This window comes from Fringilla coelebs, assembly GCF_963513975.1.
Source record: "Fringilla coelebs genome assembly, chromosome: 5".
In the NCBI taxonomy this organism is placed as follows: Eukaryota; Metazoa; Chordata; class Aves; order Passeriformes; family Fringillidae; genus Fringilla; species Fringilla coelebs.
Window position 1 is genome coordinate 62628291 of NC_140033.1, and position 263865 is coordinate 62892155.

The following is a 263865-nucleotide window of genomic DNA, read 5'->3' on the forward strand; positions in this document are numbered from 1 at the left end:
ATAAAGCAAATGAGACACTGATGTACTTTTCCATTTACAAAGCTTGGACTTTCCCCTATGGGCATAACACTAGGTGATGCCTTACTTAATGATGGTGAAGCTCATATATGTGACATAAACCAAAGAAATGCTTTTTAACAACAATTAAAAAAAAAAAAAGAGAAGAACAAAATATTCCAATTCTTTTGCGAAAGAATGAACTGATTCCAAAAAGCAGAATAACGAAAACCAAAAGGCAAAAGAAGGAAGAATGTAACGTAGATATTGGAGTTACCTGCAAATGTCTCCCTTTGCCAGCCAGAAAGTATTTATTCTGTATAGTTTGCTGTATCCTTGTCCCTTCATGTGCACTGAATGATGCCCTGCCAGCAGCACTACATCTGTATTAAACTGCCTGATTATAATGCTCACAGAGCACTGCCCACCTATCAGAGCCTGCTTGTCCTTCCTCAAGCCAGTGCATGTGCAATATTCATAAAATTACACATGGATCACCCACTTTGTCCACATTTACTCTCTCTCACTCTCTCTCTCTATAAATATATACACACATATATATATATATATTTATAGAAAAAATAGGCTTTGAGTCTGTAAGTGCACAGAAGGGCAGCTCTGCCATGAGGATGCCTGCTACCTGCATGTCCTCTTCAAACTGGCAGACAAAAATGCAGTGGGCAGTGCTCTTTTTGTTCTCACCCCTGTGTGACCCACACCTGCAGGAATCCTGGGATGGTAACAACACACTGGTGGGTGCTTACCAAGGGACCACCATGATTATCTCTGACTTTAGAAGCCTGAAACATATAGGATGTGTGGGAGCTGCAGAAGGACCTGTGTCTCACAATCTGACCAAAAAAGCAAATTAAAGGAATGAAGAAGTGGGTGTTGAGGGTAAGGGGAATTGGTTGTGGAGAGGGGCTCTGAGGGGAGGTAGAGGGTTACATGGGGTTTTATTCCATTCATTCCTGTGCCCAGGGCTAAGCAGGAAAACAGTACTTCACATTTCCACCCTATCTCTGTTTTTTCACCTTTGGAACCTGGTTATTCTTAGCTCACTAGGTTTAGTTTGCTGACCTGACATGAACATATCCATCTTTCATGTTGATCCTGGCTTAGACTCAGCAGAAACACAAGAGAGGAAAATAACCCTTCTGACAGCTGGAGACAATGACACCGAACCAGTTCAGGAGAAATGGAAGGTGGGCACAGGTGTGTGGAATACTCAGGGTAGGCCACAGTGTAAGAGCAAAAAAGTGTGAGTTTGTGGACCTGTGAGCATGGACATGCAGACAGCAGTGGAGAAGTAGAGATAGATGCTCTTATGTTCATCATTGCTGTATTCAGCTCTCTGCAGGCATCACTGCAGGGAGGCAGCCCTGGCAGGAGCTTACCTTCATCGGGAGAGACCTTTGGGATGGATCCGCTGGCCAGGAGAGGGGACGAGAAACATCCCGCAGGAAAGGGGAGCCCGTCTAGCTCAGGAGAAGCTCCTGCGAGAGGGGCAGGCGAGGATGGAGGCAGGAAGGCCTCCCACTCCTGCTGCTCACCCTTCCTTCCCGTGCCAGCCCTGCTCCATCTGCTGGCAAGAACCACGCGGAGCCACCGCCGCTCTCCCGCCGGGATCCGGCCCCTCCTGTCCTCCTCCTCAGCCCAGATTCCCTCCGTGCCTCCATTGCATCTGCCACAAGCGCCGAGGGAGAGAAGAGCAGAGCTTCCCCCAGACACAGGGCGGAGAGCATCCCTTGTTTTGGATCCCATGAGTGTCCCTCTGTTTTAGTCTCTAATATGTCATTAAAGTCACAGATTAAGTACTGTGCATGCCGTGTATTTACTGTTTGCTCTGCTGGCTGGGAAATTGATTCCCCTGCTCGCCTGTGGTCAGTCAAGCCCAATGGAAACACCTTGCAAGTCCCCTGAGGCTGCACACTGGGGTATGGATGGGAATGGAGGGGAGATGGCAGCACCAGCTGCTGCCTCAGCCCAGTGCCCAGGAAACCAGGCTGCAGCTGTGAAAGGTGTTCAGGGGAAATGGGAGTCCTTTGGCTCTCTGCTTTGCTGCTCAGCGCTTTGCTAGAGTATTATTTTGGCCTCCACCTCCATTTTTCCCTTGCCTACTAGGTGATTAGGAGAACAGGCTGAGGAAAGCTCTGATTTTTTCAAAATGTGATTTTTTCAACATGGAAAGCTTTTGCCATGTATGAGCCTGCATGGCACCGTGAATTTGACTCACCCTTCATGGAGATGCAGGGTGTTCACAGCTCCCCTGTGAAAGGGTTTTACAGCTCTGGCAGCATGGGCATTAAATGCTTTTCCCTCTTGTCTTGCTTTTTGCTTTTGGAAAATCATCTGCACCTGGAATTTGCATCTCTTTTCTGGATAGGAGAAGAAATGTGTTCATCCTGCCGTGGTCCTTACATCTGGCAGGTCTTTCAGCTCTGGGTTACTGACAGGCAGGGGAATGGGGTGGGCTGAGCTTCCCCACAGCAAGCGGCTCCTCGGGGAGAGAAGGAGGGCAGCCAGCATCAGTGCTTACAGAAAGTCCAGTCTCCAGTGGATTTCCCTATTCCAGTGAAACAATGGGAGGGTCTTGTGCTGTATTATCCATGCTTCCTCTTTATTCTGATATTATCTGTGAATTCTTGCAAATAACAGATGACTGAGACCATTGTTGTTTTGGGAAGTAGGGAGATGAAAGCATTAGATGGACCTTACCAGTTTCAATAGGCTTATTCACGGTGTTTGTAATTATGCAAGTCAGAAACAAGCAAAATACCTGTTGGAATAAGTAAAAACCCTGTGCATTCACAAAAGCAGTTCTCTCACACCCCATTTTTGATAAGAGAGACTGTCTCAGTCAAACAAGTGCTAGAGAGTTCAAAACAGAAAAGGAAAGCAAACATAACTCCACTCTTAATGCCACAAGATTTTGGGAAGCAATCCATTCCAGCTCTTCCATGTATCTGCTTTAATACAGGCATTCTGATATAAATTGCATGATGGTGATTAATAAATCTTCTATCAATTGAACTTGAAGTCAAAAGAACATGCTTTTTTTCTTTTTTTTTTCTTTTTCTTTTCTAAACCTGCATTAAAATAGATTATTCAGAACTCTTGGAATGAAAAATGCTAGGTCAAAACTCACATTTTTCTAGCAAGTCTATGAAAATTTACTATAAAAAGTCACATACTGTAGAATCTCAATTATCCTGGAAGGCTTATCCTGGTTATGGCTCAAGTGTGCTATTCATGTGCTGCCAATTTGCTCTGGAAGTACGAGATGAGCTGCAGCGCCTTGCAAAGCAGCTGAACAGTTCCCTGGGACAGATGGAATCCAGAAGCCATCCAATGGATTGATTTGGTGCACAGGTCCTGCAGCTTCCCTTCAGTTCCATGCAGAGCTTCTCAGAGCTGGAAGTCAGGGAGCAGTGTGGCTCCTCTGCAGCTCTGGCAGGGTTCAGTCTCTGCCTCTGCATCGTGTGCTCCTCATCTGGGAAGTCTTCTTCACGGAGAAACCTTGCCCTGTGACTGCCCAGGGATGGCCCTGGCTTGGTCCTGGAGAGAAGCTAAGAAGGCTTTAGGGGTACCACCTCTCCAGACACTAAAACCTCCTGCATCTCTCATTTATTATTATTTCCTGGTACTTAGGACCTTTCCTTCTCCTCTTCTTCACCTCAAATAAAGGGGACCTGTTGGTATATCCATGGGTTTAATACCTACTGGCCTTGGTAGAAATTCTCTGGCTCCTTGTACATTAACATTGTTGATTTTTTTATACATATGCAATTAATAAAAATTGGGAAAAACTTAAAAGCTTTTGCTATATCCTGGACAGATCATGAATTTTTTGTTCTCTGTGAAGTATTGTTAAACCTTGCTACCCACAAGGACTAATTACTAAGAGCAGATTTTACTCTGAAAGGAGAACTTTCTCTCATTTGCACAGCCTTGTGTCAGGAAAACAAACATTCAGAGTTAGGCAAACAGGGCCATGCTCCCAAAGGGGTTTTGTGTGAGTCTCATGGCATTTAGTGATCCTATTGATCTCCCAAATTCAGGGCAGCAGTGACTGTGTGAGAAACTTCACGTCTAGTTTTCAAAAGAAATTCCTAGCTTTTGGGAACATATGCCTAAAGGAATGCTTGAACACAAGGGTAAAAACAGAACACACAATTTAGGCTCACCTTGCATGAGTCCATCAACGTGGGCAAAGGTGGCTTGTGAACTGAAAGCCTGAATAGGTGAAACTAATTCGGAATAAAGGAGTGTTAGTGTGAAATTCATGTCCAGCACAGGGAAGGGGAGTTACGCAAGAGAAGCTACTCTGCAGCAACTCCCAGTGTGGGCAAGCCCTTAATTACTTTTAAAATATCAGCATTACTAAGCCATGCTTATAATTTCTAGAGGCCTTGAGTTTCTGGAACAACTGGAGTATGAGATTCAATTGCATTCACTTCAGTGGAGGATACAGTTAAGTATCGACACGTTTGCAGGCTTGAGGCCAGTCATTAACTAATTAGTGTACGGGAACATTTAAGTTTTTCCCATCTGATTTTGCAAAGCTGTTTGACAATACTTGCTTATGAGCTTTTATTTTTCTCTTTTTCTCTTCTCCTTTCACAGCAAACCAAAGAATCCCCACCAGAAGCAGAAAGACAATTGGAAGTACACTAACTTCCCATTTTCCCCTTGCAGGAGATATAAATTTTGCTGAGTTTAGCACCTTTTTTAAAATTTGTCATGCAGACATACATGCATAGACTTTTAAAAAAAGAAACATATTAAGTGTCTCAGAGTGTTAGCTTCCTTTGCGGCCACGCAAATCCTCCTTTCCCAGCAAGAGCATGTCAGCCGCAGAGGGTGGTGGTGGTGGTGGAACTACAGCCCCCAGAGGGCGTGGCGGGGGGCAGCCCAGGGGAACCGGGCAGGGAGGCGCGGGGGCTCCTGGGAGTTGTAGTCCCGCGGCCTTACCTGGCAGCTGTCCCGGCACCTGTCTGTTGTGTGGAGGCGGCGATGGCTCCGCGCCCCTCTGCTGCCCTCAGGCTGCTGCCGGGCAGCTGCGGCTGGCATCCCAACCAGGAACCGCTGCAGGAGGCACGGGAGACCTCTGAAGGTAAGGATCTCCTGGGATTTTCTGTGTAAATCCTGTGGTCCGCCCCAGTCTTCCTGTGCCCCGTGCTTTTGGCCGGGAAGCTTTGCCGTGCCGTGCCTGTGGCGCATCCTTGGGCAAAGGCATGGAGTTGGGCTTGGCTGGCGGCGCTGCCTGCAGAGTCAGCGTGTGGGGCCGGGGAGAGGTGCCATTCCCCCCTCAGCCATGGTTAGATGTGTTGGCTCCTTTAGGGAAAGGTTAGTGGGATAAAGAATCATTCAGTGTTAGAAAAAGCGAGGGTAGGAATCCCACTCCCCTAGAGAGGCTGCAAATCTTTCTCTAGTGAACAAGGGTCTTAGAGCATCCAGCTTTTGGCTAAATTTAAGCTTGCTTTTTAAGTGTTTTTTTCCCTTAAAGTTGACTTTCTAGGTCTTAATAGAGAGAAATTGACGAGTACACGTTTTGCATATGTGGCTGCAATAGACTCTGCCCATGTACATTTCCTTTTCCCAGTGTATCTCTGCTGTTTGCTCGACTGGAGGCAACTCTAAGTTTCAGGCTGTTAAGACCAGTGCAGTGAAAATCTTTGGAAATGCTTCCATTTTACCCCGCTGCTTAATAAAACAGAGCAGTGGTCGGAGAGCAGAGGAAGTGGAAATGGTTTTGTGCGCTTCCTGGGTAAGGTAAAACACTTCTGAACATTTTGGCAGTGACCATCTGGCAAGCAGACACCTGGGAAACCATTGCAGCCTTGCTGTTGGTCCTTACACCTGAGTGTAAATTTGCCAGAGTGTTGTGGTAAATGCCTGGCAAAAGGACACGCTGCAGACTTCCCAGGGCTAAGTGTACATGAGACAGTAATGCCCTGTGTGTAGAGACTTGGTTCAATAACACAATTACACCCTTGTGGTCCTTTCCTGAAAATAATTTACTTGTTATTCTGAAGACCGTAGATTTGTTGCATGCATCCCTTATGGCCAGACTGGTTCCCAGCTGCTGCTGCTGGGGTGAAGCAGCAGGCAGTGGGCAGGCTGAAAATTGTGGGAGCAGAGCGGGAGATTTTAGCTAAGGCTACTGGTGCAAGACCATATTTAAACAAAAAAAGGTGGAAGTGAAGGCAGGAGACCCTCCTAGTGAAGGTGTCACCCAAGAGAAGACGTGAAAGGCAGTTCTCAGTTCTGCTGGGAATTGTGTTGCCCTTTCAATGGCAATAAAGTAGCTTTGCCGTTGGTCTCTGCAGAGGTTGCCAAATGCTGAACTGAGCAGGTCTGGACAAGGAGGCAATTCCCTTCCTGTTGAGAGGCTCGGCAGCTCTGGGTGAGTGAGAGGTGCAGGTTTGGGTGTGTGGGGTTTGCACAGCGTGGCATCAGGGCGGCTGTCATGCAGAAAGCTGAAGGGCTGGTGTCCTTCATGAATCAAACATGCAGAAAGGCTAAATGCAGTGCCCTCAGATCTGAAATGAGGATGATGTAGCTAGTTTTAGACGTGTTGGTTAGAAGTTCTAAACCTTCTAACAATTAAAAATTCTAGCAGCTGTGATGGAGAGTCTCATGGGCTGCTTTCCAGGTGAAGTTTTTCGTGCCCCTCATAGACCAATCAGTGGCACTGCTGATATATTTGTAATAGAAAATAACTTATTGGCACATCTGAATTGGAACAGAAGTTAGTTTATAGGGGCACCTCAATCTGAAAGCATTCCATACACATTCAAAAAACTTTCCTAGGTGTGAACAGGACTGATACAAAAACCAGGGATGCATCCTTGCTGAGCTTTGAGTGTTTCTATGGCAGCTTAAGCCAGGGTGTCAGAACTCCTGCAAGAATGTCTCCAGATAAGTGTGATGGCTGGGGATGCTGCTGAAACCCTGGGGCAGGGCAGGTGACCGAGGAGGAGGATGGTGGTGGTGGCACCAAGCCCTGTGCAGGCAGCAGCCTCTGCCCCCTCCCTCCTGGTGCTGAAGGAGGAAGGACCTCCCTACTCTGCCTTTTCCCACCTGACAGCCAGGCTGCAATATTCAAAACAGGCATGGATTTCCCTGTTTACCCAACATCAGCACTCCTCCCAAACGGCAGTTGTGTTGGTTTAGTTTTCCTTTCCTCGTACACATCAGAAATCACACAGCATGATATGGCCAATGGGATTATATTGACCCACCTCTGCAGTTGCTATTAATATCTGAAGAAATCCCCAAATGCCTCAGTGGTAGTACAGTTGCCTGCCCGTCTTTTTCTTGGCAAACAGAGCAGGGGTTTTTGCAGTAACAAATTTCAGTAATTACAAGCAAATTTTGCTTCTTGGTAGTGTTAAGAAGATAGAGACCAGAATATATACAGAAAAGAATATATATAGAATATCTGTTTTTGAATGGATAGCAAGCTGATTTGCAATGTCATTTAAACAGCATCCTAACAGCCAGGTCTTTTTTAAAAACACAGGAGACTGAGGGTGTTTGAGGGGGCTCATGTCCTTTTCTTGCTGACCATAGAAACATAGCACACCCTTTCTAAAACAAGTGCATTCGAAATTCAGCGCTGGTGCACAGGGCACTAAATTTCAATTGCTGGGTTTATGCCATCATTGCAGTTGCAGTAACTCTGTAAAACACAAGATGAAAGGTTGCTCTTTCCACTCTGAGCTCTTTCCATCCTCCACCTTCGCAGCTAAGGTTACCCTGAGCAGTGTGTACGCCTGTCTGTTGTAAGTGCAGAAATACGTATTATTCATAACTTGCCAATGTGTATGCTGGAAAAGAAAAGCTGAATTTATAGCTGTATTTCCTCTCTGCCGGGGTTTTTAGAGTTGTGTGTTTCAGCATTTCCATTACAAACCCCTGTTTTCTGAGGTTTATGACAGTCTTGAAGAGCGGAGTGGTCTTGAACCATAATAGAAAAGCATGTATTGTTGCATTTACAGTACAGCTGTAACTGCACATTACAGTACAGCTGTAACTGCACATTAAGGAGTGTAATCTTCTCAGTGTACCCTCAGTGCTCCAATAAGGTTCATTGGAGTTACATACTGAGAGAAAAACAATATTTTATGTTTGGAGTTGATGCTCTCTATCCACAGAGCTGAGTGCATCACACGAAGACAGAGAGAATCTACCTGCGCCAGACTTCCAAAAGTTCTTTGCTACACCCTTAAAATACTCCTGCATCTGCGGGGGCCCCCTCTGAATTACAGCTCATCATAACCTCCCTTTGTCCCTGGAAATTTCTAGTTAGCTTGAGCTGCCACACACAGAGCTGGGGCTCTTGAGGAGAAAGTTCCCCATATCCTGAGAAGGAAACATTTCCTTTCTGTACTAGCTCAGCTACGATATGAGGCTGGGCTTATCTGCCACTTGGTGGAAGGCATCAGAAGGTAGGAAGGGAGGCTGAACACTGTAAACTTTGGGCTCAGATCCCAACTACAGTACATTTTGAGAGATGAAGTTAAAAGGAGCGTCAGCAGGATTGAAGTCTTGTTGAGACTAAGTTTTTCTTGCTGTTTCAACTCATAACATCAGGTTATTTAGTCTTCCACTTAACCTTTTTCCCTCGGCTAATAGGTCAGCTTATTGGGTTCATGCCCTTTTGTAAGTATTGCTAGCCTCAAGCATTCCAAAATCACAGATGTACTCTCAGATCCATGAGACTGCAGGAAAAACATGCAATTTTTTAAATTGAGCAATTAAAATAGTTTAATTAGTATTTTAGCCCTGATCCTTTGAGTTTCACAGCTTCTGAGCACTTTTTTCCTTGCTTGGAGCTTGACAGTCCTTGCCCCCAGTAAAACCTGTATTTATCACAATTGCGCAAATGAACGACCAGCACTGTAGCAAAAAGCTCAAATAAACCAAGAGTTCAGAAAGAGCTTGAGGTTTGGAAGTGCTGGTTTTGTGACTGCATAATTTTTTTTCACTTTTTCTTTTTTTTCTCTCCCCTCACCGGTCGGTTATGCATGTCTGTGTTACAGCATATCTGCTGAGAATGAAACTGAAGGGATTTCTGATTTGGTGAATTAGTGTGCAAGTGGTCAGAAGGAAAGTCTGCAGTAAGAAAGCCCAATGAATGGGAAAGCCCAAAAGGCTGAACCAGACTAGAGCTGCCCATATGCTGCATGTGCTTCCTGGCTACGTACGAGGGGGCTGCAATTTTCACATTAGTTATCTGTGCTCCCTTTCAGATGGGTAAGAAGGCCTTTGGGAATATTTGGCACGATCTACCAAGAATTATTCATCATGTGATGCATACACTTAGGCATTTCACTCTTATTTTCACTCTGTATAGGGGCACGAATGAACATAAGGCATTTCAAGGTACTTTATATTGGCCCTGTGTTTGCCCCCTGGTATGAAGGTTTGCTGTGTCTCCCTGCCCCAGCTTTGTGTGTTCCAGTGCCCCACACATTTTGTGCTCTCACTGCCCTCTGAGAATATTCATCATGGTTGTTCACAGTGCAGTTGCTGTCATTTGGAAATGCTTGTCATGGGGAACAATTTCAAAGGCAAGAGAGGCAACAGGGCAGAAGCTTTCCCTGCCACATCTGCAGGAGTCACAGCAGCTTTACCAAACCCTGCACCTGGTCATCTCCAGGAGAATGTCCTGTGAAGGGATGTTTCTGCATCATAAGGAGTGGCTCTGTAGATGCCATTAAAGAATTGCTGGAGAATTGGTCCTCAGTGATTCTTTTTGCTGCCCGTTTGAGTTTCTTTGCAGTCAGGTTGCATTTCTACATGTGGATGCAAACTAAGAGCTTCTGGGCTTTTCGAGGTATGAGAACCATTGCTGTGGCAATAGTATTAGTCTGACTTGCTTCATTGCCACCTTTCTTTTTCCTTTTTACCAGTTTACTGCCTCTTCTGTGCAGAGACTACTGGCAGTTGTGAGATGTAGTACTTGTTCTGGTTTTGGCATGTTTGTATCACCTAATACATTGAACATTCTTTTGCTCTCTCTTTTTGCTGTCTTATTAATCTCAGAGAGGCAAGTGCATCCAAACCCTCTGGTTTTAGACAGAGATAAGGCATAAGGGGACAGCTGATACTGCCCACAGTTCCCAGATGGGAAGAATTCTAACATTCTTGTCAGGCTGAAGGCCACAGCCCATGGGCACTTTCTCCATTCACTGTCTGTGCAGTTTCTTCTGGGAGCATGAGATATTTAAAAAAACCAGTTGTAGTCCTCAGGTGAAGAATAGCTCTTTACCTTGTCTGAGGTTCAAGGTTTTTGAGACTTTTGGTGCATTTCCCATTTGTCATTTTGGATTTTGACAGGGTACTGATAAATGCATTGTATTAGACTATAAGTTTGTTTAATTAAGTTATAGAACAAGGTACTTCTGTTAGGTTTTTCAAAGTTCTTTTGACCTGTAATTCAGCACCAAAACATAATTTGGAGAATTCAAGCCTGGAATTTGTCATCTAGAGTAGCTTTTCAATTAGACAGAGAAGGTTAGGCATTTTTCATGGTGTTTAAAAACCAAGCTTCTGAAAAAAAATTATAACAGCTCTTACCATAATTTTTTTGCAAACATTTATATGTTTATATGTCTCTTTGTAACTACAAGACTAGTCTAGGCAGGGTTTTTTGGCTTTTGCTGTGATTGTGGAGCTATTGATCTGTGAACATAAATCCATATTTATCTCCAGTCAAGTTTATAGGACAATGAAATTATAGGATTGCTTGAATCAATCAATGTTTCTAAAGCAAGCTATAGAAATATAAACAAGTTACCAATTATTTAATAAAGTCAATTTGCTTAGAAATGCCTGGTGACGGGCAGCAGATGTTATACTAATTTCTGCTTTCTCTGGAATTTCACAGGGGCTGCAAGATCTTAATGCCACTATTAGCAAAGGTAACTTTATTTTAGAAACTCATTCCGAACTCTCACAGCAAGAGGAAGAAACTGTCATTCCTTTTGACCACAAAATCTGTGCTATTTCTAAGAGGAGTTCTTTGAAATAACTAGGATATCTCACAGCTTGTTGCTTTAGAGGGGACTTAGTACAGTGGCACTGCATTTAGTTAGCATAATGAGTTTTTTAGACTCTAAGATACTGACTGTGTTTGAAGTACCATAACTTTTAGGCAGCTAAGATTAAATTTATTAGTGAAGTACAAGTTTGCATAATATTTTAGCTTTCCTAGAATTTTAAACTGTATGCCTGTTTCCTGAGAAGCATTTAGGTTAATATAACCAGGTTCTGACTTGGCAAAACAATTTAAGTGTAGAAGTGTGTCTTTCTGCTGCTCAGTCGGAAGTGTCATGAAAGTGGCCTCCTCAGTGTGGTTTTACAGTTACTGTGCTTGCCTTTTGAGATCCCCTTTATTGGAGTGACTTTATTCAAGGTGACTCAAGAATCTCCCATGAGCTCATGGCATCGTTTTGGTGCCCCTGTCTGTTCTGAATGTAGAGCAGGATGTTTATTAGTAGGCTCTGATGCCTTGGTGGTCTGTCTGTTGGGTAGTTTGTCATAGTTTATCATGCAGGAGTACAGAATCATCTGATTAAACTGCTTAATCAATCCTTGAACAGGGATAGCAATAATTAAGTCACAGATGGCCATTGTAAATCCCTCTATTCCAATATATTATTATTCCCAGTACTTTGGATATTAAGGTTGTTTTGAATTTAAAAAAAAAAACCAAGAAAACCTCTGTGAAATATGCCTCTGGAATTTTTTTTGATTGGTCTGCCTTCAAGACGTTGAGAATTCATTTTGGCTCTGGAAGGGTTTTTGTTTTAAGATAAATTATCACCATATATACTTTACGCATTTTGTTACATGGGCTTTGTTAAAGCTTATACATAAACTAGTCCCTGATTAATCTCTTTTTTAAGCTGTTCTGTGGTATTTTGTCTGCAGTATTTTGTGGCTAAGCTGTCTGTAGCAGAATTTTGTTGATCTGAAGACTGTGCTATAAATTTCTATAGACACAAACTGCTATAAAATTAAAATGTAACATCTTCCTGGACTTCCTTCATCTATCATAAAGCTGGTGTGGCTCAGCCTTAATTAGATTATTATAGACCTAAAATATATGAGGTAGAATAGCAGAAGAGGAATTGAATTTGGTCATTAGCAGGAGTATGTGGTTAGTCTAGCTGGTGTAGTCAGTAGCTCTTGAAAGATGAAACTACACTTTCCATTCGATATACTTTGAGGACAGGTCAAAATCCTTAATGTGATTTAGGTTTACTGGGAAGGTCTATAATCCTGCTTTTTAATGAACTGTGTACTTCACGTTGGAACAATACTTGTGTATGTCAAGCATGGCTGAGGCCACCGCCACAGCTGTATTCCTTTTGAAGCTGAAATGCATTGTTTTGGAAGAACATTTGCAGAAAATATTACTGGACTCAGACAGGGCTGTAAGGCACGAGGGCTTCCTGTAAAACCTGGATTGTCTGGGTGCCAGGTTTTTGTTCTTTTCAGCTGAGGAACAATTCAGCCTCAGACTTTGGATGCTATTGTGTACTTCCCTGTTTAATAGCTGCGGCTGCGGGCGTGTGTGCAGGCTGCAGCCCTGGCTGCTCAGCCCCGAGCTCCTTCTGCTGTGTGCAGGGCAGCTCCCAGGCACTGGTGGGGAATGGAGGCTGAGATGGGTCCCTTCAGGGCAGGTTTCAGTCAGCACCTGTTTGTGATGAACCAGGGGCTGACCTGTGGAATTTAATCTCCACGGAGGAGAAGAGCGTGGATGGCGCCGTGTCAAGGAGCTGCAAACCTTGGAGGATGCAGTCTGGAGGGAAGCCTGGTGGATGCAAAGGCAGGCACGGCTGCTGACTCACAGCAGGCTGACAGGAAAAGGCTCTCTTCTGCTTGTCCCTGGCTTCCTCCAGCCTGCAGTTAGGGAGGACTTGGTATCTGTCGCCCTAGTTCTTTGATACTGTTACCAAACTGGCCAGCGTGACTCCGCAAAAGGGACTTGGAGGTTGGTGCAAAATATCCGTGCTATCAAGTCTTAATTGGGATGATATTTCTCACATAAAAAAAAATTGTAAAGAGAATTCTCAGGGTTGATAAATAGCTTGTTTGCATTGCTCTTGCATCCCTGACTCCTTTGCCCCCCACAAGGATCATGTCGATTTATGTGACTCTTCAGAGAGCTGAGGTCCCTAACTCCAAGATGATAACTCTAAGTGCCTCTGTCTGTGATGAGAAGTGCTCCAGGCAGGTTTTAGAGTCAATTCTTGGCACCCTTCTTAATGGTTGGAGGTGCCAAGTTAAAATCCTTCAGCAAGAAACAGGTGATGAGGCTTAAAAAGTAAAACAAAACAAACCCCACTATCAACAGCAGAAAAGTATGAAAAGAAAAGCAAAAAAAAAAGCTTAATTATGTGTTCTTTTCCAAAATGGATTCTGATGTGAGACCCTGTTTTCTTTCTTAAGCATATGTTTAAGAACTATTCATACCTCCTGTCTCTCAGTGTGACTGGGAAAAGACTCCAGTGCTTCTTAAAAAACAAGTGAGGTCTCTACTTGACCTGTGGGTGCTGACAGGAGTCGTGCAGTTGATTTTAATAAGAGAACATCTGTCCTCTATATGCAGAAAAATGTCTTTTATTAAAAAGCCAAATAAAGTAAAATTGGAATATTATTTCTTGCCTTCTTCCGTTGTGGTAGAAGAAGAAAAGACAAATCTTTTGGAAAAGAAAGAAGAAAAGAAAAGAAAAGATGAAAAGTCTTTTAAAAAAGACTTTGATGCATATCAATGTTTGACTTTTTTTCTCTTTTTCTGAAAGTCCTGCAGGATTGGTTGTTATTGGGATTAGCTTGTGCCCACTGATTAATTCCTTGTGTCACTGGTGTTAAATCTTGTTGGAGTTGTTCTTGCAGAACTTTCCAGCAGCAGCAGCAAACCAGCAGAGCTGTTATTGACCTAGAATAGCAGTGGAGTTGTTAATACCTGCAGCAAGGTTTTCTGTGAGCTTCCTCCCTATTCTGCAGAGCTGATGAGCTGGGTAACACCTTCTACTTGATCTGTAAGGATCTCAGGCTGGAAGGGAATTAATGCAGTTGTGAAGCATGAAGAACCAAAATAGCAGTGATTCACTTAGAGTAGAGCCAAATCTTCTTAAAATTAAACTCCATTGTGTTAAAGACTTTACTTTTTTGATACCTATATTATTAACTTCTCTGATAAAAGCAGGAAGTGTAATACAGTGATATTGGAGAAGCCTTGCACATTAAATCTAAGCTATTGTCTTGGGGTAGTCAGAGAAGAAACCACTCTTCATCAGGTGTGTTAGGAGAAACAGATTTTACAGAATTTCTGGTTCTCAAGGTTACCATATAATTCAGAAACCAAATTTTTGGATAGCATTGATTTCCTTATCTTTCAAATCGGTTTTTTAGGATGGGTGGAAGCTCTGAAGCACATACAGGAGAATTTATAGTTTCTTAAGTAACAAACAATACTGGACAGTTCAGGGAATTTCGTCATGGGCAGAGGTGTTTATGTGCAAGCTGCTGCTTCTGATGTTGTTGTCCTGAAGATTTTTTTGCTCATAGAATTTTAGTTTACTTTAGTGTATAACAGGTTGGTGTACTTCTCCTGTAAAAGTGCTCCAAGGCGTGTTCTCTGGTTTACCTTTCTAAGTGGACTGGATCAGATGCTTAAAACAGGCTTGAGGTTTGCAGGCAGGAAAATACAGAAGAAAACTGAAGAATTCATATACAGTGAACAAACCATTTCCAGAACTGCAGTCAAAACTTGATGGCTGTGTGCAGGTTGTTCATGGGGCTGTGGCAGCCTGACTGTGCCACAGTGCAGAGATAGTAGATTTGACCATATTGTTGTTAAGCCTGATACTTGAAATACAACTATTTGCAGGGGTAGCCAAAGCATCTCTGGAGAGACTGGTTAGTGATACCCCCAAGGGGGACAGTGCACTGATCCAGGAAAATTTGCTGTAGCCCTCATGAGCTTGAGATGATACAGCCACACAGCGCTGCCTGTGTGGACTCACCAGTGTGGCAGATGCTGACTTATGGATCTGGTACTACTCCAAAAAATTGGGGTTTTCTGCTCATTTGGTCTTTCTTCAAATGCATTCTAGAAGTCACATTAGACCAGCTTTCCTCTAATTCTTCCTTTTAGTTGTGATAATTTAAAGTTTACTTTGTTCCATTCTTACAAGGTATAACCAGCTTGGAAATTAAGTGCTAATGAAGTTTCATATTGCAAAAATGCTCTATTTTAATTACTTTAGAGAACTCCACTGTTTGTATGTCAGGACACCTCTGAAGTGCCTTTATATTTTTCTTCCATGATCTGTAACAGGCTGTCTTCCCCATTTATTTTCCCCACACATTTCCCAGATTCCCGTACTTGAGGTCTAAAATCCCATTCAGCAACGCTGATGTCTCAAGCGGTGGGTATGTAAATATTTACTGGCATGAGAGTCAACAACAGTGGGAGGGGGGAAATTGCTGCATTCTGCCATTCAGAGAACCTTCAAGTTCTGCCTCAGAGTGTGCAGTTGATGAGAAGAGGAAAGGTTTGCTGTTTGTGATGACATGTTTTTGCTCTCTCAGTTCCTGTTTCGTTGCAGATGTCATTCCTTTAGCTGTGGAAGGCTTTATCAGCCCTTGTGGAGGCTTTCCCCTGCACACAGCACTCAAAGCTGCAGCTGTAGTGGAGGAAAATGGAGCCTGTAGATCGTCTGGCACTTGCCTCCCTAGAAATGAGCAGCACCACAGCCACCCTGGCTCTGCTGGCAGTCTTCCTGGTCCTGCTGTATTGGTAAGTGAGAGCAGTGAGATGGGTTGCACATCAGACATAAACCCTGCTGAAACCCAGCATCTGTAGAATCTTATCCATGAGAGGAAACTGGAAGGTAATTTCCTAGGAGGGAAATGGAGGGGGAGTTGGTTTGGAAGCAGAGAGTGCAATAAATGCTCACAAAACTCACTACGCTTTTAGATAATTCTCTCCTTGCAATATTGTCTTGTAAGTGCTTTATCAGCTGCTAGCAAAAAAGATCTTTTAAGTTAAGAACTTATTTTTTGGTTTCCTATTAATTTCTTTGGGCAGCAGGAACATTGGTCCAGGTCAAAAAAACCCCAAATACTTGTTGGACCTCTTCTCTCTACTGTGCTGGACACTTGTTCTTTGGCTTAAGTGTACAGACACTTAAACTGCTGCTTGAATTTCCTCTCTTGTTCTTTCCACACTGACTAGTTGACACAAATCAGAATAACAGCAGCTGTAATGGTTAGCACAGTAGGCAGTGCAGTGAGCTGTGCTGAAATGAAAAAAAAAAATCCTCCCCCCATCCTGACAATTTCTTTCAGAAATTACGTTAGCTGAACTGGGAGTGTTTTTCTGACTTTTCACTTGGATTTATCTTCAAATCCTGCCTTCCAGTAAAATAATGGGGTTTTTCTCAATTGTATGAGTTTTCAAGTAAAGGTTTCAGTGACTGTTGCAGAAAAAAAAATCCACCAAAAATCTAAAGCTAATCAGGAAGAGAATAGTGATGGCACCATGAGTTTAGCACAATTGTTGTAGCAATGTAAATGACAGATCGCTTTGCATACATTTTGTTATTCTTTCACCCTGTTGGGCTTTGTTCAATTTCCTTCTGTGTTCAGGGGGGGTCTAGAGAGACTAAAAAGAGTCAAACCTATATCTGAAATGTGTTGCTGTATCAAATAGGTGGGTGAGCCTGCTTTCTGAACAAAATCTGCCCAAATAATTGCAAACATCCAAGTCCTACCTCCTCTGAATTTTATTGGGAAAAAGAAAAGTAGCTCTAGATCATTGAGACCATGCTGTTTAGCTGTGGACCTGTGACATCTCTGGGAGCTTAAAGGGGAAAGAGGGAGGACAGAGGCGCATCCACAGTTCAGAAAAGCAGGAGATCAGGTGATGAGGTCTGGCCACCTGTGAATCATTCGAAGTAGCCTGATACTTCCCCATAGCTCATGTCCGGATGTGCCGAGATCTCCAAAGACCCGGAACTGCTCCTTGTAAATCTTTGGTACTGTCTGGTGTGTGTTTGCTCAGGGCCTCATTTTCTGGTTCAGTTTAGGAAAGGCTGTTCCTCCCCTTGAAGTTAAGACATGGTGGTTTAGTGCGCGTTTGGTCTTGCCGTTAACAAAGCTAACTCTAATTGCAGAGTTAAACCAGACTCATGGCTGTGTTACTGCTGAATTGAGGGCCTACCATAAAAGTTTCAGAAAGTTCAACTTAGCAGTGAGGTGGGAAATTGTCTATCAGTAGAGCCACCCCATTCAGTGTGTCTGCTTTCCTGGCTGAAGGTGAGTTCTGTGAAAGCATCGAGAAAAAGGCAGCAGAAGTTTTATGTGGGGAAAGTGTTTTATACTTGTAAAAGATTACAACTAACCAATCTTGTTGATCTACAGATTCAAGTTTATTTTTAAGTAGCTTATTAAATACAGGTGCCTATAGATCACTCTTCCAATGGGAAGCTGACAATTATTAAGCTTGCATTGAAATAAGCTATGGGCTGTTGGTGGGTTTGCCTGGTGGCTGAGCTGTTCACATCTATTTATCTCAGTAAAGTGCAGTGCCTGAGCCTGTAAGGTTAAAGTCTTGAAGCACATCTGCAAGTGTGGTAGTTGTTCAAACTTGTCAACTTTCTCATTTGAGTCTATTTTGTTGAATTTTTTTTTACTACCTGAGTGTTTAAACAAATCAGTAAAACTCAATGCGTGCTCACATTTTCCTTTATTCATGACTGAAACCTTGGGTTCAAGGAATTATTTAAACATTAAGTGTGTAAAATGGTTGCTAATAGAAATGCAGGTCTCTAATTCTAGAAAATGTTTTTATTACAATCATGTTGCATACCTGATTATCTGATACTCTTCTAAGAGTTAGAAAAGATGAGTGTTGTGTATGGCAGGAGTAATAATAAAGTAATAACTCTTAAGGTACCTCTGAGGTTTTCTTCATAAGCCTTATCTTAATTTTTTAATAACTACTGAATTACTCTTTTTTTAGCTTTTTCCTCCAGGATTGTGTCTATTCAGAAGGGCAGTCCTGGGGAAAGGGAGGAATGGATATTTGTTGTTGTAAATTTTGTGGTGGCAGTAGTGTATGATTGATTGGGGTCACGTTGTACCAACTGTTGTGTGAGTACAAAGAGCAGGCAGTTTGTCCACCCTGTTGGCTGTGAAAGGCTTAGCAAGGCTCAACAGAAGGCAGTTGCAGGTAGAGGAGAGAGTAAAAAAATCTAATGCACACTAGAATAGGAATGTGGTCATGGCAACCTTCATCTTATTGAGCTCTTTCCTTAGCGCAGTTTTCGTGGATGGGGGTACTCAGCGGTTTAAATGACAGCCTTGAGCTGCTGTGCATCAGCTCAGCCTCAGTCCCTGTGAGTGTGGGCATTGTAAGGCCAGCTGGGATTTGTCACAGCTCAGCTGGCAGGTGGTATCTTGCTAAACTGTGATAAGACCAATCTCTTCACATTTTTGTGTATGGTGAGGTCATATGAAAGAGGGAGAGAAGAAAGGGTTGATTGGGAAGGGGAGCAGAGGTTGCAGCTGCATAAAAATTAACTTATTGGGAAGATACAAGTCTTTCTTTGCAAGTCTTAGAAACAAGTTCTCTATAGAAAGATTTGTATCTTCACTATACAAGTCTTAGAAACTTGGATGATTTGATAATTTTTAGGCTGTTTTTTATGGTACAATGAACATAATAACTCTTTATAGCAAATCATGTAATAACACATCTCTGATTTCTCATGCGTTGTCCTCAGCGCAATATGAAGGTGATGCTTGTAGTGTAATGTGTCAATTTTAAATCAGTGGAAGCAACTATAACCTCTCAATGCTTGTCTTCCACATGACCTTAAGTCAGCTCTAAGGAGAGGCTTTGCAAGGTAGTTGATTAGATGTTGGGAGTAGAAAGACCTATGGAGCTTTTTGGTACATAGTCTGTTTGGATTTGAATGGGAAGTTGTTTTTTGGTAATCTGTTAAATTAAGAGGCTGCTCAAGCCTCTTTGCTATCCCCCATTCCTGAAGGATTTAGTCATCTGCTACCCTCCCCATTCTTGCTACTTGTTCTCTGTAGGTAAAAGTCTCTTACAGGTTTCTTATCATGGGTTCTTGGATTTCTGTTGCTACATCATTATTATTGTGATAGGCAGGTTGCTACTTGATTGACCACAAAAAGGCATAATATGGCTAACTACCAAAGTTCAGTAACACCAGTGGCGCAACACTTAGCACTCTTAAAAAATGTCTTGTCTGTGTCCTCCCCTGTGATTTCTTCCACCCAAACGGATTATCAGAGCAGTTTCTTTTAAGAGCACTTTCTTTCTCAATTGCAAGCATTGCTGTCTCTATTTGCCTAATCTCTGTGAATCTCAGGGGTTTTTTTAGGCATGAAATAAAACCAAACTCTTAAGGGAAGAATGAGTTTAACATTTACAAATCCCAGTGATATTCTCAATTGAAAAATACAGTAGTATATCTATGCAACATATTGTTCATTTTCATTTCAAACATATGCTGAGTTGGATATCCCATGCTTGGCTGTAGCTGCAAACATTGCTTTGTGTCTTTCTTTTTGCTGTCTGGGTAGATGTTTGATAAAATGAAAGCAGGAGTTTATCTTGCTTTAAAGTTTAATGTACCATAAGCTGAGCATTATGAAGAAGCTGTCACAGCATTCAGATACCTGTGTTCAAACTGGATTATCAACCCCTTGTCTAAACAAACCTGGGGTTTTTCAGAAACATGGAGGTTGGATGGGAGTGTTTGTTTATGTTTGTAAGATCCATGTCTAATTGCATGCTTTCAAACATAGCAAAACATAAACTAGCAGCGTTCCTGTCTGTTTCTGAAAAGCTAAGTAATTCAGAAAGATGTCATTTTTACATTGAAGTAATATTAATGATTACTTGTGCTAGAGACAAGTACAGAGACTGAGACTGGGGTATCCCTAGATCAAGGTAGTACCCACCCAGTGCAGAACAAGTCAGTCCTGACCCAAAGAATTTGTAGTCTGATAAAAAAGAATGAAAACTAAACTTAATATTTTTCCTCCTGTGACCTTAGGTCATTTGCATACAGTTGGATGGGGGACATACTTAGGCAATGGGGCACATGTGTTAGAGTTCTTCACTGGGGGCCATACCTGCACTAAACCACACCACAAGCTGATCTCAGAACAAGGTAGTATTTCCATACAGGTGACTGCAGTACCGTTGCTTGTTTGGCATTACTTTGCCAAAATCTGTGGTTTTGGAAAGGGCTCTAAAGGGAAAGCTTAGAGGTAATCTTTCTCCAGCAAAAAATTCATTCTGGTTTTGGAGAACCTTACTGTTTGGGGTTTAGTTAGCTGAAACTTCTTTTTTTTTCTAAAGTAAGTGCCACCTTATTCTAGATCTTGGACTTACTTTTGCCTCTCAAAAGATCACTATTTACAAATGATATTTGGCAGCTAGAGCTCTAGGTTTATGGTCTGAGTGCAGGCATAAGGGAAGTAGATTATTTTCCCTAACACATCCAGATAGTACTTCTGGACAGATTCAGGCACAGGCACTACAAAGCTTGCATCTTTTCTGGAGAGGTAGATCCTAACTCTTCCACCTGCCACTGCTGCCACCACAGGCACAGGGCTGCTAGGACCACCGTGGCTGGAAACAGGCTTGGCTGTGGAAGGACATACAGCTCTGCTCTTATATCTTCAAGCTGGGTTCAGAGAGGCATCCTAGTGCTCAGGTGTCAGAGCCTGGCAGCAGGCACAGCTCTGCAGGCACAGAGTGCTCAGGGGCTGGTGCTCCTGTACCCCTGCTGGGCTTGTCTCTGTCTCCCACATCCTCCTGGCCAGCAAAGCCTGACCTCTGAGCTGGCATCTCAGCTTTTGGTCCCTAATGAGGCTTCCCCTATCACAACCTTGTAGCTTCTCAGTTTGTGGTGAACCCAGCATCAGGTTTGCAAGGTCAGAAGGCTGGGAAGTTTTGGGGTTTTCAATATTCTGTTAACCCCAGCTGGTGTTGTTTTGTTTTGTTTTGTTTTGTTTTGTTTTCCCACTAAAATGGTCATTATCAGTGGAAATCATTCTGCTTCCCTCCCCTTAATTCAAATATCCCAGAAAAGCTAGAAGGATCTAACTCAACAGGAAACACCAGCAAACTGCTGTTGATGACAGGACACCTAAAAGATTCTGAATTCTCTTCATCATGCAGTTTCACATCAAGAAAATCTGTAATTCCCCCTAATGTGTTAAACATAATTTGATCCCACAGCTGTGCAATATGTGGCCTTGTCTTTGAGCTAAATCAAGCATCTCTAGGTAAGCTTGAGAAGGAACAGAATAAATTACTGAATTATAATTTGGAAAAGTGCCATACCACATATGACTAAATACTTTATTTCTCTGAAAACAAAGTGGATTTGTGTAGATTTGATAATCCAGAATGAAGTTCACTCAGTGCCCTGATTATGCTGCTTTTAGGTAAACAAAGTTGTCTTACTTTTGGGGGAAGAGGCAGAACAGTTTTCTCTTGTTGCTATTGCAGCTTCAAATCCCTAGGTTTTCTGGGGTATCCTCAGAGGGTGTTATAACCCCTTGGTTCTCCAAACAAGTGTTATAACCCCTTGGTTATCCAGACAAGTGTTATAACCCCGTGGTTATCCAGACAAGTGTTATAACCCCGTGGTTATCCAGACAAGTGTTGGGCCTTTCATACTGTGCAGCTTTGGTTTTGCACTGCAAAACTCAGAAACTGTCTCTGCTCGTTTTGCTTTGTTTTCAATTTAGAGATTACATGTCTAGCAGTGTTTATTTGAAGGCCCTCAAGTGGTTGTTGAGTTTTTTGCTTTTGTGAAGGTGCACATTATCCTAAAAACTCTGTGTAAAAAACTCAATCTCCAGCCTTTTAACTCCTTGTGTTTTTTGTTTTTCCCTGAACTTTTTCAAGCCTTTCCCCATTAAATCCCAAATTAAAGCATAGTTTGATTTTAGTGAGTGGAGATTGGAGCCTTAATAGTGTGAAGGCAGACCTACATGGCTTCCTTTCACAAAACTGGTATATTTATCTGTGTTCTGCCATGGTCTCCAGATCCATGTCCAGTGGAGAGAGCTGCAAAGCTGGATAATGCACACAAATAGCTCAAGAGCAAACAGGAGCTGGGCTCAGCCCCTCAGCAATCCAATTTCTGCTTCCACCTCCTGTGGGGCTTGGAATGGCCTGGGTCTGGTGTCAGCTGGGCTGCACAGGCAGGAGAGAGCAGCAAGGGAGGGAAGGACTCTGACTTCTCCATCAGGCAACTTCTGTCTGGGAGCCTGCTCTGGAGCTTCACTCAGCTCTTCTGGACCTGCAGTTTGGTTCTAACTTTTGTTCTGGTCTTTGCCTTTGGGTGGGCAGCTTTGTTTAACTTGGGCATATTCAGGCACCTCTCAAACTGATTTTGGGTACTCCAAATTATCTTCTAGGAGCTCCTGCCTCCATCCTCTGACAGTATTAGGAACATGAGGAACTTGATACCCTGCTGGTGGTGCCTTAAATGGAGTTGAAATTAGATGATGGGAGAAGGCAATGTGAACAACTTCCTCAGAGAGAAGGCTCTGCAGGCAGTGCAGCACTCCATCCATTGCACTGGGGCTGGCTCTTGCTGTGTCTGTGCATTTGATTGCCAGGCTCAGAGGGGCCCCTCAGGTCTGCTGCAAAGTTCTCAAACACTGCCACGAGCTCTGCTCTTCCCTGAACCCCAGGGGTGCATACTGCAGTTCCTGTGAATGCCCTGCACTGGTGGGACTGACTGGTTGTTCCTCCTGGGCTCCAAGGTGTGTGGATTTTTGTCACTCCACTTTCAGATAGCACACAAAGTGTACTGCCAGCCTGCCTGTGCTGCCTCTTAAGTGAAAAGTTAAAACAGTTTGTAGTTTTGACTGGTTAGAACTCCTCAGAGTGCTGAAATATAGATCTATGTTCTCTTCTTTTCTTGTCTCCTTTAGCACTGCTCCCATCATTTAAAAAAAAATTGCCCATATTCTTCTTCACTCCTTTTTGTCTTTGCATTAGATTTCATCCATAACCATGTTTGTTTTGTCCTCACTGCTGGCTCACAGGTAATTTATGCCTTTGATTGCCATGCCTTGCTCTTCTGTAGGGGAGTTTTATATAGTATTTAATGGAGCTGTCAAAAAATGTTTTAAAATATTGACATATTATTGAGAGATTGTTTTTTATCAGTTCCTCTTGACACACCCAAAATCTTTAGATGGATTTTTCTCTCTCATCTCCCTAGCTCTCTTTTTTGTTTCTTTTCCCTGTTGAAAACAGAGTTTACCATAAGCTCAGTATGTGCTAACTGCTGTGAAGCAACTGAAAGAGCTCAAAAAATTTTCTGGTTTGAGTTTGGATGTGCATTTATTTCACTTTCCCAGGAATAGCCTAGGGGCTTGAGGAAATGATGTTCCATGTCTGCCTCTTTCTTCCCTTGCTTTATATGTCATTGCTTACATTGGTGACAATTTCTATTAAGCTTTACTTGTTTACATGTTTGGCATGTGTTATCTATGATTGGAGTGATGTGCAGGTCAATAAGAATACAAGAATTTTAATGAAAGGATCATCTAGCATGAGGAAGATTCTTCATATCCATTCCTTTGGTAGTTTCTTTCCTGGCTAGGTGCTGCTTTCATGGTTTTGCAGAACCTGTGAAATTGCTGGGGGAGCAAGGAAGCAGCAAACAAAGAAAAGAGCAAACCTTGTAATACTGGTTTTTTAATGTAGGAATAGAAGCTGGATTCCCAGCAATGGCTGGGAAAAGACTGGAAAGAATGACTGGGAACAGCAAGATATGACTCCAAATTAATTTGCAGATGGTTGTTACAGATTGAGGTCAAGTATGTTTGGGCAAATTGAGGCTGGAAGAAAGGAGCCGAACTGAGATGTGTGTTGGGAGTAGGAAATGGGGCAGTGTCTGTCTGCTTGCTTACATGGACAAAGTAAAGTCTGCTTCCTTGGAAAGAATAGTTCTTTTCAGCCACTAAAAACCTTGTGATGCTCTTTATGAGTTGAGGGGCATGGGAAGGATGAAAAGGCAGTGGACTTTAGAGGAGATGAGTAATTGGTAATTGTATGATCACAAGCTACTGCTGAATGAATGCTCTTGGATGAGAACTGCTGGCAGAGTTCTGAACCTGTAACCCTCAGTATTGTTTTACTCTACTCGGTGGCAATAAATCTGATGTAATCTGTGCATGCATGTTTGTGGTTTCTCATCCAAAAAGCTCCAAAGAGCTTTTATGTAAACACCCTCTCAGTAGAGCTATAACAATTGAAGAGGTCGTCGAGGCATGTGGTTTGAAATGTGGGAAAGACATGAAATAAAGCCATCCTGGGAGAGGAAGGAGCAGCTAAAGGATCTTCAGTGGGTTGCATGCTAGCATGACAGACAGAGAGTGATGGTGGTCAAAAACTGCCCTCTTCCATCTTTAAAATATCAATATGATCTGTTTGTTCTCCAAATACTTTAACAAATCTCTGTTTTAGGATTTTCTGAAATACTCCTCATGGCTTGTGATGAAGCAATCTCTCCCCACAGAGTTCTCAGTACAAGCTTCATAGTAGCAAAACTGAGAAGCTGCATATTTATGTTAGGATAGATTTCAGTGAGTGTAACACTATTTGTACTGGACTGAATAATGTCTCTGAATGCTGTGAGGGGCTGTTCTCAGTATGGGACTCTGAGCTGACCAGTAGCTGCTCAGTAGCCATTCAGGTCAGAGCTCTGGCCAGCAGCTTCAGGAAGAGCAAACACCTCTTGGTGGTTCCAGGAAGGCTTTGGATCCCCTCTTGCAGCTCGTGAGACAGGCTTGTTCTGGAATAACATTCAGCAGCCTCCACTACTATGTTATCTGGCTTGCTCACTTGCATCCCCTCTTCAGAGGCAGGAACTGGTGGTACAAAGATAAAGAATCCTCAGTTTTATGAGAACTATTCCTAGATATAGCAACAAACCTTGAGCCTTTGCTATTTCAGAAGAATAGTAATTTAAAATTTGTTTGTCTGCTAGAAAGTTTTAGACCTCAGGTAATTTCTCACAGATTGTGTAGTTGTGTCTCTTGGTAGTTGTCTCTCTTGGTAGCTGTGTTTTAAAATTTTAAAAAGTTTAAAATTTTAGCAGTAGTTAAGTATTCAATGGTTTCACAATATATTTTCTTTCCTGAGTTGTAATTTTTGTTTAATATGAATAGAAATGCTCTCAATTTGAGTGGAAATGCAGACATCTGGTGTTCTCCTAGGACACAGAGATGTTGTCTGGTATTAACTGGAAGAGACCATCAGATCCTGGGTGTCAGGCTCAGAGGAGTGAGGAACCTCCCCTAGCAGGGCTGCAAAGTGAGCTTGGAATTTTAACAGTGGGCACAAGATGGTGGAAGGACTGTTTGAACCTGTGCCTTCTCAGGCCATGAATCTCATGAGGACTGTAAGGTGTATTTACACTGTAAGGATGTTCATCCTGCCAGGACTCAGTCTGGGATTTGAGAACTGGGATTTGGGTAGTTTATCCCTGAACTGCCTCCCCAGCTTTAGGAGACTCTTACTGTTAACAAGCATGGTAAGAAGGCCTTTATTTCCATGGTAGCTTGGTGACTTAGTTCCTCTTTCAGGCTTTAACTGTGTCACTGGTGGACATTTTCTATTTGATTTTTGACATTGCTAGGGGTTCTGGGCAGTAAAACCTTTTTTTCCCTCCTTCTCCCCCTTTTTATTTACGTTCCTGAGTGAGAGCATAGCCAAGCAGTGAGCTCAGTGCCATGGAAGCATTTTATATTTTGAGCAGAGATAAAAATCTCATTCCTTCTATAAACAAAACAAATCAACAGATGATGCCCAGGAGAACCATTTCTCTATAGCCATTTTCCTCCAGCTGCTTTCTATTCCATGCAGCTTGCAATGCACCATATGAAATACGTGTGTGCCTTTCTGTGTGTGCAAAGCACAAGTTTCCTCCAGACAGTGGCAGCTTCATCATAAAAAAATAAACAAAACCCACCAACCCCCCCCACCACTTTTTTTTTTCTTTTACAATGCTGTAATAATGAGATTATTAATAAAATTGAGAAGCCTGGTTGTTAAATAGTGTGTAATTTAGCAATGCTAGAGGATATGCTGGAGGAACTCTGCAGTCACAGCCATTGCATCTTCCCTCTGAATGGATTTGGACTGTTGTCTGTGGGAGGATGAGGGACAGAAATAATCTAAGGGAGGCTGAGTGCCTCATAAACATTCTCAGAGATGAGAATACAAAAAAAAAAAAAAACCTCATTCAGAGTTTTCTGCTCTGTGTGTGCTTGCCTGTGTCCCTGTGTCAGTGAGGAGATCCTCTCCAGTGCTGCAGCAGCTTTGTGTCTGGGCACAAAGCTTGTTGCAGGCATGAGATTGGTGGGAGACAATAGGAACTGGCCCCTTCAGCCTATTGTAAGCCCTTGGCTGATGGCACCTCTTGCTTTCCTGCTTTAGTTTGGCCTTGGTGAACAGCTCAAAGGCTGAGGTGGGTGACCAAAAGTTGCAGAGGGGCTGGGGTTGAGACCCCGAAGTGCCATGGAAGGAGATCACACAAGGGAAAGAGCAGAGCGTTGTCTGGATGAAGAGATGATAGGTAAAGTGGATGGCAAGATCTCCAGAAGCTTGGGAATAGTCCCAGGTCAGGCCTTGGCAGAGGTGCAGCTGCAGGTCTATCTTATCTCAGCAGAACCTTTCTGCTCCACTCCCTCTCCTGAGACGTGCTTCTGTACAGGAGGAGGGTGGCCAAGCCAGATGTTCCTAGGCTGGAGCCTGGGGGACTAGTTTCTATCCTTGCAGGGGCAGAGAAAGGTGATAAAAGTTTGAACATTGCTAGGGTAATGGGCTGGTTTTTTGCCATAAAGAGTAGCCTCTGAGATATGAAAGAACTTGGAACAAGCTGGGGGGACAGGAGGGCAGTAAAATTTGGCAACATTACTTTTGGTCGTCTTGATAAAGCACAGTTTAGAACTGAAGGAAAATATTGTGGTTTCACGTGCAAAAAGCTCCTGAGAGCTTTCATGTAAACACCTTGCAAGTATCCATGTATGTATGCATTTACACTTGTATGTAAACACATAGAAAGTTATTCAGAACAAACATCTTCTAAATAAGCAGCCAAACGTAACTGATCTGATTGTTGGAGCGATCATGTTCAGTGCCCAAAGCAACCCCCTTATCCCATCTCTAGCCAAATGACTCCTGGCAGCTAAGGAAATAACCTTGGGTAAAACCAATAGAATTTTTATAACAGAGACGTTAGCTATTGACCCTGAGTGTATTTTATGGCGCTGCCTCAGTTTTGACTTGTATATCTTCATTCTGGTGTTGATGTGTTGTTCTGTGTTTTTGAAAAACTGCAGTCTCTCCCCAGCCCTCCAGGATCTGTCGCTGCAGCACCAGCTGTGGGTTCACACTCATCAGCACCAGATCCTTCTCTGAGGCAGAGCTCATCGGGACAGGGCTGGGCACATGAGACAATTTTGATTTATTCAGCTGGGGTGCAAGACAAGTAATTGATACCATTGATACCATTTCTGCTATGCTACTGGGAGAACAAAGGCTGTACCTGGTTTGAAGTTCACTCTTCCATATTAACAAAATTCAGTTAAAAGAAATTTTTTCTACCAAATCAATTCTTTGTGTGGTGTGGCTGAGATGGTTTTGACCAGAGGCTTCTTGCCCCAAAACTGAGTTTGCTGAATCATTAAAACAGGGTCTCAAACTTGTGTGAGAACTGAGTTCTGTTTACTTTGCTCAATTGCCCTGGTAAAGTTAGGGAGCAGCAAAAAAAGTTCAGTAGAAATTTCCCTGGCTGACAAGTGCACATGAATAATTTTTAAAAAAAAAACAACTTGTATTTTTGAAAGCGTTTCCCAAGATGATTTGCTTATGTCTGAGCATTTAAGCTTGCAGTATCTGTGGAGCTTGAACTCAGAGCTTTAAGGAAATGAAAGCTGTGTTGTAACATAGCTTTTTTTTTTTTTTTCCCACAGAAGCGAAATATTTTAGGTGCTTAGTTCTTTTGAAAATCTGGATTTAAAGGAGGTGGTTAACAACAGGAACTCTTGTGACAATTTTAGGTAGCAGTGTCTGATTGTTTTCTGGGTGATACTATTTAGGGTCGAGTTATAGAGCTGACTGTAAGATGTAAAACCATTTTGGTAAAGTTTACATGGACAGCCTGTCTCATTAATTATCCAAGGAATTCTGAACTCTTAAATAACAACTCTAAGCTGATTTACTAGTGCAAGCCCTTTAAATTAATAGTCTGAATTTGGCTTGCATTTCATAGACCAGTGATAAGACAGTTTTGTGGGGTTTTTCTTTCTTACCTGAGAACATAATTCTCCCACCTTTCAACTTTCACATGGACATTTTTCTAGCTGAAAAATGTTGTTAAACATAATGTTGATACAGTAAAAGAGCAACCCACACAGAAACCCAAGCTGCGCCATAAATCCTTCTCTGAAGTTGCTCACACTGGTTATGTAAATAAAAGAAAATTGATGCTGTTTGCAGAATGTGATGATATAGGGGAAATTTCTCTTACGTGATAGAAATTGTGTGTGTCCATGTGTGCCCCTGTACCTGTCCCCCCACCCAGCTCTTTGTTGTTTTGGTTAGCTCTGTAGCTGATACAGACACCAGAGAACCACCTCCCCGAGGCGGAAAATGTCCTTTCTCAAGGTTTCACAGAGGATCATTACAGTGACTGTTTTGTCTTTTCTTTGCCTGGGAAAGACCTTTTGACTGAAAAACATGTTGCTCAGTTCAGGAGGAATTACTGTATGTAACCAAACACTAATGACTTCCTTCAAATGTGGTGGGTTTTGGTTCCCACTCTAAATAATGAATTGTATCTCCACAAACTAAGGGATGTTTCAACCCCTGTGACTGTTGATCCCCAAGGAGGCAGCTGATCCATCTATGGGGGTTTTAATTTTAAATTGCATTGCATTTGTAAATAGCTGGTGGCCAAAATCATTATCATTGTGTTAATTTAAAGATCAGTCAGCATTTTCAAGGGCTGGGCAGTTTCAAGAGCTTTCTCTGAGCAAGTTGGAGGCTTTGTCTTGTAGGCTGTGAGCAAATTGTTACAAAACACAAGAGAGCTGGTAGGAGTTTGTGGAATCATAATTAATTGACAATGGTTTTTCAAAAATGACATTTTTCAATTTAAAATAAGCTGTTAAAACAATTTAGAAGAGTGTTGTGATAGTCCCTTGACACATGTGGGGAGCTTTGGGTTAAACATATAAATAATGCTGAAAAGACTATATTTAGTTCCAGACCGATCCAAGGACAACTGAAAAATTGAAGGTCAAATAACAAAACGAAGAAAAGAAAATTATAGCCCTCCTTGTTCTGTTCTGCAGCATGCTGCTTGGCAGCCGTGAAGGTTCAATACTGGGGAATTTGTCACATACAACTATTTATGATTTGTACTTTAGGCAAAGCAAGTAAGCATGAAGTGTATGTACTTATTGACAGCAGCACAGCACTGAGTCCTGTCACACTGAATCTGGAGAGCAGCTCTGGAGTATTGCAGAATTTTGGGGGGCTGGATATCAAAAGATCTCTGATAACCCAATTAAACATGCAATCAATCACAGCTTTCCCCATGCTCTCTCTTGACCCCTAGGCTCTAGCAGTTTCTGCTTGGAACTGAGCTGAAGAGCAGCCAGGTGCTAAATGGTGGGCCAAGACCACTGCTTGTTTTACTATTTTTATTTGTACAAGCTTTTAAAACTGTGACACGGGAAAAACTACAGTTCACTACTAGCTTGGGAGAACTTTCAGTCTCTGCTTGAGCAGGAGTTTTTTTAAACAGCCCAAGCGTAGAGCTCAATGCTTCCAGCTGCAGAGACAAGGCCATGGCTTCAACCCATCTAAGTTGACCCTCTGATGGTGGTGATGGCTCTTTTCCTTCCTTGTGGAGACCCCTCCTGCATCGCTGATCTGGTTGGGATCGAGGCAGGTGCCAGCTGTATTCCCTGCACGTAAGGACATTATCTCACTCGCGTGGCTGCAGGGAGCGCAGGCACTGCTGGAGCCGCAGGACCACAGCTCAGCAGGTCATGCCCATTTATTCAGCTGAGGATCTGCACGAGGGTGGCAAAGCTCTGAATGCTCAGCCTGCTGATACACTGATGGAGATTGTCAGTGATGTGATTCTGCAATCATGTTTACGCGATGTTTCACTTGACCTGATCTTGCCAAGCCTGATCATGCCTGCCTGTCCTCTTGCTCAGCTCCCAGCGTGCCCAGAGCACTTTCCTACTGGCCAAGCAGCCACAGTCCTGGGGCCAGATCCCTCCCCTGGAGTATCTGCTGGCCACTTTGCTTGAGACATGTTCTGACTGTTCTGTTTTTATTAGGAAATTTTGGTAGTACATGGCGTAATTAATTATTTTCACAGCCTTTATTTCATTTAAACTAGTATCCCACTAGCCTTCCTCTCCTTGAACTGCTTATGAAAACTAATTCTGTTGAAACTACATGCCCTTATCTCACTGAGCAGTGCAGTTTTCAAATTGACTAATATACTTTAAATTAAATGTCTGCATTGCATGGACAATGTCTATTCAGACAAAGCTTTGGCTACCAGTTGTGTGAAAATCAAATGCATTTTTAGCGGTGTTAAAATATTAGTGGGAATACCTGTGGTCCAACTTGGCTAGCAGCTTGTCCCAAGATGAGTGCACTCAACTCTGAATCTGCAGCACTCAGAGAAACAGACTTCTTTTGCTTAGATGGAGACAACGTCTTGCATAATTTGTGTTTTTGCAATTTCACTTTAAATCTAGGCTTTGCCTGTCAGAGATAATGGGAAACAATTATTTCTTTCAATTACTAGCTGGCTGTTGTTTACATTTCCTGAGCTCTCTGTCTCTCTCTCTCTTTCTCTCTCTTTCCCCCTCCCCTTTCCCTCTCTCTCCTCTCCTCCCCCCATTCCCTCCCTCCCTCTCTCTCCCCCTTAAAAATATTTTTGTGCATGCTGTATCTAAAAAAAAAATCAAAGTGGAGGCCTGGTAATTAGGGTCATTCCTTTAGCAACGAGTTAATCTGTTTGCAGAAGCAAAAAACAAATTGGGATTTTCCTCAGCTGAAGCCCCAGATGATACATCATTTTTTGGTCTCGTTGTTTCTTCAGCTCCTGAATTTATTTTATGCTTAATCTTGACTGTGTTTCCGAATAAGGCGAAAACTTATGGTTTAGAAGATTGGTCAAAGTCTTATCCTGGTGAAGGACCACATAAACTGAAATTGAAATTTGGCCTTAGAAAGTTGTGTAAAACACTGATTCTTGTAAATGTATCTCTTAATAGACACGTTTCTAACAAATGTGCACCCATTCTTTTTTTTCTTTCAATATTACAAGGAGCAGTGACATGAACAGTGTATCTTTTCAGTAGTTCATTTGTCGTGCTCTTCATTTATAGCTTCATTTCCTTTACCTCCAACTTTTACGCATTATTTCCAGACTAATTCTGAGTTCATAAACATGGATATGCAAGCAGATGTTGGTTTTTTTTTTTTTAACCAGCAAGATATTATTGATTTGTGTGAGTAATCCCTGGCTAGGACAGGGAGTTCAGCAGTGGCACAGGTGAATATGGGTACAGCTCTAGCTTTGCTTTAGTATATGAAGTTTGGCGCTTGGATATGCATGTACAAGAAGAGGGAGATAAATTACTGAAACCATCAATTCCCTTACTGTTGACTACCAAAAAAGAAATTAAAAGGGAACTCCCAGCCCTCACTATTCATGGAATGTCGCCACAGCATATTTTGGAGTTGTTTTTGAAGGGTCATTAACCTCACTATCTAAAAGCAAGCAAGCAACCAGCATTCTTCTAGCTGTCAAATACAAGTTAAATGGATCCTTTAAAATTAGTTTTTGTCTCTGAAGAGCATTTTTTTGTTTATGCTTAGTCTGTAAGGGTGCTCAAATGCCCCAGTTAAAGTCAGAGCCAGCCACATCAGGAAAAATAATCTTTACACAACGGGGTATCTAGCTACACATGCCTTTGTGATGAGGGGAATATACCTTTCCCAACATGATCGAGGAAGAAATACCTTAGCAGGATAGAAGGCTTGATTTTGATCTTTATTACCTTGCTGTAAAGCAAGAGCAGCACCGCTGAACTCCATGGAGTTGCTCTAAATTGAAGTGTGAACTCTGAAATACAGAGCAGAATAAATTCACTTCATACACTTCAACTTGGAGAAGACAAGGCAGCGTGGCAGTCCCAGCAGGATTACCTGCATTCAATCAGTTTCAGGGCTTGTATATCCCAGCATTGTAGGCAGGCTTGGGAAGCTCAGTTAGCAGTAGAAATGTCACTGCTCTTCCACAGAATGCTCTGGTAACAGCCAAACCTCCTAAATAATCATCATCCCTACTGTTCAGTGTGCGAATGCCGGGAACAGAAGTGTTGGGGGAATCTTTCGCAGTTCTGGCAGGAAACGTGTCTCTTGGAGAACAGGAGACTTCCACTGGCGCAAGTCCTTGCTTTTCAAGACCTGTCTCTTTGCTGAGACAGCCATCTGGCCATCTCTGAGGAATGGCAGTTTGTGGTGCAGTGCTGCTGGGGGTGGGTGTTATCTTTCCAGGTGGCAAGGAAAGCCTCTCATGCTTGCACGCCATTGCCATCGGCAGAATGAACAACTGCAGGGTTTTGAATGCTTAGATTCATTATTCAAACTCCAAAATATTGTGCAATCTTTCTGCAGAACTTTATTTTTTAATTTTTTTTTTGGCAAGGGGTGGGGGTAACCCTAATCCTGGTGACTCCCACTTTTGCTATTCAAGCCATAAGCGTGTCTTTACTTACTCACAGGTTTCAGGACTTTGAGATTGCTTTTGGTTCTACCAAGCAACGACAAGCCTAGAAATAAACTCTGGTTGGGGCTCTTTATCCGTGCCCAAACTTCGCTTCCTTATGCAATCATGCAATTTTAATATTGATGCTTTCAGAAAAATCCAAATAATGAGGGATTCATGATAAAGCTGTGAGATTTTGTTGCCAGATTTATTCTTGTGGAGCAGAACTAATAAAACTTTAAGGAAGAAGCCTTAGCCAAGTTTTCAAAAATAGGTTATTTTTTACTGTGTAAAACAAAATTATAAACAAAAGAAGAAACCCAAAACTTGGAGATTGAAACTGAAGTTAATTTAATTCGTGTGGCCAGTATAGGCTTTTTTGTGAGCTGGAACCAGGCAAACCTGTCAGGTGCATAGAAAACAAAGTATTATCAGTATGTTGGCTATGAACTGATCTTGGCTTCCTCCTCCTTGCTTGCATGATATTACAATGAAAGTTGGCAAAAGGAAATACAATTGCACGTGATTAGATGTTGACAGCCAAGGAACCTGGCTTTCTGTTTACAGAGGGGAAAATGAGGAAAAAAAAATGGAGACTAAAGTTTCCTATATGTCTTTACACCATCCTGGAAAACATGAGGTAAAAAAAATGTAAGAGAGCCTGTAATACCAATCTGATTAAAGAAAAAAATCTCCAAAATGTTCTAATGAAAAAAATATCCTGATTCAAATTGCAAAGGAAAATCCTTACTCCCTCTGTGTGCCTGCTGTATTCCAGAGCAATTGAAAAATGTATGCTAACAGGAAAGGGGGGACAAGTATTCCCCTTTCCTGGACTTTTGATATAATTATTTAGCCAACTCTGAGAGAATCTCTGCATACTCTAAAACTTCAGTCATTTCTGAAATATTGATCTGGGAAGGTCAGTAAATTCCAGGGCTGGTGAGATCAGGGTAATGAGATCAGGTGACAGGCCCAATGGTACCCACTGATTTAGTTGTTTAGACACTGTAACCAAACCATGACCTTCTTGATCCACAGGCTCTTTGATCTAACTGTGTGAAAACACAGCTGCTTTTACTGGGTATTGCATGTTAGTGTGCGTGTAGGCATTAGGGGAACTTCTCGTGACACTCCTGTTCATTATTCTGGTGTCAGTTTATAAAAATGAGTCTTTCCCACTGGCTGGGCACTGGAGTGGGAAGTGGTCACAGCACTGAGTCTCACAGAGTTCAAGAAGCCTTTGGACAATGCTCTCAGGCACATGGTGTGACTCTTAGGGATGGTCCTGTGCAGGGCCAGGAGCTGGACTCCATGATCCTTGTAGGTCCCTTCCCACTCAGCATTTTCTGTGCCTAACTGGGGATCAAGGTCTCTTCTAATAGATAGGTGACTTCAGGTTGCTGTGACTCGTGGTGTGCACTGGCAGATGACCTTCTGGCTCCCAGGCTCTGCATGCAGAGAGTGAGGGATGCCCCATTCCCAAGCTCAGTGCCAATTCCTCAGTGCCTGCTTTCCTCTGCACCTCTCTGTGCAATGCAGCCCACGTTACCGGTGTCAAGAAAACAGAACAAAGTCTCCAGTGTGGGACCCGGGTCTGCCCCAGGCTCCACTTCTGTGTAAAACTGCCTGTGGTCTGGCTCTGCTCAGGGATGAACCCGTGCTTTGCTGTTTTTTGGTCAAAATTTATATTTCTCTCAATTTTGGGTAGCTGTTTGGTTTTCAACATCTCCATAACACAGTGGTTCTCTCTGGAGATACTCTGCCATCAGCTCTCCACTGCCTGTGCCAGAGTCCACATGGTATTTCCTTCCCCAACAGAAAAATATGTATGGAGCAGAAATTAGGCCTGCTAAAGCTGTACCATGGTCCCATGGAAATATGTGCCCAGATCCATATGAGATCATACACTGGAGCCCAGCTGCTTCCTGCCCCAAGTTTAAATACCGTGAGCGCAGTAGTAAAGCTCCATGATGTATGGATGTGACCTGGAATCACTTAGAGCAGAGGAGAGGGATGGAGAATTTATGTCTAGCCCAGGGCAGAGCACGTGGGCTCCTGGCTATTGTGTACTGTTGCCTTTTTACTTGCACACAAGCTTATCAAAATGTTTTTGCAGGCTTGCTCCAACTTTCCAGTGCAGCTTTTAACTCTTCATTTGGGGATCTTTGTGAACTCAGCAGTAGCAGGCAGTGCTCAGAGAGGGTGAGTAGTGAGAGCTCAGTTGGAGCCAGGCAAAAAATCCAGGCTGCTGCAGAGCTTGGCAGGAGCCTGGAGCCCACAACACTGTCTCTGCAGGCATGCTGGCTTGTCTCCTTTCCCCACAGGCATAAGAGTAGAAGCATTTAAAAATAAAGAGGAAGACAGTGTGGAGTGCCAGTGTTGTGTCCCTCTGAACATGATCTGAGAGTATATTCTAGGGAGGTTTAAAGCTGATTGGACATGTGCATCCAGAGATGCACCCAGGGATGCATTGGAAGGTGCATCCAGAGAGGCATCACGACTCCCTATAAAGTCAAGCAAAAATAATCCTGTGATGCTTTCTCTCCCCATAAACAAACACTTCCATGGAGGCTGTCTGTGGGATGAGCAAACCTGGCCCCACAGTACTGAGGGCTAAAGTAAAGATGAAAAGGTGAAAAGATGGTTGCTGGCCCAATAATCTTGAATACATTGAAGTGAAGGTTAGTTCATACTCTCTTTCATGTGTACAGTAAGCAACAAGTTACAGGTCCTTAAAGTTTGTTTTGTGTTTAGTAGAGAAATGATTTTGTTCTTTGAGGAGGACAGACAATACCTCATGCTTTCATCCAAATTTAAGTAAAGAATTGAAGCACCTCCTTTTTATGATTTTTATGTTTGTTTTTAGAAAACACTCTCACCCACTTTGTATGTAGCATTTGCACAGTGCAGGCATAAAAAGTGATCAGGAGAACAGTCTCTGCAGGCACTGGCAGGTTTTTACAGTGTGCACAAAGCTCTGGAAGAAGCACTTTTGGGAACCTTTTCCTCTGACCACAAAATGGTCCTTAGCTGCAGAAAAATAAATTACTTTAAGATCGGAGCTTTTTATTTTTTTTCATAAGTATGTAGATGTTTTATGGTAAAATTAGGTAATTTAAATGCTCTGGGGTTTTTTCCTTGTGTTTGTTTGCTTCTTGCTGTGGTTACCTATCAAGCACCAAACCAAATTGCTAAACGTTTGCTAAACATAGTACAACACCAAAGCAGAACTGCCAAACATAGTCCAAATTCATAGCAAGGTAACAAGTAAAATTTTTTATTTTATTGTGAATATCTGAGGAATCAGCTGAGCATTTGTAAAGTACCTCTCTGAGTTCTTATCAGGCTGAGTTCTAATGTGGTTTTATATCAGAATTTCTACTATGAAGAAGTGTGGAAGGAATTATTTCTTCTGCTTAGCACTATCTGTATGAAATACTCACCTAGAACAGCAGACCTAGTTGAACATTTCAAAGAAAAATAGCTTTCAAAGCATGCACTTTCTCTCTTCCAGGTTAAAAGAATTATGTAGAGGCTTAAGCAGTTAGCTGTATTCTGCCCTTTCATATAATGCAATAGGGAATGATAATTTACTTTTGTGCTTAATATTATGCAGCTGTGGGCTGGCTGTAAAGTCTGGAAACATGCTTACACCCGCACGAGAGGCGTGCTCCACTTCCACTGTCTGTGAGAGAGATGGAAGAAGTATTGCTAGAAAACTCCACAGAGTGCTATAAAACTGTGTCAGGAGTGTGTTGCTGCAGGGATCAAATAACTAAACCTGCAAAAAGCTGCTGTCTGTTTTTCTGGTAGGATGCATGTAGATAATAGTGTACTTTTCCAAGGAAATTTTTAAAAGGCCGAATTTGACTGGGACTGTAAAGTCACCTTGAAAGTAAATGAGCACTTTGTGTTTGCTTGCTTTATTGCTTGTATGCAAATTGAATGCACACACCTAGAGCAGGAAAGGTATGGCCAGAGCATTTTCTCGTGTGACTCCTGAGGTGTTAAATCAGCCAGCACCATTTAATGGCTGCAGGGCAGGAAATTGGAGCTGAGTCCTGGAGCAGGGCAGGGTGAGGCTGGGCTGCCAGGGGACTTCTCACTGCGCTCAGAGGGAGCTTTCATGGAGCTCTCTGTCTGTAACACATGGTATCATGACACAGTATGAGTCAAGGAAATGGATTTCAAAGATGGTGTAGTCAAGGGAAAATTGGGAGAATCGAGGAAGGAAGGAAGTCAGTCAATACTGAGGTGCCTGACTGAGAAAATGGTGTTTCGGTAGAGGGTGTTGGGTAACTGTGGGGAATGCTGGTAGTATTTTCTGCTCTACTAAAGATGGAAACACTTTGTTAAATTTAAACTCCTCTAACTTTCAGCTATCTGGTTCTTATAGCAACCCTGTGAAGTGCATATGTGATATTGAAATGGATTCGATGGGTTGTGATGGAGTCTGTGGGATTAGAGTTCACTTTCCCTCAATGATCCTCTGTCTCTGGGCTGCATTTTTTGCAGCCCATACAGCTGTACTTGGCTATGGGCATGCTTCTGCTGAAACCCTCCCTGGAGTTCAAAATGCCACAGTCTTGCTGGCATAACACTGCCAGCTGTGGGCACGTGTCAGACCAGCAGGCTGTTGGTACACCTCTCTTTTCTTGGGATCCTGGTGTTAGGCAGAAAGTAAACACACAGTGGGAGCCAGGCAGGAGAGAGGGGGATGCTCAGGAGGCAGAGGGTGATGCCATGAGAGGTCACATTTCTGTAGGCTTTTCTGTACACTTTGTTCCTCCCCAGTTTACAAGCTGTGCTGGAGAAAAGGGCTGATGTACAGAGATGTCAGACTGTGCCAGAGCAGAGCTGTGTTCTTCTTACATATCTCAATATAATGCTGTATCTGGGAAGAAAGCCTGAATTATTCACTCGCTTGCATAACTGCATGTAAGAGTGTTTATAATCAAGGACTTGTGCTCTGTCCATATTTATGAATGACCAGGGCTGAATCTGGGCATAATTCCAGCTCTGATACTGTGTGTGAGTTGCACAACTGTTGTGAGTACATGCCATTGCTGCTCCATGTGAGGCCATGGGATGGATGGGACATCTGGCAGAGTTTGTGCTCCCTGCTTTGAGCAGCTCGTGTGCAGAGGGGACTGCTACTGTACAAGTATGAAACCCGGCACACTTAGAAGTCCTTCTGCTGTTTTAGCCACTGTCTTTGGCCAAAGCAGGGATCCTTCTCCTCCAGACAATTTAACTAGTTATGAGCCACCTCTTGAATTTACCAGGAGCCTGTCTCCAGCAAAAATGATAATTCCCCCTCTCCAGTTATTAACACCCTTGAGTACTAATTGTTCACTCTTTTTGACTTTTATTAATGGCATATGGATATAGGGTCTTTACTGTAGTTGATGAATTGTTGGGCAAAGTGTTGCAATTAGTTCCACAGCTGCTTTGGTCATTGATGTGAAACACTTGTACTTCTCTAGAGGCCATTTTAAATGGGAATCTGATCCACACCCTTATTACCAACCCCTTTTGCTCTCACCTTCAGGTGAAGGAGTGGAAGCCTTGATGTTACCTTGGGGAGAACATTAGCTAAACTGCTGTGTTTGTTTCGCTCACACTTCAAGATTCTGCTCTGTAATGTGCCCTTCCCACACCCCAGCTGGACTGCTGGACTCCCATCACGGGAGGAGTGGAGTTCACCCCCTAGTTACCACTTTGCAATGACCTAGTCACAGGCAGTCTGTTTGTTCTGTGTGTTCTGTTTTCCTCCTCTTCAAGATCCCCTGTGTCAGGTGGCTGGGTCAGAACTCCTGCTGACAGGACTAGTCCCAGAGTGGGTCTCCAGTCCCTGCTGGAAGTAACGAGGATCCTGTCAGGCCCCTGTGTCTGATTGTGTGAGGCACGAAGCAGCGAGACCTTCCTGCTCTGCAGATCCCATGGTCTGGAGCAGAGGACTGCTGCTGCTGTTGTATTCACTGTCAGCCAATAGCTGCTGGCCAGTGCTCTGGGTAAGGCTCTGCCTGCTGTCCTGACATCCATCCAATTTGGGTAAATGCTGGATTAAGCAAGAGAGGCAGTGAGAAAATGTCATGCTGATTTCCCAGGAACAGCGTGTGATGTATAACTTCCTTGCCTCGTCCTAAATGAATTAACACTGCTGTAGAAAATGGAAAAAACCCAAGCCTCCCTATTCTTTCTCCTTGCACATAATAGGAGAGGGAATTTGCCTTCCTGACCACATGCTGGCAGGTCAGTAGATCCCTTTTGAAATTACACAGAATTAAGGATGTAAAATAACGTTCCTGTGGTTGCATCACATACTCTAATTTCACTTCCCTGCCCAAAGTAATCTTTTCTCTTAGGAAATGCAGTTTCAAGTTTGTGAGCAGTTATTATATTTTTTTCTAGCAACTATGTGTAATTTTGGACAACATGAAGAGTTTGTTTTGAGGAGGAAGCATGGTTCCCAATTGTAACATGTCATGGGTCACTTGGTCATAAAAATATTCTGTTGTTTCTCTTCTGGAGATACAACAGAGTTCCCTCTGTTGCTTCTAGACATGTGCACATATAAAACACACAGCGGAAGAGCTCTGAAGGAGCTGACCTTCCAAACTAGTATAATTCAAGTATATTTTTGTCCAAAACCAGGATACAGTATGTCATTCGTGAGCTCTGCTTGAGGAGGTAAATTCCTCAACATTCTCCAGTGGCTGGACCAGGGCAGCATGGCATTGTCTGGATCTGTCAGCAAGAACACAGTCCAGCCCTAAATGGTTAACTTCCTTGGGATAGTCTGTCACCAATTACCAGGAATGGTCCTTCTCTTTGAAGACTAACTCTTTTTGGGAGGAAGATGGTGGCTGCTGTTTTTAGAAAGAAAAAAAAAAAAATTGCAATTACCTTTACTGAAGGAAGAGAGAAGCTCTAATAGGATTTTTTTATCAGACTATTTTTTTAGACTATTTGGGTATTTCAATGATTATTACTACACAGCTCTTTTTCCTTAGGGGATGCTATACTGTTCCAAAAGCATTTCTTAGTTTACTTAGGCATTAAAGGGGTCCTTATGAATTTCAATTACCCTAAAGTACTTCAAAGTGTCCCTAGAGGCTCAAGCTGATTTGAACTTAACCTTTTCTGCCCAGTCTTGTCATATGTGTGAGCCCAAAGATTTTAAGCAAGAGGTCAGTGATTCTCAGTCTTTTTTGATACTTTGACCCATGTTATAACAGGAAAAAATAAACAAACCATATTCATTCTGATCTACCCAAGAAGAAAGGGAGGAGATGGTTCCAGTGGGCCTTTTTGAAACCCTTAACCTGCTAGCTCTCCTGACCCAACTAGAACAAGCAGGAAAAAACCAACAAACCCCAACTTTTAATACTCATTGCTTTGCTTCTCACAGTTTTTCTTTAAAATGTCTTTGGTCCTCAGGGCACCTTGAGATCTTAATGGTTTCTTTATATAAAATTTGAATAATGAAGCATGTGAGACACTTGCGATTGGAAAAATATGAACTTTAATAAAGCTGGTCACGCTGCTTGTGAGCTGTGTATATCACACAGAAATGTGCAGCAAGATCCTCCACTGGGACTGTTCAAAATAACTGCAGTGACTCCAGCAGTGCTCTGCTGATTTACGTGAGGTGAGAATCTGGCTCACATCCTGTATTATCTTGCAATGTGACTGTGCAGCTGTAACACAATCTTATTCAGCTCTTTGGGTTCGGGGCAAAAGAAGTGCCCATGGTTATTTTTGGAAAGACTCGTCATCAGAGGGGCTCATGTGATTCTCTCTCTCATATATTTATTTTTTATTGCTGTTGACCTATTGTTTAACCCCAGCTGGCACCTAAGCCCCAAGCAGCCACTTGCTCTTTCCCCCACTGGTGGCACAGGGTAAGAATCAGAAGAGTAAAAGTGAGAAAACTCGTGGGCTGAAATAAAGACAGCTTAATAGGTAAGCAAAAGCCACTCATGCAAGCAAAGCAAAACAGGGAATTAATTCACCATTTCCCATGGGCCTGTGAGTGTTCAGCCATCCCCAGGGCAGCAGGGCCCCAGCACACATAGCAGTGGCTTGGGAAGACAAACACCATCAGTCCCAACATCCTCCCCTTCCTCCTCCTTCCCCCAGCTCTATACACTGAGCGTGGCGTCCTGTGGCACGGAATGTTCCTTGGGTCACTTGGGCTCAGCTGTCCTGGCTGTGTCCCCTCCCAACTTCTTGTGCACCTCCAACTTCCTTGATGCTGGGCTGGTGTGAGGGGCAGAAAAGGCCTTGACTCTGCAAGCACTGCTCAGCAATAACCAAAACATCCCTGAGTTATCAACACTGTTTCCTTCCCAAATTTGCAACAGAGCTTTGTGCCAGCTACTGTGAAGAAAATAAATTCTATCCCAGTCAAAGCCAGCACACCTACACGAATTATTTTGGTGTTTGGAGACTTTGAAAAGATTGCTTCAGTATTTTTCTTCCCTTAGCAGAGCTGGATAATTTGTCTTTTCCTCTTTCTATTGCTTCATGGTGTTGGTAGCTATACAGGTAAGGCATTATTTTGCACATGATACAAAACCGCTCTTGCTTTTCTTGAAAGGTTTGCTTGACCACAACTCTTTTCACTTTTTAGATGTCTTTACACAGTCTGCATTCTTCTTCACTATTTAAAATAGAAACTGGACTGATTGAGGGTTTTGTGGGTCACATTCTTCTTATTTTCCCTGTAATTTTGGCCCTCAGACCTTAAAATCATTTTGGCTACAGATAATTCTGACAGTTCTTTTTCCCATTTTGACCCTTTGCTTCAGTCCCTGTGCTACAAAGGGATCATGAGGGCTATTGGCATCCCTGGTATCAGGGTCAGCTACTGATCCAAAAAGCCCCTTGAACATATTCATCTTGTTTATATGCCAGTGTCTCCTCTGATAGCATTAGGCAGGAGGAAATTTGGAGAGTCAGTTATTTTTATAAGCACAAAGCGCTGCCCATTTCCCTGTAAGGCACGAGCAGCTCTTAAAGAACGTTTGGAAGCATGAAGCAACAAGGTACAACTGGGCATTATCACCAGCATTCTTCTTTAAACTATTTTTATTTCCACACGCTTTATCTCCAGCATTTCTCCAGTCTGAGAAGATCAAGCAGACGCCACATGTACAGTGTAGCCCAGACAGCCAGATGACACAGTACTGTTTTGATTTGAAAGTCAGACTTCTGCTAAGCATCAAGGGGCAAACCTTTATCTCTGCACGTAGTGCTGAGGGGTGTGGGGAAGAATTCATTCCCTCCCTCCGTCAGTGGAGCTGATCTAGATTTTCCATTGCAGGCTCTCACTGCAAATCTACTTGCTGCAGGGGTCTTTTCTCCAAAGCAGTTCTCAGACCCTGCCAGGGAAATGGCAGCTCTACCAAGCCCGTACAGGTTCCTTTCCCTCCTTTGTTTCTCCTCTGAAATTCCGTGGCTGTGAAGCAAGAGAAGAAGCCTCTCCTTGGTGCTCACATAAAGGCAAATGAAGAGGCTTTGTGTTCTTTTACTATCCCACATCCTAATGAAGTGCAATCGCGACCTTGGTCCTGCGGGAATGAAGATTGCCAGTGCCCCAAGTTACTGGCTTGCTCCCAAGAAATATGTAAACCATAAAGGTGGTTCTTGAAATGAGGAGCTTTGAAATAAGACATTGTCAGTAGATTGTAATGTAGTTAGTCATCTGGACTGACATAGGTTCTGGGTTGCAGCTTGCTGTTAAGGGCAAAGTCTTGTCCCTTACGAAAATTCTTAAAATAAAATTTCTTTTAAAAGCGTGAGGTCATCTCATTCTGTGGAAAATTTGGTTCATTTGTCTTCCCTGCTGCAAGGTGTGCATAAATCAGACTGTGTTATGATAGAGGTGCTCACTGAAACAAACTCCTAATAAAAGAATAAACATACAAGCAATCCATCTGTACCTTCCACATTCCTCAGTGACACCTTCCTAGAATCACAGCCTGGAAGGGAACTGGTGGGGTGGATGAAGCATTCCACTTGCTAGTAAGCACTGGGAAATGAGGAGATATCTTTAAGTTAATTCTGTTTCCCAAAAAGTAAATCACATTCCCAGTGTACTTTTATTTTGCCAAGCTAATCCAGCCCCCACAGGTCTTTGCTTTCAAAAGCTGGGGCACTGAAGCAATATGGAAAGCTCCTTCCATTAGCTCAGGTGTGTGTCATCTGCTCTTGTTGGTTGCAGTATAGTCCTGAATTTTAGCTGTTGAAGCTGGCAACCCTGCATGTTTATAAATACCTTTGTTAACCTCCTTCCCTGCTTCCTCTTTCTCCACTTCCAAGAAAACCCTGCTGTCAAAAAACCCCACCTTGTAGCAAGTCCAAATACAAGCACATTCTATCTAGGTTAAATTTTGCATAGGCTTTGCCTAGGTTTGTTTCTGGATTGCAGTCTGTCTCATCCAACCAGATTATATTTTAATAACACTTGATAAATGGACACTTATGACAAATGTCAAGAGCTTACAAGGTATTCCTTGTAAGCCATGGAGGAAGCATAGGAGAGGCTTGACCAGTTTCATCCACATTTCCAAGTTATTGATCCTAAAAATTAAATTGAATACTGAAAAGTGTTTGGATTTGGGAGTGTGGTGATTGAGAAAGAAGAGAGAAGTGCTTGTCCTTTAGGGAAGAGAAGTTACTCTAAAGGTGCTTTAGCAGTTGTACTTCTTATACAGTGCCTTTTGCTTTAAGACTTTTAAAGCTCAATAGACAAACCAGGAATTCTTGCAAGAGTGGGGGTTTTCCATATCTAAGGGTGGGAGAGCTTGTACACAGAGAAATTATTTGCCACTGGTGCACAAGTCCACATCAGAGCTAAGAGTGGACCCAAAATTCAGGCTTTCTGGGCAGTGTGCTAGCGCTTTAGCATTATATTTGGCTTGTGTGAAGAAGGAGTAGCATGAAACTATCTCTTCTCTCCAGTGTAGCTGCAGTGTTTCCTGCACATTGACAATAAAGTGAGTCCTCTATAATAAATTCCAGGAACCTTATTTCAGTCGTTCTGCAGATAGGGATTACAGAGTGAGGGGAAGGTTGTGGTAGCAGTGAATGCCTTATCACTGTCTGAAAGCTGCCTTGGCTTGTCTGGACCTTTCCTGCCCTGGATCATAAGGACTCAGGCAAGCTCCTAGTGAGTTTGATCCGTGTTTGGTCTCCATGTAAATGATGTGAACTGCAGGGAAGGATACACAGCACTCATCCAAACTTCATGTCCGTCCTGGGCTGGTTTTGAAAAGGCATTTCCAGCATTAAATGGCTGCTGTTAGAGCAAACAGATTTTTGTGATGTTTCACTGATGCCTGCTCCTCTGCTCCTGCTCTGTGTAGCTTGTTTCCCCACGAGGGCCCCGTGTTGGCTGATTAACACAGGCATTTGCCCTGGCAGACTGGGGCAGGTACCCAGAAGAGGTGGTCTGGAACCATGATGGGAAAAGGAGGAGGTTTTGTACTTCTTCACCCATGTGAGCTGCCCAGAGGAGCCACCACAGACCCTCCAAGGTGTCACTTGTGCCACGTCCGTGTCCTCGCTGGCTCTCACAGCTCTGGCACAGCAGCACCAAGGTGTGACTTCCAGCTGGGCATGAATCCTGCCTCACCAGTCCCCTCCTTAGCAGGATCTGCTGGTGCACTTCCAGCCTCACAGTACTGAGAAACCTTTCAGAAACAGCCTCTGTATGGGATCGGGGGGGTGTGGAGGGAGAGAGGGGGGAGGGTTGTGTAAACCATCTAAATAAAGGATCTCTAAATAAAGATTTGCTCCTGCTGTCTGTGGTCAATATTGATTTAACATATTTTTGCTACAACTCAATTTAGTCTTTACTCTCATCCAGCTGTGGGAGCTCTGGTTTGCAATTGCCTGTGCGATTAATCCTTTTGTGCATTTCTTGCATTGTGTGCATAGTGTCAACTCTCACCTAGCTCATCACATGCTGAAAAAATCCAGAAACCTGCCTTGTTTTCATTTGCTCTGTTGCACATACACATCAGTGTTTTGGGTTTTTTCCCCAACAAAATTATTCACGAAAACAATGCTGTAGTGTTAAACTTATATCCCTCCTTCCTTCCCCTTCTCCCACACCCTTCCATCCTTCCTAAACCCGTTAAAGGTATATATAATCATTTGGCTTTCCTGGCTTACTGCCCTATTTTTTTACGTGAACAGCAAGGCACAACAGCACCTGTGAGCTTTATAAAGGTCTCATTCATCTGATGGGCTTGTGCAGCGCTCGGTATGGGGAGGAGGAATACATGCAAACAGAGCAGGAGGAAATACTGAAGGTGTGCTTATGGGAGAAACTATGAGGAGCACAGGAGGCAGGGTGAGGGGTTTTTTGAGCTGAGGCCTTCTTTGTGTATTTGCTACTGACTGATGAAGGAGAGTGCTCTCCCAAGGCACCACCCTCACTTCTGCCACATTCATACACATTTGTGTCTGTAGATCATTGCCTCCTCTTGTCCTGCCAGCTCTGGCTTCTGTCCTGTGCCTGCTGGGCAGGGACTGTCCCCTTGCTGCCTCTTGTGCTTGGGGGAGATGGCAGTGGGACACGATGCTTGACTTCACGTGCACAGTCCTGCTGGTGCATCAGCAGTCCAACAGGACAGTCATATTTGTTGTGGTTTACTTTTCTTTCTTTTTTTTTTTTTTTTGGCAAATAAATAAGGACAGGAAAAGCAGTTTGTGGAAACCTATTCCTGTAGGTGTGCGTATCCTGCACAGGTTTATCTTGAAGTTTGATGTTCTTTATGCTGAATTATTAAAATAGTTTCACGGGGGTTTTTTTTTGGTAATTTTGAGAAAAGTTCTTGCAATTTTTTTTGTCTGTCCCTTCATAAAAAGCCAAGGTGGTGTAAATTATTCTAGAACTGATATGAAGGTGCCTGTTCTATCTTGTCTATAATGAATTTACTCAGCGAAAGTTTTATGCGAAGGACAAGACCTGCTGAAATTAAATGCTCAACGCTCCTCCTGTATTCTGCTCTGCTCTCACTGTTTACATGCAGGTGGCCCTTATTTTAAGATCAGTGAGATTCTCTTGCTTGCAGACTACATGATTAATTAACTGAGGGGCAGTAATTCTGTAATCAGTAACCAGTGCAGTGTTAGCAGCCCAGATGCATCAGGCTGGTTGTGCATCCACAAAAGCACCATCATGGGCATTTCTCCTTCTACAAAGGCTGTGCTGGTCCTCTTGGGCACCGAGTCCATTTCTGGAAGGAGCAGTGAGAGCCTGTGTTAATGAAATGCCTGAGGCAGACACTGGCTTTACCAATGGGAAGCTGAGCCTGAATCTGAAACTTAGCAGAGATGTGTCCCCCCTCTAGTGTGAGTTCAAACTTTGGTGGAGTAGTGCTTTAATTTGATGTGAAGTGATTAAAGAAGCTCTGTATTTTTCTTCCCCTCTGCCAGAAGAGAAGCATCCTGTGGCCAGGGTAGGATGTGTCCCACTTTTTCATATCAGTGCTCCTATCATGTACTTGGAGAAATAAAGTGTGTATGATTCTGTACTACAAGGTGGTGATGTGCAGGGAGGCTGAAGATGTGTGGTCCTTGATGGATACAGCTCTGCTGTCAGAGCTTTGAGTGCTCTGGTTCCCTTAGCAGACCTCCCCTTGCTCCTGGGCACGGTGGGTTTGCTATGCTGCAGTGGCACACAGGTAGTCCTGTAACAGTATGGATGCTGTCCTGCATTCATACTTTCACCACAGCTGTATGTGGGACAGCAGGAAAACTGTAGTTGCCTCCCCTCTGACCCCAGGGTCAGGCCAGCTGTAGTTCTGGGTTAAATCCTCAACAGAAAACAGCACGGAGAGTTAGATAACATGAGGTTGTAGAGTTTTTTGAGAAGCTGTTATGTATTTTTTTCCCTTTAAAAACCTATCAGGTAATTTTTTTTTTCACAGAAGTCAGTGTAGCTCTGTTGCTATAAAATCATATTGAGAAAGATCATACTTGAACTCTGGCTTCTGGTATTAGTGGGGTTTTCCAGGTCTTTCTTAACACGCTGTTCCTGTTGGTATGTCAGTAACAGATGAGCATTTAAAATCTCATGTAGTTTAAGAAGCCTTGAAGATATTTTCTACTGGATAAGGTCTGTTTTTGAGAACATATTGTGTTTATCACAGGTTATCAGCTCCCATCCCTTATAACTTTCTCAAAAAGATCAAATTCTTAGAATAAAACAGCATCGAAAAAAACCCATTTGAGTGTTTCCTATTATAGTGCCCCTTAACCTATCTGTCAAAGCCTTTTTTTCCCTTGTAATATATATTTGCATAGTGCCTAAGTGCTGAAGTGCATTTTCCTGGTGTTATGGCTCGCATGAAATGTAACTCAGAAAAAGTGCAGCACACCTTCTACAAAGGCTTAATACATGACTTAAGCGCTACTTAGAGTTTAATGTAAGCCCTGTTTTGATGGGCTGAAGTAGGATACCTGCTGACTCTTTGCACAGGGATTAATTTCACCTCTGAGGTTGGAGTTGCAATTGATGTTAATAAGGGGATGGCTTACAGGGAAAGCAGGCAGCATGAGGACAAGTGTGGAGGCCCTGCCTTCAGCTGGGAATGATAATAAGTGTGGTGGCTAAATTTGACATGGCTTTTTTATAGCTTGTGAAATATAGGAATGGGTATGGTTGTGAATATATAAATGAAGGCATGTTTTCTGCTTTCCACTGCTTAGAATGCAGTAATAAACAGCAGGAAGAGTCAAAGGTATGGATTGGAAAGAGAGTGTCAGGGAAGTCTGGGTATCTCCTGAGTTGCAGAGCCCAATCCCCTGTGACTGCAGGCACCTCAGTCTTCCCATAAACTCATAAAACTTTAGGGCTCAATCTTATTAGGTGAATTTCTCTCCTCTATGCAAATAGGCTCTGTTAACACGTCCTTGTCTTCATGCCTCAAACCTCATTAATTTGAGGCAATTTATTTAGGAGACCAGCAAGAAATGTGGTAAGGAAAGAAGTAAAAGGGACAAAATATTCAGCATAGTGGGTGGATTTTGTGAAAACTTTTGCAGAGTTGTAGATTTCTTTCTCATATCTATGGAAACAGGAAAAAAAAAAGATGGGAAGACTGATGCCTTTGGTAGAAAAGAGACAAGACACAAAAAGAGAGTAAATGAAAGATGTAAGAAAAGTGTTGTGTGATTTTTCAGTCCATAAAAACAAAGATGAGAAGACTTTAATTTTTAATTCTGTTTGCAGAATATAAATACCATGGTGCAGGGGAGGGGGTTTTTAATTCACTGATTATAGCTGGAAATTCAGGCACAGTCTCATGAAAGCTGAGCACTGAGCAGAAGCCAGCACTGTGGAGCAGTTGTGTGATATGTGACAGCCAGCAGATGCAGAAAGCAAACATCTGCTGTATTGCCCAGCACCCATGAGCAGCTTCGTGCCTGAAGAACAGGGTAGGGTCTGCATATATATGGTAAGAGTTGGAAATTTCACTGGCAGTGGGGAAGGGAACTTATCTGAGACTTCTGTGTCACCTCTATAGATTGGTACCAAAGCGGGGAGCACACACCCCAAAGGATGTTCAAAATAACCCATTAACATGCACCAAAAAACCCCTTTTGTATCTCAAATGATAAAAAAAAGGATTAATGCTTCTTTATCTCACCCTTTTTTAATTTTCATTTTTGCATATGCTTTATAATGTACATAATTTGTTAATGATGTACTACATGTATATCATTTATAAATACGTACATACCATATGTCGGGGGATGTGACCAGAAATGTTCTACTCAGAAACAGGAGAAGTAACTAATTGGTAAGATACAGTATGACAAGTTGGACAATGCATTTTTTCATGCAGATCTGCAGTGTGCTGTGGACATTACTTCTCTGAAAATCTTGCATAGGGATGTTCATCCATCAGAGAAGGCCAGAGCTACAAGGGCTTCTTCAAATTGTTTTGGGATATGGCTGAGCACAGAGGTGAAACTGGAGGGCTGGTATTGTCCATTTCTACATCTGGTTAAAGCATTTATAAAGTAGGAGGTATTGGGAACATGATCAGTGCTGTCACAGTAAATTTAGGAAGTGGGTTAAATCACTTATTTGTTAATTAATAAGTTGCCCAAATTATTCACATGCTTCATCCTTAGTCACTCTACCACCTCTATACCAAGGGCAAAACCCTTATATTGCCTTTATGATGCTAAAGTTTATTGCTGCTTTCCAGAAATCAGATTTTGTCAGCCCTTCTAATGCTCTGTGATAATTTTTATTCTAGAAGTACAGCAAATTAACACAACCACATAAAATGAGATCACGTGCAGAGTGGGTCTGACCCAAACCCCACCGAGCTCAGGGGCAGAACTGCACAGCCTTCAGCACATTTGCTGTAAGGCCCAGGATACAGAGCTTGTTGAAATAGGGTGGTTGAGTCCCTATCCCTTTTCAATAGGTTTGAGCTGTGCTAACAATTTTTCCCCAAGTGGGAAAAAGCAGATAGCAGAGTGTTTGCATACGTGCTCTGCTGCCCTCCCTCCTGTCCCCCTCCTCCCTGCGCGCACATGTGTTTAGCGCAGAGGCAGACGCGTGGTTGTGTCAACTCACTGACATGAAGCAGCATATCTCTGATAAAACTGGGACTCTGTTTGATGTAGCTGCAGTCAAATGTGCTTGATTTGAATAAGAGATTTTTCTTTTTTTTTGAAATCTATTTTTATGCGGATTTTTAAAGGCTGTAAGGTAATGAGTCAATAAGACAGCTATTAACACTTCAATCTTTCTGATACCCAGAATAAGAGAAAGAGATGGATGAGATCTGGCAGTTGTAGATTTAGTCCGCTTTTCATGCTTCAGTTCAGTTAGCCCTGGTTTTATATGCTGTGTTTTGTGTTTGAGTAGTTCCAGATTTTTGCAAATGTGAGGTTCAACTACATGAAAGATTGCTTAGGTGTGCTGAGATGTGCTTCCTTCCTCCACTTCCACCTTTATATTTCTCTCATTATGCTTGTTTTTTGAGATAATTGCACAGTAACTTACAGTAACCTATAAAATCATGTGATAGGACTGCTGCTCATGACTGTCCTCATGTTTCTCTTTATTGATCACAGCAGGCTTGAATAATGAGCTTCAATTTTTCTCTTCAGTGCAGGCCACAGAAACACCGTGTCCAATTATTTGATAGAAAAAAAAACATAGAAAACACTTGATTATATATTTTAGAAAGAAATTTTCTTTTTTTCTTCATGTATGGTCCTGGCATAAATGACAGACACTAAATCTTTTGTTTATTTTGCTTGCCCCTTTCAGCGTATGATCATAGTTATACTCACTGGGAGTTGCCTGTGTACAAACACAGGGTGCTATTGAATGTATGAAGTGTGCCTAACATTCACATATTGATGAATACTACATGTTCAGACTCACTAATTACACATGACAGTGCAGATAATTAGGGGTTTGTGCAGGCACGCACTTGGTGGAATGGTACAGACAGTTGAGTTTCAGCTGTGTGAAAATTGTGTCTCTACTCTTCAAATTACAGCTTTTGAGGGCTAAAGAAATTTTGTACACAGAGCAGGTAGGGCAAGGCCAGCAGTTCACTTGTTGCCTTGCATTCTGCTTCCTGCTGACTCGGCGTTTCTCAGGGGTGACCTGTGAGTTGGTGGGATGCTCTCTCACAGCCCTGTCCCCCTTTCTCAGAGGCAGACAAATACCTCATTGTTCATATCATGCTTCCTCTCGTACATTTTCCCTTCCTTCTACACATGGTTGTTTCTTCCTTGTCTTACTAGCACAGCAGCCAGAAGTTTCATCTGGGTGTTTCTGTCCACTCTTCTGGCCAGTGTGATCAAAAAGTTACTTCCTCTGCTACCTTCAGGTACCTGTATTTGGGCACATACATGTACCTAACATGACGATTTCTTTTTTTTCTTTAGAAAAAGTTGTGTGCCTGCCACTTCCCCTTGTTTCTTGAGAATTTCTGTTCAATATCTGATTAAGAGAAAGCCTCTTTATTTGGGTAGCTGAGTGTTGCTTTAGGAGCTTTGTCGTTTGACACCCAAGTTTTAAAAATGTAGCTGCAGGCAGCAATGCAAACTATATAATTTTTCTCCTTTATAATGAGAGAAACACTGAAATACGTTTCTAATAAGTGGGGATAATGTGATGTGGAATATGCAGCCTCTGGGTTATTTCTTGTTGTTTTTTAATTAAATCCAGAAAAGTTTGTTCTGCTTAATATCTTTGTAAGCCGAGAGTTGTGGCGTACCATTTGTGTGCAGAACTGCTCTTTTACTGCCTGAACAGAAACAAGACATCCAATTCACTGGCAAGGTGGAAAAGCTGGGGCAGCTAACATGGATGCTGTAATTACTGCATACCCGGAGTTCCTTGGCTTCCTGAGCTGCCATGCCATCTTCCATAAGCACTAAATTATCTTCAAGAACAAAGAAAAGCTGCCACACACTTGCAGCATTTGAGAGATGCAACCTATTTTATCACCAGCCACAACTTGCTAATGGAACAATAGGAACCACAGCAGCCTGGGGTGACTGGTCTGAGGATGTTTCATGGGGCCTCTGAGTCATCTCCCATCTATTTGTTGTAATGTTTCACCAACCAGGTGCAGGCAAGTCCCAGACGCCCTTTGACCAACATGCCAGCAGCTATAACTGTAAAAAACTCCTTTTTGTAAGCTGAGCCACAAGCAATTCAGATAAGACACTTCCCAGATTTTGTCCCATTGCCATATACTGCCATCAAACTCTTCCATTTTTTCCTTTCAGATGCTGGTTTCTAACATCACAGGTCGGTCTTTTAGTGCTGTGCTCCATAGCAAGGAAAGCCACGTTAAGCTGGGTGCATTTGAAAGCCTGTGCCAGTGCTCAAGCAACCAGAGGCAAGCCTTAAAAAAAAAAGGGCTATACTCTGCCATAAAATACAGCTCTGTTCAAACAGACTTGCTCCAGAATCAAAAAGCAACTCTTCTTCTGCCTTTGACCTGTCAGGAGAGAAGAGTAATAACTCAACTTTGATTTTCAGGAGGCCTGGCCATAGGAACAAGTCTCAGGTGCAATACATGCTGCTAATTGAATAATTAATCCTGCTTGCCTGCTTGCCTCCTGGAGTAGTAAACCAGTGCAGGCATGGGTATTGAAGGATATGTGGTCATCTCTGGATGGTGTTTTGAAGGTGAGACTAAGCCTTCTAAGGTCTGGCAATATGAGCAGGTTAGACAAATGAGCTGTTTCTCAGTTTATATTGGAGAGGAAGTTTGTTAGAGATTCACTATATCAATATGTCTTTTAGAAAGTGCTCTGTGTACTGGAGAGTGTGTTTGGGTGGCTAACTTTGAAATGTTAGGTTCTTTCTGTTTTTTTCCCCACTCCTTAAAAGGTGCTTTAGGTTGCTGGCAGTTTTTGTAAGTTGGAAATGATTCTTTACACCTGTTCATACATCCACACATGCTTGTTCCTCTGTACATTTAGGGGGTTGTACAGTATCCTCTAATGATGATGTGCTGGATTTTTAAACATCAAATGGGTGATTACATTGCGGCCTGGCATCTCTGTAACTGTGCCCTTTAATAATAATATTTCCCTGTGAGCATAAAGAAGTTTCTTTTTTTTTCCCTTCAAAGAATTACTATTTCCTGTTGTTGTGTGTTTTTTTTTTAACTTGATGATTATTTTTTATTTATTTTTTATTAAGAGAGTGAAAGACTTGTGGAATAGTTTGTATCCCAAATACACTTTATTTGGTATAAGGAAGAGAGACTTTTTTTTCCTCCTAGAGGTTTTTGTGCTGTTTTTTGATAGGAGGCTACTTGTCCTGAAATATGTTTCATGAACCAGTGTTGTAGGGCAAGGTAACAAATGCTAGATTCTAATAAACATTTCATTACAGAGAAGACTAAACGTGTGTGGGACTGCTTGGCTAATTGTTAGCTGGCTTGGTGTCCTTGCTTAGGCTTCCATTCAAAGAGGCAAAATATTTGTCTTTGCAGATAATCTGTGGGCAATTTCTATCCAAAGTCTTTTTGCAGCTGCCTGTAGGTGTGTGACTGTATGCTGTGGAAGGGGCTAATGCCATGACTTTGTCACTTATTTGTATTGGTAGCACAAATCCCTCCTTGATGGGAGAGGAGGAAAATAGTCCTTCTTCCATCAATAGCAAACCACAATTAGAGCAATAGTTTATCATTTTTTATTTATAGACCAGAATGAGGTATGCTTCCCTCTAGTTTGACTTCCTGGTTTTTGGCTCTGTATTTTCCTTTGGACTTTGTAGAGGGAAATGCTGTGTGGTGGGGTTTTTTTTGGTTTTTATTTTGATTTTACACTTTTTTGTTGCTGTTGTTTTTTGTTTAAGAAATTAAGAGGATTCTTCTAGAAGCTGAAAGCTGCAGCGAGTCCATTAGCTTTCCTGGTTGACTGTTCTAATCTTTACATGCCCTCAGCCCCAGGAAATGGCATCTGAATTCAGGATTTCATTTCTGAAATGTATATACCCAACTCTGTGAATATTTTGGTTTTGTCCTGGGAGATGGGGAGCTGCTTGCTGTTAGAGCTCGTTCCAGTGTAAGTATTTGTAGGCAGCAGTCAAGGCGCTTCTCACGTTTGTGTTAAATACACTGCACTGACATTTAAAAGCTTTATTTTCTCTTACCAATCCTTAGATAACTTTCAAAATGTCCTTTGAGCTCCACCCATTACTCCCATGTCTTTCCTAAGCAGTACTTTGTGTAGCAGTAGAGTAGTTGTTTCCCCAATGCTCCCCGTGTTGTTTCCTCACTTGCACCCGGTGGCCCCTTTTTGAGAAGAGGTTATGGTGGGGTGGGGATCAGTCTGTTCTCTCAAGGAACAAGCAATAGGAGGAGAGGAAATGGCCTCAGGTTGTGCCAGCAGAGGTTTAGGTTGGGTATTAGGAACTACTTCTTTATCAAAAGGATTGCCAAGCACTGGAGCTGGCTGCCCAGGGAAGAGGAAGAGTTACCATCCCTAGAGGAATTTAAAAGGCGTAGACAAGGTACTTAGGGGTATGGCTAGGGGGGAGATTGGTGGTGGTGGGTCGATGTACAGTTTGCTGGTTTAGTGGCTGCATCAGCTTGAGCAGGGATCAGATGAATGTAGAGAAAGCAGCAAGAGGGAATATGGGGAGGTATGTTGCAGGAAGAAGGTTGCAACTTTTTTCAGCAGCAGTCAGCTCTCTGATTGCCTCAGCTGCCTCCTGAAGTCCTACTGCAATAGGTGACGTGCTGCCTGAATTGTACCCTTAGAAATGCCATGGCCAGGGTGGATTGGTGACTGTTCAGGTGAGTGGGACCATTGCTGGTGATGTTTGGTGCCCAATAGCTATCAAACAGCTGCTGGAACAGATTTCTGGCAATGAAGTCCTGTGGCCATGCCTATGGCCATGGCTCTATGGTAGCAGGGTGCTGCAGAGAGGCTGTGGACACATTCCTTAGCACAGAAAATCTGGGGTCAGATTTAAGTAGCTGTAATTCATGATTTCTTTTACTTGTAAGTAAGAAACTGTCTGTAAATCCTCCTAGCAAGAGTCCTGTGGATCAATACCTCATGATTAGGGGTCCCATTTTGTGGTCAAGCACTGAGCCACTTTGAGCTTATCTGGGTTGGTGTCGTGTTAGTTTTCTGTGTAGTGTGTAAGATGTCTTTCAGGTGAGATGTTATGTGGTCTTGTGTTTCCAGCACATTGGACTAGCCCAAGCAGATGCTGTTGGGAGAGTTGTAGCTACAATCCATACCCATAAACCTGTCAAGAAAATGAACCCTAAACCCACCCCAAGCCAAAATGAAAGGCTCGTTTGACAATATAGAAAGGCATTTAATTATGTTCTCCTCAATTCTTTCTTCTCAATCGTCTTGTTAATGGCATTCTAAATTTGTAGTTCCATTATTTCACATAAGGATGATGTCAGGTTTATCATTACCTCTGCTTTCCTCTTGCCCCTTTAGATTTTGGCATTATGTTGCTTGTCTTTCAAAAGCTCTGAATTGTGCTCGTGTTAAAGATCAGTACTGTTGGTGCAGGGAACTGTAGCCATTTTGTTAGGGGTATGTTATGTGAAGCTACTTAATTTTGAAAATGTTCATCTTCAGCAGGATGCTGCCTTGTTTTTTCTTCAGTTATGAGTTGTACCTTTTATATAAATGCAAGAATTTATTTTTGGAAGTTTTGTCTGAATACTGATGCCTGTAGATGCAAAAGAGAAATCAATCTTCTAAACCAATTTATTGTCATCCACTGATTTCCTTCCTCACACAACTTCCATTTTCCACTTTTCACTTCTGAGAATCATTAAGATTTGTTATTTTATTTTTTTTTCTATTTTATCTCGAGGACAGGGAGGTTGCCATGGTAGGGAACCTTTACTCCAACTTGCAGATACTAGGCCAATGTGTGTCATGGATGGGCTCTGGTCCTTTGCATGGGTTGGAAATATCAGCAATTGAGAAGGATTAGGTTCTCCAGTGGGCAGCTCAAATAATAGAATGGAACAAAACTAACTACAGCTGCTGGGACCATAGCACAGAAGATCTTCAGCCTTGCATATTAAGCTTTCCTTGAACAATGCTCAGTGAGGCAGCTCCCCAAGGAGGAGGGAATCAGCTCATTCTGGAGGGGGATGGTGTGAATGATGCAGAGCAGAGTATCATCCACACCTCTGATGCACATGGACCTATGAGGGCTAGGTTAATGTTAAAGATGGATGTTCAGAGTGAAAATCCCATCAGTGGTGTATAGTAATCCTTGTGGAAAAAGCATAAAGAATGGTTGAGGGTTAATTTTGCTCTGTGGGAAAATGAACAGATTTAGAGTGTGTGTATGTATGCACATGAATGTAAATATACGGATATATAAATAAATATAGAAGTATGGTTTCCTAAGGGATTCAAAAGTATCTCAGCTTGAGTTAGCTATTCCTAGTGTAGTGTCAAAGTAAATAAAGCAGCCACTGTGCAGTGTGGTGTGCCAGTATGGGACTGCACCACCTCATGTGGGCCTTTTCATTGCAACTCCAGTTTTCTCTTATCACTTGGGGAAGACATTAAAAATAAAGATTATCTTTGGAGCTCAGGAGCTCTTTGGAGCCAGGGAGTGTCACCTTCTTCCAGGTTGCACATGGTGTATTGGACCTGTGTACCACTGTGCTTTACGTGGTTTGAGCCGATTTTGCTAATGCTTTCCTAAGTGTCTTTTTTAATTTTCTTCCAATTCAAAGTTTTCTATCCATTGTTTTTGGTTTTTTTTTTTCTGGTTTTTTTTTTTTTTTTTTGGCATCATTGGATCTTCCTATCTAGCCTCTCTTACAGCAGGCACCAAACTTCAACTCCCCAGAGATAAGGAAAAGTATTTTTCTTCAGGCATCCAACTTCGTGTCTTGCAGTTAGCTCCTTAGAGACAAAGTAAAGCTGGAAATAATGATGCAGATCTGTAATGAGCCCTAAAAAAAAAAAAAAAAAAAAAAAAAAAAATCATTGTTTTAGTTAGGAAAAGAAATGCACAAATTCAACTGCAATAATTAATGTGTTTCATAATATCAGTCTCTTCCTCAACTTGCTCAAGGTGGTGTTGAGATCTTGTGTCCCCTCTCCAGTAGGTAGGTGACTTCTCTGAGACTTCATCTGCCTAAGAGGCCCTTTCCTTTCCCTCAACAAGCCTCTTGCTTCTTGCCAGGATTTCTGTCCTTTGTATCACATCTTACTCTCATTCTCTTCTGCTCTCAATCCTAGTTCTGTTGTCAGCCCTTTTATTTTTTCTAAACTTTCTAATCTCTTTTAAAACCCCTGTGTGTCATCATCTAGTGTCTTTGTTCTGCCTTGGAAAAGATCACTGCTCTGCACCCAGGTGCTTGCAGAGAGAGTGAAGAAAACCAGCTTCTCTGGGCTTCAGCTCTCCTCTTGCCTCCCTTTGAAGGTGAATCGTTCATGCTAATGACTCGCTATCCTTACTTCCCTGTGGAATTTTAGTTCCTTGTGGTAGTTAAAAAGTAATCGAATGACAGTGCACAGGACTTCCCTCCACTTTAGGGGACCTGGTGCTAATGATTTATTTATCATTTTTGTTTCAGCAGGAGCAGCGAACCCCTGTCAAAGATCAGGGCTCCGCTGTGCGATGTAATGGAAAGATGGTCTCTGTCTGGGTGAATTTGCAGTTGAGGCGTTGAAGTGTTTTGCTTTCATGTGCCAGGAGTGTTTGAGGCTGTTTAACCGGAGGAGAGAGGGTGAGCTGGGACAGGGGTGCAATAGCAGGTCCTTTGAGAGAGGCTGGGAAGGGGGTCTTTAATGGATTAGTACGCTACATTACTCGTGCAGCGCTATGTCAGACGTTAAAAACCCCAGAGTGAAAGGGACAGCCAACAGTAATAGACTTTTCCATTGTTAGCAGGGAGCAATGATTACAAATTGCATCCAGGAGCCTGCCAGATACACAGGTTGAGAGAGAACAGGACCAATAGAAGAGCAAAGACTCTTCATTAAAATTAGTTTCTTCCTGTCATGTGCGCAACTGCTTCACGGAGAGGGGGACTGCGGCTGTCTGGATTATGGAAGATCCAGACAAGTGGGCTGCACAGTAAGCTGTCATGTGCTATGACACCGAGTAATGCAAATCAACTCTGTTCCAGGAAAGCCATTTCCATGTCAGCCTCTACATGAAAATTATCTGACTTGAACAAGGGTTTCTTTATGAAGCTAAGAGAATTATTCCTAAGTATTGGAATTTGTCTCTGTCATGGAGAAATGGCCAGAATGGACTTCAAAGTGCAGTCAAAAAGATGAGATAATGTGAAACAAGCACTTTTTTTTTTTTTAATAGCCAACAGCCCAGAGAGAGGAGCATGTCAGCTTAAAAAGTTTATTTCTGTCTGAACCATCCAACCTGCTGTTTTGCAAGTAATGCACAGTGTTACTGCATTTTTTAGTGATTAAAGAAGTAAAACACCTCTCAGACCATTCTGCTCTGGGTTTGACATTTCATGCACACCCAGTGTTGCTATTCCTGTGTTTAGTCAGTTGCTCAGTCTCCTTAGGCTTGAATGGGTGATTCAGAGCTCCAGGAAACCCCAATTGCCTTTGTTTTGCTTTTAATCTGGATGGCACTTGGGAGTAACACTTGAGCCTGCTTTTTTTAGGCAATTTTTCAAGTTCAGAGGATCTCCTTGAAGTTTGCTTCCTGCAATCCTTTCATCCAGTCTGTTTGAAATTCTGCTTTTCCTCTGGCTTTGTTTGGCATCTATTCAACTATCTTCTGTTTTGTAGGAAGGATTTTCTGCTGTTGTTAGTGGCCCACTATAGCTTACTCGGGCTGGTGGTGGTGGTAGACTGCTCAAGCACACTGAAAGGTGATTGAAATAATTTCACTGCTCCTCCTGTCTCATGCCTGTGGTTGCTAAAGGGTGTTCTCCTTGTCCTGGGGTAGGGAATATGCTATGCATATTCCTTGCTCTATCTACTGTGTCTCTTTATAAGGTGAACTCGCATTATGGAAAGGATGGAATCGCTCATCTTTTCTGTGAGCTTGACTCTTGTCAGTCCACAGGTATTCAAGAAGTCATGAATAAGATGCAAAGGAAAAAAGGAGGCTGAGGTTTTTTTTTTTTTGTATTGCCACAAGGCTTTGAACCCCACTTCTGTACCTCCTCTCACTGTTCTTGTGTGCATGAGCCCCGAGGTTGGGAGGATTTTCCCTTCTTCCCTTCAGAAACTAATGATGTTTCTCCCTGGTGACTCCAGTGCTGTGCTTTGCTTTTCATGAAAGAAGCTCCATACACCCTTTACTTTAATTCTAGTGGTTTTAAATCATGCAGCAAAGCAGAGCTCTGGACTTGCACTATTTAGATGCATGTGTGGTAGCTACTCCTGCTCAATTCTGAGGCTTTGCAGCCAGCACCACTGGTATTTCATGATGTAGCAGGTTGTCATTTGTTCCTTGAAGCAGTCTCACTTCCAGTGGGTCTTTCTCTGCTGCTTTGTGTGCCCGGGTCAGCCACCTGCCAGGACATGGGATCACTCCTACAGAGGTGCTTGTGCTTCCTCTGTACCCTAAAGATTTGAAAATGAAACGTGTCTGTGTGAAGTACATTTTAATAGTGGTTTTTTTTGTAGTTGTCATTATATGGAAAGATCAGAGAAATGGGGGAATCAAAATCTGAGCAAGAAGATAAAGATCTTACCTCCTTGTGGCATCACACTACTCCTGGTTTCCAAGTCATGGGGAGCAGGCAGTGTGTCCATTACTAATTTCAGGTCTATCATATCATGTCTGGTATGTACAGACATTATAACACCTTTCCTGTAATTAAGGGTCAGATAACATTGTCATTGTCACTCCTGTGCTACAATGGATTAGACCCTGCATAAAATAACTAGCTATGAGCTGAGATTTTATGTGTGCTCTCAGACTGAGAGCCAGCACTTCCTTTATTTTAAGTCTGGCTTACTTAATTATAGGTGGGTCTGCAAGCACTACAAATTAAGGTTGTGTGATGCTCCTGTTCTACAACTCTATTTTAAATTGCTTATTGCTTTATCAAACTCCAAGCTGCTAGGATTGAAGTTTTCTGGGGCTGCTGTCTGTCTTAGGTGAAATTATTGAAAATTTTCAGTTAAAATAAGCTCCATATTTTCTGAGACAAATGCAAAAGAAAAATGTTTGGTTTTATTTTGGGAATCTCCTGGGGACTGAGGGTTTTTTTTTCATTATCTTATTATTCTTAAGAAGTGATATTCTGATTTTTATATTAGCTTTAAAGCAGGGTTTCAATATTTGCTGAGAGGAGGTGGGCTTTTGTCACTGGGTGTACTTTTTGCCTTTCTCATGCAAATTTGGGCAAATTGTAAGTGTTTGAAAAATTGCAGTTAGCACATGTTCACTGGAATCTTTTCTGTTGATAGATAATTTAAAGCTAATGTTTCTGATTCTGTCTTTGCAAAGCAGAGTCCCACCCTCTGTGTGTGTGGAGAGCTGACCAGGCAGCAGGTCCCTGAGAGCAGTTGGTTGCTCTGAGTGCAGGCACTGGGAGAAGCCTTTCTCTAATGGAATTGTGTTGGGGTGTCACAGCAGCAAGGAGATTTGGGCACAAGAACTGCAAGTGGGGAGCCTGTGCAAACAGCCTGATAGCAATGAGGTTAGGCAAGGAGAAACTGGGGTAAACTGCTGCTTGCAGGAGGGTGAATGGCTGATGCAAACCAGTGTGGGACTGTGTGGGAAGGGGTCATTTGGGGGGCTCATGAGAGGAGGTGATGCAGGGTCTGGTGAGGGTGGCAGTGCAGCCAGCTCCAGTGAAAAGCAGAGGCTGGAGTGGGTGGCAGGTCCATGGATGAGGAAGAGCAGGGCATGGAGATACTGCCAGAAGAGCAGATGAAGGCTCCCTAGTAAGATGTTAGCACTTAGAAAGAAGCCTAGCATTTTGGTTTGGGAACTCTTCAGTTTTGCTCTTTTTTCTCTTTGAGGAAGTATAGAGAGACTCTCTGGCAGGCTGTGCCTCACAGCTCCCTTGTGTGAAAGACAACCTGCCTCTTCCGTCAGCTCTTCCATTAGCTCACTTGGCAAAGGTCTCTGCCATAGTCTAGGGTCTTTTGATGACCCCTGTGGATGCAAAATGATGCAATGTGATGTATTTTTAATGAGGTTTTTTCTTTAAATGAGAACCTGCAAAGAAAATTGCATTGCAGTCACATTATTGAGGTTGTGAAGTCAAGCCCACACAAGTTAGGAAATGCCAGAACAAAGTCAGGCTGTGGACCATTAATTCAGGGTCTCTGAGCACCATTAAATGATCTCTGGTGCTCTGATCATGTATGTCTCTGGTCAATAGGACCTCTGCCACCTTCAGTGCACTAGATGGATGGTGGCTCCTTGGTGTTAACTTAAAAATAAATACATAGAATTAGTTCATGTGCTGTGTAATCATGAGGTCTGAGCATTTATCCAGAACTGTCTCTAGGGAGGTGAGCTGTCCCTGCAGTCTGTCACTGCTGCTCATTTGAGATTGCAAGGGGGAAAATGCTTGGGGTTTGCTCCAGTTATTTTGTCGCTGTTTTGGTACCTGCCACGTGTATGCTGACAGGCTGGTCTCAAAAAAGGGGATAGCACTGTGTTCCCCACCTCACCTTCAGTTAAGGGACATCTCCGGCCCTAAAGCACTGGGAGGCAATGAGCCTCTTGAAGCAATTTTGTTTTTCCCAGGGCTGTCCTGGCAGGGTGTGACATTGTGCAAACCTTGTGCCAGCTGGTTCCTGATGGCACTGAGTGGCTCTGCATGTGCTGTTGCTGAGTGTGGTACAAGAGCTGAACTCTAACACCAGTTCCCTGACAGCAGCAGACACCAGGCAAGTTGTGTGGTAGACCACAACTCCATGGAAGAAAACATGAAAGGCAGCTGAGGTTGGTAGGCTCTAGAGGGAATGCAATGTGGCTTTGCCTGCACCTACACCACTACTTGATGTGCTGCTAAATCACTTTTTGGGACTTCAGCCACTACAACACTGTGACCCATTTTCAGCCCTATGAAATAATGGCCCAGTTGCTCATTAGTACCTTCTTTATGTCAGTGAAAAGCCAGAATGATCAGGCTCCCAAGCAGACTTTTCTCCCTCAATTTAAAGATGAAACTTCTTCCTGCATCTGTACTATTCTTCCTGGTGTGTAGGAACAGCTGAGGTGCATGCAAAAACTGATGCCATGTTTTCTGCAAATGGACTTGTATCACTAAGAAATGAGCTTGCACAGCAATTTGGAAGGCTGATAAGGTTGAAACTTCATGTCCTTCAAATTGAGATGTCCATTTGCAAAATTAAGAGATGTAATTAGTTGAGGAGAGAAAAAAATAATTAAAAAAAAGAAATGTTACTATTTTCTGAACACCATGTTTCTAGCAATGCACCTGTTTTTGCCAACATCTGTCTTCCTGGCTGAAACAACATCTATGGCCTTGAGGTGGTACCCTTTTCTTCTGTATGCCCCACAATATCAGTCTGAATAAACAGGCTCTTGAAGAAACCACTCCTTAAGAGGGGTATGGTGCCAGTGGTGCTAGGGAGTGGAAGGATAGCTTTGTGTGTGGTTAAGGCAGCAGGGCTGGGACATGAGCTGAGCTTAGCTACCAGCTCTGACCCAGCTGCTGCTGCAGATGTCGTGTACAGCCTCATGGATGCACCAGACCTCGGATCTGCTGTGGACCATCCTCCTGGTGAGGAGACTCCTCTTTGGGCTCACATGGGAGGTCGCCCTCCATTGTTTTGTTTAAAGGTGTTGAGCCAACAAAGAAGGGCTGAAGCTGTGGATTTATGGCTCTTGCTTATTTGCTCTTTATTTGGAAAAGTCACTGCCCAGTGTGAAGAGGTTGTGCTCTGAGAGAGGGGATGAAATATTGTCATTGACCTGCTGTACTGACCATCTGTCTCTCGCAGGGCTACTCTGGAATATGGTGAAGAGTGTTGCTTTTTCTGCCTGGCCTTTTTAATTTAATTGGCCTTGATTCACTGCTAATTGTTTAGAACTTAAATCAAAGCAACCCCCAAAACTTTAAATACACTGTGACAACCTGAAGCCTTATTACAACCAATCTCTTGAGACTATCAGTTCTCTTAAGAGATGTGAAGGAAATTGCTTGACAGACCAGAACAGTATGGATTAAAAGATGATTGTTAGCAGATAGATGAGGCATAAATTTAATATTGGGCATATAATCTTGCCTTTTGTGCATACTATTCCTGATGTATTAGCAAATATTTCAATGAAATAACGTCCTATGATCATTTAGGTTTTGCAGCTGGAAAACATCTGCCCATGTGGAGGCAGATGGTGCAAGTGTGTGCAATGTCTCTTTTTCTTGTGCAATTATGTCAAAATTAAGGCTCTGTGAGTGCATGCAAGTGATTAAGGAGAGCAAGTGTTACATGGAAGTTCTCATTATCCCTGAAACTGTTATTATGGCCCTACAAATTCATGGTTAAAAAGTACAGATTCGTTGAGCTTAAAAATCAAATTGCAGTACTCAAATTTCCTTATCCCAAACTGACTTAAGTGTCCCTTGAAGATTAATTTCAGTTCATTCTTAGAGGTACACTTGTGGATATTCAGTATCTCTTTTTGGAGGTCCAGTAATAATTCCATACTCTGAGTTTGATATTGTACATATCCAAGTGTATTTTTGTTCAGCAAATCTCTCCTTTTCCACCAGAGGTACTGCTGGGTAACAGTAAAGGGCAATTAAGCAGCCTGTGTTGACCAAAGAAGAGGGATTTACCTTCCTCATTTTTCTCTCTTCTGTTTTCTGAGAGGCTGTCTTTTGGGGATGGACAGCTGATTTAATTTTGTGGTTTTTGTTTTTTCTTTCAGTGACTACACTTTCTGGAGGTAATAATCAGCACAGGCTGTATCCTTCTGGGATGGTATCACTTTGGCTGCAGCACTCACCCACTTGCAAGACCTGTTTTCTGTGTGTTCCTTTGTCAGAATGGGACCTGATAATGATTTTAAACCTTAAATATTCTGAGGAGCAGACAAGACAAAAGACTTACGTGATGGCAGCTCTCCAGTGACCCTGCTGCAGTATTCATGATGCAAAATGTCCCTGAGAGGGCTGAGAGCTGAAAGTCTGTAGCCAGCTTTGGGATGATGTTTTGGTGAGACTGGGCTCCCAGGAATGCCTGTGTATTTTGTATATTTTTTCACAAGCCATCATTGTAATGCTGGGGAGGCTACCTTTATTTTGTGCATTATCACTATTTTGTGTGCAAAATGCATCCCAGTGTTAACTGGAATCTGGTATGGGAACACTTAAATAGAGGCAAATAGGTAAAAATGCATGGCGATTGTCTCTCGTTTGGCAGGAATGATTTCCATTATCTCAGCAAAATACTTTGTTTTCCCAGTCAGTCTTGCAAAATAACACAGCTCCCAATTCCCAACAATGAGATTAAATAACATCTCTGTGTCCCAGTTTGTAGCTTTTTAGATATTATTAGGTTGTGTATTACTTAGATGTAGAAGGAATGATGCACTTTCTGTATTGGGAGAAATTTGGGGTAATTTCAACAGGATGTTGAACTCCACGATGCAGAATTGGAAACTCTGTAATCTTGTCTGCTACACAAATTGATCACCCTTAATGGTAGATGGCATAATACTTTTTCTATCAGTACTGACCTGACTGGACAGATGGCTAGTTCTGTTTGTTATATATCCTTCACAACTTATATTATTTATCTGTTTCTCTTTCTTTTTTTTTTTTTTTTTTTAGTTTTTTCTGAATGGTGTTTTGTGGAGAGAAGTTAGTATTTCAGAGAGTTTGTATCTGCCATATTGGCCTACAGGAATGAATTTTGCTTGTCAACTTTCTTTTCCCAGTTGTGTTTAATATACACAGAGAGCATTTTGCTCTCAGAGGCCATTTGAATGTCTTTAAAGGGTTTCTGAATTGTTTATTGATCTACTTCATTGCTGATGCTCCTCTGGTTCTTTTTGATGTCTTGTCACTTAATTCAAAATATAATGCCAAGTTTAAAATTAGGGGTTGTGCAGGAAGCTGTACTTGTGTAAATATTAGGGTATGTTTCTCTTTTGAGTGAGAATATACTAGATTGTCCAGTAAATGTTGCTGCCATCTGAGTTTTATCCTTTTCATGCCACTCACATTGCATAGACTCATTCCTCTCTTCCTCTTAAGAAAGCTGAAGTGTCTGGGGTTATAAAAGTCTAATCTCTTATTGTGCAATTAGAAGCTTACAGACTAGTTCCTTGATTAAGAAAATAAATTTGATTAATTTTCTTTCCTTTCCTTTAATGTTTTCCATGTATTTCTCTTACATTTCTTAAATTTACTAGCTAAAGTGTCTGTGGATTCCCTCCCTCCATCCCCCATTAGTTTATTCTATCAACTTTTGAAGCTTTTTACACTTGTGGAGTAGATGGTAGTACTATCACTGGTAAGGAGTTCCATAGATAGTATATATATTTATTGGAAAAGTGTTCCTTTTTTAATCCTGCCACCTGGATATTCATTTGTGGATTTTCATACTATATTTTAAATTTTTGGGTAATAGCTCCTAATTTATTTTTTAAGCCTTGCATGATATTAAATATGTTTGTCATAACCTGCATCAGTTGCTTTTCCCCCCCATGATTAAGATCACGGCCTGTTAGCTTATTCCTTGTACAGAAGTGGTTCCATATCTTTGGTTATCTTGGTCACCTCTTAGTATCTCTTCTATTTCTAGATTTTGCATTTGATTTAACCTTTCTAGTCCCTTTCTAGTCCACTGGCTGATCTTCCACTGTCAGTGTGTACCCACATCAACAGCAGAGGGTTTCCTGATACCAGATTAGTTTTTGTGGCAATGTAGAAGTGTATTAAGTGGCAGAGTGAGAACTGGCCACTGGTGATAAAGCAGGCCTGGAGCTGTTTTGTTTAGATGTGGCTTTGCCTACAAGGCCACCCTGCCTGTTTGCACTTGCCCAGCTTCTAGCCCACCTTCCTATCCCAGCAACAAAACCTGGACACTCTTTTCCCAGTGCCCTTAGGATGCAGCTCTGCCTTACTGGCCGAGGGTGTGTCATGGAGGTGCTGAGTGACCAAATCACATCAGTTGGCCTGTTTGAGCTGTCAGCCTCTTCTGGCTCAAAAGGCAGAGGTTTGTGCCATGAAGCTGTCAGATTCACGTATTGCTGGTGCTCACTGCCTGTTATACAGGACAATTTTTCTTCTTTTTTTGAAGAAGTCCATAGGCCACTCTTGCCACTCTCTCTCCGCCACCCAAAACACTGAGAACGAGCAGAACTATTGCAGAGATGGGGGGAAGCTTTTAATATTTAAGGCTGCAGAAAGTAAGCTGTTGCATTAGAAATGGTCAAAGTTAAGGCTACGTGTGCAGTGTTGGATCCCTCTTTTGTCCGTGCTGCCCCGTCAGACTTTAGTCACTTGCATACTGTTTTCTTTTCTGTAAAGCATCGGGTGTTTCAACAACACCAGAAATCTTGTAAAATCATAGAGTAGAGCTAGGTATGTTTATTGATGAGATTCTTTTTTTTTTCTCCTGCTGGCTTCACCCTTTTGTTGTTACATTTCAGTCTGTAACTCGACGACACTGCTTCTCTCTCCCATCTCATTGTAAACTGCTGTTCCCTACCTTTCGAAAACCTACTTCAAATGTAACTGAATAAAAAGCAGTGGAGAAAACCACATTAGGAGGGGGGGAAAGGGAAGCAAATCCTCAGCTGTATGAAGCTGCCAGTAATGTTCAGAAGCTGACAAAGATGAACTGCTCATCTAAGTATAAATAGTCTTCACAGTCTCTGTGTTTCTTGCCTTGTGAAACGGTGCTCATTATTTTTTTTTCCTTTTAAAATATTTGGTGATCACATCATTTACTTTGTCTAGTGTAAGCCTCTGTTGTAGTCACTCTTCACTTTGCTGTACATGAAAACCAGGAATCTACAGACCGTCTGGTGTGTGGTGAAATGAGCAGTTAGCTGTAGCCCAGCCTGGTGTTTTGTGATCTGCCATGTATTTTACAGTGAAAACATCAGGATAGAATACTGCAAAACTGACAGGTTTTCAACGACAGGGATTTTAATCTTTTTCACTGTTTACATACTGAAGATGAGGACTTTGCCATGACACAAAGACACTTCAGGAAGATTTCAAACAGCAGCAGCAGCAGGAAAAAAAAATTAAAAATACTCTCTTTGGGGATGAAGATGTATCATGTAGGTTGTTTTGTCATTTTAAAGTTAAAACACTTCTTTTCCCAAGAGTATTAGCTGAGCAAAATCTCATATTTTTTAAAGCAGTTAAGTAGCCAAGAAATCAATAATATGTATAAAATGTGTAATTATTGTTGACTTCTGTGCCTTTACTCCACGATACTTTGTCGTACTTGACACAGTGTCCTTGCATAGACTGAATGGACATCATTTCTGTTGGGTTTGTGAGAGGGTTTGTTTGTGAAGGTTTGTACTGCTCCATTAAAAAAAGAAAATGGTTGCTATTTAAAAATGATTAAACCTCTATCTCCTGATTATGATTTTTGTAAAATACCTTCACAAAAGAAAATCCACTAAGAAAATAGGTACTGTGCTGCAGGAAATCTCAGCAAACAGAACTGCACAATGGAAGTTGTGTCTTGGGGTAATCAAAGCTGCTGCTGCTAGCTCCTGCTCTTTCAGGTTTCACTAATTGAAGTCCATTGACTTAAATCCATTGTTTGTATTAAGAAAGGGGGAGGGGAGGAAAAAGAGAGGCTCTGGGGTTGGGGTTTTCTTTTTCCTTTTTTCCAGTATTGTCCCTGTCAACATGCCACAGTTTCATCTGAAACAAGGGATGCATGAATCTTTTCAGTCTGGGTTTTGTTTCCCCTTATTTTTTTTATTTGTTTAATTTGCTGACTGGCAGCTCTAAAAAATCACTTAATCAGCATATCTGGCCCAAATACTAGACTTGACTTGAACATACTGACAGTGTCTTGGCTCATGGATAACTGAGACTGGTTTGAATTTTTGTTCTGTGATCTGTATAGGTAGAGGTGATGGAAGAAGAAAATAATCTGAAAATCTGTCCTGTTCCTTTCCCAACAATGCCACAGAAGTCAAGACCCAAATGCTTCTTTTGATCTCATTTGTAACCTCGTGTAGCTTTGGAGAGTCACTTCTGACTTACAAGACCCTCTGTGGGAAGAGGAGCAGCTCTCTCCTTCCACTGCTCAATTTTGCAGGCTTGTGTTTGAGTCACTTGGTCCTTTTGCCCTCTCTGAAGCACCAGTGTATTGCATTTACTTTTGTGACCTGAGGAGCTGCCAAGCAATGTAATCTCATTGGCAGCTCTGTCTGACCAGCACAGGAAGCTTCTCCTCCCTCTCTGAATCCAGGGAAGTCATCTGAACTAGTTACTGTGGCAAGTCCTATCATGACAGGTCCAAAACTAACTTACTACCATATCTTTTTCCAGGTACTCCACATCTGCATTCTCCAAACTAAGCAGAGTAGGGATCCGACATCCTCCACCTCTTCCCTTCATTGGAAACCTGCTCTTTTTCCGTGAGGTAGGATATGTGTTTTTTCTTTGTATCAATCAAAGTGATGGGAAGAGTGGATAGGAGGCAGGAGGAGTTGAAGGCAATCCTACAGTTCACTGGCACCACCTCTTCAGGCATGTCCCTTTGGAAAGAACAAGCAAAACTCAGCTTTTTGCATGAATTGGTAGGAGCTGTTGTCTGTAAGCAGCTCTAATTCCAGGGTAAAGTAAACTTGAGGGAAAGAAAATGTGTAAGCTCCTGCAGTTAATTACTTGAGCTTTTCCAGGAAAGTTCATGCCCTCAGTGAAACAAACTTAGTTATGTGAATAGAGCAGATTATGTTAACTAGCCCCAACTGGTTTGTTCTGAGTGGTTTTGGCTCCTACAACCTTTCTGTTTGTTTGCACTTTTGCCGATTGTACACATTTATTTTAAAGCCTTTAATGTTGCTTGCTCCCAAGCAGTAACTGGTATTAGGTGCATTAGGTGCTGCATGTTGCTGCTCTGTGCTGCAAATATTAAGGCTATGAAGAAGAGGAAGTGGTGGCATTCTGCTTCCAGATTTTATTCCCTTATTTTTCTCGCCCATCCTCTTTCAATAGACTGCTAATGCTGTGTTTTGTTCCTTGTTCCATTTTGGTGGTATTGCTGAGGGTCCAAGATACCGTAATAATGAGGAGCTGCCATTTCTCTGGTTGGATCTTACAGTAAAATCTCTGCAGTGTGCCTCTGTTGCAGCCCAACATCTTTTCAGGAAATCTGGGCCAGCTCCAGCTGCTGCCCAGTTTTCCCTGTTAAGTGCATGGTCATCGATATCCATGCTGAGATTTAAATTATTAATGAGAATATATTGCCTCTTACCTTGATCTTCGTGGTGATTGTTCTGTCAATACCTGACTCATTATTAGGTAAAACCCTTTTAAATACCAGTTTTACATGTACATCTGATTTCATTTAGAAAACAGCATAAAAGGTAGACTTAATCCGCTCTAGATTAATTTGAACTGGAATTGGCAGGGCGACTTTAACTTAGGAGGGATTCTGGTGGTGTGGGCTGCTGACCTGTTCACCTTCACTCTTTGGGTTTCAATTCAGCTGGGTGGCAGAAAGCCACTGTAGCTCCTTAGTGGTGAAATCCAGATATCGTTAGTTACCTGCTAACGCTTGCTGTTAGGTAAAGGTGCCAAGAGACTAAGTTATTTTGGTATGTTTTAGATAGGCATGCCTTGTACCAGCATAGAAGTGTAAAGGTTTTGAGAAATTACCCAAAATGATCATATGATCTCTTAGGCAAATTTCATTACTAGTATAGCGTTCATTAAGTTAACTTTTTTGCATTAGCCTGATTTAAGTTAACCTTGATTTTACTACCTTTTAGGAAGAAAAATAAATTATAGGTAGGTGAGAGATTGTATCTTGGGATACCAAGAAATAACTGTTTTGAAATGGAGCTGTGTGGTGCAAAGCCACCAGCACTGCCAGGCTGCATGTCCAGCACTCTGGCATTCCACCACCCACCTTCTCTACCATGCTATCACTGCCAGTAGGAACGGGCAGCAGGAGCCCAGGCTCGTGGTAATTTCTCTTCCTCTTCTCATGTATTTTGCCATTTTTTCTGGATCTGCTCCTGGGGCTGCTTTCCTAGAATAGGGCCCACAGCAATGAGCCAGTAATGGGAGCCCTGCTTTTATACTGCAGGCTTTTGCCTATGAGAGCAGTCTCAGGGACACAAGTGCCCTTGCTGCAGTCAGTAGAGGACATTGTCCACTTTCTCTTTCCCCCAGGTGACAACCAGGGCTTGCCCATCACCTTACTGGAAACAGGGATGGTTTTAGGGGCTTGGCTGTGAGGGACACTGCTGTGCCTGAGTAGCAGCTTGTTGGGGTTGGGTTTACTTTATATACTTTCTTTTTTAAATAGGAAGTAAAAAAATGTTGATTTTTTTTTTTCTGTTGCTCCATATAATATTAAGAAGTTCTTACCCTTTCATATTTATGCAACCATTCTCTTTCCACCAAAATAGCTGTTTGGAGAGTCTCCCTTTTAAACAAGGCTGGCTCTTTCTTGGTATTGCTAATCTTGTGCAGGGAAAACACATGAGCCACACTCCCATTAAATCATCAAACTAGTGCTTTTCAACCATGAACATTTATTTCAAAGGAATTAATGAATGGTGACTAAGAGGAATGAATTGATATGTGCCGTATGGGAATCTGCATATGTGTAATTCATACATTTCCAGTGTTGAATTTGGTCTGCAAATTAACACAGGTTGAAAAGCCCTGAACACAAGTGAGATCTAGAAGATAAAAGGAAATCAAGAAGCTTCAGCATATGCAGCCTTGCAGTCCAAAAAGTGTCGTCATCTTATGGATTCAGGCTTTTCTCCTAGAATATGTTTGCTAGAAATGCAAGGAAAAGAAATAAAGCAGGAGAGGAAGTCCCTTTGACACAACAGAGTAAATCTATGACCTGGCAATTTAAGAAAAAGCATTAAATGTCAAAAAATCTCACCAAGATTGTGTAAGCAGTATTTTACAATTTGTAGTGGTATAAATTCAAGGGTTTGCTTGTCTTCCCCCTTACTTGGGTGTAAATCACTTCTACTGAAATAAATGGAGTTTCCTGTTTTGCTGCACTGTGCATGTAATCAGAGCTTCAGGCCTCATCCTTTTTTTGCAATTCTTCTTCTTTAAATGGGCCTGAAAACAAAGGAACAGTGCAAGCAGGATTTTACCAGTAGTGCTGGGTTGTGGGGTATTTAATAAACTTTCAAAGGTATTCTAAACAAGAAAATACTTTGTTAATGAGATTTTTATTTGTTTTTAAAGATTATTTCAGATATTTCTTGAACAGTGTATTTTCTTTGAGTAATATAATTGTACCTGTTAATGTAGTGTCTCTGAGAGAGGAAGAGGAAGTGTGGAAAGTAGGGGGGCTAAGGAAAATGCAACAGGAAAGACCTATCTCCATCACAGAAAAGGAGAGTTTAAGAGCTGGCTTGTGGAAAACAAAGTTATTTTACTGTAAGTCACCCTTCTCTCTCAAGTAAAATAAAGGGAGATAATCACACTCTGAAACTAAAACATATCCAAGTTAATCAGCTTATCTCAACAATGGGAAGATAGGAAATTATTGCAGTTCTGCAGCTGGGAAATTATCTGAGTCCAAGATATTAGATTAAAAATTTTTTCATTGCATGAGAACAATTTGTGGTGGGTAAGTCTGATGTAACAGTAAATATGATTAGGCTGCTTAAAAAAAGCAGCATGTTCAATTTTTTCCAATCACTGAACAGACTTGCAGCCGACAGGCTGCTGTTTTGCTACAAATTCCTGACTGTTTGCTCACCTCTCCATGTGCTGCATTTTTCCTATGAGTCTGGAAAAACATGAGGGTTGTTTGTGATAGCTGTGTGATGGTTGACACAGGGGTACACACAGCATGGACTTCCACATGTGGATCTCTATGGGCTTTATAGCAGCAGAAGGCTGCAGAAAAACTAAACCAAACTCTTTTATCAATTCCCAAGCTAATGATTTTATGATGTGACAAATACTCTGAAAACTGAGAAGCCACATATCTGCATCACCCTTTCTCTCTGGCAAACACTTGACCTGTTGCTATGGCTGTGCTGTGCTTTTCTCCCCCTTTCCCGTTCCTTTCCCAAAATGACAGCTGCGCTGTTTTAAACGTCATTGGCTCTGACATGTGCACAGCCCTGGTCGCCTGGTGCTGTACCTGTGTGCACTGCTCCCTGCTCAGCCCCCTGCAGAGCCACGCTGTGCTGCAGCAGCTTGGGGCTGCCCCTGATGTTTTGGGGTGCTGGTGGCTGTGTGGGTTGCTGCCTTGTTTTGGTCCTTGCTGGGTGCAGCTGAGCGATGTGTTTTGGGTCCTTGCAGCGGCGTGATCGTGTGTTGCTTTCTTCCTATTACTCCTAGCAAGCTCCAGTGATGCTTTTGACTGTCTGTGTGCTTGCATCCCTGCCTTGCATGTTAATGAAAGACATCCCTCTCTTTAGCCCCTCTCAGCTTGGACAGGATACCCTTTGTTTACTCTGTTTATTCCAGTCTGGCCTACTTGTAGATCCTGGGCTACCCCGGAGTGGCCCATTTCTGCTGAATGGGAGTGGGGGCTGTGTGGGTGCTTTGTCTTGCCTTCAGTTTGGGATCTGGCTGGGCTGTGTTGTTTTATGGCTGATGGGTGGGAGTGGAAATGGGGGGAGTGCAGGGAGGAAGCAGAGAGCAAACATTTTTTTTTTCCTCTTCACTATGCATCTGCCAAAAGCATCCTTCAAGCTGGACGTAAAGGAAAATAAAAGGCAGAGTCCTTGCAGGAATGAAATTGCCCCATGTTTAATTTTTAGCCTAGAAAGCACTGTGTGGGTGCTTAGAGAGAGAGAGGCTGCGGTGTTTACTGCTCTGGAATTTAATGACACAGCATTCAAACCTAAAGAAGGTTGGAGAGAGGCAAACGGTGAGGGGAGTAAAAAGGGGGGAAAGGGAGGAAAAGAAGCTCTCAGGCTCTGAACCTGGATTGAATTACAAGAATAATATGACTTATATTGACAGTGAAAGCCTGCATATGGTTTTGTGTTTCTTTGTGCAGATAAACAACAGAAGAATGAGATAGGGAGTGTGTGTTTTGCAACTTGATAGCTATTTGTGTGGATCCAGAAAGGTTGGTTGGTGATGCCACAGCCAATCTCCCCCAGATGCCTGCGTGCATCTGCTGTGGGCTGCTGACTGCCAGAACAGACCTCTTGGGGTGATCCAGGTCTTCTCTTACATCCAGGGAATGCCACCACCCTGGGAGACTGGGAGGCATGAGGATGTATGTGGTGCAGATCTAAACCTAGCCATTTCACTGTCTGCAACATGACAGAAAACCTGGGGTTGGATGTGGGTTTAGGTGTATATTTCTACATCTATACAGCCAGTCTTTCTCCCCTTTAAAGAAGTGTATTTTCCTAGTTTCATCTGATACTCTGTGTTACCTTTGATCAGATGTTAGCATTGTCAGATAACCTGACAAAGTTGGTGCAGTGTCTCTTTGTGGAACCTAAAGCAGGAAATCGAGACATCGAGACGATTGGCTGTCTCCCACTTGACTAAATGCTATTTGCAGCTTTCAGCAGGGGCTGGACCTCCATTTCTGAGATGAGCATCAGGTAGAGCTGTGCTGTAGCTCACCCCAGCTTGTCCCTGCACTGGTGGGGGTCTCAGCAGGGTGAGCCTGTGTCTGGGAAGCCGTGTGTGCACCTCGGAGACCCTTCTGTAGAGACACCGTGTCCTCGGCTTCTTTGCGCTTGCAGTGTTTCCCATAACTGTGTTTGCTGTGAATGTGACATCAACTTTAAATAACATTTATGGATGCTGGGACAGTATTGGGGTGCACAAAGCAACTGGTAGGTTTCATGTGGTAGAAAAAGGGGATGAATCATCTCTGCCTTACTGGGGAGTAATGGTGACCTGTGCAATGAAGGTGGTAGTGGTCATGACAGATGCCTTTGCTCTTCTGGACTATGCCATTCTTAATTGAGGGAAGAGGCAATTCCTTTCTGTATTACAAGGAATGGTGTGCTAATGGTGTGGCTTTTTCCTGGAATAGCTCTAACATTGATTTATGTGCAGGACTGTGTGAATGCTTCCCACAGATCTCAGCAGCTGCCCCTAGAAGGAGATGTGGACTTCATTGATGAGCATCATCCTGGTTTTGGTGTTCCTTAACCTGTGCTTTGGTTGTTCTTTTTGACACACTTCATGCTTGCCTTTTTAAATGCTGCAGGGGGGGAGGAGGCAATTGTTGAGGCAACAGGTAGCTCTTAAGTGGAAAGGGGATGATGTTGTCTGTGGCAGCACAGTGAGTGAAAAGAGACTCCCTGATTATGCTCCTGACTTTCCTCAGACTCTCAGTGTTTGGGCAAATCCGACTGGGGCAAAGCTTTTTTCTTTTCTGGGTAAGCAAATCTCTTTCTTTTGCTTCACCTGGAGACTCTTTTATCCACCTCCAAAATGATGAAGATGATAGGTCTGCTTTTTGATCAGGTTATGGTGAAACATTTTGGATAACTTCTCTGGGGTCTGTTAGGCTTGAGGAAGCTGATATCACTGCTGTCTTGAATGGACTGGGATGCTCCAAGGCCAGAGGGAGTTTATATGGGTTTTTTTGCAATATTCACAGAGCAAGTGGGGCTGTGAATTAATTCCAGGCCTGAGTTCTGGCTTACAAATGAAGGTCTCTGAGCGAGGTGCTCCCCAAGATAACAGCGCTGAAGGGTACTTCTCTTCTGTGCCATCCTTTACCACTGTCCTCTGATGGGTTTTTGGTGGCAGCTGCCAAATGACTACCCAAGATCAGTGAGAGCAGAGGTCTGCATCATTAAAATGACACCTGGCTCGTGAGAATGGTCTGGGGAAATTTGCCACACGTTGTCTTTTGGGGAGTATATTTGCACGTTCATCATCATCATCATTTGCACATTCCAGAGGGTTGCACATAACCCTCTGGAATTTGCTATGCAGCCTGCTCTTCAAGCAGGGTGTACTGCTAAATTAAAGCCAGCTCTGGCCTGACATGCAGCAGCAGTGAAGCCAAACAGCTGAGCTACACAGTGTTTGGGCTGGGAGGATGGGATAATGTGTAGTTGCAAGGTAGTAGCATACAGCTAGAGCCAGTGTAGTCACAAACTGGACTTTACCTTGAGCTTCAGAAGAAGCAGGGATCCTCATCTTGAGAAGCAGCAAAGTAGGGATGTTTGAACAGGATTCCAATAGCTGTTGTAGTAAACTCGATGGCTTTTACATGTGAATGTGAAAAAGCAGGACTATTTCTTGAGTGTGACTGTCTTCTGTTCAGTTTTGCCTGTAGTTGCACTGGCCTGGAAAGAGAGGGGTTGAAATAGATAAAATCTTGAAATTAGGAAAGAAAGCAACAGCATCAGGGATGTGATGAATAAGAGCAACTCTGTTATTTTACATGGAATTGTAACTTGCTCACATTATCTGTCAATTTGGAGTTTGGAAGCATCCTGTGTTGTTCACCTCCTTCTCTCATGTGGAGAACCCCACATCCAGAAATCCACTTCTTCTATGTCAGCAAGACCAGTATGTATAATAATGGCCAGGTATCAGTTGTAATGCTGAAATTATATCAGGCTCAGATTGGGTATTGTGAACAGTTGTTATCCATGAGCCAACAAATTTAGCAGAGTCTTAACTTCATTAGCAGTGTCTAAACGCATTAGCCATATGCTCCTCAGCATATGGGTAAATACATAACAATTTATTTTCATTAGGGTTTTCTTACAAGTGCTACTAACCCAAGCTCCACTAGAAATGTTTACAGCATGGCATGTCTTTTCAGATAAGAAGCTGGCTTTCTGTACAGCAAGTCATCCTGAAAGGCTGACGAGCGAGATACTTCCCTTTCCTTTCTGGGAATAGGCAGGTACAGCTGCTGTGGGTCTGATCTGCTGCATCTAGCTAGGCTTGGTTTCTGCAAGGCTTTGTATCAAAATGAATAATAGGAGGCTTTGGAGAACGGCCTGTTCAAACACTTGCTGGTAAACCCCTGGTATTAATTGTGCCTGCCTTCTGCTTGCCTGTGATGCACTTTGGATGGCATCACCACCTGGTAGCTTTATAAGACTCATGACCTTCTGGGTTCTTCCCAGGCAGGGTGTAGAGTTGAAATATGACTTTTCCTAAGAGGTACTGAGTGTGAAATGAGGTCATACTCGTGGCCTGTAGTCAAGTGGATGTGGTGATGGAAAGGCAGGGTGAGTTTGTAGGGTGGGCACTGTGCAGGGCTGTGAGGCCTTCAGTAGCTGCAAAGGACCACGGGTGTAAGTTGGCCATTGTGTGCTCAGTCTTCTCCTAATTTCTCAGAAATAAATGAAATGCTATTTTCTTGAGAGCTTTTTATTTTGAAATTTTTTTTTTGGATAAGCATTTCTGCAGCTTGATCCAGTCACATGAGTTGCCTAGAAAGACACTGAAGAGTAAGAGAGGACCGATCTTATTGGAGAGGTAGAAAGTTCAAAAGTTGATCTGTTTCTCCACAGTCTCAGAGGCCTTGGCACTTGTCTAAATTTAGATGGTAATGTGAAACAAGAATCAACTAGAGCTGGAATCTAATCAGGGTTTTTTGAGACTTGACTGGGTTTTTATTGTGGCTGGGTGGTTTTTTGGTTGGTTGGTTGGTTTCTTTTTTAGAAAAGAAAAATCAACAGAAAGCCTAAACAAACCTGTGTGCTTTAAAAAGAAATGTATTTCAAATTGCTGAATTTTCTTTCTGTCTTTTTCATCATACAACATTGATAAATGGATGAGTGAATTGAATTATAGTCTTAGGTTGTCCTTGGACTTTTTAACTTTTCGTTTTGTTTATAAACTATTAGCCTTTTTTCTTGCTTAGATTTTGTAATTTTGTAATATTCTATGAATTTTAGGAGATTTATAATAAGGCAGAGGGAAAAGTCAAGTGTCCTTTGGACAGTTGCCCTGGGACAGTTTTAAATATTCAGGTAGAAAAAACAGCTTGCTGAACATTGGTAAGTTATTTTACCTTACTACAAGAAAATTGAAAATTATAAACAAGAGAAAAAGAAACTGAACTACGTGTTTCAAAATATTCTCAACTATATTTTCATAATAAAGTATGCAAGAAATAAACATTAAAATAATTGCAAAATAGTCTTTGCTATTTGCTGGATTTCCATAGGTTTTGTGTACTATATCTGATGGCATTTTTTTTTTGATTCTGTGAGTCTAGAAAACTGTTAACTTTCATAGGCAGGATGATGCCTGGGTTGATTTAGGTAGGATTAGTGAAAGTTAGGGTAAAGGAACCATGAGAAGTCACATGCAATGATGAATTGAAATATTCTCTGTGAAGCTGAGTGGGACTTTAAATGTAGGTGTTATTCTTCTGCTGAATGGTGCTTTTTCTGTTCTACTCAAAAGGGAAAAAATGGGGATTTTTCAAGGAATTCTGAATGAGTTAGAGACGGGACATCTGAGTTTTTAGATGATGTGGCTTATTTTTCTTATCTTCTACAGAGATAAGAAGGGTGAGTTTGGCTTACATTTTTACTGTATGGTTCAGAAGGTCATAAGACCCCTAGTTATAGGACTTTTTAAGGATTTATTGACTAACAAAACACTGTTAATAAGGATATTTATGCTTTTTATCCAATCCTTAAATATTTTGTCTTATGGACTCATGCTACAGTATAAGTTCTTAGTTAATCATGTTATGATACACAAACCTGCAGTATTGTATTCTAAACTTCTTGTTTATCTTTGTAACTGCTTTTATTTTTTCTACGTCCTAAACTTTAACATTTCTTAATGTGTTTCTGCTTTAAACTATAAATCCACATTCTCATCTCTAGTACTTAAGTCTGGAAACATTTTCTAAGGTTTCAGATCAAATCCTGTGTTAAATTCCAAGCTTTGGCTTACAGGCCGAAAGTTCTGAGAATTCCCTGAATTTTGGTTCCAACATCTCCCCCTTCTTTTTGTATTAAGAGTATTCCTTTGATGCTTTTGTTAATTATCTTTTGTATGTATTGGAGGTGGTAAGGTATTGTTATAATTATGATGATAATTAATACATACACACCTATTTTAAATTTTTTTTTGTATTACGGTGTAAAGTTTAATTTATTGAGTAGATAACTTAATTATGTTCTATCATCAATTTTTATTTTAGTTATATTTTCCTTTAATTGTTGTATGTTCTTTTGAATGGATTTCCAATGATTAGATGGGTTTATGTAATAGATTCCATCAAAATTTTCACGCCTATGTTTATGTACTAGTAAAAGAAAACTTATCGTTGTTCTGTTCTGTAGAGTTTTGTTTTACATTTTTGATATCAGTTAATAAACTACTTAATGTAAGAGAAGTAGTACTGGTTTGCTTACTTAACTAGTACCCTAATTGATTTGTTTTAGGGTTATTGTTGAGGTAAGTTGGGGTAAAAATATAAATGTTGAAAAGATGTTGAGGGAAGTCTCTCTTTGGAAACACAGAGAAAGGGGATGGTGAACCCCAAAGTCTTCCCTGACTTGCCTCTATTTACTTTTATTTCTATATATTGAGAGGTGATAGGCCCTAGATGGATAAGGGATGTTGTGGCTCTAGAGAGTAGTCTGAGAAAGAAGCACAAAGGGGTATGAATAAGAAATCATGATTGATACATGATTTTTGCAGAGACGTGAACACATCTGCCTTGATCTGTTAATATGCTGCAACATGTGGTACTTTGTGAAAAGTGTGTGATGAGGCAGAAGGAGGAAGGGTAGCACTTGATGTATCCTTATTTTTGTTCCACTTCTGAAGGCAATCTAGGGCAGAAGCACCTTGCAGCCAAGGTGGAGTGGAAAAGGCACTTGATCACAGAGAAGAGGAAAATGGGAGAGCTTTTGGGAAAAAAAGTTCTTGGTGACCTCATACCAGAGGTCTCTATTTTAATAAAGAGTCTCATAAAGTTCATCACACATAGAATTAGGGACCTTGCAAGTATCTTGTAGTTATATTTGTGTTTATATTTTTCCCTACCTCTTTTTTTCCTCTCCAGTGCCCCAGGGAGCCATCTCTTAGACCTCATAAACGTGAGATTTCATTTTCTAATGCTATTTCATTTCCTGGATGGAGGACCTGCCATGAGAAGACCAGACCTCAAATTATAATAGCCCTATAAATAACTCCCTAAGGCAAAGGGAAAAAAGAAAGCCTTAGAAAGACAACCGCAAATGCAAAAATGGAGGTTTTGGGTTCTCGCAGAACCAGACTAAGCAGTTCTAGTTAGAACATGGTTAATTTTTGGGTTTCCCTGTTTATCTCTTTGCATTGTTTACATACAAAATTATGTATGTCTCAAAAGTCTTCAGAGGTCTTTTAGTTGAGCTTAATATTTACAGTGTTTTGATGCCTTTTAGCCAGTCTTTCGATCCTGCTAAAAAATGGAATTTGCAGGTAAAATTGAAAACAATCAGACAAACTGACTAAAACAAATACAATAATGGATTGAGTAAAAATAGTCTGAAAATGCAACTTTTTCTTCTCTCTGGGTGAAGTCGTTTTAATTCAGCAGACCCAGACAGTCTGCCTGCTTTCTGCTGGAAATCTGTGCGGAATTGGCACATCGACTAGAATAAAAACATTCCCGAGGAATCGGCGTGTTCTGTCAAAACATTTGAACAGCTCCTGTCTCCCAGAGCACAGCACTGCTCTGGAGCCGGCAAGGGAGCTCTGCAACGTGTGGCGCAGGCTTCCCCTCCAACCTCCCATCTCAAACCCACCTTTTTGCCTAAGCATGGGCCAAGTGTTTCAGGTTCAGTTATATTTAGCTGCAGAGGCAGCAGAGAAGGCAGTATACAAGAACCTTTTGCAGCATGGTTGGACCTGGGTGACGCTGTCCTTCCTCTGTTCCTGCTGAGGTTGCATTGTGCATGGACTCCTTTAGGTTGCAAAAGGTTCTCGAGTCCAACCATTAACCCAGCAGTGCCAAATCCACCACCAAAGCATGTCTCTGTCTCATCTACATGTCTTTTAAATACCTCCAGGGATGATGATTCAACTACTTCCCTAGGCAGCCTGCTCAGTGCTTGACAGCCCTTTTGGTGCAGAAATTGTTCCTAGTGAGTGAAGGAGAAATTATGGAGTTCAGGTTGGAGGATCCCTGTATCTTCCTGGGTCAATACAGTGTCTGGGGACAGGTAGGCTGGCAAATCTGAGCTCCAGGAGAAGCCCTGCTGCACGGGGATGTGACTTCCCCCCCAACAGATGTCTCAGTGCCACGTCTTTTGCTGCTTCATGACTCTGCTATGTGTGAGGTTACCCACAACCTCTGTGTTGTGGTGTAACAATAATAATTTTTATGATTTGATCAAATTTTTAAAAAAGTCATCTTTGGCTATAAAGAGGTATTCAGCAATTACAGGGTTTAACAGAGCAAAGTGTGATGAAACTCAACATTTTCAGCTTGACACTGATTACTTTACTTTTGCTAAGTAATATCTTATTCCCCCAGCACTGAGATGAAGGGGGTCTTGCTAGTAGGCTCTGCTCGGTATGAATGAGACTGGTAAAATCTGGCCTGCAGACAATTTACTAGAGATACTGTCTGTCTGTTATTGAGACTAATTGCTAAGGAACGTAATTGTATCATTCCTGTTACCAAAATTGATATTCCCTGCCTGACTCCAGCTAAATGAGTTTTTATTTTTGCAGAATTTCTGGGCTGTTGTGTGCTAAGGCGTTGTGGTGGATTGAAACACCACCAGTCTGTGTTTGAAACAAATGAGGCTTTTCCTCATACGTGACAGAGAGGTGTGTCTTAAGCCGTACTTTACTGTGTGGATGCACTAGCAGATGGTGTCCTTTAAGGCTGAACATGTGACAGTAGCCTGTTTGAATGAGTATCCATGCTGGTTTTAGCACCAGGAGGAAATTAAAGTCCAGAGAAGCCGCTTCCCTTGCTGCGTTCCTTCCAGTAAGGGAAAGGTGCCTGAGTTCTGCTGCTGAAAGCTCCTCACAGCAATGGAATAACTGCACGGTCACACCCACACAGTGCTGCAACTCTGCACCCTTTCTGTTACCAGGACAGTCTCCAGTGTGCTTGTCTAAGCCCTGTCCAGCAGAAAAAAAATGTTTATAAATCAGCATAAAAGTAAACAAGGTGGGAAGGCAAGCGACCCCATGTATGTGGTTATTTTGTACACTGTGGCACGTGCCCAGATAGCAATTTGGTATCATTTAGAATACAAGTGGCATCGCTGAGAAATGTGATGGAAGACAGTGACCTGTGTCAGCCAGAGCAGGGAGGGCAGAGGTGGCTCACAAACCAGCCCTAGATCTGCATGGATTAGTGTCAGCACAGCAGACTTGCAGAGGATGGGCTGGGAATGTGCATTCCTAACTCTATTACTTATCCCCTGGGCCAGAAGGGCCAGATGTGTTGCATTGCATAGGCAACATATTTAATCTGTGAATGATCATTCCTGATGGATCCCCTCCAGACAGTCCAAAAGTTACATTACTGAGCCCCAGCCTATTTTACATAGAAGGACAAGACCACCCAATCCAGTGCCTTTTGGGAAGGGAGAAGGTAGAATTGCTGTGATTTCACATTTTATCAAGCATCTGTATGCTCCATGGACAAAATGCTTATATACTGGTATCTAACCCAAGGCAGGTAATGCCATGCTTTGGTACCCAAAAATGTTACCACAGGATTTGTCACAGGAGTTAACAGGTGTTGGTACTTCTAAGTGTTGCTACAACTCCTTTTATTTAGTTATTCAAATATATACAAATATACACAACTCCTTTTTATTTAGTTATACCAAGTCTAGCCGGCTGCACTTAATTTTGTCTTAAGTATATACTATGCTGAAAAAAATATGGTCACTTTTAGGACTCAGGTTTCTGGAAACTGAGGTTTCCCATCCCTGAAAACTTTGGACAGGGCTCTGAGCAACCTGATCCTGTTGAAGGTGTCCCTGCTGATTGAAGGGGGGTTGGACTAAAAGGCCTTTAAAGGTCCCTTCCAACCCAAGCTATGACCAAAAAGATGAAAAGGTAATTCATCCCAGTATGGCCATATGGGAGGGGAAAACATGATCAAATCCTTCGCTGAACAATTATAGCAAATATATCTAAAAAGGCTTTAAGAGATTTCACAGTGATGAGCACGTCTTTTGACAGGCAAGGTAACGGACTGGAACAACAGTGTCAGAATTGAAGTGTCTTAATATATTATATTGCACTGTCTTGCACAGATCTGAGACTTGGGTTTGTGTGACTCAACACTGTCCCAGCATAGGGGCATTCCCTTGATATGCTGAAACCTTATCATCTGGAGAGGGAAACTTGAAAGAAAGGAAGTGTGCTTGCAGTTTTATGGGCAAGGAAACTGGGGGCTGCGGCTGTAACAATTTTGCCTCACCACCCATTGAGACCAAGAACCCTCTGTGTTCACTGGGCATGGGCACAGGCAGCCAGTGATCCCTGAGCTTGTGCAGAAAGAGGGTGTGACAAGGGCTGGGGACTGCATTGGCACCCAGTGGCCTCTGGCACAGTGCCACGATCGATGCCACCTTCCCAGAGTCACTGTTGCTGCAGGAAAAGCTTATGTTACATGTAGGAGGATAATGCCTCAAAACATCCCCACTGGATGGAATAAATAGATACCTTAAGTTGAGTGTTCAAACCCAACTTGCTATTTGACTACTTTTGTAGAGGGTTTGGTAATTTTCATTTGGTTTAGGAAAAATAGAAGTAAGTGTTAAATTCATACTTAAAAGATTGCATCTCTTCAGACAGATTTGTTATCCTTTTTCTCATTTTCAACAAGTAAACTTGCTTTTACAGCAGAGATTTTGACATTAAGTGTCTTGATAGAATAATAGGCATGAGATGGATTGCAATCTATTGCCTCAAGACTTTGCCAATCATAAACTAAAATCAGTTAATGCACTGAGTTAAATCTCGCTATATTGGGCAATGTGCTAGTAGTATTAAAAATATCAATCCAGAAAATATATTGATTATATTATCTCCATAGCAACAAACAATAATAGGATAATGTTAGCTTAATAATTGTGCTTTGTGAAAACCTTTCAGAATAATTACTGCATTGTGGTCTTTTCACAATGTGGAATGCAATAACGCTTCTTCCTTGACTGCAGTCACCATCAGCACTGCGTCAAGAGATGTTGTTTTTGTGTGCATGCATATGTATTCATGGGTAATTTTGCTCCGGGTGAAACAATTCAGCAGACTATTTTGGGATCCATTTCTAAATGGTCAAGACCACAAATTGGCAATTGTTTTCCGTGTGGCTTGTTTTCTCCCACCCCCTCTGACAACTGGCTACTGTAAAAAGAGGTCGTTAACATTCCTTTTCCTGCCTCTTTCTTTACAAGGCACAAAGATTTTGGCATGTAATGAAACTGAATGTCCAGCTACTCTGTTAAGGATTTGTGGGAGAGAGGAACTCTGCTTTAAAGACAGTGCTTCGTATCTGTTCCTTTAATTGAATTTAATCAATCATCCTCTAGGAATGACTTGTTCTGCAGGAGCTGAGATATTTTCCTGTATTTTAGGGGACCTGGCTCTCTTGTGCATCCTACATTGTTGTATAAATAATAACCTGAGGTTGTTATGAATATATAGAGATGCTTTCCTACATGTAAGTAAGGAGGTGTAGGTATAACATTTTTAGCCTGAAATTTTGGCAGGAGAGTCAGAGGACTGATATATACACTCTTCATCTGGGTCTTGCTCTTTACTTCCACTTCCACCCTGTAATTTATATCTTGAGTCAAAAGAGGCATTAACACAAATCCATGATAAAGAAGCCAAGTTTTTAGAGTGGCTCTGTGTAAGCTCTGCTCAAAAACATCTCTCTATTATCAACCTTGTGTTCAGCACAAATCCAAAACATAGCCCTATTCTAGCTACTGTGAAGAAAAATACCCTAGCCAAAACCAGCACAATTGGTAAAACCTCCCAGTTTAATCCATGAAGTTAAGCAGCTAAACCATTCTGTGTCTATGAAAGGTCCTTGGGGTCCTGGCAGTAGATCTAGAGTCTGTTCTCCTTCTAATCATGGCAGTATTTCATGTTGATCAAGAGCTGGGTTTAGAGATCAGCTAGCACTGCTGCTAAATGTTGCTCTGGCAGGAGCTTCCCCATGGCTTTTGTAGGGTGCCCCATGCTGTTCTCAGTGGTATGGTGGGATTGTCCTTTTACTTCCAAGGACATGAATAGATGTGACATTGTTTAGTGGTCACTCTTCCGTGCCTTTTTCTGTGGGACAAACACTGATGTCAGACAGATTAAACTTTGAGCGCCTCTTCTAACTTCGCATAATTTTATTTTGATTCTTCTGGAGAGATTTAGTCATTCAAATATCCCATAATTTATCCTCTTACTGTTTACCAAACAGGGGTCCCCTTTTCTTTGAGGATCTTCAGAAGAAAGCGCCTGCTTTGAAAGCACTACCTAAAATGAGTGACCCTTTTGGACCTGGGAATGTGCAGACCCTCCGCTCTGTACAGGTGTACATAAGAAAAGCAGGAGAGTGAAAGAGTGCTGACAGTTTTCCATCTGAGATGATGGAAGCATCAGGAGCTTGGCTGTGCTGTTTGCCTCTCCAGTCCCTCCAGGTGGTTGCTTTGTGGGGAGGATGTGATGGAAAGGTTGTTTGTATCCCTGGCAGTGGTTACTTTCTGCCAGTGGCCCAGTCTCTTCGGGATGTGGTTAATTCACAGGGATATGGAGGAGGAGTTGTTGCCCTCGACTCTGTGCCTTATGCCAAAGCATCTAGGCCTGCATAAGTGCTGTACTGAATGAGGGTGCCAATCACCTTTCTCCTTTCCTGGGAGCAGATGAATTCAGTTATGAAAGGACAGCTAAATGCATTGGTTCCTCTGGTATTTGCAGGTGTGCAGCATCATTCGTTAAAAAACAGAAGCAAGCCCAGATGGCTTGACAAGGAGTTTTTTGGGTTTTTTTCTGGTGCTGCTGCAGAATCCAGCCCTGAGTGATGATCTAGAAGCAGAAACGAATGGCTGACAGGAGCCAATTGAATCCCCACCTCCAAACCTGAATTCTTCTGTCTATGAAATTGTCACAGTTGAAACTCTGACTTTGCTTGACACATCCTGTGCTAGCCAGGGATCTTGCTGATTGCTAGAGCTCCCAAATTCTCATTCCACTGCAGCCTCCTGTTTAGTTTCCTTGTGCTAGATCAGCTCCTGATGCTCTCTGCAATCCTCTCTCCAGCCCACACAGGGATTGGCATTGTGTGTTTCTATCTGCCTCTTCCTAATCCCTTTCCAGGGAGGCCTGATATGGCTTTCTAGTGTTTCTGGTTTTTGTGCTCAGATCCTACAAGCTACCACATGGGTGGCTTGGGTCTTAAACAGTGTTTGACTTCAAGACAGAACATCAAGAGTAATTTACCATATGAAAACAAGGAGATTTTGATGGAACTGTTATTTTAAAATAGGTGAAGAGTCAACTGCCTGCTGTAATGTGGCTCTCAGGGCTACAGTTTGTTGTATTCCTAAAGGGATAAAAGTATTCTGCACAGGATCTTCCAGCTCATCTCTGTCCACAGTGCTTTGGGGTAGGTCTGTCCTACCTGGTGGATGTTGCTCTGGGAGCAGGATGAAGCTCTGGGAGTGTTTGTTCCCGTGGCTGGGCTGAAGATGTTGCTCTGCAGACACATTCCCCCTCCTGCCCTGCTGAATGTATGGGCTTGCCTCGAGCCTTGTGTGTGTCAAGCTGACATGTCTGTCCTTAACCTTGTGGCTTTTACAGAGGTGCCAGGTGATAGATGGGAGCAAAAGGGACCTGTCATGCCTGTGCTCTGCTCTCCATCAGAGGCCACTACAATCCATGGGGACGTTCTTCTCTTTTCGTGCTTGAGAGCTGCATCCATACAAGGTGGGAATTAGGCAAGAGGAAGCTGAGCTTGTCTGGCCATGTTAAAATACAGAAATAGTCCTGGTATCTTTCAGTAATGCATTAAGTGGCATGATTAATGTCTGTCACATGTAGTGATCTTTCCAGGTCTCTTCCCTCGAGGCAGGACTCTGCCTGCTGACTAGTGCTTTGGTTTGGATACTGTTCTGTGTCTTAGCATCATCACAATGAAAGATCAAAATTTGGGAGCTGAATTTGTGATTATCTTAAGTTCTTTCACTCGTGATTATCTTAAGTGTATGTTTCATAGTTTTAAACTTGGTGGTCACAAAAAGTTAGGTGGCATGGATTTTATATGCAGTTCATAAACAATGGCAGAGACCCCTACACTATAAGAGGGGAATGTCTTTGAGGAGGCCAAGATATTGTTCACTGAATGAGTAATCGTGTCCCACAGATGAGGTTTTCTTGAAACCCACCTAAATAGTGCCCACTTAGGCACTAGTGAGCAGTATGAGATGGCCCAGAGTTTGCATCAAAAAAGAAAGCTTCATCATTGTCATCCTAATTCTGTAGGTGAAGGTGCAAGATTTGCACACAGATGTGTGATTTTTCCAATGCTTATTTCGAAGTCTGTTTGCACTCTGTGGCACACAAGACAGACTTTTTCACAATTTGGTTTGGTTAATGCATTTTATCCTTTAAAATGACATTTTCATGGTCTGAAGGAATCTGCTGTTGATAGATCTGAGAAGGAAGGGGACACTCTTCTGAAGTGGAAAAGCTCCTTGGAGGAAGGAGTCCCTGCCTCCCTTTCTTGGGAAAGAAGTCAACTCTCATTTCTCTGAGTGCCACTTTGCTGCCCTTGGAAACTGTGTTGTGGGTTTCTGTGTTGTCAGAGTACTCCCCAAGTCTTTGTTTTCCTTAGATGTAGCTACCATGTCTGTATGTCCTACTAGAAGTTGTTTTCATTTCTTCAAATTATGTTTGAAGATGACTGTTTTACTTCTCTTAAGGAAGGCCAGCAAAGAAAATGAATAAAATTCATTCACTGTTTGTGAGATGTGCTGAATGCTTATGCTAATCCATCTGAGACATTGAGCTCACAGTGAAAATCCACATTACAGTGGTCCTCTATTGTACAATGAACTCCCTCCTATAGAGAGCACTGTAATTCTCTGCTTTCCTGTTGTAATTTGAGGATGCAGTAATATTAAGGCAGCAAAGGTGGTTAGTGATCCAGTGGAATTACATGTAAGTAGAGATTGTGCGCTCGGTTTGGAAGGAAGACAACTTAGAAGACATTTAGTGGAAATTACATACTTTAGTAAAAAAGAAATAAATCCATTGTTCCTTTCTATTTTTTTCTTCCAGTTTCTTGACTTTTTATAAATATATGTTTATCAAAGGATCAGAAACTGCAGTGAGTCTGTAAGACCTCATATGGAGCCTTTCACGAGCACACATTGAACAAATTGTAATTCTCTTTGAACATGTCTTCATAATGACATGTTTTCTGGTTTGGACAAAGGTTCCTAGAAGCCTGAATAGGTGTCATCTGTGACATTTACTATGAAGTAAAATAAGGGCCTGGCAGGGGTAAGTGTTATCTAGACAATAGTCTTAGTAAAAATAGTAAGTTTGCAATTATATCTCTATAGTGGATATAAACAAGGTCGAAGCTAACAGCAGGTAACTTTGAAATAGATAAAAAGAAATATTATTCTAGCCAGTGTAGTCAGACTGGAGAATTCATCATTGCAATAATCAGAGAATCAAATACAGCAGCTGGAATAATTTGAGGGTCTGGATCATTTTATGACTAATTACATTTGTAGCTATGCATACTATAAGAGTAATTCAATCTTAAGCTAATAGTTGGGTGAGGAAGAAACCTCCCTCTACTTAAAGCATTTTAGAGTTAGACGTGCATATACAGTTCCTTTCCTCACGCCTTTCTTCAAAGCCTCAGGCATGTGATATGTCTGAAAGCTCAGAAACAGATCAAATTTGTTGATATTCCTTTCCTTTCTCATATATTGTCTGTGTTTCTGTGGCAGAGAAGGAATGTTTTTGTAAGCTACCAAGGAGGAGAATTCTGAAACCTTCAGCTTGTCTCTGGTTCTGCCATTGACTTCTTGTGTGGCATTTGGCAAATTGCTTAATCTTGTGTACTTCCAACTCCCCACCTGTGACAGATTGGCATTTAACAGCCCAGAGATGTTGAGGAAATGAAGTCTTTAAAGTGAAATGAGATTGAAAAAAGAGACAAAAAGAAAGCAAGAATCTCCTTGCAGTATGCCAAATTAATGTATTCGACTATATCTAGATGAGAATGAGTTGGAAAGTTGAGTCAACTAGAAGTGTGAATGCAGTGGGCAGGTGTAGTAAATATTTTCCATAAGAATAGTCCCTCTTATTCTAGAAGTGACTGCAGATGTCCTTGAGGGGCTGGTGTAGATGACCTGGGTTATTCATCCTACTTCATTTTTATAAGTATCCACATCTTGCTTCCTGTCCCCACTGTTCTGACTAAAAGGCTTCTAAAATCTTGCAACTTCAATAGTCAATAATTTTTACCTCATTTCAAGCAACATTTACCCACAGCCAGTTTATATGACTTTGATCTTTTAGTAATGTAGACCTTTATATTAAATAGATATTTTTTTCTCCCCGATAATTCCTCCCAGTACAGCTCTAGACAGCAAGTATGTCTCCTCCCTTTGGTCTGCTAAAATGAACCTTTGGTAAGCTAAAGTGAACTCTCCTAATTATGACTTGTAAGACAGGCCTTCTATTCCCCAAAGATTCTTGTAACCCTTTTCTCCAGTTGTTCCATTTTTAATTCATTCCTTTTGAATGTGGCAGCTCATCAAATTTACATGCAGCATTCCAGAGAAATCCTATCCCAGATACTCTACATCTGTAGTTTCCATCATACTTTTTTCCATCATCTTTATCTTATGGTTAATGTGTCCATCCCGGTTTTTCACTTCTGCCTTATTTTCAAGCATTCACCTGCTGCTGCAGAAATTCTTGGAGTTAACATTGTCTCTCTCTAAGGGCATGAAGCTTTGCTTTCAACTAAAGACTTTCCTCTGTTGCAGTTCAGGTTCTTCAGGTCACCCAGTTCTTCTGGTATGACAATCTCAGTCTCTGCTTGCTGAGAAAACCATGAATTTCACTGAACTTCCAGAACCATGTACTTAACTGAAGCCTGACTCCCTTTTGTGCCAAACTCAGTCCTCCAAACACTGAACAAGGTTTGTACCAGGACTGACCCTTGAGAAAACGTGGGTTTCCTTCTTTCCTGGCTGTACCTTTTCTTTCTACTCTATCCATACTCACTTCCCTACAGCTTTGATGTTTACCATTTTTTAGGTTTTTATCCTGATTTTCATCCTTTTGGGTGTGACAGTGGTTCCCCAGCCACCAGACCAAATGCATTAGTGAAATCTGTGTGCATCTTTCATTGTTCCCTCACCTAGAAAATATGTTATTTTCCTAAAGAAAGATAGAAAGCAGTATATGCCATTTTCCATTAAGTATTTGCTGTGGAATGGGCTGCCATGGGGCGCCTGAGGGACTGTGAACTGGCTGGTGCCACTCCAGTGGGCAATGCAGGTGCTTTCAACCCTGATGTCAAAGACATATGGTGGGTTTTGCGAGGAAAATCTGAGGACTCAGGGTCCCACACACAATGAGAAATCTTGCATGCTGTTGAGGTCGGGCTTTCCACTGTGTGTTTGCTTCCTTGGCTCCCCCTCCCTCCAACTCTTCAGTTACCAGCCTATTAGAACCAGCCATTAACCTGGTTAATGGGGAGAAACAGCAAACACCAGAAAAGATGATGTGCTTTTCTTAATTCCCAATTGGAAACTTGGCTGGTTTAAGCAGTAAATGTCTCAAGAAAAGACAAACCTCAGAAAAGGGTCCAAAACATGTCTTGCTTTTGTAATGCTGGCACACTGAGGTGGAGCAGGATGAGATGAGTCCTTCACTGTTGAGAGGTCTTTGGGGGTAAAAAGGTGGCACCATGCCAAAGCTGCTTTAAGCTGGGGTGCTGAATGGGCATGACTGAATTGTATTGTGCCATCTGATCCTTTTGGTGATATGGCTAAGGTGATACCTGGATGCCTTCTTATCCTTTGTGTGGTATGACTTGAACCCAAGAACCTTCGTCCTCTCTGAGTAGGAGAGGTGACAAAAGAAGAGGGCAATGAAAGGCAGGGGGTAAGGGCAGAGGGGGAAAGGAAGGGCTCATGCAAGAGGGGAAATAGCCATGTTTCAGGGAGGGACTAAAGCTGTTTCTCTGAAGTGAGATAACAGCTCTTTTTTAAGGACAACAAGGACTAATGCAGCACGCAGAAATAACCTGCCCACTTAATTTTTATTAAAGATCTGAAAAGGTAGAAGGAAAGAAATTTACAATTTGTTTGGTATTTAGCTCAGGTAATTTTTTTAAAATTGTGTAATGAGAACACATTGTCCAAATTTTCATATGCAGATTCAATTAGTGTTCAGTTAATTAGCCTTTACAGATGAGATTAACTTAATTACATAACACTAACCTCTCTTAATAACTATTAAGGGTACGAAGGCGGCCTTTAATAAATTTAGAAGGGCTATATGTGTTTTTTAAAATCTGAAATGACACACACATAAATTAAACCAAATTACACACAGAGGACAACCATTAATGGTAATGATCAAAGGAAACAAACTATGTACATAGCTCAGAATCAGGCTGCTTAGAAGTTCATGCTGTGTTCCTCCTCTTGTCTGCTGGCATCCTAGTGATTTCACTAGGATTATTACTGGAGCTGATGTACAGTCTGGGGTCATCCCTTCAAAGAGGGTTGCAGACTGATACAAGGTTACTTTAATTAAATGTTAGCTTGTGTTAAAAAAATCATTTTGGGTACTAGGTTATTAGCAATTTTCTTTTTCGGGTGGTCTAAGGAAAAAAGATGCGCAAAAGCCCATTGAATGCTAAAAATCTGATCCAAAAATATTTATTGTCATTATGTACCATAAATAACTGTATAGATTTTTTTCATCTCTTACGAGGTGTGCACTTGAACAATGATGCTGTGATTATTAATATAACAATGAAACAGAGCATCACATCTGATATAGGGTGATAAAAGTGGAGCATATATGGGACTAGTTATGGGATGGGGCATCTTTGGCTTCTGAGTCACAAGTTTGAATCCAGGGTGTCTTGGTAAAGTGACTGACATCAGATAATATCTGATACTTTTCAGAAGGGAGCAACAAAAGAAGCCTTTTTCCCTTAGCTGTTCTTGCATGGGTAATGTTTTCCCACTTGCAGTGAATTTTGATGGGCTCATCACATCCATCTCCTCGGAGCTCAGTAGCTTTTGTGACACTCAGTACACTGCAAAATTCAAGGGCTACCCTCATTGCATTCTTTAGGACCCATTTTGGAGTCCAGATTTTGAGTTACTGTCAGGAGCAGGCATCTGCTGGATCCCAGCTATGTGGCTCCCTTCAAACCATTTTATCTCATGACCCCGAAGGAGCACAGTGAAGTTCATAAACCACAAAATTTGTTTCCCACCTGCACTAAGCTGAAGCGTTCAAAGCATCCTCCATACAATCTGAGTCATTTCCCATTTGAAACCATGAGATCTGCAGGTTTTGAGCAACTAAAAGGAATAGGTTGGATATGCCTCATGTTAAACACCCCAAAAATCATAATACATAGCTTCTCTCTGAAATACTGCCTCTTTGTGAAAACTTTGGCTTAGTGCCTACAACCATTTTCAGCCAGGAGGAACGATGACATTGCCGCAGATTTTTTCCTTGCTGTGAAGAACTAGCAAGGTGAATATGCAATGAGGAGGAAATTGCTGAAGTATCTGTCTTGGAGTGGCAGAGTCTATTGAAAAAAAGGAGAGGGGATGCTTGAGCAATTTCAGCCCTTTGATATATGCAGCTCGAGCTGAATCTTCAGCAGTCGGTATCTCAAGAAAAAATGGTTGGCAGTGACCAGACTTTGCTTTGTCTGGTCAAGACCCAAATCTTGTTCTCTTCCATGGGGTTTGTGCCTGTATCCCTGAGAGCAGACTTGGCCTTGTGAGTGGTTCTATCCACAGATGCAGCCGATGATACACACTCAGAGGAAGGGGAGAATGCAAATTCCCGGCAGGGAGGCAACCGCCAGATATGTAAACAAAGAACCTTCTGGGTGTGCAGCAGTCAGCCCACTTGAGCTGCTGTTTCCATGGTATACCAGATGCTGTAAAATATGCTTTCTTCAGGGGAAGGAGCTTTTCCTACCCCTCCATTATCCTGTTTGATGATGGACTGACCTCAGGCTGCTACCTCACTATATGGGCCACACGTGACAGGTCCCCTTGGCCCAACCATTTTCTGAGTTGATGATGACAGCTCATCTTCTGCAGCTTCCAAACAAAGAAAACCCTAAGTGATTTTTTTTTTTAAGCTTGGAACATCATTGCTAACTATGCTTTTAATTTTTACTACTGAGTGTTTAATGCACAACAGCTCTTCCTGATGCACGTGTCATATCATAATACTGAGTGTTTTTGCTTTCCTGTTTCCTTCTATTTTTCAAAAAAAAGTGAGACTACATATAATTCCATTTCCCCCTGATTATTCTTTTCCTAATCCCCATGTTGCTTTGTTATAATTCCTAGTTTAGGGAGGATAAAGCCACTGGGTACAAGTCAGCAGGTGCCATTTCTGAGTTTGACTGCAGATCACACAGTGGATAAATAGGAGGAAAGGAGGCAAGTATAGGTGGTCTCTACTCCCATTTTCATGTAAAACAGCAGCTGATTGTGAGCAGGTGCTTGGTTATGCCATAGATACTAAGTACAAGTACAACTATAAAACATGGACAAGTCTGCAATAATTGGTTGAAGCAAACCAAACTCAGCCAGTGTAAATAAGTTACCAAAAGCACTTATGAGGCTTGCTGTGCTTGAAACATGACTCAGGGGAGAAGGCGAGGATGTTTTCTGGGTACCTGCCTGCTGGAGGCTGTGTTTGGGATTGATGCTGCGAAACTGGCAGAGCTGTGTGGATGTGGAATATCCCCTCACCCTGAGACCATGCATGTTCCTTGGCTTTCCTTGTGGCTATCAAGAGAAAACACAGGGGCCTTTTTATGGTCCAGCTTCCTCCAGCTGGAAGGGGTACGTGGTGTGTAAGGGATAGATGTGCAGGCTCTTTGCCCTGTTCACAGTCCAGCCACCACAGCTCCACGGGGTCCTGTGTGTGCTGCTGGCTTCTCTTTCCCAGCCCTGCTGCCATGAGACCTGCTGCCAGGTGCTTACCAGGCCCTGGAGGAGGCCAGGACAGCAGTGGGTCCCAGGGGTGAACAGTGGGGGCTGGTAGTGGTGAGTGTGTGTGTGCAGTCTGCACGGTGTGAGAAGGTCTCCTGGAGTGTAGAGAATTAAGGCTTCTTTTACTCCTGAGGATGCTTTCTTATGGTTTTTCTCAGGTGCTTTTCAACTCCTTCTCTTCCCCCATACTGCAGGCTACTACTTCTCACTTTAGGGAAAAAAAAAAAAAAAATAAATTAAGTGTGGTTAATTTTAAGCCAGTGCAATTATTTAGGAGTCCTGGAGGTGGAAAACCAGTTACTGGTTAACAGATCTGATTTGAAATGTGTTCTGCCTGACCCCCCCCTAATGCAGTGAGCCAGAAGCAGTTCTTCCAAGAAGCTGGCTTTCTGGAAGGCTTTTTCACTGAATCATTTAAAGCCTAGGCTTCTTGAAAATGTTAATATCCTGCTGGCTCGCTGGAATGCAGCTGGTGGGTACAGCAAGTGCAATACCTATGTGCGTGCTTGCAATCCAAAGCACGGTGAGCAGGCAGGGCTCAGGCTGCAGTGTGGGTGTCCTTGCTGCAGGCTCAGGCTAGGAGGGAAGTGGGCTGGAGATCAGACCTGGTTTGGCATCACCCCACAGGACTGGAAGCTCCTCTGTCCAAGCAGTGAGGCTGTGATGCAGCAGTGCCCTGGTGGGGCTGTGCCGCTGACCTCAAGCCCTGCCTGGCTGGAAGGGTCAGCTGTGCTGGTGCAGCCTGGCGCTGCTCTCCTGGGCACTGTGGCCAGAGTGTGCCCGTGGGCTGAGCCTGCTGGGCAATGACTGCCTGCAGAATCTGACCCCCCTGCATCAGCAGACAGCCTTTATGATGCTGAAATCGCAGCAATTGCAGGCTGCGTATCTCTGTGGCAAAAATGCAGCTCGGTGTGAACGTGTGTGTGCCTTCTCCCCTCCCACGGTGTCTGCAGGCAAAAGCCTTTTTGAGTTAGCTGTCTGTGTTTGTGGTGTTACAAAGCCTTCGTCCACCTTAGTTTCTCTGTGCTAATGTGTGAGGCTTTCTGCTTACCTTAGTAGTGAAGAATTTTTCAGGGGAGAATTTATATTATTTTCAGGAAATATGCATTCTTCTCAGGCTATCATCTAATCCACCTCTTTCATAATTTTATCTTCAGCGTGTTTTCTTACACGTCATCCTGTGGTTTTTGTAGCTAAAGGAGAACCTAGAGTTCTTGCCTTAAACTGGGGACATATTGTCCTGCAGAATAAAAGTTTTGCAAGTCCAGGATTAAAAAAAAAGAAAAAAAAAAGCACAATTGAACTATAAGAATAAAAATAGAGGGACTCTGTGAGAGGATGACTATAGGTAGTGGCAAGTGCTTTGCTAATTTGGATATTGTTTGGACAGTAAATTAGCACCCAAGGGTGTTAAGTCAGATTATTACTTTTGGTTACCGGATTTTTTTTTTTGCTTAGTGTGGCAAAATGCTCTCAAAGCATACACACATTACATGGGCTTGTTTATTTATGTCAGCAGTAGATGTATTTACTGTAGTTGTATTGTTCTAGCTAATATTCTGTGGTATGTTGTAAAAAAACAAGAATGATTCAATAAGAGACATAAGTAGTCTAGTTTTTTAGTGAATTTTCTCTTAAGAATGAAAATAGATCATGATAGTCTGTCTTCCATTAATATGAATGCAGATTAATGCAATCAAATGGGTTACTTTTTCTATAGACAAGTTGCAAACACAATGGAGCATGGTCCTCAAATATTGCAGCTTCATTAAAACATACTTTTTATCATTCAATTTCAGGGATATTATATATTTTGCACACCTTCTTTAGATTGATCAATTTGAATTCATTTAAGACTAACAATTGAGTATAGTGACAGGTTTATTTAGATAAATGGATATGAATTTTCTTCAATTATGAAAATGAAAGACAGTAAAAATTGTAAAAATTTGAAAAAGAAATCTGCTTACTATTCTGTGGAATGTACCAACTGACTGCCTTATGCTAAACTCTGACTTGGCAGGTTGGGTTTTTTTTTAAACAATGTGACTAAAACCACAACAAGATGACCTTGCCATATCCCCTGTGCTTCCCTTTTGTGTAGTAAGTCATATACTTTTCTTCTTATTAATTTCTTTGTTAGTTTTCCATCCACTTGCATATCTGAAAAAAATTGAGTCAGGACCAAAATGATGAAGTTAGTTTAAAAATAATAAATCAGGAAATGATAACAAATTCTGGAGAATAAAACATTGATGAAAATATGTTTCATGGCTGTCCAGATCTTTTTTGGGGTTGTGATTTGTTTTTCCAGCCATCCTTTCTAGACTCTGTGTTTTTCACATGTGGACAATATTAGAAAGGTGAAGTTAGGAGTTAATACCATGGTTCTCCTGGCTGAGGTTCAAAGCTTTGTGTGAGTGGTAGAAACAGTGTGTAATAGAGCTTCTGCTAAGCACTTCTCTAAAATGCTGTCGTTTTTTTCTTTCTTCCAGGGTTTTTGGGAAAGCCACACAAAACTCATGAAAGAGTATGGACCTGTTTGTGGGTAAGCTTAGCAGGGCTGTCAGCTTTCTTCTTTCTGGCTCTTGCTCTTTGTTGGGTGGGAGAGGAGAAAATACCAAGATAAGATATTCCTCAAAATGCAGAGTGCAGTGTTTCAGTCTGGGGGACTGAGGTGGAGGTGGTTTGGTTAGATGCAGCAAATACTCTTGGCTTATTTCAGTTCAGCATTTGGGATTTGACTTCATTTTTCTCTCTCTTATTTTAATTATGCACATAAAGTTTAGTCCTTTTCAGAACTGTACAAAGCTACCAGCCTTCAATATTCTCTTTTCATCTGCATATTCTTTATACTTACAGTGAACAGTGGAAATAATAATTTGTCATCTTAAAAAACCTTCAGTTTATGAAATAGTATGAATTTTGTTCAGCTGTTGCTATCTATATTTATGCAAAATTCCTAAACTTAAAATACAATGAAGTACAGATTAGAAATGAGGCATTCCTCTCTACAGCTCAGCTGTCTATCTTAGCAGTTTGTTAGAAGTAAAGAGGGTTTAAGCAGTATATCCCTTTGTAGAAGCCCTTCCACATTTCCATGAATGTCATTTCTGTTCCAAGAATACTTACTTTCCAGTGGTCATTGTTTTAAGTGGAAATGCAGTTGTCCCATGGTATCTTCTATTGTGTTTGTAGCATAACTATTACTTCAATATATATTTATCAGGCAATATCCACAAATTATAAAAATGTCAAATTATTTCCCCCGTGGTTTGCAAGGAGTTTGATACTTGGAAGAGAGCACGTATGAATGTCTGTGTGTATACATATTTGATTACAAAAGATACCAGTGAGCTCTTTATGCTCTCCCAGCAAAAAAGCTCTAGCAGAAAGAAGTCAGGCTCAGGCATTTGATGCTTCAGTCACAGCCACCTTGTGGCATTTATGCTCAGCCCTAAGGACAAAGTGCTGCAAGAAGTGATGGAAATAATGAATTCCAAGGGTTAGGTACTTGTCTAGGAGGAAATAATGCAGTGTCTTGGCTGGCCAGGAATGGGAAAAGATATTCATTAATGCTGTGGCAATTTGTATGTTGTGTAACAAATGGAAAGTGACTGAGGCTTATTATCTCTGTGACCTTTGGTGTGATGCCCTTAAATGACAATAATGTAAGAACACTGGCATTTATTCCTCAGTATACTTCCCTCCTTATTAATATCATGCTTATTTTTTCTCTAAGCTGAATTTGAGACAAATTTCTATTTAGTCATCTGTCTGCTCACTCAGCCAGGCAAGGCTTTGTCATTGGAGAAAGTAATGTGTAATTACAGTGTGTGAGCAGGTAGAAAGTTTCATTTCTGCAATCTACTTACAGGCTATTAGGGAATGAAACCTCTGTGAAACTTGCATGGACTGCAAAGCTGGATGATGGTGGTCATGGTCAGCCAGGATAGTTCTGACTCTTTGGGATTCTCTAGGTAGGAAGAGTGAGCATAGGTAAACTTAATTTATTGCATGCATAGAAAACTCAATTTGTGAAGGATCATGGAGGCTGGCAGAGAAAAAAAAATGCTGTTTTTTCATGTCTCTCAGGAAAACAAAACTGATGCAAACAATGTTGTGTTTGAGGTAAGGTCTATTTGTAGTTGAAGTAGGATTTTTTAAAACCTGGCTGGCAAGCTGCTGTTCAATAGGTGGGGCATGTGTCAGGGGGTATTTATCACAGTCCTGTCAATTAAAGAAATTCTTTCTCCTTCCCTATGAGCCTTCAGTGTGATTCTTTCTGTGGCTCTTTGAAACAGGCAAGTAAATGGTAGGTGTGTTTATGTGTATATTCCCAGCAAAGTATTGGATCTGGCAGATGGAAGAAGATGTGGCATTTTTCTTTTCCCAGATTGAAAACTGCTTTCCAATAAGCATAAAGAGCAATGATCTTTATTTCTACAGTGGTGAAGTGAGTTGAATACAAATCTTTGGAACTGAAGCCTTTTTTTCTTCCTAAGGTCACTTGAATAGTCTGAATGATACCATCACAACTGTTTTCTTTTGTGTGTGAATTGGTTTCCTTGACAACAGGATGTCAAATCAACTTTTCAGCTTTAATCAAGTCAAAACAATATATTCCTTCCATTCCAAAAGGCCTCAAGTCGGAGAGAATTATTTCAAGTAAGGCTTTTGTAGGTCACAAAAGCTTTTTTTTCCCTTTGCTCCTGTGTGCAAATCCAAAGGAGAGGTGATGGTACTGATATTTTATAAAGACAGACAATGCAAATAGTCATCAGTTGTGAGTTTGTGCTGTGAAAACTGTTTGTTTTCATACAGAGGTGGCCCAAGATGGAGGCCAAGGCAGAAACAAACAGCTCTGGTTTGGTGCAAAAGCAGAGATGGAACATTTCTATTCAACAGGGTAATCCAAGCCACTGATGTGACTTTTGAAGAAATCCTGCATCAGTGGAAATCTTTGATTTAGCTGTAATTTGGAGTACCTTCTATAAAAATGCTTCCTCTAAAATATGTGTGCTATTTCTCCATAACAAAAATGAAGTTGAAAAAAACCCTTTTTGGAAAACAGTGTACTAATACTTAATGAGATATGCCTTGAATATTCCCCTATTCACATAAGAGTTCTGTAGGAGAGTAGCCCAGTTTACTGTGGAAATTAGTGATTTACACCACTCATTTTCTGGATGAATATTGATGCTATATTGCTTTATTCTCACCTTCACCATACCCAGTTGTTCCATTTCAATTGTAGGTTAATAGCTACTGATTGGAAATAGGTGATAAAAGCAGAGAGAGAAATAAAGAGGGACAACATATTTTATGGAATCAGAAAAGCAACTTCTACAATGTGAGAGCAAGTTAGTTTTGCTTTCTGTATGCACCTAATATGCATTTGACTGCTCTGCTGCTATTGCATCATTATGGCTTTACAGAACTGATTTGGAGTAAAAGAAATCTGCCAAAAAAAGTAATATATTCTTGGCCCAACAACATACTACCAGTGATTGTAGAAACTATGACCCAGCACCATGTGGGCAGTTGATTGCTCTTGGATGAAGGAACTTAATTCTGCCTTTGCCTGTAGCAGTGCATTTGGACATGGGGAAGAATGTAAGAGGTCAAAACACAGACCTCACTGTATATAACCAAAGAGTGAGAACAGATTAAAATTCAGTGCCATTTGTGGGGTGACACTCTTTCTTCATGTTGTTTTGCCTCTGAAACAGCTTGCAGCAGGTCAAACCCTATTCTTACTCTGCCTTGACTTGGACATTCAACTTCAGCCTGCTGTGAGAAGTCTGATGACGTCTGTAGTAGAAGCTCTGGTTTGTCAGTGTGGGGGCTTGGGGCTTTCCCCTTTTGTGGAGTTAAGAGGGACGTGCATTTCTGGGATTTGGGCATGTGGAACTTTACTCAAAGCCTTTTTCTTCCTTCTGCTGTCATCAAATACCTTGGGACAAATATAAGGTGGATAGGGCAGGATGTCCTCCTGCAGGGAACAGCTGATGTCTTCATCATGAGCTGAATTTAACTGAAGAAACAATGTCTTTATTGCTATTTTAATGCCACAAAGTTTTTTAAGCCCTCTATTTCTAGCCTCATTCTGCTTTCTGTGGAAAAAGTGATTCCAGGAAAAGTATTCTCATCTTTGTTTCTCAAGGCTCATGGAAAGAAATAACTCAGTTTTATGAAAAAATCGTGTCCTGTTTGATTTTGCACTGGTGGGGGGGAGGAGGGGTGGTCTACTGGACTTACAACCTCTCACGGGGTACTTCATTTTTTTGATATTTTAAAGAATTTACTTTTTATATTTCAGCTAGAGGAAATCATACCTGGACAATGATAGGGAAAACCAAGCTTTCTGTTAGTTTTATAGCTCCTCATAATCTCTGTTACCCATGTAACCTGACAGGGAATTTTGGTAGCCTCACTTGCCTGGAGTTGTTTCCTTAAAGAGCAGTATATTTTTGGCTGATGTCAGGTCTTTCATGTTTCACCAAGATTTATTTTCTTCTCACTGCTTTCTCCCTTATGTGTTGTGATAAGGTTCTTTGACTCTATAATGTTGACCAGCCCCAGAATTGCTGATGTGGGTTAGAGTTATCTCTTTCTTCCATTAACTACCTGCAAATTGTACAGTACAGCAGAACCCCTAACTTTGAGTACATGAGTAATCACATTAAAGTCAATGGTATTGCTCAACTTCCTTCAAGTTAACCAGAAGTCTGTCTACCTTGCTGAATCAGGGCCATAAAAAACCAATTGCATTTGTGCCTTAAAAATATTTTTAGTGCTGTTGGTACACATAAACTCCTAGTTCTATTGTACCTGGAAGAAGTTAATGGGGAGAAAAATATTTCTTCTCCCTCTCCACCCTCTCTTTTGATAGCACTTTGCATGTAGACAATTTAGTTGCTCTTCTGTGAAATGTGTTAGCCATTCCCTCTGAAATGGAAAATATTATTGCATGAATGGGCAGAGCAATAGGACAATCTTAATGTTTTTAAGTTAAACTTTCAGGAGCCTTTCTTTTAATCACTATGAGAATTTGTAAATAGTAACCTATTTTTTAAAAATTGTTTTTCAAAAAAGGACTGAAACCCAACAACACTCCTGGCAGAAACTCCAGGGCAGAATTCATGGTACAATGCTACATCTCCATCTGAATTCCCACAGCTAAACATAATTAGGTATTGGTTATATTTGGCTCCAGTGGTTAAATCAAGCTGCTGGGAAAAGTGTTGTGAGTTACTTTTGGGTATATCATCACCAGTTTCTCCTCTTGTCTCTAGAGTTACTTGGTCCTGAAAACATAGCCTGCTGTGGGACTGATGCCTAAAGACTTGCCCAAAAGGTGGCATTCCACACTGTTCTGGAGTGGAGTCTGTGTCACTGTTACAGGTGGAATTGTTTTTGTGGCTGCCTGATCACTACTGGGGTATTTTACATTCTGCATGTGCAGACCTGCGGGCTGCAGATTGTTGGCAAAATTTAGAGTAAATTAGTTGACCAGTTTAATTCTGGCATGTTTCAAATGTACTTAGGTGTCTGGAATGCTGCAAATTGATACCTAGTGTAGTAGTATTGTCAAAGGTATTTATTAATGAGCACCTCACAGCCATGGACAAATCTGCTGTGTGGACTGTGACCTCCCATGAGATCACAGCCTGAGTTGCGTACTCTGTGATGGTTCTTGATATGGCACTGCAGCCTCTGGCTGCCCCAGGAAGGTCCAGGGACGTTTGTGTTCTATGTATTCACAGACAGAACTCAAAGGCCCATCAAAATTTTGCAGTTCCAGCCCTCAGCGAAGGCAAAGCCATTGAGATTGAAACCTTTGGTGAAGTGGCAGTCTCTTCTGCGTGCAGATCTCTCCCCCTCCTCTCTGAGGCTCCAGATGCTGCCCTGGGGTGGCTGAGCTGCAGGCATGTGCTCACTGTTGTGCTTTTCCCCAGTTTTCCTCCATCCAATCCCCCTGTGACTCTACTGCAGCTGTTGAAGCCAATGTAAGTCAAAGACCTGATGTCATCTTTTACACCTCTGGAAAGAGAGTGTGAAATACAACCATATGAAACAAACAGCATTTCATGTGCTCTTGGCGAGGCAACAGAGGACACTGCCTGTCACCTGCACGGCGTTCCTGATGCTTGTTTCTGTGCTCATGGCATGTACAAACTGCTGGGACCATAGCTCCAGCAAATGACTGTTTGTGCAGAGGAGCATCTCCTGCTTGGAATGGCTTCACTGACAGGTTTGGTCAGACATGGAACAGCTCTGAGAGAGCGGCCAAAACTCCGTCAGCTCCTAAGACTGACAATGGAAGCAGGAGCAGGCCCTTGTACCCTATCTAAGCATCTGAGGAACCTGATTCAATATTGATCTGCTTCTGTGTGTGTGCATATAGCAGCCTTGGCTAGGAGAAGGTTTCACCTCCGTTTCCTCCTGCAGAAGTGTTTCCTTTTGGTTCCTTGCATGCTGGTACTGTGTAGCATTTAGCTGTTGAAGCATAGTCCTGGTGAGCTTCATCCTAGGAGCATTTGAAAAGTGAAGTTTCTTTTGAGAATATGCTGCCTAAGGAGTGTTTTACAGCTAATATTCAGCACAGGTGATCTTTGATCTCTGCTGCCTGCTTCTTTGCTAATTAATGGTTAAAATGATAGTTTTAAAGGGAATGAAACTGCTGAACAGATTGCTTCTTCTTATCATGTTACACCTGCGTACCACAATGTGTCATCCTCATTCAAGGAAGGGGGAGGAAATATTCTGAGTTACAAAAACTAGTGCCTTAGACACAATTTCACATTGCTCTACCCTTCGTTATCTACTGGAGCCTGTATTTGTTCAACGTTTTAACAAGCTGTAAAGTCCACCTTGTAATTTCCCCCCTACCCTTTTCCACCATTTGGAAATAAGTGGGTGGAGAGCTTCCAAAAGACTGAAAAATCTGAGGCATTATTTCAATATACCAGTCCTAGAAAGTAGGGGAAAACAGCAGCGTTGTAGATTTTGCTGTGCATATTAAATGCTTTCATTAGAATTTCCTACAGCACTCCAGAAGTATTGATGCAAACCTAAAGCAGATACATGCAATATGCAATGTTCAGTAGCTATTAATGGTCTCTGACTTCACTCGCTCTGTATCTGATTATGAACTGGTGTTCCCAGTGCCATGCATGGTAATTTTTTAATGCATTTCTTGAATAATTTCCCTTCACTATGTGTAGAGGGAGGCAAATGCATCACACCTCCCAGTGTGTGTGTGTGTGTGTCCCCTTTCTTGGCACTCTTTGAAGCAGATCAGTTTTAACACTCAGTTCAGGAACTTCCCCTGCCTGCCTTGGTCACTACACAGGAGAGCCAAATTGTTGCCTCTCCAGGTCACTCCCTAATGCCAGTTTCTCTTCTTTCTGGCAGCCCAGAGAAATCCAAAAGCAGCTTGTTACTGCATTGTGCTATGAGAAGCACTGAGCAAAAGGGATTTCCCTTTTCCACAGATCCCACGCTGGGTCTGGAGGAGGCAGAGCAGAAACTGCAGATCAGCAGGCTGTTGGATGTTCCTGTTATCTGCAAGCCTAGCAGGAGCTAGGACAGGCTGGAGCATCCATGGCTCTGTCCCTTTCTCCTGCCACCAGCTAGGAGCCCCAGGATGCAGGTGCTGGTTAGAGTCTCTCTGCCCATGCTGGGGAGCCTTGGACAAGACTCGTGGGTCCTCTGCCCCTTAGGCCACCAAAGCATTGCAGAGGAATGGATTTGGGATGTCTGCTACTTAGCTTCTTGAAAATAGTCATTAGTATTTTCCTTTGTGAGGATGGCTACACTTTGCAGATATCTACAGAGGTGTTTCCTGTCAAGTGCTGTCTTCAATGTTGTTGTTCAGTTCACCACTTTGTTGGGCTTTGTTCTAGTTTTGGTTTTTTCCATCCCTGACATTGATTTGCAGGCTGTGTTTTCATGGTTTTCATACTTCCTTCCCTCACGCCCTAAATATTTGCTCTGGGTTTTTCTTTCTCTTACTTCTCTCCACTGTCTTTAGCTATATGCTATCTTTCCTCCATGCTCTGATGTTTATTCCTCCCTGTTTTCCTTATCCATGTTGAATTGAAAACAGTAACATGACCTGACAATTTTAACATCATGCCAAGATTTTTATGTAATTCCATGAATCTCTTCATTACAATTAGTCTTTTTCTCTGTTTGACTACCTCTTTTCTTTTCCTGGAGAGTCTGCTTTATGTCAGACCTGTTGGCACTGGACTGGGTATGATTTCATCAGGCAATAGGCAAAAGGATACCCCACTGCAGAGGAAGAAGTTGTTTTCAGCTGTTACTATGTTCATTTTTTCTTTTCCTGTCTTGGGGAACATGGGGTGAGCTGAGCCACGTGGGGATTACTCTGGGGATTGTGATTCTTTCTTTCCCTCCAGTAGATTTAGTGACTAAACCCCAAGGCTGGTCTTGAAGGAGGATTTGTTTTAGTCATACCAATAAAATTCTACAAGAATAATTAAAAAGCTGTAATGATGTCAAAGAAGCCTCCCTTGCAGAGACACAGCAGCTCTGCAAAGACAGTCACTGCACCAGGGAAAAGATTGACCATGTCCTCCAGCAATTATTGGGGTACACTCCCATAGGAATTTTTTCTAGTCTAACTTTGTTAAGATTCAAATCTTGTCTGGTCCCAGAATCTCCTCTCTGCCCCATGCAAACAAGCCTGAAAATAGTGGTCTGGACCTTCAAGCTGTTGTTTACTTTAGTGTAGCTTCATTTCAGGCATGGAGTCATGACTATTTGAAGATCTTGACCCAATGTTTAGGTCTTTCTCATGTTATATAACTTCACTTTTTGGATGATGGTACCTTCTGAATAAAATTAGGTTTTGTACAGCAAATCTGAAGACATACCCAGACCTCTTAAAGTAGTTTACAGAAAAAGGAGTGTGTTGGGAGCAATGTTCTGACTCTGTAAGGTCTAGCAGCAGGCGTTTTATCACTCAGCAATAATCCAAGCTTTTCTGTCAATGTTGGAATCTATTTTATTGAAAAAAGATCTTGGCAAGGACTCTGGGGATTTGCTGCAGAGTCTTTCAAAGTGACATTATGAGAGGATCTTGGTTCTTTGGGACCTTTTATTGTATGGAACATCTTATGAAATACTTTGTGCGAAGGGCCAAAGTAAAATGTTACCAAAGCAGCCTAACAATTTTATATGTTCACCAGCTGTCCATTTAGGCCAGTAGGAAATAAGCTATGTTTGGGGCAGGAGACAGAGAAAGTAGGTCTCCAGTGCAGTACAGAGACAAATGTTAAAGTAGGTCAGACGGTAATGTGACATCACATGGAAAGGCATTAGTTTTTAAATATTAAATTCCATTAAAATAATTTAATTTTTTATTTTTGAAATGGAGATATATATTACAAAATGGGAAGATTAATATTCAAAATACCTAAACTTATTCTTACTACAGACCCATATTTTCTCCTGTCTCACTGGCATTTTGTTTGCTTTCATCCTATAACTGATACCATTGGATTTTCATCAGTAGTGAAGAACAGAAGTTTGTGAAACTACTCTAATTTTCAATCTGTTCATTTATTTAGCAAAATATTTAAACAGCTACATAATTTGTAAGCCTTGGAGCAGACCCCTTTGATACAGCACTGTGTTTATACCTGCCCATGGGACTGCTCTGGGCATTGCACTCAGGGTATTTCCCTGTCTTTGCCTCCTCTGGGCTCACCATTTTTGATGTTGGATTTCTGCAAGCAGCTGTACTTGCACTCTCAGGGGCTGGCACCTCTGAAATCCACAGGCTGTCCCTGCTGCCAGAGGAGTGGAAGCAGCAGATTACACTGAGGTCAGAGGATGGGGGGTGTTGCTGGCAGTACTGACCCTGCCATGCAGGCAGCATTGCCTATACACTGGAAGATCTCTGCTGGATTTAAAAGGCTCCAGGTGAGAAGAGCACAATCAATAATTGCAGATATTAAAAGTGGTGCCTTCTTGTGCTTTCCTACTTTTTCCCCCTTGCTTCTTTGCCTACAGGACACGAAGCATCTGAATCCCCCAGACGATTGCTCATGCATTTACATTTTCATTTGCTTGGTTTATAGCAGGATTGTTCCAGCTTTTGGGAGGGGCAGCTATCAAAGATGTACAGGCACTGCCATTGTGTTTTATTGTTCCAGTCTATTTTTCCCTGTGAATGTAGGTGGGAGTTTTTCAGTGGGTTGGTTTTGTGCTTTTTGCTTTCTTTTTCTTCGAAGAATTTATAACCCTTTTATTGTCAGTCTTCAATCATTTTTGATAGATCAATATATTTACTTCAATGATGGCTCATCCTACAATTGTGCTTGTATTTTTTTTTTTTGTGTGTGCTTTGTTTATAGGGGTTATGAATAGATTCAGGGCGTTGTATCTCTGCTATACCTCTGTCATTGCATGAGGATCAAGTTGCTTGAAATTGGCCCAATGCATTTATATTTAGAAGGAACATGAGGTGTTTACATTGGTCTGTCTTCAAATCTACTGGTTTTCCCCCTTTTTCTAAGTAAACTTTGAGCAATTAGAAATGCTGGTTTTTTTTTCAGAACTGTTCTCAGAAATCTTAATCATAACTAGTGGTGTTTCATGTATATTGAACTCTTTGGAGACAAGGGTTCTAGGAAACTGCTCTAGCAGACTCCAGAGATCCAGAGGGTTTGGGGAGCAGCACAGCAAGGCAACATGGTGACATGGACTCAAAAATGCAGCAGGTCTGTGGGAATCCTGGGTTTTCCAGCCAAACAGCTATAACTGAGGCAAAGAGGAGAAATTCTTGAGTCTACTTCTCACTCATGTCCCCAGGCAGCCAGATGTGGGCCTGGGACAGCTGTTTAGTGCAGCTGTGAAGAGAGCTCACACATGTGCAGAGCAGTGTCAGTGTGATTTGCTGTGCTTTAGCTGGGGGTCAGTAGAAGGAGCAGGTGAACAGGACTCATCAAAGGTGAAAGGATTTGGCTGTGGGAGAGAGAGCTACAGGTACTATTCCATCCCCAGGAATCTGGGTTGTTTCATTATAAAGTGGTGTATATGCCATTTGTTATGCAATTGCCCCCTTTCTCCCACCACCAAGAAGGGAGCAGCAAAGGAAGTGTGTTTGTTACAACTGATGATATGTAGAACATGGTAAATGGAAAATAGGTCAACTAGGCAGTGCTCTCACTAGTATTGCAGTTTGAAACATGATCTGTATCTTATGACTATACATTAAATATGGGAAAAAAAATCCTGAACCTGCATGGATTTTAGTGAGGTTTTAATAATTTAAACCAGGTGAGCATATTAGCTGTTTGTAGGATGTAGTCCCCATAGTTGCCTGACCAGAGCCATACACACCCTGGGGTTTGGTACATTCATTCTTAGGCTGAAATAATTTGCCATGTTATGAAAGCCGTGACTCAACTACCTCTCAGCAGCACGTTGTCCATTTGTAACAGCAGATTTTCCTGGAAGTCATTACTTTGGAGTGCCATTGTCAGCTGTACACATCATTCCTGCTCTTCTTGTCCTTTGTGGTACAGATTTGCTCGTTGTTGTTAGTCAGGATGTTACTGCTGATACACAAGCTATCAGGTTTTTCTGTTATTTTCTTTCTTTTCTATCTCTGTTGAATTGCAGTTTCCTTTGTCTTCTGTGTGGTGCACTGAAAGAGGTTAGGAAATTTATCACGGTTATTTTTAATGGGCTTTTAAAGTCCCGCACGACACAGATTGAATTGATTCAGGAAAATTTCCTGGAGCTGTAGCATTGTTCTATTAAAAATAATTTTATCATTGCAATTTTTCTGTAAGAAAATACATATATTTTTCTCCTTCTGTTCTATAACAAAACCCTGCTTTCTAATGTTTGTGCGTGGTCAGATATTAGCCATTTCCCTAGATAATTTAGGTTGGCCATGTGTACTGCTAGCATTTTTATTGTAAAGAATTCTGCTAGTGGTTTCATGATAAATGCATCAAGCACTGGGAAATTACTTTTATTAGTGCACATTTAATAATGCATTAACAAAATAAATGGGTTTGTGTGTGTGTTTATCTTGAGAATGTATAGAAAAAGCACATGCTGCTATAGGTAAAAAAATTAATCTTTCCTGTGTGCATTTTGTATGCTATAGCATAAAAAAGTCCATTCCCAAGAGCTCAGTAGGTGGTTACTATCTTTTTTTCCTTTGTTTAGACATTTTTTTTTTAGGCAGATCGTTCAAGAAAAGCAAGTCCCAGTGACTGTCCTCTCATGGCTCATCTGACAAGCCTTTCCTTCCCTGAATAAGGCAGTCCATTGTTGGCTGGGATCTGTGTCTTTATTGCACACAAACCAAATAAATGAGTGGCTCGTGGCTTCCCACTTATGAAACCCTGATTTCGCTTGCTTAAACTTCAGATATCTTCAGACTAGTAACCATGATCAAGTTGAAGTGTCACTTATTCTTCAAGGTGGTCTACTTCACGTGTAGTTACATGAAATTCAATTTGGCTTACTTATCCCATCATGCTATGTTCACAATGCAAAAAAAAACCCCAAAACAGTCTATTGAATCCTATCTAGTATTGAAGAATTAAAATATTCTAATATCAAGACAGTGTTATTTCAGAAATGCATGCATCTGCATTAACATAAGCAGAGCAAAGGTATTAAGAGGGATGGTGTACTATATAATGTAACTCTCTCATTGATTTAAGATCAAAATGCCAGTAAGAAGGAGTAGACTGAAAGAAAATTGTGTACATGTTTATTTCAGATACATTCAGAAATAAAATATTGTTTTGTCCACCACTGCTGATCCTATTTACAGGAGGCAGATAAGCTGTCTTGCCTATAAAGAAATGAAGGATATAGTGCAGAATTAAAATAAACAGAAACAGCCTACTGATTTTGAATTTCTCTGTTCTGAATGCTGCTTTTGAAGATATGTATGAGGACATGTCTTTTTCTGAGAGTCTTTTCTTTCCTCCAGGGCTAAAGTGGCTAAGTTTTCTCACAAAACTGGAGAGGTGAAGAACTCCAGTCACACTTGGGTTCTGGCCATGATAAGTAAAGCATACATGAGATGAAGCTTGCAGAAAGGCAGAGTTATGGATGGCTTTTCTGTGTACTGTGATGTCACGTCTCAGGGAGGAAAAATGACACAAAGTTCAATTTTATCATGGTCAGAATGGCTTTGAGTGGCAGCAGTCAGATCACATGGGTTTTGTTTTAGTCACCCTGGAATGTGTGCTTATATGAAGTTTAGTGATGGGTGTGTAACTATAAACTTTATTATACTTCTGCTTTTATTATGGTCAACCTGCTTTATTGCCTGCTGTATCTTGTGACGTTGTAGCATCACAAATTATATTTAAATCCTTTGACCACCTGCCCATTTCATTTTCTCTGTATGGTCACACATATGCTCTCCTTTTGCCTCCTGTCCCCAAAATTTTCTTGGATCCTGCACTGTGACACACACATGCTCCCCTGTTTCCTGAGTCACAGGATCCTCCTTGGCTCCAGGGATGTGTGTTCAGCCAGGTCCCCCATACTTTGCTGGAAAGCAGCCCTGCATTGCATTCCCCTCCTCCACGTGTTCTCTCAGCCATATTATTCGATGTAGCATCACAGTCGTATCCCTCATCTTCTGCAAGTGTGCTGCTCTGTCTCCATTTATCTTGTATGAAATGGCTTTAGCCCTGCCAGGGTAATGCTGCCTGTTGTTTCCCAGAAATTGCTTACCTGTCTGTCAAAGGAAGCTGCTTAGAGCTCCTAACTAGAAATCAGGATATGCATTCTGCAGATCCCTATCCCTTCCTTATGTGGGGAGGAAAAAAAAAAGGAAAACCAGTTACCCTTGCTTAGACTAAGTTACATTGTCTGCTTACCCTCCTAAGCCATCTTGTAAGTTTTTTCCTTTCATTCCACTGTAAAAATAGGTAGCACTGTTGAATATAGACAATAGGCTCATACAAGTCCATACAAATGAACACTATGTTCATAGTAGCAAGTAAAGTTTGGAGACACAGAAAGTTTGCTATCTTCCAGAGGTAGCCTTCCCTAGAAATAATAATCCACTGTTCTGGAAAAAAGAACCTAATGGTTTTTCCCTCAAGGTATGGTAAAGGAGTATTTTAGTAGCGAATTAGATGCAAAGAGCAGGAGATGAGACTGTTCTCACTGCATCTCGAGAAGCCCCAGAAAGGCCAGGCACAGAAATCTGCTGAAACCCACAGGAAACGCCTGCTGCACCGTCACATGAGGCCAGGCAGGCAGAGCGCGCTTTAGCGGGCGCAGACAAAACAAGCTCTGGTGAAAATACCACAGTCTAAACAGAAGTAACAAAACACAGACTAATGCAGCCCAACTTGATGGGAAGCACCATGGGAAAAGATTCAGAAACATTGTTCTGGCACTCTGGCTGAGGTGAAGAGCTGTGAGGACTTTCAGCGTCACCCGGTCACAGTAGCACCACGCACCCACGCAGGAGGAGTGACTGGTTTCTTATTAATATCACAGTACTTCTCATTTCCAGTAGCATCCTGCAAAAGCAGTGCCTTATTTACAGCTTTCATTTGGCATTAATGAAGTGGAATACTGATGTAGCTAATCAGCGCTGGCGGTGTGATGCGAGCACGCGGAGCGGCGGCAGCAGCGGTAATCATCTTAGCCCAGTTGGCAGGATAAAAATAACCCCTGCCAGCACTGGGAAGAGGCAGCTCCCCGGCTGTGGAGGAGCACAGCCCACCACCCCGTGGCTCTGCACTGCCCTGGAACCCAGCTTCTGCTGCTGCCCACCTGAACAGAGAAAAGAAGCAATTGCTGTCTCTTTCCATCCCTTTTGCTGCTTCCCTCCCCAACCCTTGAATGTGGGCTCGAGTTTCTGTATTTGTGCTTAGGTCTGGACTCAGATTGCCTCCAAACACCTAATGGATATAGATTGCCAAATATGCTTGTATAATTCAGAGGTGGTTTTCTTTTTTTTTCCTCTTTGAGGCACTTTGTGAGCTTAATTTAATCTCTGTCGTTTCTTATATGTGGGTAAATGTCATCTACTTCATTTCATGAATGAATTAACACAGCCTGTGTCTCCTGCACTGCTCACTTGGTCGGGGGAAGGGATTATTAAATGTGTGTGACACCCTCAAGTTGCTAAACCCTGAGGTTAGAGATGCTCAGAAACAGATTTCATTTGCACCCTGGTATAAGTTACTTGAAAGATTCTACCTGCTCTGTACATTATAATGACCTCAGTCAGCCCTCCTTCTCTTCATTGTCAACATTAGATATATTACTTTCATACCACAAGTCTCTTACTACACCTGACAAGGGAGGAACTCCTTTAAAGATAGCTGTGCTTTTAGTGGCGGGGAGAAGATAAATAATCCTGGAATTTTCTTCTTTCTTTTTGAAACTTCCTTAAGCATGTCAGAAGGCAGAGGCCTTCTGTCAAGGTGTGAGTTTGAGATAGCACAGAGGTTCTTGGTATGTAGAAGATGGCATTTTTAATCCCAGGTGTGTGGACAAAGAGGTGCATAACTGTCCAGAGCAGCGCAGGAAGCATGTGTGAGCAAGTATTTTATGTTACATGATATTTTTATTGCACCCAGGAATTAAATTATTAGTCCTATGTGTTTCTTTTAAAGCTTTCACAACATGGAAAGAAATGTAGTTCATTGAAAAAGGAAATGAAGCACAATTTATTCTTAAATAGAAATGAGTGTGGCCATGCCTCTTTGTTTCAGGAATTTACCCAATGGGTTGGATTAGTCTCTGGATAAGGGGTGGGTGTGTGTGTGTGTTGGTAGAGCTGTGCTTTGAAACTTTTCTCTGTACCTGAGACTTCTCAGTGCTACCGGGGCTTCATTTTCATGAGCAGAAATTTCATCTCTTTCTTTGGTGTTGTGGTTTTGGGGTGGTTTTTTTTGGTTTTTCTTCTCTTAAGTGTTAATGGGTGTTTTGTGGTTCTCTAATCTGGAGATACTCCACTTTAGTGAGTGCTTCATAAAAATAGGCCAGGGAAGCCCCTTGCTGACTAGTCACAGCCCAGCATGCAGAGCAAATGCCACAGGAGTTAGTTCACAACCTTCCCAAAGAAAGCTGGCATGCAATTTCCAGGTATACATAGCAGCTGAGAAGCTCTGTTCCCACAGGATGTCAACATAAAAAAAAAAAAGGTGATTGCTGGCAATTCCCATTTCCTCCATACCTGACTGACCCCCAGTCCTTCAGATGGAAAATGGAAGATGTTATTTGTTTTCCCCTTGTCACTTCAGGTTACTTAAGTTGTGGGCTCTACAAGCCTAGAATAAGATTTCTGTGTATGAATATCTCCTGTCAAATTAGGATATGGGGCTCTTGGAGACCTTTAGCTGCTAATATAACACAAATAATACTCATGGTACTTGACAAATTTGTCCCACTCCTTTCCTTTCCTCTCAGCCCAAGCTAACCCTTTCTGTGCAGATTGTGTTTGGGTTTTGCAGCTGTTCATTATGTATTGCTTAGTCCTACCACATCTGAATTGCCTTTGAGCACTGAAAGGGGACAGTACTATGACAAATCAATTTGCTGGCCTCTGAAATAATTAAGTAAGTAAGGCAGGGCTTCAAGGCCTATTTTAAACAAGCATTGTGCTATTTGTTTTTATGTTTCTCTGCCTGCAATGGAAGGTGTCTCCAAACAAAAGAGGCAGAGTGATCGAGGAACATCTTTTAAGGAAAAATTGCCTAAGGAAATCAGCCTTTTCCCACTGTATCTCTGTGTCTTTGTACACCTCTCCTTCTCCCCCCACTGCCTTTTTTTTTCTTTGTTCTTTGCTCTTCCCCCAAGAAAATAGCAATAATAAAATATTCTATTTTCATATGGCTCTACAGGTGATCTTTGTGTTCTTAACCAGACCACAGCATAGAAAACAAAGCCTTGCTTATTGCCTAACAGCATATATGTGTTTTATGATTGGGGCTGATGATAGATAGGAGGATCAAAGTCTTCTGTGAATTGACAGCAGCACTATAAACAAGGTGAAAGGGTTGCAGGTGTTTCCCACATGGATGTTATACAAAAACATATGGCCCTTTGCCATAAGGTACCGTGTGTGCTCTCCACTTCTCCTGTGCAACAAGGCAACGTTGCTGTGAGCTTGCTCGGAGGGCATGGCCATGGCTCAGGAGCTGGGAGGTGCTGTAGGCAGCAGATGACCATGCAGTGGGGCCAGGATGGTCTTGGGAGCATGGAAAAGCTGATGCTAAATCAGTCTTTCAAATTAAAAGTGGCTGATTCAGATCTGAGAACAGAAATCTGCATTCTGGGGGGATGTCCGTCAAACATTGGCAAGGAAGATTGCTGAAGTGTTTCAGGAGAGACTGAGCAGTCCAATGTGCCCCATGTCTCATTGCTCCTACTTCAGTTCAGAAGTTGAAGATGGGCTTGGGATGGGTTTGGCAGGCATCTCTTACCTCCAGGGGTTATCTTCTGTGACCCTGGCCATGGCAGGCACTGGGTGTGGGTTTGAGAGACCTAGACCTAGACCTCTGCAGAAAGCAATGGTGAGGCATGAGCAAACCTGCAGATATCATTGCTGGATTGCTGTTTGTTGATGTGGATAAAGGAAAAGCTGTGTTTAGTGAATGACTAAATCATTGTAAAGAGGACTGCAACATCCTGGGTGAACCCTGAACACACGGTAGCCATCTCTGTCTGTCATGAATTGCCTTCAGAGGGTTGCTTGTCTCCTCTTAGGAGTGGAACTGCTGCAGCTGGGCGTGGAGGGGGTTTGTAGCCTCTTCAGCTATTGAAACACTCCTGATGAAGTTTAGTTTATTTTGTTCAATACCCTGTGAAATAACCACCTCTTTGACCTGAAAGCCCTTTGGCAAATTTTACTTTTTTCACAGCTTCTGGGAATAGACCCATGCCCTCTGCTGAATGCTTGTGACAGCCCTTTTGCCATGCCATCCTGGGGAGGATGTGGCACAAGTCTGCTGGCTTGTGCACTGGCAGCCTGCTGGGACAATGGCTCCTCATCCACATTTTCATCTGCTGGAGGAAGTTCACACTGTACTTGTGCTGTTTATGTGCTGGTATCAGGTCTTTCCTGCCTCACCTTCCAATGGAGCTAAAGTGACTGGTCTAAAATGCAAAGTTCTTTCGCTGTTCTGGAGAGCTGCAGTTTAAACTGAAATATAATAGGAATTGCCTCAACAGCATAACTTAATTAACCAATGCCTCGTCTACACAGGAAAATTTGCTTCCATGTGTGGGTCATGACATTTATTTTTGCTGGTGTGGCAGTGTTACAGCTGATTTCCATGTGGACAGAGGTGCATCATCCCAAGGATGTCATGCTGCATGTGTGAGTTCTTGCTTCTCTGCAGGAGCAGGCTAGGTATTCCCAAGTATTTGCTTTACCCCCTAAAAGCCCTGGATGAAAATATTATAAAGTCTTGGGTCAAGCAGTGTAATGGTACTGTAACTAAAGGTAGGACTTCAGTGTGTGAATGAGCCCTGTGGAAAGATTAACCTAGGAAAAGTTAATAAAAAGTGCTGTCCTAAATTATTCATGAATTCATTTGCAATGTACTTGCCCAGAGGCTTTTGTTTTTCTTAAACTCTTATTTATTAAAATCTGACAAGAATATCAGGTTTTGTTCAATAATAAATCTAAGTCTACGTGGGACTAGTGATATCCTCATCCAGTAATAGAGAATCAAAAAGAAGTTACATGGCAGGGGTGAATATGTTATTTACTTGGGAAGAATAGATTATTGTTCAGGAGGATTTTATCTTTTACTTGCTATTTTGAAACAAGTGAAAAAAAGCCAAAACACCTACCTGGGAGATAGCCTCTTGTTTTGTGATTGAGGCCTTGATCCTGCAAAGGATATAAAATATATTAAAACTCAGTTAAGCATCTTTCTGGCAGCCTTTCAGGTTACAAACCTGTGTTTGCTGACTGAAATAGCTCAGGTGATCTTGTTTCACAGTTAGTTCTACTTGTCCGTTTTCCTTAACTTCAGGGAAAGACCATGGAAGTAATGCTTTTGGCTTATGGATTTTGACTTCCAAAGTATGCCCATACACAGACTCATCTTTCTGTGTCCCAGAAAAGGTTAGAAAGATTGTATGCAGAAAGTGGAATAATGGAAATAAGTCAGGAAGAGAGCTTTTGCTGTTTGAGATCCAATAATGTGTGTACTTTATAGCAGTCATTCATTAAAAAAGGCAGAATTTAGCTTAAAAATTTAAGTAGTTTATTTTTTTTTTTTCCTAGCATTTTCTTAGGTGTAGGGGATTTTTTCCCCCTTCTTTTCCTTCTCTGCCCTAATTTATAGCTGCATAAAGAAAGAAGCAGGTGCCTATAGCTAGAAAGTTAGTGAAGAGTAAATAAAAAAGAAAGAGCTTAGCTGTGGAAACAGAACTGGGAGTTCGGGTGACTGGTCTGAGTTGGAGGATGATGAATAGATTTTGTTTGCATAAGCTTGGCTTGTGAGTCACTTTCTCATAAAAACAGCTTGAGTAGGAGATGCTCCTGTCCCAAATTTTTAGTCCTGAATGCTTTCAAGCACAAAGTGCACTGTGACATAAAGACTCCTGCTGTGAGCAGAGTCCTGTTATCCCAGTGGACAGGAGTTGGAGCTTTGCAATTTCCCAGGTTTGAAATAAACTGGAACTGTGTCTCTCGTGCACACACATGCTTTGCCTGATGTATGGTGAGGTGCCCCTTGCTGCTCAGAATTAAGCTGTCTGGGAAGACATAACCAGCTTCTGATCCAGATTTGGAATCTGATGTCAGGAAGCTGGTCCCTGTGAAAAGCTGTTTGTTGCAGGATCATCAGTCACTAACCAATACATGTGACAAGGAACTCGCTAAACTTGGAGGGAGAAAAGGAAAAGCCAGGTGTGAGCATGAGAGGTCAGTATTTGTGGCTGGTCATTCTGGGGAGGTTCAGAGCAGCACATGTCTTTGCCTTGAGAGCTTGTGTTGCCTCTCTGATGCCAGAAAAACTGTACAAAATGCATGTAAAAGTTGCATGTAGGGCATTATCCTCTTCTGCTAACGTCTGTGATCAAAACCCTCTGTAATCTGAGGCATCAGCTCTTTTTTCCTGCATCTATGAGGATTCTGAATAAAAGTTTCACCATTACAGACAGCTACTTTTGCTGTGATTGAGCAAACTGGGAGGGGTGAAAAAAGTTTACCCTCATAGACCACACCACTTATATCTAATGTTCCAGCAGAGCCTGTGGGTTGCGTTTGGGAAATAAAAGTTCCCTCTGGAAACCCACGAGAGAAGAAAAGATGATGTCTTCCTTCCTGAAGGAAGGAAGGAAGGATTGTGCTCTTTGCCATTTTTTTGTTACAGGTTTGGGTGGTAGAGAGGTCAAATTGGACTGTGAATCCATGCTTTGGAATCAAGATATTTGTCTAATTTGTTTGCCCTTGGAGAAATCAGGCTGCTGCAGCTTCATTGCCATGGGAACCCCTAGTTACTATATTTAATTCAGTCCAGGGTTTGCTTGCCTATTCAGTTGTTGGAGTGTAGACAGGTGATAAACAATATATCGATACTGAGCTGTTTCATACCTAAATGATTAGGCATGGATATTGCTGTCATCTTGCAGCAGCTGTGGTATTGCTCTTGTGTTCTGCTATGAGCTGCCTGGCCCTCCTGTGCCTGCCTCCAACCTCCTCTTCCTCTCTCCTGCTGGAGAAAAGACAGTGCTGCCTGAATAGATTTTCTGGTCCTGAATAGATTTTCTGGTCCAGTGATCAACAAAGGTAGGGACTGCAAGTGACCTCTGCTTGCTGGTTGTGCTTCTTCCTCCCAGAGCAGCCAGGCATGGAGTGCCTGTGGGCCTTGGGAGAAATGGTGCTGGAGTAGGGAGCTCTGCACCCCTAGGAGTTGTAGGGTTGGGACAGGTCCCAGTGACTCTGCAGCATCCACAATGGTGTGAACACCCAGGAGGGCAGACCCTGGCTCCACAAGGTCATATTGAAACGGGGGCAGGGAGATAAAGGGTGTACAGGCAGAGACACCCCGATCCCCTGTTTTCGTCTAAGTTTTACTAATTCCCTTAGACTTCGTAAAACCTTTCCCCCCCCTTTTTCCCCCCTCTCCCTATTAGTGTAATGTAAGTTTTGTCCATGGCAATGCAGAGCCTGAGATGCACTCAGTTCCAGTGCCATTAGAAGTGGTGGAAATGTGCTTTACTACAGTCACGGTGGGGGGATTCTGGAAAGACTCATTAGAGGCAGGGCTTGGCCATGAAAAGACATTTCATAAGGCTGATGGCAGGAAATGCAATTTTGTAGGTCTTTCATGATTATTTCAGTTGGTTTCTAATGTTTTCCTCCTCTACATTTGGTTTAGTGATACTACATCACTTTGCACAGAATTCAGAGTGAGCAAAGAGTGTGTAAACCCTTTATGTTAAAACGTTGGCTGAGTATTGATTAATCAGTAAAAGATTTTAAGCTGTTTCCTTTAAATTCCAGGTCCATTCATCTTAATTTAAAGTTGGGAGGGCTGGAAAGATACTGCTTTACCCAAGGAAATACATTTTCTGTGATATTTGTTCTCTGCAAGTATATTCAAGCAAAAAGAGATATTTTAGGGAAGGAGATAGTTCTCTGTAGTCACCATCCGCTAAAATGATTCTTTACTTCTTTCTAGGTATTACATTGGTCGCCAGATGTTTGTGGTGGTCTCCTCACCAGAGATGATCAAGCAAATCTTAGTGTCAGATTTTAGTAACTTCACCAACAGAACTGTAAGTACATATAAAAGTTGGCTTTGTGGATGGAGTTGGTAGCACTGCTAATTCCAGCTCAGACCAGAAGTGGCTACAAGGCAGCGGGAAATAGAGGCAAAATTGCATCATGGTTCAGTAAGACCTTAAGCTATATACACTCAATATATACGTTCAGTCAAAAATTTTTGTTACCAGATGAACACCCTGAGGATGAAAGGGAATGTCCTTAGAAGAGACACACTGTCCTTGTGACTGAAGCACCAGATGGATGTTGAAGAGAGGGTTTCAATATCCAGTTTTGCCAGTGACTTCCTGTGAGGAAGTGGCAAAAAGTGAGGAAATCACTTACTAACTCTCTTCCTCAGTTCTCAGTCTGTAACAAGGAGATGGTATTATTTGCTTTCTCCCACACATGATCTGTTTTGTGCTTTTAGACTTCACAGGGCAGGAGCAGTCTGCCTGGGACCAGGACATGCCTCCCACAGCTATTGTGTATTAGTCATACCTGAAAATAATAAATAGCAAAGAAAGAAGTTGGAGTTAGCAAGAATTTGTACATATGCTCTTGGTTACACTTAGAAAGCTCATTTAAAGGAGGTGGTTAGAGCAAATAATGAGGGTGAATGGCCAGAGCTCCAGCAGTTGCCCAGCATTTTACAAGGAAATACTGCCACAGTGTGCTGCCTCAGTCCCATCCATTCCCTGCTTCCTTCTGGGCCCTTTGTACACTCAAACCTGCTCAAACAAACTCACACCTATTCAGGAGGGTTTTTTGTGCCCTTGGAGAACATTTTTTCCCTGATCAGCTGTCTGTCTCCTCTGTCCCTCTGATCCTCTCTGCAACCAGTCAGTTTGCAAACTGCTTGTCGCCCTTGCTTTCTTCTTTTGGTACATGAGTTTCATCTTGTGACTGCCTATATCTTATTTAATAACTGCTACCAGCTGCCCCCCATTCTGCCCATAGCTCACACTTTAAAGAAAGAATCTATTTTTAGATTTCTTAGGCTGAAGTCCTTATATGTGACTTCAAGGGGCTTTTCCCCATTTTCTCTAATTTGAAGAAATTTTCCATCCCTTCTCTTCCTCCACCCCAAGCAGGAACCCTATTTCTTCCTGTCTATAACTTTCCCTTGCTTTTCTTTTTCATATTTGGTAGCAGTAGACTGTACCCACTATACCTAGCAATAGCTGGTGATCAAATAACACTTCTCTGAAATTAGAAATCTTTCCTTTGAGGGGACACTCAGAGATTTGTTCTGCTCTTAACTTTAGTCAGCCTGGTCGTTTGGATATATCTTTCTCTGTATTGTCACACTTCTCAGTCAGTGAAATTTTTCTTCCTCTCCAGGCCTTTTGTGTTCAGAGGTTTCTCTCTCTTTCTTGTGGTTGTGTGTCCATCTGTCATGGCCTGTCTGTAACATTTCTGTTCCTCTCTAAAATTCAGGTAGGTTATGTCACTATAGGTCCTTTTTCCCTCTCTCTCCTTGTCTTTTTCTTCATTAGATTTGTTAGCTAGAGCTGTCTCTGCAGGTTCACATCTTGCCCTCATTGCTTGACTGTGCCCTGAATCATTTGTGGCTTTTCTGTACAATGTCCTGCTTTATTGATGAGGAACTGAGACATAGACAGAGTGACATCCCTGCCACTAACCTATGTCAGGTAAGAAAATTTAACTCCTAGCTCTCCCTTCAGCAAAATTAGCAGATTTCCCCCCTGTGCAGGGTTGCTGTTTCTGTCGTGCTTAATGCTCGTGAGTCTAAGTCAAATGATCTTCCTTCATTTTATATGCTCTCATCTGCTTGTTCTATGGTCTTCTCACATAGCCACACTTTCCACTTGGTTCTCCTCTCTTCCAGCCATTGCTTTTCCCTTGTTGAAGATAAGCAGCCTTCTGTTTCTGGGTCTTTCCATATAAAACCTGGGGATCTTTCCTCCTCTGGAGTTTTCACACAGGAAGCTGTTTCCTCTTTAATTTTCAGTCAGGTCTCTTGGGGAAGTGTTTGGTTATCCTGTACACGAGTAATCCTGCATGAATATAAAGAATGCTGGGTAGTATGTAAGGAAGGCCAGTGGAATTTATTCAGATGTGATTTGGGTTGTATGCAAATAATGATTGAAAGGTGAGAGTGAGAAAAGCACTTTCTAAGTAATAGAATTCTTTCTTATCACATTGCCTGAATAAATGTCATTTTAAGACTTTTAATAGGGTTGCTTCTGTTTGTATATTTTAAAATTATTCAAAGCAAGAACCTCTGCTTTGAACAAAGGTTTCTTTTTGCTAGTGGAGAAATCAAAATGCTAAAAATATCCCCCTGCTTTATTTTATGAACTCCTCCCCCAGTGAAGAGTGGTTATAGAACTGACTTTGGAGTCAGGGCTGTTCACAAAGCTAGGCAAATATATTCCAGTCCAGACATGGCACATGCTTATTATTTCAACCCAAAGCCTTTTTTATAGTTTAAGAGTATCAGACTTTTAGGCTGAGAGGATGGGAAAGCAGGTGAGACCACTGGGTTTGAACAGGTCTTAGGAAAACACACTTGTGCTTTTCTTTTCCGACTTCCCATTGTGCTCTTCCAAAATCAAGATTTGTACTTCATCCATAGTGAAATGTGAGTTACCTAACCTAGAATGCCTCAAAGAGAGATTATTTTCTCTGAAGCAGTTGCAGCAACCATATGTTAACAAATTGTCACTGAGTTTCAGGATGCTCAGAACTAATTCTAAAAGCTAAGTGTAGAAAAACTTCTATTCCCTCTTTATTTTGCTGCTTTTTCAATTAATTGTAAAATATATACATATTTGATTAAGAAACAATGAGAAAACAAACTTGTGAAGGGCTGAAAACAGTGGATTTATTTGTAGAAGCCAGTAAGATGATGATGATTCAGTGAATTCTGACAGCTCTTATTAAAGCTCTCTGCAATGTGATGTCATGCCTTTGAGTGCTCGTCAGCAGGATGACCTTAATCTGGGATTGTGCACTTGGGGACTCCCTTCTGGGAAGTCATCAGAAGGCCTTTATGGAATGAGAGTGGTTTTAATCTGCTGAGAAGATCCTTTTGGAAGCATCTTGTGTCCTGTCTCTGCATCCTGAAAGACCTAGACCATTTGTGCATTTCTCACACCTTGCAGCTGTCTGCTCACTCATTATATAGACAAAGTAGATCTTGCATGTGAACACAAGCTAAACTGCTCTTCATTTTATATTTCCCTTTGATATTATATATTTCACATCTTTGCTATGGCTGTCTTTTGAAAATTGCTACAAGAAGTCTTTTATATTCCCCCATCATCTTCTCTTGTTTCTGAATTACTGGTTAATAATTTTTGCAAAAGAAGTATTTGGTGACTGCAGATCAAATTTGCATTAAGGTTCTTCCTCTTAGAGCAAGCAACCAAGTCTAGCACACAGGCTGTTACTGCCTTGTAGGCACAGGGTATGTGTATTGTGAACTGTATAATCACAGGAAGGCAATAATGACACTCTGCTTTCCCATTTAATTTAGTCTCAATTAACATAAGCGTTAGAGCCATTCAAAACCAAAAATGTCTGCTGTAATATACCTTCATACTTGAGGCATATGAAGCCTTTTTCCCATGTTTTTAATTATAGTTGAAGAAGAAAATATGAAAATTACTTTATATACTTTCTGTCAAAAAATATGGAATTAATTTTAATTTAGGTTAACCATGGAAACCTCAGCCTGCATTTAGGCAGGGCTGTGCTGGAGTAAATGATACCTTTTTCTCACAACTGTGTTGTCTCTTGAATAGAAGATTCCTTTTAAGAGTACTAAGACCATTTTTAACTTCATTACTGTGTTGCAAGTGAGATAGGATTGTGATGTTTGTTGCATTCTTCCAGGTGGGATAATGATACATAATCTGTTTTCAGATTGTTTTTAATTCTGCATTGAAGATTTGTTTTTCAATTAGTACTTGAGAATCATTAAAGTGTACTTTTAAAAATGTAGGAGCAGAATGTTAAGATGGAACAATGTGAAGAGAAACATTACCTGGTACATAATTCAAATAATTCAGATGGCTGTAAAAATATTTCCTAGAAATGTGGATTCAGTGAGCCCTGAGGCAAAGGTAGGTACTGGCTAGCCAAGGTTTGCCAGGAGTCAGTGCTCTGCCAGGATTCATGTGTCTATCACAAGTGGAAACTAGTGTTTGATTCAGACCAAATCCTTAAATCTACCTGCCAACCAGCTGGGGGAGAGTGACATTTTTAAATTCAAAAGTCTACACCAATTCCAGTCACTGTAAGAAAACATCACCATTTTCTCATCAGAAGCTTTGCTGCTACAGTGGTAAAAATAATAATGGATTAACAGCAAACAATAATGAAGTGGTAAAAATAACAATTAAAAAAAGTACCAGGAATGAATAGAATGTGATTCAAAATCCTTGCATTGAAGGAAAAGTGAGTTGCTTGAGCTTCTTTTCTTTTTGCTTATCTCTTCTTTCTCTTCATCTTTGAGTTGGTCCCCATAAGATCTGATTATTCTTTTCACATGCATAATTTGTCTGTTACACTAAGCTGTTTCATCATCATTTTGGTAAACCTATAAAGCTTTAGGCTTACCTAGAGCATTAAACAAATAAAATTCAACTACCAAATAGGAAGGAACCTATTTTCTGCATTTTGTTCAGTTGTGGTCCAGGATGCCTGACATATTGGTGAACTGGCTGTTCTTTCTGGTCTCTTGCTAGAGGAAAGAAAACTGTATATTACTGTATCAAAAGATCTATCTAAATTTGATACAAGATGCCCTCCAGAGGTCCCTTCTGAACTCAGCCATCCTGTAATTCTGTGAATTTTGGGTCAGGACCTCAGTCAGCAGAAATCAACATATTAACTTTAGATGACTCTACACTGACTGATAATGATTAAGTGTCTCCAGAGCAGGACTGGGATGTTACAACTGGCTTCAAACAGCTCAGCTCAGGAGCTGGCTGGTGAGCATCTTTACTTGCATACCTTTTGCAAGTAAAACATCACATGCATGTCCTGTGCAAGATCTTTCTTGCTGCTTTCTGCCTTGACTTTTAGAGAACAAGCATCAGCCCCACTGGTGTGCTGACTTTCAGTAAAAGGTGGTAATTCAGTTGTCTATCCAAACCCAGTCTTATCCAGCTTATGGGCTGGGCTGTTTGTTCCATCTCTCTCACAAATACAGTTTTACAGTTTTGTTTTGAAAAATGAACCCACCAACATACTCATATGTTGTCTCATAAGGGATGAAAAGTTCTAAAGTGTTGCCAAAAGAAACATATGCATGCTGCCTTGACCCTGTACCCTTTGGTTGTTTGGTTTAGAAATGTTTCTTTTCTTCAAGTTAAACTTCCTAGGATTATTTCTGGTTGTGTCAATGCCATCGTCATCCTTTCATGTGAATTTGTTTACTTAGAAATTATTGTTGTAAAGTTCAATGAACTCAGTTTGTAAACAAATGATGAATGAACCTCGCTGGAAGCTTACCTTCACATGGGCACAGGGTTTGGAGCACCAGTGGCACAGTGTGACAGCAGGCAAGTCACTACTTGCAAAATGAGTCAAACAAATGAGAAAACATCACCTATCTATATACATATATATATATAAATGAGTTATTCATTTTTCCATGCTTTAAAATGATCATTCAGTGGGATGGCTTCGTACACAAGTGATGTTCTGGTGTGGGTGAATAGTTTGATTTAGTTTGATTGTGATATTTAGTTTTAAATACATGCTGGGGTTTGTGGTTGCAAAGAGAAGGAATGTGCTTTAAATTTGTTCACTGCTTTATTCTGTTTAGATTTTTTTATTTTCATTTTTCCACTCCTTCATCCTGTTTCATCTTGTTTTTTGTTTGGTTAATATAGGACATGGAAGGTGACTGGCATAACACCTCTGGAGCCAACATGTCCCATGATTATTTGCTACTTCTGCATGTGAGCTTGAATACATATCTGTGTGTATTTATGGATGCACAGAGATGTACATATATTGATTTGGGATCTCCGTGTGATTTGAGAAGAGGCTGAGTCTCTATTCCATTCTCTAGAGCACTGCAGACATCATTTGTGCCATTTCTCATTGTGAAAATGTCACAAAATATGCCTCTTTGTGCATGGCATGGTGGCATTTCAGTTCCTGATGCAGTAAAGCCATCGTGCCTGGTGGCAGGCTGTGCCTTGAACATCCAGTTGTTTGTGATGCAGAACTGAGATGTTCTTCCCTCCCTCCCTGGCTTTGTAGGACAAATCCAAGCATCAATCCTGCCACATGTACAATAAGCCTTGGTCTCACTGAGCTGAGAATATTTGGTGCTTCCAAAAATCATTCTGTGCCTTGGGAGGATAAGTGAAAAGGTGTCCAAGCAGTGAATTTATTAAGATTTACTTTTTTCGCCTACCAGTTTTATACAGTTTCTAGATCATAGCTGTTTGAAATCTCGTCTGGTACAGCACTGGTATAGAAAGAGAATCATGTCAGAAGGGAATGAACTTGGCTGTATGGCACTTTTCTGTTTAATAGTAATTTGACTGCATATTTGTGGGTGCTGTTGTACAGGCACATGAGCCCAGATGCCTGAATGATTTTCCTGTGCCAGGAAGATGAGCAAGGGCTCTTATCCTTGTTTTGACCTGATGGTTTAGGAGCACTGAGGGTAAACAACTCTAACATCTGCTTTCTTTCCCAAGTGTGTCTCCATGGCTGTCTTCTAGACATACTAGAATACCTTTCTAGCTTGGTCAATATATATGCAATTATTTTGCTGCCTTCTATACCTCATAAAATCACTTTTAATTCAGGATTTCCTTTTTTCTTTCCCCTTTTTGCTTTGAGAGCTTGCAGGTTAATTTTTCTGAGCAATTAAATTCAGTTTTGTTTAAATGTTTTAAAGTAGCAGTGCATATGCTTGCAGTAGGCATTTGAAAATTAAAATAATAAATATTGAGAGGGTCATTTCTTTCACACTGTGCAAGTCTTTTTATGCATGCACAACAAATTGTCCCTTATTCCCCATATGCTGAAGCTAATAGCACAAAACTAATGTTGTCAAATGATCACTGCTATTGGCTGTAAAACTAATCAGACTTTGGCCTCAGTTACCTTTAAAGAAAGGACTGATGTAGTAGTAGACTTGTGTTCTGTGAGCCACCTGATCCTCTGAAATCCCAGTGAGAAGAGGTCTGGTTTTGTGATTTGGGCTCTAGGTCAGGATTTAGGAGCTCTAAGCTCAGTTTTTGGCCTTTCGACAGAATTCCTGTGTTCACAAGGACAAAGCATTTAGGAAGTGCTTTGTCACCTTAATAAATGTAAAAGAGTATGTTGGGAATTTCCAGCTGAAGAGTATCACTGGTGAATGTGAGGGCTTCAGGACTGATGGCAATGAGTTGGGATTTGGTTTGTCTGTTAATTCAAATGGTTGTGGTGGGAGGGTTTTTTGTTTGTTCTTAAAAGAAGCTTCAGAAATGCAGATTTAAAAGTTTTAATGAAAAGCTCTTCCCCCCCCCCCGCCCCCATCCCCTTTTAAGTAAGTTTCTTCTTTGAAGTTTTAAAAAAAGCTAAAGTAGAAAAGTTAGCATTATCAGATTTAATTGAGTGGATTTGAGGATCATCATCTTCAGTTTGTAATTTTTATTTGTGATTCTAATTCAGAGCAGGAAACCAAGTGAAACCTGTGTCCTGTGAAGTGGGAGAGCTCATTTGTCTTTACCTTTGGAACACCTGGCCCCTGCTTCTGCTTTCCTATGGTCCTGGTTCTGGCCAGGACAGGGTTAAGTTTTTTGAGCAGCTGGGAGGTGGCATGGCCAGGACCCTGAGGTTATTTTATGTCACATCATTGCCAGAGGTGGGGAAAAGGGACTCTCTTCTGGGGAGAAGGGGTTCCTTCTGGTCAAGTAAATGTGGTGGAAGGAGCCATCCAGTATTGTTTATTTTCAGGATGTTTCCATGTGAATCCTTTCTTTTCTTGTACTCTCTCACTGGTATTGTTGCTGTTAATGTTCATTTTCCTCTCTCACTGCTGGTTCCAGTGAATTACTCTCTCTCAACCCGTGATCTTTACCTTTCCTGCCTCCAGTTCCCCTCTCCACCCTGCCGCAGGGAGAGGGAGAGGGGAAAGCAGAGGAGCAGGAGTGTGGCAGCATGGTTTGGGGAATCTCCCTGGGGGCACAGAATTGGGGAGTGCCACTCCTAACCCACAATTCACAATTCATAAAAAGATGGCAGCATTTGCTTACATCTATGCACGTTCTTACTTCTCATTTCATTTAGGGGGCCATGACTGTGTGTTTACACAAGTATGTTTATTCTGTCCAGAACTGGGATATTCCCTTAAATGGGAGACTTTGTCTTCTGTTTGCCTCTCATAGAAAAGAGGGTGAACACAGTCTCTTCTCAAACATTTGACTATTCAATAAAGACTTGTGAAAGTTTTGGAAGATAGAGATAACAGTAGGCTGGAGTGCCATAGAACAGCTTACAAGCAATCAATCTTTAAACACTGACTGTAGTTAAGTCTCATTAATTTGAGGATGGTCCTGTTGACTGACTTGAAGATACCCTCTAGTTGACAATGTATTTCCTTTGAGTGGTAGCTTAGGCAGTTTGCTGTTTGAGGAAGGTTTCCTGTGTTGTGTTCCTGGAGGAAGCTCTCAGCACATTCCCCAGCAGTGGGGGACAGACTGGAGCTGGGTTTGGAGAAAGCCAGACTTCCAGTGAGGATGCTATTTTAACTGGCTAACACATTGTTGTGTAGGTAGGTCATATGAATTTGTTTCCTTGAGAGTTATGAATCTCTAATTGAGTAAATGAGCACTAATATTTTTCATATTTCCAGGTAAGATTGCAAATAAAAGTGGCTGATTCCCCGTGTGAAGGGCTGGCAGTGAGGGCGGAAATGGATTGGCTACACACAGATGAAATACAAAATAAAAACTTGCCACTTTTTCTCTTTTCCAGGTGTGGGTTGTCTGTTTTCAAATGCTATGGGCCATAAACCTGGGCAATATAAAAGCAATGCAGTTGACTGTAAGGAGGCTAGAAGATTTAAAAACAAGTTTCCTCTTTCCTTGCCCCCCCCCCATGGAGAAATGATGAGTCAGCGTGTTGAGACCACAGCTGATGCTGAGACGCACAGTCCTCTTATTTTTCACAGGAGTTATTATGAAATGAGTTATTTTTCAGCATGGGTCTAAGTATTTGAATCTATCCCTGAGTCTTTCTCTGGTTTATTAATGGGCTGCAGTGCTGCCATCACCATGGTATCCTGCTACCTCTTCCCCTGTGAAGACTGCAAAACCACATGATGAAATTTACATTTTTAATTCTCCACTCTCCGTGCCTGTACACATAAAAATGCTTTGCAAAGCCATGGGAGGACACAAACACAAGGACAATCCAGCATCAAGAAACAGCTTGGGCTGCTGTGTTGTTTTGTTAATTTTGAACCCTCTCCCTTTCTGCTGTTATACTGCAGCCATCAGTGGTTCAATACCTGCTCCTAGGTAGACACCACAACACCAGATGGATTAGGTACTTTACAGCACTAATGATAGTGGCTGATTATGTGTGCAAATCTCCCTTTCACTGCTTGTTCAAGGCAGTCAAGAAATACTGAATACAGCTGTATATAATTACACTTCTTTTGAAGCTAAATCAGCCTGTGAAATTTCTGTTCCTGGAAAATGGTCAAAATTAGTCAATAAAAAACCCAACAAAACAAACAAACAACAAAACCCCAAATCCTTTGCATGTGCTTTGTTAGTGGTATACTGTGACATTCTGTTTCCTAAATGCAAGGCTTCCCTGCCAAAATATTGAGATTTGAAGGGGGGGGTGGGAAATACTGCATAATGAAACTATGAAAAGGTGATTTTGCTGCAGGTGCATGAAGATGCTGATTTGACAATATGCAGTGCATATGCACTTGTTTGTGCCATCAGGAGTTTGTGTAGGACTAAGTATGTGTGTGTCTTAATATGTTGCAGATATTTTTACCCACTCCCTGTTCCTTTCACATATTTCAGTTACTGTGAGGTCAGCTGTTGAAATTATCTGTTTTGGCTTGTTTATCCTCACCTCTGTTTTCTTCTTTATTCAATCATTTTGCAAGATTTCCTTTTCTAAACAACTTAAGAGGACAAGATCAGGGTATTATTAGGCTTTGCTTTCCCTTCCCCCAGTTTTTTCCTCCTGTTGAAACTTGCCAATCACTTTTGAAGCCTACATTGGGCTTTTCTGCAGCACAGGAGATATCATTAAGGCTTTAAACCCACTAATGAGGGAAATGTGCGCTGCTTGAAGGCTCCTGCAATATTAACTACATCCAATTATGTTAGGTAAATGTATGAGTATAGTCAAAACAGGATGAAAGCATATCTTTCTATTCAGGCCAAAAGCAGTCTTCTGAGCCAATCTTTCATCAAACCTACATTGGCTATTTATTTACTGGGTTTGCAGCACTTTTTTTTTTAAATACTGAATAATAACATTGAAGGGAAACAACACTTATAGGCAGAAAAGGACTGTCTATTCCTAGGGCTCTGTTCCTTGTTTAAAGAACATGTTTTACTGTTGGATAAAAGATGTGAAATCTTAAGTCTGATTAATGTTTTTTCTTGTTTAAATACAGTATTGCTTCCTTATCTAATCCTTCCCTTAGCTGACTGTGTTATGAGTAGGTGGAGTGCCAATGCAGTTTCTGCTGGTCTTTGCTGGTCCTGACCTTTGATTTCTGTTGATTTGTTGGTTTTTTTTTAAAGGGAAATTCATCTTATCCTACTTCTTTGGACTTTCCCTGTGAGAATGTTTTTTGGGAAACTTAGTCTAATATCACAGGTTTTTACCAGTCCTTCATGTCTGACTTCTGAAACTGTTACTTGACAGTAGCAGATTGGTTGTTTGGTTTACAATTTTCTTCATTTTCCCTATTTTTGACATATAGCTGTGTGTCATGTCCTTTGATTCTTGCCTTTCCCAGTCTGCTTTTGTTTAGAAGAGTAATTAGTTTGTCACTTGGTACAGAATTGACATAGGCTCAGATCACAGCATCCAAGCTGGCCTTTTACACGCTCGAGCAGTCAGAGTCCAGACCAGTACTTTGTTTTCATGCCTTTAACCACATTGGAGGTAACTCAGCTGCTCATGTACAAAAAGTCCTTTTGAAGCATCTGATGATAGAGGAACCCTCTTAAGTCCATAGAAGTGACGTTTCACAGCAGGAGAGGTGATTTACATGAACGTACCTGGGAGTCTGGTAGTTCAGCGCTGGAGTAGATGTGGTATGGCATATGTGATATTTGAATGGTTGTCACGTACCATGCCTAAGATCTGTTTAGCCTGGCTGAGTGTCCTCTTTCAAAGGTGGCCAGCAGCAGAATTCAAAACAGAACAGCAGGACAGACAGTGACAGTAATCTTCCTTCTGGCTTATCTGCCAGGGCTCCAGGACCCAGTGCTCTGTGGCTTCCAGTGCCAGAGACTGCATCTAAGCATCATTTCTCCCACTCACTCCATTGGCCACAAATCTGTTCCCAGCCCACCCCATCCTATTTTGAACCCTTTCTATTAATGCTTATGCCAGGAGGCGGGGGTTTTTGGGGTTTTTTTTATGGATAAGCTTTTTGTTTTGACTGCGATAGTTCTGTCTGGGGGCTCTTGTGTGTGCACAAGTCCATTCCTCTTCAGTGAGAGTTAATGTGATACATGTGAGCAATTATTATGCTAATCCTTGCAAGATTTTGCTCTTCATTTAAAGTATTTTAAAAGTAGCATTATATCTTCAAACTAGTGGGAATAGTTCTCTCTTTAGACATTCATTCAGATATCTTAATCCATTTGCCTGCCTTTATGTTTATATTTGAACTTAAAAGCATGAAAGGTCCTTTTTTATTTTTTCTTTTTTTGATATAATGATAATGTTCTTACCTAGCACGGTGATAACAACCTTTTGTTGAGATGTCTTAACTGGACTCACCATTTCCACAGCAACATGAATCACATGAGCATTCCTCCTCTGGTCCGGCTCAGAAGATAATTCATCTTCGTTTATGTGTCAGTGTGGGCTTTTTCAAAGCCATGCCAGCTGACTTAGCACTGAAGCAGACGAGTGCTCCCAAGGGCTCTCCACCAGCTCCATTTCAATGGTGGTTATCTCCAATAGAGGGGGAGTGGTGAACAGCTGATGGGGTCGTAGCGTCTTATATTGATGCAGCTGGTTTGCCGTGGTCCTCTGGCCACAGCCAGGAAAGTTCTCTTCTACCTCGCAATTAGCTCTGTGCTAAGTGAAAATTTCTGCACCCTGTTTTTTTTTGCTTGTGACCTACACCATGTAAGTTTCATTCTGCAGGAATGCAACCTGCATGGGAAGGGGTGTTCAGAGACTGTGAACTCCTCAGCGCTGACTGCGTGCTACAGCTGCCAGTCTGGAGGATCACGAGTGAGCAATGAGTCGGCAGGTATTGTTCCACTCTCTAGCGAGGATTCTCCTTTATAGAGCAGCCACATGTCTTGGCACCATTTGTTGTGAATAATTGATAGCAAATAGCTGGCTGATCTGAGCCTTGGGAGGGGATGGTGCTGCTGTGGGTTCTGGGGGTGCCGTGGATGCACAGCTCCTGAGCACGACCAAGGAAAGGCGCAGGACACTGGCCACTGCTGTTGATGTACTGTCAGCATGTGATTCACCATGGCTGGAAGGGAAAAGGAAGAGGATGAGGGTGTAAAATTCGAGGTTTTACACTGCATGTCTCGCAGCTCTCCAGCGTAATGAGTGCTCCTTACTTTGAGCACACCTGGCCACTGCGCATTTTCATGTTCCTTCATCTGGTTCTGAAGGCTTGGTGGTGGCTCCAAGAGACTCCATTTAGCCTCACAGACACATATTCAGCAACATATATATAGTGGGATCAGGAAACAGCTGTCCTGCAGCAAAAGAAAGGCCTCGTCTATTATTGTTAATTATTTACTCCTGCCAACCTCTTCTCACTGGTGTTAAGCAACAGAAACAAAAATAATTACATTCTTTACTGACCTAATGTTCTATTCCTCTTCTTTCCCTTTCATGCTTGTTCCTGGAGTAAAGGGTTTGGGGAAATAAGTAGTAAAAACAAGAACTATCTTGCAGTCTTCTCTTCTGCTAGATTAATTCTAAGTTGAAGGTACACAAGATATTATTTTTTTCCCTTTTCAAGGCAATTGCAACTGACAGTTTCCCCATTTCCTTTTCCATTCTCAGTGTGTGCATTTAGATGAAGCTAAAACTGCACTCTTGCACTTTTTATGCAGCTTTCCTAAAATAATTCTGAATAATTTAACAGTGGCTCAGAAACATTCCAGTTTAACCAGTCATTGACCTTCAGTCAAGTTGAAATGTCATCAGGCCTCTATTGGTATTTCATCAGTTCCAAAGACGCTGTACTGCTGCAGAGGCAGTGGTGAGATCTATAATTAAAGTTGCCCAACGTCTCCCATTACAATGTTTTCCTTTCTGTAGATTATCATAGTTTAGTATTTTCCATTTAGGATTTTTCAGTCAAAATGGTCTTGCTATTTTGGAGACCATGCCTAGGGAAAAGTTAGGGTTATTTATCGATTGTGAGGAAAATAAACCCAGAGACTATTGCTTTGGCTTTGGCTTTGTTCCCTCTAGTGTTAAGGGCTGGATATAAAAACCACTTTGAAAATCTGACCAAACTGCTTAAGTTTATAAGCCCCTGAAGAATCTGAGTAAACACAGACTCAACAAAAAAATATTGGAGGAGACTGACTTACTGCTATCGCTCTCTGCTGACAGAACTCTACAAATGACAAAGAATTTCTACAAGTCATCATGTGAGCTTTATGTCTGAAGGGGGAGAATCTTGAGTTTGTGACTGATTAATTTCACATGAAAGGTTTTGGGGTTTTTATGTGCAATGTAAAAAACTTTCAGGATATTATTTCCTCTAGAAATCTTAAATGTGAGAAATCAAATAGAGATCCTGTGAGGGAAAAAATTGTATATGATAACATAACTAAAGAATTAGATCCATTTGGACCCATTTCTGCATATGCTTTAGGATATGAAGACTGCACTAAGCCTAAGATTTTCAAACCTCTTAATGCTTCTCTAGTATCCTCCTAATATAATTGTAATTGACTGCAGCAGGAGTTGATGGCATGCTATATTGTCAGCAGTAAGAATTCAAAAAACAAAACCTTTGCCCTAGTGATTTCTGAGATTTGATTAGGAAATGTGTGGAAGACAGAATTTTCATGTCATATCTGATTTTGAAGAGTTTAAAGCCGAAATAAAAAGTTGATTGAAATAATTTGTTTCAGTTACATCTTTTAATATAAAAAAAAAATAGCTTCAATTTGCAAGCTAAAATTATTTTGTTCCAAAAACATCTATAAAAAGGTAGTTTCTAGAACTTTTTTCCTTCTCTTGTTTCAGAAAGCCTAGAGAAAGAAATTGATTTTGCAATATCGACAGTTTCTTGCAAACCTCATGGCTTTATTTTTGTTTAATTTTTGATTTGAATTTTTAAAAGGAATGTACCCTCCCTAGCTGGTGTTTCACTGTGTCACATTACATGTTCTTTAAATGCCCTGGCTGCTGGATGGCGCTTATTTGTTTTACCCTCCTTGTAGTCAACTGGGGCAGCTCTCATTTTTTGAGTTTTTTCAGCTCTTCCCTTTATGCTTATGGTAACATTTATCTTATATTGGCAGTGACAGTCACTTTTGGTTATAAAAACTTAGGTTTGTCCTTGGGTTAAGATTTATTCTAAGTAAAAAAATCAGCAGGGTTTTAGACATGTCTCAGAGAGTTGGTTTTTTTTTTTTTAGTTTCAACATCCCTTTTATTTTTCAGGCTGCTGGATGCTGGGGGTGTTCAGCATGAACCTCAAGTGTGAGAGAAGCAGCTGTACAGATGCAAAAGGAGTTCTTGTGATGTGGGAGTGTGTGCTGGGCTGGCCAACACTGATGGTTGGGAGCTGCAACTCCCACCCACCAATAAAGCTGGCCTTGGAAGCTCAGATTCTAATAGCTTGCAAGTAAAAATAACGTGCTGGGTGCATGCAGTCAAGTGTGATGTGTGTGCTGAGTATGAGCACAGCCTGGTGCCTGCTCCTCCCAGAGAGTGAAGCCTCTTTCCTTTTTCACACAGAAATCCCATCAGGCAGAACCTCCAGCCAGGCTGTTCATTGCTGTGTGCCTGGCTGCTGGGGGTTAATCCTCAGGGCAAGGTTGCAGGTGTCTCATTCTCCTGGCTGACACACATTCCTTCCCCAGGCACTTGATAAAAGAGAATCTAAATCCCAAATCTTGCTCTGCCCTCCTGTGTGTTTGCTGAGCTTCCAGCTTGTCTGTGCCCTGAATGCTGCTGCTGTATTTGGGGCACCGCGAGTGGGGAGAATCTGGGCTCTGATCCCCCCCTCTGGTTTCATAGCATGGCACTAAAACTGAAGCTAGAGCAGTGGAACAGCCCCCCTGAATGCTGCATCACCTTTCTGTTTGTCCAGAAAGAGATCTGTGAGCTCTGTGGTATGGAGTCCAATATATGGAGTTTTTTGTGGTTTTTTAACACTTTATCTTATCCTAGAACTCTTAAGGTAACAAAATATGGTGACATGCTTTAGGTTTCATAATCCACACTGCTTCTTATTACAAGTCTAAATGTTTAGGAATACAAATATTTAGTATCAGCTACTGTTAATTTATTTGGATGAGGTACTTGCTGGTACTCAGAGGAGTGTTTCAGCTTCTCTCCTTGAAGAAATCAGTAAGAGTGATGTGAGCAACAGTCTGCTTACAGGTGGTTTGTGAATTAAAGCTGTTTTATAGAAATTGTGAGCTCTAGGGAACTCATGATAAGTCCTGTAATGCTATCTGTGCACAATAGGACTTTATTATTGTTGAAATTATCTTATGACAGACATTTAATTCTGGATATGCTCAAATTAATTTGTAAGAGGCAAATGCACAAACATTATTTCATATAAACATGTCAAAACATGTTTTCATAAATTAGGATTTTTTTATTTATTTGATTGAAACTAGGCAATAACCACAAATATGAAATCTTGGAAGATAAAATGTTGAAAGTGTGCTTTGGAACTCCTGAGAAAGTTTTATAGCCTAGCTCTTCTTGAGGGACAAATAAACGAGGAACGAAAGCAGCTACTGCTATCAGGAAAATACATTAATGTTTTGACAGATAGATGTGGAAATCTTACTATATGAAATTTGGATTTTTTTTTCCCCTGATGTGTAAATATTCACTTAATGTAATTAGAAAGAATTGTGAAGTAGAAGGCAGGGAATTCAAGTTCTTCAGCTGAGCAGGTACTGCAAATGTGATTTGTTGACAGCTTGTCATTCTGCCATTACAGCTGACATGGAGTTTTCTCTCTGAATGACTTTTGAAAGGAAAAATAACATAAAAATTCAAGTATTTAGCCAGGGAGTGTTCTGACTTGGACTAGCAGCATGTGCTTGGAGAAGGAGCAGAAGAGCAGACCAAGTGCTGAGCAGTATTTCCTGTAGAATGTCCCCCTAATATCTGACTGCCCATGGCTGACTTCCTAAGCTGAAGGCTGTATTCGTGTTTTTCATTTTTAATAGCCCTTTTTTTCCAGTAGTTTGATTTAAATATCATCTTGAACCCATTTTTTGTTTTTTAAACCATTAGGAGGCCTCACAAGAAAACTTTTATTGGCTTCATTTGAAATTGTTTTGAAATTTTCTTCTTGGCATTGGGGGGGAAAAGGTGAAATGCTTTTTCCTTGGATTGTTTTGCACATATTGGAGATCATCAGTTTGCCATATTAATCCCAAATTTTCTGTTTCAAATTAGATAAATGACAGTTTGAAGTATATTTTTGTATCAGGATGTTGTCACATGGGAAATGGGGCATTAGGCAACAAGTTTTAGGAGCTACATAGCAAGTTGGAAGACTGATAGAAACCCTTAGAAATGTCTTTCACCTTTAGGTCATAGTTAACTACTTAGCCACTTCTTTGTTTTCAGTGTTTCTTGGTGCTTTGAGATTTTAAGCCACACAGGCCTATATAAAATTTTATTTCTGTATTGCAACACCTCAGTGGAAGAGGTCAAACTAAAATTGTCAATAAAATATGAAGTACATGAAGTGACATTTCTTATATATACTTTTCTCCAAATAAAAGCATTGCATGCAAGTGATATTTTTAACTAAACCATTGGTAAGCCTCCCCTTCACCTGCCTCGCTTACCTCTGCTAGTGACCAGCAGGTCCTAAGCATTTGACCCCTATTTGAGGAGCTTAATTTGACAATACAGATTTAAACTCTTGCTCAGCCATAGCTAATATTCTGAGGTGCCTCAAATCCCTTGGAGCTGCTGATTTCAGCAGCTGAAATCACCAAACAGAAGCTTAGCAGTTTTGAACCTTGTCCAAGGTAGGAGATCTATGAATGTGATGTTTTGAGAGGAGATGGCCATCACGTGTGCCTTTGAAAAGGGCTGGTGGCTCAGGCACTGCAGAAAATGTAGCAGCAATAAACATGGTCCTTTGAATCACAAAGTGGTGGAGCCAGGCTGCACTAGTGCAGTCCCCCATGACAAATTGCCCCTGGAGAAAGGCTTTCACATATTTACCTCCTGGAAATCATTCCAAGGCAGTCCTCTCACCTCTCTGTGAAGTACCCCACCTAGAAACTTACAGGTGATTCTTTGGGACAATGCACTTACAGCCTTATTTGTTGAATCAATGCCAAATTCTATGTGGTCCATGGCATCCATGAAAGAGAAGTTAGTGAATCTCTGCAGCCTAAGAGGCCTCACACCATCCCTCCCTCCCCCTAACCTGTACTCCTGCTGTAATAATTCTTTCCTTTATTATTCTTATTTCCTTATTTTTCTTCCTATCCTTATCCACAGGAAGCAGTTGCAACTTTTTCCCCCTGCTGTGAGTTTTGTTCTGTCGTGATCATTTGAAAGCAGGTTACTACCATGACTTCTTTCACTCTGCAGTTGTGAGAAAGGGAGTAATCCCTGATCACAGCTGCAGTTACCTCTCTTCTGGAATATGTTTTGTTATTATGTCCATGAGAAGCAAGGTGGTGAGACCTGAAGGAAGTGTAGGACTCTCCCTACATTGCTGTCATGGCAGCTTGGATAAGTCTGTGCTCATTTTGGTGAGTGTTTTCTGAGGTATCTAGCTGCATACCCAAGGCATTTGAGTCAGCAGGCAAGAGGACAGGCAGTGGGATGGTGAGTGGTACTTGCAACCTCTCTTGGTGTTCTCCAGAAGCTTTAAGGTTACTGCAGGTATGTCCCTGGATGAGCAGAGCATGGAATACTAAATAAATAAAAGACCTAGGCAACATTCTTATGGACATTGCCTGTCATTCCTGCATATGCCAATGACTGAAAGCATGGCAATATATGTCTACCAAAAGTTATTGGGGACTGCCTTTTTCCAAAGACTCTTTACATACTGTAAAAGGAACTTTCAGGTCCTCAACCTTTCCTTGAGGAGAAGTGTGTATAAACAGAGAGGCTTTTAATAGTCTTGTAACTTTATCCAATATTTAAAAGTCCAGTTATGTCAGCTGGAAAGTGGATTTAAACGTGCTTAAAAACTGCTTCTCAGCAGAAACTGTCTACAGAGTATGGGTTCTCTAGTACAACCTGAATTTGTTTATAATACCAAAATTCTTAATTAATTAAGAGCCAGTACTTTTTTCTTTGCTTTGATTGTTTTGATCCCAAATGTGCAAACAGACCACCATATCCAAACTCATGAATGCATGGGCTTAATTTTGGTGTTGCTTACACCACCAAATGGAACGTGTGACTTGCATCAGTTTGGGTCAGGCTGCAGGAGGCCATATGTGTTTGTTTTAGCAGTTATGGATGGTTATATTTACCTCATTGCAATGACTCGCTTTGGTTTCTATTGACAAAACCATGACTTAAGAGAATGTTTGCAGAGACAAGAACAGATGTTTCCAGGCTGCTTGCCACAGAGGGGAAAAATAGCCAGTATTTGCTTGTAAGCTGGGGTTGGCTGTGCCATTTTTCCAATGAGTAATTAGGTATAGTAGTTATTAGTTGCTGAAGATCCTGACTTGATAACAAAAGAACCTGCTTGGAGATGCCTTTTTACATGTATAGTCTGATCTACAGAGTAGGATGAAAGACAATTGCTGTAATCACTGAAACCAATTCTACCCTGTCACACTCTTTTGAAGAACCTTAATGACCAAGAAGAACCTAAAAGCTTAATGAAATAGATAATCCCTGGACATTTTCTCCTCTTCTCTGCAGGCATGTTGATTTCAAATTAAGCTGAAAACTTTTACTAGACACTTTTATGAAATTGCAAAGCAAAATTAGTGTTTTGGAGTAAGTTTGGTGATTTTTTTTCCCCCCTCTGAAGCTGTAAGATCACCTTCTGAATCACACATACTAAAATCAAACTTGTTTTAGACTGATAAAGAAGAGGGGCTGAAAGTGTAATAGACTATTAGCAGAGCTGGTGATCTGGGAGGGTTTTGAGCAATGTGTTTGTGAAGCAGTGTCCGTGCCCATAATTTTAATGGGCAAGGAAAGATTGATTTCAGCTGCCTGGGAGCAGCAGTGTGGGATGTTGGCATCTGAGGATTTGGAAAGAGAGTTTTGGAAAGGCAAAGGAAGAGTGAGCCTGCTTTGGGAGAGACAACTCCTGTGTGTAACAATTCCCTCGGATTTAACATGGATGGGAGGCCCCTCACAGTCACAACAGAGGGGTGAGAGAGGTCCAGTGGTCTCCCACACTGGCACACAGCCCTCAGTGGGCAATGCCAGCCCTTTGCCCTCTGCAAAGGCTTGGATCTTGGGCTGAGGAGTTGGTCTTGCTCCACTATGAGATTATGATTTGCAAAGAGAAAAGTTTTGCATGCTTTGAAGAGACGTGGCTGTGACATCTGTGTATGCAAGGGCCTTTCAGATAGAAACAGCAATGGGCTACAGAGTGTATGACATAAACGAGCTCTGTTTTGGGTTTTGAAGACATGCAATGCAGTACTTCCCTGGCTCAGTCAAAAGACACTACACAATATGTCATTGAATGTCATGAATAAAGGGAGAGCTGAGCATGACTTCAAACACCAAGGAAGTTGGAAGGAATATACTGTATCAGTTTACCAGCAGGGAATTTTTAAAGCTAATATATGGAGGCATCTCCTGCCTTCCCACTTTCATGATCTACTTACTGCAAGCTTGGTAAGATGTGTTCCTGAAGATATCTCAGGGATTTTTTTTTCTGTAGCTTTTTTTAAGAGCAAGTGTTATGTTGATCTGTTAAGTGTCACGCCACTGCCACTGACTGGATGAAATACCATATGGGCAGTTCATGGGTTTGCTGGTTCCACCTGCTGGCTGAACTGGTGGTGATGACCTGTCAGTCAAGGGGAGTTGAATGAGTAATCTTAAGAGGTTTTATTATAATTCCTGTCTGAGGTATGGGGATAGTGTCTTGTCTTCAAGCTATGAACTTTCTATCTCATTTTTTATTAGCTTTCATTTCATTAAATTCAGTTAAAAAATGCAATTTCTTAAACAGGATGGTAATGCCTAACCACAAGGGCCTTTTTAGCAAGAAAAGGACATCAAACCTTTTTGAAAATAAGGAGATGAACAAGTTAACCCAGTGATGTGCAAGCACTGCTGCCTGCTCATTCATCACTTCTGGAACTTGCCTTGGGGAGGAAGCCATCCCCCACTAGAGCTAATACAGGTAACTGCCTGGCATTCATGATGCTGGGAGAAGGATGACTCCCCCCCACACCCACTGGGAATTTACCCCGAAAATTTCCCTAAAACTAGAAAAGGGGAGAAACCCAGAGTTAGATTTAACTCTGGACACTGCAGTCCCCATGGGCACTGAAGAAAGGCTGAAGGAGAGAGGAGCAAATGGCTCTCATTGGTGTGGGCTGTAGGGTTGAGATTGGGGCTAAAATTCAGGGGAATGTGGGTATGGGATTCCAGTTAAGGCTAGATCCCACAACAGCTGCAGGACTAGAAGAAAGCTTACATGCAGGCAAATACTGTTTGCTAGGGATGACTAATGCCAGAATTAGTGTTGGAGTTACTGTTTGGATTTGGGATTTTGGGTGCTCTAGAGCTTACTTCCTTGTTTGAATCTGAGCAGACTGAGTGCTGACGTTTGACTGCTGTAGAAGGAAATTGGTTTTGATTGGTTTTGTTAGGTGTGGGCAATAATTAAGTCTAAGATAAAAAAGTGTCTGAGATATTGTTTTTTATAGAATTTAGTTTCTCACTGTGTTTTCAAAGCACATGGAGAAGATTAGCAGCTGGTTCTGTGGAGGTGAGTGGTTTTTAAAGGTCTTTAAAGGTACCCTTTAGCTTCTTTGAAGATTCATCTCTTCAGGATACTTAAAGAGTGCATGGCTGCATTAACTGCCTTCTGCTGGGAAAACTTTATCCCTCATTTTTCTGCCAAAGAAATAAGAAGAGGTGTCTAAGGGAACATTATGGTGCTGTTCCCCTTCTTTCTGCTCTGAGCAGTCGTTGCTGTCTGCCAGAGGTTCAGTCTAGCCTGCTAGTGACAAACTTGGGAAAGGAACAAATATTGTACGAATCACAGAAGGCTACAGTTTTACGCCAAGATAAAAGAGGGACAGGTCCTACAGGTATCCATTTGACATGCTTCTTAGCACAGTTTTGTTGTGCATTGATTAGTTGCTCCCAGGCACGGTCTGGGCACAGTTCAGGAGAAGACCATGCACCACGACCAGAAGCAGTTTGGATATTTCCACTGCTTTTGGGAAAGGGATTTAACTTTGGGGACAGGGGGTGTTCTGTTCCACTTGGCCTTAGAGCCAAAGATTCACTTGCCTGAATTATTTAGTAACACAGAGGAAGCCAAACTGACTCATGACAAACAAGCCAAAAGCTGGGTCTGAGGGGTCATCCTGAGGAACGCCTTATGAGGGGGAGGGAAATCTTGCATCAGTTGTAGACATGCCCCTTGTCTGCAAATATTACTTTTTCTCTTTTAAGAGCAGTGGTGTTTTAAAGGATTTGTTTGCAAGCAAATCAATCCAGTTTTCCTTGTTGTGGTTGATGGCATGTCTGTGATTGTGGGAACTCAGCAGCACTTGCAGGTACACTGCAAGAGATTACCATGCTGCCAGTAGTTTTCACGGAGCATTGCTGTACCAGAAATGGTTGATTACACAGGAGAAAGAAGTACAGAGCAGTTGTTCAGTATTTAGATAGTGCTAGATGGAACATAATCCTGATTGCCTTTGACTTAAAAACAACCTCCTTTGCTGGCCAAAAACCAAAATACCACCCTGAAAATATTACAGCTGCCTCCTATGGTAATTTTTTGGGTGACTTTTTTAAGCTCAAGATTTTTTAGATACATCTCGTATTTTGTCCATTTGGGAAGAGATGACACTTCATCTTTCACTGAGATACTTCAGACTCATTCTCATACCAAATCCATTTTCATTCCTGCTATATGAACCTGTAACACAGGTTATGCAATTAGATCAACTGTTTGCAGAAACAATAAAGAAAACCTGATAAATGAAATCTGCTACACACTGTCAGTCATGCTGATAGTATTCCAATAAACACAAACATATTTTTGTGTGCCCAGTTTTAAAGATACAGAGTAAAATAATTTATGGCCAAAGCTGGTTTTCCTTCCTTGCAGCATTTATATGTATATAATATTGTGCACACCAAAATTATGTTAAGGGAGCATTGCTGTCATAAAGCAGAGTGCTAAAAAGGCAATGCTATAGTTAGTGTTGTAGTTATAATATTATAGTTAACAGGCTTTTTGTTCAGTAACTGAGTCCCTCTGTGAATGTGCTGTATACAGTCTTTATGCAATTAGGAGCACTTTTTAGGGTGTATGTTTGGTTTTAGGAAGGGAATTTGCTTTCAAGACAAATGCAGTGAGATTTATATCACATCTGTTATTATCTAAGTGGAGCTTTGTCTTGCAAAGGAGATTTGTCTTATAGAGTGCACAGTTTGGGCAGCCTTCAATTTAGGACTGGATGCAAAATACTTTTCCAAGTGTTGCCCTGTAATTTATTTCTGTTTTTTTTTCTTTTTTTTTTTTTTTTTTCTGTATGCTATTTAAACCTTGCTTGGAAGACAAAATTGGTAATTTCCTTGTGGGAATTGTTATTCAGCTCTTTCATTGTAGTTTCTGAGTGCCTCAGAAATGGTAATGTATTGTTAGCATTTCTGAGGAGGTGATGTGATACATCCACTTTACAAAGCAGAAGTGAAGGCTGGTGGTTGAAACACAGGTCTGAGAGTGTTTGCTAATTTGGGGGCTGCACTCAATGACCTGATTTCTTGGACTAATGCATTCACAGGATCAAGGCACTTTCCCTGTTGTTGATTTCAGTGAGCACTCAGGAGCACTGCAAGCTGGGTCTCAGGGTTTGAAATGAAGACTGAAGATATAAGGAACACTCGTTTAGTGTCCAGCTGACTCAAGATTAAGTGGAAATGGCTGCCCTAGCAGCACAGAAGAGCTGTGGAGCAGAGGGTAGCATACAGGACTTTCTGACAGGATGATGCTCATTTCCAATTGTCTAGAGGCTCTTTCTTCTTATTCTGCTGTGCCTTTGAATATCTGTAACAAATGATGGAGTGCTCCACTGAGTGATGTGCTTTCTAGCTGCCCTTGTGATCCTCAGGAAAGATACCTACTGACAAGTTAGAAAACAGATTATTTATTTAAAGAAGCTATTCAGAGAAAACAGTCCAAGATGTTTCAGCTCTGACAGTCTGTCCAAGTTTTTCCTTGTTATTGTACAAAATAAAATAGTCTATACGTACATTTTGAAAGTGCCCTTATTTTGTTTTACAGTAGTCATCTGATGACAGTAGCTAAGTCAATATCTTCCTTTAGCATCATATGTACTTTTCTACTTGAAAGCTGCTCATCTTTGCTCAAAACTGGTTTGTAGTGTTGTCCCAGTGACATTAGTTTACTGTACTGGATGGTGTTGCTGAGAATGTAAAACTATCCCATTAGCCTGTTTGCAATATAAAATAGGCTTCTGCTTTTTACAAGCTTATGCAGTGTTGTAAGAATTTGGCAAGTGTAGAGGAAAAAGGTGTTAAGGAGAGCTGGCAGCTCCTTAAAGAAACAATATTAAGTGCAAACTCTTCCAATAAGGAGGAAAGCAAAGGAAGTGCAGTGAAAGACCAGTGTAGCTAAACTGCCAGTTCTTCATGGCTCCTGAAGAGAAGTTGTTTTTTTACAGAGTGGAAAGTAGGTCAGATTTCCAAGAAAAAGGATAAAAAAATAGCATGTAATGGCAATAAAATCAGACACAGTGAGGGTCAAAATTATATTAAAGTATCCAGGTGTGTAACAGGTTGCAAGAATTCATTTTTCATGTACTGCAGTAATGAAAGAAAGACTGAAAGGAAAGGTCGAAGGACAAAAGTGATCAACAGATGGCATTGGGATGGCCAAAATAATAGGTTTCTTTTGGTAACTCCCAGTAAAATGGATACTGTTTCTACTGATAACATGGGGAACTGTACTGCTGCTGCAATATCCAGAAGATCTCACATGCACAAATGAATGTCTCTGTACCTCCTGGTAACCAAAGAAGTGGAGACCTTCTGCCCACACCCACCGGTCTTAGGGTGGTTTTTCTGGAGGACATTGCTGTACAGTGCCTGAAATGTATTTTGGAACAGTCCATCTTGGAAGGGAAGGGAGGAGCACAGGGTGCCTTCTTTGCAAGAATTGTTCTGTAATTTTGTTAATGATTTAGATGTTGCCACTGAGCATGCTAACAATTTATGCAGAAAGCTGGTAAGGATGAAAGAGGCTATGAAAGAAAGGGCTAAAATTCGAGGTGGTGTTATTCAGTTGCACAAATAATCTTAAAGGGAATGGTCATGGTTCAAAGGGACATGTTCTACATATGACTCTGGGGAGCAACCAGCTTCAAGGAGAAAGGCTGGGAAATAACTTCCTAGGGAGTGATTGTTCAGAAATAAGGGTGAAAGCTGCAGGGAGTACAAACCAGTTCATGAGTATAGTGTTATGCTGTGGTATTAATATTCCAGGGTGAATAGAGATCAATATAGCTTGCAGAATGTCTGGGGTGGGGGAGGAGGAATAAAATCCTTTCTTGCATGGAGTACCATGTTGGGTCACAGGGGCTGTACCTTCAGAAAGAAGTAAATCAGCAAGGCTATCAGAGGAACCATATCAACTGAGCAAACAGTCCTAGATATCATGACTGATAAGTATGTATTGAGTGAAATGATGTTAGTGGGGTAGATGGATGCAATGTGTTTAGTAGTTGTTAGAGCCTTCTGTATCTATGGGCTGCTGCAATGATAGGGAGAATAACATGACTTCTGTGCCTGGACAGCACAAAGACAAAAGTTCCAGCAAAAGAGAGACCACAGTAAAAGTAGGGCAGCACTGGAACAGTTTGAGTGTGGAGGTTATTGATTCTCTGTTAATGGAGGTCTTCAGGAACAATTAGGAAACATCTTCTGACATAGTATAAGATGTAATATTTTGTGCTGTGCTGTGGGGCTCAACATCTTCTGATTCTTCTTCCAGTCAGAAGTGTGTTGTTTTATGATGTGCTTTCTCTTTTGTCTTTTATATCCTTTTGCTCCTTGATGAATATCACTGTTTTCTGGACAAGAATTTCTTGATGGCAGGGAAGATTTAGTAAGATCACAGTAGTCATTTTGGTACAGAACTTCATGGAGCAGTGCTTTAAGCTACTATATTTGACCAACTGCTGCAGCTGTAAGAGTCACAGACCACAACTTCTAAGTGAGGGTGTTCCTTATAAACAGAGTAAGGACGGGGACTTGCTTTCTAATCAACATATTTTCTGAAGAGTTTTAAAATGCATGTAACAGTCTGACATACCAGCTGTCACCAGAAATTGTGTCCCCCACCAACACCAGCATGCGGTGTGTTGGCACTCATCTCACACGGAGAGGGGGTGTTGACAAGTCATCTTCCCAGTCACCTTAGAAAAATAGGGAAGAAGCCAGGGTTCAGTGAAGGTGATCTCAGGAGAACACCAGGGGCATCAGAACCAGAGCAGTCTGAGAAAGGAGCTGGTGCAGGACTTTTAAAGCCCAAGAGAAAATGAGTACAGCAAAAGAGAAATTTTCTCTAGCCTCATCCATGTTTAGCTTGGTGTTTGGGACTGATTTGAACCTCTCTTCGTGGGACAGCAGTGCAATGCCATTCCTGAGTAATCTTCCCAAGTTCCAGAGTCTTGAGTAGCTGTAGTTGCATTTGTGTTAAAATGGAATTATGTTTTCTTTCAACTTAGAAGCCGAAGTTGATATCCAAGCCAATGCTTGATAGCATCCTTTGTCTTCGTGATGACAGATGGAAGTTTGTGCGGAGCCTCCTGACCCCAGCCTTCAGCGATGCCAAGCTGAAAGAGGTAAGGTGTAGACATTGCTGCTTTCATAATTTAGAAGACTTGTGCAGGCATCTGCTTTATGTAGGTCCATATTAAGGATAGGTAAAACCTGCTACTTTGTGCCACTTTATTTAGACCTGAAGAGCACATGCAGCAGAGCTTCCATATGGCATGGCTCAGATCATAGACTGGTGAAAATCCAAATAGCTCATCTGAGGATATGATTCTCTGTCTTCCTCTGTTTAAGTCAGTTTGTCCATGAAAGTGTAGCATACTCAAGAAAGACCCTGACCGCTTCCTCTCCTCTGCCCTTTTAGGAGTAAGCTTAAGTCCAGGAAAGGTTATTGCTCCCAGTTGGAACATAGCTTTTCTTGATGTGCAGAGTCAGCAACTCTCATGTTAACACAGGAACTGCTGTCAGTCTATTTTCATTCCTCCATCTCCTTCCTTTTCCCTCCTCCTTTTATTCTTTAATCCTTTCATATAATAAAATAAGTCACTGGAACAGAATGTCATTGCCAGATAAATACCTCTGACTGAAAATAAGCGTCTCTGTGCTGACCTGCTGCTAATTTCCTACAAATGTAGCAGCATTTGCTCAGCCATGGGAACCCATCACCCAGTAACAATGTCCTGTTCCAGTGATACGATATCTCTTAATTAAATGTATATAAATGATTGACTGGCTAAAGTCTTCTTTCAAGGAGAACTACAAAAAACAGCCCCACGACAACAAAAAAAAATCACCTCTTCCTTTTTATGTTTTATTCTGAAAGGGAATCATGCCTCACTCCGGTGCCCAGTCCTGGGTTGTAAAATTTTCCACTGGGCAGACGCTTGTGTTGTTTTGACATGCCGCTGTCGAAATCCACAGTAACATCTAAATGTGTCTGGCTCTCCCAGCTCTATAGACAGCGGTCGCCTAGCAACGCCGGCTGTCACCTCCTTATTATGGTAAATTCTAATTGGCCGCCAGCCTGGCGGAGATGCTGATTAATCACGACTGACAATGCCATTGGTTATGCGCCCTGACATTTGCTCTGTCACCAACTCCATCACGAAATTTCAGCAAGGCAAGGGTGTTTAAATATGCAAGCGATTAGTTGCACATGGCGTGGTGGGGAGAGGAGAGTTTTGCATTTTGCTGGCGGAAATTAATCTGCCCTGCTGCAGGTCATCGGCTCTTTGCTCGTGGACTAACAAAAGATAACGCTGCGCTCCCCTCAATTTGTGGAGAGCAACCTCTCCCAGCACCTGCCAGGCAGGCTTGGCTGAGGAGCACGGTGAGGGCAAGAGAGTGGAGCCTCAGGGATCCTGCTTTGGGGCCGGGCATGCACGGCTTTGCAGGGTCTGGCCAATCCAACTTGGCTGGGAGGAGAAGTCATGGCACTCCCTTTGCATGGCTTGTTGGTGGAGGTGGACTGCAGGAATAATGGTAGGAGGTAAAAGGGAGGCCTGGCCAGTGCCTGGTAGCTGTCTTGCATGCAAAGATTGAGATATTTATTTTTAGCCTGATAATCAGCTTTGCCCGTGCTGCCTCTTCCAAGCTCTGTGTGAAGGCGTGTGACTGTGCAGGGGCTTAGGGTGACCTGGAAATTGTCACTTTCTCCTCCCATTCAGCAGCAAGTGGGAAAATGAGGAGTGGGGCAGGTCTCTCTGAAAGGTTCAACTTTGCTTTTCTCCCCCCCGCCTTCACCAGAAGTCTCTCCACCCCTACACAGACAGACACTTGCAGTAAGCCCATGTGAGATTAGGAACCACTGTTGAGCGGATGTGCTACTCAGCCTTGCATTTAATTTTCTACCCAAATATGTTAGCAATACTGGGATTTGAAGTTAATGCAACTTAAGTCCTTGCCCATGTGCTTTTCCTGCTGTTGCCTAATTTAGAAGCCATACCAACACTTCACAAAGGAAATCAATGCTCATTAATTATGATCTCACTTTTTAACTCTCCCATATTTGGTACTCTCTCACAACCTCTACAGCAGCATGGAAACAAAAATACCATGTTCTAGTATTGGCCATACTACAGAGTATCCAGCATTATCTGCAAGACATCCTGTTTATAATAAACCCTTCCTCTCTGCTTTGAATTACAAACACAAATTTGGTACTAATTTATTGCATAAGAACCTAGATATGCTATTTTATACATATTTATAAATATTACTAGGACATTCCTTATTTCTCCTTCCAAGATATCAATTGCTTTGACAAAATCCCACACCAAAGTCATTCACTCTGGATGGCTGCCTTAACTTTGTTCCTCTATGCAGACTCCACAGTGATGCTGGAGAGACTGCAGACCTCATGAGTGTCTTTGGAGAGGGTTTCCCCTTGAGTGCTGCAGCCCGTGGTGCTACTCCAAACATAGGCTTGTCTGTCTGGATGCTCTAAAAGAATTGGGAGCTGTTAGCCTGTGACAGAGCAACAAATGTTAACAACTCCTTGTGTTCCCCACTGCAATCACTTCAGATGAAAGATGCACCAAGGGACACAGAGTTCAGAGACACAGGTTCCTGATATCTGTTTCAGAAACTCAACAAAGGACAGTTTCAGGGCTAGCACGAGTGAGAGGTGAGAAGCCACTTTGGCCTGGCTGCTGGAGGACAAGGCTCAAGACAGAGCTAGTGTGTGTGGCTAAGATTTAACCTGCAGTGCTCCACAGAGGCACCTGGGGCTGTGGGCAGAGGCGAGCTTTGCCCTTGTCACTTCAAAGAAGTGGTGCAATGTCACTGAGAAGTTCACTGAGCTTGAGGGATTTCCCCGTAGTATGGCAAATATCTCCAACAGCCAGCAAATGATGAAAAGATGATTCCAGAAATGTTGAGTTTTTCTAAGTTACAGGAAATGAACTGAAACTAGAGGTTATAGAGTTGTAGCCAGTATAGTGATTTCTGTGTGTCTGCAGAGAGTTGTTTTAGCAACATTTTTCAAGAGTTTCTGACATCTTCTCCAGGTTTCTCTTTTCTCAATTTATCTTTAAAAGCTGTGCATCATTTCACTGTTGCTTTTATGGATTTCTGTCTTGAGTGTTCTCCCTTTTAAATTCTCTTTTTCTAACAAACATGTAATGATTACTAGAGGAGTCCACTCCAGCTGGAGGAAGGTTTGGCTGGATAGCATTGAACGCAAATACTACGGTGGTAGTGAATAAAGCAATAGACTTACAAGCTAAATCCTGCAGTAAGTTTGGGGAGCATCCCATGTGAGATGCCTCTGGAGTTGGTAGCAGATCTAATAATAAGCTCTTTCCAATAAGACCCCTGAACGAACCCCATAGTGCCATTGCTGTGGGAGCACCAAGAATGAGAAATGAGAGACAGGAGGCAGGAAACCCAAGAAATGTCACTTGCAGCTCTGCCCTTGACTGCCTGTGGGTGATCTGACAGAAGATACTTAAATTCTCTGCGCATGAAACAACTTTTATGTGTTAAGTGGGAGCAACACCAATCATTGAAAGTTGATCCAAGATCTAATTCATGAGGAATTGGTGAATTATAATACCTAGAGGCTCTAAGTAATAGAAACATTTCCCAGTGTTCCTGTCATGCTCTCCTCAGCTGTTATGTATTGAAACAAGCTGACATGTTAGTGATCTTGCTGTACCAACCTTGATTCCCTATTTAGTATTTCTTATTTTGTTCCTCTTCTTTTTGCTGTGGTGCCTATGATGATCTTGCAGTTCTAGACCCCTTGTCAGACTTGATAAATAGCTCTACTCTCTTTTACAGCCAACACCAGCAGAAAACCTATTGATTTTTATTTATTCTGATGGTGCTGCAGTAGTCTTGTCATCTTCTATCAGTATGCCAGGGATCCTTTCCTCCATTAACAAACCATTTAAACAAAACAGAACACAAAAATTAAAGGAGAGCACAGCTTAATGTAGCCTTGTTCTAAATAACCTGTGAAGTGGAGTTTGTGTTGAGGCATTTCTTTCAAACAGAGGGAGACATAAAGCAGAACTTGTCGTAACATGGCAGAACAGTGCAGAAAAATCCTTTAGTGTCACTCTCAGGCATGGAGATCTTTCATGTCCCACTAGGACATAAGATCTGACAGTCCAACCATTAAGGTTTCCTTGATTTGCTGTTAGTCTGTGCACGTTGGTCCAAGGCATTTTGGGAGTGTCTCTGGAAAATGCTGTTGTTGCTGGACAAAACAAGTATGCTCACATGAGGCAAAGCAAATCACTGATGTAAAAACTGGTACGTGAAATGTGCATAAACTTGAGCCACAGGCCAATATCTTGTTGAGTTGCTCATTTTGGTAAATTGTGCCCAGGAATAGCACAGCTGCACTCTCAAGTGATGGAAACAAATCCTCTCACAAAACATCTTTCTGACACTCTGCTCTTTTCCTGGTTTTATTCAGGGACTTGAAATCTTGAAGAGAAGCAATTCTTGGGTCAGGGATGTATTCTTTCTCCTTCTCCCTCCCTTCTGTTTCATAACATTTGTGGGACAAGAGGCCCAACATGACTTCTGCTTGCTGTCTGTGAACAGTAAAGTCTCCAGTGTGTCTGCCTGCAGTGAATATGATCCAGCCTTCTAGTTTTTAGTCTGGATGCTAATAATAAGGGAAATAATAATACTGATGAATACTGAGGGCCACATCTAACTAGAGGAATGAGCCCCTGATGCCTTTGAATAGTGCAAAGATCCACATGCACTCTGCATATGTAGAATCAGAAGCTAATTGTTGTTATGTGCCAAATAGCGTATTGGCAGGATTTATACAGCAAAGCCCCTGGCATCATGAAAACCCTAACCCCAAATGCTCTTCTTTGGCAGAAAGAAAGAAATTTGGACTCTGGGCTACTCTTGCTATTAGATAACTGTCAGATCAAATATTTACAGGGACCATATTGTTTAGATTTTTCTTCATCCTGTTTCTCTCAGCCAATCTGAACGCAAAGCAGCTGGGGTTTATTTACCCACCAAGAACTGAATCTCAGGCAGGTTATGCAGGTTTTATGTTCTGACTAGCAGATCAGAATGTATGGGAAGTAACTGATACCCAAGGCAGTGTAGATCAACATGTCAAGTTTCTATGCTTGGTATAGTTCACCTCCCCTGACACTACTTTATTTTTCTTGACAATTGGACAAAGATTTTGAGGTGTTACGAGACTTAAGAACGTTTCAGTCTGTGGTCTTTGTAGTTTGCCATCTCGCACTAATTTATGACCCCCAGAGGAATAAAAAACCCAAACCCAACCTAGCATTCCAGAGTAGAAATCCCCTGTAGCTTTCATATACAAATAATTGTTTTATTGACATGAATCTGTTATTGTCATGCTAACAGTAAATCAAATCCATGTGCCCCCCTCCCTGTTTTCCTGGTTAGATTTACTAATAAAAATACCTCATGGCTAGGAACGAATTGCAACAGTATTTCTGAAGGCTGGTGGAATGTGCAAAGTGCAGAGGTGCAGTGGGATGCCCTGGCCAGACGTACGTGCCCCTGATGTCTCTGCCAGCTGTTGAAAAGTGATAGCAACCAGCTGGCTGGTTACAGATCTGGTGATGTGATGAAGAATAAGAGAGAAAATAAGGCAATAAAAGGAAAATCTGAAATGATCACCATCTGTTTCAGAAACATCATACCTGTTAAAAAACTGATTTTCATTTTGTTCTCCTTGGCTGGTTCAGTTCACTGGGGGAGGCAGGACCCCGAGATTATGAAGTATTTCACCTTGGTTCAATCTGTTGAACAGAGATGCATTAATTTGGCTGAAGCTTCTTTTGAGAAGAAGCTTGCTGCAGGGGACCTTCTTTGGAAAGCCAAAAGGTGAAGAAGGCTGCCACAAAACTGCAGTGTGCACCTTCCAGAAGCGTAACAGCTACTTTTACCAAACACTAACCTGGCACCAGAGCTGTCTTGTGAGACTGTGGCAAAGCCCAAATGGACCTGGCTCTGCAATGTAATTTCTCTCATATAGGCATGGGACCTCGAGAGCAGCTAGGCACATTCTTGAGTCAGACTTGTGCCTTTGGAAAACATATTGGATGCTCCCGCGTTGGCCTTTTGACTGCGTACAGTCTTGCCCATGTGTTGAGATGGCAGAGTGCCTGTGCACGAAGCGTTGTGCCAGTTTCACAGAGGTAGAAGTGCCAAGCAAAATGGACTTGGCTGGGCAGGCTGCATAGCTCTCAGAGCATGCTGAGATGCTGCAGTAAGTCTTTTTTGGTAACGAGAATGTCAGAGGAGTAGGATAAGTCTGTTCTCAGGTTTGTTGACGTCCGTATGCTGAAGGAGGTAGTTCAGGAAGGAAGGGCAAGTTTCTGTGTGTACATTGCTGATGCTTGACATAGTTGTTGAGGCAAGACTCTGGTATTAAGTTGTAGGCTGCTCATGGTAGTCTATATGGTAAAGAGCTGTAGGATATAGTTCCTTTTGGAACATGGCTGGATTGCTGCTGCCCCCTTCCTCTGTCCCCCCATTTGGTGTAATCAGGGAAGTGTCTGATTCCTCATATGTAGGAAGCTAAAAAGACAGAAAGTGAGACTTTAATAAGGCCTTGATGTTTGCCTGTGCTGTGGTTTCCATGAAGCCCTAAAGAAGAGACTATTGCACTGTTGGATGTAGCCAAGCTCTGGTTAAGTCTACCTGACCAGCATGTGTCAGTGACTGGAAAGAACCCTTAGATGAAAAAATCCACACAAATATCTGTTTAATGGCATCACCACTTCAGAAAAGCCTTTCCTTGTGTACCAATAGCAGTTTGCCCTTGGCAGCTCGTAGTGGTATCCAGGGTCAATTTCTAGTTACATGTTAAGTCCCTCAAACTGAGAGATGGCAGGATAGAAGTGATGCCACTGCCTTTACAGGACTTTGGAAAGTATTATTCCTCTGCTCTGGAGCATGTGTAACCTAAATGTGATGTAGTGCAAATAAAGATCATGATAAATCATTGTTTGGAATGATTAAACAGAGAGGGGGATTTTTTTTGCCTGATAGGTCTCTGTGTATGTAGCCACAGTGGGGCAAGAACCATTGGTCAGGTAGGTGACACAGCCACATTTAGGCCTAGAGCTGGAGAAGGGCATCCCTGTAATGTGTAGGTTTATTTTGAGCAGAAAGTGCCAACATTTCATCTTACCTATGCACAAGTGCCTAACAACGCCTGCAGAGGAACCTGAGAGCTCTATCCCATTTATCAGATAAAAATAATTTAAAATAATTATTTTTGTTTGATGTTTTTTTCTTAACATTTTCATGCTTTTTCACAATTCAATGTGTTCCTTTCCAGATGACACCATTGATAAACCAGACCTGTGACATCCTGCTGTGTAACTTGAAAGTCTATGCAGATTCTGGCAAAGCTTTTGATATCCAGAGGTATGTTCACCATGCCAAAAATTAGTAGGAGATTATTTAAAAAGAGGAAAAAAAGTCGATAGCAGCAGTTATTCTAAATTCTCACTTACTGTCAAAAAGATTTTTTTTTTCTTCTCTCACTTTAAAAAATGGAGATCATAGTTTAATGGAGGGTGTGTCTGATAAAAGCCTTTTCTTCCTGGGACACTCATTGCATACTTGAAAAGTAATTTTGGTAAAGCATCTAATGTATTTCTGGCAGTTATTTAATGAAGTTTTGACAGCTGGAAGGACAAAGGAAAACTGCATCAGTCCCTGTCCAGTCTGTTCTCTGCAGGCTGCCAATAATGTACAAACATAAAATTGGTCTAGCATCAAATATATCTAGTCCGTCACTCTTTTGCTTTTTTTTTTAATATGAGGTTTTTTTGAGCACTAAAACATTCTTATCACATTCTTCATAACCCCCTCTCATGGTATGCTAACTTTTGGGGAAGTGGCAGGATCAGTACTCCAGATGAAAATGCACCATTGATTTATCAAATGACATTTTAATATTTTCCATATTGTATTTTCTCTCATTTGTTATGCATTTAATATCCTATTATCTTTTCTGCTGCTCTTTCATCAAAGGTCTTCACTGGACTGTTCACAAGACTGTCTAGTCCCTTCTCTGAGTAGATGCATTTTCTCTAAGATCCTGGGTAGTAGTTCAAATGCATTCTTTCTAACAGGCACTATTTTTGCTTAATTTTGCTTACACTTCATTTGTTGGGTTGGTCAGTGCCCTCTGAAGTTCTGAATGATTTTCCCAAACTAAAGCAGCACAAATAATATTGTTTCATCAGAAGAAATGGATATTTAGCCACAATTTATTAATCTTTTTTTCAAGTACATGCACACATGCAAAAATATGTGTGTGCATATGAACAGAGATGTATCTAATAAGCAGCTGAAGAGATGCTATGAAACCTCAAGATACATTACACTGGCCTAGTGCTGTGATGAAAATTGACCTTTTCAGTCCTTCCAGTCTTTTCCATTTTTCCATTTGTCCTTTGTCTTTGAGTGGTCTTTTAGCTATTGATCCATTATAGGGTTTCACCTCTCAAGAGACACTTTGGAAAAGACCCTTTGAAAGTATAAATGAATGATGTTGACTGTCTCAGAACATGATATTTCCAGTTGTTTTACCATTCTACTATTTCAGCAGGTTTGATGTATTTATAAATGTGATTCTCATTCCACTGCAGTTTTACAGAATTGCCTTGGGAGCTGTTTTTTTGGATGAAAAGACCGATCTGTAACCTCCTACGACCTTAGTTGTCTTTAACTATTTTGTGTTATGCCAACAATTCAAAATTTAGTTTTTAAGGTTGTTTTATTTTTCAGTACCTTGGAGAGGTAGATGATTGAGTCCTTCTTAAATTATTTTTTTATAGCAATGCCCCCCTCCCCTTTTAACATTTTAACTTCTAATGATGCTTTTTATGTGTGTGTAAGAGTTGAAGACCAAAAGAAGTGAGTTTTGCATTATTGTATCTTTTAAATCTTCTCTGGTGTGATCAGAATGAGAGGTGACTAAGATTGTCATTTAGAAGTACTGATTCACATAATATATGCAGGATATAATGGGTCTGGCTCCTGTTCTTCCCTTCATACATGCTCACTCAGATTAAAACACCAGAGATTGATATTAGCCTTTCATAAGGAGCATGGAAGTACAGACATTGTTTACTTCACCACAGATCAGAAGAATCAAATTCCAAGCATACTTTGCATTCTCAGTCCACCCATCTCAAAACTTAATAGAGCTGCTAAAGCCTATTAGGAAAATAAAGATGGCAAAACAACTGGATTGAGGGTGAGATATGCAGGGAGCCATTTAGCAAGTTCTGATGTTTCTAGATCATGGTCCCCAGGTCATTTGGAGTTCTCAAAGCTCTCAAAACTGGCGTCTCGTCTGCAGAGATACAGATTTCACTTGGTGTCAGTTTCTCTTAGTTTTGTCCACAGAGTTACATTACAAAGGACGTATGAAGAAGAAGAAGAAGAAGGAATCCTTAAGGACCTTAATTTGACCTAAGAACCTCTTGTCTCTGGTAGTTTAAACTGGACTGGAAATAGGTGTGGTTTTTGCAGTTAAAAATGGGAAAGGAATGATCTCATTTTTTAGGATGCTTATGCATCTCTGATGTGTTACATTTGATTTCTAGGTTGTAACAAATTAAATTGTTTTTAATAAAATTTTAGTGGAATTACTGAGCTGTATGAATATATGTTCACTTTGTAGGTTTGGAAAAAGCGATCATTATCTAGCAGCACCATTTGTCAGAATGATGGAAACATCTCTTATTGGCAAAACTCAAATCTAAAAAAAGCAAAAGGAAACTCAGTGGCAAAAATTAATGCTGTGTGATGTTTGTAGGAGCAAGATATCAATGGATATGAGATTTGTAGATAATAATTTATCATTCTTCAATTAAATGCAGGTGTTACAACTGCTTTACCTTGGATGTCGTTGGTAGCGTAGCTTTTGGTACTGAGGTGGATTCTCAGAAGAATCCTGATGACCCCTTTGTTAAGAATTGCAGAACATTCTTTGAAATGTCTTTGTTTAAGCCTCTTCTCATTCTAATCCGTGAGTATAGTCTACATTTGTCTACTTTCTTGTGGTAATTTCATAAAAGTCATTCTCAAATTGCAAAACTGCTTCATGCTGAAGCCAGAGTAGGAAGTATCATATCTGACATTATTTCAGAGGGATTCAGAATGCAACCCACAGGCCACTTCTACCCTTGAGATCTCCACATATGCTCTACAGGTCTTGTCACCATTAATGAAACTTACTCCAGAAAGAGTCCAGGAACACAATGCTCCTGGTTCATCTGACAGGAAAGTTTCTGGGTCCTGCAGTTTCTACAGTGCTTGTTTTAATTCACTTCTCACTAAAACAGAGTAATTGCCCTTTGGGACCTAAGTGTAAAGTTTTTGTGCACTTGATTTGCTTAGTAGAGATTGAAATCCCACCCATTATGAACCCACTGAAGAAAAGAGGTGGAAGAGTGTAAACAGATTGTATAAGTACTCCCAATTCTTTTTTGAACACTGTCCACAGCCTGGTTGATGGCTCTGAAGGACAAAGATCTCAAGTGTCCTGAAGAGAATGCATTTATTTTGGATTAATGGATGGGCAATGCAAGAGTGGGATATAAAACCATGTAGTTCTAGGGCATGAAAGCTTAGGCTTCATGGTGGTGATGATCCTGATAATTCAAGGCCAATAAGAATCACAGCTGAGGAAGCCACAGCATAATCAAGGCTTTTGAGGTTTTATCATCTTGTTATCTAGACCTGCACACAGTAGTATCAGGTGGCAGAGTGGCAAAGTTTCCTGTAGCCATCTGATCCTGCTGTCATTACAGATTGCACCTGTACTCACAGCACATCAACTGTTTCCTTCTGAAGCTGTGTATCCAAATTGCCCTGGGGTTAACATTTAACCTGATTGCAAAGTGTGGTTTGTAACCAATTTCTTAAGGGACAGAAATGTGCCCCTATACATCAAAGAGCAGTGTGTCCTTCATTACAGAAATGTTTCTGTAATGTTTGGAGTTGGATTCCTTGGTTCATCTCTTTCTGCTCATTCTTTAATGTGGTGAGAATTTCCACAATGTAGTTGCCCTGTTGGCAGGACAGGTTTTTCCAGTGATTGATTTCTTAGTCTTAAGTTGTTCATAAGTTAATGAGGGGTTTATTAGAATATAAGACTTCACTCGGGTGTCTAGGTTGTGGCTCTAGAAGTATGAACTGGAGAACATCCTTTTGGTAATATCCCACTTAATGAGTCTATGGCCTGTTTAGAGAAGCAAAATAAATAGAATCACACAATAGTGTTGGAAGAGACCTTAAAAAGTCATCTAGTCCAATCCCCTGCAATAAGCAGGGATGTCTTCAACCAGGTCAGTTTGTTCAGAACCCTGTCCCTACTGACCTTGAAGGTTCCAGGTATGAGGCACCCACCACCTCCCTGGGCAACCTGTGCCCCTGTTTTACAAGCTTCATTGTAAAGAACTTCTTCCTTCTATCTAATCTGAACTGGCTCTCCTTTAGTTTAAACCCCATAGTCTTTGTCCTGTTGCAAGATGCCCTGCTAAAGAGCCCCATCCTTCATATAGGTCCCTAATGCTGGACAGCCGTAAGCCCGAATGAAAGCTCCCCAATTTCACGTGTGGGTGCCATAAGCTGCTGGGCCAGTTCAAGATCCCCCACTTTCCCATGTAATTGTCTGGGCAGGTAGGGGAATAATGCTCCCCTTTGTTGTGGTGGCTTTGTGACACCAAAAATCTGAACCAAAATCCTGAGGCATTGTGGAAACAAACTTGGAAGGCAGCTGTCTGGAAAGGGAGTCCTGGCCAGCCTGACATCTCCAAAAGGGGATCCTCTTTTTCTTCCACCCTGACAGGTTGCTAAAGGGAGAGGAAGAGAGGAGAAATCTGTTTTCATAAAAGGAACACATCCCACTTGATAAGTTTTATAATATTAAGGAAGAGTAAGGGGGTTTATAGTATATGACCTCACCGTCTGATTCAATGTTTTCTTCTTTAAAATCTCTTACAGTTTCTTTCCCATTCATAATGATCCCATTGCTGCGCATTTTTCCCAACAAGAAACAAAAGAAGCTTAATGACTTTTTTATCCAAACCATAAAAAATGAAATTGTCCACAGACACCAGCAAGATGCAGCTCAGGTAAGACAATTTCTGTCATAAATATAAGGATAAGCAAAAGTTTTCAGGAAAAACTGGAAGTGGCATAAGCCTCTGTTTGAAAAACAAACTCAATCTCTCTGAACATTCAAAGTATTTTAATGAAGATTTGATTAATTTTTAGCTTTATGTGCCATCAGGCAGAATTGTTAACACATTCCAGTATTGCTTCTCTTAGTATTTCTCTTCAAGTAAGGATGCAGAAAAGTTGCATCTGGGATGACTTCTCAGCCCAGTTTCTAGACCCAGAAGGAAGGATTCACCTGTGGAATTTTTTACCCATCCTAAAGTCATGGTCATATCTACACTACTTTTCCTCAAGGACCAGAGGGGAAAAAAACCCCACTGAGTGTTTCAACCCATTCTCTCCCTGAGAGCTGAAGCAGGTTTCACAGAGCCTTGTGCCAGTTCCTGCTGCTTTGGAACTTGGGAAGAATCTGAATCTCTGCTTAGAGCAGTCACTTGAGCTGAGATGGCTAAATAGAAAGGTAGCACATCCCACCTGAAGTGTGCAAACAAATGGCTGCCCATTGTTAGAAAATCATTTGTTACCTCTTTTTTTGGGCATAAGGCACTCTGAGGAGGTTTTTTGTGTTTGTTTTTAGTCACTCTTGTTTTATGAAGTGTGTGAAGGCACATACACTTTAATGAAAGTCTCTCTATTTTTGATATATGAAGCTTTTGGAATGTAGACCTGTGCTTTGGTTCTGTGATACAAAAGTTTGTTTTGGACAAAAGAAGAATAAGCATGAAAGGAAATTAAATCCCAAGATTTTCTTTAATCTAATTTTATTTTTCCTTTATTTTCCTTTTTTTCCATTAAGTTTAGTTTCATTTCATTCCTTGACTTGTCATTTCATTCCTTTCATGAAATGAAATCCCAAGATTTCATTTAATTTAATTTTGTTACATTTCATATAATTTCATTTTTCAATTTCAGTTTTTTAAATTTAATTTAATTTCATTCTTTGATTTGGCATGTCATTTCATTTCACGAAATGAAAGCTCATTTTGTGAAAGGAAAGGAAAAGAAATCTCAAGATTTCATCTAATTCTATTTTGGTATGTTTCCTTTAATTTCTTTAAATTTAACTTCATTTCATTTCAATTAATTCTATTGAATTTAATTTAATTTCATTCCTTGACTTTTCATTTCATTTTCATTCCTGACATGAAATCACAAGATTTCATTTAATTTCTTTGTTTCATTTAATGTATTTTCATTTTTATAGTTTGTTTATTTATAAAATTTCATTTTCCTTTATCCCATGATGTTTAATTTAATTTAATTTTCTTATTTGATTTTTCATTTTATTTCATGAAATGAATTTTCATTTGATGAAAGGATACGAAATCTTAAGATTTCATTTCTTTAGGTTTCCTTTAATTTCTTTTCATATTTTTTCACTTAATTTTTTTTGCATTCCACTTCATTTCCTTTTATTGCATGAAGTTTCATTTAATTTCTGTTCATGGAGGAATATGGATGTGTAGTGAGGAACAGAGACTATCAGTGAGAATTCCATTTTTGAGATAACTGAAATGAATTTTTGCATAACAATTGGCATGAAACACACAACATCCACATGTTAATATTGAGGTGTAAGAGGTGCTTTGTGCCTCTCTGAGCTGAAAAGTGATGCTGATGGAGTAACAGCACAGGTGAGAATGGATCCTCCCAACTTATTCTCACAGCTTCACCCCACAGCTGCCACTTTTCAGGATAAAATGGATTTTGGTTTACCCTACATTACTTCCAGGACACATTTAAAAAAACAAATCTATATTCAAATATATTGCTGCTCTTTGACTTTTTCTGCTGTGATTCTCACTTCTACGTATGTTGCAGTTTATCACTACATGCTGCTTGCTGATCCTTCAGCCCACCTTCATCAGTCTTTGCTTTTCTTTTCATCTGAAGGATGGTAAGCACCACTGACTGGCCACAAACAACTGGTGATTCATAAACAGGGTTTCTGGCCCAGGCTGAGTGCTGCAGGGATATCTTCTGGCAGTGATGATGGGTATAAACTGCTTGCAGGCTCCTCATTTCTACTGCATAGGTCCAGTGTAAACTCTCAATGGCCTGCAGATGTGGCTGTAGGTATGAACAGTTTTAAATCAAAGATTGATGCCAACAGGGTCTGCATGGAAAGTCTGTTCTGTGTATGAATTATGAAAGGATAAAAGGGACAATGAAACAACCTAATGTGGAATAAAAGTGGTTGCTGCAGAAACTGTTATTAATGGAATGCAGCATGTTCCTGTGGCTGTAGCACTGATGGGATTGATCATGGGCTAAACCTTTGGCTGTGCTAGAGCTGGTCACTCCCTTAAACAAGGGAGAAAAAGAAAAAAGCAGGATTGTAGTGACAAGATCAGGAGGCAGAAATCTGCATAATGCAGCCTCTTTGCAGACCACAGTGGTTGATGGGCCAGAGGCTTAAGGTTCTGTTGGAAGGGTTTTTGGGAGGTGCTGTGAGAGATAACACATGGCAGTAGCTGCCCAACACCAGGACAATGTGGGGGAAAGTGCAAGGTCTGTGTTTGCCTTAGCAGTGTATGCACAATTCCGTGGCTGCCTGCAGACCTGTCTGCTCCTGGACTTTTTGCTTAGTTTGCAGAATTGGCATATGGGAGCTATTTCAAGTGCTAGGAGTTAGACTATTAGGGACAGATTTCTTAATGCAAATTAAGTCTCCTTTGCAGTTCAGGATCGTTGTTGTTCAAAAGTGACTGGAAAGTTTGGAGCTTTCTTTTTTTTTTTCCCCCTTTTCACTGCCTATGTTCTATATCTGCTTATAGAATTTGGAATGTTTTAGGTTGGTGGCCCATGAGTCTTGTTCCAAATATGGGCAACTAATATTTTCCAGAGACATAAAAATGGTGTGTAAAACAGAACAAAATGCAGCGTTTTTCAATTTAATGCAGAAATTAAATCTATAGAGATGAGGTGTCCCAGATAGCCCTACATGTGGATGAGAATTATGTCCTCTGTCCTAGGTCTCAAATGATGAAATGTACCCACTGAAACCAGTTGGAGTTTTGGCACTGAATTTTAATAAGGCCAAGATATAACTAGCAGCCACTGGTTCTTTGTGCTAATAATGAGAGCTATAAGCCAAGTCTTATGGTCTCCCTGAGGTGCATTAGGCCAATGGGTATTCCTTAGTTTGCTACACTCCTAGATGTTACATTGTGTGCATCTTTTACTCCCCATTGATTTTATCACCATTAAAAATGCTTTGGGGTTCTTTTCCTGAGGGGAGGGGGTAGGGAGGATAAAAAAAGCCTTTGGAACAAACTGTAAAACAATAAAAAGCTCCACGACAGTGATTTAGCTGAAACTTGTCTTCCTCTCATCTACACCTAATATGAACAAAGAATAAAGAAAGGCCAGAAAACAACGTGACAAGCAAAGTCAGCCTGTTATCATCCCTGTTCTATCAGTAAATGAAACAATGCTTCTGAATGCCTAAAGATAATCCCTTGGGTAGATAGTAATTTTACAGCCAGGTTTAGATCTAATAATACGCTTGCAGTTTATATGAGATCTGTGATGTCACTTTCTCTCATCCCCTCAGTTAGTGGTGCAGATGTCATTTTAATTATATATTATCTTTCTGTGGTCACTCAATTCTAGTCCTGGATAACCCACTCATTTGGCTTATGTACAAAAACATTTATTGCCTGTACTTTAGAAATTTTAATACATTACATTTATTCATGGATTCACATTATTGTAAAAGGCTTTTCCCACTATTTACAGAAGAGCAAATTTACCCAGCTCAGAAGAAACAGCACAAATTTAATGCACCACTTAACACCTACTTTAAAGGATCCAGCAAGATTTAAATGTTCAAATACCTTACCCTGATTATCTGTCCAGGTTTAAATTTTTCCCTGAGGCAAAATATTTCCAAAGACAGGGCAGATAAACTATTTGTTTACTTCAATAAATAATACTTTGATAGATTTTAATTTAAGAATCTGATATGCAAATTGTTTTTGTGTTAGAGCTATTTTGATATCCCATTATAACTCAGTTCTTAACCTACTGGTTTATTTTAAATTATGATGTCTAAATGAAGGAGTCTTTCATAGTGCTCAAAACTGAGATCCCCTTCAACAGCTGTGGGTTGAAACTAAGCCCCCTGTCAGCAGATGAAAGTCCAGTGTTTCAATTGTAATCCATAGTAATAACAACAGCTGTACTGTAACAATTTAGGGCTATTGATTATTTTTGGAAAATCACAACAGACTTGTGGGAAAATCCACTGTTGAAAATGCGCATCCTTTAGCAAGGAGAATTGGAGAATTCATAGAGGCTTCAGCACCTTCTTCTGATATTTCCTGATTTTTCCAGTCATACTGTCTGCAGTGAATGTGTAATTCAAGGTCACATAATCTGTGCCAGGCCAGTAGTAATCTGATGATGTTTCTGATGGCCATCAGCTGCTTCTTGGTGTTCTCAAGACAATTTGGAATGAGAGGGTGAGAAAGCACAGGGAAGTATCACCAGAACTATTCACTGGCATCTCAGTTTGCTGTCCAGTCAGTCTGGCTGGAGACTTACAGAGTCTACTTGAGTGCTTTTAATGCAAATCAGAGCAGACAGAAGGAACAACAGGAGAGGAGTGTGAAGGCTGTGCTGCTGAGAGATATGCTTCCCTTTGAGCCCTGTGGTGTAAAGCCACTCAGAAACTGTACAATGGTCTCAGTCCTGGTGATGATTTGGCCTCCTTTTAACTGATGTGGCTCTGAGATGCTCTGTAGTCTGCTGTGCCATGTACAGATCAAAAGAGGTTGTCCTCTGGTTAACAATTGCAACCCCCTCCAATTTTCCCTGCTTTCCATCCTCATTCCTGGCCAATCTTTTCCCTGGCTGCTACAGTCAGTGGCTCTGCTTTTCCCAGGCTGCCCTTACACCTGGGCAGGCATGAGAGATTCCTAGTGAGTGGAAGTCCTTTAGTTTTTCAGCATCTGCCATGGGAGCCTAAAAAGGTCAGAAGGCTGCATTTTGAGTAACTCTGAAATAAAGGCATTTAAATACTTGCAAAGGGGGGTGGATTTCTCTTGCTCTACGGACTAGCAAAGGAAACGTGCTATAAAGAAGAGGTAACTTTTAGTATCTTTCTGGGAAATTATGGCTGGGTTAGAGTTTTAATCTCTGGTACACTGATTCCCAGGGATAAACATGCAATGATCTCCCCTAAGGGGAAGAGGGACATGTGTGTGTGTACCTGCATTCTGGAGGATAAGCGACAATCTGAAAACCTAATTACTGTGACACTCTGTTCTTTTCTCTTCCTTCCCCAGTAGTTCCCTGGAGTCTTTCCTTTTCATGAACTAATGAACTATTTTATTCAAGAGCTGCTTGAAATGAGTTGAGCAGAGGTAATCCTCCTGAAAAAGTCTGATCCTCTCCTTGTCAAGGGAAAACTATACAATTACAAAGAAAAGTTAGTTAAAAATTTGCTAAATACTATGTACATTCCAGGAGCTGTGTGTGTGTGTTTGAACTGAGTAAATGCAATACAGATGTTTAAAAGTAAATATTTTTCTACTAAAACAGCAGATGGAGGATTAGACACCTTCTGATAGTGTGCAGTATTCTTGCCTTTGTATAAAACCAAGGAAAATTTGTGTTAGGAAGAAGGTGGTGTCCATTTAAGGATGCACACTATATGGCAATATTAAATAATCTAATTTTATTGATTATTAAAGTCAGTAAAACAAAGGATCAGTCTGGTCCTTTTGTTTTTCTAAATCTGTTGGAGGGATGCTGTGATTCTGTTCTACTGGGCTGTTCTCAAAGTCTGATCATCCCATTATCCAGTGCCTTTGTCAGGTGAAAATGTGGGCTTCCCAGAGAGCTAAATGTGTGTTTTAAAGATATAGAGGAAACGTGAACTAAATATGGAGTTGAACACAGTTCTGCAGCCTCTATTTCGGCTGCTTTTAACAGAAGGGTATAATTGCTCTAGAATATGTTAAAAAAACTTTAGAAAATTAAATCTGGTGTCTGTGCTTGGGCAACATGCAGTGATTCTGAAGAAAAAAAATCTAGTACTGGATTAAAAGAAATTTTAGTTATTCACCTTATTTTAAAAGTCAAGCCATTTCCTTGTGGTTTGTCTTCCTTTCCACATTTGATTTTTTTTTATTATTTATTTTATTTTTCTTGAAGATGTAATGAATTTTATAACTTTCTCAAGTGGATATTTAAACATAACAAAGGCACAAAACCTTGAATGGAAATGAACTTGAAATCTCTATTACTTTTGGGCACCTGTTGAAATTTCTTGATCGCCCTGTTGATATCTTTCCAAGGAGGAGCTACAGGCTTACCAAGTGTGATCTTTGGGTTCCAGGCCTGGGCTGAAGTGTCTGGCTGAGGTTCTTTCATCATGAAATGCAGCTCTGCAGTCTCTCTACTCCAAAGAGATTAAGGACAGAACAAGTAACAAGAGTAGTGTCTTTCTTGCCTCCCTGAGGTGTGCAGGAAGAGTTTTGCATTACTGCTGCATCTGTTCTAGCTCTACAGCCCAGAACACCTGTGAGCCCAGGGCTTTATGGGCACTATGGCCACAAGAAGTTAGCAAATGCCTGCTTGGTTTCCTGCTGCCAGCAAGCACAAGCAGCTCTGCTCGCTGTTGCTGACCCTTTGCTCTAAGGCAGTGTTTTACTGTCTCCTCAGCTGTGGCTCAGAGTGCTCCATGGACTCTAGACAAGGAATAGGCAGATGGTATCATGTATATATTATCTGCCCCACTCCAGCAAACTCTGCAGCAGCCCTAACAACATAATCTTGGCTTCTGTGATTCTTTCTCTGATGCCTCCACCTCTCTCCATTCCCTTTTGGTCTTTCTCAGGCACTGCAGTTTATCTCCATTTCTTCTTCAGGAGGTGACAGGAGTGATGTCCCTATCCCATAATTCACACATGCCAGACACCTCTGAACGCTCTGGGGTTCAAAGTGCCATCTCCATAACTTCTTGGAGCACTGCTCACACAGAATTGCAGAATCATTTATATAATAAAAGACCTTTAAGTTCGTTAAGTCCAGTCCATTAACCCAGGATTGTCAAGTCCACCACTAAACCATGTCCACCAAGTGCCACATCTACATGACTCTTACATACCTCCAGGGTTAGTAGTTGAACCCCTTCCCTGGGCAACATATTCTAGCAACTGACCATCCTTTTGGCAAAGAGATTTTTCCTTATATCCAATCAAAAACCTTCTTTGGCACAATTTGAGGCCATTTCCTCTTGTTGTATTACTTGGGGAAAAAAAAGACCAATCCCCACCTAAGTCTAACCTCCTTTCAGATCATTGTAGAAAGTGATAAGGCTCCCTCTGAGCCTCCTTTTCTCCAGGCTACATAAACCCAGCTCCCTTAGCTGCTCCTCATCAGACTGGTGCTCCTGACCCTTCTCCAGTTTCACTGCCCTTTTCTGGACATGCTCCAGCACCTCAATGTCTTTCCTGTAGTGAGGGGCCCAAAAGGGACTACAGCACTCGAGGTGCAGCCTCAGCAGTGCCAAGTACAGGCCATGACCATGCTTCAGTTTGCAAGAACATTCACTTGTGCTAATGGACAGAAAGTAAATTGAAGCACCAGGGTGTGCATGGTTCTTAATCTGGTTAAGTCTTTGCATATCCACAGTTGCCGAGAATGATCTTGCAGATAGCACCAAGAAAATGTGAGTATCTAGGCAGGAAAAGCCAACTTCACTTTCTAAGAGATGTGTGGTAGGGCTATTCCAGAGGACCTTCAAAAAAATGGTAAGTTTGGCCCTTTCTGGGCAGAACAGGGGAGGTTCAGATGCTCCCTGTAGCACCCTTAGTCCACAGGAAGTCACTAAACCAACAGGATGCCTTCAGAGGTAAAAGCAGGAAGGACTGAAGTGCTTCTGTCAATAAGTTTTGTGTGTATTTTCCTCTTGTTTTCACCAGCTGTTGTGGGAAATGAAGATAGACTTTTGATTTTGCCGATCTATAGCATATGAGAAATATCTTTTATTTGGGAAGGGTGGGATCTTTAGCCCTGAAAAAAAGCTTTCATCTAGAGTGAAAATAAATAAACTCACATGTTCAGTCATTGGTAATGTCAAGGTTTTTAATGACTTTTAAGAGTTGTGTTTTCATGGTAAAATCAATCTCTTAAAATACTGTTTATTGAAAATCCAGGTCAAAAGATAGCTTAAGGACTCTTAATGTTTGCAGTAAAATTTCTCTGAAAAACTGGAAGAGGAAAGAATTGAAAGGCAAACCTGCTTTTTCAAAGAAGCCAGCCCCACCACTGAAGGAGAGATAAAAAGTCCTTTTTTTTTTTCTTCTTTTTCTTCTGGGTGCTGGTTGTTGTGGTGATATGCTATTTTTCCTCTTCTTTTTTCCTCTTCTTTATATTGAAGGGCATGGAATGGTCACAGCTCTATTTTATGTGTCCAGTAAAATAAGGTGAGCAAGAGCTCATTGTGCTGTGAAGGTGGCGTCCAGAGAAAAGTGGCCTTTGTCACTGAGTTTTGTGGTGGTGTGATGAGCACAAGCAAAAAAACAGGATAAGAAAGGAAAAGAAATTAGGAGGTTGCTCCTTATATTGGCCTGGGTCTCTGCCTTGTAGACCTGGCTCACCTCATCATACATTTTTTGCTTTACCCTCCTTTATGATCACGAAGGGACCCCGTGCTTGCTATCCAGAGTGAGGTTCAAGCATTGCAAATCCTGTTTATGCCTGTGGTAATTCCCTGTGGGCAATAACGTCAGTGCTGGCCACTTGTCCCAGCCTGATCCTGTGCTAGTAATGAGTATTCGCAGCATGCATTTCAGTGTCTGATTAAATCTTTCTGAAAGGCCATCTGTTTGAGGAGGATGTGGCATTGGCTTTAATACTTTTTATACCTAGTACTCAGTGCTGCTCTTTCATGACCTTAGACATAAAGTTTGTCCCCTTGGTTAGTTAGCAACTTTCCTGATATTCTTATCAGAGAAAATAATTGAACCAGGGCTGTTGCAACCTGGTGGGTCACTGTATATATTTGGGGAAATGTTCCTGGATGCTGAAGCCACAGAAATTTCACATAACCAATGAGACTTTGCTGTGTTCAGGGCTCAGAAAAAGGTCTCTGTTTTCTGGGAAGGGAGTAAAGCACATGCAGCTGCCTTTCTTTTATAGCACTCAGAGTAGAATCTGATGTGGTTATATATCTGTTGGTACATGCCAAATCAGTAAGTAATCTGGCCTTTCTGCTGCATGTTTTCATCTGTGCAAAATAGCCGGCCTAAGCAGTGTTAAATTTGTCTTTCAGGGTCATCTTTCTATAGGCTTGGAAGCACAGTTTCTCTTTGTGACTGTATTGGCATAAAGCAAATCTTGCCCAGCCTATCTTTTCCTGCTTCCTGTTGTTTGTTTTCCTTCATGGTATTGTCTCAGCATTCACCCCTTCAGCTGAAAGGGAAAATTGTTACCCTGAGGTTGTGCACATTCCCTTTCTTTTGTAATTTGTCTCTCTTACAGTTCTTAATCTCTTTATATTACCCTTACAGTGTGCTCCCACAAGTTTCTCAGAAGATTCTACTTGAGGTCTCTGAAAGCCCTTCCTTTTCCTGCTTCATCTGTAATCTGGATATGGGGTTCTCAGATCAGCAAGCAAAAGGAATCTTACATTAAATTAAATAATCTGGAGGTTACCTTTCTGCACAGCAGAGCAGTGGTCTTTAATGCCAAGGTGGGATATGAGATCTAATCTTTGTTTACATGTTCTTTTATTTTGTTTGTTTTTACTTACTCTTGATCTAAATCTGCAAGGGGCCTATCGACCGGGACTGGGAATTTCATACATTAGTTTCACCTTGCTGTTCAGAGCAATAGCGTGTTTGGGTACTTTCCCACTACAAGCAGACTTTCCTCTGACATGTGTAACTAGAGCAGAGCATCTAAATTCTTCATTTAGAAAAAATCACAGATTTACTGACCTAATTGTAGTAACAGAGCTTTCCCTTTCTCTGTCAGTTTTAACAATTTCAGTTTTGTCTTTCACGTCATCCATTTTTCCCCCTTTTCTATGCTGTTGGTTCACTGTCCTTCCTTCCTGAGTCCCTTCCAAAACTAGAAGGGGACTTGCAGCATTTGTGGTATTAGTGGGTGATCTTTGAATTTGTCCCTTAGTCTCTCTGTGTCTCTGTTTGCCTACAGTGACCTCTCTCAGCCCCATGCACTGCCTTCTTTTTGCAATACAGTATGACCTTTTCTGAAGCAGTTATGAAAAAGCTGTTCCATGATATTTCATTCTTGTTCAATCACCTTGTCCATCTTTCGGCGTGTTTTGATCTCTGGAGGTTTTACCCTTGATCTATCTCAGCTGTTGCCATCTACTTTGCACTCTTTTGATATTTCTCCCTTTTCTCTTGTGTCTACTCACCTTAGGAGATCCATTCTCTTACTTATAAGAGTCACTGACAGTCCATCTTGCCAGCAGGAGGACCATTTAAGTGACCAGCATTTGGATGCCAAGTGCATGAAGTCACTTTTCTTTTTAAGGTGGTCAGTCTGTCCTAATCTGTGCACAAAGGCAACCAGTGTTATTTGCTTGGGGCACCTCTCTTCTTGCCCCTGTGTCCAGGCTGCCCCAAGGGCTGCCTCTCCCTGCCTGCCCTCAGCCTTCTGGAACCAGCAGACTTTTGCTAGACCCCATCCACTCATGACTGTATGTGGATTTTGAGGAGAATTTAATATTAGAATTACTTATTATGGAAAGCAACAGATTGTCTCAAGGACAGACTTGCTGAAGTGTGCCCTGGATGTCAGCTGGCTACGAGGCAGGAATCCCTGTGTGGTGTTTTCCCTCTACCTTTTGTTAAGAGCAGCCTGAATGATGGTGGTGATTCCTCTCCCTCCTGAAAATCCACTTAGAAAATCCTGCATCTGCGACAGACAATGCTGCCTTGCCCTGGCTTCACAGCCTGTGAGTGTTCAGGGCTTTCTCCTCTTCCTTCACAGCATCTACCCTTCATTTTTCCCTCCTGCTGGGATAAGCAAGCTATATCTAAGGGAGACAGAGACTAAAGGGGAGCTGAGCACCTCCTTTCTCTCTTCAACAGAAATTTACACTTTTTAATAATGTAATCTCAATTAAAAACATACCAATTAAAATGGGCTTTTTAGTAGCTCTCTGGGGAGAGGGAGCTATAATTCACATTAAAATGTAAAGCTTCAGAAGCAGGGAGAGCTAGGTGCATTGCAAGTGCCCGAATATTCAGTGATTTTAATTACAGTGGAAACTTGATAAATTGCTTTGTGCCACAATCCATTATTAACAGCTTAATGAATATCACTGCTGCCTCTTTTAAACTGCTCCACGGTGAAAATGATTGTCAGTATTTCAGTTGTGAACTCTTTATTTTTTGACATGCCTGTATATTTGCCCCTTAAAGAGAGATAAGGTGGCTGAAAGTCTGCAGGCTTGGCTTTGGCGCTGGGTGTGTTCTGCCGCCGGCAGTGTTCTGGGAGAGAGAGCCAAGTGGGAAGATGGAGGCTTGGTGTTTCACCACAACTGGGACTGGTCAGGGTTTAAATCTGCTCCATGCAGTTTAAGAGCAATGACTTTGAGCATGCAAAGAGCCAAAGAGGGATCACCAGATCATAGGGCTGCCTTTCCATGTGCTGTGCATCAAGGATGGGGGCTGCTTGGGGTGTCTGCTCAGGGCTAAAGGAGAGCAGCAGTGTCACAGCCCCATGGTCAGGCATGCTGCTACTGAGCTTCTTTTGGAGCGACCAAAGTGCCAGCTGGTTTGAATTTTCCAGGTTTTAGCCAGCAAAAAAGCTGACTTGAGGCATGGAATTAGGCAAGTCCTTTTGGAATGTTGAAATGAGACCAGTAATTGTGCTCAGCTTTGAACAAGGATGAAACAGTTATTTTTTTCTTGACAGTTATTATGGCTGTAATTGTGCTAATGTTATGATGCTACATATTGATATGTGTATTTGTAGTAAAATGGTACCTTTCCCCCACTTTTCAAAGCAGCTTAATATTTCAAGGATAAAGGTTATTATTAGGAATGACATTATTTTAGATGCTAACAGCAGGTATAGGGGACTTGTACTTGTGCCCCATTGAAGTGCTAAATCATGGGAATTTAAACAGCCATCATCTGGCTTCTATGCAATTTATTATTTATTATGAGTGTTCTGTTTTCTGTTGATCATGTGGCTGGATCAGAGGGTCACAACCCCAAAGTGGGGTTACCACCAGGATCTTGACAAGATCTGACTGAGATGCAGGACAGATCTCAGAACAAAAATGACTGGGAACTGCTCTTCTGATTCAGAGAAGTGTCTATATGGGATAAACAGGATTTTTCTGAATATCTTGGGGGTTATTATTCTAACTATGTTTTCCTGTAAAACAACAAAAATGTATTCACTTTCACTGTCTCAGAAATGTTAACCTTACTCATGATGATGTTAACTTGCACCCTGCCAATTACACAGAACCCTCCTGGGTCATTATATCGATAATTGCACACAGGATTTTATTTTTTTCTTGTGAAAAATTCTTTGTTGACAGAGTAGTAATGATGCCTGTAAGTTCCTTAAGTATTGCTCAGTCAGGGATATGTAAGATATGGGAGATGTCCTCATATATTTGGGGAGAAAGATAGCTTGTATTTGGCATGCTGTTAGTGTTTCTATAGTTGTATTTTAAAATTTTTTTTAGTTTGACTTTAGGAAGCATTCCAAGCTATCATTTTTCATGCACCCCTGTACTGGCAGAGGACAAAGTGGCAGGCAGTAATATAAAATGTCATCTAATTTTTCTTTTGTTCTTTAATTCACGCACACGTGCTGCTTCTGTGTGTTTATCAGTGTGCACAAAATGCCTATATTTGCAAGATAATAGCTGTGTAAATATTAGAAAGTCATATTGAAACTCTGTGAAGGGAAGGAGAGCAGGGGGAGAATCCTTCCTGCTACTGAGGAGCCATCTATTGGATAAAACCCATAACTGAACCCAGCACCCATGAAACTGTGGAGGATAACACAGTTTGTTATTGGTCACTGGTTAGCTGAAAATAATCCTTTCCTTCCCAGTGCTTTCACCCACTGTGTTAGAAGCCTGTATCCCTTCATGCACACAAGTCATGAGAGTCAGATATAGATGTGATTTATGTACTTTAGGTAAAAGCCAGTTTAATATAGCTGAAAATCCGGGATAAATCCTAATGTAGGGTGTAGGTGTGATCATGAATGGATAAGCTGGCAGTAGGATTGCCTGCCAGCAGTGGAGAGCAGTTGCTTGAAGAAGTGATAATGACAATTTTTTCCCCATATTGTTAATACAGAATATGCATATCATTAGTTGTATTTTTTTTTTTTAGCAGTGCATGCCGTTTATGTCAGTCTCAAAACCATGATCAGTTTAGTTAAAAGAAAAAATCTTTTTGGTTTCCTGAAATTACTTAAGGGCATCACAAAACCAAATAATGAGCTGTTCCTTCCCTCAAAACATATGCAGTCTATATGTTGCGTGATGCAGAAAGAAAGGATCTTGAACAAACCCTGAGAAAAGATGAGGGAGAGCAGGATGTGAGCAGTAAATTCCCCGAATGGCCCTGAAATGTCCTGATGGCTCTTCAAAGTGAGCGGTGGAGCTTTGCAAGAATGTTAAAAGGAGCATATGGGGCTGGAAGAACAAAGAGTAAGAAAGAAATAATGAGATTCCTGTGCATTTCCTTGAATGTGAGTCAACTGCTAAAACACAAAATTATTATTAATCGGGAATTTAATTTAAGCAAATAAAATTGCAATCTGTGGCAAGTGGAATAGAGGGCTGCCTGCAACAGCAGCCTTTAGTCAGCAGTTTGAGTCAGCAGAGGGTCAAGCTTCTGGATGTCAGACTCTTGGCCTCAAACACTCCCTTCCTGCATCCTCCCTTCTTCGTGCAAATAACAGAGGGGAGGAGTGTCAGATGGTTTGGGGGGAGGCCAGATGAGCTTTGGGAGAGGATGCACGCATGCAGTGTGAAGTAGGGTGCACAGCTTGCTGGTTTGGGGATGGGTGCCTGCTGCACACACTGGCATGCATGGCAGGGCCTGGCCTGAGCTATTCTTTCCCCCATCACTCAGTTATTTCTTTTCTTATCTTTCCACACTGTGTATTCTGATAATGTCACTCCTCCCCCTTCAAGCAGAAAAACACTTGTGGGGCAGGGGAAGCTCAGCTACCACACACACAGATCCAATATTTATTGTTTGCACTGTGATCATGCCAGGAGTCATTATCAGAGTGGTGTTATCCTGAATGTTTTGCAAATACAGAACGAGGAGGTTGCTGTCCACTGATATTTGCTGCCAATGTCTCTTGGTTACCGCAGTGCAGAGACTGGGAAAGCTGGATGGGACTCTCCAGCCACTGAATTTTGGGCTGCCTTCTGATCCTTCCCCAAGTGTGTGTGTGATGGAGGGAGCTGTACTGGTTATGCTGTTGTGCTGTGACCTGGGCTGACACTGCCAGCTCAGTGTGGCAGAGCTGCCAAGCAGCTGCCACAAACTCCATGACACTTCCTTACCATTAGACTGAATTTCATGGTGGAAAACTTAGTGCTCGTCTTAAATACCCGAGCCTGGTACTAGGGGGAAACTCCCCAGAGTCAAAGACAGTGGCCAGTTCATTAGAGGTGTAAATAGATCTGGCTGCAGACAATCCCTTGATTTTATACTGACCAGCTACAGGAAGGGTTTCCAGCTCTCAAGGAAAGCTGTGGGTTTCTCTGTGGGCCCACACAGTTTATGAAACAACCAAATAGGAGTGTATCCTATTTTTTCCCACCCATACCTGTGGTATCTCTGTATTTTACACAGCACTTCAGCCAAGTCTGGCTTTTGGCTAGAATCTAAAAACCAGTCTGCTCCTGAAAGAGCTGTAAACACCTGTATTAAGATTCTATCAACTACAAACAGTACTGTTCTTTCTCTTAATTCACTAATAGTTAGATCTGAAATTCAAATTAATTTTCATCCCTGGTCTGTGTGGGACCATATGGAGAAGGAGACTGCTGTCTTTCAAGATGTGAGCCCTCTAGTGCCACTTGCAGCAGTATAAACTGAGGGAAGATGGGTCACTAACAAAATGTTGGTTTTAAGAAATCCCTCTAGCTTTATTTTCCAGTTGAATTAGGCTTAATCCCTCTGTATGCTACCAATGCTTTTACTTTTGCATTTTGAAGGTCAGAAAGGTGCAAAATTTTTTGAGGAAGAAACCACCAGTACCTGTGGACTCTTCCCCCTCATGAATGGAGGCACTACTATGTGCAAATAATTTTGTGGTTTTCAGCAGTTTGATTTTTATCTTATCAGCATGCTTTATTAAAGATATATTTAAAACCTATTTTTATATATACACATAATAAACAGGTACAGGCTGTGGAGTCACAGACATTATGGAGGTATCTGGTGAAATCTAATGATTTATCATATCTGTGGTGAGTCACTGGAGGAGGGGAAACCTCTGCAGTGACTGAAAAGGTCCAGTGCTGGGGTGGACTGCCTGAGGACGCTGTGGGAAGTCAGGGTTTGCTGGGTTTTTAAGAACAGGTTAGACAAACAGCTGTCAGTGCTGGTTTGGCTGATGTTGCCTTGTGGCAAGGGGATGAAGCAGATAACTTGCTGAGTTCCTTCCAGGGCTCCTTCTCCTCTATGATGATGCTTTTGCCTTAAACTCTTTGAGTCTGTGTAAATCTGTTTTTATCCTAGGTCTTAAGCGTTTTTCTGAGATCATCATTAGCTTCTCTTCATGGTGTTTTATAAGATTTGATGTCTGTTGTACTGATTTTACAGATGGAGAAGCTGCACCAGCTATAACTCTGCTTTACAGGCAAAAAAGGGAGTGCAGCTTAAAGCATCTCAGCTTCAGTGGAAGGACAGTGCTTTAACCAGTAAATCATATTGGCCGCTTTGCAGCTTTAGTGGCAAACTCGGCCAATAAAATCTGTATCATATCCTAATTCAGGCTTACTCTTGGCTTTATTTTTTATTTTTATTTCTTAGAAGAACATTGGTCAAATGGAGAAGATCTGTTTTGTTGCCATGTTTGACGCTTTCTGTTCAGGTTCCTTCATCTATGAGCCTGCCTCTCTTGGGGGCAGCTTTCATTTTGCTTTCTTGCAACGTTTTTGTAGGGACACATTCCTTTCAAGTGGCAAGCAAAGGCATTGCTGTGGCTTCTGACTTTAAATGCAGCATTATTGAATGCTCACAGGGTTCTCTTATGGTTGTGAGCTACTGTCAAAAAATTGCATACAAGGTTAGTGATGATAATATGAGAAAATAGCAAGTCCAAAGTTATACAAAATCTTCTCAGCTTGGGGTTTTATTATAAGTATTACGATCAAATCAGACTGGCAATGGGCTGCTCCACTTTCTGAATCAGCACCCAGTGAATTTTTATTTTTTGCTTTACATTTAGTCATTTTTTTAAGTGCAAGTTATATTACTTTGTAAGACTTGCCTGCCCTCAGACCCTCAGCTCATTCACAATAAAAATGCTGCAGTGTTTTCTTCTGCTGATATTAACAAATGCAAACAAAAGAGTTTTACCTGCCTGATTGAAAAGTCTCCCTTGAGCAATGGTCATACCTGGAGTCCAACAGAGTCCAGGTCCTCAACTTTCAAACATACAAATTTGAGAGCCTCTCATCTGATTTGAGATTCTGTGTTCAAGCACAAGGCAAAACGACACTCTCTCTGGAATGTTTTGGAATTGGATATTTTGGCAGAGAAACTGGCTTTTTTTTTTTTTTGGTGGTTTCACTGAGAAACCAAATGAAGCCAGCAAGAGTTAGAAGTTGAATTTGATCCTTTCAAAGGTGTTTGGCAAAATGATAGTTTTAGTGGGACTGCATTTTGTGCTTCTTTTTCAAAAGGATCTGGGTAGCTACTGCAGTGCTTTACTGATAACTTCATTGTGACACAGGTTTGTCTTTCCTAAAAAGAGGGTTGCCAAATCAAGCTTATAAAAAGCTTCCTGGATATACATTGACTTAGCAGTGTTTGTACAAGTTTGCTGAAATGAGATGTGAGCTTTCTATCTGATAGATAAGGATTCTGAAATCTCTCATTTTGAGTTTGAATCAGAGAATTTGAGAAAGACCAGGAAGGTCTGTACAGTTTATTGTGATTCCTATTATGTTTGCAGCATCATATTTGCATGACTTTTACACCACAGCAAGTGCTTTACAGATTATCAACCAAGTATGTCATTTATTTGGATTCCTTGATTCATCATAAAGTAGATTTTTGTGTTTCTGGGCTATTTTGAACTCAAAATGCAGATCTGAACCATCAGAGTGGTACAAAATTTGAGTATAGTTTGCAGAAAACGTGATTGAGATCAAAACATTAAGAACCAAAATTCAAACTGATACATATTTGGTAGTTTTCCTTGAGTAATTTTTTACTGCAGCTTGCAGAGAAGTTGAACAGCCTAATCTCTCCACCAAAAGCATGACCCAAGGATCCCCTGGATGCCCAAAGCATGGTGAGTTTGCCAGAAGGTCAGCTGGCACATCAGCCTCAGATATGAAACCACAACTCCCCGTTCAGGAGGGAGAGAGCTGGAGCCATCCCTTGCCTCCTGTGAGATGAGACAAGTCATGCTGCATCTCGTGTGAGAGCGCTTACGTCTCTCTCCTGCTGAGAGCGGGGATGTGAGGAGGGAGCTACGGAATTCACAGGCACCCCCAAAGAGGGGGAGAGAAATGGTGCAGCTGACTGCCTCTTATCAGTAGGGTAATTAATTAATTATGATTAATATATATTCATATAGTAATACTTTATTTTATGTTTTATTACATCTAAACTGAATCAAAGCGCATAACTTTGCACCCAACAGCACAGAATCTCGTGACTGTCAGCCAACACACACACACACACACTCTCACAGGATAGGCCCTGACAGGCCAAGGAAACAAAACCCCATCACTTTGGGTAAACAATCCCCGCATTGCATTCTCCTTTTGCACAAACACAGGCGCAGGAGATGAGCCGAGAGTGTTCTAGGGAAGAGCTGTGCCTTGCTTTTCTCTGCGAAGGGCAATGTGGGGCTGCAGGCCGGTGGGCCCTGGCGGCCTGGCCTTCCCCGTCCCGCCTCCGTGCAGGGCCAGGGATGCCGAAGGAGCCTAATGAGAGGAATGATACGGCCCAGAACACTGGTGTCAGGAAATATACTGCAAGGTGTCTGTCTCGGGCAAGCTGTGAGCGGAGCTTGTCTTATTATATATTTCAGAGGGGATGTCTGTGTCACCGCCGAGTTAGACGTTCGCCCTGTCCCACGCTGCATTCAAATTATATGGGTTTTGTTCAAATCCTGGCTTTCCATTCAATTATCATTGGCTTAATGACAGGCTCTGTGTTGTACAGGGGCAAATCAAGAGTTGGTTGCATTAGCACGCCGTTCTTTTGTGGCAGGAATTTGTTTCTGAGGCCATTGTAACATAACTATGCAAGTGTCAGAGGACAGGATGGAGGCTATTATGGGCTTCTGCTTTTTGTGAGGAAAATCAAACAAATGTCCCTGATGGAGAAAGGAAGCCAGCAGCTGGAAGTGATGACCAAAGAATGTTTTTGTGAGGTGGCACTGTAAGTACCTGGTCTGTTGTTAAATTAAGAAAAAAAATGTAATTTTAAAATATTTTTTTTCCTTCTGCTGTCAGCTGAAGTGGAGAAATAACCTTCTCCCCCCACCGTGAATTTTCATGAGATGCTTTTTCTTTATTTCTAGCACTTAACAATCCAATTATATTTGGGTTTATGCTAGTATTTGTCTCTATTGCCATTGTTAGGTTTTGGAATCAGAGCGATTTTTCCATCCTGATGGTGCAGAAAAAAAATATGTTTCATTATGACTTGTTATAACCCTGGAAATCTTTTCTCTCGCTTGGGTTGAGGATGATTTTTTTATGTGGCACTCTACACTGATACCTAAAGTGAAGCAGAATGAAGCATAAGGAAGAGAAGCTTTGCTGAAATATAGCTCCTTCCACTGTGTAGAATTATCATGGAAGAAAGCTTGCTTCTCTCTAATGTTATGCTTTCCCCCCCACCCCGCTATTATTCAAGTTGTTTTTACAAATGAATGTTGTTTTTGCAAGGTTTGTTTATGAAGCCATTGCTGTCAGCAACCCCTGCTCACCTGTGAGCAAGTTAGATGGCACAGATCAGGTATCCAGTTTTTTCTGGATAGGATGACCTTAAAAACAGATTCTGCAACAAGACAAGCTTTTAAATTCCTAACCAAATATATTACATGAGTAATAAAAAGAGCTCCTCAAAATGGCCACAGAGGCATTTCAGAGCACATTCCTGGGAATATTCACTTGGGCTGGTATTCATTAAGTTTGCTTTCAGCAAAAATTCTCATGAATGAAATTTTATTCGGTAGTCATTATGATTATTACTTTGCTATCACAGCAATAACTTGATGCTTTGTATAAGGCCAGGACCTGATTTTGTTTAAGGCTGGAGAAACATCTTACAGGGTCTCCAGAGAGTGTATTGTCTAAATGTAAGACCAGGCTCGTCTAACAGCTCATGACTGGGAACAGCAAACCCTTAGAGGGCAATGGGTTTGTTTACAAGAAAATTCACAGCTGGAGAAGGATGGATGCAGAACCATGGCAAATGTTACACCTTTTGAGCTGCAGGAGGCTACAGTGCTACAATTCCACCGAATAGGAATGTAATTATACATTTTTATGTTATGAAGGTAGTTTAGGTGATGGTGGCTAGTCTTGCAGATAAAGAGGCTGTCTCTACAGATGTGGTTCATTACTACTTTGAATTGGTTTGTCCACACACTAATGAACACACTGAACTGGACTCTCTTGGTTTTTTGTTTTGGGTTGTTTTTTTTTTTTTAATTTTTGTTGTTGGTGGGTTTTTTTTGCTGTTGCTGTTTCTTTTTTGTTTTGTTTGATCTTTGTTTGGTTTTTCTTTTTTTTCTTTTTTTTCTTTTTTTATTTGTTTGGTTTGGTTTGGTTGGCACTTTTTTCTTGTTTGCTCGGTTTTATCAATTTTAAAAATGGCCTAATACAAATATATGTACCAGGGAAATCCCTGAAGCACAGGCTATGCCAAAGAGCTGGACTCTGAGTCATGCAATACATGAACTCCCAGGATGTGAACAAACTTTTCCTTCCCAGAAAAATTAAACAAGATTTTGAGCTATTCACAGCTGAAGTCTGCATGAAGTCTTACTTCCTCCAGTCTACAGGAACATAATGGAGCAGAGGTATCCTCTCATGCTGGTGGGAATTGTGCCTAAGTCTAGGCACAAAGAAGCATTTTCAGAGCTGCAGCTCATTTGCAGAACACAATGTCTGTAACATTTTTTATGTGCCTTCCCCTACTGGTGGAAAAGCACGTCTCCCATGCCTTGGAGATTCAGTCTGACTGGTGAATGTGCAGAGTCCTTCAGCAGGCACTGGCTGCGATCTGGAGCATTGATTTTTGGGTGTACCAGGGTGCAAGATGCTCATTGGGTACGAGGTACATAATGGAAAGGTTCTCTGGGGGGGAGGGAAGGAGCTGTTAAAGAGGCCCTGTGCCAATCCCTTGTGTTATTCAAACCCCAAAATAACCATTCCTCTCTGCCTGTAGATCAGTCAGAACAGTTTGTTGGCAGCAGAGCTAAGCACAGGACACTGAGTATTTCTCCTGTTTTCTTGTCTCATTGCTCTCTTTTCCCATGTCGTGTGAAAAATAAATAATCTGATTAAGTCATCTGACATTTGTAATTAATTACTTCTTCCTTACTCTAATCTTCTTTGCCTGTCCTTTTCTCTGGCCCTTCTTTTTTCTGCTTTATCTCTCAAACATCAGATCCAAAAAATCATTCAAATGATTAATTTTTAACAGAAAAATACAGTTTACAGCCTATTCTTTTCTTTTGAAGAAAAGCTTGGTCCCTTCTTTTGTCCATCCCACTGCACAAGTTGTCATGTTCTTGCACTGCAGTCACTTCTAGGTCCTTGAGCTATCATGTATTCTGTTGGTATTTGAGGAATTGAAAATCAATCACACAGCCTTATGGCTTAGGTTCAGCACAATTCTATTATGCCCACTCGCAAAAGTCAATTCAAACCTTTTGGGTTATATTTCAAAGCCTAATCAAGCTTGCTGTCCACACCGGTTGGGAGTCAGCTCACTCTTGGCCATAGGTCTGTTTATTAGAGTTTTTGTGTCAGAAATAAGTGTGAAAGAAACAGTTCTCATAACAGTAGGATCATTCAGTGGGCATTTTGCAAAGACAAACTGCCCAAGCAGGTTTTGTGGTAGGGGAATGCTTACAGTTTTAATATGGTTCTGCAAATATGTTCTTAAAGAATTGTTTAAAAAAGGCTATCTTGTTACAAGTGTTCATAACTGTACTTTCTCATAAAAAGTTGTCCCAATTTACTGAGATTAGATTTCAGCCCTGTCATACTAAGCTAGTATAGAAAGTAATGTAGATGCAACCCTGAACTTAGATGGTGAGTTCCAAGCTTTGGACCACAAGAACAAATGAGGGTTGTGCATCCAAGCAGTTGGACCAGCTCCTCAAAGCATGATTTGTGCTGCCTCCAACTGGCAGGTGCACATGGAGCCTGCATGTACAGTGTCTATGTCAATCCCCTGATTCCCAGCAAGTGCCAAGAACCCAGCCTAAGTATAAAAGAAGCTTTGTGCAAAGCTGGCCGTTAGCAATCCTCTGTGAAGGGTAAATAACATACCTCTTGTGAATTGGGGGAAGATCAGTCTCATCTCACTGGGAAGAAAGCAATGGCAGGCTGTTAGTTATAGCATTCCAGCTGATTTATAGAAGCCTCCTTGTTTGCTGAAAGGCTGGTGGCCATTCTGTAGGGGCCAAGCATGCACTATAAATAGGAAGTAGCTCTCTGCTTCTGTCCCCCATGGAAGGCACTACTCTGTGACCCATCCCTCATGTTCCTTGTTCTGCAGAGGCGCAGAGATTTTCTCCAGTGGATGCTTGACGCCTGCGACTCAGCCGACTCCCTGGCAGCCGGGTGCTCGGCTGTGCTCGGCCCATCTGCTGCTCCCAGACAGGATGAGGCGCCTCTGGCTGGCACAGCCCCATCTGAAAAGGCTCAGAAGATGCTAACAGAGGATGAGATAGCAGGCCAAGCTTTCCTGTTCCTGATTGCTGGCTATGAGACCACCACGAGCACGCTGTCCTTTGCCACCTACTTGCTGGCCACCAACCCGGAGTGCCAGGAGAAGGTGCTACAGGAGGTCGATGAGTTCTCTGCAAAACATGTGAGTATGATGTGCTGCTCTGGGTCTTTGTCCAGGGAGCAAGGCAATGGAAATGTATCAACACAAGAGATGGCCTAGAAACTTTGTGTCATGGTGTACGCTCAACCTTTAAAAAATATTTTACATTATTGAAATCAACCAGCTGTTGTCAGGCTCTAAAACTACACATTTCTATTTTTTTCCTCTTGTACAAGTGCTTCTATTGTTTATGTGGGCAATTTTATTTACTGGTCTTTGTAGGAGCATAAATAGTGTTCTTACAAATCATAAACTTCAAAGTTTTGTTTTAAATGTTCATATTTTTTTTCTTCTAGCAGCAGAATATATGTGTAAGCTTAAAAAAAAAAATCATGGTATCTAATTCTCTTACACTCTGTTCAAATTACTTCTCCACTATCTGTATTTGCCAAGGGCATTTTTGTTTCCAGGAGCTGGAGTTATTTACTTGTTTCATTCATATATGGCCAGCCTAATTGTGCCCTGATGTCTGGTGAGTTCAGCTGACTTCCTTAAGGCCTGCCAAGATGTGAAGGTGCAACTTGGCCTGGAGTATGGGCAGTTTACTGGGTAATGCTGGGGGCAGAGTTGCACACAGAACCCCCTGCTATGCAGCCCCAAGGAAAATATGCTTTATCTCCTCATCAGTTCCTGAAAGCTGACAGCCTAGGAAACCAAAGGGGAATTGCTGGGAGAGGTATCCTACAGGATGAGTGTGTGATGTCATTCATATGACATATTTCTGGATGAATGGGCATGTGAAATAGTAAACATTTCCATGAAAGTGTGTAGAGATCTGAGTGCAATCAGTCATTATCTGGCTGGTTCTTTAAGGGTATTCCACACAGCAAGTCCATGCATATGGCCATGTCTACATGGACAAGTAGTGTGCTCCTGCAGGCACAGACTCATCATCCAGCACAGCTGCTAGTGGGGGCTGTTGGGTACATACTCTAAGCACCTCAGGAGTTTATTCTGGGGTAGTTAAAGACTAGCTCTGTGTGTACCAAATTTCCCTTAGCAATTGGTCTGGTCCAGTTCCAGTTCCAGGAGCCCTTGCTGTGGAGGCTGCACACTTGGAGACTGCAGTGTGAGTCAGTGCAAGAGGTTCACATGTGGGTGTGATTCTGATTCAAGCTGGAGAAATAAATGGGTCCTGGCTTGTGTATGATCTGACTGAGCTGCCATTCACTATTAATAATGTTTCAATAATAATCAAATTCAAATGCCTAATTCTTGACTCTCTTGGTTCTCTATGAGTATTTTGCTAATAATTTCAGCTAGGAGAGGTTATGAAGCTAAGGGCACTTGTGGCAGTGTCCCTAGTCAGTGCAGAGAGTTTGCACTCAAATTAATTTCTGCTCTGTACAAAGTCTGTATGAGGCTCAACTCAAACTGGTGTCCTCATCCCAAACCATGCTGTCCCATGTCATATTTTGATTGGAATACCTTTCAAATAAATTCCCTGTACTTTCTGAGTTGTCAGGTTTAGCTTTAGATGGTGCATATATGGCTGTATGGCCAAGGAGAAGAGAGGGGAAGAAAGATAATGATTCATCTGCAGTCCCTGATAACAGGAAATTTGTAGATCTGATCTGTGTAGCCCCATCCTTCAAAAGATTTCCTTTTATAAACAGTTCATGATTTGGCAGGGGGGCAGGAGGGGGCAATACACTCCTCAAGGAGCCCATCCCAGAATAAGGAAAAGGGTGCAGCAGTTCAGTCCCCTCAGTGACTGCAATTAACTACTTTTAGCCTAGAAAATGAGATCTATGTGAACGGTTTGTGAGTTACGGGAGCAGCAGCTATTTTAGAACTGGGTATATATAGATGCTGTGTTCAGTTGTCATGCAAGAGAGAGGAAGGGAGGGACTCAGAAGCTACAGGCTCAGTTAGTTATCAAGTCAGTTGCTAAGAAATTTGATTAGGCTATTGCCAGTACTCAGCACATCAGCTTTGCTCTTATCAAGGTGCTCTGCAATTTTCAAAAAGGAAGGGCTTTAGAAGGCCAAAACGTGGGGAATGGTACAGTCAGATTGTTTTGACATGTGGTGGAAGACTGTTTTGATTTGCAGATATGCAAGTATTAAACACAGGACCCCCTTCAGCCAAATTTATACTCAGGTAATTATAACTACAAAATGTCCTCTACCACATCCCCCCTTTGTCCTCCATCCATTTCAGTTGGCTGATGCAGCATGTTTTATTGCCCTAATCTGTGGTGTGGAGCTGCAGTCTGATTTTACAGCAGCTGCTGTGTATCATCCCAGAGATTATTGTACTTTGGTGGTGGACAGAGTGATTTATATACTCATTTACCAAAGTTTATAAAGACATGTGAGAGCCATCTGAGAAAAGATGCTATAAATGACAGGCACAGTTCCAGCTTTTTGGCACACCAGTCAAAAACACAAAGCATGATGACCTTGTAATAGCAACTAATGGAGCAAGGTTGGTCCATCTGGGCATACAGCAGTATTTTGGTGGCTCAGAGTGTTGTACTTGAGGACACCCCTGCCTTTGCTGTCATCTTCATTTGTCTGTCTTGCGCAGTGGGTACCTTGGGAGAGCATAACAGAGATGGAGAAAACTGAGTCAATGCTGTGTTGGAGATCCCTGGGCAGGCGTGGTGCAGACTGCTGCAGTGTGGTGCAGAAATACAAAGCTAGGTGCTGGAAGTGTCCAGTCCCAGTGCTGGGAGTCAGATACCCAGAGGAGACAGGACCATGTTATCCTGCTGTGTTGTGTCCAGCCAAGTTTGTTTCAGAGCTGTCTTGGGAGGTGTTACTGACAATCTCTACCACACAGCCTGAATAGACTGTGGAGATGGCACTTCAGGCAGGTGTCCTCAGAAAACTGTGTCTGAGTGAGTCATGGGTTGTCATCTTTTTCTTTTTACCTCCGGGACCATCCTCATCTGCTTGCTAAAGGATGTTTTAGGTCTTTTCTTGACTGACAGCTCAGTGTTGAGGCTTCATGGTGTCTATTTTCCACAAAGTGAGAAGAGCACTTGGCCCTTTTTAGGCTGGCAGGCAGGAGAAGCCCCTGGCCTCAGTTATTGTAGAGGGCAGGACATTGCCCCCTCACCTCTGTCTGGGTCTTTAGGGTGTCGGGAAAGGGCATGCAGAGCTTTTCATCTCTGGGGAGGCAGAGAGACAAAATACTGAGTGGTGATTACTTGTCACCACACAATGTATCTTCCCATACTACTTTTGAATCCCTGTGTGTGATCCAACTGTACTGGAAAAGACAAGCATAATTCTTCTAATACACAAATAAAAATTCAAATTATAAAGACTTTGACCTGACCCTCATCATAAATCCCTTGGGAGAGTAGTGTGTGCCCTGTGAAGGGCAATCTGCTAAAAATAAGATGCACCTATTTGCTGCAAGCTTGTTGCTGGGTTTGCAGCTTGCTTTGATACCATGAAAGCAAAATAAACAAGATGAAAAGAGAGTTAAATATGAACTAGTGGGGGCAGGACGCCTACCTCTGTGTCTGCACAAAATAGTATTACTTTCTGCAGAGATCACAGATCTGGGACAGCAGAGAGGGGTCAGATCCTCAGATGGGTTAAACTGGTACATGTTTGGTATTAGTACAGGTATGGTGATATGCATCAGCTGAGAAGCAAGCCTGGTATGTATCAGTAAAGGAGGGCATGGGGAAAAAAAGAGAAAGGTTGCTATTTCAAGACCAGATTATTTTTACAGCGTTTGTGGCTAACCATCCCTGAACTGTTAGAGGCTATACAGTTGTGAAAGAGATGTTTTTTATCCACATTCACCAAGTGAGAAAGAATGCACCCATGGTCTTCGCCTCTCCATTTCAGTCCAAAATGATCCCTGTGCAGAGGTTTTAAAGAGCTCTTCACAAGACATGTTTAGGAACAGTTTTTGCACGTGTGACTGATTATTTTATTGTAAAAGCAAGTTGATTTTTGTTTGTCTGTGTGTGTGCTTAGCAAAATCATGGAGATCCTGGAGCACACACATTCATTTTGAGCGTATGAACACTTGCTTCTGAGTGCCACTGTGGGCTCTGAGCTGCTCTGTGTGTTATGTCCTAAACCACAGGGCTTAGGGCATGAAAAATTGCATCTTCCATGCTGGGGATTCCCTTAATGTGGGGCCTCTCTTTTTTCCTCTGTTCCCATCTTAGCATTTAAAAAGGCTAAAATCTCTCTCCCTTCCTTGTCCCTGCTCTCAAGCCTGAATCATTCACAACTATAAATTTTTTGTTGTTGTTGTTTTACTCGACTGCACAATTTTTGACAGGAAGAGTAGTGGCACAAAACAGAGTGCAAAAACATAGGTGACCAAGCTAACTTCTCATAAGGAGTTATTTGTTACCCTGAGGTGGAGTGTGGTGAGTGGGTGTAGGTATGTGCTCCTGATCTGTTGCAAAGTAAACACATCAGGTTAAACCAGTGAAACTAGGTCATTTTCTTGAGGGGGAAAAGCAAGCATGCTTGGGGCAGCTAAGGAGGGCAAAAGAGGTATGAGAATGATCTTTGTCTCCATGCAATAAAGAAATCCATGCTTGATGGCACAGAGCATAGAAAAGCCTGGAGTGAGAACTCCCTGAATTCTAATCTCACCTTCAGGAATAATTTACTGCATATTCTCAGTAATAGACAGCCAAGCTTTGCATTAACTAATGGGTAGACTTGGTGCTACAAGTTTGGGGGATTTTTAGCTCATATCTATACAAACATGTCATTACTTAAAGAACCACAGGAAAAAAGTTGCATTACAGAACCTGAGATGTGTTGCTGCGCTGATATATGAGGTCTGGTGAAGGACAGAGTAGCAGCTTACTGCTCCTTGCTGCTGATGCCTAGAAATACTTTCAGGAGCCCTGAGAAAGGTGAAGGAGAGCACAGGAGTCAGGAGAAGTAAATAACAGTGAATACATGAAAGAGCAGCTATTAGCATAAAACATTCATTGGAGACTGCAAGACTAACTGTGTTTTCCATTCTATTTTAAAAAGCTTTGTACTACTCTTACTTATCACTGCTTGATATGACATTTAGAAACATCAGTGTGAGAGGAATGAAGAACAGGATAAGACACAGCATGTCTCTACTCCATCAGATTTCCTATCCACACAAAGTACTAGTGAAACAATTCAGTGCTGGTGTGACTTACCAACATTTTCACCTCTGTCTAGAGACTGTAAAGTTTAAAGAATCTTCAAGGTCCTTCCATACTCTCTCTGTATTTAAATGGAGACTTGGGGATTTTTCTTTAATATAAAGACATCTTCCTGTTCCCATAAAGACTGGTTTTGTATAGCTTTAGGACCCAGGAATATTTTCAATATGTTTTATTGAAAATGTTGACCAGACTGTTTCATCTGTACTCTTTCATGTCAAAAACATTGAATGATGGTACTCCAAAGTCATTGCAATCCATAGTGTCATTTATAAAACAATACTGTTTAATTCCTTTTTAACTGCCATGTGTAGTGAGTTGTGAATAGCCCAGGTTGAAATGCACTGATGCATAAACTCCTCATTTATGATTGATAACTTTGGGACTGTAATTCATGAGACATACTGGGTGTGGCAGTTGCTCATCTGGAGTAATTTTCTTCACTGACTTGAGTGGAATTGTACTAAACTTTACACTGGCTTATGATTCTGGTCTTCACATTGGAAAACTCCTTCACTAATACCTCTGCAGTCTAATGGAGATGGCTTATTGAAAAGGGATTTTGTTGTTTCAAAATTTTCCCTTCCCATAAAATTTCTAGAGCAGAGACAGGTAGGACCATTTTTATGGTGTCTCTGTGCCTGATTGACTACTTTAGATTTTTAAACAGTCTATGCAGAGAGTCTCCTTGGTAGCACAGATGGTTTTCTTTGAGCATTAGTGAAAATGAGAGGTGAAAGTCAGAGAGATGTCACTGTCAGGGAAATACTACAACAATTTGCATGAGTTTGGTGCCTTTCATGCGGTATCTCAAGGCTTTGTGCTCTCAGAAGCTCCCAACTACAGAGACTAAGCTTCACTAAAGAAATATTGCTGACTGTGAAGGCTTGCATTTATCAAGGGAGGCTGAATTGTAAATAGTGTGCAGAAAAAAAGTCTACAGAAGAGAGTTGCTGTTATACATGCATACACATACGTACGCAAAACATACAGAAGCAGGAAGCACAAATAATATTGGTTGTTGTTGCTGTTTATTCTCTTGAATGAAATGACACTCTTTGATTGCTCTATTTGTTTAAGAAGGTGTCGCAGAGCCTCCCATCATTTATGAATGTCAGCTGTCAGCACTTGGTTTTTTTTAAACAAATAGAGAAAGGCTTTTAAACATGTAGAGACTGTTAGGTTCTATTTCTGCAGTTCTTCATGCAGTTGCTCAATGTCTGAAATCAGTTATTTATCTTAGTCCCATGGTGCTTCTGTACATACCAGTCTAAGGTTGCTAAGTTAGGAGAAGACAATAAGCCTTTCCCCAAATTTCTCCTCTGCTGTAAATATCTAGAATATACTGATTTGAAATGCAAGCTTTGGACTCAAGAGACCCAAAGTCACTTTTCTTGGGCAGAGATAATTTTGATTTCTAACTCTTCCAGAATGTCTGCCACTTAAGCACCTTTGAGGCTCAGGCTTTCTTATCTCTTCCATTTTGAGTCTCTGCTGTATAAAGAGAGGTATCATGAGAAAAGCCTTGAGTCCAAGCTTGCCAAGTGTTTGTCCACTTTGCCTCAAACCTAGGCTCAAATGCTGAGGGGAAATACCGAGGTGGAAAATCTTGGGCTCAGTTTTCTCACTGTGCAAGCCTTAGAAGGTATCTCTTTGCACAGGTTGCTTTCCACCCCAGGCACCCTCACAGCACTTGGCAGAGAAGTTGTCCAGGAGGCCTGTCTGGAAGACCCCTGTTGCTTGTTCCTGTGCTTTGTAGGGCAGTCACAGTCACTCTTTGGCTAAGCATGAGCAGCCAGGAGCTGCATGAGAACAATTCTTGCTTGCCTTGTGTTTGTAGTTCTTACACTGTATCTACAGATGCCTGCTCGCCAAAGGAGATGAAGACTTTCCAAGACAGTAAAGACTTTCTTGAGAGTCAGCTTATTTATGATATGCAAAGAGTTGAGTTAATCAATTGGTAAGTCTGGGTATCTTTTAGGAATGGTTTGGCTTTGCTATTTTGGAAAGTCTATGTTTGCTTATAGGAACAAATTCCACATTTTTAACCCCAGTTGTATCTTGACATTGTACTTCTTCCTTAACTTTTCCAAACCTTTCTTCTTTCCTAGGAAAATCCTTTTCACAACTGAGAATAGGTCATTCTATGTGGCCTGGAATGAGGTGTTGTTGGGATGATTAATGTATCTTTATTTCAAAGAACTTCTTGTTGTTGTTGACACTACAGAGTTCATTTATCCCTTTTCATCCAAGAAAAAGAAATAAAGAGAAAAAGAAAAAAACCTTTTATTTTTCCATTTGTTCAGGCCTATCAGTCTCTTGTCCATGAAGACTAATTTCTCTTTTGCTTGCAATGTCACATGTTGCTCAGTAACTCTGCCTTATTGCTATTCTTGAGCAAAACTGAGTCTCAGGTAATGTATGCTAGACAGATACTCATTTTCACCCCTGAATTTTCTTGGTATTTTGCCATCCTCATAATAATTGACCCACTATCACTGCTGCAGGGTTCATGTTAAAGAATAAATTTTTCTAGTGACATGGAACATTTAATGGTGACGATGTTAATAATGCAGCACTTTAAATATGATTAGACATATTTGTTTAAAAAGAAAGTAAAGAGAAGGATGCATCTTCCATGTCTTTTTATTCCTTGTCCCCCTCCTTCCCCCCTTACATTTCAGGCTTTTATGGAGAAAAGAGTATATTTGCTTTTAATTTAAGGAAAAATTACCACTGCTGAGCAAGAAATTTGTTACAATTTTCTTCAGGATTTGTATCCCAACTGCCCCTGTATATGGTGATTAACAAGCTTCCTCCAGGGACAAAGTAAGCCAAATTAATATCAAAGCAATGTCCAATAAATTTTTATATTCATATCAGTTTTAACCTTTTAGCTGCAAATAGGTAACATCATGGGGTGCAGGGTGGAACATAGTCCCAGGTAGAATTAGTAGATCACATTTTTTTCACTGGGCAGTTGAACATCTTAGAAGGAAGCAAGGAGATAAGCTTAACCCCAGAAAATATCACCACTGCTCCTCTCCATGACATTGGGAGGGACATACTCTCACCAGGCAAGCCACATGGCAGGAAAAGAGGTGAACATGCTATGACATCTCAGGAATGGGGTTGACTTCACATGTGTAAGTGCCTGTTTTTTGAGTGGCAGCCTGTCTACCCCTCAGGAGTTTTTCAATGTGAAGTAGGAGTCAAGCCCAGAAATTATACTAATTTTTTTTTTTTTTTTTTTTTGGTAATGGAAGTTAGGCACTGAAAGTTTCCATAAGTTATGTGCTGCTGTATCATAAATAATTAGCACAGAAAGAGAACAGCTACCAATAGGCACAACCTCAATGCAAAAAAAAAAAAAAATCAGAAAAGCTAAACTATCTGGCCCTTGAAAGAACTTAAAAATGAGAGAGAGTGGCTTTGGACATCTGTGTCAGGACCCCACACTGTCTCAGCATTAGCAGCCAATTGCATTCATCAGGCAGGGACTTGTCTCCTGGGAAATATTAAATAGTAAGCTAAGCAGAGAAGCATTTTCAAGCTGTACATTAGTTAACATTCATTTGGGATGAGACCCCTCTCTGTCCCCAGACTGAAAGGCAGATTCTTCAGAGCATGAAGGTTTTGGCCCAGCCCTGGCATCCTCATCTGCTGCAGGAATCTCCACTGAACTGTCAACTTCTGAGAGGCTTTCAAGACCAAGGGGTAAAATCTTGCTTTAACAGCATTTTACTTTGTAAGGACAATAGTGACTCCTGAGATTTCTGAAAACAAGTGCCACTTTCATTATAAGGATTTTCCATGGGACCTTCTACAATTCCTGTTTTGACAGGACAAGTGGCAATGGCTTTAAACTGAAAGAGGGTAGGTTTAGGTGAGATTATTTACTGTGAGGGTGGAGAGGCACTGGCACAGGTTGCCCTGAGGAGCTGTGGATGCCTCATCCCTGAAAGTGTTCAAGACCAGGCTGAATGGAATTCTGAGCAGCCTGGTCTAGTGGGAGATATCCCTACTGATGGCAGAGGGGTTGGAATTAGATCAGCTTTAAGGTCCTTTCCAAGCCATACCATTGTATGATTCTATGGGCAAAGGAAGAGAAGGAGAAGTATTGGGAAAGAGTAGATAAAACATATCCTGTTTGTGCACCTGTGCTTGCATGAGAGAGAGAAGGAGGGGGAGAGTATGAATGATGACTGAAGAAAAAAAGGTCTTTCATCTGGAAGTTTCACACAGATTCCTGAATTGCAGGTATTAAATGCACAAGGTGCAAAAGTTGAGCTGGGGAGAACACATGCTTAATTTATTAAGAAACAGCAAATCCCCAGCAGCAACCAAGAAGAAATTAAAATTGTATTCATCATATTCATAGCTTAAAAATGATCTTAGCTTATATGAATGTGAGGTCAAAATGGAATTTTTCCTCCAGGTATGTACATAAATTAGGAAGCTTTAATAGGAAGTAACCAGTCCATTTATTTGTCAATAAGCATTTGAAGTGAAGGCTGAATGAGCTGGTGCCAGAAGGAGTGGAAACTAGTTTGCATTTCATGATTATGTAAAGCAGTTTTTGGTAGACTGAACTTCTTGTGACCTCCTCTCCCTCTTTTTTCCCCTTCTTTACCACCCTGGCAGAACATATGTATTTAAATAATTTCCATTTCTTTCAATATGATTTTGCTATTTTTAGTCAACGTGAGATGGCTTTTGTATTGTTTGCCCTGCTTCATCTTATGCTCTTCTTTTAACGTGGAAAGAAAGGAAAGGTGGTGTTTCTGGGTGTGCCCTTGCTCTAGAAATGTGGTGGTCTTCCAGTGATATGAGGGAACATTTCCTTACTTAACCAGATGGAAAGGCTGGTGCAAAGGGAGTAGTCAGGAAAGCACAAAGGAATGTGGGAAACACATCCTGTCTGAAGACTGCCCCATTTAAAATCAGTTAATATATTTTACTGTGTCACAGAACAATTTTTCACTAATATTTATTGAAGGGGTCAGGCTGGAAGGGACCACAGGGGGTTCTGGTCCAGCCCCCCTGCTCAAGCAGGGCCATCCTAGAGCAAGTGGCACAGGATTGTGTCCAGATGGTTTTTTAATATCTCCAGTGAGGGTGACCCCACACCCTCTCTGTGCAATCTGTTCCAGAACCTGGTCACCTGCCCAGTAAAGAAACGCTTCCTCAATTTCAGATGGTATTTCCTGTGCATCAATTTCTGCCCATTGCCTTTATTTTCCTTTTGTTATTGATGTATTTGAAAAGCCTTACTTGTTGTCCTTGATGTTCTTGGCCAGATTTAATTTTGGCCCCCAGATGGGCTTTGGCCTTCCTTTTCTTATTTCTACTTACTCTGATAACCTCTTTATATTCATTCTAAGTGGCCTGACCCTGCATCTCCTGTGTATTTTCTGCTTGTGCTTGAGTAATGAAAAGAGTTCTGTATTCGTCCATGTGGGTCTCTTGCCCCTTTTGCACAATTTCTTGTTCATTCAGATGCATCATTCTTGATCCTGAAGGAAGGGATCTTTGTAACCCCTCTTCTGTGCAGGGCCTGTTCCCAAGGGATCTTTCCAAGAAGATGCCTGAAGAGGCTGAAGTTAACTGTCCATGGTTGTAATCTTACTAATTACTAACTAATTTGATGTCTGGTTTTCATAAGACAGGTTATGGGACTTCTCCAAAATCAAATCCTTTAAAGCAACAAAATCCGCCTGTATGTCAGTGTAACTGGCCATGTTTTGAATGTTATGGTCAGTGCCCCACAAGGGTTTCTGTGCAAGCAGTATGGCCAGAAGTGGAATTTCACTGCTGCAGTAAACTCTGGGATGGGCATCTGGGGCCTCGATCAGGGTAGACTTCAAACTGTTCTACACTAGAAATGCCAGTTGCCTGTATGGACTGGAATTTTGGGCTTTTAACCAAGACTGAGTAGGTAAATAGATGCTTGCATGCTTACCATCCTTAGTCAGGGCTCAGATGTAGTGAGACTGAGAGCTCAATTACTTTCTCAGTCCAAGGAATTATCCTCCCTGGCTGTCACTGAGGCATGGCACATTGAGGCATGATGTGCAAGCAATTCACTCTTTGACCTCGTTGCCTCAATGTTTTCCACCTGTATGAAAACTTTGCTTTCAGAATTCAACAAAATATTCATATGATTTTGTATGTAAAACATTCTACTTGTACTCACATCTTAAAAAATGAATTTCAGAAAAGATTCTGTTAATAAACAGGAGGGAAAAAAAGGTTTGGGGTTTTTTTTGTTTGTTTTTTAATGCTTTACGTACCATCAGGTTTAAAAATGTAATACAATAAGTGGATTTTGATCTTCTTCAATAGAGGTTTTGAATAAACTTTAATATCTTTTTCAATACTCCTAGCTACACTTTAAAGGAGAAAATCAGGAAGTCAAAAAGTTCTGAAATGGGGCTATTATCCCCAAACCCTTGCTGCTGTTGTTGATCTAAATGAAGGAAAAAGGAAGAAACAAGATGTCAGAAAGTCAATGCATAGTGAACTGGAACAAAACACTTTTAAAAGCTTTATCTTTTTGGAGCTTGTTCCACCAAGTTCATGTGCACTCAGGATACAAAAATAAGTTATTTTGTGCAGTCATGAATTTAGATTTAATAGCTTGATAAGTAGAGAACTTTACAGATAATTTCGAGGTGCTAATCTAACCTTGCTGTGCCTTTAATCTTTTGGCATTCTAGAGAGCGTAAAAAATAAAAGCTGACTGTTTTAATATCACAGAGTAGTCATGGAGAAAAATTTTCTCCATCAGAGCAGCTTTTAAATAAATTATTACTTTTTTTTTTGCCTTTGGTGGGGAAAAATAATGCAACATGGATTTAAACAGAAGTGAATTTAGTAAATGTCCTGCATCTTTCTCTCTTGTTAATTAGTAACAGTCAAACGCTCTTGTTCTGCAGACAGTGACTACAAAGAAAAGGATAAAGAACTTGGGAAAGATTCTAGAGCTGAAATAATTAGGCAATTTATCATTCAGGGTAATTGGACTTGTACAAAGCAGCATTATTTACCATAGGTTTCCATTTCTTCTAACTGGTTGTGAAAAATACAGCTACATTGATTGGGAAATGTTCTTAGTGCTTTCTTTTTCCAATATGCATTGTGCCAGGGATGTTGAGTTCAAAGTGTGGTGTTCCTCCCAGTGATTTCTTTTCCCTCAGTGATCTTCAGAAGCAGCCTTCAGCTTCTAAAACCTCAAACCAAAATTAGATTAAAGTGCCCAGTATGGGGTCAGAAATGGGAGGGAAAGAGAGAGGGGTTTCCACTGGGGAATTTTCACTTAACAAACGAAAGCCTTTGCTTTGTTTCAAAGAAAAAATTGCAAAGTGAAGGCACATCTTAATCACATCGGTAGCCAGCTGAGGTGTTTATGCTAATTTCCAAAGGTATGTAAGTATAGGAATCAGGGGGTCCAAAACTCCTGCCTCTCTAATGTGAAAAACACAAGCATTTAAGCACCACCAGCAGACAGCTCTGATGTTGTTTCAGCATCAGGGAAGATGGGGGAGTAGTCACAAGGGGTTACTTGAATTTCACTGCACAATTTTCAGGCTGTATGAATGCCCCTTCACCCAAAGGTGAGTTCTTTCCACTGTTTTTCTGAGGAGGAGGGCACAGCTACTCTTTTGCATTTGTTGAATTACAGCACCCTCCCAGCTTTGCTCTGTTCCCTTCCACTCTAGAAAAGTACATCTTCACAAACAGCTTTTCTTGTGATGTGTCTTCCAGAAATGTTCAAACTCCTTGGATTTTTTTTACCACTCAAGTCTCTAAATGTGTTTACCCCAAGGCTGGCTTTCTGCCAGACCCCTGGGGTAGTCCAGGGTGTCACATTCTGCTCCAGCATATCTTGCTTTGAGCTGTGGCCACTTTATGGTGCTGGCATCCCAGTGTTCAGATACATGTCACCAGGCTTTAGGGCAAGGAAATCAAGTTGTGGAAGGAGTTATTGCTTAGAAGTGATCTTGCTCAACGTGCCTGGTAGAAATCAGCCAGCAGAGCTCCCTGCTGGGAGGAGCAGTCACTGGGGAAATAAGATGATGTTTAAAAGCATTTTACTCCCTGCAAGTGATGAATTCACAAATATGCACTGCCAGGCTGTCTTAGGTGGGTGCTGAAAATATGCTTTAAGTGGCACAGCTTGACACCAGTTGCATGAGTGTCTTCAGATAGTGTCACAGGTTGTGTTGTGCAGATTCCCCCGACAGCTCGTTAATTTAAAACTTTTGTATGTGTTTGATACCTTCTGTAATAAGAAAGTCATGACTAGCAGAAATTTTCAATGGAAATTTGAGGAGCAAAAAGTAGTAGTTATCTAAAATACTGCCTGTTGCCTGAGCAAGCTCAGTGTGAGACAAAATGCACACTTTGGGTGCAAACTGGGCATGCTTTATCCCTTGCCAAAGGCGCCTTTGAACTCCCCTACTGAAAGGTGCCCCTCTGTGGATGTGGCCATGTTGTCAGCTGAGAAAAATGCCAACATTTGTCAGATTTTGTGCCATGTTGTAATTTGCTGGCTGTTTACATTGCTCACCTGGGGTGAGCTGAGCTGCTGGCTGAAATTTCAGGGTTGTTTGGAGTAGAGCCAAATATCTTTGAAGTGACCCTACTTATTTACAAGGACCGTGCACACCCTCCTTTTGCCCATCCCAGCAGGACGTGGCTCCTGTGCTCACAGCTCCATGGAGCAGCGTGGGCTGTGGCAGTCCCTCACCAAACTGTGTTTGCTGCACTAAGACAGTGCTTGGTGCTTCTTTTCTCCTTTGTTTTCCTTTTCTGATTGCTTTACTTCTTCCCTGAGCATACAGCTCTGTGCAGAGCGCTACCTTGACAAACCACTCTGCCCACAGGTGCTGTGCACAAAACTTTGCCAGTCATTTTGCACAGGGGCTGTAATCCTCCTGACCAGTCCCTCTGGATAAATATAATGAGCAGATAAGCTCCATTAGAGAATCAAGTGGTTGCTTTACCTACAGGTTTCAATAATGTTTAACCTGAGCAGTAACTGTCACACAACTGATTTTCTTTTCTTTAGGTTTGGTAAGCTGGTGCCACTTTAGCACGGCAGATTTGTGACAGCAGGAGCAAAGATACTGTATCTTTTCTAAATAGTCTAGGATATTTTAGCACTTTTCATTTGTTAATATCCAAATGGTATATAAATACTAACCTCTAAAAGTACCTGCAAGTCCTGTAATATTAATGGTCCTGTTTCTTCAGGAGGCACAGACAATTTAAAAGTTTTGGCATGGGACATAGAGAATTCATGGAATAGTATTTACATTTTCTGGTTAACTTGCTTCCCACAAGAAATCCTTTGCAAGATCTGATGTTTCCCCCATGAATATGTGAAAATACAGTGATTTTCACCAGAGATCCAGAACAGAAAAGTCATCAGATCTACTAATGTGCACAAATTGAAGGATGCACATGCATCACCCTCTGCAAGGACAGAAACACAAAATGTTTTAAAGAGTGCTTTGAGTATTCCCTACTAAGCAAATTCTTCTTCATTCTGCAATGGGGAAAAAGAGGTATTGTCTATGAATTCATTAAATGATACATATTAAGGATTTAGGAATTTGTTATTATGCAGCCTAATCTTGTGTAAAACCAAAGACACAGGACTTATTTGTATTAATTAATTAGTGCACCTATTTAAAAAAAAATTAAACAAAACAAAAAACCAAACCCCTCCCAGTTGTTTTAATTAGGTGGCATAAAATGTCTTTCCTGACTTGAAAATGAAGGATCCCAAGAAGAACAAAATGCTTTAGTAATCTTTTTAATTGTTCTTCTTCCATTGTTTCAAGTTCTGATGTTCTAGAAATGTTGGGCAAAACCTTGTTTAACATGTTATTTTCATATGGCTCTGGAGGTTTCTACCTTTTGCTCTAATTAAACATATAAATCCTACAAACTGTATCCAGGGTAACTGCAAAGCCAGATTCTCAGTTTACATTTATGCTCTTTTTCCTGTTCCTGTAATGGGAACAGACCATCAATGTGTGTGTACATCAGCCTCATTCCTCACCTGCAGCAGGGTTAACGTCATCTCATTTCTGCTGTTATGTTTTTACAAAAGAGGGCTTGCAACTGTGGGAAGGCCTGTTTCTGCTGCCTTGGTAGGACCTTAGTAAAACTGAGAATCAGGCTCCAAAAACACACCTCTTTGTTCTCACAGTCCAGTTTTTCGAAGGAAAAGAGCAATACTCATCATGTTGGCTACAATCACAAAGCAAGACCAGTAATTCAAAAAATGATAAGAGAAAGACAAAACAAAACGTAACACACTCCATTAAGTTTTCATCCTGTACTAATGGGAAGAGTATGGATGTTTTTGTCGTGCTGTGTACTGAATTTACCATAAGAAAAGTAATCCATGCAAAATAATAGCTTTTCTGATAGAAGTTAAAGATGGAGTGGATATGATTTTTTGATTCTTTTTTTTTTTTTTCACATCACCTACGTTCATAATCTCTTTTGGACTGAAGTAGGAACCTTGATAGAGGAATGCAGATAATGTGATTAAATTTTGGATCTTACCAGAGGTAAGGTTTACCTTGTAACATAGAGGTGCCTGTCATTTAGGAAATCTGCAAAGACTTGACCCAAAGCCTTGGGAGGAGGTTGTTTTGGTTCAGAGCCTAACTGAGAGCAGGGTTGTGCTTTTAAAATCAATCAGGAGGCTGCTGTTGCTGGGCTTAGAGTTCCAGTTGTGCCATCAACCCCGGAGGACCAGCTGCTCTGCTGCAAAATCAGGCTGGTACTGAGGGGGAGTGAGAGGCACAGTAAACACACAGAGTAGCAGTAAATGACAAGAGGATATGATATGTAACATTAGCCAGGCTCACTGTTTGCTTTGGTTGTGGAATGGTCTTTTAAATCAATCTTTTATTATCAGTGGAGCCTTAGCAGTGCACTTAAATGAGAGAACAATGCAAGGACACAGAGACTTGGTGCTAAGAGAATGTCCTGCTTTTTTTCCTAGCTCTGATTTTACAAGAAAAACCATGGGTATATCCAGGCCAAAACATTAAGATGTGAACTTTTTTAATGTTTGGTGACCTTTGGAATTGGGCTCTGTTTTGATCCTCATTGCTGCTGTATGGGTTCATCTCACCACCAGTCCTGACATCCTACATAAAAATAGCTGGAAATATATAGAACTATGTTGTGCCCTCTTACCTGAATCTTTCTGGCAAAAATTTCTCATGAAGTTACCACAGTTTTGTTTAATCTCTTCTCCTGAGTTAATTATCCTTCTCCTAAATAAAGATTAGGACATTGCCTGTAAACTACAGTGATCACCTGTTAGTGTTTTCTTGTATTAAAACTGTGTATTCCTAAAATTATTTCTTTTTTAAAAATTTATTTATATATTACTTTTAGAAGGTGGACAGGATGTGTGCCTGCTTTCAGAAATTCTCCTATGGGTTTTTAACATCTTTTGGAAAAATAGAGGTATTAGAATTGCATAGAGCATTCTAAAAGCAATTTTCCACCAGTGTGAAATCTTACTGAGCTTATCTTACAGACCTGGTTTTGCTCAGTGTGCCCTTCAGATTTCAAGTGTTGTAGTTGTTGCAGTTAAGTGTTTCTAAGCCTTGTTAGAGCTTTTTGCTGATGTATTTATTCTCTGTTTCTATAGTTCTATAAATGCACAAAGAGAAAATAGATAGGAAGTGTCGCTCAAGTTGGGGGTTAAGGTTTTTTTTTCTGTAGGAAAAAATTGTTACTAGGTCTTTTATCAAGTCAAAGCTAATTGCCATAGTGGTTGCTTGAAACAGAATAGAAATCTGAATACTGTCCTTTGCATTTTTATCGTTTCAGGTTAAGGAACTAATAATTTTAATCCCACTTACACACAGACTTTGCAGAGAAATGTGGTGGCCATGAGACCCTGGCTGTGCACACGCAGATATGCAAATTCTAAGCATTCTAAGCAAATTCTTTGCACTGGCAAACACTATCAAGCCCTCATGTGCATCTTAATGCATCTAAATATATGTACACTTGTATATCCTTCAACACTGGACGATGCTATGAGATGATAATTATAGACCAGGTCATTTTTGGTAGTACTTTTTTTTAAAAAAAGCTTTTCAGAGAACAGGTTTAATTTCAATTAGTTGTCCAAAGGGTACAACTCTTTAGTGGCTCAGTACATCTTGTCTCCTCATCCAAATCTGCATTTCTGTCAGCAATGCAGTAATCAAACCAAGGTTTGGGATTTTAACTCTTCATTTCTCCACTGCAAGAGGCAAACAGAGAATGAAATAAGCCCACATCACCAGCTGGAGCAAGCAGGGTCCTACACTGTGCTAAGAGATACTAGACTGAATGCTGGTCCAGCCAGTGAACACTAACGATCTTAACTGGAGCTGTTTGAGTCCACTGCAGGGGGCAAAGCTGTAGAAAATGGATTAACATCCATTACAGGGTGAGGCAGGAAAGAGATCTCTAACCTAAAAGTCATGCAGGGCTTGTAGACAGCCTGGATTCGGAGTACGGAGAACCAGAACCACCAAAGGAACACTCAGAGCTGTTAAACCCACAGCAGAGGTAGGGCTGGACAATCACTTGTTAAAGGTTGTTAATGATTTAAGAAAAAAATTATGAAGCATTAAATATTCAGACTGCCTGTGCCTGATGCATCCCATTGCCACAATGGCACATGCACCTGGGTTTTAAATTCTTGCCTGTTTACTACATTTTTCTTTTGAAGTAAAGATATTTTTTTATTAATGATGAGATAATATTATTTCTCACACATTAATAATAAACAAAATATGGGTGAGAAACTTTGCTATTTACTTCCTCCAGAGGGGATTATGTCTGCTTTCTTTAAAGTGAAAATAATTTACAAGGCTTCTTAGCTCTCTCGGAAATGAATAACTTACTAAGTGTTGCGATAATTGTGCAAAGAACCCGTTACGGTAACAGAGTGTAGCTACAAAGTGACTGGGAAATTGGTGCCTTGAGTCTGAAATTAGCTGTTGCAGTTACCAGGTGTCATTCCAGATTAGCTGTGCCTGTCTCGTGGGCAGCTCCCGGGAGCAGCACGGGTGACTCACAGCGACCCACCTCGCTCAGGAGCTGGCCTGCCCGAGGTGGCTTCACTTAGAAACAAAGGCAAAATAAAAATTGGGCGGTGTTGAGCAGTTCAGCCCACAGACAGGGTCTGCTGGAGAGCCGGCTCGTTGGAAACCTCAGCGGGAAATAAAACCCGCCTTCTGCAAAAGCTTGGGGATGGGGTGAGGCAGCTCACATACCCAGTGACAATTCTTGAGTACCTGGCACTCGCCTGAACTTGCTGTCGACATCTGTACACCTGCTTGTAACAGGCAGAAGGCAGCATTTCTCTGACTGTACCTAAAAATGGCAGTTCTCACAAAAAAGAAAAAAAAAAAAAAAAGACTGTTAGTTGCGGTATCTTTGCCAAAACCCATTTACATGTTGGCTGCTTAAAGACCCATCTGCAGTGTTGATCGCCTGACACCAGTTCACTTCCTGTCCTAAATTGCTGAAAAATCCCAGTGCATAAAACTCTGGTGCCCTGTTCTTTTTATCAAATCTGTGACCTTCTTCCTCCCCAAGTCTGCTCTGTGCACAGCTCTCTCACCTTCCTGTGGCCTGCCCTTCTGGGTGCCTGTGATAGAACTGGGTTGGCTGCGACCTCAGGACCTGGCCCTGCAGACACCACAGCTGGCCCTTCCCAGCTTCCCTGCTCGCCATGCCATTTATAACATCTCTGTTGTCATCATCTGAAGTCCTCATCCCTAATTGGGAACCTTTGCTGGGTATGCATGAGTAGTTTGAGTCACCTTGGGGAGCAGGGCTACGTGGATGTGGAGGCACATGTTTTGAAAGTGCACTGAGATCCTTCAGGGTATAAGCTTTATAAATGACTGATATTATAAATCCTGACTGCCTGATGGCAGGCACTAGAGTGGAACATTTTGTCATCAGTGCTTATTATCTCAAGATTCTTAATTAGTTTCATTGATAATTTTGTCGCACTTGAATGTTTCGAATGATTAAATATTTCAGTGCTTCTTTAGTGGCAAGTCTCTCCGTTGTGTATGGCAGGACACGGTGCTGACTCCAGACAGTCAGTGGTGCTCACTGCTCCTTTTGCAGCCCCTCATGGGAGCTCCTCTCTGGGTGCTGAGGTTGGGTCTCATCAAGGCCAGTTACAGAACCCTGAGGTGGGTGATTTGGGGGTACCAGAAGGGGGAACAGTGGCAATGCCTAGTTTTTCCTCTCAGCTTAGAATGTGTTTTTTTCCTCTATTGCCTAGTCCACAGCTCAGCTGTCCCAGCTGAATGCACAGGAGTCATTTGCCCTATTCCTGCAGAGAAAGATATTTCAGCTAGATGAGTTTCCCAGGTTTAAAGAATTATACCTGGAGGAGGCTGCCTGCAGTTTTCTTTCCATCTCCTTCACACTTGTGCTGATGGCAGCAGGTTCCCGTGCTGTGGATCAGTGCGTGCCCCTTTTGCTTTTGCTGTGCACATCGTCGACTTGTGCCCACCCTCCTGGCCAGGGTGAGATGTGCCTCAGCATCTGCTGGGGGCCAGAAGATGTTTGTGAGGTGGGTGTGCAAACACACACGCAGCACAGCCAGGAGAGCACAGGCCATGGGCTAATCCCTTGAAACACTAACCATAGCTTATTTCTAAGATAAAACCTGTCCTGAATCAAGGATTTTCAGTACAGCATGTGGCATGTGTAGTTCATAGAAAAAAGAAATTAAACAAAGCACCAAAACCTTTTAAAATGCCATGTCTCATAACTATTTACTTAAGCCATAGGCCTGAATGCTGAATGTGTGTTGTAAATTGATGGTATAACTATTCAATTTGCTTCACAAGACAATTTGGCGGTTTGCCTTGAGACTTGTAAGAAGATAATGTTTTAAACCTGTGGTTGGGAGGTACAGTACATTCATATCATTGCTTAAATCAGATTATTGTTTTCATTTTTATTTTTTTTTTCTTTTTAGACCAAGTTGTAGGGTTTTTTTCAGATACTTGTTTCTTGAATGTTTCCCATAGGTGGAATGTAATTAAACTCCAGTGGTATCTCCTCCTACTGGGATTTAGGCTAGGGACAGATCTTTAGGAAGCATAAAACAAATAATGTGAAACCTTGTTAGAAGGTTTGCCAGAGAATTGGCTCTACTTAATTTACAAGCTGATAGTTTTGAAAATCTGCTCTTTTCCTTTTATGAATTGCTTTCTGGAAATTGTTAATTAATCATTTAAACATTGTGGGGGAAGGAGGAGCCTGTGAATCTTTTGTAGTTCTCACTCTGCTCATGGGCTGAGAGTTCACATGTCAAGAAGCACTTTCTGTCTCAATACCTGCCTTTTATTTAAAATAATTTGACAAGGAAGGCTGCACCCTGACAGTGTTGAGGATGAAAGGCTCTGAGAGCAATGGCAAATGCAATGGATGGATACTCAAGTCCTCACCATGCTGGTGTGACAGTGACCTGACCCCTGGGAAGCTCCCCAGGCCGAGGATGTGGAGCAGCACCTGTCCCAGCTGGGTCAGAGCTTGTTCCTCTCCATGCAGGCCAGTGAGCACAGCCTTGTGCTGCTCCTGTCTACGAGGCTATTCCCATGTTGTACCTCAGCTCCCTCCAGCTTCCAAAAGAAAATAAAATATGAGACCTACTTCTCAATTCTGGGGGTATAAATATGGAATAACCTTGTCAGCTCAGGGGTTTATTGTGCTGTAACCAGGGGGTGAATCTTTCCCCAGGAAATGCTTGACTAATGGCTACTGAAGGCAAAAGTGAAGTGATAAGAGTTTGGGATCAGTGCCTAGTGAGCTAATATCTATATTGCAAAACAAACTGTGGCATAACTTGGACTGCCTTTGGTGATCCTCCTGCCTTTGGAATCAGGGAAAGATCTAATGCTCCAGGGTGTATTTCTCACCTGCCTGATATAATACTGCTTCCACTTTCTATATACTCTTGCAACAAAGAAATGAGCATCCTTACTTTTTGGTTGGCCACTCCTGCTGCTTGGGTGTTGATGTGGACGGTGGGGCAGATCTCTCATCCTGGTAGAAAGAGAAGAATGTTGTGCTGCTCTCCTCACAGGGCAGGGACTGCAGTTGCTGAGACCTGAGGTGGAAAGTAAGTTGTCTTTTAGTAATCCTTTGGTAGGTGGTGGTGAGAGAAGAGGTACTAAGAGATTTTTTAATACCAGCTCGGGGAAAGTATACAGCATGGGATGTAATGGCTAGGAACAGTAGTGAGTCAAAAGTGTTTTTAGTGGTTTAGGTATTAACTCTCTTAACCTGTTTTTTTTGCACCATCTTTTTTTATCTATACCAATTGCTTTAGCATCTGGGTGTGGATATACAGGTGATTACCACATTGTTGTACTGTAAGCAGAGTAGAAGTCACCACAAAGTCACTTCTGCCCTTCTTCCCTCTGTTATCTGTCCTCACTTCCAAGCTCTGCACATCATTTATGCTCCTTTTCATATTTTTGATCTCACCACGATCCTTCATCCATGAAGGTGCTGGGCTCTTATCTGCTCCCAGTTTGGTGAGGAAGCTTTGTGTCCATCACATGTGGCATTAGAATGATTACATAGGAGAATAAGAAAAAAAAAAAAGAGAATGTTTCCCTAATTGCTGTGATCTGAAATCACACTCGCTCCAGAAACCACACATAATTTACAAAAAATAAGTACCAAACTTCAATATGGATAAAACAGTCCAGTCTGTGCATCTGTTTGCTGCTATTAGGAGTATTAGTTTTCAAGAGCAATCCATTATACTGTGAAGTACCTTACTTTGTTAGACAAACAAGAAAACCCACACTTTTAATTTCCTGAAGCTTTTAATGGCATCACAGGATGCAGGTACTTGAGATACTGATACCTACAGCAGAGGGATAAAATGGCCTTAGCGTCTTCTTACTGCTGGCCTGAAACCAGCAAAAACGGAGCTGAGCCATTTTAAGAGGATTTTATCAGCAAGGACATTTTTTGTAAGCACATCAGGTGCATGCACTTGGGCAATAAAGGCTATAGAAGAGAGAGAGGTCTGTGCTTTGAGTGCTCTGGATTCTCTATAACTGTGTGTTAAATTCAAAATAGCAGTCTAAAGAGTACCTTCATCAGCAGAGACTGCTAAAGGGGAGAATAAAGTGTTGTGGGAATTGACTGAGGCTCTGACACCTCCTAGCTACAGTATGTGGGGGCCAGGAAGGCTTCAGCATCAGCTGCTGAAGTACAGCAGGAGAAAGAGCAGCAGCAAGCCAGGGAGCCGGCTGCCCACCTCGCTGTGTAGCCAGAGATAAATTGCTGCAGCAAAATTGTGAGCAGTGTCTTGTAAAGAAAACAGAGGAGCTGCTCAGAGGTTGAGGAAGATGAGCTGTTTTTTAGGGCTGCTTGGAGCAGAGGGAGTTCAGGGTGTTCTGACATGTTCCAGCTGCAGCAAATGTACAAAATGGGGGCAAGCAGGCTCATCCACAGCCAGGCAATTACTATTATAATTTTATTATGAGCGGCTATACTTCATGAATTGTCTCTTTCTCTTTGTGTACAGACTGTTTTTTGTGGCATGTGCACGGTGTGGGGATGTTTCTGTGCACATGAAGGGGTGAAGCCAGGGTTTGCTGCCATGCTTCTGCATCTTCTCTAACGATTGCTGTAAATTTGCCTCTTCCCTTTTTCATCTATGCAGCCAGCACTGAAATAAAATGTTCTTTGTGAAGAGAATATTGAAGAGCAGAAGGGAAAAAAGAGGGCATGGGTGTGCTTAATAAAAAAAGATTCTCTGCACTATCGCAGGTGCAGTTGATGCTGTTTAGAGCAGTCACTCATCTCACTCCAAATAAATAGTAATGACTGTTTCCTGTGACTGTGCTGTGAATCATACTCAGTCCATGCAGGGGAGTAGAAAATAAAGCTGCATGCAATCCACATGAGATGATGGCTCTTGTAATATTCAGCAGTTGGGCCTGGTTAGAAGCGTTTCATTATCTCAGAATTAAGAGAGAGCTTCCTGCTGTTGCAAAAGCTTGTTTATTCTTCTGCCTTCCCTCCCTTCCCTTCCTCCTTTCTTTCTTTCTTTGACATCTATCCCCTCTTCCTTTCTCCCATCTCTGAAATGTTGGTTTAATGTTTCTGAGCAGAACTGCAAGGTCAAATTAGGGACAGTGGCCCTGGAAGTACATTAATAGTTTATAGCATGATTTTTGGCTTAATAGCAGGGCACTTGAATTTTCTTTTATCTTTTGCCCTCTGCTTCTTTTCTTAGCTTATACTCAATATTTATCAGGAAGAAGCAGAAGAAGTTGACCTTCTTTTCCATTTCTAGTGAACTACTGAGTTTTTTTCCTTATCCTTGGCTTGCTCCAAAGTGAATCATTGGAAGTTTTTAAGTGAACTGCAGTTGCTGCTGCTACCTTAAGCCACATTAGAGACACCTGTAGCGAATAGGTGTTCTGTGGGGGCAGGTCTGTTTGTGCTTTAGCTGGATGCTAGAGGTCAGCCAGCAAATGCATGATGAAACCAGATTCCCTCCTTGAGTGGAGGGCTGAGCCAGAGCTTCTTGCCTAGACCCTTCAGGAGGAGGGCAACAGCCAGAACCTGCTGTTCAGGCTTCACCATCTCTGCAGAGTGGCAGTGTGGGGTGAGTAAATCTGTGTGAGGCTCATGTGAAGCCACATCATGAGCTGCCTTTGTAATTGGTGAATTACAAAGAGGTGGGGAAGGGCACCACTGCTTCAGAAGCTGTGGAGGATGAGGCACACACCAGTTCCCAAACTCACGATATCTCCTATTTAGAATAAGCATGGGTAATGTGTCCCTGTGTGCTGTGCCTCACTGCAGTCAGGGTTGCTGTGGCACCCCACTCGTGTGTGTCAGTTCCAGTCAGCAGAAGCACACAGCTGGGCAGTTGAAGGTCCATCTCAAACCAGGTGTGATTCATAAAGCATCTAATCTCAAGAAGAGCTCTGATTCAGGTTTTCACAACTGGATGATCATTTTGATTCCTATGAGTGAAGAAGGGCTCTCCAACATGGTCCTGCTGTGCTTAGTGACCAGCACGTTCCACACTGAGTGGGTGCAGCCAGGGTCTTTACAGGGTATCCAATTCCAGCTCATAGCTGGAGTGATGAAGGGACCTGTGTGATCCTTCCTGGCTCCTCTCCAGCAAGTTCTGAAGCTAAAGGAAGCGGTGTGATGCCTAAGGACACTGGCTTACATGGACAGTGCCCTCCTGGAGGGTGAATCTGTGAATACTAATGAATTCATTAGACCTCCTAAAGCATCTCTGTTTCAATAGTGTTTGCCTCAGCAGCAGTCAAGATGGTTAAAAGGCAATTGCAGCCACTGAAATACGTAGCAAAACTATTATCAGAAGATGTCATTTTTTGTAAATGTCAGTATGTAGATTTTTTATGGAGATATGGTGACAGGTAGTGCATAATTTAACATAAATTTACATAATATAGTGCAGCTGTTAATTTATGGCCATATTAGACTACAAGGTTATGTATCTAATGGATTTTGGTCTCCTCTCTTTTTTTTCCTTTTTTTAAAGTTAAAACTTTCCCTAAATTGTCCCACTTTTCTCATAATTCATGAGATACCTGTCTTCCCTCCCTCGTGCCATTCAGGAGGCTGTGCACATCATACCCTTTTTGCAGCCATGTGATTCACAGCAAACTCATTCCTATCTCCAACCCCAGTCATTTCAATTCAGTGTATCCCTGTTTTCACTCAAAGCAGGCCTGTGAGGGTCAAGAAGCTCTGTGGCTACTGGTTGACTTGTGTTCCTCAAGGCTGAGCCCTTGGACATAGCTAGAGACATACATTGCTTCTCCTTGTTGGAAAAGCTGGAGATGGGCAGCCAAAGCTAACTGCTCCATAGGTCAAGGTCTCCACCTGCCTTCCCTTTCCAAAACTGTCAGAGGAACTGGTTTCCACTCAGTGCTTGGCATCTGCAATTGAGAAGAGATTTTTTTTTTTCCAAGCGTTTGCTTGGTGGCTTTCCATGGTCCAAATATTGGCCTAAATTTTAGAGAAGTGTCCATGCAGGATGCTAGAACAGAGGTGAAGCTTTTTATTGGGTTTGTGTGACAAGGTTTTGGTAGTGGGGGGGGGGCTACAGGGGTGGCTTCTGTAAGAAGCTTCTGGAAGCTCCCTCCATGTACAATAGAGCCAATGTCAGCTGGCTCCAAGATGGATCCAGTGCTGGCCAATTCTGAATCCATTAGCAATGATAGTAGTGCCTCTGGAATAATGGAGTTGAGAAGGGAGGTGAAAAAAAAGCCTGTGCAATAGAAGCAGTAGTCAGACAAAAGGAGTGAGAACATGGAGAGAAACAGCAAGTTTCTGCAGACCGCCAGGTCAGTTAAGAGTGAGAGACAGGAGGTGTCCAGGCAGCAGTGCAGAGACTTCCCTGCAGCCTGTGGTGAAGATAATGGTGAAGTAGCTGTGCCCCTGCAGCCTGTGGAAGTTCATGGGGGAGCAGAGACCCACATGCAGCCTGTGGACGACCCCGTGCCAGAGAGGGTAGATGTGCCCTAAGGAGGCTGTGACCCTGTGGAAAGTCTGAGCTGGAGCAGGCTCCTGGGCAGGATCCATGGAGAGAGGAGCTCACACTGGAGCAGATCTACTGGCAGGACTTGTGACCCTGCAAGGGACCCACACTGGAACAATCTGTTCCTGAAGGACTGCACCCCATGGAAGGAACCTACATTGGAGCAGTTTGTCAAAAACCACAGCCCATGGGAAAGACTCACACTGGAGAATTTCATATAGAATTGTCTCCCGTGGGAGGGACCCCATGCTGGTGGAGGAGAAGAGTGTGAGTCCTCCCCCTGAGGAGAAAGGAACAGCAGGAACAATGTGTGATGAATCAGCTGGAACCTTTCCTCCTTGTCCCCCTGGACAGCTGGGAAGGAGGTGGAGGTAGGGAGCTCTAGGGTATTGAGCCCAGGAAGAAGGGAGGGATGGGGGAAGGTGTTTTTAAAATTTGGCTTTCTTTCTCATTATCCTACTCTGATTTGACTAGTATTAAATTCAATTAATTTTCCCAAGTTGAGTCTGCTTTGCCTGTGATGGTAATTGCTGAGTGATTCCCCTGTCCTTATCTTCACCCAAAAGCCTTTCCTTATATTTCCCTCCCCATCTAGTGGAAGAATAGAGTGATAGAGAAGCCTTGGGTGGACACCTGATGTCCAGATGGGCTTAAGCCACAAGGGACTTAAATCTAAAGGGGTTGTCAGGACATAAGTGGTGGCAGGGGCTCCTGGAGTACTTGATCTCTGGATCAAGTATTTATGGACTATGCTGCTAATTCCAAGCTGGCCTGCTGCCATTTTACCCAGCTGTTGTCCAGCTTGTGGGGCAGAGCAAGAAAGGTATGAACTTTACTTGATTTCTCTGAAAGTTTTCTCCATTTAGGCACTGGAGTGAGATTTGGGCTTTCAGGAGAGCTGTGTGCATTGAGCACACAGTGGTACCAGTATGAGATCAGTGTGTCCTTTGAGTCTCAGATCTTTGGCTGCCCCTTGCAGGAAATCTAGGTGGGAGGTGAGCTCTCTTTGGAAGCCTTCTGCAGAAACCAAACCCCCTGAGTGCCCAGGGCAAATGTGAATCATACTCCAAACATGCAACTCCAAAATGAGGAGTTAGGATTAGAATCAGTGTTCCTAATTAGAGCAGAGGTCCTTCTTGTGAGGCAAGTAAGTTTTCATCCAATTTATTGTGAATATTACTTGAAATATTTAAAAAATGTTCAGCTGCAGATTTCCTCCCCTCCACACACCTCCACCATGGAGGAAGCATGATTCATATCCAGAAGATAGGCTGGCACCAGTGTGTATTAGAATAAGGTTAAACTGTGTGCAGTTCTACACATAAACTTCTTGTGGAAGGTAATTGGGGCAAAGGGTGGATATTTGTCTTTTTGTCCAGTATAATGGAGGAAAGGGTTTTTTTGTTTTCTGCAGAGACTAATAATAATAATCAGCTGGGTTTTTTCCAGATGTTGTACAATGTGTCCAGTTACACACCCCCTCTAGAACTGTGGCATACATCCTTTCTTATGTGCAAGCCTGTGTTGTCCCGGAGGTGGGGGGAAAAGTCTGGTTGTCCCATTTCAGCCTTGTTCCTGCCTTCACCATTCTGTCCCTCTGGGGGCTTTTGGGAACTGGAAAATCCTGTGCAATTGACCTCAGGGAATCTGTCAATTCTGTCTGAAATTACAAAAAAAGTCATGTCCTTTGCTAAGACAGGTAAAGCCCTAAGAACAGTGTGACCACTGTTTTTCTGTACAGGACTGTGAGAAGTGGTTGGTGTTTAAAAAACAACTAAGAGAAGTGTCATTGTTCTCTACCATCTTACAGAGGAGGGAAAAGCAAAAGAAACATTTTTTTTACATACAACAGGGTAGTTAATGTTCTCTAAAGTGAAATATTGTTCCTTTAGTTTCAAATTTCCAGCAGACACTCACTTCTCATCTCCCCTCTTCCAACCAAGAAGCCAGTTGCCCCATTTTGCTGAAGTGGTTTTCCATATGCTTTGTTTCCTCATGAAATATGAAGCCTCATGTGCTCTGTTACCTCTCTGAGTCAGAAGTGTTGCACCCATGGCTGTCCCCCAGGCTCTGTGCAGAAGTAACTTGTGCCAGTGGAGCTCCTCACACCTTCTCTTGGAGCTCACCACAGTGTAGTGATAGCAAGGGAATGTTTATTGGCCTCTCTGGGAAAAAGTCTTGGTTAAATCCTCAGTATGTTCCTAATTGCTCCATCTTGCTGTCCCACCTCTGGTTTGAGCTTCTCAACATAACCACACAGCAGAGAGTAAACAAGCTATCCCTGCCCCCCATGCCCATTGTGTTTCCAAAACTCCCACTTCAATAATGTATTAGCTCAATTCATAGAAAAACAGTGGACCAAATGCCTACCTCTCTTCTCATGTTTCCCCAAGGCTTCCAGGAATGAAAGGAATTAGCACACAGACAGCTGATTTCCCTAGCACACCACAGAGCTGTATTTAGTGTGGCCTTAACCTAGACTGGATTCCCACTGGACACCATACAAATGTTTAATAATTAATGTCTCTTTTTAAAAATCAAAGAGGGTGAAAAGAGGTTGATCTATCCCAGCGATTAACTGAAGAATGAAAATGGATTGAAGAAGCGTAAATTTTTCCTGCCCTTTAGTATGTCTTGTCAGGAGCAGTAAACAAGCCCCCCATTTTTGGTACAGAGCTGCTCAGTGTTCCTGGAGCACTAATGGGAGTATTAAGTATAAGACATCTATGAGTCACTGTGGTTCTCATTCAAGTCAAAAGCATAAATAGCACTTCTCATATATCCATGCTGTGTCAGTCAAAGATACTGCATTTCCTTCCCCCTCTGCCTCTAATAAACATCCGCCGACCTTAAGCTGCTCTATACAGGAAACAGCCTGTTGGTTATTGTGTAAAACTGATAAGGTCCCCTGGGATGCTTTATCTGTCTCTGTTGTGTGTATAAATTTAGCTTCAGTCATTGTAGGTTTTGTTCTTTTACCCTTTTTCCTCTCCTCCTTTTTTAATGCCTGCTAAGTAAACATGGCATTGTGGATAAGGGGATAAAGTAATTATCTAGCATAATAAGATCAACACCCAGAGATTTAAGATTCCATCAATACACTTTGCCTTTCAGTTCTTTTGCCCGCATTTTGCTTGCAAATAATGGGTTTCTCTGTTTTGAAATGTATACCTGTTATTTTTTACAGTACCCTACCCACACCCCCATTTCATGCAATTGTAAACTGCAGCAGACCAGAGTGCCTGTCATTATGATTTTGCTCGAGACATGATGGTATTTACAGCAATGCTGAATTTCCACTCCATTTATGGCAGGTTGTGAGGGTTTCTTGCTCAGCACAGTGCTGTGAGATGGTAGCCAGAATTATCTTTTCATGTAATGCTCTCAGGAGGTTGAGTTCTTGGAGATGTGGAGCAATTAACACTCTTAATACTTCCAGTGCTGATTAAGGTTTTGGTGTTTGGAGGGTGGAGCTAAGGTTTGGATTTGTATTTAAAAGAGTTCTATCTTTCTTTTTTTATTACTGGTACACAAGCCAAAAATATGACCAGGGGTCTTTCAAGGTGTCTCCAGCTTCTGGGTGTGATCTGTGAGGTACAGTAATATTGTTCCTTTTGCCTGCAGTGTGCTCCATGCTGAAAGCATGCTGGAGAGCTAAAGGATGTGTCTGGATGCAGTAATCCTTTCTTACTCTGCAGTCTGTCGGGGGCTGTTTGAATTGAGCTGTCCTGAGGTGACTCAAGTTCTTTTTAAGATTCACTTACAGATTTCTGCTATCACTCATCTTCCATTCAGGAGCTGGTGAGCCTGGTGCCCTGGAGTATGTCTTTTGTGTAATTCCTTCTTATGCAGCTCTGTGGTAAGCACATCTGGGTGCATTTTATGCTCAGCTTGTAAAAGTACGACTATTTTGACAGGGTGCTGGACTGAGAAGATTCAGGACAGACATTTTACCAGCTACTTCTTAAAAGCTGAAGTGGGAGCTGAGGAGACAAACAGGCATTCATGCCTTGAAAAGTCCCCTGCAATGTCCCCAACTAGCTCTCACTAGTTACACACCCTGTGTGTGTGGTGAAGTGGCTGTGGCATAGCCAAGAGAAAGGATTTGTTTAGCTTTTGCTTAGCTAAGTAACTAAAAGCTAAACAAATGTCCAGGCAACAGGACAAGTTAATTACCTGAGCACTACTTTAGTTACTCAGGTGAATGTCCGCTCTCACTGAGCTTTCTGCTTCTGGTGTGGTTTGCATTTCTCTAAGCTGGCTCACAGCTGCTTCATCTGCTACGTCCACAACAGAAGTAGCCTTAACTGCAGTACAGACTTTAGGAAACTTGGTGTGGTTTTCAGAACAAAGGGGGTAGAATCAAATAGTCTTTAAAAATTGTTTGCTAAAAAATCCCCAAAACATCCTTTCAGCACCTTTCCTTATTTCAGCTTCCCCGAGCAAGGGCTACACCTGCTTTAATATTGAGAGACTTTGGAAATCTGACTGAAAACAGGATCTTCAGGAAAAGGCCAGATAAAATCTTCACAGCACTGATACTTCACAAATTTCCCCAGCACGGTGGTACTTGCATTTAGGCTTGCAAGGCAGTTGTTGGAGATCTTCCATAATGTTTGGATGAGGAATTTGTCCAAGCCAGCCAGGGGTGAGGAACTTGCTCTTTCTTCAAAGATGATTTTGTCATGAGTGGTACATAAAAATGCATTAGCACTTTTTGTCAGTAATGAACTTCCTTGTTCATTAGGTTAACATTGGCTGCTGTCACTAGTAAGTACATTTTAATGAGGAAGAGAGCATTCTGAAATGGTGGAAACCTGGCACTCTTGGGTCCAATTCACAGCTCATTGAAGTGGGTGAACAGATAGACTCCCACTGAATTCAGGTCCCATTCAGAGTGAAGGCAATTTACCCTGGCTGAGGACCTGCCCCTGGTTTCCCCAGTGGCTACTCAAGTGTGAAGTGCAGCTGCTGCTGGCAGGTTTTGTTTCTTCCATTTAAGGTTCTGAATACATTCAGCATTATTCTTAAGGCAACAACACAGCAATTGAAGTCTTGTTCTACCTCCCCAAATTAAATAATTCTCTTACATCATTTACTTCCACTTTCTGGTTTGCTTTCATTTGACCTGCTAACCATGTCACACAGCATTAGCTTTGTAAATGCTGTCATGGACTTGGTTTGAAGGTTTATGCCAGGTCAGTTGTAATTCCCTTTCTCTTGCATGCCAAAACAAGCAGATAAATGTATATTATGGGTGCAAGCTCAAGTAAAATGAACTTTGATAATTTGAAGAGTTCTGTGCTGGTGAAATAAGTGAACAGGTTTGTGCTTACTGTCATATTTAAATTTACTCTTTTGCTTGTAATTCCCCCACACTTGCTTTGTACATCTGTTTCTGGTGTTTCTGATTTTTTAAAAATACCTATTTTTACAGAACAAGCAAAACAGACTTTCCCAGTAAATAGTTCTGGGTAAAAATTCCACTTGTTGCTTTGTGGAAAAATTACGGATGTGTTTTAAAAAGCCCCTTCTTCATTATTTCCTTCTCTTCTTAAATAACAATTGTACTTATTTTCATACAAGCCTTCTTTTCCTGCATGGTGCATTTTAATAATTTACACATCCCTGCTGTATGGGAACCAGAGAGCAAAGCAGACTTCCTGAGGGAATGTCACTGCAATCCTTATTCCTGTGATTATTGCTACAGTACCACTGAGAATTTCTACCCTCAATCTGGATTTTATTGTAGCGTATGATGTTCAAAAAACCTGATAGGACATAGATCCATAAAAGCTTACAGTGTGTACTTAAACTGACAAAACAATGTGGATTTAAGATTGTGTATTGATGTTAGGGATGTTGACTCTTTTCCTAACACAGGAAAAGAAGATGGGTGGGCTATTTCTCTTCAGTAAAACAACACTGAACTCATTAGGACCCTCAACAATTACTTGATTTCCAGTGTGCCTTGAACAGATTCAGAAAGCTTAAGAAATAGCAAGAAGGGAAATGCAATCTTAGATTTTTAGACCCCTTTCTTAAAAACCCAGGAAGAACACATGTGTCATCATAGCATGTGCCTTCACAAGGAAGCAGAAACTCAAATCTCATTTGAGGAGATCCACAGAGCTCCTTCTCCACACAGCACCAACATATTGCAGATCATAGAAGATGTCCCAAGCCTTCATAAACAACTAGAAACCTCTATTAAAACATCACTAGCTGCAATTATAATGTATCACAGGAAGAAAGAAAAAGAGATCAAGATCTCAAGACATGGCAGTAGCAGGGCATTTGTTAAATAAAACTCATCTTTAATGATCAAAGCTGTTATTAGTACATTGGTGAGTGCAGATATCTTTTTAATGGTTTTCATTTTCACATTAACCTTTAAAAAGTGAGTGAAATCTTTCTAAACTAGAGTGGGAAATTATATATTCACAGCTTACCAAATCAGTGCAAGTCATAAAAAGAGGGCCTTTTCTGAGTGCTAATTTTTCTGAAAATTTAATTTCGGGATGCTCCCATTAGGCAGTGGTTGAATCTGCCATCACACAATCCAAAGTGGCTTCCCCAAAGCCATCACTTTATGCAAGGTTTCCTTTGGATCCCCATTGACAACTGCTGCAAAGGATTCTTGCTTAACTCTCCAGGCTCATGTGTGTTTTGGTTGCTCTTTTAGTACAGCCTTGACCTCCAAGGTCTTCAGATAGGAGCAGTGCACCTCACAGTTGGAATATGTTTTCCTTAAGGATATTATATTGTGGCTCTTTTATATGAGTGGGTTGAACTTAATTTAGGGAGAGCAGGAGTAGAATGAAAGGGAAGTTTCCGTTTCCTAAGGGAAAATGAAGTGAACTGTGCAATCTTAACGGTTTGTTTTAACTCTTGCCACAATCTCTGGCTTTATCTGAAGAAAGTCCTTTGTCTGCTGGCAGTGACTGCAGAGTGGTTTATAACTTCCTATGCTGCAGCTTTGCACTCTAAGAGCACTGGCACATATAGGCAGTGCTGTGGGCAAAACCTTTTATGTTGTGGTGGGGAGTGTTTTCTCCTTTAAAAATGTCAAGTTTAATACAGTGATGCAAAGGAGCAGGGCCTCCATTAACCCTCCCCAACAAGGAATGATCCCAAGATCCTACTGGTTCTTTATTAGAGCAGTGGGGTTTCCCCACAAGGCATCATTTGTTATATTACTTCCACCTTTTAAATTACTTTTTTTTTTTCTTTAAATTATGCTCTGGGGAGGCAAGGGGAGGGAAGGGACAAGGTGTGCCTCTGAATTCTCTGAATTGGTGTTTAGGGGGTGTGGGGAAGAAAGGAGCATAGTGAAATGCTTCCAATCCAAACATAGGGAATAGAGAAGGTTTGATAAGGAGAAATTGTCCTCCAGAACAAAAGAATTTTAAGAGAAGTTTTGAGTCAACTGCATCAGAGTTATTTTTTCAGCCAGATTAAGTGCTTTTTTGGAAACCTGTTGTGTTCACACATTTATTTTCCATGAAGTTGCTCCTCTCTTATATTCTTGGGAGGGATCCTATCCCTTTTTTCATTCTTGGCTACAGAGAAAAAGCCAGTAATGCTTCATGCTAAATGAATGAACTGCTTTTCTGCCAGTGGTGAGATCTGTGGTGAGGAATCTGACATTCCTCTTCCCTCTTATGAAAACACACTGAGGTTGTTGGGCTGCTTAAGGACTACTAGGAATGAGGACACTGATTAGCAAGCCAAAATGAAGGAATGGATGTCCTAATAAAAATGCATGTAGCATCTGTAGGCCTGAAAACATTTCTGAACAGCTTCTTTAGCCACAATCAGAGTTCCTTCATACTTCCTTTTGCAAGCAGAAATGAAAGCAACAGGGATAAAACCTAGCCAGGCTTTTAGCAACATCTGTCTTCATAAGATGTTGACATGTGTGAACATGGTCACTTCCTTTTTCCCTTCCTAGATACTATGAACATAGATGTGATACTGTGATGTGAATGTCAAATAAATCAATCCTTGTGCATCCATTGTTGATTGATTAGATGACAACTGTTAACTATTTAGCTGGTATTTTCCCATTGATGCCATAATTTTGGCATCCAAGTTCTTTACAAAGTGTAAATTATCTCAGTGACCTCTACAAATGCCCAATTAAATTGATTTTTTTTCTGTATGTGTCACTGGTTTCAAAGGAGTTACGCTGATTTGCAGCAGTTGAAACCCTGCCCCAAAGCTTCAGGCTCAGGAGTTCACAATGGAGAGGGAGGTGTAGCCTAGAGGCAGAGGTCTACCATCTTTGCTGAGGCAGGGTTTGATTTTAATGTATCAGGAAGGTTTTTGAGATCTTTTACTACTTTTAAAAATCATAGTATTGAAATAATGAAGTTTATCAGTCATTTTCTTTCTTTCTTTTTTTCTTCATTGTCATTGAAAACCATGAATACTTGATCTTTAAAATCCTGCTAAGGCAGGTAAATTGTAATTAATCATGAGCCATTCATCAATAACTAATTATTCAATTACATTAAAGATAATCTTGTTTTCAGTGAATATCAATCATTAAATGAACAATTATTTATTTCTAATTCATAAGATCAACAGTATTACTTCTGTAATTGCAAGTGTCATGAAATAGCCACAGCATAATAAACCATACCTGCCCTATATTAAATCAGAATGTCATATTGACAGATACTGTGGCATTGCAAATAAGTCACCTTTTGCAGACACCTTTTTACAATTGAAATAGCTGGGATTAAATGAGAAATAAATACTGTCTGTATCCTAGTTAAACCTGTTTGCAAAAGTCTAAAAGAGCAAACTATTAGTTAGTAGACTGATAATTACAGATGTTTAAAAATAGATACTCAGCTATTTATGCTGTCTGAAGTATTAATAACTTTATTTACCACTGGAATAAAGCTCAGCTGTGAGAGCCAACCCCATATGACATTTCCATGAGGTACAAGAGGTGGCTCTAATATTTGTAACTGATGAAGATTTCACCAGCAATTTTGTGGCTGATCTTGTGCTTGCATGAATGTACAAATAAAGCAATGGAGGTTTGAGGAAGAATTATCATGCAAAACAAAAACATGCAGCTTATTCATTACTCAAATATTGTAAACAAGATGTGAATCGTTTGTTGTAATATACTGGCAAACAGGGAAAAAAAAACTAAAAAATCTTTGTGAAGGACCTTTGTAAGGTTTTGCAGTGGGCCATGTTCACGCTCAGGCCGTGGTGCCACATGTTGTCTTTATGAGCTTGGAAGTGGTCAGGGAAGACCTTGCTGTGGGCTGCTCTGCAGGTCCTGCCTCCTTCCCACTGCTGTGGTGCCAGGCTGGGTGCCACCAGAGGCACTGTATCCCCTCAGGGGGAAAATGGGGCTTACAAATGCAGCTTACAAGGATTTTACAGAAGGGTGTAAAGTTCTGCTGGGGTCGGACCTCACCTTGCTAGAAATAGGAGCCCAGTCCATGGTGGGAGTAAGAAAAAGGATGAATTCATGCAGGATTATCAGCATTTAATAATTTGCAGGCTCAGGGGTTCATTCAGGTGAGAGGAACTTGCAGGTCAGTCAGGTCTGAGCCCCCAGAGCTCTGTTCCAGCTGTTCAGTGCCCACAGTGGCAGCCCCACTGGCACAGACAAAGAGACCTCAAATATCATCTGTTCAAAGGCTGGTGTGAATGATCTTTCAATTCCTCTGTGAAATGGAAGCAGACATGCCCATCAATGCCTGGCTTTGCTGCTTCAGCAAGGCAAGCTGTTTATGTTATTAAAAGTTAGGTTTTTTGACTTCACCAAAGCAGTTTTCCGCTGTCTCATTCAGTCTTTCTGCTGCAGCAGTTTTGGTCACTGAGCAGGGTCTGTGTGTATTGCTCATGGAGAAGGTTGAGAGTGCAGAAGAGAGGGTTGCAGGAAAGTTAGGGCTGACCCTTTTCCATCCACAGTCCCCATCTCCCCAAACTGCCCTGCCTCGAGCACAAATAGCCAGATGCCATGGGAGCAGCACTGTGTTTTCCAAAAGCCATGCAGGACTGGTGTGCAGCACACTCCTTGCTCTGTTTGACAGCCTCTGTTTGACTCAGGGAGTTCAAACTCACCATTTGGGTTTGAACTATCAGAGCCAGCCGGCTTAGCAGCAGTGTAACCACTGGCAAAGACAGGGCTGGGAGGAAGTAGCTTCTTCTGTCCATCATGCTGTTTTCCAGATGAGATGAGACTTATCACACTGTTAATGAGGACTTAGTGCATTCTCTGGGCCATGCTGCTGTAGTGGCAGGTGTTTGTCCTGGCCCCAGGTGCAGAGGGTGCCTCTGCATCCAGCACTGGATGTGTATCCACTCAGATTGTTGAATTAAATTCACAAGTCTGCTTTCTCACTCCCTGAAACTAGTCAGAGCTAAAGCTCCCACAGAAAGAGCCGAGGTGGTTTATGATGGGAAAAGACAGCCTGGCAGGACTGCAACTGTCCCTCCACTGACCTAGGGAGAGTCCCAAGACCTCTGGCAGGAGACCCATCACACCCAGCCCTTCCTCCTGGCAGGAGGAAGGTGCTAGCAATGACCTTGAGTGGGAGCCTGCACGCAGCTCTGGCTGTGAGCTCCTGGCAGTCAAACTCTGATTGCACAGCTCCAGTGGGAAGAGAGTAAGATTTCACGGGGGGTAAACCCCTGTGTCTCGAGTTTCTAGAGTGTGCTAGAAGTCATGTAGCTGTAAAGTTAATGATTGCTGAGACATCCCTTAGCTCTCTTCCCTACCTGATGAATGTCGCTTTGGTGCTGTCAGTGTATCAAAGAAAAACATGGGTTTTGTTTGTTAGATTGATATAGCAGCATGTATTTTAACTGCTTAATCAACAGAAGCTTTAATAAGCTTTTCCCAGTAGCTGCACCCAGGTGGCATCTAAGTGATTAATCCTGAAAAAGAGAGATGGCTGCCCAGCAGAGTGGCAAGTCAGGACACAGACCCACCATTTCACGGCTTAGTTGGAGGAAGCAAGAGCTGGAGCAGGTGACAGAGATAGCAGCATCTTCAGAGTCAGGAGAAGATGTGGGCCAGGCTTTTTGTGCATGACTGCCACTCTTACCCTGTGCCAGCTGGCACTTGCATCATCTGCAGAAGCATATGTTTGACCAGCCCTCCTGCCAGGGGAAGGTGGTACCTTGGGCTGGTTTAAGGGGAACGAATCAGGAAAGAGCAGAGTGAGCAATAGAGTCATGTCCTTTGTCAGTAGGAGGGGTTTTTTTGTAAACTATAAGCTGAAAATACTGTTACCTTTTGATTCAACTTTGGCATGCCCTCAGGCCTGACCATGGCATCCATGATTATAGAATCACAGAATTTAGTTTGGAAAAGACCTTTAAAGATCATTGAGTCCAACTGTAACCCTAACACTGCTGAGTACCACTAAGCCATGTCCCTAAGTGCCATGTCTATTAAATATTTCCATGGATGGTGATGTGACCTCTTCCATGGGCAGCCTTCCAATGCTTGGTTTCCTCAGAAAGACCATGCTGAGAGTCTTGGTGTTTCTCTACCTCTGAACAGAGAGTGAAAGGGAAGTGGTAGTGGGCTAATGTTACTTGAGCTCCTTGTTTCTTTCTTAACTTCTGATTTGCTCTAAGACCACAGGCTGTTCATGTGGTAAATAGAGCATGCTTATATTTATCTTAATGGGTGTTTGAGATTCTCATGTAAAGGGCATTAGGGAAGAAAACATTTTATTATAATTTTAGTATATCTCCTACTTTTTTGAGACATTATGGAAAGTTCGTGGTAGTATTTCAGCATCAGCCTACACAAATAGTATTTAGCAATAGTATTTTCAGTCATGGGTGCCTAAAATTAGTCCCCTAACTCTATATTTAAGTACCTAAGTAGGTGCTTAAGTTTGTTAAAGGGACCAACCACTAGCAATCTACACCAATATGAAAGACAGCTTTGCATGCTCAGCGCCTTTAACGCACACACACACAAAAATTATGATGGCTGTCCCAGTCTAGCATCTCATTCAAAGTTTGAATATGATATGTCATAGCTGATTTTGCATCCAGCATTCAACTGCAAAGAAACAATAGCTGAGTGTCAATGCAGTTTATGCAGTTATCAAAGACTGTTGGTGCCTCTTTGGGGCTTCTGCATTTATCATCCACTTCAAGAAATACAATTCACATGTTTAGCAGTCTTAATGTAAAAAATACTGCGTATTTTTGTATTAAGCCAAGCCCTGAAGTGTTCTCTGACTATAGTATCACTTATCTTCCCCGTCAAGGTGCACAGCAGAGAGGGCAGCCAGGCTGTTATTGCTTTTACTGTATTCTAAACACGCACAAGCGTACACACACATCTGTATCTTCAAAATCTGCCAAAAGTATTTGTTGTTGTCTCTAAGAAGGAGTAATGCTCTCCTGCAATGTGTAATTTATAAGCACTAGTTTTTGCTGCTTCTTATTATAAAAACAATTCATCTCATTGCAGAATGTGTGCTTAATTATAATTTGCTAATGCCCTTGAGTTTTTTTAAGTCAAATTTATTGCTCAAGTGTACTGTAGCCAATATAATCTGGTGACAAAGCAAAGGAATTAGCTTAAGGAACTGTTTTTTCTAGCACTGAATTTGTGATCTGTGACCTTACGCAAAACATTTTACCTTTTTCATGAGTCAGCTTCCCCATCTGTTTTTTTAAAAAATGGCTGGAGATTAATAGGTGAAAGATGCCATATTTTTATTTTGTTAAGCACCAGAGCACAGGATACATTCAGCACATTATTTATAATGTACATCCCTGCATTTGAAACACCTCATCATATTTACACTTTTAATTTGGCTTTACTTTTGCTATCGTTGCTAAACATAAACCACCCACACAGATTAAGGACACTGGTGTTCATAGCAGTCTAAGTTGTATCAGCCATTCAAACTAAAATTAGTGCTAAAAGCAATCAGTAAGCCAGTGGTCTTGTGGCTCCATCACAACAGAGCAGTGTGGAGGGTGAAACCCATTTTTCTCCTGGCTTCTGGTCCACACCAAACCAACATGAGCCTGCTCATGCAGGGCCAGAGGCACATGAGCTGTGCCCATTTGGAGTGTGGGTCTTGTCTTTGCTCCTCATCAGCTCCAACGACCCTTTATCTGCTGAGCCAAGGGAGTAGAAAAGATGGGGTTACTGTGCATGATAGAAAGGAGAGAGGTCAGCTTTTTCCTCCAAAGACATGAGCTTTCTCTACTTTGTGGCAACTCCAAGTCGCATGCTAACAAATCGGCATTTCTGCTTCTGCTGCAGAGGGCGGTGGAGGTCATGTCAGTGACTGCTTTCAGAGCATACCCAGGGGCATTTGAGCAAACGTTTTCTCCAACTGTTGACATCTTGGGGGCCTCAGAAAGCTGGCCCCCTGTGACTCATAATGAGATGGTGGCTGGATGAGATGGAACAGGGCATTTAAACAAACCACTGTTGCTTTTCAGTTTTTGCTTGCATTCCTGCTTAGCTATGTATGCACCATATCACATCGTGCATCTACATCCTGTGAGGCATTTGTAGTTGATAGAAAAATAACTTTGATGGGAGTGTGCAAAGCAACTTCACTACTTTTTAAGCAAAACAGCTCAAAAAACTTTGTTTTACTGCCCACAGCATGGAGATGGTTTGATTTTTTTTTACAGCTACAATATAAGTACCACTTGGAGAATAGTGTATGCCCCAGGGGTATGCATAAACTCCTGACCCTGCTTAAACTGTGTGGCACACAACACTGGGCACAAATCAGCAACATTTGTGTGCTGTATCAAGCCCTGTGTTGTGACACATCATTCATGTCCAGCAATAATGCTGCAATCACTGGTCCTGATCGCTTCCTGCCAAATGGCAAACACAGCCCATCCTCCCTAAAAATAGAGACCTTTCCCACTGCACTGTAATCCTGGTGCCAGCACCAAACCATACCTCTCCACAGTCCCTTCAAGCCATAAAAAAATTTTCTCCTGCTTTCTTTCTGGCATAAAACACAGTTTGGGAAATGTATTGGGGCTATTAATTTTGTTTCAGGGAGCGCAGGGTGCCAGTGTTTTATTAACACAGTAGCTCTGCTCAATGGCAACATCTGGTTTTCAGTGAGGTTTCAGGGTTGGGGTTTTTTTTGCTCCATTTTCCAGCTGTGTTGACTCAAGTCAGAAGGCAGTCAGGCACTTGTGAGACTGAGGTCTCCAAACACTTAAAGAGCTGAGATATTCTTTGAAACCCCTGGATCTTGGAAAATTAGGGCAGAATCTGACAATACCAATTTTTCCTCCAGAGGCTTGCAGCATTCACAGTTCTGGTTCCAGCCAGGATCAGGAAATTAAAAATCACTTGGAAACTTTTGCAGTGTTTTCAGGGTGGCTGTAGGTTACATCTCCACAGAGCAAAAAGTGCAGGAGGGAGACTTAATTTTCCCAGGCCATTTGTTTTATGTTGTTCATGTATTCTGAAAGATGATTTACCTTGCTCGAGAAAATAGGCAAGTCAAAAGAATACAATCTAGGTTTTCTGGAGCAAAGAATGGAAATGCAGCTTTGGTGTCAAGGCATTAACAATTCATTAGGCTCACCTGTGTCTCAGCAGTGGGGCCAGCATGAGACAGATACTCTTACAGCTGACACCAGCTGCATTTCTGATGTGTGTTATAAATCCCATCCCTCTGGGATTTCTGTTAGCCAGCTGTGGCTACCTGCCTGTGGTTTGAGCTCCAACACAGCAGGAAATGAGTGGCCAGAAGGACCTCCACGCTCCTCACAGCTCTCCTGCTCTCTGCTCCAGTGCAGCCTGGTCTCCAGCCTTCTCCTAGCTCAGGAGCTGTGGTTCTCTGCTAAATCTCAAGGGAAGGCTGAGCTACCTGAAAAGCTGTGAATACTGGCAGGGTGGCTTCCCTGCCACCTCGTCCACCTTTACTTCTGTCCTTGCTTCCTTCCCTCCATCCCACAGCACTCGCATTGAATTAATTTCTCCTGTTTTCTCCTGCTGCGTTCTCTCCTTTCCCTGCTCCTGCATTATTCAGCTTTCCTTCTCTAACAGTGTTTTTGCCCCCTCTTTTTCACCTCTCAGCTCCCCATGCTCCTCCCCAAGGAGGAAAACAGCAAGGCATGCAATACAGCCTTGTGAGCCGTGAGTAATGACAAAATGAAAGGAAAAGGAGGGAAGGCAGCCTTAATGCTCAGCATCTGAAAATGAAATGTTTGCTTTTTCTGAAGTCAGTTTTGTTAGAGGTGTCGGGATTCCTTGTTCCTGTCCCAGTAGCCTGACTGAGGCAGGAGGCTGTGCCAGCTTGGGATGCAGACTTTGAGTCCAGACTCTGCCTCTGTAGCACTGCCCAAGCCCAGAGGAGCTTCCCTGATGAAGCAGAAATTTGCCTGGTGCCAAGCCAGCCTAGCTGGCAAACATAGCGTGATGCCTCATGCTTTAAGTACCTAATGTTGGCCTAACTCTTACCCCATTCTCAACCCTCCCTTTTTTTGCCCTGAAAGAAAAGCCTAGCCCGACTGAGGAAAATCAGTCTGTGAAACAGGAACCCTTGAGTTATTTTAGGGTTAAGTTACAACTGTGTTGTTTTTTTCCATGCATGATTCTTCTTGGTTTTTGGGTTTTTTTCCCAGACTGCTTGAGTCCTAAATTCCCCCTGTAAACTGCTTTCTGTACCATCCCATCAGTTCTCAGAACAATGAATTGCTTGATATACCTGATAAGAGTTAACACGAAAAATGAATAAATCATTTGCTACTCCCTTCTCTTTTTTGCTGTAACTGGGTGTTGGTCTATAAAATGAAGGAAGTTACATTGAGCAGGAAGTTTAAAAATGCTTAGACAGATGTCATTAAAAAAAAAAATCAAACTTGGCTTTCTGCCAAGTGTCTGTAATTAAAATTATTCTTCTTAGTGAGAAAAAAGCAGATGCAAAGGGAGGTTTCCTGTCTCTCAAAGTAGGAAATACAAATAACTGTTAGTCTTGCCTTTGTGTCTGCATGTGTGCACGCATATGTGTTTGTGTGAGTGTATGTCGTGGTGTGGGGCTCTGATGCTTATTTCTGAAGTGCCTTGTGATAGAAAACTTTAGTCAATACTGGGTAGATGAGTGCTTTATTATAATCTATGCTCTTTTTTGGTCTTGTTTTTAAATTAGATCTTTGTTGGAAAATACTAGATATAAATTGCCCTTTCCATATTCCGTATTCCAGAAATGGCTGGTCTTTCAGAAAAGAACAGTGAATTTCTGTGTATGGTGTTGAAGGGAGAACAGGATGTGGGTGGGTGTACACATGTGTATATAGCTATACTTATCTATACACATCATATAGCTAGAGCTGATAGCTTTATTAACATAGAAACCAATGCAGTTAATGCTGTGCAACTTTTTAGCATACGTGGAAGTATACAAATATATAACTGCATTTATCAAGATAACTTCTTTTTTCAGTACAATTGTCTTTAGTTTAATGCCTTTAAATTATATTTTTATTTTGTTTCTTGTCTGAAACACAAATTCAAAAACAGTCTGTTATCCAAATTAGGCAAGTCTACCATCAGGAAATGTGCTCTGTGGCTCTTTTTTGTCACCACTCTTTGAAAGGGGGCTGCTGTAATTTCTCTTGTATACAGAGATAGACTTACAACTTACCTAAATTGAAGAAATTATATCAATCCATTTACCATGTTTTTTTCAGACATTGCCCTGCAGTTTTTAATTTTGTTTCTTTTTTAAAAAGAAATAAGCCCTTTTTGAGGAATGGCAGACAAGGCATGGACACATGTTCCAATGCTAATCCATGAGAACAGGCAGATCCTGGTGGAGCAATACCCCTCAGTAATAGCAAGGGCTCCTACCTGTTTGTGTAGTGTGTGTTCCATATTCTAATCTGGATGTAAAGTTGTTTGCTGCTTTCAACAGCCTCACATTTACAAAGGGCAGATGTACTGTGTGGTTGGTTCTTCCACCAGCACTCATAACCAGCTTTAGTTATTGTACATCTGCATTGAGATGTGCCACAGCACAGCTACAGTTCCCTGGCAAAAGTGTCCTGGTAATATTGTTTATTCTCCTCACTGTATTGGGATAAGTAGAAGTGTGCTTGTGCTGTCATGGAGTTTTCCTAATTTATTATGCTAGCCAGTGATTTTTAGTGGACTGTGCTTGAATTTTCCTCTAACTCTGAAAGTGAGGTGTAGCCCCAGCCTCGTTGTACCAATCAGTCCATCTTGTGTTAATAGATATCAGATGGCATATCAACACAAACATGCTGCATGCTGTACAGATACACAGGGTGCAGGTGCGTGGGTGCAGGGCCCCCGTCTCATCTTGAGCACATGGAATGAGGAGTAGGAGACAGCAGATAAGATCCCCAGTGTGTTTTGGCTGTGATGACAAAGCTCATGTGATGGCATAGCTCTCCTTTTCCAGGAGACCGCAACAATACGTTGGAATGGCTTGATTTTACTGCTCTTTTCTTCAGGACTCCACAGCCACTCAGCTCCTGTTTGTGGGCTGATTGGGCTCCATGAATTGAGTTTTCTTCAACCAACAAGATCCACTATTTGCATTGATAAACCCTGGCTGACCTGAGTATCAGAAGCTGGTTGGCATGCTGGTGCAGTGTGTACTGACCTTTGTAAACAACTCATCCATGATTTTGGCATCTTTGAGTGCTCCTAGAAAAACTTTCCTTGGAACAGATAACAGAACTTGCTTCTGTACTTTGAGTTGCCAGATTATCTGGCAAGAGAGCTGCTAAAATGAGGTTCTGAGAACAGCTGAAAAAGAGCAAGTACATGCCTGCTGCAAGAAATAGAGCAACTGGTACCCACTGAGCAAGAATAGTGGGGGATCTGAAAACACACGAGAGGAATGTGGACATGTACCTCCTGTGGGTGTTGTAGTCCTGCAAGAGCCAAAAAGAGTTCTTAATTGCTCAGAGAAATATAGAGGGGCTGGTCAGAACGGACAAAACCCAGTGTAGGCTTTGGAGGTGAGATCAGTTTACAAAAGCTAAGCCCAAGAACACTGTTGGAAACTTTAGCAGCAGCTAAGCTTACAGCTCTTTCAGAAAAGGGAAAAGAAACATTTAAACTCACAATCCACTTTATAGCTCAGCCCAAGGCTATAGGCAATCCATCTCTAGCAATCCTAGGATGTCCTCAGTAAACACACATTGAAAAATAGCATTTCAACAAACCTTTTTGTGTCCTCCTTGAAAAGCGATTGCTGTTTCTGTTGAAACCCAGAGATCCTGTGAAAAGGTAGGGAAGATCAAATGTATTGCACCAACATGAGAAATCCCCATTTGCTCCTCCAGTCCTGACTATACTCTTCTGGAGGGCGGTTTGCCTAAATCTAATTTAGTTGGGTTCGCAATTAAGTCTGGTATTCCTGGGATAAGACTACCAAATGCAGTTTTCAGAGGTCCCAGGCAAGTAGCAGGAGAGGTTTTACTTCTGCTTCCCAAGTGGGAAGGGAAGCCATGGCAGGATTAAATGGCCTAAGCTGTGGCAGCACTCAACAGCTCCCAAATTCTCATCTGATGTCCTACTCTCCTAAACAGCAAATGTTTGAACTCTTTCTTTACTTTAAGCTGCTGAGCCATTACACAGAGGAGATAAGGCAGTCTCTGCTGTTGGCAGTGAAGATGTCTGCTCCTGCCTCCCCCTGTAGTGGTGTGGTGTGTGTGCATTTGGGGAAATGAGCCGGGAGGGGAAGGCAATGGGGAGTTTTACTTGGGCCAGGCAGAGGGAGGACTGATCCTTCTTCTTCTAAGAGTGTCAGATAATATAGCAATGGTTTTCGCTCTTGTGCTGCTCTGCTGCAGACATTTTGCGAGTGGAGAAGGAAAGTAATGCGTTGTTTTGTTGGCATCTTGACAAAGCATTTCCGTGAGCATGACTGCCCATTGAAGACATCTGTTTAAGTTCCTAGCCCAGGGTAGCAAGCAGGTCTGGGTAAAGGTTTGGGGTGCATTTTCCTGGCAGGTTCAGTAATGTTTCACACACGTGAATCCAGGGACAGGTAGCAGATGCCCTGAGCAGGCCTAGCCAGTGCTTTCAGCTGAAATTGTGTTTTGTGTCCGGCGCATTCTCAAGGAGCTCTTTTGAGGAGTTCTGAGTAAACAATAAATCTCTCCACAATGGAATTCATACTGAGTGAATTATCAGGGTTAAAAAAATATTCTGTTGCTTTCAGCTCTTATCTTTGTTTACCGTATCGCCAAGGACAGTGACCTGCCTTTGTGCCCTAATACTGAACTGTCAGCAAGAGAGACAGGAAGTGCTGCCTCCTCTATAGGCTCAGCATATAGGCTTAATGAGAAGAATAACATTTCAGCAGCAGCAGCTGTTGGTTTTGCTCTGTTTGGTTTATTCTCTTTTGTTGTCTTACTTCAGCAAACCTAGATAATCTTCGAGAGAGGCCTTTGTGTCAAGTTTCTGAACTCTAATTTAGTGACCTTCAGATATTTAAACATTATTAAGACCAAGTCAAGCTGACAGAAGAGTCTATGTCCTTTTCATTTCCCACCAAGCTGAGCTGTTGCATCCTATGTGCAGCCTGGTCATGCACAGCATCTGAACATGAGCCATCTTTCAGCTTGAGAGAGCAGGGAATGCTCCAACACCAAGCAAAACACCAGCTCCATCCCTCACCATGGTAATCTTGGGTTAAAGCCCACCACTCCTAGGAAGCGTGATTAATAACTCCCCTTAATGAAGTAAGGGATGCATGATGGAAAAAATATTAAAATAGGAAGGCACCATCCAGGACAGAGCAGAGATGCGCTGGTAGCACCACACACGGTGGCACTGCCTTGTCCCAGTGTCCGACCCTCTGGGTATTGGGGAGCAGGGGACATGAGAGCAGCACGAGCCTGCCTTCTACATCCTGACACTGGCTGCAGGAACCCATCCTGGTGTCTGCTCTGGGAGCAGTTTGGATGCAGTTCCTCTTCCACAAGTCTAATGGCAGCAGTAGTTTCCCTGCATGGTTCACAATTCATCATTTGAGAGGGCAGAGGTGCAGGGAGAATTCTCATGGATCCCAGCCTCTATTTGGACCCCAAGGACATCACAGCTAGGTAAATCTTGAGTGCCGATCCCTTAAACTTTAAATTGCAGCTATTTTTTCCATGGAAAGATAGGCAAAGAGTGTGCTCCTTTGCTGGTTTGTTGCTGGTGTGTGGGTAAGTGTACAACACACATTACAACCATTTTTCCCCAGCAATTGCACAAGGCAACACTTGAATGGCAGGTTAAGTTCACTTCTTTATTTACACAGAAGGAATGTGTAAAATTTCTGTTCTAGTAGTCTGTCCACAATTTTGTTTTCCATTCAGGATTTACCTTTATTTCCTATAATATCAGTATTACCTTCCAGGGCTTACCTTACTCGTGACATTTTTTTTCTTTTAAGAGCAGGGGATTTGTTGTTAGTACCATGTAATGATCAGGCTTTAACCACGAGCGTCATATGTTGCTGTCCTCTGAGCATGCCAGCAGTATCCACATGATTAGGATTTATCAGTCTTGTTTATTAAGAGTGGTGGAGGAGAGGAAAAGACTTCCCCAAATTTGCTTGGAAAGCTGCGTCAGGACTTGACCTTCTGCTAGCAGGCCCTGTGGTTTTCCACACAAGGGCTACTCCCCACACTCCTCCTGCTGGCGCAATAATGTGCCTGGAATCTGACCCTGTGTTTCCCACTGTCATATTGGTATCAGCTGGAGATAAATGAAGCCTTTTGTTAACTTGTTCCTTGCTTTGCAGGGTGCTCTTCTCTTCTGCTTTAAAGAAGAGCCAGTGGTGATGTGGCACTGAGGCAGAACTGCACATAGGCACTGTCAGCATGGTGTTTGTAATATACTGACCAAAGCATCGCTAGTGGCAAAAATGAGACAAGACTCCATTATAAGGAACACAAAAAAGAATTTTCTGTCAAGTCCACTGGAAGCAGGGAGCAAGCTGTCATCTTCCCTGGCTCTGCAGCTCCCAGCCTGCGCAGTACCAAGGAGCAAAAGCGGTGACGTGCATATGCAGAACACAAAAAAAGTCTTCCCACATCCTGACCTAGATAAATAGGACTTGGAATGAATTTTCTAGCTTCACAGCACTGACACTTTGAATCTTCTGAGATTTGAAGAATTTATATATATTTTAGTTATTTTTATGCTGCTTCAAATAGGTGGATGTGTTACAGAAAGTACACATGCACATGTGTTCATGCACATGAAGAAAGGCCAAAAGTACTAATACAAATCTCTCTTACTGTGCCATAATGTGAAGTAGGAAATGCATGTGTTAGCAAAAGCAGTGGGTATGGACAGAAGTACAAGATGCTCTCGCTCTTCTGAGCTGTGTTGCAAATACCTTGGGAGCTGAGGCAGGAAAAGCTGTGAGGCTGCTCTGAGTTGTGCTGGCAGAAGGCAGGTCAAAGTATGCAAGGGGGGCAAAAGGGGATCACATCCACTCACAGTTTTTATCAGCACGTTTCTTGTGAGAGGTGTAGCTCTGGTAGAATATGATCCCAAGTAATCTGCTTTTCAAAATCGTCCCTTTCATAATTGAGCCAACTTCCCCCGGGATTTTTTGGTGGGGATTTTTGTTTGTTTGTTTGTTTGTTTGTTTTTGTGTGAAATAAGTATTATATGACTGGGACTATGACTTGGACTGCCAAAATGTTGCACAGTGTGGTTTAAACCAGAGCAGCAAAGTTGGAATAGCAGCAACATGCCATTGGCTTTTTGATCATCCTCTGGTTCACTAGAGAGTATTGTAGATTCCTTTATGCACGTAGAATTCAAAGAAATAATAAGCACCCTTCATCCATCACATAGTCTCTATTTATATATCAGGGTAGGTGTGAGAAGTAGTACTGGGTTTTTTCTTTTTTTTTTTCCTTTCAATTTTAATTTTTTTTACTGTTTAATTAAATTTCTTCATTTAGAGTCATGCAGCTGTCTGGGCTTCTGCCATAGATAAGTGGATCTTCATCTGACAGCAACAACCAGAATTTATCTTTCTTTTCCCTCTCTCCCCCTCACTTCCTCCCTTCCCCACCTCCCTCCCCAGTACTCAGCAGAAACAAAATGCTATATATAAACTCAGCACAGTTTCCCCCCCCAATTACTTTGTCTGCATGTTTCAATTTCGTTCGTGTCAAGCTTTGCCAAGGTACCAAATTTGGCATTTTCAAAAGGGAATTGGATGATTAATCCTTGAGGCCCCTCTTGTAGTAACACCCCTCACACACCCCCAAAATGTGTGCTACTGTACTGTGGGTACTCTGAGGGGCAGCTCATGCTTGTCTGATGTTTATTAACATGAAGTTCCTGGTCTTATAGGGTTTTTTTTCTTTCTTTTTAAAAAAGTCTGCATGATTCTAGCTGAGTGCTGGCAGCAGATGGCCAAAGGGCAGTCAGGGATGGCTCATGATGCTCAGTAAATGGAATATTACCAGCATCCTGCCATCAGGCTGTGAGTCTCTTTTATTTGTTTTGTATTCTCTCAAATCACTCAACATTGAAGTCAGGTGTATAACCAGAATCTCATATTTCATTATTAAAACAAGAGACAACAAGTATTAAAAAAAAAAAAAAAAAAAAAGGAGAAAAGGTTTCTAGTTGAAGAGGTAAGACTGAAAACATGAATCCCAGTTCAGAAGCCAGAAGGCATATGAAGTTCAAAATACTGTTATTTGTCATAAATCTCATGTGTTTTCCAGCCAATTTCAAAGTATGTTGGGGCCTTTCTCATAATGTTTCAGTGATCAGGATTGGTAATAAGCTAGCTGCTCTCATGTGTGTGACAGACCCTTTACAGAAAAAGCCTACAGCTGTGTTTTGTCTTGGTACTCAGAAAATCCCTCCCCACAAGTTAGCCCATATATAGATATCTACAGTTCGTTGTGCCTCAATTCATTATAAAAAGGCAGAGTATACCATCCTTTATGAGGTATTTTGTATGGGTAAAATTGCTAGTGAACCCCCTGCAGAACAGTATGTTTTATGCACTTTTCTGGCTTAAAAGCACTCTTTTGTGTTGAATGTTTCTATCAAATGTATAAATTTGTGGGTGCCGCCTTTGTGGGTCAGTGGTGTCCAGATCAAGTGGTCTCCCTGTCAGGGCTAGCTCAAGCCCAGCTGGGTGACACTGTGGTGGCCAGGTTCCCCTGTACTCCAGAACTTTTGAGACTTGATGCTTTTGAGCTTTGAAAAATAAGAATAAATGATAAAATACTGGGCATTAAAGTAACATGGCTGTAAGTGAAATGACAGCACAGAAGTGAGGTGTTGCAAGTTTTAAAAATAAGGGTATTCTTGTAAATACAGAGGTAAATGAGTGATGTGGCCAGGCACTGAGACAGAAAAGGATCAGGTTTAAGAAGCAAAACTATCTTTGAGAAGCAAGAGAGAAAGAACAGCAAATTGGTCTTCAAACCAGGACCATTGTGGAGTTGTGAGGTAATAAATAAATAAATGAATAAATAAAGGCCAAAGCAGCTTACTCATAAAGCAGAAGAAATCGTGAGCAATACTTTCCATTTGCCTTCCCTGTAAAGCCTTATATCATCCTAAAACATGCTGGAAATGACCTTGTTCAGACTACAAATGCATTCTGTATTTTCTCACTGCTGACCCTGTGACTTCATCCTGCAGCTCTTTGAGTTGTGCTTCTGTTCCCCCTCATTTCCATGAGCTCACCAGGGCCAGTGAGTCTGCACATGAGGAAGGGCTGTACTGCCCCTGGCAGCACATGGTGCCCCCCAAAACAGCTGCACTTTCCAGGCTCTGTCCCCAGCTCCTGCACGTGGGGCCAGGTCCCCAAACTCAGGGATTTGCCTCTGTGCTAAAGGAGACCATGGAACAGGTAGCCTCCTGAGCTGAATACTGTTCTTTATGATCTCTTCTCAAATATGCATCCTCAAATGTCAGAAAGGCCCAGGCTTCAGTTTATTTTCTTGTCTTCCCTTCAGTTTTTGTGGATCATTTGGACGCTGATAACTGCAAAAGAATTCCAGATAAAAAATTAACTTTTGCATTTTATTTCCTGGGCTTAAGGACAGGAAGGCTGTCCTTGGGGAGGATCCAGTGGAGTTTTTCCACTGGCCTTTTTTTGATTGGAAACATTCCCACAACTTGGGTACAGTTTGAGCTTCATTACAGAGGTCCAGTTGGCCCTCAAATAATCTTCTGTGCTTATCAGTGTAATCAGGACCAAGTGATTGTAAGAAGTAAATCATAAACAGATGGGCAGATGCCATGCTGATCTACAAAGGATAGAGGAGAGCGAAGACACAAAACAGCACCAGAATATGACAACATGCTGGCTTCACTAAATCTAAGAGTAAACAGGCTTAAGGAAATTTTTGTGTTCCCAGGTGCAGAGTCAGGGAATAAAAGGAGAGAGGTCCTTGAATAGGCATCTGCCAGGATTCTTTGCAGACAGCTTTATCTGAATTTGTAGAGAAGTTTGTCATATTTAAGTGTCATGATATTAGATCCCTCTGCTCACAGCCAGCTACCCACCGAGCTTGGGGTAGTGCATTTTGGGCTTACAAGTCATGTTGTTTTTTTCAGAGATCTTCTTCATGCACAGGAGGAAGAAAACACAAAAGCTGTTTCAAGTGCTATCAAATTTTTTCACGTACCAGTTGTAAATTGCTTTGTTGTACCCAAGGCAGTCAGTGGTTTCCAGAGGGGGCAAAAGAGGAAAGGGCACTGAATAGCTTTGGTTAGAAAACACTTTTTTCCCCTTTCTTTGTGCATTTTTCGTATTTTCAGTTAAACTGTGAGAAGTTTCAACAGGAACAAACTTTGCCTTTGTGCCTTGTAGAAAGGCAAAATTTGGAGTACTAGGACTGGACTTGGCTTTTACCAGTAAATTTTACCTGTATTAGGATATTAGAAGGTGTAGAAGTCTATGGCAAGGAATTGGAGCTTTGGCACCAGAAGCACTTCTTTACATTCTGTGCTTTTAGTACCATCAGTTTCTCAAGGACAGGCCGAACCTTGAGTTATGATTTTGGCAGCTGAAAGCAAACAAGGCTCCTTTTTGTATAAGTCCTATTTGAATGCCGTGCAATGGGTTTCTTTCTTTTTTGGTCACTTTAAATCTATGCATTCAGAGCAGTATTTGCTAATTTATGAACAGGAGTCACACTGCGGCTGAAAAATAAAAATCAGGCTAGTTATGAAGACTTGAGCTGGTGGGTGCTCAACTTTAAAGGTTGTAAGTAGATGGTCTCATTTTTCAGCACCTCTGCTGGCCCTTTGTGTGTAGGGGAGGGATTATTTACCAGGAGCATCTCACACACGTGTTTGGAAGATGACCAACTAATTAATGCTTGCTAAACGCTTCGCAAGCCTCAGGGGAAAAACAACTATGGAAAAGCAAAGTCTTATTATTGTCCTACTGCACCTAATGTAGGTTAGATGTTTCCAAGGCATCGGGTACTGCATAAATGTTGTATGGTATTAAAATTGACCTGCCCTTGTCGGGACCAATGATAATTATGCTGAGTGATGAGAGAATCTTGCTGTTTCTCTGCTACGAATGTTTTCCTGTTTACTAATTCAGAAAAGGTCTCATCCAGCAATTGCTGAAGCCAGTGACTTAAGCAGCCACTGGCTCAAGAAGGGTGAATTACAGAAATAATTTATTTTGTGTAAAGCTCTGATCTTCTCATAGGTTGGACTGTGCTCTCTAGAGCATATTTCCCCAAACTGCATGCCTGGGGCTGAGTCACCTCTCAGTCCATAAGGCTGCCATAGAGATGAAGAACAACCAAAGACAACCTCAGCGTGTAGAACATAAGATAGACTCTATTTTCAGCATGAAAATTCATGCTGATGTCTTTTAATATAAACATAACGTGAGGAAATAAACATTTGATTAAACTAAACACACAGGCCTTTTATACGCGAGGCCCTAATTTAAAGCACGGTCACCTCCATACAGAAAATACCAGCTGGAGCAGGAATGATTAAATTAAATCATCTGGCTCTTATATGATACCATGAATGTCTACTGAGAGGGGAAAAAAAAATCCCTCCTCTTTATTCCTGTAGATCTGCAGCAACCATCAAGGGACACTTCTGTAGCAGGAAGGATTAAGTCTTGCACGAACTTCAGTGGTTAATGTGCTTTGGACTGGTGACATGCCCTTCGGACAGACCTACCCCAGTTTTATAATTCTCTTTCTCAGCCTTTTGGGCCTCTGGCAGTTCTTTCTCCTGTTTAATTTCCTCCTTGCTTCCCTCCCACTGGGATCCTTCACCATTCAGCATTTCTGCCACCCAAGTAGAAATTTTGATTGCGTTAGACAAGTGTAGAAAGAGAGACTTTCGAGCCTCGGTGGGCTGTGGAGAGAACCTGGGGTGGATTTCCTGGGGGCTGAGAGTTTGTTAAGGAGGCGAGAAAGAGGCAGTTTCTGTGACTCTGATGATCTTAGCCTGCTGTAATGCAGGGGCAGGGATTATACCACATCACAAATAGCTGGAGCAAGGCACACATTGCATACAGGTAGGGAGCCACTTCTAGAGTGGTGGCACTCTTCCCCACATAGCCTAGGTAAAATAATAAAAAATAGCATAGTGGAAGTATGAAACACTGCCAGGCCTGGCAGTATCATCATACTGGGGAGCTGCACCCTCCTTTGTGACAGCAGAGCACTCTAGGCACCCAGTCTCACTTATTTAATCAATTTTCCTTTGAGGGCACACACTTTTCTTGGCAATCTGAGACTACATGAAGTTAACAAATTTACAAAATCTAAATAGAAACAGATTGGTTTTGCTTTTCTTTTAATTCGTAGATTGCCTCATAAAGTATTTCCTTAGAGATTTTCTTCTTTTTTCCTGACTTTCCTTTTTCTGGATCTTCTACCTGATGGCACACGTTCTGTTCTTGCTGATCACCATGTGTCAGTAGTAATGTAGGTGGAAGAGAATTTCTGACTGTTTTGGTTTCAGCTTTTATGTTTATCTGTTTGGCTTTGGGACACTGTTCAGTTTCAGGAAGTATTTTTATCTCACAGAAGTCTCCTTGTGAGCAGTGATGCTACAAAGACCTTCTTTTAGCACCGTGGAAGCCACTGAAGGTAGTGTAGGTCTGTCTTCTGTCAGGAGCTGAATTCTTTGATTCAAAAAGCAAAGTAACACTCAAGTGAATTGACATTGGTGTAACCTTATACCTTCTGGCTCTCTCCCGAACACTATTTGGTGCCTCCTTAGAACCGCATTTTCCTCTCCCTTACACTGATACAGCCCCAGGGAGCTGCGTGGATTTGCACCAAAGTGATGGAGAGAATTTGGCTGCAAGGTCTGCGTGTAATGTGGTAATCGGTGCAAAACTGGTGTGCCAGCTTTTCCCACCAGCTCTGAACTCAGCCTGCAAATCAGCACCTTCCTCTGTGAATGGTCAGTTGACTTGCATGGCAGTGAACCAGACAGAGGTGGAGTCTTAGAGGTGAGGGTGACTGGCAGGTGGTTTGAACAAAAAAGCTGTAAGACTAAATTTATCTGGCACTCAGTCTTTAGGAGGAGCTGGGAGGAATTTGTTTTGAGGTGTCTGAAGCGCTGAATGTTGACACATCTTGAGATGTGCCTCAATGAGCAAGGTAACTTTGTCAAACCCAGTGAGCAGCTACCAAGGGTGGGGGTCAGAGCCTGACAAATTCCCATTTGAATAACAACCCAAGCAAAATGAAAGAGGTGGCAGGTAATCTGCACGGAACAAAGAAATAAATGGAAATCTTGGGAGTACGTGGTTTGGATAGCTTTTTCTTGCTTCTGAGGAAAGATGCAAGGGGGGATGGAGCTAAAAAGTTTAATGTTGATTTCTGAGGGCATGTGAGAAGGCACAATGCTGGTGGCAGAGGCTTGGTGGCTAGTGCTACCAAGGTGTGTTCTAAGGATTTGAGATGTGCTAGGCAGCTCAGAAAGTCTCTGTCTGGAAAATCTGGAAATAAGACTTGTTGTCCTATTTTTTATTCCTGAACCTTGTCCTCAATTCTGTAGTCAAGAACTTAATATTTTCCTAGAAGGTTCTGTAGGCCTCTGTCATTAGAAGTGTCACCAAGTGAGCAAAGCCTGCCTCTGACACCACGTGTCTGCTGTAGGCCAGCAGACACTTGGTGATTTTAGGCAGGCTTTGCTCTATCTTAAGGCCATGATCTGTCTCTCAGAGTGAGTGGGACTCTGGAGCTTCAGGGTCCTGTTTCCCAAGCACCATGGGCTGGTTCTGCCTGGTGCCTTGGCTCAGAGACACATCTCACCTGGCAGGTGCAGACAACAGGGAGGGGAATTTGTGGTAAGTATTGCATGAGGAATGCCTTAAGCATTTTTAAAGTGTTTGGTGAAAGTCTGGGGATGAAGCTAAGACATTTTACTTCATCAACTTTGTCCCTGTCCTGCTGCCTGAGATTGTAGGGAGGCTTTGGTTTGGTGCTTTACAGGGGTTCCAGCATGTTGTCATGGAAGTGGTCAAACACAAGACAGGCTTTCTTTAAGCAAGTTAAAGACAGATATCTGTTACACCATCCCACCCTTTTTTATCATTGATCTGCATTTTGAGCGCAGTCCAGTCTCTAACCTTCCCTTTCCTGACAGAGTTGTTGCTAAAGGCGTCATGGGGCAACCCTAATTTGACTTTCTTGTACTTCACATTCTTGCATTTCTTCCCCCTCCCTGAGGCCAAATGAGGCACACAGGCTCTAGTTCTGTTAGAGTTTGAGCAGCTCCTGGAGGTGACCAAAGAGAGGTCAAAACTACAGGCAGATTCTTTGATCTATCAGCAGCTTTGTACGCCTTGGATCAAGAAACGTTATTGAGCTGTTTGTGAATGGCTGTGGTCTGAGTAGCCCTTTTGGCAATTTGAAAGGCAGTTGGGTGAGAGTACCTGGGGCTGATGCTGTTTGGTTTTTTTTTACTCGTATCCTAATACTATCCAAAGTCTGCATTTTGGGGGAGAGCCCATGTGGGCGGTGTAGCTATGCGTACACAGGTAACTCATGGATCTGCATCTGTGCTTAGGCATCTCTCTGACCTGGACTTTGTCACAGCCACACCTGCCCATGAGACATTGGATTTGGATTGCAATTTCTCAGAAACCTCAGCTGGTTCAGTATCAGGCCATGACTCAGCAGTGCTCCTTGTGAGGAATGTGGCCTCGGCAGGCTTTTCTGCTTCTAAATTGATTTCAGGTGCACATCACACTGTCAGCTGCACAAAATATTCTCTGATTTTTTTTTCTTTTTTTATTTCTGGATGCTGAGCATCACTAGAGCATGGCCAATAGGATAAGTGGGAATCTCTTATTCACTGATGTGTGCTTTGAATTACCATTCCCAAAACAGAGGAGGATGATCATCAGCTGCTTTGGGGAAAAGTTAGTGTCTCGTCTTTAGCTGTCACTGAAGACGGGTTCATGCTGGACTTTGTAAGGAAGCAACTGAAGTGCAGGCATATGTTCCCTTCTGCTGACTTGGCTGTGGTGACACCAACCACAGCCAGCAAAGAAGAGCCAGCAACTGGGAGCAGTAACATCTCAAACTGCAGCAGAGATTGGCCAGATCGCTCCTGTCAGCACTTGGATTCCCTTGCTGTTCATTGAGGAATTAAAAGTTAACTGAGGGCGGTGGCAAAAAATAGGTTTGCCTGCCTAGAAAATGCTAAAACCGATACTGAAAAGCAGAGGTGGATCTGAAGGTAGTTATCTCTCTTGGAGTTTATATGGGGATTAAAACAAGCGTCATCCTTGTAGCACATAGGCAATTTTATAATCACTGCTGGTATTTCACCTCAGGGTACTCTGTGGGAGGAAGAATTAATATCCCATCTTTTTCTACGTAATGGAGGCTTGTGATTTTCTGTCAATCATAAAGGAGAATCTGTGGCCAAACTAGATGCCAGGAGTGATTGAATAGTCTGGGACTGGTAAGGGTGTGCCACCCCACCTCCAGAAATCAAACTGGGGAAACATGCATGCAGAGAAATGCCATAAGATGTTACATGGCCGTTTCACTTCCACATGAACAGGAAAAGACACTACAAGGCTGTGCAAAGCATAAGAAAAACTGCTGTGCAAAGCAGAGGCTGCAAAATTAAAGTACAGGATGTTTTATTAAATGCAATCCTCCCTCACACCCCCCATCTCTTCTTGTTAAAGAGAGAAATCTTTCTTAGTGAAAAAAACTGCTTCATCTTGTGTACAAGGCAATTTAGACAATTTTTTTTCAGGGGGTTAAAGTGGCATGTTTGCACAACACCACCTTCACCCCAGCAAACCTGCCAGCAGTTGATAGATATAAATAGGGACATTTAGGGAGAAAAGCATATTTATGTTCCTTTGAAATGTGCTTGGCTAAAGGCATATTTTTAAGAGAGGGAGTGGAAAAACAAATGGAAAATATTTTCTTTGAAAGGGGGAAAAAAAGCAACAAACTGTCCTTCCTAAATAGAGATGCTTGGCTTGTGTGTACTTTACGCAGCTGCAGGTCAGACCTTGCAAACAACCACTAAATTAGGTCCAGCTACTTTGATCCTAAAAGCATGGAAGTGCCAATAATTAAATTGCATCAGATGTAGGAAATGACTGATGTGTCTGTCATTCTCGTGATAGCAGAGTTCACTCTGCTGCCATTTGACTGATCCCTCCTTCTTTATGTAAGCAAAAGGAATTTTCTTCTAAGGAAAATCAGCTGGTTTTACACCTTTGGTTTTGTTTTCTGAGCTGCTAATCCCCTGAAGGTATAGAAGCCATTTGAAAGAGCAAATCAAAGCGCCAATAATTTAGTGTTATATTATTCGTTGATGTATGGTTTGATTTAGTGGCTACTTATTATATCAGGTTACCATATAATTATCTTAATTATTGACTCCAGAAGTAAGTAGAGGGATTATGAGAGAAACAGGAAGGCCCAGTGGAAAGAGCATGGTTCAGAGAATCAAACACATCTCGGTGTGCTCTTGGCTCCACCACTCATTTTCTTTGAGCCTGGACTATTCTCTCAGCCAGCCTGTCCATGAAATCAGGAGGGATTGCAGGAACAGGACTCAGATGCTGACTCAGGATTCAAAGAGATGCAGTAGAGCAGTATAAAAAGGTGAGTGGAAAGTTCTGAATGATAATTGTAAAACTGGCAGAAAAAAACAAAGAATGCACATCACAGCATGCATTTGCATTGAAGAGTGGAGCACCTCTGTGGGCATGGAGAAAGGGCATTGTGCCATGAAGACTTGAAATTGAGACTGCATTTCCAGCCTCTGCTTCTGATTTCCCCCACAAAATTAGGCAGCCTTCAGATCCCTTTCTGCAAAACAAGGGTGATAAAAATCATTCTCCCAGCTTTGGTTTTAGCCATTGGAATTATTGGAGCACTGCTCTTCACACGGATGTCAGCCATGGCTCTCACGTGGCTCTTGGGCTCCTAGTCCTTTGTCTGATAACCACTGACCTTAGCCAAAGGTTTGAGTTAGCAGGCACCACCACAAGATAAAAGTCGCCCTGAAAGGCTGTCAGTGCAGTCCATATTTCCTGTATTGATAATATTTGTCATATACTGACAAAATACTTCATCTATTGACAAGCTGAGTTGCATCTTTTCCCCTGAGACAGGAGCACACACACTGGTTCTACTCAGCCTGTGCAAATTACTTTCTCTGCTTCTGCTTTTCTTTCCTGAGCCAGAAAATGGGGATAATAGAATGTATCTATTTCCTTCCTAGAAAAGATCAGTTAATGTGAAATGGTGCATGGTGGCTTAGTGCTGAATAAGTGGGATACCCTAATCCAGCAAGGTATCCTTGTTCTATTGTATGCCTTTTCTGCCTACCATCTGGAGTTGTTCTCTGCTTAGTATTTTCAGTATGTACCATATGTTTTTGCATGAAAATTCAATAAAATATGCATTATACATGAAAAGTGCTGTAGTAAATAAAGGAAAGATGGAATCCAGTCCCCTTTGTGAACGGCAGGGGCCCCAAATCTTCATAAAAGGTTTAGTCTAGTCTGACGTCTGTGCTTTTCTCCAATTTACTCTGTGTCAGTCTTTAGGAGATGCTCTAATTTAAAACAAAACTCTACTTTCCTGATGAGGTTATTCGATATACTTTGGCTGCCCTCTGCTGAGAGCACTGAATAAAACAGGGAAGAAGCTCTTTTCCCAAGGAAGGTAACTGGAAGAAATTCCCTGTTTGTCCGTGTGCTGAGTCGTGTCAGTGCTGCTGTTTGGTGTCTCTCGCTGTCTGTTTGTTGCCAGTCAGAGGGCAAAGTCTTCTGAGCTACAGCTCTGTTGGGGTTTTAGTGCCCACCACTCCTTGTCAAGGGCTGAATGGCTTTGTAGGATTGTGAAGACGTGGGCTCAGGCATTGACCATTGTGAAAAATTAAGCAGCATTAAGCAAGGGCTGGAGGAAACAGGCTTCTCTGCTCAGGCACTACTGCAGTCCTGCCAGGTGGGATTTCAGCTCTACCTCGGCACCTCACTTGTTGGCAGAGCAATTTACCACTGTCTACTGTCCCTCATCAGGGTTCCAGCATCTTCCAGTGCCATCTCCACCCCTCCACAGGCCCCACAGCACCAGCACTCTGCTTTATTTCTATAGCCAGGCACTGCAGTGGGGTTGTTCCAACATTAACAACAGTAACTGAAGGACTTGCTGTTCTTGTGAGCAAAGTGTGAGCCTCCTGCCCTTGGGAAGAATCAAGGGTCCTGTGCAGATTTTGGTACATGTGTGAAACAATAGCTCTGTTACAGCTATTGATGCTCTCTGTAATGACCTGCTTTTAATACTTCCTAGCAAGTTGATTTATTATTATACCTTCAGCTGGGCTGTGCACCAAAGCGTTCTGATGATGAAAGGAATGTTACACACACATTTAATTACTGCCCACATTTTTGTATAATTTTATCATTTACTGTTTTAGATGAGACATCGAGTTCTTCTACAGGAAAGATGCCCAGTAAAAAATAGATGATTTAAAAGCTAATCTGGGATGAGTTTGGCACTTACATGTGAGAAAACGTAATTGTTCCTTTTGTCCTGCCCTTTCAGATGGTCCCTGATTACCAAAATGTACAAGAACTCCCTTATCTGGACATGGTGATTGCAGAGACGTTGCGCATGTACCCACCTGCATTCAGGTATCTTTTTTTCCCCTTTCTGATTACACAGGATTGCTCCCTGGCTCTATAAAATGGAAATCTGCTGTTGGAAGACCAATGGTCTCTCAGTCTCTGTGCCAACATCAATACTGTTTTCTGCATTTGAAAAATATAAAGTGGCCTGTTGAAGGAAAGCTGGATAATTCTGGTATTTCTAAAGCACATTTTTACAGTGAATTGGCCAAGGCTGCTTCCTCACCATTCCTCACATCCCCCAAGGTTAGAGGATGGAGCCATTTTGGAGCAGGTCTGGCCAGAGAAAGCCAGAGGATGCTGCTTCCACGGGCCTCAGGCTTTGGGGATATGCACCAAAACCCATCCCCATCAGGGCCCTGTTGGTCATTACAGCCCTGATCTGTGGAAGGGTTGCACAGTCTGAAAGCTGTATTTTACATGTGTGTTTAACTTTGGCCCATTTACACTTAGCACTGCCTCATACTGATAGAGCTAATCTAATGGAAACATCCATCAACTTTTGAAAGTTTTGTCTCAAGTCACACATGACTTATTCTACTATACTGATGAGCTGAAAAGAAGGGAAAAAGAAATTAGAAAACTGTTTGATTGTTAAAGCTCTAAGTTATCACAAGCATAAATACAAATATTAAGAAATACAGTTTTTTCAAAGAGATCAGCCAGTTACAATGCTTCTTATGAAGCTCAGGGAAAAATTCAGGTGACTGGAAAGAAGCCAAAGCTGAGCTTGCTGTGAGAGCTTTTGAAAAATTTAACCCACGAATGCAAGCACCTTAAAACAAAAGAAGTTTAAAATCATATTTTCTTCTATATGTTCACCAAGATTGGAAGCCAAAATTTTTTTCATGGGCATCTGCAGGATTGTTCAGAGAGCATATATCAGATATCTGCTCCTGGATGAGGTGATGGGGTTTTACTGTGTTAGACTTGGGGTACCAGTGGAAGCTGTTTTGCTGGTTAAAGTGGCAGGGGTCTTTGAGTTTGGGCTCTATCACTGGGAAACAATCCATGTTTGTCAGATAGGAGACAGAACAGGAATAGAAAAAAGTTCTTCTGAAGTTTTGTTTGGTGTCAGGGCTGTTTATTGATCTGGCTTTTACTCTGATGGATGTGGAATGGATAGGACAGCCCAGGGCTGCTGAAAGATGTTAATTGCCTATGACAAGGATTATGCTGAGTTAAGTGAAAAGTCAGTAGCAGCCAAGTTTGTTATGAGATGAGTTGGTTTCATATTTTTTAATGAACATCCTATCCAGAGAACTTTCTCTCCAGAAGTCATGTTTCCAGAAGTCATGTTTCCATTATCACCAAATCCATGTAAGAATGAGAAGGAAAGCTTGTGCTTGTCTATGCTTTTTTTTTCTTTTCTTTTTTTTTTTTATGCCAGTGTTTTGTTCCAGGTTTGGAGCCTCTGTTATTTATTTGTCTATGAGAACGGAGATGGGTGACAGCAAGGAAAGAATGTGTTTCTGTATTGATATCAGACTGACAGCCCTGAAGCTGAAATCTTTGTTCAACTTTTTAGCAGAGTGTGGGAAGCAGCAAAGGAAGCTGCTGCACATTGCCTCTCCCCTGTGCTTGCAGATGGTGTGAGGGAATAGGGCACCCACCTGGGTCTGGGCTGATGTGGGATCTGCAGTGACCACTCAAGCACCAAAAGATCTGGATCAGAACCACACATGCACACCCACACACAATCTTTTGTAAGACACAAGCTGGGCTTTGGCAGGTGGCTTTTCTCAGTCTTGTCATGATGAGGTTCCTAAGGACACCTCTGTCACCTATCACCACAGGGAGGGAGGAAACAGCAGAGTTTTGTTGTTAACATCATGCCTGTCTTTGATGAATATATGTGAAATGTGCTTTTCCAAGGCTTGTGAATAAGTTGTATTTCCAGAGTAGCAGCAGCAGCAGAACCCTCAGCCCTAATATTACAACTAATAAAATATTACAACTAATATAACTAATAATCCCTTGCTAAGTTTCAGGTCCTGCACCAACAGGGGGGAGCTTCTCAAATAAACAAACCAGCACACTCTTTCTACCTTTTATTAGAGATGACTGACACTTTCATCAGCAATTTTCATTTAAAAATGAGTCTAAACTCAACATCAACAATAAAATTGCAATTTAGTAGTTAATGCTTTTGAAAACAGTAAACAATCAGAAATGCTTTCCTGTGAAAAGGGCAAAAGCCAACAACCTGGGCTGGAGCTATGGATTTCTAAGTGGAGATGATTGTAACCTGAGAAGGCACTGGCATCAGCAACAGTTGTATTTATCAATGAGAAAGTGTTACCCCAGAAATTGTTTGGTGAGATGAAGGCAGATACTTTTATAGATCTCTCCTGCTGTGTTTTTAACCTTTATTAATCATCTGGGATGCATGATGTTGTTGCAGATTCACTAGGGAAGCAGCTAAAGACTGTGTGGTGCTGGGGCAGCATATTCCAGCTGGAGCTGTCATTGAAATTGCAGTTGGACACCTTCAGCACAACCCTGAGTTCTGGCCAGAGCCTGAGAAGTTCATTCCTGAGAGGTTTGTGGAGTAATGCTTTTCACCCTTTGATTGAGGTCTTTACTTGGGCCTGTGGGCACAGAACTCCAACCTGTCCACTGCAGGCACCAGATTCTGCTGCTCTTTCACAGCCACAGTCACCCACTATTCATCCAAATCAGCATTTCCAGCAAGAGGAGCACAGTTTTATTTAGACCATAAAAACATGTTATTTCCACTAAATCAGACAGGTGATGATAGTGGTGTATTCCACACAAGGTTTGGTCAAGGTTGAACTGGGGCAGAGGTTTTCAGACCTGTTTCCAAATCAGATACTGTGGAAAATGTTGTTTCTGGGTGCTGAAATTCTGAAGTGGGACAGTGTATCACTGCCTTGGATGTGCCTAGGAAGCTCATCCAGCTCCTGGCTGGTTTAGAGCCCTCTTTTCACTTGAAACATAACAGTGTGGGTGCTCTGTGAGTGGGGAACCTACCCCATCTCCCACTGGGAATTTGCTCCCTGTGTGTAAGTTAGGATCCTTGATTCCTGCTCGCAAGACGGTTTCACATGGGACATTTATATCTTCAGAGGGCAGGGGAAACCCTGTCAAGCTGTGGTTTTGTACCTGCCCTATGTTACAGATGCTGGGCTGAGCTTACAGGGAGAGTTTCAGCTGATGTGGTGCTGTGGGGAAGCACAATTTAGTTTTGTGGGCAAGTATGTTTTTAAACTCCTTAGTGGGCAGATGAATTTTAAGCTACCACTACACTCAGAAGTTTTCTAAGACAAGAAGTGCCTGCTCCAGTAACAACTGGGTGTGAGGCTGGCAGCCCAGAACCATCTTTGCCAGTAAGACAACACATGAGTGGTGTAGATGGGTTTGCCTAATGCTCCTTCTGGAACAAATCTAGGCATATGCTCCATTAGAATCTTCTGGCCACAAAGAAGAGCAATGCCAGGGTTAGAGAAGCCCAGAGATTTTGCTGGAGCGGAATCTTAGTACCAACTGGAAGTCTGGAGTGGGTATTTTTAGCAATGCTTATCTAGAAATGCTTTCTTAATTGTTTATTCACCACTTTAACAGGAGTGTGAAAGGGTAAAATGCTTAGTGGGGCTGCAGTGCCCTTGATTCACACAGTGCTGTTTGGTATGAATCTGAGATTAATTCCATTTTGAACCTTCCCTGAGGAATGATCCATAATTACTAACACTCTGCATCACATTGTATAGCTGGTAATGTTAGCAAGAATTATAAAATAAGACCATAACAAAAAAATAAAATAATTCAGCTGCAGCCTTCCCCCTCACCCCCAATATTTCATTTTGAAATTGGTGGTAGGAGTAAAACAAGGGAGACTTCTTTAAATTTACCAGGATGATATATGGGGGTGAGCAAGGCAAGAATTATCTGATTATGCAACAGTGCTTAGTACATGAATTAATGGTCCTTCAGTCTCAAATTAGGGGCCTCTACAGTACTTTTTGGAGTAGTGGCTCAATCTTATTTAGGTTTTCAAAGCATGGGGATGGAATTAGGGGAAATACACAATATTTTTTTTCCAAAGCTTCAATTAGCTCCTGTATTACCTCTCATCTCTTTCTACCCTGCGTGAGTTCTCTGGACCTTAGCAGTCTTAAGTTCTTGGAAACTGAATCCAAAGAGATGAGAGATTTTCATTAAAGATAGATTGGAAGTAAAACTCATGTCTCCATGTCCTCTCCTGAAGTCACCAGCTGACAAAGGCTGATGGCCATAAGTCAATTATCTTTTTACTTAGGATGTCAGGACATAATCTGTCAATAGTCCACATGATCTGCCCATTAAGATGAATTGAATAACCAGCTTTTGAGATTTAAATCAAAAAAATGGAATTGAGCAAAAAGTATTTCTTGAACTGAACCTTCCATCTCTGAACCTTCTAGGTTTACAGAGGAGGCCAAGAAGGAACGACACCCCTTTGCATACCTGCCCTTTGGGGCAGGACCCCGTGGCTGCCTTGGCATGAAAATGGGTTTGTTGGAGACAAAAATGACTCTGCTGAGGATTTTGCAGAAGTTTAAATTCAAGGCCTGCCCAGAGACTGAGGTTTGTACATGCAGAGGCTTAAAGATCACGCTTGTTAACTTGAGGGAGTTGACAGTGTGTCTTAGGCAGGACAACTGGTTTGCCTTTGTGATTTCTCTTCATTTGAGAATACTGCTAGAGACACTTCCATAATAAGGAGAGACCAGGCATGGACTGTGTGTTTTAAGCAAAATGTGATTTCAGATATATAATTTTTCCAACAAAAGGACTTTTACACAGCCCTGCCTTAGTGGAGAGCAGTATGGCAAGACCACAGGCAAAATGTCATAATTCATAGAGGGTGAGAATGTGTGTACATATTTCACAGGATCTCAGCACTTTAGTATATGCCTATTGCTATGGACATTGCATCCAGCTCTAGAGTTTATAGAGTTAATTTCTTTCTGTTCAGATCTACAGCATTCCTGGGTAACCACTGCCTCAGCCTCTGGCTGTAAATTCTATTTAATATTATACCACCACAGCTGACTGTAAAACAAGTACTTTACAGCTTCCACAGTGATCCTGGTATGAACTGGTCCTCCAGCAAAAATGTCTGTCTGTGTGGGGGGGTGTCATACACACATAAACAAACACATATAACTGCACATAAAATGCTCTTTTCTCTTTCAGATTCCTTTGCAGCTCAAATCAAAAGCCACACTTGGACCAAAAAATGGAGTCTACATCATGCTGGAATCTCGCTAAAAGAGAATGTACATCCTGAAGCTTTCTGGAATGAGGCCCCTTGTGAGTGAGTCACTGGGTATAATGATTTTTCAAAACTCCAGGGGCAGGTAGGAGCTCAAGTCCCACTGATGGCCAGTAAGTACTTCCTCACTGCTCTCCTGTGGGACAGCCTCCTGTCACTTTTTAAAATGGGCTCCACAGTCTTTTTTGGATGTTTTCAAATTGCTGTGAATAGTATCTATAAAGAAGCATCCCACTTTCATTTGCTTTTCTTCATCACACTTCTTTTTACTTATCTGTGAGAATGCTTTCCTCATTCTCAGTTTCCACAATTTACAGTAGATTTTAATTTCAATTCACTGTATGACACATCCTTCTCACAAACTTGTGAGTCCCTAGAGAAAGCCCCACAGGCACCACAGTTACAGCAGAAGACCTGGGATGCAGTGCATTGGATTTTTTTCTGAGCTCCACAAACAACCAAAGCTAAGGCCCCTGTTCAATGCTTAATCTTTACCTGTGTCTGTAAAGCCAGAGAAGTTGCACCTCCTCCATGCTTTGAAGTGATTTTAAATGCACTTAGATTAGCAATTTGCACTTGGCACATTCCATTGACATGACAGAAGAAGAACGAACCAGTAAAGTTCCAGCAGCTACGACCAAAGAAATGAGGTGACAGCCATTTTTCTGGCTGCTGAACTGCTGTTGGAAAGGTGGAGACAAAGAAGATAGGAATTTAAAGCAAGCAGGAGGATTGGAGGAAATTTAAAGGTAATCAGAAGGTGCTGGTACCACATCTGCTTCATGGGGAGGCCTTTCCTTTCCAAACATTGCAGTTAGCAATGTCTAGCTGCTGTCTAGCTGTCTAGCTAGACACCTGTCTAGCTCCTTAAATCGAGGAAATTAAGAGCATGCATGCACTAGAGCTGGTGGCAAAGGAGTGGGATCCAGGATCATCAGACCCAGCAGCTCTCTTAACTCCTGTTTCACTGGAGCAGGTCATGTCCCAAGTGCCTCACCGCCTCAGGAAGGAACTTGTCTGATTGCCAGCTGCAGCAGCCCCATGGATCCATTCAGTGTGACTGTGCACATGCATCTTCCCAGCCAAAACAACCACAGCTTCCACTCCTCACATTCCCTGTGTCCTACACTTCTGCCAAGCCTCACCTGCCACACAGCTAGTGTTGCACAAGAAGCTGGAAGGGGGCCCAGCTGGCCCAGCTGATCTCCACTGAACACAGGGACATTTCATACCTTATGGTGCCATGCCCAGCACATAAAACTAGGGAAGAAGAAGGAAGGGGGATGACATTCAAAGGGATGGCATTTGCCTTCCCAAGTCACTGTTACGCCTGCTGGAGCTCTGCTTCCTGGGGTGGTGGAACTGCCTGCACATAGGAAATGGTGAATGAATTCCTTGTTTGGTGTGTGGCTTTTGCTTTACCTATTAAACTGTCTTTATCTCAATCCGTGAGTTTTCTCATTCTTAAAATTCTCTCCTTCGTCCCACTGTGGGGGCATGAATGAGCAGCTCTGAGGGGCTGAGCTGCTGGCTGGGGTTAAACCACAACAACAGAACTGTGAGAAGAGATTGGTGCAGTCCCAAGACCCTTTTAAAAAATTCATTTGGTCTTATATTTTTTCTTTAAAATTTTGTATATAACAAAAATTCTTGTGGCACTATAAGAATAAGGACGTACCTTTGGTTGTTTGCAAGTCTTGACCTTCTACCTGCTTGACAGAGTCTGTTTGAGGGTTCCTTAGGTACAGCATCTCTGTTGGTGATGTGCACAGAGAAGTGTTGCAGCAGCAGGAGGAAGAGACTGCTCAGCTTCACTGCAAGGATGGAGCCATCTGCTCACTGATGCCTGGCTAGGTCCCCGAGTTTCTCTCCAGCAAGCATCTTTTGCTGCCTTCTTCCCACATGCTGCCTGAACACTGATCAAATTACTGGATCTTGCTCCCCAAAGACTGTCTCTTCCTCTTTAATGCATTTTTCTTTTAAAACAGATCTGTATAGGCAACAGTGGCAAAGTACTGACTGGGGAAGTCTTGGAATTGTTCCTTTTTCCATGGAGCATTTCTGGCATGCTAAACAGAAATGCCCTGTTACCGACACACTGATTATATGAATTGCTGATGGAGTGATTGTTATTTATTTGAAAAGCAACATGCTGTATTTACCTTAGTTTCTACACATTATGCATAATTTTTCCCCTCCGAGAAATAGTGTGCTGGAGGCTGATTTTCTGTGTAGCTTACATACACAGTTGACAAAAAGCTGGATGGGCCTTGCCTAAAAACTTCTCACCTACCAGAATGAGCAAATTTATTCCATCTGAAGTCATCTGTCAAAGGCTTGTTTGTATCCTTACATGAATCAGAAAGTTGTTGTGTGCTTCATTTTTGACAAAATAAGCCAAGCCTAAATAAAGCTTTTCCCTTTCTTACCCTTTCTTACTTTCTTAATTTTGTATAAATTCTTGTTCCCAGTCGTCTGCCTCTGCAACTTGGGTGGTGTGGGTGAGCACTTAGCGGTGAAGACTGAGGCAGAAGGCATGGAGTACCTCAGCCTTCTTCATGTTCTGGGTAACCAGAGCTCCAGTTTCCTTCTAGAAAGGGCCCACATTTTACCTAGTCCCTAGAAGCTTTTTTTTGTTACCCTTGACATCCCTGACCAGATTTCTATCAGGACTTGCTTTAGCTTTCCTAACCTGATCCCTGACTGCTTAGACAATGTCTCAGTATTTCTCCCAGGCTACCTGGCCTTGCTTCCTCCTTCTGTAGACTTCTTTTTCCTTTTCCTTTGCTCCTTACTCATCCATTAAAGTGTCCTGGTATTTTTGCCTCACTTCCTCTTTGTTGGGATGCATAACTCCTGATCTTGGAGGAAGGGATATTTGAATTTTAACAAGCTTTATCTGGTGCTTTGTCCTTCCCTTTAAGGGCTCAGTCAGCTCCTCATCCATCCCCAGGTGGAGCTCCATGCACTACACCTGGTCATTGACAGAGGGTGACACCCTCTTCTCATCTCCTCTGTCCTCCTCACAAGCCTGTCTATTTCCATTCCAGCACTCCATCACAGGAGCCATCCCACCACATCTGTGTGAGGCCACTGAGATCACAGACCTGCAGGAGTGCACATCTCTAACCTCATTTTTTATTCTGCACGCTGCATATACTTGCAGAGAAGCATTCAAGTTGGGCTGGAGTGGCTGGAATTTCTTTGTGCTGCCCTTCAGGTGCTCTCCTGCTGAACTATGAGCCCTCTCCAGGCTCTGTGCATCTCTTGGTGGCACTGGCATCAGACTGGTATGACTGGGATGCATTGAGGTGCCTCTCCACCAACATAATTTCAAATATTGATGCCAGAGGGAGAAAAAACAGTCTTGAAGTGGCTGCTGGTGTGTATCACGTTTTACAGGCTTGGAAAATGAACCAAGAGTCTTTCTCAGCTGCATCCACGTTGAACATGGACAGTATGTGTTCAAGCAAACTCACTTGAGTCTGTGCTGTCTTTCAACCGTTCTGCAGGCTTCTGGTTAGGAAGCGTTATGTGTTTTCACCTGTCAATTTGTAGCACTATGGAACAGAGAAATTATTTTTGCATTTGAAGTCAGCTTTCTGGAAGTGCATCAACCCTTGTTCTACATGCAGGCTGAGACAGACAGCTAGAGAAGACAGGAAAAAGCCTGCTAACTTTCCAGTAATCCAGGAAGAGCCCCAAGCCCTGTGTTCCTTCTCATTAATGGTTGGTGACACAGTCACCAGACACTGCAGACATTGCAGTGGACACGCAGCGGTGCTGGACCTCACCCTGGCTGTGTGAGCTCAGCAACACACCCACAGAGTGAGCTGTGGCAGGGATCAGTGAGCCTCTGGAAGCACACATTTCCCGGAAAACAAGGCCCTAGATTGCCAGCAGCTGTCCAAACCAGAAACTGCTAATATCACTGTAATCATGGTGTGTTTGAGCACCTGTATAACATGGTCCCAAACATCTTGAGCAGAGCTGGTTTTGGAATTATTTTTAAAAAAAAACTCAAAAAAACAAACCACAAAAATAAAGCTACCAAAACCCCCTACAGAACAAAAGCAAAACAGTAACAACAAATACCCCACCCCCAGCACTATGTTTATAATTGCAATAGCAAAACATAACTTTATAATAGCTTTATATCCTTAAGTAATGGTAACTATTTAGCATTCTGGTACCACATGCTTCAGTCAGCAGCAGTTGGGTCTAGGGAAGAACAAGGAAGCTGGTTTAAAATTCCTTTCCTCAGAAACAGCAAGTGTGTTGTCTTGCATTGCTGAGCTGTGAGTTTGTTTAAAATTGGGCATGTCTGTGTTACAAAAGGGTTTTAGTCATTCTCTGACAGCTGATACGAAGCAAAGGCTGCTTGGTAAAGGAAAGCTTCTATTAAATATGCCTTCTGGTCTTTGTAATAATGACAGAAAGCTGTCAGTATGAAATGGTATTTTTAATGAAGCTGCTGATAGAAAAAAAGCTTTACAGTTTTGTACTTTAAAAATAGTATTCCTAGAAAAACAGTTGGGTGGCAGAAATTATTATGTTTCATGTATTGTAAATTGGAGCTTTCCAGTCTTACCTGGAATTAAACTGCAGAATTTCCTCTGTCTGTGAGATACTTCAGGCAATGATCACCTCCTCATTTCCCTTTGTTAATCACCCTGGACATGGCTTCACCTGATACCAGACTCTTCCAGGTGTTTACAGCAGAAACCAGGGTAAATGAATTTCAAGCTGATTTACAAACTGTCACTGGTCAGTTTATACTGGCCCCAGTCACTTTCTTCTGACCTTGAAAAATCTCATGTTTCTAAGATATTTTTCTCCCTGCACTGCAGGGGGCTGTGGCTACTTTCAAGGAGGGAGTATTCCCTCAGTTGCTAGGATTTCTGCGTGCAGAGATGAAATTGTGATGGGCCTGAAGCAAGAAGTGCAATGGAGCTACAGAGGCCATGAAGTCCATGCCTTGGACAAACATGGAAGCAGCAGTTATGCTGCCCATGTAACAGCCATCCCACCCGGATCTTCTGCTGGATGTACTCCAAGTTGCAGCATTCCTGCAACTCCCACTTGCCCTTTGGCCCTAAGGCAGCCCTGGGCACTGGTTCCTAGAAGCAAAGCTCGTTCTCCAAGCCCAGCAGCACTGAGCACACCACAGTACCGGGTATCTGCCACCCACCCAAGTTCCTGTCACCCACCAGCCCCTACTTTGCCAGGCTGCAGGTATCCAAACCGGACACTGCCACTCCCTTGCTGCCAACACTTAGACAGGATTTTGGCACCACCTATCAGAAAATCCAGTCAGAAAATCCAGACAAACCTGGCTCATTAAAGGGGGCAGTGAACCGCCCTTGGCTGGCTGTCAGGCCTCTCTCCAGCACAGAAGGTCGAGGATCAGGGGTCACAAACCCCCGTGCTCCACACCCCACTGCTGGCACAGCAAAGCTGTTTGGCTTCTTCTGGCTGTGCCGTCTGTCTTGCCAGGATGGACCTGGTACTGAAAAAGGAAACAACCTTCACAGCTTATCTTTCTCTTCACATGGTGAGGGAGTGAGTGACAGATTATTGCACTCTTCCTGCTCAGTGGCTTGTCTTAAGTAGACAAAAGAGATATTCCTCACTCAGAAAAGAGGATCAATGTTACTTTTTGCCTCAAGTTTGGATTTAACACAAACATCTCTTTAATCTGTTTATTTCCAAATGACACCCAAACAGCTGTAGAGGGACTCCTACTGCTTAACAACAACCTCTAAACTCACAAGTGTATTGAAATATTGTGATATCAATAGTGAAAGAGAGAAAACCATCAGAAAAAATTTGTGATATCAATAGTGAAAGAGAGAAAACCATCAGAAAAAATTTACTGCTTTGAGTACCTGTTTATTTACCATACACAAGAATGTTACCCCTGCAGTTTCAAAAGTGGAAAACGTGGAAGCTTTTTTTTTCTCTGATAATGGAGAAATAACAGACAACAAAGTACAACAACCAGGCATTTTATTCTCTGCTTTACTTACACTCATACACATACAAGAATCAAGTTAAAGGTTTTAAAAATACAATAAAAAATATCAATAAAAATATTTCAACTTTTTGCCTGAAAAAGAATGTTTGTTTCAATTTTCTGGCAGAAGATTAACGTGACTTTAGCTATCCTAGTTCTTACCTGAAATTCTGCTTATGTTCAGCGCAAGAAATTCATAGGACCAGTATTCTCATTTGCCATTAACATGTAGATGAACATGGTTTTGGCAGAAAAACCTTATCTCCATAACTGTTATCCTCCTCAATGAATGTACTATATGCTGACAAGCTCATTTGCTGACATTAGATTTATCATTTATGTTCTATTACAAATCTTTCAAAATAAATAATACAGCAAATTTGCCTGTCCCTATTCTGTGTTGCACTGGGATTAAACACAAATGAGAGATATTTTCCTTTAGGTATCATGCTGCTAGATTTGCAGTTTACAAAAAAGGGGGTCTGCAGAGCCTTACTCCAGCTCCTGGCTCACAGTGCTGAAGTAATTAAGAGTTACCCAGTGAACACCTGTCAATCATCATCCAGATGAGTTAATAAGAAGTATACAGAATGTAGCTGAAGATGAGCTTTTTTAGGTCATATAGAAAGTATTTCTTAAGGCTTCTGCAGCACAGTATAGCTAACTTTAGCACATTATTCCTATTATAAAGTATCTATCTATGCATCAGCAACTTTAATTTTAAAAAAATATTTGATAGCTCAAGTTTTTTGATTGCACACATGTAAGCTGACTGCTCAACACTATTATCTTCTTCTGATAGGAATAATTAAATATTCAACCTAATCTTTAGTTTTTAAAGTTTTCAGCTCTGTGGCTGAAGACAACTTCCTAAGTAAGCATGGTTTTTTTTAAAGAAGTCCAACAACAACTTGATTACACAGGAAATCTGTGAATCTCCTGCACCCAAAGAGGCAGAACACCTAATGAGAGACAGTCACTCACCATCCTTCCCAGCAGCTCTAAGGGAATCATAAAGTTCATCCACAGAAACAAAGTACTGATAATCAAGCAGGACAAGCAGTATATTTCCCTCCTAAGTATGGTATTAAATAACAGTGTGCCTCCTCTGCTTCCTCCACAGCACCTGCCAGCACTCTTGTGTTTGTAGGCACAGTGAAAGTCACAAAAAACTTGTGTTCTCAGACATGAATACAGTATTTATTTGATAGAGTAAATCATCTGAGTTACACAGCACCAAGCAACCCCTGTTATGCTTGTATCTTTGGTAATTGTTTTAAATGAGAAACCCAACAAGTGAAAATAAGTCTCTGTTCTTTTTCAACAAGCCAGTTCGGTTTTTGAGGTTTTGTTGGTGCAGATTAAGTAAGGACAAAAAAGAAGAGTGCTACTAAGAATTTATGCAATGAGTTGAGCACAGAGATTGTACAATCACAGTTGCAAACACCTGAATGTCTACTGTTACAGGAGATAGAGTACTAAAAAAACGTGTTTTATCCAGTTTTTTAGTTAAAAGATAAAAGGGTAGAGGGATAGCACCTCTCACCAATGAGCACGTGTAAAAATCTATCCTGAAACAATAACTAAAAACTGTTTAAACTTGGCAGTCATGGCCAATCCTCATGCTACAACCATCAGCAATTTCTTCTAATAAATTTATGAAAGGCTCCCATAATGTAGGGTAATGTGAAAGCTGCTACAAATAGGATACAGAAACAGGATTTTAGGAATTCTAAAACATCCTCTATGTCTTTTTATGCCTTGTTTTCTATTACACAGAAAAGACAGAGAAAAAATGTTTCTGAACACTCACCTATCTGATCACACAGCTTCTTCAAAATCAATTTTTCTCTCTCAAGCCAAAACTAAAAAACTGTTTAAACCAGTTAAACATAAGGATGACAGGTTTTGCTGCTATAGAAGTCTTGCTGATGCCTGATATTCTATGAGATACTCTGGATAAATCTGCTGCTTCTCAAAAATGACAAAGATAGAAGGGTTTGAAGAGTTATTCACACAACTGTCATAGAATTTTTGGCTGTCCTTCATGGGAGGCCGAACATAATGAGAACTACCAAGAGTGAACTCCCCCACCAGCACTCGTGCCAGAAACATGGTCTTGGTGTTTGAGTCTGCCCCACAGTAGTTGTCAGAATAAGATGCATCCCTTGCAAAATAGCTTCCTGCAGAAGAGACACCAAAACAGAGTTTATAAGACACTAAAATGGCAGGAAGAAAGTGATACTGTGTGAAAATGAATTAATAAACAAATCCATTAAGCAATTCATGAACAGCATTTCCAAAGCCTTCACTTGTCCTCTACGTCCCTCTTAGTGGAAACAACCACTATGCACTTTTTTGTTTTTACAGTGCACGATAAAAACCAGTGTTTAAAATGTTATCATAATTGTCTAAAGGATTTCCTCCTGACCCTAGAGGTCCACCTTCCCGACTATCACCATATTTCCTCTCCTGGCAGAGGCTACTAATATTGCATCAGCACAGCTGGACTTGATGATCCTTGTGGGTCCCTTCCATGCTCAAAATATACTGTGATTCTCTAACATTTCTTAGAGTTACAAAGTATTAAAGCAGAAAGGTGTGTAGTCAGTCAGTCAGCCTGTCTCAGCTTGATATGCTGGTTATTTCCTGTACATAGGACAATATAGAAGGATATAATCTGCTAACAAGGCAAAAAACTTGTAACCAGAATGGCATTTAGATTCTTAGGGAAAAAAATAAAAAGAAAAAAAAAAGGAAAAAGAAAAAAGAATCCAGTCTGCTTTTCTGTAGGAGCTGGGAGAAACCAACAGCAGCAAGCCTGGAGTCTAGCAGAAACCATCCCTACAACTGATCCTCTAATTCTGTCTTTTCTTGCAAGTACTTAGGAGAGCAGAGACCAAGGCCTTTTAGAGTGCTTTAGCTCCAAAGGACTCTTGTGAAACTCAGCTCTGTTGCCCACATCATGACACAGAGAAGCCCAGGACTGCCCAAGTACCACCTTGTAAACTTTACCCCTCTGCAGTGAGTACTGAGGATTTTTTAGCAAGTCTAGGATTAGCAAGTCTGAAAGAGCTGAAAAACAACCTTTGCCATAGACTGTCCCATGAAGGCCGCAGATTCTCCAGTCAAAGTTTTGCTGGCAGATGGCATCAATGTCTTTTTTACTGGTCCCATGAAATAAAAATCGCTCATCTGCAGCCTTTCCACCATTGCTCTTCTGCATTAGGTCCTTCTGCCTGCAATAAGAAGCAGAATCTTTGCAGTTCCACAGTGGCTGTCCCCACAGGTTCCAGCCACTCAGAAACAATTTTACATAGAGTATATTCTGAAAATCTTTACAGTAAGGCCTAATTTGAGCATACAAACATACTTTCACATTATACATAAATGCTTTACTACAAATGTTTTGTTTCCTTCACTGCCTTTGAAGAGAGAGGGAGGAATCTCAGTGTTATTTTTTTTTCCTGAACACAGGAGTTTCTATTAAGGCTTGCCCTCCATGAGTTTTGCATTTAATTTTGAAGGCTGTTTCAATTTTAACCAGCTGCAAAACACTGTGCTAAATGTGAGTCATTACCAGCTTCAAGGTTTCACTGGAAGGAAGCTGTCATGGACACAGGCCTGGCAGAAGTCAGGAGCAAAGATTCCTCCCACACAGCCCTGAATCTGACTGTTCTAAGCTCTGTGTCTTGACTGAGCTTTGGGTTTGTTGATACCTCTTTATCTCAATGTTGATACTAGGTAGGTATGTCAGTGGGAGAGTGGTAGCAGAGGCATTTCAGGAATGCCTGTTCTATCTTTAGCACAGCACATACAGCTAACTGCAAAAACAAGTATCATGCATACCTACCAGAGCAGTGTTTTACACTTACCATTGATACAGTTCCCAGAGGGATGGGTTCTGAACTCTACAAATCTTTTTAATAGCTGCTTTGGGCATTGTGCGCTGAAAGTCCACTTTGACTTTCTTGTATTCTTCAGAAGAACAGTCAAGCTCAATCAACTGCAAGGAAAAGTTTGAAAAGTTACTTTTGCATGTTTTTGTGCAGCCACTCAACCCCTCTTAGTATCTGGGTCAAGATATATTTACATGCAGTAGCTAAATACATAGCAGAAATGAGCACATAAATAAATAAGGAATTGAGAATTTATGTTGCAGAAAACCAGAGGATCTTTTTAGTTTATGCTCCCGACAGCCAGTGAACACAAACTGCACTCACTGCCTGTTGTGTTTCTAAATCAATTGGAGAGGCTTTATTTGAACAATTTTAGGGAAAAACATGGTCACACTACTAAAAATCAGTTCTTTACATGACAGTTCTGAAAGCATGCAAAGCTTACTTGCATATTTTCGTAGGAACATAAAAAATGTCAACGTTAGTCTTATTTCTTAGTGACAACTTGCTGAGGATTTGCATTTTGCAAGTTAGTGATTTTTGAGCATCAGATAATACCTTTTCTGTAGGTACAGTTACTAGAGTTGACAGAGGAGCTGGTGGAAGCAGAGAGGAAGTCAGAGAAGGTATGCTACATATATATTAACTAGGTGTAGGTGTATTACAAAGGTAAACAAGTTTATTCCACTGGAATGAATAAAATAATAGTAAATGTAATAATAAAAGATCCCATCCCGAACAAGCTGCTCTGAGAGGCTGTAGAGTCTCTCTGGAGCTATTCAAAACCTACCTGGACACAATCCTGTGTGACCTCCTCTAGGTGAACCTGTTTTAGCAGGGGAGTTGGTTTCCATGATCTCCAGAGGTCCCCCCTTCCAAGCCCAACCATTCTGTGAACTCCCCTGGTTTCAGCAGCTCTCCATAGACATACAACAGCCTACAGCTAAGGGAATGGCTGCTCTGAAGTTCAGAGGCATCATTTACCTCTGATGCTTTCAGCACATGTTGGGACTTCAAAACTGTGCATTTTGGGCACCAGTACCAGTCTTGTTAACACAGCAAATTTGCCAAGCCAAGGGATTAATAGTAGCACTGGAAGTCCCTGCTGCCACAGTTTTACTGCCACCATTTATTTAAATTTGGATCTAGTTTCATCTCCAGGTCTGCCCAGTGTGCTATCAGGTTTAAATTTACCAATACCTCTGTATTATGCTACATAGAAACAGTCATTTATAAAGCCAGAAGAAACACTGAACTTGTGATGGAACAAACTTTACATGACAAAACTACAGAAAGAAAAAGCTAAATAGCTCCAAACCTTGAATCCCAATTCAGGCAGGGCAGATTTGTCCCAGTGAGCTGGAATGTTCTTAAACCCTTCTGTATGTTTAACGCCCCTGTAGATTATAAGGCATTACAGACAGATAATTAAAATAAAACTAAACATGACATTTTATGTACGTATTATATGAAATATTTTTGTCAAACTTTGGGAGAATATAGGCAACTGAACATATTAAAAAATATTTCAAAACTGTCATTTCTGTTCAGCACATGAAAATATTTGTTCCAAGTCATCGTGTCAAGACTTATGTCAGAAAGCAAGATGCCAAACAAGAAAAAAAGAAATATATACTCTAAACAAAACACATAAGGATTTCTCTTGCAGAGTTGAATGTATATATAAAAGCTCTACTACACCAGGGGAGGTAAATACAAATGCATCCAGTATCACATCAGTATGACTGAAATAGGATAGATACAGCCTTCCCTCTGTACACCCCAATTTTAATTAAAATGTTTAGCTGCTCTTTTCAGTGTTTAAGCAAGGACTGTCTGCTGCAAGAAAATGTGCAAAAATTGGCTGTTACATGCAACTCTATCTCCTTGCAGGCTCCCACCTTTTGCTCTACCTGTAACAACTACTGCTTTCCTTTCTGATTGTCTGGTGCTCTCAAAAGAATTTTTCTGAACTTGCATTTATCTTTGAAAATTACTCATCTCAGAAAGAGCTAGTACACACGAACACAATGCTACATGTTGAATTATTTCCTACCTTTCCACACTTTCTGTGGCCAAGCCCAAATTTTCTTCACCACAGAGGTTCCTGAATTGATTGAAAACTGCTGGCCAGGCTGCAACACTGCCCTGGCTAGACATGGTTGTAAGAAAGGTATGTTCCTTTCCCTCTCCATGTCTTTCACAACTGCCTTACCAGCTACTTCTTCACTCTACTTGCACCCATGGAGGATTCAACATTCACAAAGCACTGAACCCATCACCTCAGAATGAGCAGCTGTGATTTACCTGGCTTTTGTCTTTTCCACCTCTGTCTGAGAGACAAATTTAGGTCTTCTGCAAATCTTCCTCTCTGTTTTGTAGCGAAGGTTTTTCTGCATCATTGCTGGGAAAAAAAAACCAAACAAAATCATATGAACAATCAAAGATGTTTTTGAAAGCCTTCACACTGCAGCCACATTTGTACTAAGTTGTTTTGTCAAAAACATAGACAAAAAGGCTCCCTCCTCCTCATGTTGCAACCAAGATACTTTTGCCCTACACTTAGTTGTAGATTTCAAACCCTGTAAACACAACCAATATCTATCACAGACCATTTATTTTTATTGGCCACCAAGAGAAACAAGTCCCAGCAAGCTGAATTTTAGAGGCATTCCTTCTGGATCATGGAAACTCTGCAACTACTGTGGCATCATACTAACAATTAGGAGTCAGTACCAGCCAGGACAATGAGGCCTCATCTTCAGAGCAAGATACACAGGAAAACAAACAAAAAAACCTCTTGACAACACCAAGCCTAGAAATTAAGTTCTGAAAGACATCTACACTGCATATATTTGCCTAAGTTACTAAAAAAGCCCAAACCTTAGAAAAGGGATTGATTCACTATGCAATTTTCACTTCTAAGCTGGGCAAGTTTTCCCAGCATTGCTTTTGATTGAATCACAAACAACAGATACCATGTTCTTTTTGGTTTTTTGTGTTTGGCTTTTTTTCATGCAGAATGAGATAGTAATGAAAAGCTGGATCAAAGACAAGTACACCAAACTGACAGTCCAGGCAGGCTGATTCTCACCACTGTGATATATAATTTTTGAAAAGGATGCCAGGAAAAGCAACAGCTCAGGGAGGACAGTGCCATCACAAGTGGCTTGTATTTCCTGAACTTTTGAGAAACACTTCTTTCTACTTTGACATAGTCAAGGTATTTTCTCAGCCTTTCCAGACAGGATGAAAAGAAAACATGTGCAAAAATCTTGCAATGCTAAGGATTGTCTGGACCCTACACCTTGTCCAAGTGGTTTTTTTTTTTCCTGCAAACTAGTGATTAAAGCAGAGCAGAAGCTGGCTTGTCAAGTCTTCTAGAAGTTCCTCACCATTTGTGTTGGTGCCAGCATCAGTGTCATACTTGGACTTTCTGGCAGACATTTTGAAACCTAGCACAAGAACTCCTCAAAACTAAAAGCTTTGAAAGAATAGAATGCCACTCTGCTTATGTGAACAGCTCTTATCCTGAGAACTTTGATAGAAACACTGTCTCTGTAAGCATTGCAATTCAAAGTCCAAATTTCTCTCCTCTATCTCCTGTAATAAGGCAATTCAGAACCACAAGATAGCCAGGAGGCAGGGATAAAACAGAAAAACAAAACAAATGCAACCTACACACAAAATTTATTTCATATTCATGTCTTCCAGCTTTGAAGGTCATCTTTGGAGAACTTTCAGCCAAATAAGCTTTCTCCAAGTCATCACTGGAGACAGTAGCAGCTGCATGAAGATCATCCTATCACGCCAAAAATAGAGAGAAAAAAAAAGTTTCTCCTGGTCTGTTATAGACAAGCAAAAAAACCAACAACTCTCTTATATATGGTGGCTGCAGGATATATCAGCATATGAGAAATCCTTGATTTAAACTGACACATTCACCAACCAGACCAAGCAAGATGGCAGAGTACTACTGGAACTTCAGAGAAGGAGGCTTTTCTGAGAAGCAGTGGAAAAAATGTTATTATTACTGTGATCCTATCTGACACGACTCACTGAATACTGACCTGTTGATTATATTTTTGACTCACCAGTGATCAGTCTCCTACCTGAACCAATCAAAATCAGAGGGAAAAGACCCATTAGGCCTGTAATGTCCATCTGTACAGTATAAGTGAGAGGAAGAGGGTGACAAAAGAGGGGGAGAATATAAGCACTGTGCACTTTTCACTTGTCACACAGAGTTAGGAGTCTCTCCATTTCTCCACACTTACTTGTTTTCCATACTCCTGCCACGTGCCATATTCATCTTTCCAGTACCAGATCCATTCTGTTGTAAGAATGAAGTGAGGGGGTTTGGTCACAGAGGAGGCTGTAGAGAGACGTCTGACTTTTTTCAACCCACAGCACATGTCATGAAAACAGATACTGAATGGGAAAAGGAACTCTTCAGTAAATGCACAATCAAATCTATAAAAAAAAGAAGGAAAAAAAATCAGAACTGTTTGTTTGCAAATTAAGTCAGTCTCACCCAAAAGCAGAACACAAAGGTGTGTGTTTTCACACATTTTCACTACAATGTGTGCTTTGCACCTTGCACTTTTCACAACTCTATATGCTAGCTCTATTTTGTGTTTGTGCATATTTTGCATTACAGTACTATGTCCCACATTAGTTCTATGGGCAATGATCACAACCCACTCCTAAATTAGTGAGTTACATAAGATGAACAGAAACAGTGGAAAACAGGCACTGCCTTCTTCTCGTTGACCAGTTATATTCTAAAGAAAATACTGACATAACTTAAGAAGGGCTTCAAAGAGCCTGTAACATAAGAGGAAGAGGTAATTTTCCAGCATGGGATGGGGCATACTGGTATGAGCCCCTTCCAGTACTCTCTTTCTGCTATATAACCAGTTCCAAACTCTGAAAGGTATTTCCATATTCTTCACATGCTCTGCTCCCAAGAGTATATACCTCTCTCTCCAGGTATTCTGCCAGTTCCACAATATGGACTGTGGGAAAAGGGGAAGGGAGGGAAAAATCTACTGCAAAGTGAGGTCAGTAGAAGAATGTCAAATAAAACTACTTATGTAATGACTACATTAGGATTGCAGCAATTTATAGCCACTAAGGATCTGGTACAATACAGCAAACTCCAAACATTATAAATTTTTATAAGAGTTTATACCTGACGTTTTCCGGGTCACAATATGCATTTTCTATTTCTTCCATATTCGTGAAGTCCTTCCAGGTATTACCCTCAGAGTATTGCCATCTATATGGCATGTGAAAATGGGTTCTGATACACTTTTCTGTAAAAGTTTAGAAAGAAAAGAAAAAGTAGATGCATTATTTTGACAGGCTATGAGAGAATCCAACATTTCAGGGCAGTGTACCCAGCTGGTGAAATCATCAGAAGGATAGCTTTTGATGATTTCAAAGATGATAGGAAAGTGTTCACCTATGGCACCATTACAAACAATAGTTCAAAATTTTTCAGCATAAGCAAGTAACACTTGAATTTTTGGGCTTAGGTAGAAGTTCAGTTTCTGTATGTACTAGACTCTCTTTGCACATTAAAATTGCACAGATCATTCTCAGTTTCTGGGACAAAAAACGATCACAGGCTTCTACGAGGTTATTATTTATTAAATAGGAAAAAAACTGTATTTATGATTAACCACTAAATCACAAAGTGGTATCACTGAGGAAAAATCCAAAGCCCAGCAGTGCTTAGTTGTAAAATAGGAGAAGGACTGTCACTGTTTAACTTCAGATGGTAACTAAGTACAACACAGCCACTTACTCCCATTTCTCTTACTGAGATGGGGAGAACAGGAAAAAGGTAAATCTGTGGGTCGAAATCAGAACAGTTTAGTAGTAACTGAAACAAAATACAATATAGCAAGTGTAAGTATATGTACATATATATATATATACACACACTCTTGTATATCTCTAATGAAGCTAACAAAAAGTGAGAGAGGAATAAAGCCCAAGAAATACAAGTGATGCACACTACAATTGCCCACTACTCACTAACTGATGCCCAGCCCCTCCCAGCCAACTCCCACAGTTTATATGCTGAGCATGATGTTCTGATGGTATGGAATAGCCTTTTTGACAAGTTCAGGTCAGCTGTCCTGGCCATGCTCCTCAGCTTTTTTGTGCACCTCCTCACTGGCAAAACACAGGCAGCTGAAAAATTCTTGACTTTGGGTAAGCACTACTTAGCAACAACTACAGCATTAGCGTGTTATCAATGTTATTCTCATACTAAATCCAAAACATAGCACTGTACTGGCTTCTAGGAAGAAAATTAACTCTCTCCCAGCTGAAAGCAGGGATGTATCCACCTATTCCATACTATTTACACCATGTCTAGGTTCCACACCTTCCAACACAACCCAGTTAACAATCATCACCTTTCCCCTCTTTTGATAAATACACAGACATTATTCCTTTAGTCTCAAAGTCCTCTGCCCTTCAGTAATTCTCCAAGAGATCCAGGCCCCACAATGGTAGCAGTGAGCCAGGTATCACAAGTGTTACTCAGAGTTCAAAGTGTCAGTGTGCAGTCACTCCTCAACTGGAGTGAAGGTGACATCACCAGTGCACATGTGCATAAACCCCAGGCCAATTTCCACAGCAGAACAAAAGGAAACTTAACTACAGGGAAAGTCAAGGAGAAACTGCACCACACCTTCATACGAGGAGGCGTTCAGTACACAGGTCAAGAACATCAAGAAAAAAAAGGATGACAAAAAAATTAACAAAAAAGCTGGCAAAGCAGCCTTGTTCCTGGACACCTTGAAACATTTTGAAAGGGAACAGCTAAGACAGATGGAACAGAAGAATACTAGAAGAAAAAATGTAGAATTCAGAGTATCTTTCATATCTTTCCTGTTTGGAAATGTGACTCCTATCATTCAGCAATCCCTTAGGTAAACACAGGGGGAGTACCCAATCTTCAGCACAAGCAGATTCCAGAGCAAAACAAAACATCTCCTTTGTTTGGTGTGCCAGGTCAAACATTTTCCTACAGCAGTCAAGGCAGCAGTGATTTAACTAAACACAAACAGAAACTCACAGAAAGTTTCCCCTTTCTGTGAAAGATGTCTACCATTTCCTCTTTATGACAACAGAAAAACAGGCTGGACTTGACACAGTCTGTAGTGATACTTGAGACAACCTACCTTTAAAGCCACAACTTCTGTACAGATGATGTAAACATATCTGTTCTGATTCATCCTTCTTTGAAGTTGAGGAATCCCGTCTAGTGCTGGGTTTTCCGTCTAGAGGGGGAATTGTAATTATTAATACACATCAGATCAACAATGAATGAACTTAAAAGTGCTCCTGTCCCTCGGAAAGAAGCCTAAAGGCAATGTTTGTAAGTACCTAACTGCACTCAGCTCCAGAAAGACAAGGAAGCCTTTGATAAACTTGTATACTCAAACTCCCCTCCTTGTATCCATCATTTCTGAACTTGATTTCCCAGTAACTGCTGAATTCCTCAAATACAGATTTTAGCTATCCCCACAAAACAAGAATAGAATCCAATGCCTTTAGACTTCCAGATGGACTTGAGTTAAATGTGCATTCCACACAGCTGATCATACTGGCAGCTATAAAATACAAAGTTTCAGAATCTGATACTTCTGTAAATTAAAGCACATTAAGGAAAGGAAGAAGGAACTGCATGCAGAATAGCAGAAATGAGCACACACACTTGAATTCTTCATTGTGTTATCCTTTTTTTTCCCTGCTAAACTATACTTAAATTACAATTCTGAAGAACTTCAAAAGAAAAGTGCAAACAAAATATTACACTTCCAAGAAATAACTAGGATAGTGCTGTTTGTGAATTCTTGTGCCAGACAATTGCTACATTAAAGAAAAACAATTAAATAGTTTATAATCAGACAACCACCACTCCCATTCTTAAACAGGTCTCTGCCTTTATGAATTTTACCTAAAAAACTCCAAAATTACAGAGCTCCCTACTTCCAGTTCCTGTTACACTTTTTTAACCCCAAGTCTGAGAATTAACACCAGCACTCTATTTCTCGGGAACCTCTCTTGACTTCACTTGTCAAGACAAAGATCTCTGTCAATGAGATAGGTACAAGGTCCCTCCTAAAACACAAATCAAGATGTAAGTTCAGTTTTCGTAATGAAGTGAAAATATTAAATTCACTACTGTGACTCTTCTGATGTATTCAAAAGATGATATGATTTACCTTTGCATGGTGAAGATTTGGCATCTTCTATGTCATACATGTTTTTGTTGCCATTTTTTATGTCATACATGTTTCTGTAAGTGGAAGGTAGTTTTTTAATAATGTCTGAGCTCATCCCCTGTCTCTCCAGTTTCTCAAAACATTCTGGATTTAATAAGTCATGGGATCGTTTGCAGCTGCTGCCAAATCTGCACTGACCCCGCAAAAAGTACTGGCAAACATGAAGTTTGGTGCAGGATGTTTTAAAGGAACAAGATCCATGAGGTCCATCACCTTTGTTATAATGCAAGCAGACCTTGGGAAGGAGAAGAAAAAAAGAATTTAAACATTAAAGTACAATGTGCTCATTTAGACTGTTTGAATCCATGATTTTTAGATTTTTTACGGCTATGTGTGCATACATTTGCTTTTGAAAGAAACATTTCTTCTTTCTTTTTGTTTTTCAAATGATTACTTGATAGCTTTTCCTTTGCCCTGCTAATGTTTAGAAAGGTCTTTCAAAAGACGACATTCTTACAGACATTCTCAAGATGGGATTTGGTGCTAAATCACATCTCTTTTAATTTTCTAGCTTTGGAGTTTTTTTGACCCTAACTTGATGGTAAGAGGTACTGAATCTGGCTGGCATGAAGTTAACTTTCTTCAAAGCAGACCATAACACACTCTGTGACCAAAACAGTGTTAATAACACATCCCTTTGGTCTGTTTGGGTCAGCTGTCCTGGCCATGCCCCCTCCCTCCCTTATGCCCCTCCTCACTGGCAGAGCATGGGAAGCTGAAAAGGCCTTGACTGAAGGTAAGCACTCAGTGGGTTGCCAACATAATTTTCATACTAAATCCAAAACACTGCCCTGTTCATAATACCAGTAAGAAAATTAACTCTATCTCAGCTGAACCCAGAACAGATAAACACCACACAGCCTTTCACTCCCTCCCTCCCTCCAGGAGTTTAATATGGCATAAAAGGAAGGGGAAATAATAATGATGATAAAAAGAACAGACAAAACAAGTCATGCACAATGCAACTGCTCACCACTCACTGAACAAAGCCCAGCCAGTCCCCAGCAGTGTGGCACCACCCCTGGGCCACCTCCCCCCTGTTCCACTGTTCAGAATGATGTCATATGGTATGGAGTATCCTTTTGTCCAGTTTGGGTCAGCTGTCTTGGCTACATTCACTCCCAGCTTCTTGTGCACTCCAAGTCTACTGCTAGCAGGGCAGTATGAAAAGCTGAAAAGTCCTTGACTTAGAGCAAGCACTGCTCAGCAAAAACTAAAACATGAGTGTGTTGTCAACATTGTTTTCATCCTGAATGCGAAACACAGCATTGTACCAGCTACTAGAAAGAAAATTAACTCTATTCCAGCCAAAACTAGGAAATACTCCAAATTGTACAAAGGGATATTCCATGCCACATAATGTCATTATCTAAAAAAAAAAAAAAAAAAAAAGTGGAGAAGAGGACAGAGGGAAAGTGAAAGAAAGGGGAGATGGGTCCTTCTTACAAGGCAGCACTTGCTCAGAGACTTGTTGGGCATCAGTCTGCTTCAAGGTGGTGAAGCAGAAGTGTCTTTACAACACTTTACAACACTTCTCCCTGCTTTCCTCCCCTTTCTACTCTTTGTCTCCATTCACAGGTTTTGCCACTTTAGTTCTGCTTGTTAATGCTCACCTCCTCTGCTTGTGACAGGGGAATGAGGAGTGGCTGAGGGGCTGTCAGCTAGGGTCAACCCACCACAGGTGAGAACAGAGGATGCAAATTTATTTTTAGATTTGCATTAAGCTAACTAAATTGACACTCAATTTCTCCCTCTCTGTCAAGCCTCCTCCTCGTGATGCTCACTGAAATACAAGACTGAGAAGCTGTTACAGTAATACTCACCTCTGGTAAGAGGGAAGGGTCATTTTGAAGCAGAAGCTGGCAAAGTTCATCATGGTTTAAATTCTCAAGTCCATATTGCTTTAGAACACGGAGATTGTGGTCTGAGTGGAAGCTGTGAACAAACCTGCATCCCTTCCTGGAACTCAAGAAACCCAACATCAAAATGACTGGCATTATTTTGACACCCCATGGGCATTACACTGAACAGTTGGAAAAGCACACCACATTAGCTAGCTTCAAAAAAATCCACATTGCTCATCTATAAAACCATTATGTGATTTGCAAAGCAGATTACATAATTACTCTGAGGATAATTGCCACGCTACTTCTGATTCACAGTCATTATAGCCTCAGTGCACTCTGACAATATCCGCATTTTCGACCTGCAGCTCACAACCACAAAACCACCAAAACTCCAGAGCATCACCCCCTCTCAGCCGATGAGTGCATCCTCCAGGGTCCCGCAGCACAGGGACCTCCGGGGAGGGACACTCAGCTCTAGCTCACTGCCCAGGGTCCCCAACTCAAGGACCTCCGGAGACACTCTCCTTTAGCTCACTGCCCAGGGTCCCCAACTCAGGGACCTGCGGGGACACTCAGCTCTAGCTCACTGCCCAGGCTCCCGCAGTTCAGGGACCTCCGGAGACACTCTCCTTTAGCTCACTGCCCAGGGTCCCGCAGCACAGGGGGTGTGCGGGACCACTCAGCTCTAGCTCACTGCCCAGGGTCCCCAGCTCAGGGACGTGCCGGGACACTCGGCTCTCCCCTGGCACGGCCCTGCCCACGGGCAAGGAAGGGCCAGGGTGATGAGCCGGGGAGGAAGTGCTGCGACCCAAAGCCGCGAAACCACCGCCTGTGTCTGCCTCCTTTGCAACAACACACGCACAAATAAATAAAGCGGACGGACAACGAGCATTTCCGACGCGGAAAGGCCTTTACTGAGAGCTCCTTCCCCTGAAGGGGCACACCGAGCCCCCCGCGATGGCGGCCGCCCCCCCGCCCTTCACCTGGCCAGCTGGTTGCGGCAGAAGCCCTTCAGGTGGTACTTGCAGATGTGCAGCTGCCCGCACTGCCCCGGGCAGCCCGCGACGTGCTCCGGGCACAGCCGCACGGGGCTGGTGGCCACCACCACGGCCACCTCGGCCTCGGCCGCCGCCGCCCGGCCGGGCCGCCGCACCAGCGTGAAGCGCTGCGCGTCCCGCAGCACGGCCGCCAGCTGCTCGGCCGAGGGCCGGCCCGGCAGCCGCCGCCGCAGCTCGCCCTGCTCCAGGCAGCCGCCGCTGGAGCACAGCACCCGCAGCGCCTGGACCGCCAGCGCCATGGCCGGGAAGCCCCGCCCGGGAAAGCGACGGAAACGGAAACGAAAGTGAAAGAGCCCGAGAGGAGCGGGGCCGTCTCGGCCCGGGGCCTGCTCTGCCCCGCAGGGGAGTGGCTTGCTCCGGGTGAGCAGGCGGTGGTGCCGGGGCACGGCCCTTCGCCTCACTCCTCTGCCTGACTTTTCGGATGTATTGACCGTTTTCAGTCACATGTCACCAAAAAGGCATGGCAGCTGGGAGGTCACACATCTCCTGTAGGAACAAACAGGCGCAGGGATGAATGGAGCATCAGCCAGGTGAATGGGGCTTCACCACCTTAAGTTACAGGGAGAAGGCTGGTGTCTGAATTCTGCCGTCAAAACCATCTCAGTTTAAGGTTTCTGACCTGTTCCACTTCTCTGACGATACATCGTGAAGGCTGCTCTCATACTCCTTTCGTTTCGGTATCTAAGCTAAAAGCTCGGTCATGGTCGAACATCTGGACACACAGCTGCCCTGCTTGCAGTGGTCGTAGTACCAGCGGCTGCACGGTGGCACACCGCTGCTTCTGCCTGCACAGCAGCCACGGCACCGCTGTGGCCAAGCAATGTCCTCTAGGAACCCACAAACTCTTTAGAAGGGTGTCCATCTTTTAATTAAGTGCCTTTGTCTGGGTCATTTTGGCACTCCTGGTGCATCACAGTCACTCAGAAGCATGCTTTAAAGGGTGGCAGAGCAATGATGCCAAGTGCCATCATTTCAGCAGACTAGCAGAGGAAGGCATGGGGACTCTCGTTGAACAAAAGTCCTGCCTCCTTCCTTCTTTTGCCAGTCCTGTTCTGTTCTGCCTTTCCCCTTCTCTCGCCTTACTTCCTGCTTGCCCTGTGAGATCGGGAAGGAAGTGACAAAAAGTAGAATCTAGACAAGCACAATGAACGGAAAAACAGCTCTACTCAGTCAGGAT

At 41.8% G+C, this 263865-nt stretch overlaps 2 protein-coding genes across 2 annotated transcripts; one reads left to right on the forward strand and one right to left on the reverse strand.

Moving 5' to 3' along the window:
• Window positions 1-5013: 5013 nt before the first annotated feature.
• On the forward strand, window positions 5014-242962 carry TBXAS1 (thromboxane A synthase 1; the record flags this gene model as incomplete). The annotated part of the gene is made up of 13 exons (XM_084206237.1): window positions 5014-5113; window positions 15633-15823; window positions 95244-95296; window positions 116436-116532; window positions 142858-142974; window positions 150213-150301; window positions 152773-152921; window positions 154901-155031; window positions 177049-177363; window positions 236199-236287; window positions 238686-238823; window positions 240706-240868; window positions 241481-242962. 13 exons carry the CDS (start codon window positions 5014-5016, stop codon window positions 241553-241555), a joined length of 1707 nt encoding a protein of 568 aa, XP_084062363.1. The 3' UTR covers window positions 241556-242962.
• Window positions 242963-247557: 4595 nt separating this feature from the next.
• Window positions 247558-262931, reverse strand: LOC311153795 (protein mono-ADP-ribosyltransferase PARP12-like). Its single transcript, XM_084205835.1, has 12 exons — window positions 262614-262931; window positions 261607-261742; window positions 259724-260018; window positions 258677-258775; window positions 256669-256792; window positions 255752-255947; window positions 255156-255276; window positions 253782-253878; window positions 252793-252871; window positions 251451-251581; window positions 250663-250814; window positions 247558-249758 (listed from the first exon to the last, which is right to left on the reverse strand). Exons 1-12 carry the CDS (start codon window positions 262925-262927, stop codon window positions 249490-249492), a joined length of 2013 nt encoding a protein of 670 aa, XP_084061961.1. The 5' UTR covers window positions 262928-262931; the 3' UTR covers window positions 247558-249489.
• Window positions 262932-263865: the final 934 nt, after the last annotated feature.

What these genes read in the sequence shown, in the direction of transcription:
- LOC311153795 (XM_084205835.1), bottom strand. Translation starts at nt 262,927, where the DNA reads ATGGCGCTGGCGGTCCAGGCGCTGCGGGTGCTGTGCTCCAGCGGCGGC. An exon ending in TGCCGCAACCAGCTGGCCAG is followed by an intron (nt 261,743 to 262,613) that starts GTGAAGGGCGGG and finishes CTTGAGTTCCAG; the next exon opens with GAAGGGATGCAGGTTTGTTC. An exon ending in TGCCTGAATTGGGATTCAAG is followed by an intron (nt 251,582 to 252,792) that starts GTTTGGAGCTAT and finishes TTTTCCTTGCAG; the next exon opens with TTGATTGAGCTTGACTGTTC.